Source organism: Acipenser ruthenus, chromosome 8 (genome assembly GCF_902713425.1).
Source record: "Acipenser ruthenus chromosome 8, fAciRut3.2 maternal haplotype, whole genome shotgun sequence".
In the NCBI taxonomy this organism is placed as follows: Eukaryota; Metazoa; Chordata; class Actinopteri; order Acipenseriformes; family Acipenseridae; genus Acipenser; species Acipenser ruthenus.
This window is the reverse complement of record NC_081196.1, coordinates 39749627-40000400: the sequence shown is the minus strand read 5'-3', so window position 1 is coordinate 40000400 and position 250774 is coordinate 39749627. Positions and strand designations below refer to the sequence as shown.

General features: G+C 39.3%; 4 protein-coding genes across 15 annotated transcripts in view; 3 read left to right on the top strand and 1 right to left on the bottom strand.

The window, feature by feature from the left end:
- Positions 1-24075: 24075 nt before the first annotated feature.
- On the top strand, positions 24076-172362 carry LOC117407258 (actin remodeling regulator NHS-like). Of its 8 annotated transcripts, none has more exons than XM_034012048.3 (11): positions 24076-24585; positions 152578-152730; positions 155563-155699; positions 156112-156156; positions 157629-157673; positions 158066-158110; positions 161222-161417; positions 162808-162939; positions 163410-166460; positions 166954-167077; positions 167705-172362. In XM_034012048.3, exons 1-11 carry the CDS (start codon positions 24306-24308, stop codon positions 168297-168299), a joined length of 4803 nt encoding a protein of 1600 aa, XP_033867939.2. In that variant the 5' UTR covers positions 24076-24305; the 3' UTR covers positions 168300-172362. The 8 variants fall into 8 exon arrangements, with proteins under 8 accessions (XP_033867939.2, XP_033867938.2, XP_058884934.1 ...); XM_034012047.3 differs by having other exon boundaries at positions 161222-161438; XM_059028953.1 differs by lacking the exon at positions 24076-24585 and adding an exon at positions 131023-131158 and having other exon boundaries at positions 161222-161438.
- Positions 172363-173219: 857 nt separating this feature from the next.
- Positions 173220-183364, top strand: LOC117406672 (uncharacterized). Of its 5 annotated transcripts, none has more exons than XM_059028949.1 (7): positions 173220-173900; positions 178444-178548; positions 179369-179812; positions 180663-180722; positions 181619-181687; positions 181956-182024; positions 182550-183364. In XM_059028949.1, exons 3-7 carry the CDS (start codon positions 179392-179394, stop codon positions 183056-183058), a joined length of 1128 nt encoding a protein of 375 aa, XP_058884932.1. In that variant the 5' UTR covers positions 173220-173900; positions 178444-178548; positions 179369-179391; the 3' UTR covers positions 183059-183364. The 5 variants fall into 5 exon arrangements, with proteins under 5 accessions (XP_058884932.1, XP_058884929.1, XP_058884928.1 ...); XM_059028946.1 differs by having other exon boundaries at positions 179356-179812; XM_059028945.1 differs by lacking the exons at positions 173220-173900; positions 178444-178548 and having other exon boundaries at positions 179135-179812; positions 182553-183364.
- Positions 183365-205976: 22612 nt separating this feature from the next.
- On the top strand, positions 205977-232795 carry LOC117407024 (retinoic acid-induced protein 2-like). Its single transcript, XM_034011557.3, has 2 exons — positions 205977-206248; positions 227528-232795. The coding sequence occupies exon 2, from the start codon at positions 227626-227628 to the stop codon at positions 229288-229290; it is 1665 nt and encodes a 554-aa protein (XP_033867448.3). The 5' UTR covers positions 205977-206248; positions 227528-227625; the 3' UTR covers positions 229291-232795.
- A 773-nt stretch (positions 232796-233568) lies between these two features.
- scml2 (Scm polycomb group protein like 2) overlaps positions 233569-250774 on the bottom strand; it is a 62356-nt gene continuing 45150 nt past the window's right edge. Inside the window, exons 8-15 of the mRNA XM_034010438.3 lie at positions 247611-247906; positions 247184-247319; positions 241622-241825; positions 240613-240795; positions 239715-239840; positions 238328-238615; positions 236588-236751; positions 233569-235717 (exon numbers count right to left, since the gene is read on the bottom strand). Of these exons, the coding sequence (XP_033866329.3) occupies positions 235592-235717; positions 236588-236751; positions 238328-238615; positions 239715-239840; positions 240613-240795; positions 241622-241825; positions 247184-247319; positions 247611-247906 (1523 nt within the window). The 3' untranslated portion in view covers positions 233569-235591. The remainder of the gene's footprint in view (positions 235718-236587; positions 236752-238327; positions 238616-239714; positions 239841-240612; positions 240796-241621; positions 241826-247183; positions 247320-247610; positions 247907-250774) is intronic.

The following is a 250774-nucleotide window of genomic DNA, read 5'->3' as shown; positions in this document are numbered from 1 at the left end:
TGAAGGCCTGGGAAGAAGTTTAAATTGCAGCTTGTGTCTTCTGAAATATTTGTATGTGTGTGACTTTGAACAGGGATGACATCACACGTTATTAAGTTACTTGAAAGCAACATCCTAATGATGCAAAAAAAGTACATGACCTTTCAGATCAAGAAAACACGCAAACTGAACATCAGCAACTATCACATAAAACACTAATTTCTTTAATACAGTGGGCCAGGCTGAATGCATCTCTGCCATCTGAGGTAAATTTAAGCAAAGTTAAAACCTTACTATGATACCATCCTTTCAACCTCTCCTTTGTGCTGGCCTAGGTCTTTAGAATAGGATTATTGTATTTGGGGCTTGGTGGTGGTGGTACAATTCAAGATCTGGAGCTAACCAGTTGGCTTTGTCAATTTCAGATTCTGGCTTTAATTTAGGCTAGGTGGCTTCTTTTTTTTTCATTAGAAATAATAAGACAAAAAAAGGGACCAAGGTGGCATCTTCTCCATTAGCACTGTGCCCACAATCACACTGCTGGTCTCCCAACTAAGTAATCCCAGTCTGAAAGCTGCACTGAAACTGTTGCGAGCCTATTTCTTAGTGACACATTAGCATGCAAATAGATCAGCCCAGAATTTCAAATTGAATGTAGGCAACCCAGTCATTCTTGCTTGGCATCATCAACCAGACAGCTTTGCTAGAATGCAGAGATAGTGACAGTTAACGCTAATGGCCCTATCTTCCAATGCATGAAGATATTTTTAGCACCCCAGCACCAAATTTGCAACCCTGGGTGTTTGCTTGCCTGCAAGCCTGTCACCAATTTGTGAAGAATCCAAAGTACAGCCACGTGCTGTGTGGCACTTGTTTGACATTTAACTTGCAGTATGTGAATGAAACAGCTGGCACATTAACAAGCAAAATAGGATGCTGAGCTGGACTGAGCTTTTTAAAATGCATGTCGCACCTTGTATATACAGTAAGAAAAGGAAAGCTCACAACTTAAAGAAAAATATACTGTGCAAGTTAGCTCAATGCTTACTGACATCCTTTAGTGGGACTAGTCATTTATTCAAGATCATACTTCAAGCATGTAGAGACACTGACACACAACTGTGAACTTCAAACGTATTCAGTATTAAACAGCAGATTTCAGAATTTACAGCTGAGCACAAATCGGTGGGTATCCAGATAACAACATATACGTAGACCATGTAACCAGCAGCACAGGTACCAGGATGCAGCAGGGTTATTTTGTGTTACTGTATAGTACATTAGTTTACTACATATGAATTTTAAATATGATGATGATTTCAATATAATGATCTGAACAATTACAGTGTCAAATTATCTGTCTATCTTGCTAATTAATCAGTGAAGGGTGGAGTGAAAAATTGTTACCTAATTTGTGTCTGAAAATATATTTTGAAGTTCAGAAATGTATTTGTATTTATTCAAACATTAAAATCTGTATACTGACATCCATAAATCATCCAAGCAACAATTCCATATCAACCAGTACCTCACCTGTGCCACATTTCAGATAACTAATCCTTGAGGAAGTGTGTGGTCAGTGTGTGGTCAGTGCTGATGACTCAAAGGAAAAGGGGGGCTTCAGCACAAAAAGTTTTAAAACCGCTAGATTAAGTAGTTGTGTCACGTGCAGCTATTCAAAAACACAAAACGAACAACCTCACACTATCAGCAGTAGCCTGGCCCTAGAAGATTAAAAAAAACATGCTTACTGTTACAAAAGGGTTTATATACAATAACACTGACAGAAAGGGATTGCAGTGTTCTCCACTATTATGGGGAGACAATTCAGATAGCGATATTGGAAATATTTATATTACCTTCTAAGCAGGGTTGTGTTTTATTTATTTATTTATTCCGGAACATCGCTTCAGTCCAATTTAAAATCCATTAAAACTGGGAAATGTGTTTGTCCCCCGGTAGAATGATTTTCTTAAAAAAAATTCCATCTGAATTTGGCTTTGCACATTGTGCCTGTCCCACTCTGATGTGTTTCCATGGACATGTCTATCCGATGCAGGGATACTATCTTATTCAGAGTAATGCTTAGTGTCATTAGCTGGCCTTGTTATGGTTTAGTTTCAAGTTAAACAATGTAAAAAATATATTCTGTTTCTAGGCAGATTAGTTCCCTAAGGGGCTGATTAGAAAAGGTTTACTGTAAATATAGTACACTTAAAAAAATAATAAAAATGCAGTTTAAATAAAAGTCTGAAGTAAAATGAACTGTGTGTTTGTCTGTATCCACGCTTCTGTTGCTGATATCTTTCGAGTCTGTACATCAAGATAAGTGTCTGTATCTACACTGTAACTAATGCATACCCTCATTAACATATACATACATTCATGAAATACATGGCTTGGAAATTAGTAACACCTTACATAACACATTCAAAGGTATTGCATTATTCATTTCAGTGTCATTCCACTGAGAAACAAACAATACATCTTAAATGTTTTAACAAAGGGGTGGAAACATCAAGGTTCTTCCAGAGCCCAGCCTATCTGCAATTCTAAATCTGAATAAAATTGAAGAGGGTGTAATTGTAAAAACAATGGGATGCCATTGAAAGTCATAAAAAGAGAAAGGAGCTTCAACTGTCATTTTTATATATTCTTATATTTGTATCACTTTTTATGATGAAGGCAATCATTCAAGTGTTTATCAGATGTGTTGCGCCAATACAGATTTCCACCTGACTGCAAGCTTTCATCTCTACCAGCCCCTCTACCAGCCCCTCTATACTATGTAAGTATAGGCACATTGCAAATAATTGCAGATGCAAAACTCAAATTGCATTGTGGCCAGGCAATTATTTTGCACTGCGTCCTATGTAAGCTTAAGAGCAATACTAATTACTCAGCATGCAATTATGATAATGAGGGTCTCAATGAGTGCATCAGTCTATTTAGCGGCCACACTTGCAGCCCAGAGGGGACAGAGTTAGGAATACAGAGAGCAGTAGGTGCTGTATGACATGAGCACAAAAATACAAACCAAAAAAAATATGTCAGAGGAAGGGCAGCAAAATCCTCTTGGCGCACGGAAAAGAAAAGAAAAGTTTTCTGGAAGGAGCTGAGAATCCTTACAGATGAGATCACTCAGCATGAAACAGTGTTGTTTGGAAAAGCCTCAGCCAGCGTCATTTATGCTAGTATCCTTAGGAAATTATATGTATTGGCCTGCCCTTTTCAGCATGACATCCACAATTTTGCCTAGCACTCTGGAAAAGGTGGATTGGGCTATCCCTCCAGACATTCCAACTGTGGTCTGAAAGAAACCAGAGGCTAAGTAGTGCAGAGAACACAGCACTTTCACATGTGCAGGGATACCCTTGATTGACGTTGGGGTCTAGCTCATTCCTCAGTTCAGCTATTAGGTCTAGGATGATCTGCGGAGTGAGATGCTTTAGCACCCTCCGGTATCCCAAACAAAGTGATCCTGGGATTGAATATGAGAGGTCTTCTTCGTCTTGCCCTTCTCCTCCGAATGTGTTCCTGTCTCTTTTCAACAAGAGTCAAGTGTCGCCATATCAGGAAGTGTACCACAGCAGCCATCCTGAAGCCAATGACAGGTCTCTGCAAGTGTGTGATTTTATACAGCTCTTAGTTACTCGCTTCTACAATGGTTTGCACCTTGTAAGAAGAGGTGTAAAGTTTTTGAAGAGTCAACAATTGCCTAAGTACAAGACAAAATCCTTACATCACATTATAATGTTTGCGCCTGCTTAGTATCCAGATCCAGCCCAATTTCATGCTCTTTTCTTCATCCATTTTAATGGATTAATAATGGCAAAGTGTAAATCTGATAACGGGTGCAGAATGCCTGGTGAACACTATTCTTTACATACGCCTCATTTTTAGCGGCCACTAAAATCAGACTTCATGGCTGCTAAACACGTATTATGGGAGTTTTGCACCCGCAAATCACTTTGCGCGTATCCTTACATCTACCCCAAAATGTCCCATTGTCAAGTGACTTGAATTGAATTGAAGTCTGTTCAATGGCAGGCAGTTTGCATTGTCCAGGTAAGCTCAAAGCGAGTTCAGAGCCAAGTTAAGACAGATATAGAGAAAGATTATGAGAACTCAAACAGAACCCAGAACCACCCAGGAAAGCAAAGGAAGTGTAAACAATTTATAAAAATGTCATTTGAAGCTACAGTACTCTTTACACATTTATTTAACAGGTACAGTGGCTCTCAAAAGTATTCACTCCCCCTTGGACTTTTCCACATTTTATTGTGTTACAACATGGAATCAAAATGGATTTAATTAGGTGTTTTTGCCACTGATCAACACAAAAAAGCCCATAATGTCAAAGTGAAAAATAAAATCTACAAATTGTTCTAAATTAATTAAAAATATAAAACAGAAGATAATTGATTACATAAGTATTCACCCACTTTGCTATGACACACCTAAATAAGCTCTGGTGCAACCAATTGTCTTTAGAAGTCACATAATTAGTTGAATGGAGTCCAACTGTGTGCAATTAAGGTGTTTCACATGATTTCAGGTTAAGTATAGCTGTCTCTGGGAGGTCCAACAGTTGGTTAGTACATTTCCTAACAAAAACTACATCATGAAGACAAAGGAACATTCAAAGCAAATCGGGAATAAGGTTCTTCAAAAGCACCAATCAGGGGTAGGATATAAGAACATTTCCAAGGCATTGAATATCCCCCGGAGCACAGTAAAGTCCATTATTAAGAAATGGAGAGGAAATGGCACAACTGTGAATCTGTCTAGAACCTGTCTGTCTGTCTCCTCAAAAACTGAGTATCTGGGCGAGAAGGGCACTAGTCAGGGAGGCCACCAAGAGGCCTGTGGCAACTCTAAAGGAGTTACAGTCTTCCATGGCTGAGCTGGGAGACACTGTGCATACGGCAACAATAGCCCGGGTGCTTCACAAAAATGGCCTTTATGGGAGAGTGGCAAAAAGAAAGCCGTTGTTGAAAAAAACACACATCAAATCTTGGCTAGAGTTTGCCAGAAGGCATGTAGGAGACTCTGAGACCAAGTGGAAGAAGATTCTATGGTCTGATGAGACCATAATAGAGTTTTTTGGCCTCAATGCTAAGCTCTATGTTTGGCGCAAGACTAACACCGCACATCATCCTGAGAACACCATCCCTACCGTGAAGCATGGTGGTGGCAGCATCATGCTATGGGGATGTTTCTCTGCATCAGGGCCTGGAAAGCTCATGAAGATAGAGGGCAAAATGGATGCAGCAAAGTACAGAGAAATCCTGGAGGAAAACCTGCTGAAGTCTGCAAGAGACCTGGGACTTGGGAGAAGATTCATCTTCCAGCAGGACAATGACCCCAAACATACAGCCAAAGACACACTGGAGTGGCTTAAAAACAAAAAGGTCAATGTCCTAGAGTGGCCCAGTCAAAGCCCGGACATCAATCCAATTGAGAATATGTGGAAAGAGTTGAAAATTGCTGTTCACCAAAGGTCCCCATCCAACTTGACGGAGCTTGAACAATTTTGCAAAAATTGCAGTGTCCAGATGTGCAAAGCTGGGAGAGATTCTTATCCAAATAGACTCATGGATGTAATTGCTGCCAAAGGTGCCTCTACCAAATATTGCCTCAAGGGGGTGAATACTTATGCAATCAATTATTTTCTGTTTTGTATTTGTAATTAATTTAGAACAATTTGTAGATTTTATTTTTCACTTTGACATTATGGACTTTTTTGTGTTGATCAGTGGCAAAAACTCCTAATTAAATCCATTTTGATTCCATGTTGTAACACAATAAAATGTGGAAAAGTCCAAGGGGGAGTGAATACTTTTGAGAGCCACTGTACCTGTTAAATAAATGTGTAAAGAGTACTGTAGCTTCAAATGACATTTTTATAAATTGTTTACACTTCCTTTGCTTTCCTGGGTGGTTCTGGGTTCTGTTTGAGTTCTCATAATCTTTCTCTATATCTGTCTTAACTTGGCTCTGAACTCGCTTTGAGCTTACCTGGACAATGCAAACTGCCTGCCATTGAACAGACTTCAATTCAATTCAAGTCACTTGACAATGGGACATTTTGGGGTAGATGTAAGGATACGCGCAAAGTGATTTGCGGGTGCAAAACTCCCATAATACGTGTTTAGCAGCCATGAAGTCTGATTTTAGTGGCCGCTAAAAATGAGGCGTATGTAAAGAATAGTGTTCACCAGGCATTCTGCACCCGTTATCAGATTTACACTTTGCCATTATTAATCCATTAAAAGGGGAGGTGAATACTTTTGAGAGCCACTATAATATACAGATCGTAGCACATTCAGACAGCTAGGGTGAATGACTGATTGTCAGTAGTGTATATAGTGCAGGTACAGTAGATAATGTAGGTTAGATCATCCAAAGTGTCTTTTATTAGGAAGGGCCAGCACCATCTTGTGTACATTTGTGTATTGCCAGAAAAACAAACTTGGACCAATGTGGCAGACCACTAGATGGCGATAGCTCTTACTTTTAGAAACACACTTTATTATTATTATTATTATTATTATTTATTTAAGGGCAGCAGTGTGGAGTAGTGGTTAGGGCTCTGGACTCTTGACCAGAGGGTCGTAGGTTCAATCCCTGGTGGGGACACTGCTGCTGTACCCTTGAGCAAGGTACTTTACCTAGATTGCTCCAATAAAAACCCAGCTGTATAAATGGGTAATTGTATGTAAAAATAATGTGATATTGTAAGTCGCCCTGGATAAGGGCGTCTGCTAAGAAATAAATAATAATATTTCTTAGCAGACGCCCTTATCCAGGGCGACTTACAATTGTTACAAGATATCACATTATTTTTTGCATACAATTACCCATTTATACAGTTGGGTTTTTACTGGAGCAATCTAGGTAAAGTACCTTGCTCAAGGGTACAGCATCAGTTTCCCCCAACTGGGATTGAACCCACAACCCTCTGGTCAAGAGTCTAGAACCCTAACCTCTACTCCACACTACTCCACACTGCTGCACACTGCTGCCCAGTGCCCACTTTAGCTGATCTAGCCTACATTACAAATATCTATGACACGGAACTGGTACTGAAAAGTAGCTCCTGAATTCAGGTGAAAGCAGCTTCTACATTGACTTATAAAAAAAAGGTAAACAAACACAGTATTTTAGTAACTGCAGTAAGAAGCACACCAAATGATTGCAAAAAATCATAAAATGGTCAGAGGGCATTTAAAAAAAGAACCAAAACGAAGTAAATACCATTTGAAGCTAATTACTTAAGTTGATGAACATGATTCGGAAGCTTTAACTAAATATTTCAAGGATGAATGCTTCAAACCCCCTTTAGCAAGGCCAAAATCAAGTCTTTCTTTTCTGACTGGATACAAATCATCCCAGGCTCTGCAGTGCTGGGAAATATACGTTAATCTGTTGTGCCATCAAGTCTCACAGGCAGCTGTCCTAAGCATGTGCAAAGTTTAAATACAAGAGAAGAGTGGGGTCTGTGAGGGCGCCACTGCAAGGAAGAGAATTTCTCTGTACAATACATTGGCACTGGTTCAGGAACAGCAAAATATATAAGTACTTGTATAAGTAAAAGTATCTGGTATACCTGAAGGCCATTAGGAAAAAATAAAATCGCTAACATAATGTCAAAATTAAGTGGCTTATGTGGAAGTAAAAACAAAATAAATACAGTTAAAATAAATAAAAATAATAAATAACTGTGCTGTAACATTGAAGTATAAAAACAAGAAGACCCTCCAAAAGTATAAAACCAATAAGACCAGGCATTATGGACCACTTGGTTGTAATAGCGCCCTCAACTTCATTACCATGATGACAGCCATCGATGAGAGGGGGAGGGCAGTCATGGCTCTGATTATGAGATGAAAATGTGCCATTGTCACAAAGACGGCCAGAGTGGGTGGCGTCAGACCAGAAACAGGAACACAAACGACAGAGAGATGGGGTTTTGGTGAGGCTGAACGCGTGATCGCGTTCAGCATTTAATAAACAGAACAGAAAATAAAAGGTTGGAACAGACAAAACCACGGGACACGGCACTACACGCCAAAATAAAAAGACAAACAAAACGTACTAAACACTAAACAGACGGTGCAGGACAGACGAACACAACACGGTGAGCAGATTACTACTACGACTACTTCTTCTTCTTATTATTCTTTTTAACATTTACCTCCGCTCCAATCCCGTTCTCCACTCACCGAACACCTAAGCCTGAGTGCAAGAAATGTGCGTCTATATATACTATTGTGCTGGGATTCAATTACTAATTAATTACTCACTTGAATCCCAGCACGTGAATTCATTACGTGAAACCCCGTGTTCACATATTATATTTTAAATGCACGTGCGTGATGTGCAATCCCGTGCCTAAATACAAATATACAATTTAAACACACGTGAAACACAGACCCGTTTATATCCCGTGTACCAATCTATACACCAACATTAACATACGCACGCATATATACATACACAGAACACACAAATGCACACAGGGACGGGGCACATTGCCACATATACCCCCCCTTGTGCGCAGCACACATGGCCTCAACGGCCACCTCCCCCCTTAAAAACCCAGCAGTCCAGGACAAAGTCTCGGGCTGGGAAGGGAGGCTTCAGTGGGCCCATGTCTGGCCATGCTGTCAGCACCCCTGCCGGTAGTGGCACGGCTGACAGCCTGTTGGTCCCGTCCTGCAGCGAAAAAGCTGCGGGGGCAGGTGGTCCCCCGACCTCCCCCTTCTTCGTAGCCGGCAGCTCCCTCCTGTGGGGCTCCGGCCACAAGAACTCCTGCAGCGAAACTGCTGCTGGGGAAAGTGGTCTCCAGACCTCGTCCCCCTTCTTTGTAGCCGGTAGCTCCCTTTGGTGGGGCTCCGACCACAGTACTGCCGGCAGCGAAGAAGCTGCAGTGGGAGCAGGTCTCCGGACCTCCCCCACGATCTCCAGCAGCGAAACTGCTGCAGTGGGAGCAGGTCTCCAGACCTCCCCCACGATCTCCGGCAGCGAAACTGCTGCAGTGGGAGCAGGTCTCCAGCCCTCCCCCACGATCTCCGGCAGCGAAACTGCTGCTGGGGTTGGTGGTCTCCAGACCTCCTCCCCCTTCTTCGTGGCCGACAGCTCCCCTTTCTGGGGCTCCGGCCACCGTACTCCCCGTGGTGGAAGTACGGGAAGCAGAGACAGCTCCTGCTGTTCTGCTTCTGGCGGTGGTGGAGGCAGAGGCAGCTCCTGCTCCTCTGCTCCTGGAAGTGGCAGAGGCAGCTCCTGCTCCTCTGCTCCTTCCGGTGGTGGTGGCGGAGGCAGAGGCAGCTCCTGCTCCTCTGCTCCTTGCGGTGGTGGTGGCGGAGGCAGAGGCAGCTCCTGCTCCTCTGCTCCTGGAGGTGGTGGAGGCAGAGGCAGCTCCTGCTCCTCTGCTCCTGGAGGTGGTGGAGGCAGAGGCAGCTCCTGCTCCTCTGCTCCTGGAGGTGGTGGAGGCAGAGGCAGCTCCAGCTCCTCTGCTCCTGGCGGTGGTGGAGGCAGAGGCAGCTCCTGCTCCTCTGCTCCTGGCGGTGGTGGAGGCAGAGGCAGCTCCAGCTCCTCTGCTCCGGGCGGTGCTGGCTCCCTCTGCTGTGGCGGCTGGGCATGTGCGCGCCGTGCTGCCTTCAGCAGCATAGCGAGAGGCTGCTGGGGGACACCAGCATCCTGCCCTTCTCCCCCCCAAAAATTTTCAGGGGGTTGAGCCTGTAACCCCTCCCCTTCCGGCTCTTGGGGCTGAACCAGCAGGCATTTTCCCTCTGCTGGTGGCTTGGGTCCCAGGGCTGTGGAAGCCCCGACTTGCCTCCCTTTGGGCTGTGGACGCACCGACTCCTCCCTTTTGGGCTGTGGACGCACCGACTCCTCCCTTTTGGGCTGTGGACGCACCGACTCCCCCCTCTTGGGCTGTGGACGCACCGACTCCCCCCTCTTGGGCTGTGGACGTTCGGGCTCCTCCCACTCAGGCGTAGGACGTTCGGGCTCCTCCCACTCAGGCGTAGGACATTCGGGCTCCTCCCACTCAGGCGTAGGACATTCGGGCTCCTTCCGCTTGGGCTCCTCCCATTTGGGCTGTGGATGCTCAGGCTCCTCCCATTTGGGCTGTGGAGGCAAAACCAGCAGGCATTCACCCTCTGCTGGTGGAGATGGGGACAGCAGGTACTCACCCTCTGCTGGTGGAGATGGGGACAGCAGGTACTCACCCTCTGCTGGTGGAGATGGGGACAGCAGGTACTCCTCTGCTGGTGGTCCTGCTACCTGGGCTGCTGTTCCATTTATGGTTGCCTCCAGGTAGTTGAGGACAAACTCCACACCCTCCTCCAAGGTGTTTGGGGTGTGTTCCTGCTGATATGCCTCCCATCTCTCACTGTCCATCATCCACAGGACCCGGACGACTATGGGCAGAGACTGGGCCTCCAGCCCAGCATTCTCCAGGAACCAGCCCCGCAGTTTGATGGCGTCTTCTGCCATTGATTTTTTTTTTTTTTTTTTTTTTTTCCCCCAAAACAATATTTGTAATCTTTTTTTTTTTTTTTTTTTTTTTTTTAATCCAGACCCCTCCTGGTCTGACGCTTGGAGGTGCGGCTATCCCACTTCTGACACCACGTGTCACAAAGACGGCCAGAGTGGGTGGCGTCAGACCAGAAACAGGAACACAAACGACAGAGAGATGGGGTTTTGGTGAGGCTGAACGCGTGATCGCGTTCAGCATTTAATAAACAGAACAGAAAATAAAAGGTTGGAACAGACAAAACCACGGGACACGGCACTACACGCCAAAATAAAAAGACAAACAAAACGTACTAAACACTAAACAGACGGTGCAGGACAGACGAACACAACACGGTGAGCAGATTACTACTACGACTACTTCTTCTTCTTATTATTCTTTTTAACATTTACCTCCGCTCCAATCCCGTTCTCCACTCACCGAACACCTAAGCCTGAGTGCAAGAAATGTGCGTCTATATATACTATTGTGCTGGGATTCAATTACTAATTAATTACTCACTTGAATCCCAGCACGTGAATTCATTACGTGAAACCCCGTGTTCACATATTATATTTTAAATGCACGTGCGTGATGTGCAATCCCGTGCCTAAATACAAATATACAATTTAAACACACGTGAAACACAGACCCGTTTATATCCCGTGTACCAATCTATACACCAACATTAACATACGCACGCATATATACATACACAGAACACACAAATGCACACAGGGACGGGGCACATTGCCACATATACCCCCCCTTGTGCGCAGCACACATGGCCTCAACGGCCACCTCCCCCCTTAAAAACCCAGCAGTCCAGGACAAAGTCTCGGGCTGGGAAGGGAGGCTTCAGTGGGCCCATGTCTGGCCATGCTGTCAGCACCCCTGCCGGTAGTGGCACGGCTGACAGCCTGTTGGTCCCGTCCTGCAGCGAAAAAGCTGCGGGGGCAGGTGGTCCCCCGACCTCCCCCTTCTTCGTAGCCGGCAGCTCCCTCCTGTGGGGCTCCGGCCACAAGAACTCCTGCAGCGAAACTGCTGCTGGGGAAAGTGGTCTCCAGACCTCGTCCCCCTTCTTTGTAGCCGGTAGCTCCCTTTGGTGGGGCTCCGACCACAGTACTGCCGGCAGCGAAGAAGCTGCAGTGGGAGCAGGTCTCCGGACCTCCCCCACGATCTCCGGCAGCGAAACTGCTGCAGTGGGAGCAGGTCTCCAGACCTCCCCCACGATCTCCGGCAGCGAAACTGCTGCAGTGGGAGCAGGTCTCCAGCCCTCCCCCACGATCTCCGGCAGCGAAACTGCTGCTGGGGTTGGTGGTCTCCAGACCTCCTCCCCCTTCTTCGTGGCCGACAGCTCCCCTTTCTGGGGCTCCGGCCACCGTACTCCCCGTGGTGGAAGTACGGGAAGCAGAGACAGCTCCTGCTGTTCTGCTTCTGGCGGTGGTGGAGGCAGAGGCAGCTCCTGCTCCTCTGCTCCTGGAAGTGGCAGAGGCAGCTCCTGCTCCTCTGCTCCTTCCGGTGGTGGTGGCGGAGGCAGAGGCAGCTCCTGCTCCTCTGCTCCTTGCGGTGGTGGTGGCGGAGGCAGAGGCAGCTCCTGCTCCTCTGCTCCTGGAGGTGGTGGAGGCAGAGGCAGCTCCTGCTCCTCTGCTCCTGGAGGTGGTGGAGGCAGAGGCAGCTCCTGCTCCTCTGCTCCTGGAGGTGGTGGAGGCAGAGGCAGCTCCAGCTCCTCTGCTCCTGGCGGTGGTGGAGGCAGAGGCAGCTCCTGCTCCTCTGCTCCTGGCGGTGGTGGAGGCAGAGGCAGCTCCAGCTCCTCTGCTCCGGGCGGTGCTGGCTCCCTCTGCTGTGGCGGCTGGGCATGTGCGCGCCGTGCTGCCTTCAGCAGCATAGCGAGAGGCTGCTGGGGGACACCAGCATCCTGCCCTTCTCCCCCCCAAAAATTTTCAGGGGGTTGAGCCTGTAACCCCTCCCCTTCCGGCTCTTGGGGCTGAACCAGCAGGCATTTTCCCTCTGCTGGTGGCTTGGGTCCCAGGGCTGTGGAAGCCCCGACTTGCCTCCCTTTGGGCTGTGGACGCACCGACTCCTCCCTTTTGGGCTGTGGACGCACCGACTCCTCCCTTTTGGGCTGTGGACGCACCGACTCCCCCCTCTTGGGCTGTGGACGCACCGACTCCCCCCTCTTGGGCTGTGGACGTTCGGGCTCCTCCCACTCAGGCGTAGGACGTTCGGGCTCCTCCCACTCAGGCGTAGGACATTCGGGCTCCTCCCACTCAGGCGTAGGACATTCGGGCTCCTTCCGCTTGGGCTCCTCCCATTTGGGCTGTGGATGCTCAGGCTCCTCCCATTTGGGCTGTGGAGGCAAAACCAGCAGGCATTCACCCTCTGCTGGTGGAGATGGGGACAGCAGGTACTCACCCTCTGCTGGTGGAGATGGGGACAGCAGGTACTCACCCTCTGCTGGTGGAGATGGGGACAGCAGGTACTCCTCTGCTGGTGGTCCTGCTACCTGGGCTGCTGTTCCATTTATGGTTGCCTCCAGGTAGTTGAGGACAAACTCCACACCCTCCTCCAAGGTGTTTGGGGTGTGTTCCTGCTGATATGCCTCCCATCTCTCACTGTCCATCATCCACAGGACCCGGACGACTATGGGCAGAGACTGGGCCTCCAGCCCAGCATTCTCCAGGAACCAGCCCCGCAGTTTGATGGCGTCTTCTGCCATTGATTTTTTTTTTTTTTTTTTTTTTTTCCCCCAAAACAATATTTGTAATCTTTTTTTTTTTTTTTTTTTTTTTTTTAATCCAGACCCCTCCTGGTCTGACGCTTGGAGGTGCGGCTATCCCACTTCTGACACCACGTGTCACAAAGACGGCCAGAGTGGGTGGCGTCAGACCAGAAACAGGAACACAAACGACAGAGAGATGGGGTTTTGGTGAGGCTGAACGCGTGATCGCGTTCAGCATTTAATAAACAGAACAGAAAATAAAAGGTTGGAACAGACAAAACCACGGGACACGGCACTACACGCCAAAATAAAAAGACAAACAAAACGTACTAAACACTAAACAGACGGTGCAGGACAGACGAACACAACACGGTGAGCAGATTACTACTACGACTACTTCTTCTTCTTATTATTCTTTTTAACATTTACCTCCGCTCCAATCCCGTTCTCCACTCACCGAACACCTAACCCTGAGTGCAAGAAATGTGCGTCTATATATACTATTGTGCTGGGATTCAATTACTAATTAATTACTCACTTGAATCCCAGCACGTGAATTCATTACGTGAAACCCCGTGTTCACATATTATATTTTAAATGCACGTGCGTGATGTGCAATCCCGTGCCTAAATACAAATATACAATTTAAACACACGTGAAACACAGACCCGTTTATATCCCGTGTACCAATCTATACACCAACATTAACATACGCACGCATATATACATACACAGAACACACAAATGCACACAGGGACGGGGCACATTGCCACAGCCATCCATCACAAATTAAGGATTAAAATAAAAGTGAACCATTTACTTTCCTGCAAATATGACCTAAGGACAGAGTAAATGAAAATTATAATCCTTAATGTAATCCAAACATACTTTTTTATGTTCTACTTAAATGCTTCTTCCTAATGCTGATGGATAATTATCCAAAATCCTGCACGTGTGAAATTATTATTTATTTATTTCTTAGCAGACGCCCTTATCCAGGAAATGGGAGGTTGTGTAAAGCAAATAGAAGGCCAGACCAAAAAATTGTATAAATAAACACAGAAAACAAATGATAATGCAATTAAACATGCAACAGGTTGTTTTTTGGCTATCTTAACAAAATGGCAATAGGAATACTACAGAGGATGTGACAATATGTTTTAATTATTTTATTTATTAATTTAATTTAATTCAGTTATTGGAGATGTGTTTATTATTAAATACAGTACTAAAATTCTGTATCTGTTGATTGCAATATAACCTATTGAACACCAGAGCTACAGAGATCACTGCAGGCCCATTGTCCCCATCTGACCTTTAATTTCCCAGCAGAGTTGTTACTGCAAGATGGTTTTCTATAGTAACAAAACATTAATTAATCTAAATATGCCCAGCACCATCTAATTTAAAATGTAAAAAATGACATCACCCTCTTATTAATTTAACAGTTTTTTGCATTAGGTGTCGCTCAGCTACACTATGCTAACATTGTAATTAGATTGTGTAGATACAATTATCTTCACTAAAATATTCTTGTTGTTTCTGGTTCAGTCATCACATTGTGGAGACTGTTTAAAACTCAATGTGCCTTTAGTAGAGCTCTCAAAAACATGTCTAATTACAGTCTGGTACACCAGAGTGTAACCAATAACCTGTCCTCCTGCAACACTCTCCCTAGTAAAAAAATACCTTTTCAGTTCTTTAACTATATTTCTTTCACCCACAAGCGGCAGTGTGTTGCAGGGGGACTGGTTAAATTTTGGTGTTCCCGATGTACTTCAGACTGATTTTTAAGGGCTTTATTGAGACACATGGGTGCTTTCAACTTCTTTAAGGCCAGGATATACAACGCAAACCTAAACAACAAGAAGAACACATTAGGTACGATGTATCACTCGCCTGCATCATGTTATGACAGGCGCTTCACTTTTGTTACCAGTAGAGGGAGTTCAACTCAGTTTCAGCTGCATACAGTATAAATAAATTAAACAAAGTGATCGATTCTTCTAATGAACACTCTACCGGAGCAAAGCGAAAGAGTTCTTTCTTTGATCATTGTTCTGAAGAGTGAAGTACAGCTCAGGCAGTCCTGGTGGATCCCCCCCTTGACTGGAGAATGGCAGGAGACTGCAATGTTGCACAGGAAGGAAGGAAGGAAGGAAGGAAGGAAGATTTACTTGTGACAGAAAGTATATTTAGTTTATATTTGAAGTAGTGTTCCTGGTGCAGGACCTCCGTTTTTATGAGGAGCAGTGAAGATGGGAGAATCTATTCAATTGGCTACTGGAACTGAGTAACGGCATCCTGGAAGTGTAGAAGAGGGCAGGGCATGGACAAGGCTCAGTTGAATCCTGACCTTAGCAAAATGGTGTAACTCCAGCTTTGAGTCATCATCCAACCTTTTAAACACGTTACAAGTACTAGACTCCATTTCCTTTTTTTATATCATATAAAGGAAATAAACCCTGATGTCAGCTTTGACTCAATTCAATAAAATTATATGCCTAAGTAAAAATGTTTGTATTTTTTTTTTTGTATCCAAGTTCATGGATTTATTTATTTATTTATTTATTTATTATTTTTTAAAAATGAATGCCCCCTCAAAATAACTTGTTACATTGTTACATTAAATATTACTTCATATGTCCTAGTTATGTCACTCATAGATATAAAATGGATTATAAGGTGTTGTTTTTTTTTTCCCAACCATGACCCTAAGTTTCGAAACCTTCAAACCATCTTGTTACAATGTAATGTGTCCGATGCACGCAAGGCGAGCATAATTGCCCCTTTTTTTTGTAATTGATTTGCCCATCACTAGGGAACGGCACACAGCCAAACTAGGCCACATTGTATTTTAGAGCTGTGTCTTGATCAGTGTTAAATAAAACCTGGACACCTCTGTCTGTCTCTCTCACATGCTATCAGTGGACTTCCACACCATTGTACACAGTTGTATGTTTGTTTGGCCTGATGTTTCAATACACTAGCTATAAACAACTGAGAATGTTCACATAAAGATCTCATAGCTGAATGAATAAATCCAAAAATGTTTTACCTGACGTGCCCCTTCATTCACTATGTGTGTCTTGCATAGTAGTTTTGAAAGACACACATGCTATAGCTAAGATTTGATTTCCATTACACGAGAGTAGATGTTAAAACTTCATGCTGATTTGAACTCGGCTCTCGCCAAGATAAGCACCAACTAAGACGTAGCTTTACAGTAAACTAATGTGATCCATATGTGTCTCCCTCCATTTACGTTTCCTTCCATATGATGATGTAGATATCCTTCTGTCTGGTGTTAATGGCTGAAGTGTAATGCTGGCTCCAGGGATCAGCTTATTTTGCCTCCCTGGCGCATCAGCACACACAACGGCTGCGATGCTGGCTCCGGGGATCAACCAAAGTGCGGCCTCCCCAGCGCATCAGCATGACAACCGTCTGGATTGAGCTAAGTAGGGTACATCTCTGGGGTTTTCAAGTGGGCACCTTCCATCCTCAGTGTTTCGTCGACTAGCCCACGACACCTCAAGAGGGCTCGACGGTGATTCTGGCGTCCCAGCATCACCCCCCTCCGTCCCCCACTCAACTCAGCCCAGCTTACTTACCTGTCCCCAGCCAGAATCTTTCCGTCTCAACCACAGCCAGTTGCTGCTCCTCTCTGCTGCTTCAGATAAGTTCTTCACTGTGCGACGCAACTCTTGGCCACTGAATCCGACGTCTCTGAGAAACCGGGTTGTAGAGTGTGCCACAAATCCTCGACAACCCACTTCCACTGGGTAAACCCGAACTCTCCATCCTCGCTGTTCCGCTTCAGTGGCTAGTTGAGCATACCGCAGTTTCTTCCTCTCATACGCCTCATCTACAGCATCCTCCCATGGCACTGTTAACTCTACCAGGTGAACAAGGCGTGCTGATCCAGACCACAAGACAATATCTGGTCGAAGGTTAGTGGTGGCAATCTCAGGTGGAAAAATAAGCCGTTGACCAACATCTGCCAGCATATTCCAGTCTCTAGCAGCTTCCAGTTGTCCTGGGCGAGGATTGGTTTTAACACCTTTTCTTGGTGGTTGCTCTCCTGGGCGGAGGAATGTTGTCTTTTGTGTGTAATGTTTTGATGGAACAGGTGGCAACTTATTGGTCATGTTACGCTTGTCTTCCAATGCTAAGGCCAAACATCGCAGCACCTGGTCATGGCGCCAAGTAAACCGTCCTTGGCTAAGAGCCACCTTACATCCTGTCAAAATGTGCCTTAATGTTGCAGGTGATGAACACAAAGGACATGAGGGATCCTCTCCTACCCAGAGGTTTAGGTTCTGTGGTGATGGGAGAACATCATATGTTGACCTGATGAGGAAACTGATCCTGCTCTGTTCCATTGACCATAGGTCTTGCCAGCCAATCTTGCGTTGTTCCACACTCTCCCATCTCATCCATTCTCCCTGTTTGGCCTGGGAAATGGCCTTTATACACCTCATCCTCTCCTCCTGCTTTTGCACCTCGTTGACTACCATCTTCCTCCTTTGAGCTGGGGCCGCCTTGTGCCATGTAGGAGGAGTTGAACTGAAACCAAGACCCCCTCTTCCATGCTGAACTTGCCCCATGATATCACCAATTCGAAGGGCAGCCTTTGCATCTTCCACAGCTTTCTTTGCCGCCCACTTTCTTCCAGTTTTCAACACAGGTGCTGCCTCCCTTACGCATTTATCGCGTGACTCTACTAATGTCATTTCCAGTCTGACCTTGGCGCACTTAAACTCCTCGGTTAGAGCAGAGACTGGTAGCTGCAGTATTCCTTTACCATAAAGTCCCACTCTGCTGAGGCAGCGTGGAACTCCCAACCATTTCCTGATGTATGAACTGATTAAAGCTTCCAGCTTCTCTACTGTTGTCAAAGAAACCTCGTACACAGTCAGTGGCCACAGCAACCTCGGCAGTAGACCAAACTGAAAGCACCAGAGTTTTAGTTTACCTGGTAGAGCGCAGCTGTCTATGCTCTTCAACCCTTCCACTGCTTGTTGTCTAACTTCTCCCACACGAACTGTGTCCTTTAGATCCCCGTCGTACCATCTCCCAAGACTCTTCACTGGCTTCTCAGACACTGTTGGTATTGCCTCACCATTAATGAAGAATGTTTTATCTACTACTTTGCCTTTAATTATAGAGATGCTCCTTGATTTAGTGGGCTTGAATTGCATTCGTGCCCATTCAATGTTATTGGTTAATTTGCCCAATAATCGATTAGTGCAGGCTACTGTTGTAGTCATGGTTGTCATGTCATCCATGTATGCTCGAATTGGTGGTAGTCGCATTCCAGAAGCCAAGCGCTCTCCTCCTACTACCCATTTTGATGCCCTAATGATTACTTCCATTGCCATGGTAAAAGCCAGTGGAGAAATGGTGCATCCTGCCATTATTCCAACCTCTAGGCATTGCCATGTAGTGCTGAATTCTGAAGTTGAAAAACTGAATTGCAAATCTCCAAAATAGGCTTTCACTAAATTTGTTATTGTCATCGGTACACTGAAAAAATCAAATGCTGCCCAAAGTAGTTCATGTGGCACTGAACCATTTCATTTAAATAATGATAGCTGGTACCTAATTAGGATAAAATAAATCTCTGTTTGCATGCTTTACTTTCAGCTAATTTTACATTTCCCATTTCATTTCCCCTAGCTAGTGAAGTTGTCCCTGCTGTTGCAATGCCCTTTTCTACTATTAACCTGCTGCTCCAAGTGACTGGCATGCTTTGCAGCCAGTGATATGTTCTGACTCCGGAAACACTGATGAGTCTTATTGAAAGCAAGACAGTCAAACTCAGAGCCAGATTATATATATATATATATATATATATATATATATATATATATATATATATATATATATAATGATAATAAATGTTTGCTAGAACATGTGCGTCTTTCAATATATATGAGACATACATAGCAAATGGAATTGGTCAGCTGCTATTTCATTAGCTAAAACCCCTTTAAGATGGTAGACTGACTCTTGGCATCCTTCAACAAATACAAGTATCCCAATACTTGCTGGAAGGCAGTGTATTATTCATTGGTGTCTTAGTTACTACATTTTTCAACAGTTTAGCCGATGCTTTATACTTCATCAGAAAAAAAAATGCCTCATGCCAAACTAAGACTTTAACTGTAATGTCTTTTTGTCTTAGCTTGGATGTGTAGGCAGTCTCCTGATATAACCAGTTTCAGTCAGATGAGGTCATTCATTCCAGCTTTACTATTAACATTGTATTGCATTAGACCTTGTCTTCTTTCAAAGTGAGAATTCCGTTTGCTGATATCAAAGATAATTAGACATGCATTAAGGTTTAGTTTTTTTTTTAAAAAGTCACGTAAGCTCCTGTACTTGGAGATATTTTAACACAAAGAATGTCAGTATACAAACTTTTTTTTTTTTTTTTTAATTATAATGATTAGGCCTATTATTACAGTGTTTTTAATATGAATTGATTTCACTGTTGACCATGGTATAACAATGACTGATTGTCATGTACAGATTCCGAAGCTCTAAACATGGTTTGGCTGCAGTCCATACAACCTGCATGATCTGGCAATGATTAAAGCTTCAGATGCTGTTTCAATTGTTTTATAATTTTCATATGATGTTGGCAATCAGTCTGAGCAATTCTAGGTCCTGCTCTAGTGAGTTATTATAATTTTTCATGGTATCTGCCTTTTCCTGGCTTTGAGCTTGCCCTGATTGGCTGAATCGTGTTCTGCTCTGTTCACCCAGTCCATTTTGTAATTGAGCAATAAGACCAGGTCATCCATGTTTTTATTTTTACTGCCCCCTAGCCTATGATGTCTGCATCATGTTCAATTCTGATTGCATTTACTCAAAGTCTGCGCTGTTTAGCATGAGTTCAGAAATGCTCTTCAGCTTTAGTTGCCTTCCATAGACCAGGTAGGATAGATCAGTCAAAAAAGTATCATCATAGAAGTAAGAGCCAGTGCCATCTAGTGATCTGCCATTTCGGATTAAGTTTCCTTTCGTTTTGCTGGCAATTTGCTGCTGTGGACTTATGCTACTGGTCTTTACTAATATAAAGAAACTTTGAATGATGTAGCCTGCATTGCATATGTCTATGGCAGGAAACTACAACTGGAGAGCAGCTCCTGAACTCATAGTCAAAGCACCGCAACGCACATTTGTCAAACACTTTCACTATATTTGAGTAAGAGAATAACTAAATCAAAACGCTATTGACTAATAACCATAACCCAAATGAGATGTACTTAAAAAGGCTAATAATAGAATGTTTTGATGCTTGCCATGTAGCCTGCAGAGATTTCAGTTTTAATTGAATACTGGGCTGAACCTGAGTGAGAACAACAGTCTCAATGATACCGCGACCACAGAATGCCCTATCAGCCACTCACTCAGCGGTGTATTACACCAGCCAACAATCTTATCGAGAACATGCTCCAGCCTGCTCACTCACTACATCGCCACCACTTACAAACCATAATTACATACTTCAGTGGGGGTTCTGCTGTCTGCCGCAGAGTTAATTATCATTCATAAAAGCTCAGGTAGTAATTTTAAGGGTCTACATTATGAATTATAAACAAGATAAGAGGTCTACAGGTAAGAGCCCCAATTAAACTATGAACACCAGTAAACTCTACACAGGCAATTTGCTCGTTTTTGATCCTGTGAAGTCAAACAAAATCTAGTAGCATTTAAATGAAGAGGTAGTGTATGTTAGAACAGCTCTCATTTATAAATGTATTAGCACTGCATTGTTGCATTGCTCACTGTATTTATTCTATAACATTGCTTTCTATTTCAGGCTTTCTTAATTATGTATATTAAGTGTCTCATTCTGAAACTTTAAACGGTGTTGTTGTTTAAGTGTCTAATATGTTTCAGGTTACTGTAGTCAATCTTTTTACACCTTGCTTTGTTTTGGAAAAACATGAACTAAATTACATTTTACAAGAAAAACACACATGGAAATGCCAACAGTTACACCACATCTGGGAAACAGTGTGTTGCCAGTTCCCATCAGAGCTCCTAACTCTACCATATGATGTTGAATTTCCTTAATTTAGGCTTATTTTGATTAATATTAAGAAAAAAAAACCAACAAAACATTACAGATTTGAAATATTTGTCCTGTTATACAAAACTGTACTTGTTCATTAAAATGTTGCTTTTTTATTTCCCTGAGTTTATCCCCAGTTCAATCTTTTGAAAAATAAAAATAAATAAAAATAAATAAGAATTTAAGTGTATTATAAAAAATAAAAGACGGGCTTCTCTTGTGGTTTAAGATGTCACAGAACTCCTCAATTAAATTATTTTCTTGCAGTTTTAGTATTTTATATATACTACCAGGCCTGACATGCTGTAACTGGATAAAGGTTTTTTTACTTCTATTGATTTATTTTTTTTAGCTGCTCTTTGCAACTGTTACAGTTCTTGTACAGACGTTAGCACAGGGCGGACTTATGCTGCATCTCTGTGGATTCACAGGCGCATCACTCCGGATTTGCAGAAATACTCAGTCAGTGGATGTAAATGCACTTGCATCCCACTGACATGCATTCTATGGATAACAGGGAGTCAGGGAGAACATCATTCCATTTTATTGAACCTGATCATCATTTTTTTTTTGTTTTTGAAAAAAATGCAGCTACTGTTATGTTATCATGCATGAATACATTTGAGACAGTAACATAAAATATTACATACTGTAGCATATTGGTCGTAGCAGGTTGTCGTACAATATGAAACCTCTCTGGCCACCTTGAAGCTAAGCAGGGTTGTACATCGCCCAGATATGGATGGGTGAAAAACCAGGCACAGCAGAAAGTGGCACTGGTGGCTCAGTAGGGCACTCTTCCCTCACAGCTCAACCAATGCCCTAGCATATGGACAGAGTGCACTGTGTTGTAGGAGGCACTGCCTATTGGCCTCAATGGCTCATATAATAAAAGTTGTTCATATCCTGTTTGTGCCAAGTTGCTGATGTTGACTGGGGACCCACAGATGAGACCAAGCATAGGCTTCCCGGGCTTGCCTCCAGGTTTGTGTAGCTTCATAACCTGGGGGATGGGGAGGGTGAGGGGGAGGGGGAGGGAGGGGGGGAATTGGTTCTTTCATGTGCTAGGCAGGTATAATAGTGTATTGGTTTTATGGACTATTACCCACAAGGCAAAATAGCTAAATGTCATATGCTTGTATAAATAGACCAGAGATGCAAACATGATATTTTATATATTTTGATGGGCATGAATTCATAGACTTTCACATTTTCATACTTTGCCTGGCAATCGCTAAAACTGTTCTATTACACTGCTGCATATATATATATATATATATATATATATATATATATATATATATATATATATATATATATATATATATTAAAATAATGATAAAATAAAAATTCCTCTCCGGCAGCTTTGACAACATTTTATGACACACCCTAAATGCAACAATCTTCCCTTCAGCTGCAGCAGGCCATGATTTAGTGCAAAGTTTCAAAATGTTTATGAAATACTTAAATCTGACCTCTTCTCGTGTAAAATGATACTGGTATTACCAGTGTGAATATACCAGAAATACACACAGGTCCACTCACTCACAATAGCATTTATTCAAGGATGTGCTGTGTCCATTTATAGGGGCCGGGGAATGTCCATAAGGTAGCCAGGACCTGAAGTTACTGGGGTCTGTTTCAATGATCTAGAAAGTGATACGGACACTTCTTAACTCCCACCAGTCATGATTTATTGACCCCTTGATTTACATCCCCAGAATGCAAGGAGGTTTCTAAATTTGAGGGTGGAGGGATTAAGGGATCCGCCACTGTTTATATCATTAAAATCGGCACCATTGTCTCGTTAGCAAGGCTGGAGTTTGATCTGGGATTAGGGCACTCCAATGCTGCTAACACCTTTGAGCACCTTCAAAAGAGGAGTATGTCTAGTAAAAGCACTACAGGGTGGGGGGCTGATGGAGTCGTGTACGGGAGTTTGCTGGTTGGAATCCTGTTCAGGTCAAATTTTCAGTCTTGACTGGGAGGACGACAGGGAGCACTGCATTGGCACTGCAGTGCATAGGGGATGGTTCATCTGATGGAGTCCTCTCTTCAGTAGCTTGGTTGTTCAGGTTTGGTGCTTGAAAAAAGGTGCTTGACCTGACAGTGAGAACAAAGGAACAAGGGATGTGATTACTGTATCAATGTATTTCTCTTACAGTATATATACTGCAATATGTATGGGTTGTTCACACATGCACACCAATATATATATTTGAAACAATGTATATTAAAAAAAATGTATGACTTCAAATGAAACTAAGTTCAAGGGTATCACTTTACAAACCTTTACACACCTGCAGAAGATCCTCCTCAAAATAAAAAAAAATCACACAGGTCTCATATGTCATGAGTATCTATTATCTACATGACAAAACATCATACCAAAAATAATATAATAATGGCAACAGTTCCTGCAGAACCGGTTTCAATTATTTAGCAAAAAGGATTGAAACTGATTGAAAAGAAAAAAAAGCAGAGTGCAAACTTCAAATAACACAATTGCTGGCAAACACACCTTGCCTTGTGCAGGAATAATCCAGTGTTTTTGTGCCAGATTCTTAAATCATCTCTTCAACTTGTTGACACTTTTTGGAATCTGTTCATTCCCATATTAATTGTTGGCGTTTTAGTGACTCCCTGCGGTATGGAGCAGAATCATTCTCGATCCAGATCCAGAGCTTGTACCCTGTCTCCGTGTTTTGGCGAAATCCTTTAAAATCCACCTCTACTTTAGAGCACTGAAAAAAAAAAAAAGCTACGAAAGGCAACTGATGACCAGAGTAGCAGCGAGTCGGAAGGCAGGCAGGCAGCCAGGCAGCGTTACTTTCAAACTGAGTGATCATTACAGTACATTTGGGAAATGATGGGTGTTAACACACAACATTCGGGAATCTCGGATTGAGGAAAAAGCTGAACATTTTTTTATCTATTGGATCTGATTTTTTGTCTTCTTTTTTTTGAGGGGGATTAATTTTTACTTCAAAATGCCATTTGCCAAGAGGAACGTGGAACCCCAGTTACTGTGTAGGCATGCTATTCCCAATGACGAGGGTTTGCTTTTTGAAGATCTTTGCACGATCAATAATGTGTCGCTATCCCGGACCCTGAGACAGCTCTCAGACCTGGCCAAACACGCCTGCTCCTTATTTCAGGAGCTGGAAAATGAGATAATCTTCACGAACAAGCGGGTCTGGGTACTGCAAAGCAAAATCGGCAGAATCCAGCAATCTGCCGGCAGCCTGGATCCCAAACAGGAGGCAGTGCGTGAGTATCTGATTGTGACATTTCTATATTACCCCTTCCTCTGAACTTTGTAAAATTGATGATGGCATTCTTTATTAATTGCATTCTATATCTGCGTTATTTAATGAAAGTCCTTCAACCTAGGAGGTAACTGAGGTTAAGGTAGTGATCCCTGGAAAAATGAGGAGGAGCACTGGTTGTGGAAAAATAAGGGGAGTCGTTCTTTAATCCCTTGCCTATATTCATATTATTACAATTCTAATCGCAGTGCCCCGGTGGACCTATTATATAACATGTTATTTGTTCTAAATGCATAATAATAACAATCAAATGCTTATTATAGGGGATCATGAAGCTATTAATAAAACATTTGTGTGCGCGGGATAAGGGGGGCGTGTATAGCTTACAGCGCTGATGGCAGTGGCACCGGTATTTAGCATTTAGCATTTATGCTAGTACCATGCCAACAACCCTCTTATTCCTGCAGGTAGCTAGTCTGAAATAATAATAATAATAATAATAATAATAATAATAATAATAATAATAATAATAATAATAATAATAATAATAATAATAATAATAATGATGATTTTGACCTTCGAATCATGACACACATTTTAAGCAAGTTGGCGTACGAGGTGTTGGTTCCATTCATAAACATATGCAATGCAGAGGGCGGGCGCGTGCATATATTCAGTCTCCAGATAAGAATTGATATTCCATATATTTACCCTTTTCATGGAAAGACTCTTAATTAATAAACGAAACAGTACATATATACGAGGCAGCAGCACAGTAAATAAATATTACCTTCATTTTTAAGACCAACTCGAGATTTGGAAAAACGCGACTCCGGTGGACAGGTGGACTCGGGTTATTTTTAGCTGTACAATATTGAAGCCCAAATGCGAGGCACAGTAAAAATAAAAAAAAATTTAAAAAAAAATAACACCCTAGTTTATAACAGGTGGTCAATATTGATAGTCGGCCACAGAAGATGAGGTTAACGTTATTTAATACTTAGCTGTATTTAAGATTGCCTTAGACATACCCCACCTACTGCAATGCCTTCCGGTGAGAACTCAAATTATTCCATTTCAGAACTATTTAAATAATTATGTATACAGCATACAGTACATGTTCCAGGCGACAGTGACACGAATAGCCAATTACATCTCGAATGAAAATGGGATCATTCAGCGTACATTGCACTTGATAACCCCCCCCCCTCAGTAAACAAATACATTACAGGTATTACGATGTGAGCCTTAACACAATTAGACGTGCAGTTGTCCTGTAAGCAATGGCTTGGTTACATTACAATGTGTCAAGTTCTGCTCCAGGGTCCAGATGCAAATTAAGCCTCCACAGTGATCTGATACACAGTGACACACAGTACTGCAGCTGAGGCAGAAATGTGCATAAGATAGATACAGCATTTAATAGGGATACTAAATGGATACTTTCTATACAGAGATGAGGTCTGTAACCCATTGTTGGCTATCACCTATTATCACCTGCAGGCTTTCCAAACAGATTGTGGGAAGATGGGGAATTAGACCCTTGGAGGGGGTCTAAGAAGCTGAATAAGGGAGCCGTCTCATCCTTCTACTATTTAAGATCCAGTACAAATGAAGACTAATCTCCATATGGTATTATATACTGTACATTGCATATTACAGTCTGTCAGTGGGGCCTGCTATTTTATTGTTATTGTAATGTCGCAATTAGTGTGCACCAATTATTATTTATTTCTTAGCAGACGCCCTTATCCAGGGCGACTTACAATGATTACAAGATATCACATTATTTTTACATACAATTACCCACTTATACAGGTTTTTACTGGAGCAATCTAGGTAAAATACCTTGCTCAAAGGTACAGCAGTAGTGTCCCCCACCTGGGATTGAACCCACAACCCTCAGGTCAAGAGCCCAGAGCCCTAACCACTACTCCACACTGCTGCAATGTGACACATTGCATTTAAATGTATGTTATGTAAGATCTCGCGCTGCATACTGCACTGTATGTATACTTACAAATATGCTGTAACAAACCTTAAGGGTTTGTTAGGCTTCAGTTTGATTAAAACTTGATGATTTGAAGATTATTTGACTTCTCAACCTCTTTAGGGAAGGTCTTTATATAAATAAAACCCCCAATCTCTCTGTTAGGAAGGTATTTCCACTAGGTGGCAATACTCAGGTGGGATGGCTTGTTAAACTAGTCATATGTGTGCTACGCTGTATTGTAAAATTAATCTGGGGGGCAAAAAAACACGTGTCATTGTACAAACAATCAAACCTGGAGTCAAAGCCGTCAGACGGAGACTTCTTTTCTATTGGCTGTGCAGCATGCAGCCCTACTTGATCATGTAATAAACACGCTGGGAGCTCTTTCACTTCCAGAGGACTGTGTGCAAACCTGGCTTGGGTCACAAGTGAAATGTGTTGTGTAGTATTCAATTCAGTGGACAGTTAACTACAGCACCACACAATTGACCCTGTATTAAAAGGGGAGGTGGACATGGAGACTAAACTGCCCCCTCAGGGCAGGCACTGCGCCATGTATGTGCAGCAATATGCTCTTAATAAGAAATAACACCAATACAAATTATTTATAATAATCTTTAAGTTTTACTATAGCATAGTGCAGGCACTGCAACAACTCAAAGGGCTTTATATAGCAAGTGCATGACAGAGAAAGATGCAATGGTTACACTATGCAAACAAAATGCAGCCCTGAATTTCTTAATTTTTTTTTTTGACTATTGTTCCCTCAGAAACAGACTGAGAACATCAAAATGTATTAAAAAATACTGTATATTGCCCAATGCAATAAATCAACATAATATGCCATAATATTAATATTATAATATGCCATAATATGTGCTGGAGACTTGAATCTTTACACATATTTATGTATATGTCTCCCCCCCCCCCCCCCCCCCCCGAAAAAAAATGAGGTTATGCCTGACCATGCATTACTACTGCAATGTACCGCACAACAAAATACTGTGTCCAAAAAAGGCTTTAAACTGCAGTACAGTGCAGTAAGACTAGAAGTATTTTTTTGGGGGAAACTCCCTGTGTACTCAGCAGGTGGGGCTAGTGAAAGGACAAGAAAGATTTTGCTTTAGAAGGCTGTGCTTTAGAAGCAAACCACAGTCAGCTGTTCTTATGCTGTTGTAAAAGATCATTTAGAGTTTTCTATAGATATTAAGGTCCCAGGCTGTTAATAGTTAAAATTAAAATTAAACTGCAGTAATCTACTTCATAGCAATACTGTCTGCAAAATAATTTACTGAACTAAAACTGCGGCATATTATTGAAAGAGTTTTTCATTTTTTCTCACTGTGAGTAGGGCTGAGGGGTGGGCTTCTGTGGCCTGGCTATGAAAATGCATTTCAAGGCGGGTTCTGCCCGTTGGGTGTTTGGATATATAAACCCAAGGTTCTGCTGTGTGAATTGTAAAACGAGGGTGGGTGTTGTGGGTGTTGTTGAGATCTCAGTGGTTGGAGCGCTCAGCACATGGCCTGGTCACATGTTTGAACTGGCCCTGAGGGGGGAGCCTAGGATACGCTGGTCTCAGAACTCTAGCCTGGTGATGTGTAGACGGTGCTGTGAAGATGATGTTACCTCATGAGTTAACAAGACTGTTGTGAGGATTGCTTCTCATTAAGACTGTTGCAGACTATTGTTTATTTCTGGTTTATTTTTATTTTTTGAAAAAAAATGAGCTGTTGTCAGTCAATTCAAAGTAAAGAGCTTCAAGAATATTGCCTAATGTTATTAAATCCATCAAAGCAGACTTTAAAAAAAAAAACTTGTCTTTAAATAACTCACACCTTAAAGCTTTGGGAATAGGACTCAGTCCTTAGCTATAGGAGTCACTCCAGAAACCTTCAGAAACGTCTTCCCCCTTATCTGGCTAAATAATTGAACGGCCTTGTTATTGTTAAATCATTACAAAAGCAAAGCGCTGTACCTTACCGTCTTCAAACAAATTAGTACTTTTTTAAGATTTAAACATATTTATTGCAGTTCAGCTGCTTCACAGCAGTTTTCATAAGCATAAAGTTAGGTAAACAAATGTGTGTGGTAACTGGTAACAACTGATAAACCATGAAAGAGCCTTTTGTAATTGTTATTATTATGACTGTAATGTTAAATAGGGTTTGGGTTGACAATTTGGATTAAACAGCATCATATAAAAAGTTATTTCTGAAACACAGTGGATAGGAGTGATGGTGTGACTGTGCTTGTCTTTTGTTTTCATTGGTCTCTTCCATGCTAGTGGCACTGCAGATTCTTTCCTCAGGGTTTTTATAGCATTGCTTTGATGCGAAAGCTGCACAACATGCCCCTGCAGAATATGCAAATCTGGGATTGCATACTTCCTGGAACAACTCATGCTGTTGCTTTCTGCTATGTTGGAATTAAATGTTTATTTTGATGTACACTGTGCAATACAATGTGTTTGGGATTTCTTAAATAAAGAGGTTGTTTAGAAAGCATAACCAGTGATTTGATCTCCACGCAGACTTGTTGACCCGTAAACCCTGTATTATTTAGAATCTGGTAATTATGATGTCTAGTTGTACTGTACCACACATGAATCTGTTTTTTTTTTTTGTTTTTTTTTTGCTCGCTGTGTCTCGTTTGATAGCCAAAACAAACATGAGCTTTTCTTGAGAGATCGTTTTGGGGAATGCGTAAGTAAATGCCCTTTCTGTCTGATTATCTGCTTTGTTTCACAGTCCAACCTTGTCCTCTGTTTCCTTTACAAACAAACGTTGCCTGAATGGTAAACTTAAAAGGAAAACTTCAAAAAAGAAACTCTTCCAGAATACCCCTACTGCTTGTAACTTCAGAAAAATCTCAATGACAGAAAACAAACAAACATTTAAGGTTGCACACAACTAACATTGATTTTTATTTCTGTTGAAATGTATTTTCCTAGTGTTGTATGATAGACAAATAATTGTTCTCTCATATTTACCCTTGTATTCATATTTTTTTGGTTTGTTTTATAAAAAAAAAACATCACAACCACCCGATTATTAAGGCTTGTGCATTAACCAATGAGAATGCTCTATTATAGTAGATTGTTTAACCAATCAGTAAGAGTAAGGGGGCATATTTTGCCAGTGAGGAAATATCTGTAATTTTAAATAAGCCTTCCCCATTACATAAACCAGTAACGAAGAGCAGAACACATTTACAAGAAACCAACAAACATTTTCTGAAGATTGTACTTTGTGAAGCAAAAGGGAAGAAAATAAAAAGTAAACTCCTACCGTAACTACCCAACTTTGGAGTCCATAGTCGGGTAACAGCAAACGGTAATTGTTCGGCAGTAAATGTAAAGATGGTGAGTGGAGGCATGTTTTAAAAGGGATGTTCACTGAAGGATAAATGCAAGCTGAATGCTCTATTGTAGCCAATGCATGCAGTTAGCAATACAAAATGTTAATACAATAAAACAATTCACATAATGGCAGTGCTTTCCTTGTAAGTACAGGGGTTTCTATACTAGCCCTATGTCTCTAGGGCATTAAAAGGAGGTCTTGCAAGTAAGCAATTTATATTTAGGCTAAATGCTTATAAGGGGAGACTGTAGCTTAGTTGTGGCTGTATTGTAGCTTGAGAAACCACATTTGTCACTAAAAAGTATTGACCTCTCTAGTCTTCCAGTTGAGCTTTATTGCCCAGCTCCCCATGGAGAGGGGACCTAGTTGAGTGGGGTTCCCTTGATTCATATCTTTAGATATTAATTAACAGAGGGTGACATAGAACTGGGGGCCTGACTTCTGTGATGTCATATTGGGGATAATTGGACTCCACAAGATTCTTAATGATGCTGGCACTGCAGCACTGTTGTTTCATGGTGCTGAGGAACAATCTTTTCCTTATTTGATTCAAGGCGTTAGGCACTGTCTTTTCTGGAATTGGAAGGCATCTGTCAGCTAATGACCGGAGTGTAGACAGGCCTTTGAGCCGTAGATTATCCACATTTAGGATTATGCACTGAGAGCTTTTCAAGGCTTTTAACCATTGTACAAGTGTATACACTTTTGTGGTGTCTCGTTGAATTCAGGTCAGAAGTGTCAGGTCAAAGTGAGTTAAATAATGTTTGAAAAACTACTCCTAAATTAAATTATAATAGGATTGTGCAGGGTAAGCGCGACTGAAACAAATGCCTCAGAAAAACAGTTACTCTAGCTCACTTTGTGCTGCTACTAATGTTGAAAACCAAAAAACAGTTTAAGACTGCCGTCATAGGCTATAGGGATGTTGCAGTGTAGTAGTACCTCCTTTGAATATACTATAGGTGTTATTGCATTAACTTCTCAATATTGCTCAAAATCACCTGACATGGCATCATGTATGAAGAGACGAAGTTGCTTTACAGCCACCCTATCTGTTTTGTTTACGTTTTATCATGTCGTAATAGCTGTAATTCTCAATATTATTGAGTTTCTTAGCCTACAGTTAGTGGTAACCCAAACCCCCTCTACATCCCATTGATTAGTTCTGAGAGAATGCAGATGGTTTTCTCGCTGTGTTGTAGTCACTGGTGTTATTATTATTATTATTAGTTTATTTAGCAGACGCCTTTATCCAAGGCGACTTACAGAGACTAGGGTGTGTGAACTATGCATCAGCTGCAGAGTCACTTACAATTACGTCTCACCCGAAAGACGGAGCACAAGGAGGTTAAGTGACTTGCTCAGGGTCACACAATGAGTCAGTGGCCGAGGTGGGATTTGAATCGGGGATCTCCTGGTTACAAGCCCTTTTCTTTAACCACTGGACCACACAGCCTCCTATACCCTTCAAAGCACATCGAGATCTGCAGCATATTCCTGCTCTTTCTTTGATTATGACCAGTCCTTGACAAAAAAAAGACTACCTTCTCTTCCATGCTTAGCAGAGGACCGCCTGAGTTTCTACAGACACACATTGAGGCTGGTTGTTTTGGGCCTGGTAATTTTCCAAGAGCATTTTTCAAGTTTTTTTTTTTTTTTTCTAACATCATTTATTTGCAACAGAAAGACTTTTTTGACATCAGACATGTAGCAGCTAATACAACCAACTTCTCAAACCAGATCGCTCTTCCTTGTTTTTTTATTAATATATATATATATATATATATATATATATATATATATATATATATATATATATATATATATATATATGTGTGTGTGTGTGTGTGTATGTTCTCATTACCCGTCTCTTTAAGCACTTATTAAATTAAAAGCTGCAAATGTGGCCCTGCAGGCTCATAACAGTTTGGAGGGAACTAAGATTCAGCTGTGTGGTTTAATCCCAGTCTGCAAGGAGTTAACCTCAGAATGTCTACCCATTTTTTTTTTTATCCCGCAGTTAAATGGTATTTGCAGTTTGAAAGGAGAGTGAAATATTGCCATAACTCCTTTTCAGTGGCGGAGATGCGCTTCCTTTGCGTTGTTTGCTGTCTTCTGCGGGTCACTTCCAGGACATGCTTATTTTTAAGATCCGTGCCAGAGATTGACATGGAGCTAAACTGCTGGGAAAATAATACAAAACAAATGGAGATATTTAAAAAAGCATAGCTGGCAGGGCATCAGGGGTCAGTGGCAGAGTCAGTGAGCTGCCTGTACTGTACGAAATAAGAAAGCTTTGGAAAAGGACTAAGATGATGTATGGAAGTTTTAGCTAGCCTGGGCACAATTTGTATTTAAATTACTGCAGAAGAATATTTGCAAGCAATGTTTCAGCAGAGCGCTGATTGCCTGTGGCACACTTTAAAATACATGTAAGAAACAGAAACATACTTGCATACAGTATGGACTAAAATATTCCCAGCCCTTATTCATGTCAACTGTTACCTACTTTAGGGTGTAAGCCTACCTATTGGTTGATTTTTCTGGTTCAATGATCAGCATAACTCCATATGCACAATTTTAAAAAGAGCCTGTCGCCAGGCTGGTTTGAAAACAAAAGTTGTCACGTTCATGGTACACTTATGGTAACTTCATGGTAATTTTCATCCAAACTGTTATCATAGACTCCTGATTGGCAAACTGGCTTTCCCTGTGAACTGTATAGATTAATGTAGTGTGAGATTAAGAGGACCATCCATATGTGTGCACAGTTCCTGTACATGAGGACACTTGGATTGGCTCTCAGCTGAAGGTTTATAAGCTAAGCACCACAGTGTTTCTCCACACAGTGTGCTGGGATATAGCTCTAAGAAAGGTTAAGGGAAGTTTAATGCTGAGCCAACTCTCTCTTAAGCCACAATCAATCTTTTCACATAGCCACTGCATCGTGGATGCACATTCTGTACAAGCTCTTCATGTTCTTTGTTTAAATACACACAATCATTCATGTCTGCAGAAGATAGACGCTGTGGGTGTAGCTGTTTTGCTCTACTCTAAAGCCTTGTTTAGACACTTTTCTTGAATGGCAAATACATTTTTGGAACAGACACATTCTTGGTGATTTACTTTTTCGTGATTTAATATTTACAGGATATAAGTTACTGACATATTTGTTTACTACTGTATAACCATGAAAAAAATCTCCAAATGAATAGTCTACATTTAAAACACTTTTCACACACTCAACACTATCTGCACTACACATAACACATAATCTTATCAAGGTAGCTTTGTGACTCCCAACGACATTCTAGTGGCTATGTATATATCCACCTATTCAGAAGACTATGGAATATTGCTCATGCTGCTAAAATGTAACCGCAAGCTACCGTTTGTAATTGCCAAAAAGAAAATCCCCCATAAACACAGAGGTGGTCCTCATCTTGAAAAAGGGTTTTCCAAAAGAATACCATAGAATTCTATTCTATAGCCTTTTGTGAGTTATACGATTACAGTTTGCTTGTAAGTACATTTTAGCTGTTAGGGAACTACACTATCCTTGAAGAGTTTTGTGATGTTTGGTTGATGGGACAAAATGGTCACTGAAAGGATATGATTATGCGATCATTAAGACATTCCAATATCTCACAGTGGTGGTCTAGTGTGTGTGTGTGTCTGTGTATCTGTCTGTGTGTCTGCGTGTGTGTGTGTGTGTGTGAGGATAGGAGGTTGATTTCTGCATGAGAACCTTCACAGCTTCCAGTGGGGTTCAGAGCGACACGCCACTTACGAGAGACCCGCCTCCCTCAGATCCTGCACAATCTCCATGTAATCAGCATTAGACACACTGAGCTGACAGGGGCGCTATCTGCTTCTGACATTAGTCTGGGTGATGAGAGATGGCTTCAAAGCCAAGAGCCTGTTGGCTGTCCACTCTGGAGATACTATCTTGTGAGGTATACGGGTGGGAGAGTCCTGGGTTTTTCAGAACAACCCCGGAAGATGTCTGAGTTGTTACTCTGATTGAAAAGTACAATTGGCATTTATGAGTAAGTCATAATAAGCAGAATGGAGTTTGGGTTGGGTACGTTTTATTGTACAGTAAGTTTAGGGGATTTGGGCATTTCAAATTTTTTTTTTTTTTTTACAGTAGGCAGTATAAGGTGTTGTTACACTCATTTGCACTAATGCTTAGTAAATTTAGATTGGTGTTAGGGACAACAGCCTGAAAATGTGTGCTTTTCCTCATTTTTAAGTTAAGATTGTAGCTGAAGCCCATGTTTTAGCAGAACAAGTCACAGTTGGATCTTATTCAGTTACCTACCAGTAGCTTTCCTAACTTGACTTCAATGGTGACTCTACCAACACCTTCCCTATCCATCAAACTCCCCCACCCCCTCAGAGCCACTGCTCACAGTATCCTGTGTTTAGACAGGTCTCGTTCTTGACATTGCGCTAACCGCAAACACTGCCAGATTGACCCTGAGGTATTTGTTTCAGTTTATTTTGGTAAGACTTGTAACTTGATTTTTGCTAATGAATCCAAACCTTGTCAGTAGGGGTAGGGTTACTTGGTTGATTGCATAAGAAAAACCTCAACATTCAGTGGAGAGTAACCTCTTTGCACTTCCGCATGATAGTACGGATAGCTGGAAATGTGCCAAATTCTAGTTCCTCACAAACTAGAGCCACTAGAGACAAAGCAGGTTCTGAATCTAAAAACAACACGCAACCCGCCCCCTCCACCTTCTCCCACCTGAATAACAGTGCTTTGTAGGCCTTTAAATAAGCATGCTAACAATTGCTTTGTGGAAGCACTGCCTAAACAAACCTGTTGCTAACTCCCCCTATTGTCATTCCTTTAGTAGTTTAGTGGTTAGTATTGGAAGCTAGGAGTTCCTGGATGCTAATCCCTTCTGGATTTACTGTTTGACCCTGGGGACAAAGTTCAATCTATTGAGCTGTCATTGAATTGTAAACCTGGTCTCCATTTTCCAGACAGTATTTGTGTCTCATTTGAGTGCATAAACTAAGTAAAAGGAATTTAACCTATGAACTGGAGGTTTTAAACAACAGTGGTTGCCTCAAGAAGCCAAACGTTAAGTAACCTGTTAGGTCTGTGGTCATCTGAAACCTCCCACACCCCTCCTCCAGTTGCAAGAAAAGATGTCAATATAAGAGAAGCTCATTCGGTTTTCAGCCAGTGAGAATTTGTACTTTTAAATTAGGTTGCTGGTGACGCATTTGACAGTATTATATGGTTATTATCTCTGCTATTGTACCACTGAGATGTATAAATCCAAGACGTTTAGGTTTGGCGTGGGAATAGTGTTTGAATTAAGTTTTTGGGGGTGTGGTGGATATGTGCTTGGCCCAGTTCCTTCTTTTTGGCAGTCTGAGGCTGCGTGTGAGTATCAAGCCAAAAGAATTTCAAATATCTGTGCAAAGTGCTGCTTTTCCAATCACAGCAGAACCAATCCCTCTCACAGCAGCTGGGGTATGAGATGGCATGCATAATTGGATAAAGGATATAGGTACATATTTCAGCTTATCTGTTTGAGCTGTGTGACTTTTTGCTTGCTTTTTATTTGTTTATCTGTTTTTGTTTGCCCTCTTACAGTCCCATGCACTCCCGAATCCTGTTAACCTTAATACTGAGCAACACCCCCCCAGTGGAGTAGCACATTAATATCATACTATGTATCATACTGTCATAGTGCACCCCATAGTGCAGGGATTCCTAGAGAATTCAATGTCGAGCTGTGGGTCCCTGTGAAAATGTTGCTTTCTGCTGTTATTTTGTATGTTGTTTCTACAATGGGATCCTTCCTTGAGACAAATGGTGACCATATAATGGGACCTTGTTGCCCATCATTTGGTATCTTCACCTTCCAAGTTTAATACTTGGTGAATGTTTCTTTCTACAGCAGCATTGCAAATTTGCCAAAATCGTTTTTTCTGGGATTGCCATATTATTTATTGTGGTGTTGGTTCTTTATGTGCTCTAGTAGTTGTTGTGTTTTATGACTGTGTTTTATGACAATGAGTATGTTTCCGTGTTACAACACGCTGTCACTGGGCAGAGTTGGCTGTTAAAGTCATCAGCCAGAAAATCTACTCTGACCCCTCCCCATCCCTTCATTTTGCAGTTTACTTTGTTACTGTATTCACACTTGTTATTTTGCTCTTGTATATAAAAAAGCATGAAATACTAAGGTGAATTGGTGATGGGTAGTGTGTATAGAGTACATGGTCTAACCATGAATTAACTAAATTATTCAATTATTGAATCACGAAATAATAAGGGACCAAATGTATAATTATGAACCATTTTTCCCCATCCTTTACCCCACTTATTGAACTTATTTGCCTGTTCTTTATATACCTTTACCTTCCTCTTCCATACTTTGCTATGCTTTTACCATTCAATACTGTACCACTGCAGACTTTCAAAGGACATGACTCTCCCCAACAACAGAGTATAAAACCAAAAATTCTATATAAAAAAAAGCATACATAGAATTCACATTCCATATTGCTAATTGTAACATATAAACAAAACACCAGCCATGTTAGTAATTGACATAATTACAAACAATTTCTGTGTGTCGCTGGCTACCATTTCTAATTTGTAACAGCATGAACATGAAGCTGATAGGAATTGGAATTAGCACCCATTTACACAGACAAACCGATCCATACTGTGAGATATAAAATGGAGTTAATATAATATATTAACTCCTGTAGTTTTCTTCTGTAGTTGCACAGGAATGCAATAGTTACCAGCACGCTAACTCTTTTTAAATAACTTAAAGGTACCAGCCCTTAGACATTCTGATATAATCAGATGTTGCATCTTGATTTTGACCCTATTCCAGCTGCAATGGATCAAACCCTTAAATCATCTGGAATTGAATTCCATGTTGTTTTGGAGCTACCTATTGAGAACTATAGTCCAGTCTGGCTTAAGAGTGCACTGTTATCTCTTTCTGTTTCCTGGAATGACTTTTCTGAAATGAAACGGCTGATAACAAGTTTGAATGCAACAATAACAAGCATTCTATACAATTTATCAGCATTCCCAGTCAGCCAAAAGCAGGGAAAAGGTACAAAGATGGGTATCACAGCTGGAACAGTTTATAGTGGGGCTGATGAAAGCCATTGAACAAAACTGTAACCTCTGTATATGATGGAAGCCATGCATTCAGTTGCTATTAATGTTAAACATGTTAATAAAATGAAGCAGCAACAGCACCTGTTTATCTATTTAATTAAAAAAGTTGTTACCACTGTCCTTACTGCAATGTTTACAGCATGCTTACCATAAAACATTTAGAGCAAACCAAGTGAAAAGTAGCGTATGCTATAATCCACTTGAGTACAGTACAACGTCGCATATCCGACCCCCTGTGGACTGGGGTGTAGGCGGATATGTGAAAAAGTTGGATTTGCGAACATCTATAGAAAAAGCATTTACACATCCATAAACAGGTTAGTGAACAAAAACAACACGCAAACTGCTTTAAACATGGGGACATTTTTTGCTTTAAAAGTAAGCAAACATAAACAAGATTAATTAGGCTACAAATACAGTGTTGCTATGCGGTTTGCTATAAGCCATCTCCAAGCAAAGCTTTTAATAAAAAATAATAATAATACAAAACAAATGGTAAATGTACAGTAACCTGTAACTGATGGCTTCTTTCTTAACTCTAGTAGTCCCTGCCTCCCTGGTTCTGTTTTCTTAATATCTCTGTCACGGCTCTGTCACGGTACTTTCTTGATATTGCCAACGGCAACAGCCGATAAGCAGCTCGGTTTGAATATTGCTTCGGCTATTTTAAACAAACAGCCAGTAAGCATTGCGTTTATGAAACTTGCTTTGTTGAATTCAAATGCATTTAAAAGCTACAGCAACACACTGCCAATATCTGCAAATGTGCGCTCCATCATATAAACACATTGCACACAAAAAAAAAACTTTCTCGACTGGTGTATTGAAACGTCACTGCTACACGCAGCTGACTGACACACGCACACAGCCCGCCTCTCTTAAAGGGGAACGCACCAAAAGGCTGATTGCTATAACACTTTCTTTCTGTTTCCATCACGGAAACTGCATTTGCTGCCAATGCCATTACTCTCGTAGCCTACTTTTAATATTTGTTTATTTATTTAGCAAGGTGGTTAATTGATCAGGGCGGTTATGTGACGTTCCACTGTACTGCAATTTAGACATGTTTACTTGTAAAAACAGATTGAACAGTTGTATTTTATTTACAGTAGTTGTTGACAAGGACAGTCAGAAGGCTCCAAAAGGTTGACTTGCTCTCTGGTGTCTGGTTAATTTGTTCACAAGGGGATGGGCACTTAGCTCATTCAGAATGTCATGTGTACGTGTGTTTTTAGTATTGCTCCACAAAGCAGCACCCCAGTTAACGGCATTTGGATGAGCTGATTTTATCACGTTGTGCCGCTGAAGAATTGAAAAAAAAACATTATTTTTTTAGGGACTTTTTCAATAACTGTTCTGCTGTATACAGTACAAGCTTCTAATGTGTTCCAGCTACTACGCGACTCTCGTGAGATTGCAACTGTGCGATGTATAAAATATCCCGCCGTCTTTTATCGTTTGTGTTCAAAAGCCATGTAAAAAGACACATGCAGCTCATAAGACTCACCAAACTAGCAGGATTTATCATTGTCCTTCATGCCAGGGGGTTCTGCCGTTCCCCAGCACCTCTCGTTCCCGCACCCCTCATCATGCCACGTAATGAGAAGTAGCAGTGCCTGACTGTTTTGGAGAGAAAATGTTTCCATCAGCTTGGGACTGTGGAGTGGCCAGCCACAGGGCAAAGGTTAATCTGAACTGTTGTAAGAAAAAACGTTTAATGGATGAGTGACTGGCAAATGAAAAATACATTTATTGACGGAGTCAGGAGCTTAGAACAAACTATTGGCTTATTCACAGAAGCTGTAAACTGTTCACAATATGATTTTCAGCAAGCTGATGGATCAAGAAGACAAACTTGTAAGATGTGGAAAAGAGCAAATGCTATCATTGTAAGAGTTCAGTTCAGTTCATGCAATTAAAGAATATCTGATTGTACAGACTTAGTAGTAGTATAATTTTTCACAAGTTTGGAAAATAAATTACTCACTGAGGCAGTCACTTGTTTAAAGTGAGTTACACTTATGCAATCCACTGTTGGGAATGGAGTGTTTGTTATATAAATAACATCAAGCCCTGAGAATGACCTTGGTTTTAAGCAGCCACAGTTTAATAAGATCTGCATGGTACCACCAAGAAGAAAAGGCAGAATGTAACTTAGTCTCTTGTGGTTCCACATTGCTGAATTCCCAGCATTTATTTGAAACGGTCAGCTGAATAGAATAGAATTCTGAATGGTTACTGGCACACTAGGATGTTTTGTAAAAAAAACTAAAATCATTAGCTTTACAGTTTTAAAGATCATCCGGTTATATAAGAAATGTGGAGAGATTTCTTTCAATTCCCTTTTGCCTGGTAATGAGTGATAGCAGACGACCCTAGCAGCTCTTTGCAGATGTCAGTCGGGAACTGTGGCCAGCTTAGAAGAGGCAGGTCCATGTGCATTCAACAAGAGGCAAGAGGCAGCAAAAACTCAATATTGGATGTGTGCAGTAGAATCTTTTTAAGAAGAGGTGCTCCCTTAAGATCCCTTTCTCTTGTAATGAATGGTGGTGTAGATCGGCTCACTTGAGGTTCGTCTTTTTACTCTCCCAGATGTTTGAAGTTTATTTTATTTAAGGGTTTTACTGTAGTCATACATGCCAACAGTCCCTATATGGTCGGGACAGTCCCAATTTCCTAGCAAATATCCCGTGTCTTGATGCATAGGAAGAAAGTCCCAATATTTATCCTTGGAAATTAACAGCTCTAAGGCATTCGCTCTCGCACCCGGTAACTGGGTTCTGTTACATACATGGGTCGTCACTGAGTAATACTGAACCAGATACATAGCAGTGGGTGTTGACACACCGCACAGTCACGCAGATTTAATAACAACACAGGCCTCCACGCTAAGGTACCAACAATGGTAATCCTAGTGCCGGATTTAATAAAGAAAACAAAGCCAAAAATAAAAGTTTACCACACAAGGTGTGCGCTAACCTCACTAAAAGAGACATCCCGCTCCAGGAACCTACTACAAAACGAAACCTCTCTATACTTAGTCTGGGATCAAATCCCCTAAACTGACCTAGTGAAGTCCTGGCTTCCTCCTAGCGACTCTGGCCTCATCCTGATGGCCTCGGCTGGGCAATACCTTCAAGAGTACCGTCTTGGAGTGGAAGGGTATCGTGTAGTTGTTCTCTACGCTCTCCTCCTCGATGTAAACACAGCAATCTTTCACTCAGAGCTCGTCTGTATGGCTATGGCCATGCAGTAGCCTGGAACATGGGCGCTGCTGCCATCTTAAACAGGCGTAAGCTCCCTGGGCACCCCCCCCGCCCCCAGCCAATCAGGACCTCCCAATCAGCTCAGCTCTGGGCAAGCCTTCCTGTTTTAAGAACCAGTCATACCCGAGAAGCGTATTGTTTCCTGACGGCTGCTGCAATATGATTTGATGTGTATAATTTTGAGTATAATGTGGGAGCCAATGGAACGTGAAGGACTGGAGTTAGCCACACCCTTCATTTTCATACAGGATTCGTTGATCACGGTTCTGAGATTAAAACGAAAAAGGCCAAAAGCGGAAAAAGACAAATTCCTTTTGAAATAGTAATAGAAACTGGAAAATGTATAAATACTAGAACGAAACTGAAACGAAAAAATAAACATGAAAAACGAATATTCTGAGTTGTATTAATATGGTTTCAAGAAAATCAGTCAGTCCCCACTACTGTCCCAGATAAAGGGAGAGTTTAGGAGAGTTTTGCGCCTCTAACTTCAAAGTAAGCTTAGTTTGTCATCACAATGCAGGTTTAAGTTATTTTTTAACACCCTTCTCTTGATGCATGTCACCTCCCCATTAGAATAGTAGCAACTACGCAGAAGTGTTGACTCCTGCACAGACACATGCATCACATTTCTTATTGTTTTCTAGTCTCACAATTACCTCATGAACCATAAACTGAGTTAAAAATGTAGTTAATTATATTGATACTTCCAGCAACTCCAGTCAAGAGCAGCTAGTCTAACTGAAATAGGTGAATTTGAAAGGCAAGTCATATTTCTTCCACAGTTACTGTAACAAATCAACGATCAACTTGTTTTTATTGGTTTTTGAAACAGCTTTCTTTTATGTTTATATTGCTGTTGCAAGGCTATCTCTTATCAATTTCAGATTGATGTCGTTTTGGGACTTTAATACACAGAACACATGAAGCAGCACCCTTAAACCAATAATAAGTAGCCATGCAACACAAATAAGATATTCAATATGCAGAGCATTCAAAGCCCCACCCCCTCCCCCCTCCAGTGTTAGGACCTATGTACATTGCCAACTCCAAAGGGGTTGGTGTAGTTAGGGTTAATGGGTTTAAGAACAGGCCATGTTACTTTTAAATCAAATGGATTTTTTTAATGAAAAACAAACTGGATTGGCATAGCTTCACCACAGATTTACAGCAATATGGTATTAGTGTGTTGGATTGAAGAATCACACATGAACAAACCTTTGTACAGTAATGCTAGGAAATTGGGCTCTAGGGCTTGTCTTGCATTTGCTTGGAAATCGGAATAAAGAGGCGCCTATTAAGACCAAACAAGCAATACAAAAATAGTAGATTGGCTGAACACTTTGCATTAACTTCTTGTTGTTCATGATTGTTTGCTGAATCTGCACGTTAAATGGAAGCATATTTTGTTACACAACTATTGTCATGGCCAAACCTAATTTGACATGCATCGTTTAGCATGGTTTACCACTGCCAGATTGCACTTGATAAATGTCTTCAACTGCTAGAAATGTTCATTGTCAGACCATGGAATTTAAAAACCGAACAATTGTAATGTTAGCTAATTTACAGGACCTAAAATTATAACACATTCCTAAAAAAATAGATCACAGTTTTCAAGGTGTTATAAATACTGTTTAGTACTAGCCACAAAGTTTACCTCAGAATTTTTCATACAGGTCTGATCTTCAAAGCTAGCTTTTTAACAGAAGTTGTGTAAATCAATATTAAAGCAAATCACATTTTAACATATTTACGCAAACAATGCAACTCCACTAAGCAAAGCAGAAAGTGGAGTTGCAAAAGAATGCAAAAGAAAAGCAGCTTTATAGTTTTCAAGTTGATAAATGTGGTAGAATTTCTGAATTTTACCTCGCCTGACCTTGTTGGTTTACAGAACAGAAGGCAGGATCCACCCTGCCAGTGTCCTTTGTCTTGCCAGATGGAGGCTTGTAAAATCAAATCCATGGAAAAATTATTTTCTCGCTGGAAGCGCAGATTATAAATCCATTTAAATGGTTCGCTAGAAGATCATGCACAGTAAAAAAAAAAAAAAAAAACACACTCAGGACTCAAAATGTGGATGCTGCTTCCACTTTTACAGTTTCTATTTACTTGCCTGTAATGCTGAAAAATATTTCTTTTTTTTTTTACTGTTAAAAAAAGGTACATTTATAATGTTAAAAAAATTGGTTTTAATAAATGTTTACAAAAAGCATGCAGCTCATAGGTTAAATATCTGATTTTATAACAGCGATACAACAAATATCAGATTTTATAACAGTGCTACAACAATAATGAATTACTCTGTCAGGTTAATACCTACTACAGTACATTCTTTTAAACTATTTGCTGGTGAATTCAGGCTTTAAATTTATCTGGTCTATCTATCACTGAAATCAGACACGTTATTAGCCTCTGTTTCTGATACTTATATGTTTTGTTTTGATTTTGCCTCCAGTTTCTAAGTGGTCGCCAGGATTATGTATTGTGTGTCCAACCCTGAGAAGGCCTAAATATTTAGTAAGACCCTGCTGTAGTAAGCTAGGCAATCGGGAGAACTGGATGGTGGAACATGCTTTGCAAAGGGAAGATTCCCCAAACCACAAATAAAGTAGGCCTTTCTCTTAAATGACTGTGGCAACCTAGTAAAATGCTATACAACTAAAACTGTTCTAGTTTGGGACTCCTTACGGCAAATCTCTGGCGCAGGTCATTTGTAAAGAATCTTTCAGGTAAGAATTTAGTAATATTTGAACTTTGCTGGCCCATGGTCGCAGAACATTGATACTAGTCGCTTGTACTGGGTCTAGTTTTGTGAGCATACTGCAGTCATTTTTACAAAATTTTGGTACGGAATGTTGCAGAAGGACAGCATTGCTTTCACTTTTAAAATCTTAATAAAATAAATGTGTTTATCATATATTGCTGTATTATAAATATTTTCCTTAGAACCTCTCAGTAGCAAAACATTTCAACATATATTTTTCAACATACTGGTAACATAAATGCCAACAGGAAAAATGGAAACCATAAACACTGGGTTAAAAGCGACAACAGCTATAATAGACTATCTGAAATAGATGAAAGCAAGGCAAGCCATAGATCTTTCAGTGTTACTATATATGTGCTACCTGAAGAGCGACATGGTATGGGTGTGGAATAGCCAAGCTAACCCATTCTTCTTCTTGTTATTTAGATTCACGTTGTATCACTTTCTGTTTCAGTCATCACATCCTGGTGACTTTTTAAAGTTTAAAGTATCCCTGTGACCTCAACAGAGCTCTCAGAATCATGTCTGATCACCAAATACATCGGGTTTCCAAAGGATATATCAATAGAATAGCCCCTTTAAGTAATAAACAGGGTGTTCCTGTAATACTCCATTTATTCACTAATTTCCCTCTTGTTTTTTTTTCCCCTTATCCTCTCCATTGTTATTGTTAAACACTACTTTACACCTGTTTACAGAATTATCTGCAGGCCATAAGCTTTGTTACTCAACACCTGCACCTTACTCAACACCTGAGGAAAAGGGGAATGGCTGAAGGAAAATAGCTAAATGGAAATAGGAATGTATTTCTTCATAGTTTAACAAACTGAATTAGTATAGCCTCTAGGCTTGTAATTCACATGTCATGCTGTGTAATTTCAATCAAGTCCCATCACATAATTATCCTTAAAAATAAGATAAGCCTTAACCTTAATATCCAAAAATGGCAGTGTGACAGAAATATGAGTTCTGGTTGTAAATATCCCTCACGACCTGTGAGGGCGCTAAGCAGCGAAGACAGACGGGCTGGACTGAAAGTTCTTTCCCGGGTCGAGGAATTGGCCAGTCTGGAAGAAGGCGAGTCTCTGTTGCAAGAACATATTGACCCGGAAGGTAAACAATGTAGCAGCCGCTGATTGTAAGGCAGCTGCATTAGTTTACCAAAGGGTCATGCATGACAGCATAAAAGGGGACAGAGACTTGTATTATTATTATTTGTTTATTTAGCAGACGCCTTTATCCAAGGCGACTTACAGAGACTAGGGTGTGTGAACTATGCATCAGCTGCAGAGTCACTTACAATTACGTCTCACCCGAAAGACGGAGCACAAGGAGGTTAAGTGACTTGCTCAGGGTCACACAGTGAGTCAGTGGCTGAGGTGGGATTTGAACGGGGGACCTCCTGGTTACAAGCCCTTTTCTTTAACCACTGGACCACACAGCCTCGGTTCTTTCACTTGGGTTCAGAGACACACGGAACTGGAAGAACCGGGAGAGTTCCCAAAAAATAAAAAAGTATTTGTGAGTGTTTTGTTTGTTTGTAGCACTGTTAGTAATTGTCTTCTGTTTGTAAATTCACTAGACGGCTAACACGTCTCCGGAGCTGTCGCCTTGGGCCAGCACTACCCAGAACAACAACACCACAGTCACTGTTATTTGTTATCACCCACCTTGAGCACTACTGCACGCACCCGGACTGGTGATTTGTGTTAGTAGTATTGTGGGAGCGGATAACGTGTTATTATTTGTTTTATTTACAAATCGTTATTATTTTCCTGCCGAGCTTTACATCAGGGGTGTATTGCCGGAGGATTATTGTTTGGTCGCCAGACCAGGATTTGTGTAATAATAAAAATAACATTTCCAAATTGGATTACAGTTTTCACTTGTGATTATTTCTGCACCGCATCACCTCTGCATCCGGTCTTAATCAGCAGCCACTTTGCCACAGGCAGACATACTGATATTGACAGACATAATGCACTTTGACTTTGACGAACTTTACCTTTCTATCAAAAAAATGTACCCCCCTCAAAAAAAAAAGACAAAAAAGAAAAACTACCCCCAGCTCAGAAGCTTTGAGGGCCTCAAAGTATTCTTAATGAATGGTGAGTTTAACATTTGACCTTGCGTAATAACTAAGTGCTGTGTGACTTCTGGGGGCCAACACTGTAACGTGTGCAAAGTGCTGTTCACTCAGAAAACAATATGAACTAAGTAAGTGATAAACCAAGTGTGGTCAACTGAGACAGTTGAGCCACATGAAGTCTTTTTGACAGGCCTTTTTGTCTGGTGTCTGCAGGTTACTTATATAAACAAATACTTTCAAGAACACCACTACCTAAAGCAAAGACACACAGCAACTTGCCTCCTCCCCCCTCATTGGTTAGAATTGCTTAACTTGCAACTATCCGTTTGGAATTCTGTAGGAAAGATCTGTGTTTTAGGTTGATTTTAATAAAGGGGGTAAAACCAAGATACAGTATGGAACTTTGGACATTAATGCAATTTTTTTTGTAAAAGGCCTCCTTTTATTTTTTAAATGATTACCTTGCTGTATCAAAGATGCTTCTTGAATTAGGTGCCAGAAGTCAGCAAAATATTAGGATTTAGCAAACTAGTTGTTTAAATGATAATATGTCAAAAAGGTACTACACTGATTTAGTTATGTCTCTTGTTTTGAGTTTCTTAAAATGAGACGAAATAATTCAAATTCACATAGGAATTTCTTAAGATTTCTATTGATTGTCAGAATGCTCTGCAAATTGATCTTGTACTGCACAGTGCTTTTTATTTTGATAACAAATCATCAATGATGAACAAATACAAATGTATAAACATGTGCTCTGTTTAATTCATGTGTTTTGTATTTTCCTGAAATGCTTTTCCCTAGCTAAAAGCCCCCCCCCCCCCCCCCCCCTTGAGTTCTACATCTGCAGCTCACCTGGGCACTCGACTCTTCCAATAGTTTCACTTGCCGTATGCAGTTCTTACACAATAGAGTTGTCTGTCTTTTAAAAAGATTAGTAATCCAATCAGTAGTGTTTGGATGCAGGGCCACCTTTCAACATAACCCCCCTTGCCAGCACAGGCTATTTCATTTAGTGGAGCGGGGAAATCAACCTCTACTGTGGTGCTGTTGGATATTCATTTTGCGATAGCCCTGTTTTGTATTACGGGCTAGTGGGGATTCATTCATTATTGACACACCATAGAATTGTGCTTTAGGACTCGATTCACACATGGTGCAGGTGGGAAAAAATTATGAAAACATCTCCAAATAGAATGACTGAAGAGGACTTTGAAGGCCCGATATTATTTTCATATTCTTTAGTACCTAAAAATGGAATATCTTCTGAGCCTGTAGTGAATATTAGATTTGTAGTTATTTCCTGTAAAACATCATGTGGAATAAAAAGTGATGACGTTCATATTCTCCTGGTACCAAGTAGCAACATTCCTGCTTGGAGTGCTGGAGTGGCGTTGTGTGCTTGCAGCTGGAACTACCTTTAGGAAAACTCACAAGATCTGGTTTCTACACAAGAAAGTAAACTATGGGAGAATATTGAAAACTAAACATGTTTTCGGACACTAGCTTTAAGTAGACATAAGAGATTATGAATATTGTAGATATGTTTTTAATACAGTAATTTATATTCAATATATTCTAGCCAAGAGACAGATGCAGGCCATGATGGTATGTCTGCACATCCATCTGGGGGTAGGTTGGTCGTGTCATCTCACTGTGTTTGGATTTGAACTCCGTGGCAACTGTCTGCTTTCTCTCTTGTGAGCGGATGCAGGTAAAAGCAGATAGAATTGACAGCAGAGAGATCAAATTCTCATTCTGTGAATGTCTGCAGAGGTTCATACTGAAACTGAAATCCTTAAAGAAATCCCAACAAACCCACCCGTCTGACAAGTTGAATTAACTACTGTAACCAACAGAGCATTATGCTGTGATATTTGAATAGACTGGCACACATTCGCTGTATATGGTGAGATAGAAATTGCTTGACAGACCTACATTTTGTTGTTTGAAACTTGCCAATGCCCGTCTCCTTTAAAAAAAGCTCCAAAAGGGACTTCCTCTAAACCTAGTGATTTGGCTACATGGTAAACACACTAAACCACCCTGTTTTGACTGCCTGGTTGACCTGTCAAAAGCTCCTTGTTGCTACAATATAGGTTGCTACCCATGAAGGTATATATATATGTGTAGCTAGACATGATGGGTTCGTCTCCATATTTTTTGGCAGTAACACTTATAAAAGTTTACTGTGATACATTTGCATTGTACCAAGCATAGTCTATTCACCACGTTTTTTTTAACCATATCCCTCTGTGATTTTCCATGTTGGCTATGCTTTACTGCATTTTGCAATGCTTTTACCATAGTTTACCACAGTAAACTTTTTATACTGTAAAGTCACAATAATCCAGCTTCACAAGAGTGAGTAATTCTGAAACCCCACTGGAACTTGAGTCAAAGTAAAACTTTTTACAGGGTATCTGTAGTTCTGAAATAAGAAATACTTTAAACATAATTTGACTATCCCTGACAATTTGACAGCTTGCTGCTTCTAAGTATTAAAGTCTTTCTGCCCTATTTTTTTCCCTGCAGATGATCTAGTTCTGGGTTTTGACAGGACTTTTAATGTTTAATTCACTTTGATATCGACTGCAGACACATCTAAGGGTCTCTGTAAGGCAAGTCTATGTAATGTGCAGTGTGATATAATATAACTGGAAACTGCAGCCTCCCAGCTACTGGCTGAGAAAAAAAATTACCATGCAGTAAAGTAGCTTGTGGACAGGGTAAGCTATCACCCACAATGGGCAGAAATACCAGTCAATTCCTATGGACCCACTCCCAGAACCCCTATTGTAAATGAATAATAGAACTACAGTATCAAAAAATGCATTAGCTACGACAATAACTAGGCTACAGTATATACTGAAGCTCATGCCTTCTTGTTTGTTTTGGGCATGGCTGACTCTCGCGGTGGTACTGTTGTTTTTGGCCTTCTAGTTTTGTTTGCTTTTCAATTTAATTTAATAGGAATACCCTCACAATGGCTTATCAATTGTTAGAAAAGAATAATACTCATACAGAAAACAATGGCAGATTCCGAAATGAATAACTAGATCTAATACATGCACTGGCTGCCACGACCAGGATATAACATGTTTATTTGGTTACAATATTTCCTCTCAGTCACTGTTGAATATAATCTTGTTTCCAGCAGTTCATAAACTGAGCAAACGAGAGAAGAGGGAGCAGAGCGGTCCCGTTCGTAGTACTATAGAGTCCTCTGAATCCACTGAGTTTGTGTTCGTTGTTATAATGCCATGGTGCTCGGATTGCGACCTAAACATCTTGGTTCTCTAAACCCCTGAAATTTTTACAATGTCTCATTTGCGGCCTAACATGTGAGGCACTTTAACTTTTGATGCCACTGGATAGATCCTGTCGTTGTATTTTTAGTTGTCGTAAGCTTAGAGAAATGGCAGTCACGAAACATCAGTAGTCATCAAAATCAAACCACATTCCAGAAGCACCCAACAAGAGATAGAAAGAAAGTGGGTTATGTGTGTAGATACAACAAATGAGGGATAATGATGGCATCTTTAATGATGGCACACACTTCCATGAGTATGCAATTCAACTGAAATATTACTGAGCAGGATCTCGATTGGCATTTTATCTCATAAAGATTTTTTTTTATCTATTTGCCGTTGATTTATATCCCTTGCTTTAGCTGTTTAGTGCATGTTATTGCAGCCAGTTTTGAGGCTTACAGAATGGATTTATTTTTCTCTTCTTCTATTTGATTGATGCGCATGCAGAGAAAAGCCACATCATTAATGATCAGGGTTGCAATACTGTAATGCAGGATTGGAGCTAAAGTCATACTTTTTGAAAGGCTGTTATTCTAAGAAGAGTTCATAGTTTCACTTGTACCTTTCAGATGTAATTATGCATTAATTTCACACAGGCATGCTGTTTCTCCTACAGCACATAATTGTAAAAGTAAAAGTGCCCTTGCACTTAATAGAAGAACAGCTTTCAGGTCCGGAAACATTATGAAAATTATGCCATTTTCTACTCTTAATGCCCACTGGCAACCAAAATGACAGTTTCTGTGACAGCTGTCTTCACACAACTAGCAATTATAACAGCTGACAGTTTTCCAAAACAGGCCTAAAATGGGACTGTTTTCGACTTGAACAGCAGTGTGGAACTAAAGATATTCCAAACAAAGGCTGAGAAGGACGACTCAGCACGCCTGTGTGTGACACAGAAACACATCAGCTGTTGGAGAAAGTAGAAAGTTCTCATGGGATGTAAAAAGCTCTCTATCCCCCCCCCCCCCCCCCCAGACAAACTGATAAAAGTTATTATTCATCCATATAAGTTGTAATAATAAACATAAATTTAGCTACAGTACTGCGAACCGAGACAGGAAGTATTGAGAGCTAGCAATGGGTCTGTAATCTTCTTAATTGTGCAACTCAATTTTTCCTGGCAATGGAATGAAAGGCTTCAAAATCATTCCTAAATCTTCCCAAGAAGCTCTTGTGTTTCAGAAGAAAAAGCAAAGCTCTTATTCTGTCTTGCTATCCACTCCATCTTCTTACTTTCTATCTCACACATTATGTCAGTCTCTTGGGGGCGGATTTCTCAAAGGGGTATTATTGTATAATACTTCCAGAGTGCTAGCAGAAAATAGGCTGTTTCTTCATTGATATTATTATGACTTGAGCACACTGTAATGGCCTCTGCATCACATAAATTCCTGTTCAGCTTTTCCATGTTTACCAGTGCTTTACTACACTTTGCTTTGCTGTTATACCTTTTATAAAAGCTGTGGTGCTCCATTTGCTCCACGTCACAGACTGAAATAGATATGTTGCTCTCTTTCTGCAATCATCTTTGGGGATAGAGATGCTTAAAATTGTAATACATGTCAGCTTATACATGTTTTATAAGAGCTAACTAACTAATAGCTAACCGGTCCAGTTTAATACACCTGTCCTTGCATAACATTATCTGCTGGCTGTGTTTCTATTCGTTCCTAATAAAGTGGTCATGCATCAAGTATATTTGGGTGTGTAGGAGAGACTGAGAGGGCTGCAAATAGAGCACTGCTCTTTAATAGTATTACAAGCCACAGTTATTCAGGGATTGAAGAGGGTGTTCCTCAGATCTGCCTTAAATTCTCATGCTCCGTCTTTCCCTCTCCTTCCCTCTGCCTGTTGACAGTGAACTGACAAATTCAAGGCTTTTGTGATTGTGTGGTAATCTCTCTGAGGGAGCCTTTAGAAAAAACAAATCCCTTAAACTGCTGGTGGTCTCTGTTGCTCTCCATATTTCATCACAATAGGACGCAGACCAGCTGTTTTCAGACCAGGACCGCTTGAGATATGCAGCTGACATTTTCATTCCCTGACCATTTCCAGTTTCTCTTAAGTACAGCCCTTCATGGTGTGTGAGTCAGGCCATGAAGGCTGCTGTAATGACAGATGACAGACCACAGGTAGTACTTTCTTTAGTGCTACACACATTATAAACGTAGAGCCTGTGTAGTAAGTGAATTGGTATACATGAATCGGTGACTACTACCCACTTACATGCAAATTCAGCAAACTCTAATAAACATGAAATCGCTGAAAAGTATGTGTTTAATGTTTTATTAATGTTTATTCATATCAGAAGAATGTTTCTGGAATTTCTCTACTCCCTGTCTTTTAGTTAAGATACGGTTCTACAAAGCTGCAGATACAATAGGGTTTATTAAAAGTTCTCTTTCTGCCTTTCTAAAATGACATGAACTGCAGTGTAAATCTCATGTTTCTAAGGATGGAACTAGTTTTCGACCTTCATTTGTTGTACAATTGATTTTCTTCTCTGGGTCTTTAATCAACTGGTAAATGAATCGCCGTTTATTTTAACAAAGAGCCATTTATTTTAACAAAGATGGATCTTGGTGTTAACTGTTTTCTCGTCATTGGATGAAAGGGAAATCTACACATTATAGGCCTCTGCTTCAAAAAAGTCAAAAAGAGAAACCAGGCTTTGCCTGAAGCAAAGTTGCAACAAGTCACATGCAGTTCATTGGCATTTGCTTAGTACTGTAGAACAGCACCTTAAACAGCAGATACTGCAGTTCCAGTTCTGGGACCGTGTACACCACCGCAGGATATACCAATGGGGCCCTGTGTGAATGATCGAAACTGCACCTGAATTAAATCAGGGCACAATTAAGAAAAAAGACAGGAAAGAAACTCACAATCACTGTGAAAGATTTTGGTTGAAATAACCATAAACACAAAGGGCCCTTTTAAATTATGTAAACAACAGCTATATTTAGGTCCACCGCTAACCACTACTAAGCTGTTTTGTGCCACTTACACAGACAAGTATTTAAACTTTTTTAAAGATATATTATATTTGTTGTCTATTTTTCTGATACATTAAACAACCATTCCAGTAAAGTAGACTAGAAGAGTTCACCAGAGTTGAACAGTGGTGGAAAACCTTCAGGTCAGAGAGTTGTACTATTGTTTGAGGCATTGGTTAAAAAGCAGGAAATGTTTTTGAATGCCAAAGGATATTGAAAAGAGAGTCCAAGCTGTATTATCACCAATCAGGGTTTATGTGGACATCAGCAGTTTTAATTAACACTGTGAAAGGAGCAGCTCAGAGGCAGCAATTTTCTCAACATTAAAATTCTGTAGGCTAACTCTGTGTCCTAGAAAAATAAGTGTGATTACTGCTGAATTGGCAGAATCTGATTGATTGGCAAGCTTTGATTTTGCCCATTTAAAAAAAAAAAAAAAAAACACTTTACTCTTAAGATAGGATCCAGATCAAGAAAGAAGAAAGATAATGACTTTTATTCTGGCTAAAAGCCTAAAGGCAATATGCATATGTTATGCAAATCAGAACCCTTGTCGTATAAAACGTGCGTGCATTGAAATCCGGGGTGATATTCCAGTTGTGTGCATGGAAGGGCTTTATTATTGCCTCCAATGACATTTTAATGCTCCAAATGGCATCAGACACTTCCACAAACTGGATGACCTCAGGCTTTCATGGCCAAAGAAATCAAGGTCAGAACGCAGGCAGGAATGAGCCTGCAGTAGATTGGGATGGATTGCTTACACTCTCTTCTATTAAATCTCACAGGGTTGTGGTTTTGTGGTACAGTGGTGTTGTAAATCTAAAGTCCTGTGGTCTAATGGAGATCTAGTGCTGGCATCACCAAGACAAGCTCTACGTCTAACAGATGGCATACAACCGATGAAGACGAAATATTTAACTACTGCTTGACTTAGAATGTTAAAGTTCCTTATAATTTTGATTTTTTTTAATTAATAGGCGATAAGACTTAAAGTCTTGACAAATATTACCTCATCCATAACTTAATAACGTTAAGAATTGTAAGGTAACATTTAAAAGAATCTCAGCCAAGTAGACAAATCAGTACACTGACAAATGCACTAGCCGAAACATACGTCTGCTTGACTGAGTTTCTTTTAAGTTTTCACTCTTTCATCTATGGAACCGACCCATTTTCCTTCCAGTAATTTCCCCAGGTTGATGAGTTGCCTGTGATACTTTTCTGCCATCAGAGGTCCTAGCATAGAGTCCACATGTACAAGAGGTGGTTACGTTGCAGATTGATGACTTCTTAATGCTGTTGCTGGATACTGGGCAGACAGCTACAGACGTGCTCAGATTTGTTGGTACCCCTCCACAAAAAACGAAGAATGCACAATTTTCTCTGAAATAACTTGAAACTGACAAAAGTAATTGGCATCCACCATGGTTTATTCCATATTTAATAGAAATCAGACTTTGCTTTTGATTTTTTATTCAACATAATATTGTAAATAATAAAACAAATGAAAATGGCATGGATAAAAATGATGGGACCGCTAACCTAATATTTTGTTGCACAACCTTTAGAGGCAATCACTGCAATCAAACGTTTCCTGTAGCTCTCAATGAGACTTCTGCACCTGTTAACAGGTAGTTTGGCCCACTCTTCCTGAGCAAACTGCTCCAGCTGTCTCAGGTTTGATGGGTGCCTTCTCCAGACTGCAAGTTTCAGCTCTTTCCATAGATGTTCGATAGGATTCAGATCAGGACTCATAGAAGGCCACTTCAGAATAGTCCAATGTTTTGTTCTTATCTATTCTTGGGTGCTTTTAGCTGTGTGTTTTGGATCATTATCCTGTTGGAGGACCCATGACCTGCGACTGAGACAGAGCTTTCTGACCCTGGGCAGTACGTTTCGCTCCAGAATGCCTTGATAGTCTTGAGATTTCATTGTGCCCTGCACAGATTCAAGGCACCCTGTGCCAGGCGCAGCAAAGCAGCCCCAAAACATAACCGAGCCTCCTCCATGTTTCACTGTAGGTATGGTGTTCTTTTCTTTGAAAGCTTCATTTTTTCGTCTGTGAACATAGAGCTGATGTGACTTGCCAAAAAGCTCCAGTTTTGACTCATCTGTCCAAAGGACATTCTCCCAGAAGGATTGTGGCTTGTCAATATGCATTTTAGCAAATTCCAGTCTGGCTTTTTTATGTTTTTCTTTCAAAAGTGGAGTCCTCCTGGGTCTTCTTCCATGGAGCCCACTTTCGCTCAAAAAGCGACGGATGGTGCGATCACAAACTGACGTACCTTCACCTTGGAGTTCAACTTGTATCTCTTTGGCAGTTATCCTTGGTTCTTTTTCTACCATTCGCACTATCCTTCTGTTCAATCTGGGGTCGATTTTCCTCTTGCGGCCGCGCCCAGGGAGGTTGGCTACAGTTCCATGGACCTTAAACTTCTTAATAATATTTGCAACTGTTGTCACAGGAACATCAAGCTGCTTGGAGATGGTCTTGTAGCCTTTACCTTTACCATTCTTGTCTATTATTTTCTTTCTGATCTCCTCAGACAACTCTCTCCTTTGCTTTCTCTGGTCCATGTTCAGTGTGGTGCACACAATGATACCAAACAGCACAGTGACTACTTTTCTCCATTTAAATAGGCTGAATGACTGATTACAAGATTGGAGACATGTGTGATACTAATTAAAGAAACTAATTAGTTTGAAATATCACTATAATCCAATGATTTATTATCTTTTCTAAGGGGTACCAACAAATGTGTCCAGGCCATTTTAGAATATCTTTGTAGAATAAGCAATAATTCATCTCTTTTCACAGCTTCTTTGCTTTATTCTATGACATACCAAAGGCATGCAAGTATACATGATAAAATAGCTTTTAATTTCATCACTTTTCAGGAGGAATGAAGCATTATTTCAATGAGCTGTAAGGGTACCAACAAATTTGAGCACGTCTGTATGTCAAAGGAATAAAAGACAGTTAACAAAGTGGGATTTGGTGATGTTGAAATAATTTTTGTCACTACCAGTGCCACTAACTTGAAGCTATCAGAAAACTCACTTAATGGTGTAGCTCAAGGGCCTGAGCTTCAAATGACAGAGAGAAAAAAAGCAAAAATCCCATTCAGTCAGATTGTGTCAGCTTATTTTACTTTATGACCTGTCCCTTAACTTAACATCAGAGATTGAGTGGATGCAACTGTGACACAGGTGATATGTCTGCATGACTCAAATGCAGCACCAGGACACTACAGCTGGCCAGCCTTTAATTTGTCCAGTTAAGTCTCTTAGATTGACAACATGGACCCTTATTGAGGGAAGCAGTTGCACAGGCTGGGTCCCCAGGATGTTGCTGCCATTATAAAAGAAGGATTTGCGAATCTTCTGTAAGCGAAGGAGAGAGGCTTATTATCCCTCTGTACCCGCATTGCAGGTAACAAGGCCTGTGTGGATGGTTGAAATAGAAGGTGCCTTGTAGACAGATATGCTGAATTACACATTTCTGTACCTGGTCACAGTAGGGGGAGATCATAGTGGTATGTAAGCAGAGTTACAAAAGCTGCAAATGAGGACAGTTTGGATATTTAATGGCTGCTTTCATCAGTCTGCAGAACTGTAAATATATTTTTTGTAAAAGTAAACAGTCAAAATGTATTGAGGTTGCCTAAATAAGCTTTGGAGTTAGTCCTTTTATTGCTTGAGTCTCGAGTCGTTGCCCTGTTATGCAGTGTGCCATATATGTCACTCCCAATCTCATTCTCATTTATCATAAGAGAACAGTAAAAAAGGAGATGTCTTTCTAAAAAATGTGACACATGGTGCATATTAGTGTATAATGGGAGGTAATTTTGTCGTACATTACAGTGCAATCAGGTTTCAGTCATTAAATTATGTTTTTCTTCCTTCGTACCCTCTTTTCGGGCAGAGCGGCTTGTACTTCAAGTTCAAAATCTTCCAGTTGTTGTAGCTTATCATTTGCCCACTCGATAAAATGATCTGTAGCCTTCTTAACAACGTCAAAATCTCTGTCCAACTTTTTTAGCTCCCCCTGTGTTCCAGCGACCATTCAATAAGCTTGTAAGATATATATTCTGCTAGTTTGGAGGTATTTTTACAATGTTAAGATTGGCGATCTAAATAATCTGGAGTGATCGGGAGGCACAAGATCAAGTTCTTACGCGGGAGTCGAGACGAGAGACTGCAGGAATGCAGAGAGAACGATCATTTCACCTCAGCAGTGAAGCCTTTTGTTCTTTGTAAATCTCCAGTGGTTGGAAACTCGTGAAGATATACCAATGGCCCAGGTGTGTTGGAGCAGCCGTACACTGCACATTTATTTACCATGGTGTCTCCCTTGGGTGTTAATGTGTGTGACTGTCAAGGGTTTTGGTGAGCAGTAATGCAGGAAAGCAGCTGACAGGTCTGCGAGTTTGTCCTGGTGTGACGTCACGCATAAATTAGCCGCAGCTTCGAGTGAGCTGGACTTTTCATAGAGGTGTCAACTTCAGAGTTGTTTTTTTATACACTTAGCGTTAAAACCTACACATAAACTACTCGGATACTTTTATTGACCTACAAATAGTACTATACAAGTGAATTCAGAAAAAAAACCTATAAAATCATGACACCCGAGCTTTAACATTATCATTATCAAACACACCAACTTTTGAAAATGGAAAAACTACACCACATTTTTTTTTTGTTTTTTCATCACAGGATGTTAGATGAATGTATTAGTAGGAAAACTGTATTAGAAGCTGCCAGACATTAAGGCTACAGTATGTGTATAACAGCTCCAGTGTGGCAACAATAATTCCTGTACTTCCTCAGACAATGATAGCCAATGTTGCAGTAAAAGATCAAAGTTATATTTGACTGAGAGGAAAAAATAAGTCCTCTTCGACTGGCAACTCCTTTTTTTTTTCACATCGTTAAGACAAGAGGGAAGTAATCAAATCCTGTTGTAAATATGCAGGGGAGGCTTTCCAAATTGGAACCTTTGATTGCAGTGCACTTGTGACAAAACGAGAGAGGGCATATTCTTCATGGAACTAGCTTGTGATTGCAAATGCAGTTCTGTCTTTTGGCACTCGGCGATATTTAAGTTGTGGCAGCAAGCATGGGATTGAAATACTGATTAATACCACAATACTTGTTGAAAATGCAAACACATTTTTATTTGTCACAGTATTGTAAGATCCATGTACTATTGTATGTACTGGATATGCGTTTGCAGGCTTTTGTACATCATCCTGTTGAAATTCTTCTTTTGAAATGTGCATAAACTGTCGCTGCAGTCAGGTTAACTGAGGAAAAAAATATCTACAATATCAAATTGTAAGTAACCATTCTACATTTCAATCCAATATATCCCAAAAACCATTTGAGAAACATACTTTCTTTAACAGAGTTATGGTGTGACCTAGGCCTTGGCTCAACATGACAGCCATATTATGGTTGTGACTTTGAGTTACTGGATGACAGATCAAATGCTGAGTTATTGGCTTGAAATGTGGTACATGTCTGGGTTCTATTATTCCCTCAGTTTGTGGCCATGGGCATCATCCGATAATAATAAACCCTTTAGTGCTAGTCTTGTTCTCTGCAATAGTGCAACACATTGCTCTGTTATGGGTGGGATCACTAGTTGCTCTGTTATGGGAGTCTAGTTGTAGGATTTGAGCAGCTAAGAGTTCATTGGCAGTCTCTACCTTGCTGCTGCTGCTTCTGATCCAAGGTCAGCAATATTCTGCAGCCTGTCTGATTGTTTGGCGCTGTGGGATCTTGAGATCTGGTCTTTTTCCTCTACAGGGGGCAACAGCTTTCTTCCTGCAGTCCTAAAGTGACCTCTTTGAGCTCTTAGCCAGAGAATTGGAAATGTAGCTTCAAATCTATATATATACCGACTTCTAAAACTCATAAACATGCTCTGCTCCAGACATCCTTCTACTGTATTATTGTATTGATAGTGATTTTAACAAGGGGTTCAGTACATCCTCAACCCAGGGACACCGGCAGGGTAATTATAGGGGTAATAGGAGGCAGTGTTTAGATCTGCAGCTTAAATTAGAGCCCTGTGTCTCATTAGACTAAACTTTCCATAAGTTATTTATTAAAGACAAGCCCTGATGATAAATAAATACATCGATAAAAAAGTAATGCACAAGTTTCTGCTTTCAAATCATCAGGCTGGCAATTTCATTAAGTAGTGAAGCCAGGGTTGGGTTCCAGGAATGTGTGTCAGGAAAAACAAGAAAGACCTTTTGCCAAAGCCACTTCAAACTTTTGGCGTTGAGTTACTGAGTATGTTTTTATCCATGTCAAATCTGGACCATTTTAAGAGGAACAACAAAAACGGTTTTTTTTAATGAACTAGGCTTGGATGTACTTTTGTGAACTAGGCATTGGGTTGTGAGATAAAAAGAAAAAAATAAATGCTTTTTTGTGTCGTAATTATCGTGATACCAATTCTGTGAAAATGGGTAGGTGTGTGAGGAACAACAGGAAAAGGAGCTAAAAACAGTATTTAGTGCTGTCCAGCACTAGCTACTTATTTTGTTTGACTCTGCAGTCAGGGGATCAGTATACCATTTCCTGTCTGATTTATTATTGGACAAACCCATTTTCAAACTCCCATGTCTGCCCAGCCCTTGATTAACAACTCTGTGGTCAGGGAACGTTTTTTAAAATAAAATAGTAAAAGCACATAATGAATACATTATCATTTTAAAGATTACATTTTTGGTTTTGTTATCTGTCCATAAAAAGTCTGCTAAGAAATAAATAATAATAATAATAATAAAATGCTAATCAGTCTTTAAAATGTAATGATAAAAACATTATATAATTAGTGGTCCAATGGTTTAAGTCAAATGTAATATGTATGATGAACATCTTCTGTGGTCAACTCACATTTGTTTAATAATGCAAAGCTGAATTTTTTTTAATAAAATAATTACTAATTCTTATATCACTGTCCAATGTGTGACTTGACTGGTGAACTTGGGAAAATAATTCAATTGAAACAGCTGTGCTTGCATAGTATAGTACTGTAAGCAATACACTGTATGTCATTTGGATACTTAATGTATCATCCGAGAAATACAATATACAAATGTCAAGGCCATTAAGGTAAGGCAGTTTTTGATTTGAAAGATTTGACAAAAAAATCGGTAAAATATGAAAACTGTTAAAATTATACAAATCTTTTACAAATGTATCACAGATATAGATTCAGTACATGCTACTGAACCATTATGTCAAAATCTAGCTTTAAAAAAAAAAATTAACTCAAAAAATTGGACTTTCTAATCTATAATGTTTTTCCCATAAAAATATAAAAAATTTGCAGTAGCTCTATTTAGAGAAATCAATTGTGACAACCAATACAGCTGCTGTATAAATGAATACATTATCATTTTAAAGATTACATTTTTGCTTTCGTTATCTGTCCATGAATCTGTCCACGATGTCTGAACTCCTTCTACATTCATTTTTTTAATTTCCGTGTTCTACTAAAGCTTTCCTGACAATCCATTTGCAAGAGTTTCTACAGCTTCAACAGTAGTTCTATTCATTTTCAGTACTACAGTAAGTAGTTGTTGAGTTGACATCGAAATGAAAAATTAAACAATAGCGAAGGTCATTGCCTGTACTGTCTCCACCTGCTAATCTCAAATCAGACAAGGGCTTCTTGTCTTCACATGGCTTTCATCTCATCCGTCTAAATGTTTTATTACCTGCTGATTTAATACGCCGAAACAAGAGTGAAAACGATATCTTCAACTAACGGATTATCAATGGTTTCTATAGGTTTTTGATCATTGATATGGGACATTTTATCTTAAGTTTTACTGATGCAAGCTGTACCTTCAGATGTTTGTTCTCCTTTCTGGAGAATACAGGGAGATTAAAAGAAATTTTAAGTTTCGGCATGGCTGAGATGGACCTGTTGCTGTACCGCACTGTCGCTAACCTACAACAAAGACATTTCCAAGTCCAGCGAAGCTGCAAATCATGGCATTGTAGACTAAAGCAATACAACAGAAGCATATTTCAATATTTCGAGTATATATTCACTAAACAGGTTGATGTAAAATCTAGGATTAGGGTGGCCCCTTAATGAACATCCTTCTAAATGTATCTGAACTACAGCATGCCAGCTTTACAGTGATTCTATCCACTAAATTTATTAATAGTGAGTAGAGTGTCTGCCCAAGCCACAAGTTGCCCGTTTGCAACTGAGTCACAGCCCCTAATAAACTGGCTGTAAAATACCATGATGGTTACCATGGAAAATATTATGGACCCATTTCTGTTGGCAATTTAAATTCATGGTACTTTCCATACAGAACTTACAAATGCAGTAACTGGGCTGTTCTTAAGAATCAAGTGCCACACCATCCCCTACAGTACATGAGACAGGAATAGCGTTCCATGTAACCACAGCCCACATCCACTTTGCATCCTCCTTCCAAGTCCCTTGTGTAATGGTGCATTCAAAAGCAGCTGGACAGCAGGTCTTTGGAAATGTTAAAAGTTATTTTTCATGTAGGCGCTGTATGTCTGTTTGTTTGTGTGTTTGGGAAGCAGGAAATTGTTATTGGAAGTCTCCTCATAGCCTCTCATTTAATAATTTACAGGAAAACAGAAAGTTCCCTGCTTTAGTTCAAGGGCTAATAATACAAGGACACGTTTGTACTTGTACTATCAGAAAACCCTGCCCTTGGGGATAATCAGAGGGGGTGACACATTTTAAAAGATTCGAAAAGTATCAGCATTGCTACTTTCTGTGGTTTGTATCATTAAGGTATGATATGCATCCCATTATGGTTTAGCTAAATGCCCTCAACCCCCAGCACCAACCTTTCTAAGTTTGTTTGACCACTTTTTCAGCCCTACAAGCATTCAGTTTATTCAACTCATGCAGAAAACCACCACCAAGACTGAAAAACAGCTCTTTGGGCTGGGACCTGGGCTGGAAGATGTGTGCAAATGATTATTATTATTGGAAAATGGCATCCACACTGCTGTGAACTTTTTACTCTTTCCAAGCTCCTAATAACATTGGCTTGGCCAGACCTCCCAAATTGAGTCTTATAATTGAAACTAAAGCTGCAGAGCCAGCTTTTTATGTGCAGAAAACTGTTCAATATTGCGCTACTTTGGGGGGGGGGGGGGGCTTGAACTTTTTAAGCAGTAACAGCTGGTGAACTAAAAGAACTGAAACCTTTTTTTTTTAAAGTTTGCGAGCTGTCCTATGCAAAGTTTATATCTGGGAAAAGTACTGTGGGTGGCAAATCTGATGTAGGTCCCCCATATTTGGGGAAAACTAATAAAAGATTGTACCATCCAACAAGTACTGGTTTTCTCAATACTTGTTGGAGTGTAATGAATATACGTTCAATAATGTTACTCCCAAAAGATAAGCTGGGAGTCACACTTGTCTGACCGTACACTATTCCAAGACTTTGTAGCCACAATCAGTGACTCTATAATAACCTATTATGTCTCCTCTCTTAAAATATAATTAATTAAAACTTTAGGTAGCAACTGCAATGAACAGCGATATCTTTCTAACCAGACCCTGGTTCCCCACTGGTCTGGAAAGGCTCCATTCCTGATGCATCAACAGACGGATCACTGTTCATTTTTGGCTGCAAAAGTTATTACATATAAGTGGCAGAAAAACCTTGGCTGCTTTAGAGCGAGACAACACTCTCGTTCTGGAGTCTCAGGCCTGTGTCTCTCTATTGTGCCGAGGAGGGGCCCACCAGTGGCTGGCTGCTAATAAGTTAAATTAGAGTCATTGCTCTCCAATAGAAAACAAGAAGGCTGCATGTACTTGGTTGGATATGGTCTTTCTTCCATTGACAAGACCAGGACAGAGGCCATACCTTCTGATGAATGGGACTACTTGTTGTTTTGTTGTTAAAGGCTGTGCTTAAAAGGCTGCAATAGTAAATTATTTTGCCAATAGGAAGTCCCCACCCTGTTTATGCTTTTCTAGTTACCATGGTAACCAAGAAAGAGCAACAAAAAAATGGCCCTACTATGGAAACTTGTAGTTCACAGTCAGTCGCGCAAACATTTTCAAAGACCTCCCACAATGTATATATATGTTATTCTGTCTATCTAAGATATATACAGTCCCGTAAAAAAGTATTTGCCCCCTGTCTGATTTTCTGCATTTTTGCACATTTTTCACATTGTATTTGGTCAGATTTTTTTGTGGGTTGTAGTAGTATATAGAGGGAGTCTGAGAGAAAAAAATGACACCAAAGTTTGGTGCTTCTTTCATTTGTTTAGTGTGCAAGGTAGTCAAACATGCAATACTCAGGTGTGAAAAAGTTATTGCCCCCCCCACCCCCCCCCCGTTAACTCAACCCAATTAAAGGGATAATTACGGTCAGCTGTTTGAGTACTTTGGTTAACAACTAGGCCTGATTTGGGCCTGCCCTGCCCAATATAAATCTGACTAACTTTGGCCCTTACCATCAGAGTGAAGTTGGAAAGTCAGAAAGACACTGGGCAAAAATGGGATTCATGGCAGAGTAGCAAGGCGGAAACCATTGCTCACTAAGAAGAACATGAGTGCTTGTCTCAAGTTTGCCAAAAAGCACCTGGATGATCCTCAAGAGTTCTGGAACAATCTGTTTTATGGACAGATGAGTCAAAAGTGGAACTTTTTGGCCGACATGGGCCCAGTTATGTCTAGCGAAAACCAAACACTGCATTCCACAGTAAGAACCTCATACCAACGGTCAAGCATGGTGGTGGTAGTGTCATGGTTTGGGGATGCTTTGCTGCATCAGGACCTGGACGCCTTGCCGTCATTGAAGGAACCATGAATTCTGCTCTGTATCAGAGAATTCTACAGGAGAATGTCAGGCCATCCGTCTGTGAGCTAAAGCTGAAGTGCAGCTGGGTCATGCAGCAAGACAATGATCCGAAGCACACAAGCAAGTCTACATCAGAATGGTTGAAGAACAAGAAATTTAAAGTTTTGGAATGGCCTAGTCAAAGTCCAGACCTAAACCCCATTGAGATGTTGTGGCAGGACCTGAAAGTAGTTCATGCTCGAAAACCCACAAATGTCACTGAGTTGAAGCAGTTCTGCACAGAGGAGTGGGCCAAAATTCATCCACGGCGCTGTGAGAGACTAATCAATAACTTCAGGAAGCATTTGGTTGCAGTTATTGCTGCTAAAGGTGGCGTAACCAGTTATTGAGTCTAAGGGGGCGATTACTTTTCCACACTGGGGCATTGGGTGTTGCCTAACTTTCTTTAATAAATAAATGAAATATGTATCAAATTTTTTGTGTTATTTGTTTACTCAGGGTCCCTTTTATCTAATATTAGGTTTTGGTTGAAGATCTGATAACATTCAGTGTCAAAAATATGCAAAAATTCAAAAAATCAGACAGGGCAAATACTTTTTCACGGCACTGTATATATATATACTACTTCTACTACTACTACTACTGTAGTATATGGATATTTTAAGTGAAAGCCGGATTATAGAGTATTACCATCTGTGGACTCTGTGGAAGGTTGGAGCCCAAGCCATAGATGAAGGAGGCTACAAACAAGCTCTGATCAGAAGATTTAAGGAATTATTTTGTCAGCTTCAATTACTTGAACTGTAATCCTCAAGAGCTCTAGTTAATAAATGCCCCAGCTGCACATTAGTACCCCCCCCCCCCCACCCTCGCTTACCAATGTTGTATGAAACTGAAACATGAATGCAGAAGGAGGAGCAACAGTAATGAGAGGTAGAATCAAGTTTAAGAAGTCCCTTGTCCAGTTAAGACACAACCCTAATTTAAAGAAAAATATAGGCGCCGTATAATAGGAGTGTATAGTGCATTGAAGAATATGATAAACCCAACACGGCTTTAAACTCATGCACTGGGATCTTATTCATGGTGTTCAATTTACAGTTATCTGGTTCTATCTAGAGCAGGGGTGGGCAATTCCGGTCCTGGGGGGCCGGTGCCCCTCCTGGTTTTTGTTCAAACTGTGCCCTAAATTACTTCATTGCACCAGTTAAGTGCTTATTAGAAGCTTAATTGGTCAGTTGGAACGAACACCAGGAGGGACACCGGCCCCCCAGGACCGGAATTGCCCGCCCCTGATCTAGAGTCTCCTCTACCAGGGCCCTTGAACTCTGTGCTGTGAGACCTTCTCTCATTTTACTATGTTTAGAGTTACAGTTTGCCATAGAGAAGACTCCATCATTACTAATCACACATTGGACCCTGAAAAAATAACTAATCTTAAAAAATAATAAATATTGAGGATAGTGAATTAAGGGCCCTTTTACTGTACATTAGAAGGAAGCTGGTGTAATTTACAGTCAAATTGGTGAATTACGAAATTATTTTGATCAGAATATATTATTTGCTTCTAGCTCATTTCTTTATAGGTGATGTTAGTTGTAATGTACATCCTAAAGGAAGTGCCAACTAATATATTAAATGTATTAAAAAAGGGAAGAAAACAGATGGGACCGTCTGGAAAAACCCATTGTGTGTCAGCCGTTTTTAAGGATTGCAAATGCTTAAGGAACTACCATCTCTAGACAGATTACTTTAATCAGTACCTTACAATGAAGCAAAGAAGGTTCACAAGCAGATAAGAAGGCTAGTTCACTGTGAGTAATTGGACTAACAATCCTCATAGAGACTGACCCACTTAACATATGAAGTATGAATGGGGCTTGCACTCTGGCAGTTTGTGAAGCGTGTCGCTTTTGAAACTGCAATAAAACCACTGGAAAATTGGTCAAGAAAAGGAGGTTGAAAGACTCAGTCTCTCTCTCTCTCTCTCTCTCTCTCTCTCTCTCTATCTCTCTCTCTCTCTCTCTCTCTATCTCTCTCTCTCTGTCTCTCTCTGTCTCTCGTAAGATCAATTTGACCTTGAACTAAACCTCTTTAGTTGAAATCTCAATGGACTGCTTGAAATATGTTTAATTGTAGATTCACACACATACAGTGTACAGTATGACTCTTATAAAGCATTCACATTCAAAGTGCTGCCCATATTGTTCATTGTGGTCTTTGTGGGTGGCTGATATTGTGTTTATTTACTCTAGAGCCAAAGTGACATGTACAGTTCTAGTGGGCAGTTGCTTGCATGCATGACTGATAATTGCAGAGCACACAGCTATTAATGACGCATGTGCGGCTGGCTACGGTTTTGTGTAAGGTTTATATACCAAATGACTGCTAAAGTATACAATACAATATACAATACAATAACATTTAAAACAACTGGAATAAAGCATCCAAATTAAGTGGTTGACATATTATGTATCCATCCTTATGTACCTAGCACTTGGAATTGATTCTCAGATAATGCTACCTCCAGGGTCAAAACCATCTAACCAGCTGCACAACTGCAGCTTTATCTGAAAGCCATCCAATTGGACTTCCCTAAGCCCCTCCCAAAATGTAAAACAAAAAAATCTCCAACATCACAGAAAATCTGTGTTTTTCCATGTTATCATAGAAAATAAAATTGGTAATGTGATACAAAAAGGCGACCCTCAGTCTGCTTTGCGTTCATTTATATGTGAAGGCCGGCCCTGGTCCACATTGAAACGGTGGCCTAAATCTAGGTTGGCCCTGGAATGCCTTTTCTTTTTTGGAGCGTTCACATATGAGAAAAGGCAGCCCTGAGGCGGCCCTGGTTCGCCTTAAATCACAAGTGTGAGTGGGGTCTTAGACATCAGTTATCACATAGCCATGAAGCCACAGCTCAGATCTCTTGGAATCTCTAGTTGCAGGTTGACAAAAGTTATCATTATGCTTTGTTTCATGCTGTTTTTAAAGGTTACAAGGGTGCTGTCCTTATTTCCTCTTCACATCACATACTCCACTGTGAAGTAAACCATTTTGCCTGAATTCGTTCTGATGCAAAACATTCACTGAAACAACATTATGAAGACAGAACAAGAAACAGAGTGAGGGAAGCTTAAAGCTGTTCTCAGTAAAACAGTAAGACCAAAAAAAAAGAAAGTATAGAGATAAAGCTTCTCTGAAATGCTGTTGAGAAAACTGTGTATTCTCTCTCAATCTATCTCTTTATTTATTTATTTAATTTTGAAAATGTAAATGTTATACAAATTAGAACAATTTCATGTTGGATCTCTGAGAGCCAAGGCAGGCTCACTGATGTTATAATAACCTAATCTGTCACTCTTGCTCCTTTTTTTTTCTTCTCCTTCTTGGGATGTACAATGAGGAAAGAATGATCTTGGCAAGGTTAGGATAAGCGGATAAGCCCTTGTTGTCTGTTTTCCTCCGGTTGATGCGTAAAGTGACATGCTCTGAACTGACAGCTCTCGGACGTGCTTGCGGGCTCCATTAGAGTGCAGCTGCTCCATTGGACATTGCTGAGGTGAAAGTGAAATGTGCTGTGACTGCACCAGGCCCATGCGATGCAGCTACAAGAAGTTAGCATCAGACAATCATGTCGTGAACGGGGGTGGGGGGTATGGGGGGGTCTTCGTGAGGCGCAAGATCCTGCCAAGGATGATGGCTCGAGTCTTACCAGCAGAGTATGCTTTTATACCAGAGTCATTTTTACTCTGGGTATTTGTAGTCCATGTTATCTCCCGTGTATATACAGCTATGGCCAAAAGTTTTGCATCATCTAGAATTTTAGGATTAAGACATGAATTAAAAAAACAAACAAAAAAAAAAACTATATGAACATAATTTAGATATTTTTATTTAACACCATGTAGTCAAAGAAACTACAAAATGATACCGTGAAAGTCTACTGGAAGCCATAATAGTAGTACAGTATTTATATTTTGAAATGCCACATTTTTGTCAGTTTTTTGTTAAGTATAAGGAAAGTTACAAAGCGATATGTAATTCAATATGTTAACGTAACATTATTCAGCAGGCTTCATTTGACTGATTAATTCTATATGGTGATGCAAAACTTTTGGCCATAGCTGTATATCTTGGACTGTTAGAATGGTATAGCGAAAATATTTTCCTCTTTTAATGTGTTCTTTTTTGGCTGTAATGGGATTATTATAATAATCTATCAGAAAAATCTTATTTCATTCAGCATTTGAAGAGGCTGTAGTTAATTTCCCAATTATCTGCCTTATAAATCGTTTTTTTTAAAAGAGCTTAACATTTCATTTTCTTAGTTTTTATTTCCGGTCCCTATATCTTTTCATGTTTATAATGAGTCTGATTGATTCCAATTTCAATTACTCAACTACTTTGTATCAAGTTTACTTTTGCTTAGCTGACAATACACTGATGTACACTAGATGATGCTGGTGCTTTCTAATATAAAGGCACTTTTGATGGATCTAACCTACATTTCGCGTCTACGGCAGGCAAGTAGAACTCCTGGTCAAAGCACTTTAATATGAATTAACACAGGATTGTCTGTAATTAATCATATGGTACAACACGGTTCATCACAAGTTCCTACAGATAGAAATCCAAGTTTTAGTATGTTACTGTTAAAAATCATTGCGTTTTTGTTCAGATCACAGTCCACTTCAGTGACTTGGGGACGCTACGTGTGACCTCTGATTAACCTAGTGTTTGAGTGGCCTGCCCACTGTGCCATGCCACTGCAGTCCTCTTCAGTCACAGCAAGCTGAGGATGAAAGGGGATGAGTGAGAGAGGGCTGCAGAGTATGAAAACTGACTGATGGAGAAAAAAAGGCTCATGTTTTTTTCACAACCTGTCTCACTGGATTTAATTATCTCAAACTACTGAGGGATCAATGAAGATAATAAAATAACTAAAGCAAGACTAAAAAAACAGCCTTGGATATAACTGTAGCTCATCTGGCCTTCCTTGTGTGTGTGTGTGTGTGTGTGTGTGTGTGTGTGTGTGTGTGTGTGTGTGTGTGTGTGTGTGTCTTCCTTGACTACACAGAGAGAAATTATTTTCTGTAATGAGACGTGCCCATCAGTTGCAAGTCCCAGTGAAACAAGTCTATATTTTTTAACTGCAGATTGTTTTTTATATAATTACCACTGACTGTGCTTAACACCAGCTACATATATCCGTAAAGGAATATTTAGCTGTGTGCCAACCCCAAGGTCCTTACAGTGCCATCTAGTGCACAGCAGTGAATTGCTAGCAAAACAAAAGGCAAGTCGATCCAGTGTGGAAGATCCCTATGTGGCACTGGTTCTTAAAAAATACTCTTTTCAAGAGCTAACCTATGTTACATATATCTATAGCAACTGCCGAAGGGCAGTTTCTGAACTCAGGAAAAAGCACCTTTACACAGACTTAGAAAACAATAAGAAAACACTGTATTTGACTAATTGCAGTAAGACGCACTCATAATGATTGCAAACACCCTAAAAAAGAGAAAATAACTTCCTCTTGGCATAACTTGAATGTGGCAGAAACATTTACTTGGCATTCTGTCTTGTGTGTTTCCTATGACTGTGCATACATCAAATGAACAGACTCTGTTTAGTTAGTTGAACCAGATGATTAATGGACTTTGAGTAGCTGGGAAATCTGTTCGTCTGAAAATTAGCCAACAGATTATAATCTTGCTTCAGTTGGTTGCTATCGTATGGAATAAAAATCACAAAACAAATGACAGGTGTTGTACGATTTTTTTTTTGTGGGGGCTTAACCTTTTAGCTTTAGAAGGCACACTGAAAATGTTCTGCTAAGGGTGAGGAACAGCTCATGAGTGTAGAGACATGTTTCTTCTCTGAAAATGTTCTGCTAAGGGTGAGGAACAGCTCATGAGTGTGAGACATGTTTCTTCTCTGAAAATGTTCTGCTAAGGGTGAGGAACAGCTCATGAGTGTAGAGACATGTTTCTTCTCTGAAAGAAAGCTTATGTTCATGAGAACAAGAAATACACACTGCAGCTACAGTGATGGCTAATTCTTACAATCATAATCATAATCATATTTTGATTGGCAATAACATTGTTATGGCCTTTGACAGAGATTTGATTTCAAGTTGAGGGACCCAGTTTGACCCATACATTTAGATTTTGCTTCCTCACACGATAGGAAAGATCAACGGTAGACTGGGGACTGTAGCTGTCTAAACTTTTCAGTATTTGGAAGTTGATAGTTGTTTTTTACATAGTTTGTCATAATCGTGGATGTAACTTTTTGCTGGTGCTCCTTTGTAAACTTTGTATATGAGCGTTTTCATTTCAATGGGGTTTCCTATGAATTAATATACAGTAGTAGATCCTGATATTGATGTGATACAACCACCTGAAATTTCTTTGTATGTGGGATTTTGTCAGATGACAATGACATCATCCTAGGATTATCTGTACAGTTTTGTATTACTCAACTGTATATTATGAACATAGTGTATAGTGCGGTAAAGTACAAGGTGATTTTCACTCCATTTAAGGAGATACCATGAGGTGCCTCGTGTGCTTGAAATTGACATACATCAAGCAGCACCCATACAATATTGTCTATATAACATTTTTACATATAACCATCATATATTCGTTTTCGACATAGGACATTCTAAAACAAACAAGGCAGATCCCGAAAGAACGGATGTCAGATTGCAAGCACTCCCATCAATTGCCTTGGAGATGTTACAAGTTAACCTTCTGTTCTGCGCGCTTTTCTTTCTGCTGCACATTTCCTTTATGGCAGCTTGCTGCAGGCTTTAAATAAGTTGCATGACCCATTTAGCAACACTGCAGATTCCTATCTTCAGATGAATTTTGTTGAGTCTGGCGGGAAATACAACAGTACTTGGAACCCACTAACCAAATCCTCCCCTGTTGATTTCATGGCTTAAACCTGGCCTGTTGATTCATTTGTTGTCTTGCCATTATTAAGAGCATTGTGCCTAACCATGCATCGCTATAAATATGTGAGATATTATTTAAAGGGGAAACGGGTCAGGCAGTATAGCTGAAGCCTGCAGCAAAGCAGGCAAGTCTGCTATCTTTCCTATCTCCAAAACAAGGAAAAGCACACTTAAGATATTTGCTATAACTGACGTTTATCAGCACTGTACATGTATCTGTCCAACTCTGGACCTCTTCTAGAACTTGAGGCAAAACATGTTTTGTTTTATTCAGGAGGCATCAAAAATCATTGAACCCTTTTTTTGACATTAGATCCAAGCACCCGCAAAACATGTTTGTCGATCTGCAACGCCACTTGTATCTAGCACACTAAGCTCTGTGCCATTTAATGATTGTATGCTTTTTAAAGGGAGTATTGGAAACATGCTATTTCGGACGCAGGAATGGATTACTTACCTTATTTCAATTGGTTTTACAACAGAAAGATTCAGGCAGCAGAGAGCTCTTTGAAAAATCTGATGTTTCTTAGAGTTGTCAGAGGCAATTACTGAGGGTTGCTTTGTAACATGTTGAAAGGTCTTGAGGGTCACTACCTTACTGTGGCAAAAAAAAGTTATGTGACAACACTAATTATTCCCTGAGAGATGAATATCCCCTCGACAGGGATATACAGTTGCCGTACATAGTTAACAATCTTAGTTAAATGCTACTTACTTCATGCCGAGTTAATACTTGATTTAGTTTTACTTTAAAACAAAAACTAAATTAGTGCACCCTTGCCACAAAAATGTGCTTCACCCTTTTTTTCTGTAAAAACAGTATTAAAGCTAGTGCCCCACAATCCACACCGTTTAAATTATTTCATAATTCAGCCTTCTTTGTGCTTGACTTGATCTCAAACTTGCCTTTTTGACAGTCCTGTTTGTTTACAATACCCAAAGGTAGTTTTTGCTACATCACCCCAAGGTCAACAAAGGTTGCGTTTCTCATTTCAAGTAGCAACGAATAAACACAGACTCTGTTGTAACACTTTTCTTTGAAGGCGGATTGTTAATAAGTAATCATGCATTCATTGCTAAGTGGTTAACACATTGTTCATAGTCAGACATGTAATTAGCTGAGATACACACATAACTACTTTGTTGAAGATTCATTATACTTCCAGTTTGCCATTGTTCATGCGTTCAGAGCAAGCCTCACACAGAGTTGCTGTTTTTAGTTTGGAGCACAGTGAATTCACTACCCATGAAAGGAGAGGGTAAAGTGAGACTCAGTGCCCGGATTGAGAGCTGTGCCATTCAGACCTGGGTCCCTCTCAAGCACAGACTGCAAACTGTGATGACTTTTATGGTAGCTCTGTGACTTAGCATAATGTGGGGTACTTTAAGTGGAGACCACCAAACAGGAAGTAATGCCCTTCGTTTTGCTTTTAGCGTAGTAGACCTTCTAACATGAGGCACACTGTGGACCCATTTATTAGGCCCTCCATGTAAAGTTTATAATAAAAATATGAAAGACGATAAGTGTGCCGCAGGATTTCAACTGTGGCGGTTTTTCAGCATTGCTGTTAAAACAGTCGGGTCGCGGCTAAGAAGACGGTGTTGCAGCGGGTTGCGGTTTCGGGTCGGGTCCTGTAGGACTCTATACTGCCTGAACCGACTGACTCTCTCACGCTCTCATTCACACACAGCTATCTCTACCATTCTCCACGGATTGGGTTTATACAATAGGCTGTACAGCGTGGTAGCTTTTTCTAGTGGTCTGAATATATTTTAACATTGTAACATTAACATTAACTTACTTTAGTATAAAATACCTGTCTATTCCTTTCGTGCCACCAGCTGAAAGGGAGCTACACCTGTGCTTTCGCAGAGAGTTGTGTGTCTGTCGTTCACAAAAACATAATGACAGGTTTTACAAGCAACGAATCCAGTCACGTGTTTATTTTCATTCGCTATGATTCCAAACAAATTCCACAGTTGTGATTTACCTCTCAAACTATTACCCCTGCGCTATCTTTTGTTTCACCGCGTTCACAAACATTTTAATATCACCAAGCAGAGGTCATAAAAAGATCGACGTATCAAACAAGCGAGAACAACACTGCTTAGTCAGCTGACTCCTCTCTAATCGCCTTGTGCTTTATTGCTGGAAATACTGGTACATTTACCTTCTAATACGTTATTTGGGAAAGGGTTACAGACGAGTACGCTGAAAGGACAGAAAACGTTTTAGATGATTCAAATTTAGACCCGAAAATTATTTTTTTTGACCCGCACCGGAACAGTAAACTGCGAAAAAGTTCACATTCCGACCCAAAGCCGACCCACTTTTGCCGGTCACCAGCAGGCCCTGCGAGTACCAGACCCGATGCAGGACTCCAGCAGGTGGGACAGCGCTGCATAATAATAAATATGTTCTGTTATTTCCCTGAAGCAAACAAGTTCCCGTTTCCAGCCCACAGATCTCAATACATCCTGTACTTGATAATATATGATTATGTTAAGCCTGTTAAATACCTGTGCTGGCTGGGTTGGATGCCTGTGCTACCGCAGTAAATCACGGGATGCCAGGGACTTAATGGAGTGTCATAATCTGTTAATGTCTCTGTTACAATATGAATAAGCAGCGCACACCATTAGATGATTAACTTCAACAACTGGACATTCTTTCTGAATTCCCATTGGTAACCTCTGCTGTCGTTTTACGTCTTAATTTAACTGAGCTGTTGAAGGAAAATCACTGTAACAAACAATAAAACATTTATTGTTTGTTACTGTACTTTGTATTTAGTTCGTGGAAAAGCAGAAGCATGTTAAACTATACAATATAAAAACACACCAAACATGTTTTAAATACCATACATACATTTTTTGCATTTGCAGGGTCACATTTGAATTCATACATATTTTGTTATTATCTAGGTCAAATTAATTCCTGTGGGGCACTGAAGATTACAATATATCTGTTGTACTTTTTATATACAACAACATTTCTTGACATTGTTTTTCGGCTGTTGATGTTGTCATTATTATGATTACCAAGCTTTGACATTGGTATGTCAGTTGCAAGCAGACATCCATGCCAGTGGGTATCCAAAGCCTATAGGGATGTGATTGTCTTAGCCTAAGGAACGTCTCAGTGTATGTTTCTGGGAAACCCAGAAGAGAGGCCTCCTGCAGCTCTGCAGAAAAGGGTTGCTCCCCGGGATGATCCTGCGCGTGCTCTGGGAAGTGTTTATGAACTGTGCCAGAGGCTCCCAATAGCAGCCAGGCAGTAGTTATCCCTGCTGGGATGAGCAGAAGTACATCAGCAACAGAACTTCCTTCCTCTTTTAAAACAGGAGATGCTTTTGCTTACATAACAGCAAAGATACACTATCATGTGCCTATGGGGATGCTGTGTAAAGTGCCTGTATTATTTGGAATTGTTTTTAGAAAAAATACACAATCTTTCTAAAATATAAGCCATGAGTGAGGAAAGACATAAACACAGAGGGACAAAGTCAATTTACTTTTGATGATAGATTTACTGAAGTCATTTTTTTTGTGGGGAATTCAAAGCTATTGGCAAACCTATTATTGTGACGTTACTGCTACAAGCATCCCATTGAAATATGAAAAATATATATGCTTTGGAACACCCACAAGCATAGTATAAAACTACGTATCATGCGTGATTAAGAGGTTGGTAAACCTGTAGCTTTTTTGGTGTATGAGGTGCAGTATCCAATGGTAAAACACATGCAAGCATGGTCCGGATAAGTGCAGAACATTTTAAACACCAAAGTTAACCATGGTAAATAATAGTAAATACATGTGTAAATGCAAATGTACTTACCATGGTAACTTATACCTCAGGTTGGGCCTTAAAATTATTCAGTAGTAAAAGACTGACAGTGTTGATAATGCCTGCACTGGTTTATACTGTATGACACATCTTTATTTTAACAGTGCCAACGGACTTGGAGTCTTCCCAGCTTTCCCCCTGGTGGGTTTTCTTCAATTCAGATGTAAGAATTCTGAAATGATGCTATCCTTTTGGACTCTGTTGATTTAAAAAAAAACAAAAAAACATTTATCTTACAGATTGAGGCCATTTTTTTTTCTGTTGTTGGCTATGAAACAGATTCTCCTGATATTGCAGGCCTGCATAGGGTTAAAGTTTCAGACTTCAGGCAGCATCAGAATAAAGAGGTGACAGGGCAGGCGCCTTGGTTCTCACGGCGGCCTGCAGTCCTGTTCCTATGACATGCCTGTGTCCAAGATGCCTTCCCCAGGCCCTCAGGGGAGTCACAGCCCTGGCACTCTCTCTTTGGTTGGTATAATGTTACAGGACTCAAGGGGAACCAGATTACCGAGTGTAATTTTAGTGGCTGTTGAAAGATGCTGAGAAATAATGAAAAAGATTAGGGAGTTAACAGTTCTGAGATTGCACCCATAATCCCTCATTTAAATGGATCACCAGATCCAAATGGATACTAATTTTAAAGGCCTCCACTGTCACAGGTGTTTTGACAGCTATACTTTCAAATATATTTTAATTTTATTTTATTTATGTATTCATTTTAGTCTAGATATGTACCATTCATTTAAACTTCTCATTTAAGCACTATCTTTCTTGAAAAGATCCCCAGGCCTTTTTATTTTCCTCAGATATTGTTGACTTTTTTTATTATTATTTGTTTTATTTATCAGACACCTTTATCGAAGGTGACTTACAGAGACAGTTAAAATAATAGCCACAAACTCGACTTCATATACCAAGTTGCACTGGAGTGCTTTCAATTTGATGATGAATTCTAATACCCTCATGGAAATAACCTCTGTTCCATTGGAATTACAATAGATATGCAGCCATTTCAGTTATTTCAGTTGTTTCAGACCCCATTAGTTTTAAGTCCCCACAAAGGAATTTGGTCTCTTGTGTATTCTGAAAAGGAATATGTTCCTGCAGATGTTGTTTTACAGAATAAAAGTTATATTTCCTGTAAGTTTTTTTTTTGTTTGTTTTTTTGTTTTTTTTTATTTAAATTACTACATATACTAAAACATACTCAAGGATAGGCCCTAACTAATGTAGAAAGCTTAATATTGAGTGTGTGTAATAACATACAGATATTGTAGCTGGCTGTGATTGATGGAGAAGTTTGTATCCCCATCTACAAATTCTTCTTTTTGTTTTGGGTGTAACTAAGAAGCCAAAACATGTCATAGTGAGTTTTGCAGCCTTGAGCCGTAGAACTGTCAATTTTCTGTGCGAAGAAGGAGAAGTCATTTTAAAGTCTAATAGGCAAATGCAGTAGTTAAAAGAATGTGTTTGTGATTTTCCATACCATTAGTCAGGTTTGTGGTAAATGGCCCTAGCGCATTCCGTCTTAAGGACAAAGATTGACTTCTGTTAAAAGATATGTCTTGTTTTGTAGAACATGCCTGAAGACAGCTTTTTGGTGAGCACACTTTTTGCTCCCAACTTCTGTCAGCTGCTGGGACTGTGGTAAAGTTATCTTTTATCACATCGACTCAGTTTTGCTCTAACATCACAGCTCCCTTCCACTGGCAGACTCCTACTTAGCCATCAATCTTGATTTGGTTACAAAATGAAGATGCTCTGTGTGAGATGCTGAAGTTATTCTTATTCTGAGCACTGTTCACAAGTAACGCATTAACCAGCAACCAGTTTGACGTAATAATACCTGTATAGAGACAGATCACACAACAATGTCATACATCTACGAAGCCTCCTGAATACTGATGTTAGTTACGGATTACGTAGCTGTTAGTTATGGTAAGGACAGGCCAATGCAAATGATTCCCGATGCAAGGGCATGCACAGGGTCTGGAGGTATATTGGTAATCGATTGTCCTCAGTGCTAAGCGGATAACCGTCCTGCAAAAGGGTGAACCTTGTGCTTTGAATGCAGACACACTTTAGGTTTTGATATTTAAAGCAGCTGCAATGAGGGCATGTAGAACAGTGATAAGTAGTAGTGCTGCCCTCTTGTTGATAACATTTTAGTGTATTATTATGCAGAATTGTATCTGTGATTTGTTAATGGTCCACTGAAGGCTTCCCAAGGGAAGTGTCAGCAATTGTATGGGCCTCCCCTGTTTCCCCAAACGCTATTAGCAGATTTGTGCTGATAGCAAATACAGTACTGTGTTGCATTGGAATGTCAAATAGCTGGCAATTACCCTGTCCTTTAGAGTTTGCGATTCATAAACTTTCAGTCCATTAGAACAGACACAGCCGTCCAGGTGCTGGATTCAACACCTCTCTGGAACTCGCTAAGTGGTCTGGCAGCAGTCTCCCCTGGCTTTAAATAGTTCTGTCAAACAAAAGGCCAATTAGCTACCAGGAATTAATTCTCCATGCTAATTACTTGTTTTTTCAAGCAGCAGAAAAAAGTACTTTATACAAAACAATATGTACAGTATACATATATTTCACTTGACAGATCTCGAAAGATTGAGAGAGGTCTGGTGGCTCCTCTGGATTAATAGTTTTAAAACAATAGTTTTGAAATATTGGTATACTTTCTATACAGTTTTACAATACTCTAGTGAGTGAATTAGTGGCGTGGAATAAAAAGAAAATGGATCAACGATGTTCTGAATTCCAGTGGCATGCATAATAAATACATCTGAAATTAATTTGGATGAAAATGTGTTATGGTTGCAAAAAAAACATCACATTATGAACAAAACCCAAACTATATCAAAGTTATTCTTCTATTAATTTGTTTACTCCCTCAATGAAAAAAGTGGTTTCTAACCCGGCTGTGTTGTTATAAGCAGATTGGCAGGATATACAGTGGTGTGGTATATCATGTTAAAAAAACAACAACAATTTAACTGAAAATGATGAAAATAACACGCAATTTCACTCCAGTTTCTTGCTTTTACATCCCTTGGGTTACAGTTAGATATTGGCAAATAATTTCCCGTACGAGCAAATCACAAGACAATTACCCCCTGCATAGTAAATGTATTACATGGGCAATTTGCCCCCAGCGGAAAATCGGGTCCAGTGTTTTGCTATTTTCTTGTTGTTGGTAATCTGTATGAAAACATTCCGAAGTTTGTTTTGCCCAGCTTTCCCTCTGCAGCCTGACACATAGCTTGTGTATGTCTTGGGAGTTAGTAACGGCTAAAACTGAGTGGGAGTGATGCTGTTTGCTGAGTGACAGATGAGGGGTTGGGTGGGTGTGTGAGGGGCAGGCTGTGGGCTCCCCTGAGAAATCTCAGAGCCGTTGAACTGTTTCTGTGAGCTGGCTTTGGTGGGGGGTTACGACAACAACGCCTAGCCTGTCGAATTATTGTAGGAAGTTTCTGGAGTTGGTACAAAATGCTGTCTCTCAGGAGCCTAAGCTTGCTACAGAACATTTAGTAATTATTAATATAACATAATGGCCAAGCAGATATTTTTCTGGCTAATATTTTCGTGCTATCGGTATAACATTTAAAGTGATCATTAGTTTCATGTTGTCAGTAAACAAACGCACATCACAATGTGTTCAGATATCGAGGTGGTATTTTTTTGTGGCTACTCAAATGCATGTTATGCAATGGAAATGTTGAAATGACCTTGGATGACTGTTAACTCTATACAAACTTTTATGTACAGTGCTCCATTGTTACATCAGGATTCAAGAATTCACAAATCTGGTTAATTCAAGGTCAGCCGTGTGGATGTTAAATTGCACAAGTGTAGTACATTCTGTATACAGGCCCTTTAATTCACGGCCCTCTGATTAAACTGTTGGACTATACCTTTCTTTCTAACATTTGAACAGCATGTCACTTCCATTTAAAAAAAAAATAAGCAATGTTAGTTTTTTAAAACAGCCCTTTTTCAAATAGAATTATAACAGATGACCCCCTGAGTAAAATCAATTCATAAACATAAAACCACAACCAAAAGCTGTGAGTTCCTGAAACGATTAAACTAACCACAACCACATTTTAAAATCAAAGGTTTCTTCTGTGTTGGACAGTCTTATGCAAAGCAGGTTTATGTCGTGCATATCTTTTTGTGGCATTGAAGACCCTAGTGTTGGCTGAGGTAATTCAGTTAATTATGTTTGAAGTTAGAGTAATTATATGGTGGTCTCGTTGTTAGAATGTTTGTTCCAGTTCTGAATTAACCGCTGGCTGACTGTGTGAGTGTCACAGAGTAAACACGCAGGACCAACATACAATTTAGACACTCATTGTTCACTTGGTTGTTGATTTTTATCCTAACATCCCCAGGTTTATAAACATCTGAAACAAAAACACATTGGAAATGTGAAAAAATGCCAAGTTATCAAAAGTGCCCAGCCATTTAAAGTGGAGATATCAAAAACAAAAGCCAATTTAGTAGAAACAATTGGGGCAACCTTGACCCCCACTGTTTTTACAGTTGTGCCTAATTGCTTGGTGCTGGCCAAGTTTGCCCCAATTGTTTCTTATAACTTAGCTTGTGTTTTTGATACAAGTTAGAAGAAACAATTGGGGCAACGTTGGCCCCCATCGGTTTTACAGTTCTGCCTATTTGCTCTGAGCTGGGCAAGGCTGCCTCAGTGGTTTTTTGAAACTTGGCTTGTGTTTTTGATATCTCCACTTTAAATGGCTTGTCCCTTTTTATAACTTGGGGTTTTTTCACATTTCCAATGTGTTTTTGTTTCAGATTATATAACAACATATAATGTTAACAACGTAATAAATGCCTTACCTAAATTAAAGTTTTTATGTTGGACCTTGAGAGCAGTCTTGGAATCCGTATTTGAACACAGAATGTTAAACACTAATCTGACCAGTCACCTGTAACACTAATTGTGAACATGCCTCCTTTCAGTTCAAACTACTGTATGTCAGCTGTTGTTCCTCATCACTTGCAGACTGTGTACAACACTTCTGTTTATAGTAGCAAATTAAGATTTCTTGGTCTTTTTTGTAGGTTACCAGTTCCCAGAAAGGGTTTGTTACCTTGGGGCAATACCATGCCGTACGTGATTATAATTGCAGGGGGATAGGTATAAATACACCACCAACAACAACCTTTTTGATGTTTCTGGCCTGGAACATAACTGCATGTTTCTTTTCAGTGCTGTGGAAACTGAAACTGAAAGGGGCGGAAAGGCTCTCCAGGTAGGCTCCATTGGAGATTTCAGGTTTCTCTTTTCAGTCTCCAAGGGAACGAGAGAGCTCTGTCCCCTCGCTCTAGGGCTCCAGACAGAAGAGCAGTGTTTTCCTGTGAGGACGCTCCCTCGATGACCTTCTGCTACCCTCCTCCCCTAATCTCCATGTCTGCAGAAACTTTGCTCTCTGTTACCCCACGCTCAGACTCACAGCACAACCACTTGACAAACCCAGTGCCATTCTTTGCATTAGTAGGTCAGTATAATAACCTCATGCACCCAAACAAAGCAGTTGCTCCAGCCTGTTTTATTGAGGGCCCCAGTTCAGTTTGTATAGGAAGGACGTTGTAAAAAAAAAAAAAAAAAACCTAGTAGAGGGATCCAACAGATAAAGCCATTTCTGATACTCTCAATGCTTTGTTTTATTGCGTCCTGCACTACGGGGTGTTTGAATCAGGAGGTCCAGGGTGTTGAATGTGTATCTGTATTTTGATTTGAAATGGAAATGAAATGTTGAATATAGGTTTAGCTTTTGTCTTTTTGTTTATTTTTTTATGAATAATATTTGTTCATGAGATTCACATTGAGTTGAACCACCTTGATGTTAACAGGGCTGGACCTGTGGGAAAGACGTATTGGGTTACATTGTGATGAATTTACAATCGGGCAGCACAAATTGTAAAGAACCTGAGGCCAATAGTTTAAGGTAACAGTTGATTGACTACATTGTGAAGTATTAGCTGGGCCTTTTATAGCTTGTGACAGGTGTCTCGAAATGTATGGACAAATTATAGTAAGCTTAGAGCATGACTAGGCTTTGTAGAGCTCAGTGTTAAGCAATATACGCGCCACAAAAGACTTCAAGTTATCCAAACGGTCAGGTCTTGAAGAAACATGTTTCTGTTTCTGCATGTATATAATTTTATTGGACCATTACGAGTCCTCGGAGTCCAGGGCTTTGTTATATAGATGCTGACAACAAGTTATTAGTTAGTACATGGGTCTTTGTATGTCCCAAAATATACAAAATGCACGCGCATGCTATTATGTTATTTTTGCACAAGCTACCTTTTATATATTATATTATATTATATTATATTATATTATATTATATTATATCATATTAAACACTAATGATATTGTTTTAGCCAATTGGATTGACTTTTCTGTAGGAAAAGAAGTCTGCCAGCGAGCTGTTTATCCCTCTGTAAATTCATTTCCATGTAGCAAGCTGATTAGACCTTGTCAATGTACAGGGAACATACGAGGAGCAATGACTTCATCTCTCTTTTCTGGTCTGCCAGGTATAGGCTAGGACAGGCTTCTCTGAGGTAACACACACGGCAGCCTAACAAACTGTGCTTCTTTGCCAACCCTGCTGTTCATGAAGCATGATGTTGTGTTTTGGTTTGTGGGCATCAGAGAAACAATAAGCAGTGAAAACACATACAGACAAGCAAGCATAAGCACAAAACAAAAACCAGGACCAAGCTGGAGAGCATGGGAGTGGTTTTGTTTGGTTATTTAATTGGCTGCTCTGTTCGTGTTCTCTTGTTTGGCTATATTCAAACGACTGTTTGTACAGCAGGGCTATTGGAATCATAGCATTCTGTTCCCTTCAGTGGCTCCCTAATGGTGGTGCTGCCTGAGGCTGAGTGCAGACAGCTCTGAATTAAACAGGGACATATTGCATACAGGTCCAGGGTTCTACTGCTTCAGGTGGCTAGATGTTAGCTCTGCTGCTGTTTTTTGTGTAATTCAGGTGAGTAACCCACATTACATGAACCAAGCAAGCACTCCCAACTTTTGCAATTTATAATTCAAATCCGTATCAGATTGGCTTTTGCTTTATAGACCATACATCACTTTTAAAAATCTGTTTTCCTGCTCTGATTTGGCCTTTGTATTCTTAGCTGCCTTTTTTAATACTTTCAAGAGGAGATTTAAATGACTTTGTTCTTTGTTGTATATTTGAAATAATAGAAGCCACATTGTCTGGCAGTACTAAAAAGTATTAAAAAAGGAAACTTTGTTATAAAACTAGATTAAAATGTGTTGTAATACACAAGACATGTGTTTTAACACAAATAATGTGTTTAATTAAAGTTATGGAGGCAGAACTACAATGTTTTTTAAAGTAACCCATTTGAAATAGTAATAATGCTACTTTATTTAAAGTAATTCCCATAAGAAACCTTTGCAGTCCATGGAATCTAAATGGGCATATAGTGTGGTCACTTTAAAAAAAAAAAAAAAAAAAGAGGGGGGGGGGGGGGGGGGTATTTAAAGTAGTGATTGTGTTGAAACATATTACTGTAAATCAAACCTATTTCAAATTAAAAGAAAAAAATAAATTAGATTTGTATTGCGTCAAGATTTCTTCTCCACTTCTAGGCAACCTGCTAAAAGACAGTTTCTGTTACTTCCCAGACAAGTTGCTGGACTTGCGGTGATGTGACAGGTGGAAAACATGAACATGGATTTTATTGACTAGCCGGACCGGACTGCTGTATTGCACTCCTGTCGAGTGGCCCAGTAACAACTGTAAAAATGTACTGCAATAGGTTAGAATTTCACTTCATGATAAATTAAGGCAGATTAATGGTTTAATTGAATAAGTGTGAAAAGTCACTTCAGGAATAAATATTTACTTTATGAAGTAAAAAACAAAAAATATTTTTCCTTCAAAAACATTTGAATAATTGACAAAGTGAAAGGATAATGTTTTAGCGTGAGACAATCCTCTTGGAAATAGCCTTTGTCTTTCTTGAATCTTCCCTGCTAGTCAAAAAGGGTCTGTTTAAATTGTTCGTGGGAATGAGGGGGTGAGAGGATATAACAATGGATTATTAAAAATAGGGCAGTAGAACACAGACAAGCTTCAACAGTGTGTTCTTATTGGGTGCCAGGGAGGCTGTTATTAATGTTTAAGGGGGGTCCATTGTCTTATACTCTACAGTTTATTTTTTTAGAGTATTAAAAAGGAAAAAATAACATAATATAAGCATGCAGGCTTCAGAAACAGGACAATAACATTATTTTGCCTCACTTAGCAGTGATATTTGCTTGAATGCCTCAACTACCTTTTTTTCATGCTTCCCAGCGTGCTTAAAAACTAAAAGCTGAGTGACCAAACAGAGAGATGCTGGCTATCCCAGGCCCAGGGCGTTGTGTGTGTTCATGGACACTAAGAAAAGAAACACAGACACAAAAAAGTAGGGTCAAACTGTCTTAATTGTGAGACAGTTTCTCACAATGAAGTATTCACAGATAGAAGCAGCTGAAATTTGAATTCAAGTTGTTGTGTTGTGAGCTGCTCTCAAGCATGCCCTTCCTGGCTCTTGAAGCTGCTGTATGTGCTACTGCTAATACAGGACAATTGTAGTGCCAGCGAGTCCCCCTACATTGGGAATCAGATTCAAGTAACCCTGTCAGCCAACTGAGTTTCAGAAATGGTTGTTGGTTAGTCAAGAGCTGAACCCTATGGTTCAGGTCATTTTAATTTATCAAGCCTACTGGACAAAAGCATGCATTAATGCAAGAGAAATGTACAATATGATGATGGAAATCAAAATAATTGTAATTAGACATATTACATATATTATAAACACTGTATCTTATTATTATTATTTATTTTCTTAGCAGACGCCCTTATCCAGGGCAACTTACAATTGTTACAAGATATCACATTATTTTGTACATATAATTACCCATTTATACAGTTGTGTTTTTACTGGAGCAATCTAGGTAAAGTACCTTGCTCAAGGGTACAGCAGCGGTGTCCACCCCCCGGGGATTAAACCCATGACTCTCCGGTCAAGAGTCCAGAGCCCTAAACACTACTCCACACTGCTGCCCTATTAAAAAAAAACTAATACATTGTCCAGTATACTGGACTCAATGTCAGCTTGGGTACATTATGCTCTGCACTGTAATGTGTACCACCAAAGTGTAGGGAAACATCCCTCGTACACATCCTGTAGGCCGAGCCAATGCAGAGAAGCTGTGCACCAGACACACGCCCAGCCATTCACAAAGATTAGGCTTCACAGAGACAGGGAGAGACAATAGCAGAACAGCTGTGGCATCAGTGAAAAGGAGAACTCTGGCTGGAGTTGTTCCTGAATAAACTAGAGGAGACAAGCTGCCATGCTGACACAAAAGGAGGCCTGTGGGGAAGCGAGCCCAGCTCGGAGCGGTTGTGTGTGGGAAACTGCAGAGGGAAGGTCCTAGTGACAGCGAGGGAGCGGCGCACTGACAGCCTGCTATCTGCTGTCTGATTGCCCTGACTTATGTGGGACAAAACCCCTGGGAGCTGTGTGTGTGTTTGGGGGGTGGGTTGCCTATTACAGACAGTACAGGATTGATATTGCTTATTAAATGTGTAATTTGATCTGTTCTCCAGATTTAGCCCTTGAAACATGAGACGACTTGGATATGTATCCATCAATCAAGCCACTACTATCCACCCCCATTCAAAGTCTGTCAGATCTGCAGTTGACCAGCAACAGAAAGATGCAGCCTTTATATTTTACATAATACATGTCAGAGATTTGCATAACCTAATTGTGACAAGCCAGGGTTCGTTTGCCACATGCAGGATGTTTACTTGTCTTTTTGTGTAAAAAGGAACAGCACTCCAAAGGCATGGGTAGGTTTTTTTAAACAGGGAAGGCCTGTATGTTTATTTTAAACACAAAACTAAATAAACAACACCAAAACCTAACTCCTTCCAGGAGTGCTAACTTAAACTTTTCCAGTTTTAAACTAATAAACTGGACAGCTAAGCCATTTACCAGTATCAAACATATATACATACATACATATATATATATATATATATATATATATAGGGCAGCTGGCTCTTTGAGCTAAATATATATATATATAATTTTTATTTCTTGACATATACACACAGGACCTTTTTTTTGTTCCAGCTTCTGGTTCTCTTTTTATAGTATGTGGCTGTTCCCAATTAGCACCAATTATTCCATTTGGGAACAGCCACATTCTTGCATGTTTTTGGCATGGTCAGGAATTAACCCCATCCCTGCCAACCACCTCCAAAACACATACAAACACCAACACTATTTACAAGCAGGGCTCTTTCTCTGCCACACTAATAATTCATTAATCAGTCATATTTTCATTCCAAACATATGCATCTCCCTATAGTGCAAACCCAAGTCTTTAAGGAAAGCTTCACGAATACCTACCTAACTTTTTAACCAAAATGTAACTTTGTTTAAAGTGTTAGGAAATGTTTATGTCTAGGCCCACTCTCCCTGAAAACAAATGAACAAAAACTTTTCCGTATTGTAAAGTGCATCCTCTTTAAATAGGATTCAAAATAGCCAGGAGTCTAGGTAAAGTATCATTTGTTTCAAAAGGGTGTCAGGAAGGACAGCCTTGTAATGAGGGTGGAGTGCACTTTACTTGCACTGATTGCTATTACAAAGTGCCATGACTGAACCCCCCTCGCGGTGCAGTGACCTGCTTGACTCCCACAGACTGTGCTTGAATACAGACGAGTGTACTGACAAAACTGCCTCATTGTAATAGTGCTTTATTTTAGTCTTATAAAGAGCTAGGTTGCGTATACAGGTGGGTTGCTTGTCTTGTACAGTAGTCAAGTTAAGTATACAGTCAAGGAAGAAGTAAACATGCAAAATACAGGCAGCACTTTCCTTTATTCGATGCAGGAACATGTAACAATTCCCCCAAACTCATAATATTACTTGTCCCTGCTCCCACTGTTTCTTTACATTGAGACTGGACAAACTGTGTGGCATAGGCCACTAGCTAGAAGGGTTCTAAACAGATGAGCGCTGTCACATGGAAGAACTTAAGAACATGAGAAAGTTTACAAACGAGAGGAGACCATTCGGCCCATCTTGCTCGTTTGGTTGTTAGTAGCTTAGTGATCCCAAAATCTCATCAAGCAGCTTCTTGAAGGATCCCAGGGTGTAAGCTTCAACAACATTACTGGGGAGACTCCCACAATTCTCTGTGTAAAAAAGTGCCTCCTATTTTCTGTTCTGAATGCCCCTTTATCTAATCTCCATTTGTGACCCCTGGTCCTTGTTTCTTTTTTCAGGTCGAAAAATACCCTCTTTGGGTCGACATTGTCAATACCTTTTAGAATTTTGAATGCTGGAATCGGATCGCTGCATAGTCTTCTTTGTTCAAGACTGAACAGATTCAATTCTTTTAGCCTGTCTGCATACAACATGCCTTTTAAAGCCGGGATAATTCTGGCCGCTCTTCTTTGCACACTTTCTAGAGCAGCAATATCATTTTTGTAGCGAGGTGACCAGAACTGAACACAATATTCTAGATGAGGTCTTACTTATGCATTGTACAGTTTTAACATTACTTCCCTTGATTTAAATTCAACACTTTTCACTACATATCCGAGCATTTTGTTGGCCTTTTTTATAGCTTCCCCACATTGTCTAGATCAGTGGTCCTCAAAGTAATTTGGGCACTGGCATAAATTGATCTTTCTTGGCTGTTTGCGGGCACGCTGACTTAAACACTGCCTTCCCGTGACATATACAGTATATAATGTATATATACAGTGGTTTGCATAAGTATTCACCCCCTACCAATAATGTCACATTTTGTCAAATTACAAATAATGTATGCACAGTTTTTCAAACAAACTTTTTTTATTCAAAGCTGTTGTGGTTAAACTGAACACCGTTATATGAGGAGGAGGTTAAATGTCAACAAAACTTGCAAAGAAAATGTACAAAATTAAATTGACTGGTTGCATAAGTATTCAGCCCCTTAAGTCAGTACTTGGTAGAAGCACCTTTTGCAGCAATTACTGCTATGAGTCTTTTTGGATAGGTTTCTACTAGCTTTGCACAGTCGGATGGTAAAATTTTTGCCCATTCTTCATGGGAAAATTGCTCCAGTTTTGATAAGTTTTGCCATAAATTTTCGATTGGATTCAAGTCAGGACTTTGAATGGGCCACTCCAGTGTGGCTTTGGCTTTGTGCTTCTGGTCATTGTCCTGCTGAAATGTGAATTTCCTCCCCAGTTTCAGAGTCTTGGCTGACTCAAACAGGTTTTCCTCAAGGATTTGCCTGTACTTTGCACCATCCATTCCCCCCTCTATCCTGACAAGCTTCCCAGTCCCTGCTGAAGAGAAGCATCCCCATAACATGATGCTGCCACCACCATGCTTGACAGTTGGGATGGTGTTGACTAGGTGATGTGCTGTGTTGGGCTTGCGCCAGACGTAACGCTTGGAATTTAGACCGAAAACTTCCATTTTTGTCTCGTCTGACCACAAAACCTTTTTCCACATGTCTGCAGTATCATCATGTGCTTTAAGATGAGGCTTTTTGAGTAATGGCTTCTTTTTTGCCACCCGTCCATACAAGCCAGCTTTGTGTAGGGACCGGCTTATTGCTGATGTGTGAACACTGAATTTAGGAACAACTTAGGTTGTAAAGGCAAGAATGTATGTGATTATAGTTTGAGATGAACAAATTACCAGGGTTTAGGCCCAATTTTGGTTCTGTTTTCACTAGTATTTTGGTCTGCATTTATACGTACGAACCAAAAGTTTGATTCTTAAGTTTGCTTTAAATTTGCTGAAACAATGTTACTGTTGTAAAACTAGGTCGCTCATTTTGTACCATAGTATTTAAAAATAAACTTTGTGAGTTGGTTTGGATGAGGGGGGCAAGGCTGAACTGGTTAAAGAACATAGAATCACCTGTCTGTCTGTTTGCTTCTGACATGGATGTCAAGTCTCAAGGTTTACCCATGAAACCCATGTTTTTCACAATTTTGAGAGTCTCACGGCCGTGCAATGGATTCTCACGTTTTTTCATAAGTTTGTTATTGTTTGCGATGCTGCGAAACCCTTTACACATGATCCAGCAATAAATCCAATACAACTGTCAAATACATTTTTGGGGGTGGTCACCATGAAGAGGTGTACATTACCATTCTATATTCCTGTAGCTGCTACGCAAACTCCCCCCTTACTCCAAAGATAGAATTGCCTTGTCTCAAACAACAAGTCATTACTCGGACAGAGTTGAAGGAGATGCTGTCAGACTGTCACTGTCTCGTTCATGCAGAAATGACCACAGAAATAAAAGAGAAATGGACATCCATGAGAATTTAATTATTAAAGTCGAAAGATATAATGTTCTTTATGATACCAATGTCAGTGGTTATAAAGACAATAAAAAGAAAGAAGCCATAAGGTGAGAAATAACAGAACAATTGGAAATTGGTGGTATGTCTATCACTCTTTATTTCACCTTAATTTTAGTCAAAGTGACGGGGAGCGCCACACACTGGTTTCGTATTTCTCTAAATTGACGCTTATTTTTTTTAATAAGGTTGACCAATAATAATAATCACATTCACACACTAACTGAATATTTTATTAAAACTGAAAATCAATAAAAAAGTATATTAAACTAATTCTCAGTATTTACAAAGAAATATGTGTAGATGTATTCTTTTTGAATAATTTACATGTTAAACCAGATCACATATAAACATTCTCTGTTAAATGTCATTCTTTTAGTATGTGGTGTACCCAGACTATTTCTTTGTCTTATTTATTTTATTTCATCTCCTCAAAAGCAAAAGCAAACAGTATTTTCTTTTCATGACTCGCTAAAGTTGTGGGGTTTTTTTTGTATGTACTCATGCTGTATTCGTGCCGTTTGCTTCGCTCCCGGTGTGCATAGCCCTTAAGTCTAGGTCAGTGGCGTAGCTCTCAGCCATGTGCAAAAATCTTTATACGTCACTAGCCCCACCCCCCCAATACATAACCTAGTGGTAGGTTAAGTTTCTTTTTTTTTTTTTATCAATCCCAAGGTTTTTCAGCAGGGGTCTCACTAGTATGAACACTTAGGGGTTGACATGTCTGTTCTGATGTGCCTCTGTGACAAGGAGACCCTGTCGCTGGTTCTGAAGTGCATGTGTACCTTTATGGAAGCAGCTGGGACGCGCAACAGGAGACACATTGCTGAGGATCTAATTGAGCAGGTAGGCTCGCCCGATGCTTAGTTGATCGGGAGGTCTTGATTGGCTGGGGGGCATGCCTGGGGAGGCTGTGGAGCTCAAAAAGTGGCTGCGCTACAGCTCAAGGCTACTACACGACCATAGCCATACAGACTGGCGCTGAGCGAAAGCTAGTGTTTGTTTACATTGAGGAGGAGAGTGTCCGCTCTGCAGGAACTACTACACGAAACCCTTCCACTCCAAGACATTGCTCCTGAAGGCATTGCCCAGCCAAGACTGTGTGAAAAGGCTATTTGAAGAGGCAGAAGTCGCCGCGAGGATGCTGGGGTCCAGGAGCCCAGAAGTAGGTCAGTTTAGGGTATGTTGATCCCAGACAGTGTATAGAGAGGGTTTGGGTCGAGTAGTAGGTTCCTGGAGTGGGACGTTCGTTTTGTTGGGACTAGCACTTGTCATTTGTGTGGAACTTTTTTTTGTTTTAGCTTTGTTTTGTTTTGTTTTCTTTGCTGGTACCCTAGTGGCGGCACTTGTGTTGTATTAAATCTGCGCACCTGTACGACGTGTCAACACTGTGCCTGCCTCAGTATTGCTCAGGGATGACCAACACATGTAACAAACCCCACTGTTACAGTCTCTCAATAACATATATCACACAGTCTTAGATTCACTGTTTAATCTTCGCCAAAAGAAAAAGGGACTGTAATTTTATGGCTTGGCTTAAAGTGAGGAGAAGATAAGAACAGCAAGAGCTTTTATACTGAAGAAGTCATTTTTTGCTGCATGACTACTTTCCAGGTTTGTAAATGTTGTAATTTGTTGTTTAAGAGTATACAGTTCCCAGAACTGCCTTAACCTGTGCCAAGGAGTTCAAATAAATAATGACATAATATAGCAGTGGCTCATTCTTCTCTACTTATTGATGTTAACTAAAGCCAAAAGGTTGATAAAGAATAAAACTGAGGGGCTATGCATACAAAAAATCCAGCCTCTGTGTTAATTCACTGTGCTACGGCTGCATTCAGTTCAACTTTCTTGCGGCACAGTATATATGTGTATAAAATTAAGGGCTTGTAGAATTTTTGACACACATTTTGGACCCTTTTGTGAAGGCAGTTCAGGGGGTGTCCTATATTTTATGACTTCTATTGAATAGGGTTGTAAAACAGGAATGAAACCAGGGTCATAAACCGATGTGCTATCTGTGCTCTACGAGACAAAGGTTTAACTTCAATGTACAAAAGACTCAGGAACAGACATACAGAAAGTTGGTCACAAAAGTAGAAACACAGTCAATAAGAAGCCCCCACCAAGACAGCACTTATTTGATCAGACATATGATCATCCCTCAGCTGTTGGTCCATCTTTAAATTCCCTAATATTATCTACACTAGTCCATATGTACTGGTGAAGTCACCAAAAAATCTAATGTAATGCACCACTCTCTTGTTACCCTGAATGGGGCTTGTTTATGATGTGTTGTGGCCTACAGCCTGAAATGTCAGGGATTCCATGTGCATTGTAATTAGTTATATGAGGGCTAGCCTGTTCACACAAAACTGCTGTGCTACAGAGTGCAGATATTCTGCAAAGGGTTCCTATCCAGCAATTGGAATTTCTGAGAAACCAGCAATCACTGTGTCTCCTACAATTCATGTGACTGTAATACTCCCATGAGTCTAGCAACTAGGAAATAAAAGTAAAAATAAAAATAAAAACATTGAATGTTTACTTTTTTATTTGCTGATACTGTAAAATCACGCATGAACAGCACTTAGCAAGGGCAATTTTACTAAATGAAGTTATAGTGTAAGTTTTTAGTAATTGTACTTAGAAAGACTGCAAGATCTGCCTCTTGTTAAGGCAGGCCTGTTTTCCCAGGTGATCTATGGTAATCCCTCTGGATTTCAAAGTAACATAAAAAATGCTGATGTTAAACTAATTGTTAGAAGAAAAAGAATTAGTGGAGGTAAGACATTGCCATGGCTAAATCAACACTTCTAAAGATGTGCATTTGAGTTAATTTAAACATGAACTACAGTGTGTTTGTATGTTATTTCAAAATGTGGTTCTCAGATGGATAGGAAATTATGAAAAAGATACCCTCATGGTATTTATGTACATTTCCCCCAGAATGTATTTCAATATTTATGGTGATAAGTAGGGAAAAGCAATTATGTACAGTAGCAGGTTTTGTCTAATAGCCTGCCTTTTATGGTTTCCTTTCTTTGTAGATTTAATACAGTATGCTCTGCCTTTCAAAAGGGATTGGGACACCCTATGTTTCAATACTGTCCCAATACTATGCTTAAAGAGAAGGGTACCCATTTTAAAAGTTTACCCTAGTAAAAGCATAGCAAAGTGTAAGCAAGCATAGTGAAAGCATGGTAAGCCAGTTAAGCATTATATAGCCCAGAGAAGTATGGTAAATAATATTAAAAAACAGAGCAAAGCATAGTAAACATAAGTATATACAGAGTATAACCATGGGGAAGGCATTGGAAAAATACAAAAGTACTGTGCACATTTACCACGGTAAACTTTTATAATGGATGGTCCCCATATGTACTGTAATCCATTCCAAACCATTGAACGATATTTTTAACCAAAATCAAATTAGTTATAGCTGTGCCTATTCAAAGGTTATGGAAGGAAGAGGATTTTATGACCGGCTGAATATATTACTGTCATATAAAAAACAAAAGAGAACAATGAAACGTAACAAACAATCAAATGTCACACACAATTGATACTCATAATAATATAATGTTCTAATATACAAGCGTATTAATGCACCTGTTGTAGTTAACCATGACCTAAATGGACTCATATCTTTGTAAATCAGCATCTGTTTTTCCTCCAAGCCACATACATCACATTCCATGTCAGAACCAGATGGGCAGGGGTGAACATCAAAGACACAGCCCTAATAGGCACTGGTGAGGCATGTTGTAAATTTTGAAAAAGCCCAATTATTTTTCTAAAGTTTTACAGGCTGTCTCTGGCTCCCGGCCAGCGAGCTACACTAACAGCCTGCTGATGTCAGACAAGATTACCTGTCTTTAGGGCTTTTGTTTGCCATGGATAGGATGGTTTATTAGAAACAATGATTGGATCGGTAGCTGTGGCAATTGTAATTATAAAGAGAGGGTGGCAGAGGCTATGGGGGGGGGAGGGGGGGGGTCTGATTGCTGAGTCGGTGTAGTCAACAGACAGATGGAGGGATCAGCCTGTGAAACAAAAGAAAAGCTGCAGCCAGCACATTGATATAAAAGGAATGAAATGATGACCAAGCTCTGATGATGAGGTGCCTGCAGGAGAATTTCCTGAGTGTGCCCCCATGAACTCATAATCCCTGTCACAGCCATCAGACAACAGCCTCGGCAGACGCTAGTGTTTTTTTTGTTTTTTTTTTTAGCTTTGGAAAAAGTGAGTGTGTGTGTGTGTGTGTGTAGGGGGGCGTTTATAAAATAAACAAGTCGTCCTTATTCTTTGGCCACATAGAAATTGTCTTTCAGAAAATGAAAAGGGTGTATTGAAACAAATGTGACAAATGCAAAGCAAACATATTGCACATATTGCTGCAACACTTTAAATATACAGTATAGTACTGCAAGACCCCACCTGATCACACATACAGGACGCTTTGATTCCATGGAAAACCAAACAGATCCACTTTTTAAAACCTGTACAATTTCAAAGAGATCTGTCTTGGATCTAGGATCTAGTTCACCATTTATAAGTGTGTAGGTTTTGGTGTATTACTCCTATGCGATTCAAATCGCATTAAAACACCATTCCAATAAAGTTTGCAGGATGCTAACAGACAACAGGTAATTATATTTTAATGTACAATAATTGTGAAACACTGCTGCTATAAAAATACCAGACAAATTGTAGAGGCAAAATGTGACTATGAAAGTATTCCAAACATTGGGGGTAGGACGTTTAGTTTACAAACTGTAAAAAGCACGTCTAGCAGTGTTTACTGCCAGAACTGGCAGGTCTATTACATTTGAACTTTAACTGATATTCTATGGTTTGCTTTAAAGTGCTTTGAGGCAAGCTTTACTGCAAAACTGCCCTCAATAAATGTGTTTTTTATTCATGTTTTATTAGTTTTTTTTAAAAGCCACACAGCCTGTGATATCCTTAGAAGCTTGTTTTTAATCAAATAAAGCACCAAGAAAGAGAACATCTAGGTGACGGGGGAGCTAAATGTGTGTATGTATGTGCAGCATTGTACTGGCCGTGTAGATGGAGATCAGTACTGTGCATTTGACTCTTGCAGTATATTAAGTGGAAAAACACCAGAAAAATATTAGCATAACCTACACTATTAGGACGTCTGCTGATGTAGTGTACATGAGCCTTCCAATGAAAATAGACAAATTGTAGAGGAAAAAAAACCCTGCAACACTTTCTTTTATGTGTATGACGTACGATGTAAACCATTTTCAAAAGAGTGGCTTGCCAGAAATATCAACATTGAAATACCTCTCGTTTTCTATAACCTACTCTATTCACCGGCTCAGTCCAGCTATCGGTTTGAAATCTTTACATTATCCTGCCTTGCCTCCCCGTGCCTTTATTTATTTTTCAGTCAGGAACTTGGCAGGAAGACAGCAGCTAGGTTCTGAGTGCCATTTGTTTGATAAAATGCAGGTAGCCAGAACATAAAATGCATCAAGGAGAAATGCAGCTGGTTTTGCTCAGTATCTGCTGTGTTTGTTTAAGTCTGGAGGAGCCTCACTGCTTTCCCGTATTGTATTACTGTACCAAGGTTTTAAAAAAACTAAGCCCTGAAAAATCTTGTTTTTTACATGTGTTGGACACAATGACATTTTATAAACCTATTTTTTTTTTTACCATATTTTGTTGGTAAAAGGGGGAGGAACAACCCCTCGACCAATCTACAAAGGCAGAGCAGTGGTACTACAATAACAACACTATGGATCTTTACTAAGGGGCAATAATAATGAAAAGTTAGTGGTATAAGCTGATGGTACCATAGTGCTAACATTTTAATATTTTGACACACCATTAGTATGGCAATGGTTATGATCCATTATTACACACTGGATATGCATATATTAAGACCAATATGTTAAGAGTGCGAGAATATTCTTTACTTCAGAGGAGGGTATCAGACAGTTGGTTTATTATGGACCAGGTTAGGAAATTAGGAATCCGTTTCCAAGTTTCCAATGAGATGAAAAACAAGTCAGAGTGCTGCAGGAGTTTATCTATATAAGGTAAAACGCTTCAAACAAACCCAGGCTCAAGCTCTTGCCTTTTTTTTTTTTTTTTTACTAGTGTTCTGTTTTTTATTGTTAGTTGTTATTGAATTTTCTTGGTGGTCCACTTCTTGGCTAGCACAGTCTTGGGTATTATAAGGAGTTGAGTCCATAGTTATGGTAGCCAACTCACAAGACCAGCTGAATTCCTTGTTGTTTTTTTTTTTTTTTTTTGCCCTTGTGATAGGGGAGACCTGTGCTGACTATCAGACGCATGCATGATCCTGCAGGGGGTGGTCGAGAGCCCCGTGGGATCCGCCTCCCAATCATGGCAATGACACAGAGAGGTTGGGTGAGGGTGTGTTGTGTCTCCTTTCTCTGAGTGGTCGAGAAGCAGGTCTTGGGGAGTGGGGGGTCGATCGACCAATAAAAATGACTCTTTGCTGTTCCTTTGCTCTTGCCCTTCTAGGGGAAATGACAGCGGGAGCTGGGTTTGTAACCCTGGAATAAACAGAACAGGAACACCAGTGTCTGGAACGAGAAAAGGGCCAAGCAAGCCCGGTGGAGGAAGGCAGCCGCCATAAAAAATTATTTATGTACCCGAGTGGAACATTGGCAGTTTAGTTGGGAAGTCTGGGCAACCCTGTGAGTGATAAGTGAGGGAACAGCAAAACATAACTAAAACCCGAGCCGCCCCGGATAGCGGAGGCTGCAGGACGCTGCAAGAAGCAGCACCTTTTGTTTGTAGTTTTGTTATTGTGTTTTATTTCCCTTTTTGCTTTCGCCTTCTGTTGTGAATATTCTTTTCAGCACCTGCGTGTGCACGATAAACTGCCGGACACAAGAAACTTACCATTGTTGGTATTTTTCAGCAAGCTGCAGTGGACAGAACCTTACCATTGTTGGTATTGTTCGTCCGCGGTACAATGGTGCCCCTTTGTGTATTAAATAAAAATTGGATGTCGGTGAGGTGCTCAAAGAAACTTTCTGTCTCCTGTGTGTTCAGTGAAAACCCTGCACCCTCCCACATGTGATTTTAGAGGTGAGATTCACTGGTCCTGCTAGCATACAGCATCGCAATACGCTGGGAGCAGAATGGATCCCCAACAGTTCGCCACAATGATGGACCTCCTGCACTAAACTTTGATGCCGGCGGTGCAGGGAGGTGCAGCGGTTGTGGTACCAGACCCGAGGCTACAGCGGCCAACCAAGATGACGGCAGAGGATCATCCAGAAGCCTATCTGGACATGTTCAAGGCTATGGCTATCTCTGCCTGGGGAGGCACAGACGGCAGTGAGAACACTGTCCCCAGCTGAGATGATGGACTACCCCACTCTGAAGGCGGTTATCCTCAATCGAGTGGGGGCTACTCCAGAGGGTTTCTGGAGGAAATTTCGGGAGGAAATCTTTTCGGCGGTGGAACACCCCCGGACCATCGTCTTAAGGATTACGCCATCGGATGGCTGAAGCCGGATGTGACCACCAAAGCCAGGCTGGTGGAGGTGATCGTGGTCAAGTGATTCCTGGAATGCTTGGTTCTGGGGGCGAGCCTGTGGGTGCAACTACAGGCACCAGCCACGTTGGATCAGGCGGTACAGCTGGTGGAATGGTACCAGGCAGCGGAACCAACGCCTGTTAAGCCACCTGGGAAAGCAGGTTTACCAGCATCACCCCCACGACTGGCCCAAGGGAGGGCGAAGGGACTGGGGGGGAGGGGTAGCCAGGTATTTGAATGACGTGTCGCGGCAGGAACTCCTGGCCCAAGAACTGAGGCAGGGTGGGGTCACCCACGGGCTGCTGCGGTGTCGGACCGGCGTCTCGCGCAGCCACCCTACCGTCGAGCCCCTTTGATGGCTCCTGTTTTCCAACCTTCTGGTGAAGATTCATAGTGAGAAACCAGTCCACCGAGGTGTTGGACATGCCGGGAGGTGGGCCACATCGCTCGTAATTGCCCCGCTATGGAATGTGACCTCATCCGGCCAGGTAAGAATGTTCAATTACCTCAGTCACTCCAGCCGACAGGTTTGTCATTCCTATGACAAGTGGATGGTACACAAACCCAAACTCTCTTGGATTCAGGGTGTGGTCAGTCCCTAATAAAAGAAGGGTTAATCTCACTGGGGCATAAACAAATAATAGGACAGGTTCATATTAAATGCATTCACAGGGATATGCACACTTATCCAAAGATTGCTGTAAATTAAAAAATTGGCCAGCAGGTGACGCGAGTACAAGTGGGTTTGTGTCCTCGCTTGCCAATGCATGTCATTCTGGGGCGGGACTGTGAGCAGTTCATAAAATGGTTGGCTGCTGTGAAGGCCCCGTCCTTCCTATTGGCTAAGAAAGAGGAAGTAATTGGAGAGATCGCCGGGCCGCTAAGAATGAGGGCTAGCAATGGAGGGAGTCTGAGAAGTCTCAGGTGGGGGCGACTGGTGAAGGTTCTGTGGGGAGGCCGCGGTGCCAGCACAGGGTTCCGGCGCGGCTGCCTCTGCTCAGGACCGACCTGATCCCGAGCTGGAAGCCATGGGCGCTGATTTTTGTAGCTCACTCCCATGACTTCCGACTTGAGCAAGGGTGTGATGACGTGCTGGGCAGGCTCTTTGACGGAGGATTTATTGCAGTTGGCTCACGCTATTCCCCTGCCTGGTCATTTGGGAAGGGACAAAACTACACAGTCTCTTCGGGTTGAATGGAGCACCAGCCACTTTCCAGAGGATGATGGATCGCATTTTGTGACCCCATCAGCAGTATGCCGCTGCTTACATTGATGACATGGTTATCCACAGTGAGGATTGGGCTAGTCATCTGTGTAAAGTAGCGGTAGTACTGCAGTCCTTGCGGGAGGCTGGGCTCACTGCTAACCCAAAGAAGTGTGCAATTGGGAAGAGTATTTGGGGTATCGAGTAGAGAGCAGCCAGATCAGAGCACTGATTGCAAAGATGAAAGCCTTGGCTGACTGGTCGATTCCTACGACTAAAACCCAGGTGCGCTCCTTCTTGGGGTTAGCGGGCTACTATAGGAAGTTCATTCCGAACTTCTCCACGCTCGCTGCTCCCTTGACGGACCTCACCCGGAAGGCTGCCCAAAATACAGTCCTGTGGACGGAGCCGTGTCAGAGGGCTTTTCTCGAATTGAAGAGGAAACTGTGCTGTCCGGATTTCAGTAGGAGGTTCAACCTGCAGACGGATGCGTCAGAGACAGGTCTCGGGGCAGCGTTTTCTCAGGAGGTGCGGGGAAGCGAGCACCCAGTCCTGTATATCAGCAGGAAGCTCCTTCCCCACGAGAAAAACCATAGTACCATCAAGAAGGAGTGCCTGGCAGTAAAGTGGGCAGTCAAGTCACTCCGGTACTACCTCCTGGGACGACACTTCACCCTAATCACAGATCATGCCCCCTTGGCATGGCTTCATCGCATGAAAGACAACAACGCCAGGATCATGAAGTCTATGCTTTATTATATTTTATTTACATATTTCAGTAGGGTGTTAACTTTTAAACCTATGTTGAAACTATCAGCTCTGGTCTTTCCTGAGAAATGTAAACAAAAAAAATCATTTTTTCAGTACTGTTTTGTTTGCTGAGCTGGATCAGAGTTTGTAAAAATGTCATTTAAAACCTCTTTTGATCAAGCAGGAGCATAACTACGGTCAATCTGCTTAAAATGATCACTGGTTAATGAAATCAACCTTGTATTGCAATCAACTATTGAATTCCCTTTGCTTTTCTCTCAATACACAACCTGCTGCTGTCATGAGAGTAAAGTTGCAGCAGTCAGGTTCCAATTGTGAAGGAAGCTCCTGTCCATACAATACTTACTTAATTCAGCTTAATACTTATCTAGAATACCTGTAATGAAATGTACATTTACATTTCTTCTGGCGATTTACCAATGTTCACTACAAAATAATGTTTGCCTGGCAGACCTAGGTTGTGGTGCTAAGTTACCAGTGATTACGTTACAAGCTGATGTGTCTGCAGTATATTCTGTTCAGTGGGGAAGTGAGTGAACGCACTACAGTGTGATGCAGGGAATGCTTTGTTTCTGTTCCCAGAAAAAACATTTCAGTTCGGTGTAAAACTGATTTCCGCCCACTGGAACTGGAATCGTGAGGGCTTTGGTGGTTAGAACTTGGTCCTGCAGTGTGAATGCAAGTAGATTCAAGTCCAGAATGGCTGTCAACCTGGCTCTAAAAACAAACAAGTTTGACACTGGCTACAGCATCCGACCATGTACCTTGACGTTTGCAAACAAGGATGTCTTAATCATTGCTTGTGTGGTCAGGACTTTAGACTTTGGACCTACCCTCTGGAAGTCCCCCGTCTCCATCCCAGTCCTCCTTCCCCTGTGACTGTTCAAGGAGAGGGTGCATCCCTACCAATCACAGCACTACTTTGAGTTTTACTCATTTATTACTTGTTCTATTTTCAATATTGACGCAGGCAGTCCCTTCAAGGGGGAGTGTAACAGGATCAGTATTGAGGTGACAGCATTCAGGCTCAGCAATTAATATAAATCTGAGGCACAAACACAATGCTATTTAAAACTGTGATGTTAATGTTGCCCGATGTGTTACACACCATCACTACACTGTCTAAAACATACACCTGAAAAGTTTATTTTTTATTTTTTATTACCCTTCTGTTTTATGAAGTTTATGCTCATTCTTTGAGATTCTGTGTTAAAACATAGTTGGTAGTCTCTAACTGATTTTGAACTTTGAGCTGGCCATGGTTTTTGACCTTGGCTGTCCTTCCTGATAAACCAGGGTACACAGTGACCTTCTCTTCTATACCTCACAGAGGCATTTTGTCATGGCCATAGACAAAAACTTATTCCACTCAATATTGAAAGAACTGGAATTGTTAGCGACATACCCATGAATTTGTGTATAATAAAACATCACAAGTAGGATAGATGTACTGGAATTTAGACAACGCCTTTTGTTGGGTCTTTGGAAATAAAAAAAAAAAACATGACAAAAGTAAGAAAAACACTAAAACCTCCAAATTAATAAGGACAGTAAAAAAAAACTATATTACCAGACTCCTTTGCCTTGTAAACCTACTCTAAACCTAATCTTCAGGCTTGCTCATTTTGGAAACATGTACAGTACTCAACCAGTAGTGGTACTGGACATGGTAGTGAGCCATGTCCCCTAGAGCCTACAGGACTGTACTGCACATCCACGTACGTATGTGTGTTTGAGTGCTCTGACCTCCCCAATTAACACCACCACTGGGTGGAGGAGCTGTACAGATTTCAACACCACATGTGTGCTCTGCCCTTTGGGACACACCCAGTCCATTACAGTTTTAACATAAGCTATGAATTGTAGTGTTTGTTCAGGTGTAGCTAGATACCATTTCTGTGACCATTTCCATGGCAGCCAGGAGGGAATGAAATTCCAATAACTGGTGATGACCCTGGACTGATTATTTCCTAAACCCCACCCTGGAGCGTATCGTGTCAAGCCCAGCGTTAATAGCATTTAAACCTCAATATAGTGTTTTTTATTTCTGTTCTGTATTAAAGGTGCCAAGCACAACAGAAACAATCTGCAGATGTATACATTTTATTGTTTTCATGACTTCATCTTCACTCCCATCGGGGATTATGGACCCAGGGATCCTGCTGCCTGCTATGATATTTTTGTTAAGCTTCCTGACAATGAATTGTTTTATTTTCAAGAGGCCAAAACCTGTGTGAAATCGCAGGAATGCGCTGGGCTTTATTTTTGGACTTCCTGGTTTGAAAATATTTTATTTTATATTGCTTTCCTGTCACTGGGTCTCTTGAAAAGCCTTTTCATTAAAGAAAAATGACAGCAGCAAAATACAAAAATGTTTTTTTTCAGCGCTATATTTCTGTGCTGTTTATCTAATCAAGATAATTAGGCGTTGGTTTATAGGTTCCCCATTCGTTGACCCGAAGATCTTGTGGTTGACTCAGCTGCTTTTTTGGGGGCACGGGGACAGGGCTATGGGTTTGGACCCTGGTTGCTTGACATAAGTTTTGGCCCTCTGTCCAGTCTTCCCACAGCTGCCACTATTCAGAGTGGAGACAGGTGAAATGAAAGACAAAATATTACCTTAGAAAAAAAGGAAATGACTATGTTGCCACCTTTTGGCATATTTGTACATATAATAAATTAACTGATTAATTAATTCAATGAAAGGCTTTTCTTTGCAGAGGTATGTTCTGTGGCGCATGTTCTTGTATTCCAGGAGGCTTGATTGACAATGCAATAGAATAGGGAACCCCAGGTCCCAGTATTTTTTTGATTGGAGCCACCTCCTAATCCCTGACCGTGAAATGGCTTTTATTTTTGTAACCCAAGACTGTAAAGAATCTCCAGGCCAGTGATTTGAACCCTCCATACTGGGATTGTATTTTCATTATTTTTACTATTAATGAAGGTTCTAGGCTTTTTTGCTTAGGGCACTTTGATTGGGGGTGGGATGAACCGTCTGGTAGGCATTAAATAACATGTTTCAATGTGAAAGATAACTTTTTTGCCTGAAACTCCCCAATTTTTATCCACAGGGCAGGCACCGGTACAGTATGGGTTGCCGCTGTATGACACTATAAAAAAAATATTTATAAAAGGAAAACCAAAGAAATTGGAGAGAGGGAGGACTTCACATCATAAGCATGATCACATTTAAACCACATCAAAAAAAAATTGTATTAGACAAGTACAGCTATACTTCAGAGCAACCGGGAACCTTTGTCAACCCTTTTGTGTTTTCTGCTCAGGTTTCTAATAATAAGTGTTTTTTTGAAAAACAGTATGATGACACAAGATAAAAAAACAAATATAATGAAATAGCCACTCACTTTTAGACTGCTGGGAGGCCCAGGCACATATCGTGATATATTAAAATGTTGTGTTTCTCCGTAGATAATCACTATCCTTGTCTGTGCCTACTGTACTTATAGAAGGTGAGTGCCAGTCCTGTATGTGTCCAGTAAAGCAGAGTACACATTTAAATGTCCAGGAGTGCACCACTGTTATTGATGCTTAAATACAAACATCAGGAGAAACTACATGAGACAAGTAACCAAAGTACTGCTCCACATTATACAAGGGGGGTTGAGTCCAGCCCTTTACAGGCAAAACTGAATCCTCTGAATGTATCAGCTTCAAATTAAAGGCTACAGTAATATGCAATGCATTTCATTTTGTTTACCTTCCCTAGAATACTGTGCTGGTTTTCTGTTGGAATAATTGCTTTTTAAAAAAGAATGTTTCCAAATGTAAAAGGGTAAGGACAGTGGTCGTCTTTCTCTGTCTCTGACCCCTGATTTTAGTCCATTAGATATGAGATGAATGACCTACATTCGTGTATGTGTGTGCACTGTATTGAATGCTGTACATCTCACTGCAGCAGATATGCTAAGGTACTGTACAGCAAAGGTCTGCTGCTCCAGTGAATCTGTAGTGTTTGGTATAGTAGTACAGAAATAAAATTATACACCATACACCATAGATTCCTATAGATTTGGTGTTGAGGGTATTCTGGGTCACTCAGTGAAAGCTGAGGGTATTTGTAGCCCAGAAATATTGTTTCCTTTACCCAAATTAGATAAATTTCTGGTTAAAGATGTTTTGAGCAATCAGTTTGGATGTTCTAGTCCATCTGGCAGTATAAGGAAAAGAGGATTTAAATAACTGTGCAAATAAACAGCCGTACCTCAAAAAAAAGAGAAAAAGGAAGTTAAACCGCTCTGCGTAAGTCATTCTGAATAATGACATTACTGTTTTGATGCTTTAATCTTTAAGTCGTTTCCATAGAAACGCCTGACAGTGCAAGCAAGTCACAGCCATTTCGATTTGACATCCTTTTTAAAACTTACAGCATTGTGAATTTTTTTGTTGTAAAACAAGCAATTAATTTGTGTTTGTGGAAACCTCACTCACTACACAGCCTTCCTCCCTCTGTGAGCAAGCCTTCAAATCCAATCTATTATTTATGTACAGTTGTATAAAGCAAGTAGTGTACAAAATGCCTTGATTTACCCCTCCCATAGGCTAATGCTCCACAAAAACCAATACTGAGTACAAACAACACTGCTGAGAGATGTGGAACCTGCGCAGCTGCAGTGTCCCTCACATCACCTGGTTGGATGTTCTCCAGGTATAACGCTAGGGCCTACAGTGCTGGGGCCTTCTGAGGTTTTCTGGGCTGGTGTTTAGGTGGAGGAACTTTCCAGAAACATTTTCATCCTGTTAACACGGTGCCTCAAAATGGGTACTGTATTCTGTCCCAATTACAATAATGCACCCATACAGTTGTGCGCTACAGTTTATTGGAGATATTGCTTTCAGAGTGTATAATGACTAGAGGCAAATTAACTCGGTGACCCTCAAGGAGATTAAAAAAAAAATGGTATTAGCGAGAAGCTTTCAGAAGAATGTGCATAAAGAAACTCCAAATACAAAACTACTGCATTATTTAACAGGACATTGTGCCCACTGTTTTACCTTGACATTTGCTTAAACCTTTAGAATTAGTAAATGTATACTGTATATTTTAAGTTTGACACTGTCTAAGCTAATTGCTCTCTCTCTCTCTCTCTCTCTCTCTCTCTCTCTCTCTCTCTCTCTCTCTCTCTTTCTCTCTCTCTGTCCCTTTCCCTCCCTTCATCTCCATCTGTCATAAGCAGCTGGAAAAGAGCACTGTAGCCCTTGGGTCCAATCACTGCAGCAAACCTTATGTATTTGTTTAGGGGTATTTTTATAGGACGGCTTGTTGCTCTCCCTGCAAGAAAGAAGTGGCTTGTATATAAGGGACTTTTGTATGGCAGCAATCCTGCAGACAGGTAGGATATTTGATGTGTGTTTGCATAGAAGTGATACAGTGCTAAAGCTGAGCAGCAGCAGCCAGTGAATATGCAGATTATAGGTGGAACAGTGGATTTCACATGACCTGTAAGTAACTGAACTCCCTATCGAATCATTTCATAGCAGACTTCAGGCGCAATAATGCTTGAATAGCTCGACCTGTCATTTGCGATTTGGTTCAGCTCAGCATCCCCAGTGAACGTACGTATGCAGTTTGGAAGTGTTCTCCAGCCTTGTTTTAAAAGCATTTTTGCCTAAGAGGGATAAGAGCCATGAGGAATCAGAATTGTGTTCCCCAGGAGATGTGGAATTTGGTGATGAGTGTTGCTTTTCATAATATTTGAGCTTACATCAAATAAAAACACTATATATTATTGTGATAGTAGAAATAGTAGTAGTGATAAACGGTATAATATAATTTGTTCATGTGCCCCGCCCCGTGTGCATTTGTGTTTTATGTTGTATGTTGCGTATGTTAATGTTGGTGTATTGTAGTTGGTACACGGGATATAAATGGGTGTGTGCAGCACGCGTTATTTAAAATGTATAATTGTATTTAGGCACGGGGATTGCACTTCACTTCACGTGCATTTAAAGTATTTAATATGTGAGCACGGAGTTGCACATAATTAGTTCACGTGCTGGGATTCAAGTGAATAATTAATTAGTAATTGAATCCCGGCACAACAGTATATATAGATGCACGTTTTACTCACTCAGGGTTGTGTGTTTGGTGAGTGGAGAACGGGTGTGGAGAGGAGAAATTAAAATAAAGTAAATAATAAGTGTTTAGACTCACCGTGTTTGTTTGTCTGTTCGTCCAGTTTGTTTAGTGATAATCCGTTTTGTTTGTCTATTTATTTTGGCCTCAAGTGCAGTGTCCTGTTTTCTGTTTAAAACCTTTTGTTTGTTTATTAAAACACTGAGCGCTGCCGCGTCTCAGATTCACTCATCACTACTGCCTCTGTGTATGATTCTTTCTGGTCTGACGTCATCACTGCAGCTAGCCTGCCACAGTTCCCCTTCAAGTACATGTTGATTAATAATTATTAAGGATACTTGATTATCCTTCCAATCACAAAACTTCATGCTACGTGCATGTAGTAAATGTTAGCAAATGGTAACTACAGTGTTACTATAGGGTAATGAATTCACCTACATTTTGGACTAATAATAATAATAATAATAATAATAATAATAATAATAATGTACACCCAACTGTCCATAATAACACTATAATTCCACCAAGAGGTTCAGGAAAAACATAAACCACAAGATCAAAACTTGCATGGTTTATCAATGAGGCTGATCCTTAAACACTGTTTCATTCATGCTGAAACATTTTTGACTGAATTTTTCAAGTTACTTATTACCTTTCTATAATTCTCCAAGAAGTGTGCCCCCTGATCGGAAATGCATTTTGCCTTGACATTTTTAGATTTACTGCTCAGGAAATTAGTGAGAAGCAATCAAGATTTCAGTCGAAATGCCTTCTTTGATGTCTGCCCTGTGGCATGGCTTTTCATCCGTAACTATTAGCTCAGCCATGGATGATGTATTTCATTTTTCCTTCTTTCAACATTCACTTCCTCAGGTTCAAACACTTGCTTTCCCATAGAGCTCCTGTATTTTCACATTGTCTTAACAAGCTTGCAGATTTGTGGGATCTACAGATGGGGTGGGGCTGACTGATGCATGAGCGTACATTCACCAAAGACACTCAGCCATGCAGAATAACATGCATGCTCATTCGTTTATGCAACCATACACGCATATTAATCTTTCAGGGCCAGACTCACACAGTTAAGAAGATCTCTATGTCCGGACACACATATGGTACACATCCTCATTCCCTTAGAACAGTTTACCACAGTAAATTGGCATGGCATTTTGCAATTTTCCCATAGTTATACTATGCGTTACCAATCGTCTGTGGGGTTTATAATGCTTACCTATGCTTTACCATGTTTTTACTATGCTTTATTACACTTTGCTATGCTTTAACAATGTGAAACTTTTATAAGGGTATACATACCTGCACACATACCTCTTCCTTTACATGTTTACATATTCATGCACACATACCCCAAAATATTTATTGATGTTGTACAGTAATGTCTATTACAATAAGTACACTCATCCCAATAGAAATGTGGCCTGATTCAATCATACATTACTCTCTAAACTACTCTTCATATCTTAAACTGAATGACTGATCGTCAATAACAGTATTTAATCAATCCAAATAAACATTTCTCCACAGCTGCTATTTATTTTTTTATCAACACATAAAAATATTTCCGAGCTAAAAATGAGAATGGGCTTGTTTTCAGCAAACCCTGACATACAGCATTATCACAAAGGGAATTCCAGTCTCCAGGTTCATGGAGAATGGGATTTACAGGGATGTCTTGAGGAACAGCACAGCTGCCTGAGCAGCTAAATCTCAGTCATGCAAAAGGGGCTAAAAGGTATGGTGTTTTTTAACAGGAAGGAATCAGTGGTTGCATCCTTATCCCATACATGCCAACAGTCTTGATATGGTCGTGACAGTCCTGATTTCCAATGTCCCGGTTGGCTGGTTAGTTGAAACGTGTACTGTAAATACTGTACAAAAGGAAGAGCACTAAACATGCATGCTGGTTTCCATGGAGATGCTGAGTTAAAAATAACAAGAATTGACTTTCTTGCACTGCTGACATGAAATGTCAAGACATGTTTTGTTTACGTTACCATGATACCAATTTAATGTCCCATGAGATAATGAGGAGGCTTTTGCTAGGGAGCCCATTGTAAACAATTAAGACAAGTAATGTGATTCCAAACTAAGGCTATAATTCATATAGTATTGGGGTCAGGTCATTTTTTCCGGATGTTAATCCTATGAAGCAGAATCCTGTGTATTCATATGATCAAGATAGCCTGCAGAGGATAGTTTCTCCTTTTTTAATGGGAGAACTGAAAAAAAAACATTACATTGTGACAGACAGCTTGTGCCTTCATAGCAACCACTGTAGTTTGAGCAGAAAGGCTGTTTTAACAGGAATCAATTTTGCAATAAGAGAAGCTGTAAACCCTTTACATGGGTAATGCAAAAAATATGCCGGTGCGTATACATGTGTTTTGGAATATCTTTTGGCTTCTTTCAAAATCAACAACAGAATGACTAGGCAAATTGCATTGTTCCAGATTGCACTGCATTGCTAAGCAGGTGTAGAGCTTCATATAAGGAAACTTGAATTATACTGTTTAATTTAGGTTTAAACTTTATTTTTCATACATTGTACTTGTTCTATAAACAGAATTCTCCATCAATGTTCATGGAGTGCTGTGGTTATTTCATTCATGAGGATGGCACCCTTCAGGGGCTGATTGCTTATTCAGACCTCCTCATTCGTAGAATAACTACAGCATTCCATTAGTTTTGTCCCCTCTTTAGGTATGTCATTCTTCTGTATTTTTGTGTTACCCACTCAGAACCAGCATGTATCCTCTATGAGTTCACTCTCATACGTAGGCTTGTTGGGTACTGCCACAAATCTTTTCCTCATGGGTGTGTTTCCTCGTAGTCACTTCAGGAAATGGTGTTCTCACAGAATTATCTGAAACGAGTGACTGTGGGGAAACGGGGGAGCTAAACCAGTAGGTCAGGCTTGGATCATGTAACTCTCCCTGGTCAGGTCTTTTGGGTATAAGCTGAGAAAAGCTGTGGCTCTCGTTCCCACAATTCCCATTGTCGCCCTGATGGACACACCACTTCCTTCAGGGAGAGCGGGAGGTGTAAATTGAATATCTACATTTGCACGGTTGGTTTTAAATACAGAGTCTCTTTAAAAACCCTTTTTGAAAACTTGTTGAGCTGGACTGTATGTTTGAAAAAATTATTCTGATTCAACAAGCAGGGGAGAAATGTCAGTCATCTGCAGAGGTTAGGCCAGTTGTGGTGCCAGACAGCGTCCACCACCTTTATTAAAAGGGGTGACAAGCATAAAATGCCAGCTTTGGCAATCTATGATTTAAAAAAAATAGAAAAGAAAACAGCTGACATCATACAAGAGGAATTCAGACAGAGAGGACAAAGGAGAGAGAAAGACAGTGAGAGATTCCATCTGACCAGGGGCTTGTGGTGAAAAAATGCTCAGTAGATAATGTTGCTGATTCTTGTGACATCAAAAACTCAGGAAGGGGTGTCTTTTCAGGTGTCCTCCTGTATTAAAACTTTCTTCAGATGTTTTTGGTCCGTTTGTACTGTTGCCAAACATTATCCATTAGGTTGTGATAATTTTCAGTAGCATTTTCTTGTAGTACTTTTATTATTTGTTTTACAACTAAATTAATGTATACTGTATATACAGGGATGGGTCAAAACAAATGATCATAACTACCCTCTGTACGCACATCCCTTATTCTGTAATATATAAAAGCTGTATTTCCCTGTTGAAAGTCTGTTTCAGTTATGATGGACAAGACAGCAGATCGGATAGACTTAGATGATAGTATCCAAGTCTGTGCATCTTAATGTCCCTAACCAGGCCTTGTACACTCACTGCCATGTCAATCCAACATCGTCCAGGCTGCCCATGTTAATGGAAAGCGTTCTATTTTTTGGTCCTCCACCTTATATGTGATGTTTTTCAGTGTGGTTTAATATGCCTCATGATATCAGTTGGTACAGCAACTACTTCAGCTATGACCAGATATCAATTTTGACAGATCTTTTTAAATCAAATGAAACTGACAATTAAGAACAACTATTCCCATTTTAATCTGTCAAGACATGATCTTAGTAACAAACGGGCCAACATCTCATCAATCCTGCCTTCATCCAGTTTGGCTGAATGAACCAAATCGCGGCAGTACTGAGAGTAGCAGACTTGTAAAATAAAGAGGAGGCTTGGTAAAATAAACACTTGTAATGACAGCCATTCAAAGAAATGTACTGCGGTGAAAAAGCCTTGAAGCCAGAAATAATACATCTGTATTTGTTACTTTTTGTATCCACAACTTAAACACTCATTCATAAAGCTATTAAAAAAACAAAAGAAATTGGTCGTTTGCAATGTGACAACCAGCTAATTTGTTAAATTGATGTATTATTGTTTTAAAAAAGTTTACTTTAAAAAAATTCTAAGTATGCTGTATTCTGTCATTGTAACTCTAGGAAAAACGTAAACTATTGGTTCTAACATTTGTAATACAAGGATTTTGTTGTTAGTCCAAAAAGCAGTTTTGTTCCCCTTAAAATCGAAGTGGTTACGGTTATTTTAGTGATCAATTAAAAGAGATGGACATCACTGTGCCTAGAAGTGCAAAACAGCATGGTGGTTTTGTGATATAGACTATTGGTACTGTAGTACTGTAACAGCATGGTGGTTTTGTGATATAGACTATTGGTACTGTAGTACCGTAGCTGGCATTAAAGACCTGCTGAACTACATAGACCCCTTAGAAATGTATTATTATTATTATTATTATTATTATTATTATTATTATTATTATTATTATTAGTACTACTACGACTACTACTACTACAGTCGCCACCACTTACACCGTACAGAGTTATTTCAGGCAGCCGTTTATATCGGACAAATAGCGTTTGCCGTTTGCCATTCCCATTGATTTAAATAACAATGCACACTTTATATTTCGGACAAACCCAGCTGTTTGCACATCGTTACTGAGCGATTACTCCTGTACTGTACCTTGGCTATTTAATCCCTGTACGCAGTGTCAGGTTTATTTACAGTTTGAAAAAACAGCACTGACTGCAACAGCAAGCAAACATGGCTGCAAAGAGAAAAGCGATGAGCATCAGCACGAAAATTCAGCGTAAATAAGTCACTGTTAGATGTGCGTTTGCTAAAGCATGCGTGGAACTCTGTCAGTCAGCAAACAATGCAACGTTGCTTCAAAAAGCTGGGGACAATGTGGGAATGGACCAGATTATGGACTGGGGAAGGGGGTGGGAGTACTCTGTAAATAATGTGTGTTTGTAAATTGTGTTCGCCTCAACCTTTTGCTAATGAGGCGAACACTGAAGTGGTAGTTTGCGTAAAACAATAATGGCAAAAGGCTGGGAGAACATTTCTTTGACTCTGGGGGATGGACACGTTTAGTCAATTTATAAGACCAAAAAAGAATCAGAAAGAGTTACTTCAGGTATGTTTAATATTATAATGTACTTATAAAATATTGATATTTTTCGATAAAATTGATAAAATATGTATGCATTTATTATGATGATGATGATGATGATGATGATGATGATGATGATGATGAGGGTCTGTTTACTTAAAAAGAAAAAAGAAAAAAAAATATGAATTCCAGTTTGAAAATAGCTAATCTGTCCGTTTTGCTTTTAGATTTTAGGATGTATTGCGTATTTGAAATGTTCGTGGAATGTTCGGTAAACCGTTCAACTAGCCTCGTGCATAGTTAACAGTTTGTTTGCGAAAGTTCGCCTAGTTGAACGCACCTCAGGTCTGACACCAGCAGTCAGAGATAGGGAGTGTTGGACCAATGAGTTAGGAAGGAGGAGGGACTTGGAGGAGATGAGTTTGAAAGAGAGAAGCAGGATCTGGCGGCGGGAGAATTGTCAGGCAACTCCGTTGTAAAATAAAGGTTGGACTTGTAAAATCTATAGATCAGAGTTATTGAACAACACTATATGTCCTACAGTTTTATTGTTATCACTATTATTAGTAGTAATTGTACAGTTGTAATATTTTTTGTGGTACTAGCAGTAGTCTTGTAGACATTCAGACATTCCATCAGTTTACCTAAAAGCCCGAAGTGTTGTGTTCTGCATGTACGGTCAGGTTTATTTTTGCGTATTAATAAACCTATTTTTATGCAACTTGCATAATCGGAAAGAAAAGGTCTCGGTGCTGCTAAATGCACCACCTGCAAGCCGCGACTACTGGGACTACATCAAAATCACTGTACCCTACTCACCAGAGACACCAACAACCGCTGCGATGTTCACGCAGGCATTATCTTTCTTCTGGATGTCTTTGTAGTCGTTCAATTTGCAGTCATATAATAATGGGTACTGCTGCATAAATTAACTTTTCGTCGTTCATGATTAACTTGTTTTGAGGCGTGTGTTTGACGTGTGTCAAGGGTGTTAACCTTGCTTCTGACTGGTCAGTTTCATTCCAGATTCATTAAAGATTTTTAACCGCATACACGCTTGATTGTTTTGTTAAATGTGCTGGCGATTGGGGACATTTTGAATGTCAGGTTATTGTGTGGGAGTTTATACCGTCCATCGCTTACTGCGGGTGAATCACGTTAACACAAACGCGCCCGAAGAGGTGGCGACTATTACTATTATGATTTAAACCAATACAACCTACAAAATGATACACCGATATATTAGCACATTGTAAAGGATAACAAGGTTATAGTACAGTGTGTCCTGTCGTGCAGTTCAAAAAGATTATCATATTAATCCCAGTTATAAGAAAGCTTGTTGTAGCACAGTCGTTCCTGCAGCTCCTGCAAGTTCTGGGTTTTGCTGTGGTGTAGGACAGATATACTGTATTATACTGTACCCCGCAGTTAGATGCTTACTCCTCATAACTAAAGGTTGGGCATTACCCTTCAAGTGCTCTACCATCTAATCATTGGAAATGAATGCGTTGGACTGAGGCATTGTTTATTTTGATTGGCTAGAGACATAAGTCCAGTATTTATCCACAAAGTAGGGATATCACATGCATATCAGCTATATGAAATATATATGTTATTGTAAATTAGTCTTTATCCTGAGCAAGTCAATTAAACTTGACTAAAATTAGCTAGCCTCAAGCCTGCCCTGGAAGGACCACCCTCTTAATGGGATGAAGGAGCAGTTCAGTCTCTATGACTATCAAATCCATCCTTGTTTTTGACCTGCAAAATGTTGAATTGTGTGGTATTCTTTGAGGCGGTTAGAGGTGAAAGGCTTTGCATTAAGCCACTGTCCCAACTAAACCTCCCTTTTGTCACAAACAAGAACAGCAATGCTGATGAAGATAACTAATGGAGCTGCTTTTCATTTACAAACCAGATCAATTATCAAAGAAGGAGGAACCTTAATTGTTTACCGGTTGGGGTTTATTTTGCCAGGAAGATATGACAGTGAGACTCAACTTCATTGTGGACTGGAACAGGTTGCCTGCCAAGAATCTCCTTAAAAACTGCCTCCATAACAACCTACTGTCTTCACATTACAGGGGGAATTGAAATTCTCTTACTACTATACCTAGCTTGTGGTCCCCAAGTTAGGTACAGTCGCAGATAACAGTAGCATATAGTTGTGGGTAGCATCTCTAACATTAATATGCCATGAACAGCAAAGTTAGCTTGCCAAAATGTGCAGGCCACCACAGTACTGCAATGTGTAGCTTGTGTATACAAACTGGGCCAAAAGAAATACAGTTTCCCAGTTGGGCTATATCCTGTGCGTGTTTAGTATATCTGAATTACATTTAATATGGAATCGTCTCAGACCGCAAGACATGTTCCAGTCACTCGATCTGCATGCTATTATTCCCTTTGTTTTATTTTTTTGCTGAAGCCCGGATTTATTCAGATGCATCGTGAACCTTGTGCTATTTCTAACATGATGCAAGCTGCACGATGGCTCCTGTAAGATTGATCCCTCCATTGTGTTTGCTGAATAGATTGCGTGATGCCTTCCTGACTGCTCTTCCTGCCAATGCCAATTTGTAACGAGCCAGCTGGATGACAGACACAGAGTTTTGTATTTTCTATTCCTACTTTGAATTACCTATAGCCCTTATAAAATATACACTGGTAATGGTCTTGTGCATTCTGGAATCTGTCCACAGCAAGCCTACCATGCTACAGCATAATATCCTACAATATACCATAGCTTTGCAAAATGAATTCAGGGATCTTCCTAAAGTCAACTAAATTAACATGTAAAACAGGGGTTAAACTGTTTGCAATCAAAGAACAAGGCCCTCAAATGTTTGCTTGGTTAGAAGTTATGTAATTCTGTAATATGTTTAAAAAATAGCCTCTTTCCATTGTAGCGTTTCAAGTCGAGATGTATATCAAGTCCAGGATTAGCTTTGAGGCCCTGGCAAATGAGAAGCTATTGTCCTGTTCCTGCACTCTCTTAAAAAAAACAAAACAAAAACAAAAACAGGAAACTCTTAGGAAACCTTCACTTAATTTCTTACCCAAGAAGGCTGTATTACATAACATTCAGCTTGTTATTAGTTTTTTAGATTTAGTTCTTAATTTCCAGAGTTAGACTGGATTTTTTTTGTTGTTGTTGTTGTTGTTGTTGTTGTTGTTGTTGTTGTTGTTGTTTTTTTAAGTGCTCTGCCCAGCCCTGAACATTGTGCATGGAAGCCTGGGAGTCTGAGAATGATAGTTAACGGGTTCAAAGGTTATAAGTATCTTTAAAGAAGTGTAACCAAACAATGGCACGGATGGACAGGGAAATTCCAATAAATTCAGATTTTTATTACACTTCTGGTGAAAAGGGCTGTTGTAAAAGTACAGTAATTTAGAATTTATGGACAGGTTTTACCATTTTTTGTATCCCCCCTTTCTTTAACCTTTTCAAACAAGCCTACCATGTAGTGACCCCTGCTGGAAACGGCAACTATAGAGCATTTGTTTAACCAAGTCCAACCTTGTCAAACTGGGAGATCTTTTAAGTACAGGTTGATGACGGTATGCATTTGTTACAGTGGTTTTTAAAGTGATCAGTCTGCATACGTAATAGATAATTCCAGAGCTAACAGGGTTAAATTGGAACCGTGATTACTGTAAAAGGATATTAAACTTGAGCTTTGTTTTTACTGGAAGAGCCTTTACTGACAGCCAATTCAGGGCATTGTTTAATGGGAAATCTCAATAACCATAGAAACAAAAAGGTAATTTCCAGAAAGGTAACACAAGAGAACTGTCAAAACAACCAGAACTTACCTGATACAGACACTCATTTCTAACGCATGCTGAGACCTGTCCTCTAGTAACAATTTAGATACTACACTTACCTATGCAGCAAAAAGCAGCACTCAGTTTCCACCTTTCATATCTGTAACCTGGCACTAATTTATAGTTAGCTTTAATAGTGCAGGTCAAGCTAAAGCAGTATCATGTTTATTTTTAACATCACTTCTCAACTGCTGAGGGATAGCCCCCTGCTGGTCAGATTATTACATAACCATTTATGCTGATGCCTACGGTAACCATGGACGGTACTTTAGAACAGTTGTGCGCGTCAGCTAAATGTTCACTCGCTAAGTGTAAAAATAAAAAATAAAAAAAAGATTTATTAACAAAAAAAAGACTTAAAAAAAGATTTTAAATGTTGATTTTGTGCTGCGCTTATGTATTTAGTTAAATCTGGACTTTTTGCCGTTAAATCTAGGGAAAAATGCACGATTTACAAAGAGGTCAACTGTATGCTAAAAAAGGGAGCGGCATATAAAAAGTTTGCGCACACTGCCTTAGAACACTGTCATACCTAAAATACGTTATTGAATCGTATTTTGTCATACTTGTAGTTGCTAGAACCAAAGTCATTGTATTTTGCTCTTAATTGTATTATTACTTGTACTGTGATTCTTGAAATGTATTTTTGTTTACGACTGTAAGACGCCCTGGATAGGGGTGTCTGCTAAGAAATATATAATAATAATAATAATAATAATAATAATAATAATAATAATAATACCAGATGGTCAAATGTTTTGCAGTGGAATTGCAGGTAGACAGCAAAACCTTCAAGGGTCTCCAGCCCCTGCTTGTTAAACAGAGCAGACAATGTCATTGGAAAATATAGGCAAGGCTACCTCTATTTTTTGCAGACATTTTGAATCGGTTGTTGTGTTTTTTTGTGCAGGCTGTCTGCTAGCATGTGGTAGCATCGGGAGCCAGTTCATTAGCTGGCTGCCCTTTGTATCTGCAGTTCAGATTCTTTTAGTATCGTTCACTGTCAGCTCCTGCATGAAAAATGTTACAGAGAAACCTTCTAGAAGTGTGAACTAGAAACAGAGATGGACAGAGGAAGTGACGCTGGAATGATGAATTTTGTCCTAGGCATATAGGTGTTCCAAAGATAATTTATTTAAATAAGTTGATAGGCAGAAGCTCATAAGAAAAATAAAAAAAACAGAATCGCCAACATCTTGTCATCTGTGTGAAGTATCACCTGTGGGCAAATCGAATAAAAACATTGCATATCACTTGTTTGCGCCTTTGGCATAACTGTATTTTAAGCAAATCATGAACAAAAAATTCATGGCTTCATTTTGAATCCATTGAAGTAAACTTGTGTACACAACACATTTTCATTTTAAACACCACCACTAGCATGGGTTTAGCATGAACAGGCTTGGACTGCACAGTGAATCCAAGTATAAAACTACTCGGGTTTCACACACAGGGTTGACACCATCACCATCATGTAACACACAGTACAGCTACGGCCATACGTTTTGCATCACCCTACGTAATTACAAAATGTTGCTTCATAAAGTCAAATGAAACCTACTGAATAATGTTACATTAACATAGTGAAGTTTTACAAAAACGTAGGCCTAAATCTAACATAAAATACTGTACTACTATTATGGCTTCTGGTAGACTTTTGCTATATTATTTTGCAGTTTTGTTGATTACATGATGTTAAATAAAATATCTAAATTATATTCATCTGTTGTTTTTTTTTGATTATTATTATTATGTCTCAATCCTAAAATTTTAGGTGATGCAAAACGTTTGGCCATAGCTGTATATGTAGCTCCTTCCTAACTAGACATAGGCATATTTTCTGTTTATCTGTAACACACATGTTCTGTATAAACCTAAGTAATTACAGTAGTCTCTATTTACCCTTTTCCCACATCCTTACCAGGGAGTAGTATCACAGAGGATGTTAATCCCAGCTGTCATTCACTCCATATGAGCTGAACAGAACCAGCCACTCACCAAAGAGCAGAGCTTACGAAGCGACATTTATTAAAGGTGCACTGGAGAGTTCTTAAAGGGATCATACAGAACAAACACGGTGACATTAATTCTTCCTATACATTTTTGTCTTTCTCTCTGCTATGGGATGATGCATACTTAAAATAGATACATGAAAACAACATTTAAGGTAATCCTTTAAAGAGACAGAATTCCTTTTGTGAGTTTTCAAACAATGTTTTTAATGCCAGCCACAAACAGAATATATTCATTACTATGTTCGTGTCTCTGACAGGTATTTAGGAACTTTCAACAGGGATAAAGGGATAAGGACTTTGTGGATGTTCTCATTGCCTTCAAGACCTCAGAAAACAGAGAAGTTGTTTACAGAAATTCTTGAGTAGCAGTCTGGCATCGAAAAGAGATTTGGCAAATTATTGTTTAAACACATTTTTTGCCATCTGTATTCAAATACACATTTTTTTTACATTTTTATGTATTTATTTATTTTAAAGATATTTTTAAAATAAATCTTAAATGTCCAATTATTTCCAAAGTGTTGTCCAGATCTGGTTGATCATAAAGCACTGACTGGCTTCTGTTGTAATTTATATTTATTTATTTATTTTCAATGAAAGTCCTATTATTGAATTTCTATCCATTCTAGGTTTACATCCAGGGAATACGATTAAAACTGTTTCTTGTGGGTCTGTGATATTTTCAAAGAAAAAACAAAAAAATCTCTAGTCTCTTTTGAAAGTGAATATCTTGTTATGAAATGATGTGCTCACCAGTCCTGATAGTAAAAACACCCCATATATTCTGATTGGCTAATGGTGGCTACATGTTTTTCAGCAGATGTTGGGATTGGTGAAACTCTTTCCGAGGCCCTGACAAAGGCGCATTAAGTGATGCTTATTTGTTGTTGCAGAAGTCTGATTTAATGGAGATCACAGCTACAGAGTGAGGGCAGAACATTAATTAAATGTTAACATTTCTTACACTTGGCCAGTAACATGTTATGAAAAGGGAAAGAGCAACTTAACATTTGTCAGCACACTCCCCAGTTATTTTTTTAATAGCATCTTGCACATCTAAAAGTACTGTATCTTGCTCTGTCACAGCTACCAAGTCAATTTGCCTTGTCTGAGGTATGTAACTAATGGAAGCTGATGGTTTCCAGCTCATGAAAATGCCTCCACTTCCCCCTCCACCGCACATAGAAATGTAATCATATGACTAGCAAAAGCACACGGTGTACGTTCGATTTTGGGATTTCTGTTGTGTGTGTTTCAGTATTTACGGGTACATAAGATGTCCTCACAAGGAAAGCAGCAGCCTAAGGTGTAAAAGGTGTCTCAGTGGAAACTGGGACTAAACAGCATACAACTTTGGGGAATGGCAATATATAAGTTTTCTGTATATTGCCCTGTGGTATCCCTTATAAAAGTTTACCACAGTACTTTTGCACTGTATTATTCATATCCCTTACTATACCTCACTACTCTTTACAACACTTACCTATGCTCTACCATGCTTTATTACACTTTGCTATGGTCCACTCTTATAAGGGATACCACAACCTGGCACAAAAGAATAAACTGCTACCAAAATAAATGAAAAAAAAACAGGCTGGCTTTTAATCAAATATCTATTTCTTTTACCTTCTTCAAAGACTAAAATAGCAAAGTAACCCATTTAAGAAACGCAAATCTTTCTTACTTTTTTTGCGGAGGGAACATAGTAAAGGATTCTGGTTTGTAAGGGGAAGTTTCAAGCTTAAATTCCTCCCTTGAGGTCTTTGTTGTATTGCCCCAGGCGTGGTAGGAGGCATGTAATTAACTTACTTGAGAAACTGCAGCAGCAGATGATGAAGGAACAAAGAGGACTGGTCAAAGGCCGTACGGTCTTGTTTGTGGAACTAATAATCCAGGTGTGCTGGACAGCATTATATCACTTGGTGGCTGCTGTTCCTATAAAACAGTTGAAGCTTAACACTCCCCACTTGCTCCCCTGTGTGGCTGGGATCAAATACCCTTTAAAGTCTTTCAGCTTTGATATGTCTCAGATTTAAGAAGTGCTTCATTTATTTCTACTTCCCCCTGTAAAATGACAGCTTTTTTGATTGCTTATGGTATTTTTTTGTTATTGTGATCACAGCATTCAAACAACAATGGCAACAGGTTGACTAGCCAGAAATAGCCAAACAATTAACGTCCATTTTCTGGCAAGTCATTTAATTTTCTTATGCCTCAATCATACTCTTATTAAACTTGTTTAAGCAGGAAAGTACAACATAATTCCTTCATGTATTGTAAACTCTCTGACCTTTTCACGACAATTAAAGAATACACATGAGGCACAAGGCTAATTTTGAGACAGAAGTAATGTAATTTTAAGGCATACAACTAGCCAGAAACCACTCAAAACAATCAATTGACTGCTCCTCCTGCCACAGAGTTGTTTCTGGCAAGTATTATACCATTACAATTATTTTAGTCGTCTCCAGAAAATGTGTCGTTCTAGTAGCTTTAAAGCAGGACCCATGGAATGAATTCTGAAGTTCATCAGCAGATGCTATCAGCCATCGCTGCAACACATGGCAAAACAATGGGTGTCACATTTCCCATGCTTCTCTTAAAAGGTCCTGGCAACATCAATCCCCATTGGAGCCAAACATAATCAAAGTGTGATTGAGGTAATGGACCGTGTACAGAGGGCATGTGTGGAGCAATGGTATGTCAGCGGTGATTTGAATACAAGATGTGGCCACATTATTTGGAACTTTTAGGAACAAAAGTTGAACCATGTGACGACTGCAATGTTTAAGGCTGCAATAGATGAGCCAATGAAAGAGGAGTGCATGATAATAGGCGTTTGGTATAGAAGGCACAACTGCATCAAGGAGGCTGGTTAAAATCCACTCAGTATAGATCTCCAGTATGGCCTTTTGGTGAGGTGGATATTGGCTTTAAAAAATATTATAATATGTCTGTTGACCAGTGCATTCCGAGAACCGAGTCAAACTGTTGGGGGAGATGCACCCTACTGTCTGCCCTTTTAAATGTGAAGAATTCCTATGTATGTATTTAGCAGTTCATAATAAATGGAAATATATGCTTATTTTAATATATATATTAAAATATATATATATGATTGTAAACACAATGGGGTCTACTTTAATGATCCATGGAGAGAGGATCAAGCAGGTTTAGGGGTTTTAGGGTGGCAGAATTTAGATTGTTAGGATGTTTAAAAATGCTGATTCATGGACTATCTATGGGTGGTGGTAGTAGACCACCATAAAAATAAAACTGTTCAGACTTGTTCAGTAGAGAACTGACAAAATGTCATTTCAAACATCAGTAGTATCCAGGTTTGTGTCTTAAAGATGTCTCCTTCTTCTAATTATAGCCTGAACAGGAGTCATTACAGACTAGGGAAAAGAGCAGCATGGAAAATGGCCTTTCCCATGAGTGCAGAAACCACAATAGCTTCCTACGAGATGTAATAATGATTGTGCCAGGGTTCCCATAAGAAAAGGACACGGACACGGTTTGCCCTCCTGTTTGTGCCACACAATAAAAACACATGCTTGTTAGGACCTGGTATGGTAACCCCAAAACTGCTCAAATGATTTCCTTGTTGAACCATTTTTTTTAGGAATTTTTTTATTTTTTATTGCATATTAGACTACAGCTGTAATCATTTACCTGTTGAGAAACAGATATGCGTAGGTCAAAAGGGGGGCCATTATAACATTCTCTTATTGCACCTGGAGCATCTTCACTAGCTTGCTATTAATGACCTGGGGGTGATGATTGCTTCCTCCACATTCTACGTATGCTTGAAAGGATTTAGGCCCGGCTGTATTGTTCACCCTCTTCCGTGACTGGGTGTTTGTGCATATCTTGAGGCGTTGTAAACAGTTCAACTCAGAGATAGGGGCATTATCACTCACTGAAAAGGTTTTTTTCTGGAAACAAAAGTATTTCAGTATAGGTAAACAAACAGATTGCTCATCTTTTTATCTCTCAGTTTTGTAACTTGACAGAGAAACAGTAAACAGCCCTCCCTAAGCTAGTATTGCAATATGACTTTGGAACTTTCAATATTGTGTTTACCTGGAAAGGAGACCCCACATGAAGCCTCTGTCGTCTTAGCAACCACAACCACATTAAATGCTGGAGGAAAAAAAAGTGTAAACGCAGCTACTTCAGTACTCATCTGACAGCTACGTGAAGTAGAGCATACAAATCCGTCCTGGGATGTACTGAACTAAACTGTACATGTTTGAATCCCCAAGTAATGACACTCCATGTATCTGACACCCCAAGTAATGCTTCTATAATTATATAAATGACTTCCAATTCATAGATACGGACAAGGATTTGAAATTCGCTCTTCCACACTGACTATATAGGAAAAAGCCCACAGGTTTCGATTTTCTGCAGATAACCTTCAAAGCAGAGTAGATCTTCAAGGCTGGATCTGAGGTTGCAATACAGTCATGCATAGCTTTATTTAATCAGCGAGATCAATGACAGGCTCTTTTCCAAGGCAGCCCTGGCCAAGATGAACCGCAATGCACAAATTGGTGTGTGTTCACACCCCATACATTCCTCCTCTCCACTTGCATGCTGCTTAAGAAACTGATAAGAAACAGAAGGCTCCCCAGAGTTTGTTATTGCCCCTCTGTCTTAATTACCGTATTCCTTCGAATTTAAGATTTAAGACATAGCCCAAATTTCCCCCCCTAAATTTGAGGAAAAAACAAAACATTAAATAATTATGCATTTACAAAGATACAACCTGAATTACGCATGTGGAGGCAGTTTGCGGCCGTCTGCTATCACACAGAGCATTGCAGTTATGTGCTTCTCATTTCCAGTCGTGATTACTCACACCTGTTTTTCTCCTAATCTGTGAACTGTGGTATTGCTTGGCATGTTGAAAAATACGGGGATCAGCATTTCTGATCTGTCCAAGCTGGAACGTTTGTTAGAAATGCTGAAATTGTAAAAGTGCTCTATGTATTCCTCAGGAAACTAATGAGACTTAGCTAGAAAATGGCTGCCTGTATGTCATGGCTGATTCAAGATCTGGCAGTAACATTTTGCTGCTTGTGTATTTGTGCAGTGACGGTATTGTCTGTCTTTTCTCGGAAGTCCGTCACATTGCTGTTTGTGTACTCAGGTAGCCATGTCTTTTGTTGGCGATTTTGATACACGCATCACTACTGTACTCAAATTTAAGACTTAGGCTATTTTTGAGAAGCAAAAAATGGTTAAAAAAGCGCATCTTAAATTTGAAGAAATACAGTATATATTAATTCACTTCACACATTAATAGCACCCTGTTTCTCTGGATTCAGTTATAAGTTGTATGTTGACAAAAGCATCATAAATATACTTGTTACAAGCATATTCCTGTTTGATATGTCTGCCTGCACAATTACGTCACCTGGCTGTGTACTAGTGTCAAATGCTCAGCAATGTTGTGAGTGGCTGTGCCAAGGGGACATTTTCTTTAGATGACCTCTGAAGTGAAGTTGTTGTGTGATGCATACAATATATCCACTTCTATTCTAGTTTTGAAATAACCCTTTTTAGGGTGGGTGCAGAAACACAGAATAATATAGGGAGTCAATGTATCTAACACTGGATCTAAGTAGCACTGCCTTTTAACTATTAAACTATTCAACAAAAGAAAACTACTCCTAATGCAGGTTTTGAAACCGTGATACATCAGGTGCCTGATTTAATGATTTATAGGATGGCATTATTAAGATCAGTCATTGTTGAGAAATTGAATAGACCCCCCCATAGAGTTTGTCAACCCTGGTTTTAAATGAAGTGCTTTTAATTATATTGCGGTTTAGTCATTTTAGAATTTATTTTCTTCATATCAATACTAACTGACCTAGTTTTGCTCCTACACTTATGTCTCAATCCTTAAATTCTCGGGGACGCTAAACTTTTGGCCATAGCTGTACAAAATATTAAAAGAAAAAAAGTGGGCGTCAGACTTACATGGAAACCCTGCCTGAGTTCTGATTCTACAAACACTAGGCCCTCATCACCTGGGGAGTCTTGTGATTCTTCATTCGCTACTGCACAATATTATGCTAAGCAGTTGAAAATGACCGTCACTTGTGTTTTTCTGAGGTCTGTGAAGCGAACAAATAAATAAAAATATATTTTTGTGTATCAGCAGCCCATTACTACCTGAGGGTGAACTGAAAGACGGTGTTTAACCACATTTCCTCCAACAATAACACGACCTAACAATTAACCAAGAATGCAGTTCCTGTAATCCTGCTTCATAAAATCCAAAGAGTTCCTGTGTCATTTGCCATTTCAAACAAGACTGTGTGGAGCTTGTACTCCTAACTGTGACAATACCTGGAAGCGAGTCAAGGTTAGAGATGTGTGGAGGGATACATTAAACACCTGCTATTTAGCTATAGGATCTCGCTATTAGAAACCATTTGTGTAAGAGGATAATTAAAAAGATTTCTTTGGGCACATGAAGCTTGATGGTGATTAATTGTCATGATGTTATCCTTGATAAAGAGAAATATCTCTGAAATGACATTTCAGAGGGCTTGCTGGATGTAACTGGTTGGTAATTCAGTCTTTGTATACACTCTACCCGGCCAAAAGTTGCTAACACTGTTGTCTGAACACAACCAAGAAACATCACTATCTGCAAGAATCGTTCAATTTGTGGTTGCTATGAAAGTCCATATTTATTCCTAACGATATCAGAAAAAGTTTTGAGGGTTCACACTTTTTCTGATTTAAACTTTTCAGTTTGTACTTTTATATTTTTGCAAAAAGGAGTTTTATGCACAACACATGATAACACGAATATGTACTGTAGTTATATTCACTTCAGCATTATCTTTTTTTAGATTTTTGGCATTTGGCTGTATTCATAAATTAACGTGCCAGTAAATGCAATGAAATCCTATGCACTGGATTAATGGTACACTAGGCTTTATTACAACATTACCGGCTGAAATTAGAACTAGATTTTGGTAAATTACTGGTGTGATCTGTATTGAACTGCTTTTCAGAACTGAGACTTGTTTCTTCATAATGTATTATTTTGAATGTTGTTTGTTGAGGCAGGGTGAATTAAGCCAGCAGAGGGCGCATTTTAAGGTTGCTCCACACACCCCACACACACCAAAGAAAGCTGCTCTAATTTGAGTATTACAATATTCACAAATTGATATAGTGTGTGAGTTATATAGGATCTTACTGGGACTGCATGTAAAATTTCCTTTCATATGAAGTTTCTTGTGTAATATAAATTGGCTCAAATTTGATAAACTGTAAGACAAAAGTATTGTAAGGAAGCTTTCTGCTCTCTTTGTAAATGGCCAGTATGTGACAATAGTGAAGCTAGTAATTTTTGTGTGCAGCTTTCACATTGTAAAAAAAATACGCAAATAGACAGACCTTTTAATTTAAGACATGAACTATTTGTGTCTCAGATTGCAATAAGTATTTGCAATAATGTTTTTTTTATTGTATTTAGTGTAATAAACATTCTACTACACCAACAGATTTGGCATGATTTGTGGAATGAAATAAGTGAAAGCTATAGTACCAATGTAAAGGAAGCAGTCCAGGCAGTGTTACATTGAAACTAGGTAGACTACCAGTCTTTGCACCCCACACAGAGTAAATGTTTAACAAATGCACATGAATGGTAGGTAGGCATATGCAGAAGGGTCGCTTTGAATTAAGCTTCTCCTTTTTGTTTTTAATGCAACAGTTGACATTGTAGCTTAGATATTCCGGGCTCAGCTTTTTCTGTTTTCTAAATCGTCCTGAAGTATTTTTTATTTTTCTCGCAGGGCTAATTCAGTGACAGGGTTGCTGTGCTCTGAGTTGCTCGAAGTGTTTTTAACCCTCAAGCTGTCAGTCCACATTACCGTGATGCGGAGGTACTCTTCCGGCTGGCTGCCCCTGCGTGTTAGTGTTAGCGCATGGCTACACTACATCGGCTTGTGTGTGTATGTGTTTGTTGGGGGGGTGGGGGGGGGAGGTGGTGAATAGAGAATGAGAAAGGGCTTCTGTTAACATTTTATTTACCTCACCATCGCCCCCCCCTTCCAGCTTCATGAGGAGTTACTGCTCCCATCTGCTCCTTAACATCCTTGATTTGAACAATATGTTGCGGCCTGAGCCTGCCCTGCACGGTTTCCTGCTGCGCTCAGACGGACGGTGTGGAGGTCCAGGCTCACTTCCAGGATTTGATGGGAGGCAATCAATGTGTCAGTGGGTAATTATTTTATTTAGCTACACCAACAAGCAGTTCTTGGGTGGGCTAACTAGTCATTGCAGTAGAAGTGGCGTACCTGTACTGGGGTGTTGTGTCTCAACCTCCTGGCCAGACAGACCTCTCCTGTCATGGACTGTTAAATAAAATGGATAGTTAAATATCACCACAATGTGATGGGTGAGGGGCAGCTCTGGCTGTTGGCTACGATTTTTTTTTATCTCATTTTTTGAGATCCTATAATGAATAAAGGTTTGGTCCATTATCTGAGTTACCTAGTAGTTACTTATTTTAATGTAGCCCAGTTTTTCAAGGTCCTGTGTAGATTTATTTAACTAGGTATAATGAACAATTAACAGTTTCACCAGGTAAGACAATATAATAAAAGGGTGAAATCAGCCGGAAAACACCCATTTCCTCATTGAACAGGTTAAATAATAGCTAACTGGAGCAAAACCAGACTTAGCAGTAGCGATTTATTTGTGTTTGACTTCAACAGCAGGTCCACTGTCCAGATTTAAGTACACTTTGAGAATCAGTTTTCTCCATTCTACAATTGTTTAACTAGGTCAAGTTGGGCTGAAGTTACAATGTGATATTGGAACAAAGCAAAATTCCTTCTCAAAAACAGAACCACGCTCTATGTCATAAAACATCTTTTAAGCCACCAGCATCTGTATTATTTATTCTCTGAAAACTGAATACCCAACCATGGTTTGCAAAGTGACTTAGCCTAAATACGTCTTAGGTTGCGATCTTGTTTTTCTTATTTTTCAATGCTTCTCAGTTGTTCAAGTGCTTGTTTGTACTTTACACGCACAAGCACTGGGCCTACACAATACAGCAGTTGGGAGATACTAAGCCAGAGGGGGAATTCTCAACAAAAAAGTGCAGGTACTCATATAAACATTTTTAAAAAAATTAAAACAATGAAATGACTCAGTGACAATGAATAAATACTTGAAAAATGTATACATATTGGTACACAGTACATCTATGAATACAAAATAAGCCTTTAAAATAGCTGATTAAATATAACCAATTCACCGTAAATAAAGTAGCTGGAATACCTCACTCATGTACTTTTATATAACACTTAAGTTAAACCTTAAATAATAAGAATTAAGAAATATTACACTATGCGGTAACTGCTGTAGGGAAGGAGTATTGTTTCAAGACATCCTATAAAAGGGATGATGTTATACAAAAAGGTCTAATTAAAACAATGCACAATAGGTGCTAAAATACCCTTCTATTTTTTAATGTAACAGGCACTACCCTCAAAAAAATGATGTACTTGACTTGGCCATTTTAATCTCCATAGTATTCTCTGAAATCAACCCCATACTTTCCAGACCCTGGGTATGCACCTACAACAGGCCAGTTATTTCCTTTTTTTTTTTTTACTTATTACTTATCCTACAAATACAGTAATATACTATATGCGCTTCTCTGTTGTGTTTCTGTGTAGATTAATTACCGTGATCTATTCCAGAACAAGATGAGAGTGTATAACAGAGTAACCTGCTTCTGAAAATATCGAAGTTGCCTGCATTCTAAAAATAAAAAAGCCTAATGACAGCACCTTTTGGTTCCATAAATAAATGGGTTTGTAGATTTCCACAAATTTCAATGACTGTTAGTGGCCACTCTGTGTGCTGTTTTCGTTCCCTTTTCGAGTAAAATGATGAACTGTAAATGGAACTGTAGCCCCTCTAGACGTGATGTAAGTGTTTTCAGATTAAATATATAGTGGGATGCTGTTTTCTGCTTTTATTCAAGTTTTGCTTCAAGCCTTTCCTGGATTAAGACAGGGTGGGGGTTTACAAATAATGTTGAAAAAACCCACACTATCTAAGGATTTGAAAGTGCCTGTCTGAGAGACTGTTCCTGGTTTTACCTGGGAGATGTAGCTTAGCACTGAGACCTCTGCTTAAAAGCGCTATTGCTTTTTATTTATTCTTTGTTTTTAATTTATGATTGTGTGCTCTGGAAATATGTTCGCCCTATTGGGACTATGTAACATTAACAGTAACAAAAATATTTTATTGAGTCAAGATGAGTGAAATGTAAGGTAAATGTGCAATTTTAAGTCATGCTGAGCCAAGGCGTAAAAATGCTATTTTTTAAGAAATTGCAAATTTGTGCTTTCAAATGCTGGTAATTATTAATGTTAATTTGAAAATGACATCTTCACATTTTTGTATTTTAGAACTCTATGTAAACAATTTTATGACATGTTCCTCTTTTGACTGAACAGTGAATGCTCATTTGCAAGTATATGTGTCACATGTTCCTGTACGGGTTATACAGTTTTTATATACCCTAATTCTCAGAAAACTACAATATACAACAACTCTAGTAAGAAAATTGATATTTTAATAGCAGGGTACAAATGAAATGAGTTTGTTGGTCTCCACTTTAGTCACCATACCTTCACACAGCAGTCTCTAAATGTCAGGGGGTGTTCAGTTAGTAGTCCTGTGTGTGAGGGGAAGCTCTCAAGACGCCTGTCTTGAACCAGGGTCATGGTCCTTCACCTTTCATGAGCACTAAATTCACGAGCACCAAATAAAAAAAATAAATAAATAAATTGATAGCAAGTTAATTGAGATGATTAGAGAAATGCTGTTCATTCGATTAACTTTTCTACCATCTCCAGGAAATGGAAGATAGTGCTTGGACAGGGGGTAACTAATCCAGATAAAATCACTAATGTTATAACCTTGAAGTGATAAGAAAGAAATAAGCCATTCAAGGCAAGAGAAGAGAACCCTGAAGGTTTAATTACGCTATATTGCATCTGCTTTTCTGTTTTTTCTGGGCACTTGAAAAGCAATACTAGTAACAGCGGTTCATTTACCAGGTAGGCAACTCCCACAGATGCATTCCACACAAAGTACTGGAGCTGCTGTTTCCCAGATTAAAGGGTTTCCCTAAACGATCACAAGTGCTTTAATAAATGCTAGGAAGGTATGCCCTCCAGATAAGACGAGAATACAGGGCCCCTTATTTCATTAACTCCAGGAAGCGCTACATTATCAAGCAGGTGGGTTACGCAGAGAGAACGGCTATTTGTTCTTGTGAGACGGAGCCTGTAAACCTTTGTGTGGAAGGCGAAGCTTAAACAAGGCTTCTTTATACGAGTGACACCTGTACAGTGAAAGGCTATAGTAAGCATGGGATACAGCTGATGTGGACGCTGATTATACAGAATGTGAAGTTGAGAAAAGCTTTGATAAGGCTTATCTTCTAATACAAGATCGGACACACATTGTACGGTGGAATCCGTTCAAACTGAACAAGACGAGGTCATCCTGCTTGTCAGAATATTTCTCCTCAAACCAGGTGTTCCCTGAGGATGGTTTGGTTTTACCAGTGCTTGTCTTGTCTTGAATGATCCCTTCATAGAGATTGAAAGGGGAAATAATATTTTAGGTTCTTCTGTCACATGGTACATTTATGGTACATATGGTAGCCTGTTATAAGTTGTTCCTCACACTCCCGAACTGTATATCGCAATCAGGCTCTCAGATATGAATCTAAATATCTTCCATACCTAAAAACCTTATCTATCACACACACCCAACCTTTTACAGAGATGCAACATTCTTTCTTCACATATCTTGTTGGCTTTAATCTATGTGTATCTTGATTAGGTGGCACAAAAAGTATTTTCAAAAAACGAAGACAGTACTGAAACTGCACTGCTGGAAGTTACTAACCATCTTTTGTTGCAGGCGGACTCTGGTAAATTGTCTCTGCTGGTTTTGCTTGATCTCACTGCTGCCTTCGATACCGTTCACCATGAGAGATTGATCGACTGCCTCGAATCTGACGTTGGTTCTCCGGCTCAGCGTTTGACTGGTTTAAATCTTACCTTTCCTCTAGGTGTCTGTTTGATTCAGTTGGAGGCTATTCCTCAGGTTCTCTGTCAGTGACTTCTGGGGTCCTCCAGGGTTCGGTCCTGGGCAGGTTATCCAGAAACATAACGTGGGCTTTCATTTCTATGCCGATGACACTCAGATTTATTTATCTTTTAATTCTTCTGATAAACATGCTTATTCTGCTCTTTCCTGCAAGTCACAGATGAGTAGCAACTTTCTCCACCTAATTCAGGTAAAACTGAAGATGCTGATTGGTTCCAGGCATCAGTTGAAAAAATCCTTCTTACTCGCTGTTCTTTGATGACAATCAACTTGAACTGAAATCTGCAGCAAGGAATCTTGGAGTTATCTTTGACCCTGAGCTCTCTTTTAATTCTCACATCTGTGCGATTACAAAAATGTCCTTCTTTCATCTTAGGAATATTTCTAGAATCCCACCCATGCTGTCTCAAAAGTATGCAGAGATCCTGAGACACGCTTGTATCTCTTCCAGGATTGATTATTGTGATTCTCTCTTTATAGGACTTCCCGACTCTACCGTCTCACGACTTCACCTCCTAACGCGTACTAAACTAAGACAGCACATTAGCCCTGTCTTGGCTTCCTTACATTGGCTGCCTGTAAAGCAGATAATTGGTTTTAAGGTCCTACTTCTGACATATAAGGCTTGTAGGGAACTTGGTCCAGATTACATTGGTGAGCTGGTGACACTGTACACTCCAGGCTGCACGCTATAAGGACTGTTTGGGTCTGTTTGTTTGTAGCTGGATTATATATTAGAGACAGGATTTGTTATATTTCTTTTATAAAGCGCCCTGCAATGCTTGCATGAAGAGCGCTATATAAGTGAAATTATTATACATGACTATATTATTTATTTTGGCGACACAGTATTTGTCATGTTGAGGTAGTTTTAGTGGCAGGCACACAGTATTGCTAACTATCCAGTTAATTCAATGTAATTTCACTGCTATTCATGCGCTTTATAGTGCTACGATTTTTTTTAAACATGACACCCACAATCTGAGGTTCTGCCCTAAATGCCACAGATTTGATGAAACGTTTTCACTCAACATGAAGGTGCATATGGTACTCTACACTGTACCCTTTGTTTGCAGATATATCTTTTTTCTCCCGCTGTTTTTGGCTATCGCTAGCAGGTTGTTAAAGTATGGCCAGCTAAGCTGCAGGGAAATAACATTTTGCAGCACATGTGCCTGAACATGCATAGCAAATTGTTGCCAGATGCTCTACAGTACAGCTTATAACCTGAAAGACCACAGTAACCTTTTGGCAGTGGTGCATGACTTTTTCATGAGGGCTGATGAGATGGGATCGGACACCCATGCCCGTCTAATACTTGGCATCTACACAAAACTGCCAGCGAAGGTGCCAATGAGTCTTAATTGTGATGACAGGTTTTGCATTAAGCTGAGAGAAACTGAAATCATTTCCTAGGAGAGGCTAGGTGGCGCATCAAGCAAAGCACTAAAGAATATCGTCCTTGTTCTGTAGTGTAATCCTAACTGGATTTCACTGAAACGCCTTCAAAAAGCTCAGTAACATGCTGATGGAACACAAAAACCGCAGCAGTAGCTGGGAATAAATCATTTATGCATGCTCTGCAGAGTGTGCTGCAGAGGACAACATTACTGGTGGCACACTTTCTAACAAACATAGAAAAAGGGAGAGAGACGTGGCGGGGGGGGTGGCCCTGATCCAACCAGATCTGGCCTAGTTAAACTTCAAGAATACAGGTGTTCTCAGACTGCTTTGGTGTGAGGGAAATGAAAAAGTGCATGATCTAAGACAGTAGTCGTCCTTGTGTCATCCTAATTTTTTTAGACTTGCTTGCAGTGGCATTTCTTTTATGCATCAGGGTTGCTAGGGCGATGTCAGCCTGGGGAACACGTGTTTGGAAGGGCTGGCAGACTGTGTTAAACACACACACACACACACACACACACACACACACACACACACACATTGTGCTTTCTAGACTCGTTTGTTTACATTTTTACATGATTTGTTGTGTGCATTTTGGGAGGGGGCGGCGTACAGTAACTTTATGTGCTTTTTGTGTGACTGTTTGTATTCATTCAAAATACAAAATTCAGAAATTATTTTATCAATGTTATCATCCAGTGGAAACCAATGAATCAATTATCAGTAAGCTGGGCTGAGTTGAGTGGGAGACGGAGGGGGGTGATGCTGGGACGCCAGAATCACCGTCGAGCCCTCTTGAGGTGTCGTGGGCTAGTCGACGAAACACTGAGGATGGAAGGTGCCCACTTGAAAACCCCAGAGATGTACCCTACTTAGCTCAGTCCAGACGGTTGTCATGCTGATGCGCTGGGGAGGCCGCACTGTGGTTGATCCCCGGAGCCAGCATCGCAGCCGTTGTGTGTGCTGATGCGCCAGGGAGGCAAAATAAGCTGATCCCTGGAGCCAGCATTACACTTCAGCCATTAACATCAGACAGAAGGATATCTACATCATCATATGGAAGGAAACGTAAATGGATGGAGACACATATGGATCACATTAGTTTACTGTAAAGCTACGTCTTAGTTGGTGCTTATCTTGGCGAGAGCCGAGTTCAAATCAGCATGAAGTTTTAACATCTACTCTCGTGTAATGGAAATCATTTCTTAGCTGACGCACTTATCCAGGGCAACTTACAATTGTTACAAGATATCACATTATTTTTACATACAATTACCCATTTATACAGTTGTGTTTTTACTGGAGCAATCTAGGTAAAGTACCTTGCTCAAGGGTACAGCAGCAGTGTTCCCACCAAGGATTGAACCCACGACCCTCCGGTCAATAGTCCAGAGCCCTAACCACTACTCCACACTGCTGCCACATTCTGCTGTACAGGAGAGTGCTCCTCCCCTTTCTTTAAAAAAATGTAATACGATAGGAAAGCATTTTATTTTACTATTGAGAGAGATTATTTACTGTATTTTACATTTTTTAAAGAATATTCGAATATGAAAACCCCATGTTCATCCCAGTACCAATAATTTCACAGCTGCATATAAATGATAAATATTTCCACGTCCACAGGAATGCGGGTGAACTGGAGATGAATGTGGTTGAATATCGAATTTAAGGCATATTTCACTTTGTTTTGCTTGGTCTGCCAGGAGCCATCATCACATTGATATCCAGACGCTCTTTAAAAACCCAACACTCCATCTGTGAGCGAGTATCCATCTTTATTAAATCGGACACAGGCAGGCTAACCCGTACCGCTGTTTCAAAACACATTTCAGCAGGGCTTGTTAGACATAACTAATAGCTTACCTACTGTACAGCAGCGTGGGGCCAAGGTCAGAGCAAGAGAAGGAGAGAGATTACAGAGGATTATGTGTAAGCGCCAGTATTATTCCATAGACCATTGCATTATGGTTTTATTGTACTGTACTAAACAGACATGACAAAATAGCCCCTTTACTGTTTAGTGTATGTGAAGATACAGTATTTGCAGGTAACAGTAGCTTGCAGGTACTTTGGGTGCAATGATAAACAGATCCTGTCAACTTTGAGATCCTAAGCATCTTTTTTACCGGCCAAACCTAAATTGCTGAACCCTGGATGCACAGCTTTTTCAAGTTTAACCCTAAAGTGAGATATGTACCAGTATTAGATTAAAATAGTTTTTTTTCCAGTTATCTGTATTCATGAGAGTTTTTCTTTTAACTATCACAATGCAATGGTTGAGTGCCTCCTATTAAATCTTCATTACTGCCCTTACAGAAGTGTCCCATAACATAGCAAATCGTAATAAAGCACAGTGAAAGCAAGGCAAAACCATAGATAAGCTGTGTAAAGTATGGTAAAGCATATTAAAAAAACATGGCAAATTGTAAATGCGTAGTATAACTGTGCAAGAAGCATGGGAAACCTGCAAAATGGCCATGCAAATTGACAGTGCTAAACTTTTATGATATCTATGGCACCTCTATTTTCTAATTGAGCAGGCTCAAGCTCTTCGGCTAATCTGTATGATAAAGATGTATTAGCATGTCCACACCTTTCCGAGATCCACAAACACACCATGTGAAGGAATATGACAGGGTGAGCTTGCAGCCAGGAATATGACCTGTGACCTAATGACCTGGAGGTGAGTGTGATGGCTGCAGAGTCACTGACACGGCTTTGTTTGTGTTGTAAGAATAAAAAAGGTGAGGGGTGTGAACATGTGAAGATTCCAGTTAGCATAAAAGCCATGCAGTGCTGCACAGTTAAACAGCTCTATTTTATTGAAATGTTACCTCTAACGTCTGTGTTAGTTTTAAAAAAAAGGATGTTTTTATTGAGTTTTATGACATTTTTGAAGACTTGTCCCAAAGTGAAACTATTTGTTATTTTTTGTGTGGGTTCTCTTGGGATTGATTTCAATATGACAGATACCATAGGGATGTGCAGATTTTTACTGTTGTTTCAGGGTGCATTTATAAATTAAGTGACAGTGCCTTAAAATTGCCTAATATATATATATATATATATATATATATATATATATATATATATATATATATATATATATATATATATATATATATACTGTATATATAAAGAGGCCACTTCTGAAGAAAAAGTAAACGAAAAAATATATTTTTGTATGGTTTTGAACTGATAACTTTGTCAGGATGAAAACAATCAAAAGTACTTTTATCACATTGATAACATTTTGGTAAATCAACCAAGGGAAGTTCTTTAGGCAACTCAAAACTCAAAAGTTTCATGTCAGTAAACAGATTTGTCGTATCACATTCCAATTTGACACAACAAAGCACCTGAATATAATGGAACAAAGCAGCTGAATCTAATGGAGACAATGCAGCAAGTTTCCAGATCTTTTCAGCACTTTTTCATTTTTTTAGTTGTATACCCTAGTTGTAAAACCTCCCCCAATACTAGCAGCTTCTTTTGACACTGAAATGATAAAAACAGAGGTTGACACAGCAATTGACAAAGAAAGATATCTTGTAATTGGTCCTTGCCATCTATGAGATCTCAAGTTTATGGCCTGTTTTTCATAGGATGAAATAAAAAATCAAGCCTGCACATTGAACGGTCCTAAGCGGTTAAATGCTCAGTGCTTTTTAGTAGCCGTGGGATTAGTGTTTCTAACTTGCTCCGCTGCTGGACCATAAAGAGATTAGTGAAGGACCAAGTAGGAGCAGGACTGAACCATCTGTATATTCCAAAGGGGGTGGGGCAGGTCAGTGGAGGCCTGCAGATGTTCCTGGCTGGTTCAGTCGGCAGTGCTCCCAGAAAGTGGTGGTGGTGGCTCAGTCCCAGTGCAGGTCTTGTCTTCAGATGCAGATCACCAGAGCTGCAGGAAGAGGGGGACCTGTGTGAGACATTTTCTTCCTTGGCTACCCCTGGTCACTTCAGGCAGGAATATCCGCAGCCATGGCTTTGGGATGTTGCGTCCCATTAAGGAGCACAGGTACCGTACCCTAATAATCAGCTCTGGGGTGGCAAAAAGCAAACTAAAGGGAATTACAAGGAAGCTGTATATTGATTGTTGTGGCCACTTTTATCAGAGCTTGAGTGTTGAAGTAAATTCTGTCTCCTGTGTCGCAAAGCTAGATGGCACATACTGTACTGTGGGAAACAAAACATTAAGAGCTGAAATTTCTAGTTTTGGAACATTAAGGATTTTTTTTGATGTCCTTTTAGATTATGTGGTGCAAATATAAAGGCATAGTAAACCTGGTGTGTTTGTGTGTGTGTGTGTGTGTGTGTGTGTGTGTGTGCTTTTTTTTTCCTTTGTGTTTGTGGATGTTTGCCTATTTTTTATGTGGGTATGTAGTTTATGTTTATTTCATGTTAAAAGATCTTGGTCTAAAAATGTTATTATAAGCCCTGTGATTTTCAATTACCCTGAGGTTGTGAAAAAGGGAATCGTTCATATTTAAATGCAGAGACTTTGCTCTGTAGGGGGCCTGTTATGTTTTCTTTGGCCTGCCACCTTATTTTTGAAGACCTGGCAAGTGCTTGAGGGCTGGTAAACAACTCCAAAGACAGAAGGGGAGGACACGCTCATACAAGACCTGTGAACACTGCTAGAAAAGTCAAGTTATGTAAAAAGGCATGGGTATTTTGCCTGAAGGTGCCTTTAAAGCAGACTGTAGCCTAAGGATATAGAGATAGTACTATAACGGAAAACCACAGATCTCAAATTATTATACAGTGAGCATAAACTGTGTATACCTGAGACATTTGTTCTAGGGGTACTGGAATGTAGTATATATTGTTTTTACTCTTCTGTTCAGCCTTTGTTTATCTTTATCAAACAAAATCATGACTATTTTTTATGAACAGTCCCTGGTGACATGTCATGCTATGTGTAATTCTCTTCTGTTGTCGTGTGCTACCCAAATTTAAGTTATTCCCTCCAGGCTGTGGAAAGCGTGGCTGTGTAATGCGTGTCTGAAGTGTGTAGTGCTCCCCTTATCAGTCACCTGTCTGTGTCTTGATATCTCTGGATAATAAGCAGGCCTGCAGTCAGAGAAATGTAGGGCCCCGTCTGCTCATGCATTCAAATGATCCAAAACATTCAATCAGGTTTTGTGTAGCATTACTACTAACCAAAAGCAAGGAGATATGTGTATATATAATGCATGGTTTCACTTGAAAGATGAAATTATAAATTATTATGTATTTCAATGGGATGGTACTCACAAAATTAGCAGCATGATTATCATGTTGTTTGTGGTATTACCCTAACAACCCCTTGACCTCTTGTGCCCCCCCCCAGCATTGCAAATCATCTGTCTCCACAAGTTCTCACAAGTCCCCTTAAAATCCCAGTAGGTGATGCATAGCTGTACAAAGCAGGAGCTTTGCTCTTCAATGACCTTTGACTGCTGTTTCTTGGTCAATAGCAAAAAGGTTGGAGGTTAATGGGTTAAACATGGCTGTGTCTCATTGGAGCTTAAAAATGTAATCCAAATGGGTCTGAGCCCCTTTATTAAAGTATTGTTTGTGGCATTTACTAAAGGGGTTAAAACTCTGCAGTACAGTTGCAGCATGTTATGAGTAGTATTAAAGCCAGTGAAAACTTAAGGCCCTGTGCAGCAGTTTGTTTGGTCTGGTGGCTGCTGAACAGCCCCTTGATTGGCAGTTGATCACGAGGCATCCCTGATTCAGAACTAATTGTAGCGGGACGAGTCAGTCAGATTCAAAACCGTCTGATTGGAACATTCTTTAAGGGCCTGTCCTCGAAAGCACATTCAGTTTACCGAATTAGGAGTACGGTACACTTTGTTTAGCTGGCACAGTCAGCAGTCGTCTTGACTGGAGACAATGCAGTGAGTTTCCAGATTCTGAACTCTTTTTTTTTCTTGTATTAGCATGTATTATGCATTTCTCTGTATTTAATGTATTATGCATTGTTCCTCACTATCTTTTTACTTTGTGATGGTGGTCCACTATGAAAGGCGCTATATAAAATAAAGATTGATTGATTGATTGGACTATTACACTTACAGCACTTGATGCTTTTACTTTGGGGAAACTTTTATAAGGGACACACCACACATCTCTGAGGGAATGGTTGTGTAGAAGCTTGAAACTGCATTAGTAGAGGAAAAGTAGACTAAAAGATAAGAGTCATGAATATGAATTCCTCATGAACATGGCAAGCACGGTTGAGAGAAATGACCTTCTCCAAGTGAAAAACAATTTGCCAGTCAATAAACTTACCAATGAGATAAATCCAAACATAATTAAACAAGCCACTCACTGTGTTTTGTGACAGAAGCGGGGCCCTTTCAGAAAAGACTTTATTGTCTAATTGTTCATGCAACCCTTTCTTTTTTTCATTTTATTGTATCCTGCAGATCTGAGAAAGCGTTATGATTACCTAAAGCATTATATAAAGAAATGTGAATAGGACCAATGGTAATCAGCAGACAGTAAAACAAAAAAAAATACTAGATATAAGTTTATTTTTTACTACTTCTGTATATGAGTTTTTAAAGTTATGGCTTTTTGCAATCAAAGTGTGTATTTTAAATCTGTTTTTTTTCATCATGTTAATTTCTTTATTCATTTCTGAAGGGACCACTTTCTTATAGATGAAGGTTGATTGACTGCAGGAATTCAACAGGGCCTGTCCTCCATAAGATGCCTAATTCGTTGTGCAGACAGCCTTTATTTCCTTGCTTCAGTTTTCTGTCTGCATTAACTGGAGCTGATATGGGTCCAAACTGACCTTTGTCTTCTACAATTGTGCATCAGTGCAGTCTCTCTGTTGTGTGGAAGCAGATGGAGTTAGAACACTTAGAACACATGTTTGAGGAGTCTGACCTACAACAGTCCTACAAACCATCCCTCGTGTGAAGGAAACTGCGAAAGTGTATTTATGTATTTGTCAGAAATTCAGGAAAGCTATCCATCTATCTAACTGACATAGGCGACCTTTCCCTTACCACAAACCAACTTTAAATACATTCATCAATAAAACATGTTTACATAAACTAAACATTGTGGCACTTCATTATGTCCAGAAATAAGCAAAGTGCTGATCCTTTCTGTAGAAACAATTCCCAAATAAAAACTATTCCACTTTTTTATACCAAAAACCAACAACATTTGCTAGTTGGCAGTGCTTGGCTAAATCATTTCTGTTTAAAAAAAAAAAAAAAAAAAAGGCTTTGTCTGAATTGTCGTCAGTGAAACTTCCAGGTAACCAGTGAATTAAAACCTTAGAAATTTACATTTCAGGTACTGTATGGTAACATGCTAAAACTGTTTCATCTCTCAGTGCCCTTCACCAATGGTTAGTTTCAATAAATTACTACAGAATAGAACAATAAGCTGTTTGACTTTGCTTTCAAACAGGGTAAGGAAGGGCCCAAGCTGATCATTTACGAATGAAAAATGATGTTAGATTAAATGTCAAACCTCCACATTTCACATTTTATAGGTTCAGGGATTTGTCAAACATGAAACTGCCCTTTGTGCTTGGTTGTATTTTAAGTCTTTTTATGATGTATTTACAGAGTGCCACCTGTGGCACAAACTGTACTGTATCATAATCGATTCAAAGCTGGGCAGCAAGAAGATTGCGCCACTTTAAATCCCCATGTTCATTTTTACACAAACATATAATTTCACTACAATAGCCTATGCCACTCAGTCCAAGACTTTATGACAACAAAACTGAGGTGTATTAGGATCAATCCATCACCACCTTTTAATTTGATAACAAAGTACTGTTTTCATAAAATAGCCCAAACCTTGCTGACTTGTTTACTTTCTCTTAATTGTAGTTTGTGTGAAACAAGCTTCCTCCCCCATTTAAACTGTCATGTGTGAATGAAATAGGCCCTCTTCAGTGGCTGTTTTCTGTGGCAGGAGGTTTTATGAAGCATCCAAACCCTGCTATCACTCAGAAAAAAGAAGGCATATAAGGTAGCTGTTTTTTTTATATTTAATCGGGCACGATACCTTTAAATTCATAGCTTGGTTTGTTAAATGTGCAAAATGCATTCACTGTTAATCTGACAAAAGCCATTTATTTTTTTCAGTGCCTAGTGTGCCGCAGCATTTCAGTTGTCTGAAGGTAGTCCAATATATATTTTTTTCATTACAGCTTGCTGTTTATAGGTCAGAATCAGATTAAAAGGGATTACAGCTAGATTGAAATTTACTTTTCCTGATTCGGATTGTTCACAAACTCCCTGTTTGCGTTTGCTTTGGTTGAAACAAAGCACATTGATAAACCAGAAACCACCTGATTTTCATAGGCATGTGGCATTGGCAGTTCGTGCTTCATCTTTTGAAAGAGCCGTCGAGCGGACAGGAGGTAGTAGATGGAGTATGACGGGAGGTTAACCCCTCAAGTGGTCTGCCTGGAATCTAAGCAACAACATTAAAAATGTAATCAGGCTGTACAGGATTTTGCAGAGGTTAATATCTTTTTGTGTTGTATAATATCTTTTATGTAACACATTAACAAATAAGTCATGTTGAGATGTTTGTCTGGTTTTATTACTAAAGCCATGCTTCCATTTGCCACTGAGTTGAAAGCGATTTTAAACTGAGCCAGTAGTGGTTTGAAATATGGACTGAGAGAATTGGCTCCAGCCCAGTCGTTCTGATGGCTGTAGTTAACTAAATAGTGTCTAGTGTGAAAAGATGCTAGAGGTGTGTTTTAAAACAAAGATTACAGTAAAATAAAAAAAAATAATACAAAAAAAACATTAGGGCTGTTCTATGAAACGTAATGCTTATTAGTAATCTTTCTGCGTAAAGTCTGGTTACAGATCGCACTGCTGCAGATGGAACTGGCGGCATCACCGATGTGATATTGGACTGATACAGACTGGTTCTTAATGCAGATTACACATGGCAAAAGTCTTTTTCTATTACTTCAGTACTGTATATTTAGCAATTTCAGTGTTTTCATACAGATTAATGGTTGTATTTCTATCCACTAGTTCTAAAGGAAAACAGATGGTTCCTCAAGACTGGAGTTACAGGAAATAGTAATTAAAGAAATAAAGAAATTTAAGTGATCACTGGCAGAAATTGCTGTCTGTTATCAAGAAGAAGAAAATAACACTGGCACATAACTATCCCTGGTAATCAACTAGTTCCTCAGTATCTGTTTCCTATGATTTGCAGTTGCAGTGGAACACATTGGACGAGCCAAGAAGAAACCTTCCCATTGTTAAAGCAAATATTTATCTGCGTAGTCTGCCTAATGATGAAACAAGTACTATTTAATCAAGCTGGGAAATGCAATGCGTTGATAAGATAAGGTTGACAGAACTGTCAAAATATAAAAAGGAATGTCATTTACATTTCTAAGGAGTGAAGTGGATATTGTTTCTTTTTTTATGCACATATAGATCTCTTGATTGTGGTTGTCGTTGTTCATTTCCAACAGAACACCCCCACCGCGTAACAACTTTAACCCCTTGGTTTACCATCATTTAATTTGCATGATAATTCAGCAGACGTTTCTTCTGCTATACGTTTATCAAGTCTTTACCATGCATGTCTGTTCTTTACCATGCATGTCTGTTCTTTACCATGCTTTTTTAGAACCATGATTGCAGCAGTTCTTCAAAAACTAATATAATTACAAATGACTCAGGATACTGAATTAAATGAAAGCTTATTTCTGCACATGCACCAGTACCACAGTTATTCCATACTAGTTTTGTAACATTTAATAAAAAAATTAAAATAAAACATCAAACTGTGCACTATACAAGAACATTAGTAAATCAATCACTTTCTCATTATGCAACTTTTTACAGTTTGTTTTTTTTGTTATTTAGAAGACAAATGACCCAAACTAATCGCGGTCAGTGAATGCAAGATTGGAATCTGTCATTTTGTTCAGGCTCAGGCCTCCCAGCACTAGTCACTAGTCCCCAAGGCCTCCCTCCATGGTATTGCGGTCAGAACAGAACTTCCACAAGGCTACACCATGTCCAGTTTTTTATCAGGGAAGGGTCCCTATGGACTATGTGTCAACGACAGGCCGCTATGATTACTCGACTTTCTTTCACACTATCTTATCTCTGATCTTTGTCTAATAGTTTCTAAGGCCTGTGTTTACAGCTGCTGTGGTCTGACAGGCCTCTCAGTTAGCCACACAGCCCAGCAGCCTCATTAGTTAGCTACGTATTCTGATCTGCGTTTGGTAATTCCATCAGGCTTCACTGTGGATACAAGGGAATAAAATGCCTCAATCCGTGAATTGTTTTAAATTGATTCCCGATTTTTTAATTCATGAATCAGGCACAGTAGAGGTTTTGGTGTGGGTATGCGCAATGCCTCCACTAGAAAAAAAGTATTCATCCCACTACCACAAGACATACTGTTTATGTCATAATAAACATCTCAATATCCATTTAGACATGTTCAGGGACTGAGGGAGATATAGTCCAGGTGGGTGGAAGTGAGATTGAGAAAAGGCATTTGTTGTTTTAGTTGTCATTTCTCAGTGACAGCTGTAATAGGCTCAGTCAATTAAAGTCAAGATAGCAATGGGTTAAAGGGTTACTGCAATCAGTGGTTGTGTGCTTCAACTTAATTACAACCAGGGCTGCCAGGAGTTGCAATTAATGCTTTGAGATCAACGAGAAGAAGTTATTGCAAAATCAATAGCCCACACGTCCGAAATAGCTAGCAAATAACACAACAAGAACAAGGCAACCGTTGTTATATGTGTAGTTGTCTTTGGGGTCAGCACAGCATGATAAGGACCAGGTGAAAGTTACAAATTGCTTGCTTCCTTTAAAAGGAAACCAGATTGATGAAGCTTATTATAACTAAACATACTTATAACAGTGTGATTTTTGATTGGCATTGGATCATTCTCAATACTGGGGTATTTTTATATTGCTTGACACTAGATTTGCTGAATTTGAAAACTAAATCATAGGAACTACTTGCCACTATTTTGCTGAATATATGTGCATGCTGTGCATTTGTTATGAGGTGTTACCTGCTGTGGATAATGGTGAGAACCTACTGACATCCGTATACATTTAATATCCTTATATGTATGTTCCATGTTTATTAGTTTTAACAGACAGAGGGACTTATTTTTGTAGTGTAAAGACAAAGGCAGAGGAATAACATGAACTAGGGACAAGAAAGGAAGATTTGTTAATGCTTTAAAGCTCTTGGAAATTCTAGTTTGATTATAAATTAAAGTAAACACAGGTACAGCTTTTTTCATATTTCTCAATAAATCAATTCTTGAGCTGTTTGCTTTTGGAAAACAGAGTTGTCTGCGCCTCAAAGTTCACCTTTCTGTTCGCAGGGGCCTGGAGGTGGGCACAGGAATGCTTTTGATCGAGAGCAGGGCTGAATGCAATTGTTTTTCATAAACGTTAGGCTGTGGCAAGCGGCTTCTCCAGCTTTGGCAGGAGATGGAAGTGAATCGGTCTTTTGCAAATCGGCCCTGGATGTTGAACAAAGGAAACCTGGAGCAAAGGAGGGAGCCAAGGGGGCTGGTAGTAGTTACTGAATCAGAGGTTCAGACAAGCCCTCCACTCTTGCTCTAGAAAGTCTGCAGTAACATGATGTTGTGGTTTTTGGGCTGCAACGCAAAGGAAATGGGTTGCAGATGAACTGGGGCAGCTTTTCTATAGAACATCAGGTTGAGAAGCTGTCTGGAGACAATAAATCCTGCTGGAATATACTGTGGCGACAGAATTCTGTGGTTTACTAGTGGAATTGTGGAAAGGTATTAGAAATAACTCCAGTTGTAATGACTGAAGAATGTGCTACAGTGTAGCCTATGTCATAGTGGGCTGGGTACAGCAGAGGATTTTTATGTATAGAATTGTATGTATGAATGACGGGAGTCTGTATTTTCTTTTGTTTTTCTTTTGAGTTAAATTATTTCTTAAGATATGCCAAAAAAGATGATTGATAGTGTACGTACTGATAACATTTTTTGTAATTGTAAAACTTTTTTTTTTGAGAAGAGGTTATTTAAGCAGTTATCTGTTTTTATGTGTAGTGTACAAGGTGATTCTAATCAACTCTTGCTGACTCATTTATGTTTGAATTTGGACTGTTTTCTACACATAAAAACGAATCAATGTTATTATACGCCATTACTTTTATAGAAAATTGACTAAAAAACTACGACCTAATACAAATTTCTGTTCATGCTATGTAAGTTCAGAAACAAGAAAAGGCTATTCACTTAAACAAGCCTGGCTATTTCTGATACATGAAAAAACAAATAAATGGATTTAACTTCTGTATATCAATGTTTATCGGCTGATAAATATTCTTTCATCTCACTCAAGCTTGGTCTCAGACATAGGCTGAGTAAACTAAACATGTGCCTCAGTGAAGAACAGAACTTTCAATGATTGCTCCTCAATGTTTAGTCATTTTAATCACAGTTCAAACCCCCCTTTCCTAGCAATCCTGCCATTATACAGGGTCAAAGGGTAAGCAGGGATAAAAAGATTCACCCCTCACAAGTGAAAAAAACACACACAGGTGAATTTGGATGAACTTTGGGTGAGAGGTCACAAGTTCAGTGCACACAATCTGTCCAACTTCAAGACTAAAGATAACCCAAGTGCTACAGCTGATTGTGTGCAGGCTGTGTTTACATCAAACAAAGTGCAGTGATTCCTAAAACATACTAACTATCATTTAGCATTTGATCTATTGTGGAAATGAATATTACATTCGTGTCATTCTTCAGGTTTTTTTTTTTTTTTAATAATTTCTTGCCTGTTGCCTTTTAAATAACATGAATTAGCTGTTGTAAAGTATTTTCAGTTATTAGGTCTGATGTTAAGTGTTAGCTGCATTGCATAAAACCTTGTTTGTGTTGCCCATCTGAGGGCCTGTATTTAAATGGAAATTAAATTACTGCTAGTCTCAGTTACTCTTCAGCTTGACAAGGCTAGGCTCAAGATTGAGCAGCCTGAGTCACTCTCCAGCAAAACTTCCTGTATTTAGTTTACCATGGCAAATGTCACCATAATGTTGCAGTTTATCATATGTTTCCTCTACTACACTTTCAAATTTAAATGTTTAGATCCTGAGCTAAATTTATTGTGCTCTGGAAATTTAAAAAAATAACGTAAAACAAACAAAAGAAAATCTAAGGATGGAACGGGCTTTAATTAAACAGGCTTTAATTAAAAAAAACAAAAAACAAAAAAAACAGGCCTAAACAACATAATTAATTATTTCAGCTGCCAAACAGCAACTGTGAAGTCAAAGCTTTTTTTTTTTTTTTTTTTTTTAATTCGCTAATTATTTTTTATTATTTTCTCTCAATTTAGAGTATCCAATTATTATTTAGGCTCAGCTCACTGCTACCACCCCTGTGCTGTCAACCGACCGCTTCTTTTCACTCTGCAGGCCTGCCATGCAGCCAACTCAGAGGTGCAGTGTTGGAGGACAACGCAGCTCTGGGCAGCTTACAGGCAAGCCCGCAGGCGTCCAGCCAGACTACAGGGGTTGCTGGTGCGCAGTGAGCCGAGGACACCCTGGCCAACCTAAGCCCCCCCCCCTGGGCGGCACTGAGGCAATTGTGTGCCACCCCAAGGGAACTCCCGTCCACGGTTGGCAATGGAATAGCCTGGACTTGAACCGGCGATGTCCAGGCTATAGGATGCATCATGCTCTCCACATGGAGTATCTTTACCAGATGTGCCACTCGGGAGCCCCCGATGTTAGACCTTTTTTCGTATGACAAAGGATAAATCCTCATTGGCGCTTCACCTTGAAATGCTTAAAAAAAAACATGATTGCGTGTTTTACTGCAGTAGACAAAAATATGACAAAAGGTATGTTGAGATCCATGGACTGTAAAATAAATCCAAATGAAGGTTGAGAAAGATCTGTACTGTAAGATGGTCTTTATCTATCACGCAACAAGTGCTGCATGAACAGATCTTGCCTGCAATGCTCTTTTGAAATCCTGACCTAGATTTCTTTGCCCTAACACCATGACTACTAATGACTCCTGCTCTGTAATAGAAACAGGGTAGTGGCAGGCATGTTTGCTTGCATTATCCTGACTTCAGTGCACTCCTGGTATCAGGATAATGTCGACGCAGCTGTGCAGTGCGTAGCTGAGTCAGACATCACTAGATATTACAGAAACATTTGTGCAGCCGATGTGTGTGCTGGTGCAGGTGTGTGTTTGGGGCTGATGCAGACATCACTAGATGATCGCCAGTGTTCTCATCAGCCGGTTTAAAGCCCAGCACAGTTTAGTTTGCTTGTTGTTTTAGTGCTTTGCAGGCCGTGTTGCACAATCTCTTTAGTATGCTGGAAGCTTGTCCAATTTCATGGGACAAGACTGTCATGAATAGGTCAGAGTGGATGTGCTGGTACCAGCTTGTATCACTCTAATATATACAGACGTGCTCAAATTTGTTGGTACCCTTACAGCTCATTGAAATAATGCTTCATTCCTCCTGAAAAGTGATGAAATTAAAAGCTATTTTATCATGTATACTTGCATGCCTTTGGTATGTCATAGAATAAAGCAAAGAAGCTGTGAAAAGAGATGAATTATTGCTTATTCTACAAAGATATTCTAAAATGGCCTGGACAAATTTGTTGGTACCCCTTAGAAAACATAATAAATAATTGGATTATAGTGATATTTCAAACTAATTAGTTTCTTTAATTAGTATCACACATGTCTCCAATCTTGTAATCAGTCATTCAGCCTATTTAAATGGAGAAAAGTAGTCACTGTGCTGTTTGGTATCATTGTGTGCACCACACTGAACATGGACCAGAGAAAGCAAAGGAGAGAGTTGTCTGAGGAGATCAGAAAGAAAATAATAGACAAGAATGGTAAAGGTAAAGGCTACAAGACCATCTCCAAGCAGCTTGATGTTCCTGTGACAACAGTTGCAAATATTATTAAGAAGTTTAAGGTCCATCGAACTGTAGCCAACCTCCCTGGGCGCGGCCACAAGAGGAAAATCGACCCCAGATTGAACAGAAGGATAGTGCGAATGGTTGAAAAAGAACCAAGGATAACTGCCAAAGAGATACAAGTTGAACTCCAAGGTGAAGGTACGTCAGTTTCTGATCGCACCATCCGTCGCTTTTTGAGCGAAAGTGAGCTCCATGGAAGAAGACCCAGGAGGACTCCACTTTTGACAGAAAAACATAAAAAAGCCAGACTGGAATTTGCTAAAATGCATATTGACAAGCCACAATCCTTCTGGGAGAATGTCCTTTGGACAGATGAGTCAAAACTGGAGCTTTTTGGCAAGTCACATCAGCTCTATGTTCACAGACGAAAAAATGAAGCTTTCAAAGAAAAGAACACCATACCTACAGTGAAACATGGAGGAGGCTCGGTTATGTTTTGGGGCTGCTTTGCTGCGCCTGGCACAGGGTGCCTTGAATCTGTGCAGGGCACAATGAAATCTCAAGACTATCAAGGCATTCTGGAGCGAAACGTACTGCCCAGTGTCAGAAAGCTCTGTCTCAGTCGCAGGTCATGGGTCCTCCAACAGGATAATGAGCCAAAACACACAGCTAAAAGCACCCAAGAATGGATAAGAACAAAACATTGGACTATTCTAAAGTGGCCTTCTATGAGTCCTGATCTGAATCCTATCGAACATCTATGGAAAGAGCTGAAACTTGCAGTCTGGAGAAGGCACCCATCAAACCTGAGACAGCTGGAGCAGTTTGCTCAGGAAGAGTGTGCCAAACTACCTGTTAACAGGTGCAGAAGTCTCATTGAGAGCTACAGAAAACGTTTGATTGCAGTGATTGCCTCTAAAGGTTGTGCAACAAAATATTAGGTTAGGGGTCCCATCATTTTTGTCCATGCCATTTTCATTTGTTTTATTATTTACAATATTATGTTGAATAAAAAATCAAAAGCAAAGTCTGATTTCTATTAAATATGGAATAAACAATGGTGGATGCCAATTACTTTTGTCAGTTTCAAGTTATTTCAGAGAAAATTGTGCATTCTTTGTTTTTTGTGGAGGGGTACCAACAAATTTGAGCACATCTGTAGGTAATCCTTCACTAGGGTGTCGTTGTTTTGAATGAAGAGGGTGAGATATCTTCTAAAGAGGACTACTTCCTAATGCAATTTAGCTTTTATGATAAAATATGATCTTTTTTGGTGTTACAGTATAAGGATTCTAACTTAATTTACTGTACTACTGTTCTACTATACTGTACTATTGCACTGATGTTCCTCCATCAGGTATATAGTGGAGGCGTCCATACATTCAGCATGTATTTCCAACTTTATAGATTTACATATCATTGGAGGACCACTTGTCCAACTGAGATGAAACTTGTTTAGGACATTCTTGAGGGTATCTGGGGGTACTATTTGATAAATAGAGACTGTTGTGATGTCTCGCTTCATTAAAAATCTAAACAAGAAAGAGAAGAAAATAGTTCATGGAATATTACTACAAACATGTTCATGGTGAAAAGACACCAACATGATTTCTGTGTTTGCGTCACACTGGCAAATGATAAAAAGTTTGGTGTTTGGTTTGCTGTCTACACCAGGGAAACGGCTAAAGACAACCACTTGTAAACACTTTACTCCTAAATGTAACTTTTTCTAAAGTGCTTATACCGTGTTCTCAATTAATCCTTAGCATTCTAAACTGCCTTAGTCTTCTATCTTCTGAGTTTTGCTCCTCCTTAGCCTACTCTGTGTAACTGATAATTGGTAAGTAATATGAATGCCATTATTTTGTTGAGGGGAAGCCCCTTCATTTTGTATAATTAAGTACTTCTCTGGTTTCTGGACTAGTTTTATTGCCTGAGGAACTGTAAACTAGATCTCCAATCCCTTACTATAATATAGACTGACCTAGAACTTTACAGCCTCAGTTGTTATACAGGCAGTTCAGGCCTGGGTGTACTGGTGGCTGTCCGAAGTAACTTTTTAGGTTCATTACTTTATGGGTTGCTTCCTAGTGACCTAGAGAGGCCAAGCTGGTGAGGCTCAGAGGTTGTTAAGTGTGTTTCCATGGTGACGCCTTTGGGTATAGCAGAGCTGGGTACAGTGGGACTCGAGAAAACTTACTTCTGGCAATCGTTGAATCAACAAGTCTATTCAACTAGATTTGGTTGCTTACCCTTTGATCATGGATAATTTTGATTCTAAATGTCACTGACAACCAAATTGTCAGAAAAAGTGGCTTGAAAGATGCCCCATGTTTTTTTATCTTTACACCTTAATGGTACAGATCTGTACTGGTCTGCTGTGCTATCTGCTCCTGACTGGTTTGAAAGGATATACAGTACATTAGCACGGATGTGATGGCCATGTACATAAACCTTTTTACTTTTCAAGTTTTAACAATTTCTGTCCGTTGTTAAAAAAAAATAATACTAAAGTTGTTAATTACAGCTAATATTTTAATTAACATTTATTTGGAGAGTAATTAGATATTAGTTATTTAATACTGTATGGCTGTTTAATGTCAAATCAATACAATTTAACAAATAGCTTTTTATTATTTGCAGGCAGCATTTAGTGGTTTTTATTTTTCACATAACTAACTTGGCAACCTGACAGCAGTCACTGATGATGTTAAAGCAAGACCCGTGCTTAATACTGTGGTGTAGCACTTAACTTAATAGAAGCTATTTCCAATTCGCAGATTACCTCAGCAGCCCCAGGGTGTCCTGCCAGATCTGGTTGTATAGGTATGGGTAGGGGGATGGTGACTTGTACTGTATTTAATTATACTATAGAAGTGTTCAACTGTAGTGGCCTGGACAATACACAGCAGTGGCAAATACTGCTTATTACCATACCATTTAGACCTGTGTTGATTTTAAATATTGAGCAAGCATTTACTGGAGTGCAAAGTTTGCAGCATTTGATTTACCTAACATGGAATTCAAGAAATGTGTACACAGAACCTCCATTCTTTTTTCTAAGTTTCAGAGATTTATTTTGACACAATAAAGCTGCAGCGTCCTGCTTATTTTAAATGTTACACCTTAAATTATTGCTAAATATCAGTTTATCACCCTGACAAAATTGTTAATTTTTTCTTTCCAAGATTTTCTTCCTTACACTCCGTAGCGACATACAGTATGACTGTGTCCCTTGTCCAGTTAAATTATACTCCTGTTGAGTTAAAACTTGTTAAATTCAGAAGAATATGACCTGGTCCCAATTCATTCGCCAAATGAAGGGGTGGTGGGGTGGGGGGTTTCAAAAACTCACTGAGACAGAGAACAACTGAAAACAATTAAACAGCTTATTCCATTGATTGTTGCAGCAGGAGGACTGGATGTTTTCTTGAAGCATTAGCCAGATCCCCCTTGATGATAGCTAAAGAGGTGGAAGTAGTGATGGTGTCTTTTCCGACCTACCCCTAAGAAACCTGCCCCTGGAGACAAAAGGGTATCAGGAATCCTGCAGCAAATAGTGTCCTTAATTAGCACTTTCACTCTGGACTGTGCCTCAGTTACTGCTGCTGCTGCTGCTGCTGACTCTGCAGTTGCTGTTTGTGAGAAAGTGAATTAGTGACAATGCAGTATCTGGCTTCTCCCATATAGCCAGCACAGCTCTGATACAGACACAGCCAGGATGCTTAGCTGTGCGCGTCAACCAGCAGGACAAGGGAGAGATGGGCAACTCTCAGCATAAACTGCAGCCGAACAGTGGGAGGAGAAGGAAGCACAAAGGTATGACATCTTCTTTCAGGGTTCATGCAGCAGCAGTACTGCCAGTACAGCAGCAGCAGCAAGAAAAATCCCTACAGTAGGAGCTGGAATATTGGGAAAGAAAAATGCACCAGCAGCCATGTATGTATATTATAGAGCTGTGGAATGAACTGCTAATGGGGGGGCGGGGGGGTTGTTCCCTGATGTTAGCTGTTGTCTGGTAAACTGAAAGGTATTTGTTAGGTTTGGCTTTATAAGGCAAGGTGATCGGAAGGTCCCCTCAAAACGTAGAGCTCTATTTTAATGATATAAGGTACAATGCTGTAAGCGTGACGTGTTTGTGGAAAAAGGCATTCCGTAGTAATTCTATAAATTGAATGTTCCAAGTAGTAGTATGGGAAAGTAATATATTTATATATAAACACGGTTATTTGCTGAGCAATGAAAAGTCGTGAAACACGCTGGAAAGCTGGAGGTCAAAACATACTGTTTTCATACCGTTGCTTTGTGATGTGAAACAGGACTCATTTGCAGAAAAGTTGCTGACTGCTTTATTTGATAAATCGTGCATGTTCTGAGCCTTTCATTTACACAGTCACATTTGTATTACCAGCAAGGGGTGGGGTATATTTGCATTTAGCTGGGTGACTTTTGTTTGCATGTTTATGGTGATGGTTTTTGACAGCTTATGTGTGAATTAAATTTGCAGTATTGGTTGTAAAGTTCTGGAGGGAAGGTTTACTGTGTGCTGAATCGCTGGACGTTCCAGATTCCAGTAAAAGCTAATCCTTGGCTTCTTCGTTTCGTAGGAAAAGAGTTGGCTTGTTGTTTATGCCAAAATACTGGTCCATAATGCCAGATCTCATGTTGCAAAGAAGCTGTAACTTTATCATACACATGCACACTGTGCTAGGAACTGTCTCAATGCTGAGGCAGGGGATTGAGTCTCTTGTGTGTTTAATCTTGGTGGAGGGAGCTGTGGTAAATACTTGTAAAAATAATGTGTTATCAAGGCATTGTTTTGAATTAGGGTCATTCTTCTGACCCCCACACTAACCCATGTTAAAAATATCAATGAATAGTCATGACAACAAAAACAGTATTTTGGGGGATTTTATTTTTTATTATTGAGATACATTGTTGCAGAGCTTGTTCTGTATAACGGCATACTGCTGAATTTAGTGTCAGGAGCATCTGTATCTCTTAAGGTCATACGGGTAAGCTTGTATCAAGGGGGGGTAGAGAGTGTGTCAGCTAAAATAACCTTCAGTGAAAATAAATAAACAGTGGTCAACAAAGCATGTTTTCAAAGACTATACAACAGAAGAACCAGGTAAACAAGTGGTGCAGCAAGCTGATTTACACTGAAGTACAGACTTGTATTATTACTACGTGTTTTAGTTTCTAATTTAAATCTGGTTTGGTTCATAATTTACATAAAAATGTATACAAACATTTACTTGAATTATTTTTGTTACCCCCAAACATATTCACAAAGTAATGACAAAGCTTTAAAGATAAGACACAATTCTTACTAAACTTTTAACGCCTGGCCTTTTGTGTGTGTGTCTGTTGTTTTCTGAGATATATCTGTAAAGATGCGCACTGCATTTACAGTACCTTCATACTGAAGTGCTGAGGAGTCTTTATGACTTTATCACTCCTTGTTCCTGAAAACAATAAAACATTAATCCTGTGAGCCTTTCACCTTTATGGGGAAGGTATTAGGGTTGTATTGAATGAAGGGGGCAGGGATGACTTTAGAAGTCTTCACAGCAGGAGGGACCAGGTGCTTCGAGACCAACAAATAACAATACTTACCAAACCCTCTTTTGATAGACCACTAAATATGTCACCATAGATATGCAAGTGACTTAATCATAACCTATAGTTTACTAGAAATTGCTATTATTCAAACAAATTGACCTCTTATTATCGTGCTTTAGCATCGCTGCCTGTGCTTTACCATGCTTTGATAAGGTTTTACTACACTGTGATGTGGTGTACTGCAGTAAACTTTTATAGAGGCTCTTTGAATTGCAATTTGTAAGTTACACATGCATTACGATGGCACTCTCAAGAAACACACTATAATTGCTAGCCCCTTTGTGTCTCACCTCCACCCCCCCCCCCCCGTGCCCCAGTTAATAGGTGGCTGACCTTGTACCTGAAAAACTCAGAACACTTCCCTTTCCTTCAAAGTACAATCCTGTTAAATAATTTGTTTTTATTACTTCCTATGCAGACCCAGCATAAGTAGCCCTCAAAAACGGTATCTTTCAAATTAGGTCTGTAATTATGGTTTGATAAAGATCTGGCAATTCAGAGTAAATGAAATTTGAAGGGTTGCTTGGATACAGATGACTTTGGGTTATGAGGGGAAACGGCGGCACTTTGAATGCTAATGGGTAGATGCTGGTTTAAAATTAAAAAAGAGAAGAACCTACTCATACTGCACCTTATCTAGACTTCTCCACTGATAATACAGACAATCCAGGACTCTGTTTCATTATTCCAAAGTCATGATTAAAGATGCCCACGTTCTATTAGAATTATATATAAGTGACACGTTCAAATGATCGCACAAGAATGATAGGTCACACCCTGGACACAGAGGTAGAGATTAGAAGAAGCAATGATAGCTGAATGTTAATTTTATGAGCCTGGCGGTATACTTTCACTAATAATCACTGCACAATTAATCAGCTCCTTAAAATCATTTGAATTGTAGAAAGTGCTTTGTTAGCTGCCTGTATCATCTATATTATTCCTCATTTTAAAAAGTTTATTTTGCCAGCAGAATTATTCCATCATAGTGAAGCAACACGTTCCTGCTGCAGGCTGAAGTGACCTTGAAATCTTGTTTGCTGATTCTAAGCAGATTTTTCTACGTTCTCGTTAATGTCAACTTTGTGGGCTTATCATCTCACGTTAGGTTGTTCGCTGGTCCGAACCATCAACAACGAGCTCCAAAAGGGTATAAAAATTGATGGGAGAAGACCTTCAGTCCTGTGGAGAGGTGGAACAAGGGAAAGCAAGTCATTTTATGCGCTAAACCCCCTTAAGTTCTGCTACCAAACAATAAGGGTAAAATGATTCAGACTGTATTGTTAAATTGAGATGCTTCATTACTGTACAAAATATATATTGGGCCATATTCACCAAGCACTTTATTTTTCTAAAAAGTTGATATAATAATACTGCAAATAAATGCCTATATGTGTGCACTGGTTTAAGCCTTAACCTCACTCTGGGTTCTCAGCATTCTTTGCCATGCTTAGCAAATGGTCTACCACAGCAAACTTTGATTAGGAACCGGTCAGGTGGGTGATGTTTAAAGAGTGATGTTTTAATGCAGTGATGGAGACTGAAATATATAAGACTTTTTAAAAGTGTTATCAAACCTGGTGAAAAATACCAAGCAGTCTTTTAAAAAATATACTTAAAATATGCGTAGAATCAAGTTTTTTTAATATCAATTTTGCCGGAATTATGTCCAAACATTATTTTTAAATCAAGTCACAATGAAATAACCAAAAGGGTCATTTTGCTGCAGAAAAATTAAAATTCTGCACCCGCAGATTGAGTGCCCTTTGGTAATAAGGAACTGGAAAAAGCACTTTTTTTTTGGGCTCAGTGTGGGATCAAAGGATTCAAGCTCATTACAGACCCAGGCTTACCGGTCTACAGTTAAAACTGAATTTGCCAGCTAATTTTACAAATCTGTTCGATATCATATGTGCTGAAGCTGCACAGTGCTGTAAGCCCCTTGGGAACGAGAAGGCAGCTCAAACTCTCAAACGTGGTCTTTCTTTCCTTAAGATGCCAGTGAACGCAATTACAGCATGGGGCCAAATTGCTAAGAGTCCTAGCCTTCCAATCAGCAGATCCTGGTTTCGAAGCCCAGCTCAGACACTGGAAACTATAGTGATTGCTCTGTGATGTGACTCCCCATCAACTTTATCTGAAGCTTGCCTCCTTTTTGTTCTGCTTCCTGGCACATGACCAGTCAGCATTAGGACTTCTTAGATATTTTTAGTCAGCCGAAATGCATGCCAAGTCTGGATTGCTTAGCAGCCGATAGACAGAGAGAGAATGTTTTTTTTTTTTTTTTTTGTAATTCTCTGTTTCTGATTAATTAATTGTTACTAAATCTCCTTTTTCAACAGGGTTAGTGCTGTTTCTGATAATACTCATATAAGCAACATTTCTAAAGTGAGGTGGTATTAGAAATTATACAATTTAATTACACTCCTGTCGACACAAAATCACAGTTTCAGAGGGGACAGAAAATTAAGCGGCACAGCACTAAATGGCAGGGAGCACCAGTTGTTTTAATAGAAATATGCACACATACTTGGGAGAGTTGAAACTTATTGCTCCACTATTGCTCACAATATCCTTCACAGCTGCATACAGACCCTGCAAATGCAATACCTTGGCCTAACCTTCCCGATAAAGATTACTGGGTAAATAGAGCAGAAGTCACTCCCCCCCCCCCATTGGTCCTTCGAGTGGTTGTTCACCAACATGAAAGGAATGAGTAGAGCTGCACTACAAAGCAAGCTTGGTCCAGTTTGTTAACTTCTTTCAAAAGCTGTATAGGATGTACATGCAGTATGGCTAATTGAATTCACTGCTGCCCTCAAAGACAGCTAGTATAAACATGCAAACTGATAGCATCTTCTCAACCAACATCACCATATCAAATACTGTATATAAACTGGGACAGGCACCACCAGATCTGGAAAAGCTGTGCAGGATGGCAAACTACTTTTACTGAAGGGCAAAGTTTGAATTGTTTTGTGCATATTTGTAGTTTGCGGTTTTCATTCATTTTTGAAGAGGAGTATTGCTATCCCATAAAAAAATGCTATAGCAACATGCAAAAACACTATTGTTTCCTTAATGTACTATAGTATGTACTGCAGTATACTATAGGAAACTTCAGTGTACTTGTAGATGGTACTATAGTATATTCTTGATGCCCTATAATGGATGCCTCCTATTACTATGGCATTTACCAGTATACAGTAGCACACAATACCCATTTATTAATCCAGATTCTAAACTCCTCATGTCACTACTGTATGTAACAGTAACAGGTAGAAATAATTGTAGCAGTGATTGGCGGTCCTTTTTATATTATCTATTACCCAAGCATACTTGGTTAGCCGCTGAGCTCCCCTGTTTCCTTCTTTGTGTCCGAGCTGCTGGGGTGCAGTGACTGGCTCTTTTGGAGTTTCACTATTGGCTGGCTTCCAAAAGGGGGTTGACCTTGAGGTTGAGATTGTGCCCACTTAGTTACAGAAATGACAAAGCCACTGGACCTGAACCCAATTCTCTGCACCCCTGTGAGGCAGGCATCTGCGCTTAGTGACCTATTGTCAATTCCCCAACTTGGTTCATCTTATTCAGACATAATGCCATCACCTTTCCCTGTAGTAGCGTGTGACAGTGATGTTCTACTCACTGACTTACTGATAGCTGTAATTGTGTATATACAGCTAAGTCAGGGGATATATGTATTATATAATTTTTTTTTTGTAATAAATGGTCAGGATGTGTTACACAATAGGACTTGGCAGTTCTACGTTACAGTACTTTCAAATATAATCAAAGTTTAATGCACATCATCAGATGCAGAATATTATTGCTTGATATTAAACTTCAAGTATGGGTGCTGACAAAGGAAAACAATTCCATTCCTAAAACCCCATATGCCATTTTTTTATGCTTGCAGTGCTGGCAGCATGCTTATTAAGTGTAATTACTTGTGGTTTTATCATAATTTGATCATGTATTCAGGGAGTATTATGTTCTGTTGTACCCCTACAGTACTCCGCATTAGACAATAATGTTATGAAAGGTGGATTATGACAGACAAATTTATCAACGGTGACATCTGTCCATCACATTTTTAATTATACAGACAGGGACCAATTGAGAACAGGTTTTCAATTACAATGTTGACCTGATGAAAGAGGGGGGATTAGTCTGGGGGGAATTTAGCTAGTGTTTTATATAAGCTGCGCCCCCTACAGCACTGCTCCCTCTTAACACTGTGCTGTGTCAGTTGTTGAGCTCTGGATCAGAGATAAAATACTGCCCCCTCTACTCCTGCAGTAGATTAGTTACCTTGGTCCACTGTCCAAGCACTGACTAGGCCCAAGCATGCTTAGCTACAGAGATTTGCGGTTCCAGTGTTAAGTGATTGCAAAATCATTCTCGTAAACAATTGCACTAATACTTCATTAATTAACCAATGCATGCATACTTTGCTGTCTGTTTTATAGTTACAATATAAACAGATTTTACCTGAATAATTGAATGGATACCTCAGTTGGAAATACAGCTTGCTAATAAATATTCGCATTACCTTACATAATACAGTTAAACAATTGATTCATTGAACCATCCCCTCTGGGCTTTTCATGGCAGCCTGGCATATTGTTGAAAGTCTGCTCAACCGTTTTCCCCTTCTTTCTGGAATAAAGAAGTCCAATAGCATGCTTTTTTTCTTTTTAAAATAACGCAGATCTTTTCATTTTAGATTTGGTTTACCCCCAAGGGGTGATTTATTTGACCCTTTATTAACTACAGCATATAAAAGCAGGCAGGTTAAAGGAGATCATTAAAACAGACCCCAAAGAAGTGATATAAGACGTTGGATGTTAGAAGCACTAATGGTTCCCCTTTTCCTCTCTCTCTCTGCAGCTGTGTCGAACCTGGACGTGGAGAGCAAGCTGACGGTGCACTACCAGGCCCCGTGGTACCAGCAGCGCAATGTCTTCCACCCCTCGAGCCGGCCGCCCTGCGTGGAGGAGCTGCACAGGCATGCCAAGCAGAACCTGCGAGCGCTACACCGAGGTGAGGCACCAAAATGCATTCCCTTTCTGAGTGGCTCTTATTGCTAGATCTCAGAAACGCGTTTTGCTTTATGTTTCGTTGCTAAGTGTTTTTTTTTTGGATAAGTCTTCATTAAGTTGCCAACTTTGACATAAGTAATATATTTTAGACATGACAGTGTCTTTACATTAGTAAGCGACCGCGCCATTTGGTGCACACCTCGTAGGCATGCAATAGATGGTGCTGGAGCTTACTTATAGAAAGACACTTTCTCTTAATTCTGTGGTAAGTATTTATATATATATATATATATATATATATATATATATATATATATATATATATATATATATATATATATGTTATTGAATATTTGAAACTTCTTTATTTAATTGGTTTAAACAGATGCTGCCAGTGTTTAGATTATTAATATTGGTATGTTTGTGTTCTGAGAATTTTAGATTAATTGAATAGACCCTGTTCATAACATGGTTATTCAAAGAAGGGCCCTATAGTAACTATCTGGAATAATATTTAGACATGCTAGTGTTTACATAAATTCATTTGAACCTGGACATTTCAGTGCCTAAAAGTGAAGAAGGAAATGGTACACTTTGATTATTAGTGAGTTAGCGAACATGATAATGCTGCCCCTTTGGGTGACATGAGGCAATGTGATATAAGCTCTACAATTAGCAGCAAAAAAGATAAATGTTGGATTGCTAAAGCCTTTAAAGCAATCCTATATACAAATTCTGTGATTATATATATATATATATATATATATATATATATATATATATAATCACAGTATTTGTCAGAGGATTATTTGGGTGGTTTTGCACTTGGTTAGCACTTGGTTTTAGATTACAATTACAGATTTATTCTGCACTTTCCTACACCTTAATTCTGTTTACTAGATACTTACCTGCATTAGAATGGTATAGTAAGTATATTTACTAGCAGACACTGCCACCTAGTGTATAAAGGGACTGAGTTCATATAATATCTCACTACAGGTATAGGGGAGCAACTGAAATGACCAACACGGTTTTTATCACATTTTTTATATTACATTTTTCAAATCCATTCACTATCTAATAATAAGCCTTTTATTTCCACCAGTAACTGACCAGAATTATACTAATACACTGACTTTTTTAGGGAAAAAGGAGGTCAGGAGCCAATCTAGGGTTCGAAACCCAGATCCCTAACCACTAGGCCTCACTGCTTTTTTTGTTCACTAGCTAGGCCCACTGGTTCACTGTGTCCAGGCCTAGAATTACAAATACAGTCAGAAATGCAACTACATGGTGGGGGTAGGGGTGTTCTTGTATATATCTCTGTCCATTGTACAGAATCATCTTTAAACCTGTGAAGCCTCTCGCCATTTGTCCAAGATTACTCACAGAAAAATATGGCACATGGAAACCGCTTGCTTGATTTAATCATGGAATAAAACTAGGTTCTACAGCAATACAGTTGTTTGCATACAGTACATTTTATATCTAATTGTATTCAAACATGTGGTTTGGTTTCTGTGTTCTGATTAGATTAAGGAGTTGTGCTACCCATTGATGTTGTAATTGTTAGCCTTTTATTCAGACTTGTGAAATACTTAACACACAATGATAGTGTAACAATTCGACAGAAGGTGTTAATCTGTCCACATAGTGATAATAAAGGGAATGGAAAATGCATTCCTAGTCTTTGCTAATATAATCAACCAGATATTTAAAGTCCTTTAATGTTCAGTGAACTGGTTTGTGAATATAGAGGGCAGATTCTAGTGGTTCATTCTTTCCACCAGAGATTTCGCTATGGTTCAGTTTGTGAGCTCTAAGCTTGGCAAGCACAAGCTGCATCAAGATGGCTATACAAGTACTTACCAAAAAAAAAAGTGCCTCTTTAATGGTGCCATTGCTTGGCATTCTGAGACAGGATTTCAAAACAAAGGTAAGAAAAAACTTAATTGTATGTGTTTTAAAAGTATTTGGTGAGGTTATTCTTGTGTCAAAGTTTCATTTGTTGTTTCATTTTACTATATGACATTAAGGCAAAACTACCTTATAGTAACTTATTAATCTTTGGTACTTAATTATAAATCTATTAATATTGCCATGGCAACATATTCTGTTGATATAGTCGTAATAGTTTTGAAAAGAAAGTATTTCACAAGTCTGAATAATTGTGTATTTCAATCTATTAAAAGGTATCAAATTATTCTGAATACACAAACAAAAATGTTAATATACCAGTATAAGAAAATAAAACAATATATCTGGCCTTAAGCTGTAAAGACAATTTGTGGAATTTCAGTTTAAATTCAAATGCTAAATAAAATAATTTAACAAATAAGTTTAGCAAAGAAATTCAGTTTTTATTAGCTAATAAAAATGCTTGCTGGAGCTGTTTCAGAATAAGTCTGCTATTATTGTAAATTGGACAAGATTTTAGATTTAAATGAAGATAAGAACATCCCTGTTTTACTTTTTTTTCCATTGATGGAATTAGCTTGACAGTTTTAATGGATACATCTATTGTGATTTGTGAATCTTGTGAGTGAGTGCTTGTGAATGTAGTGCTCATGAAGGATGAGGGACAATGACACCAGCTACAGCAGGCAGGTCAAAGGAGAGCTTACCCTCATAGTTCTGAGAGAGCCCCTCAGTTCTGAACTGAACACTCCCTGCCATTCAGTCCTGTTCTCTCTGAAGCAGGGAATTGAACTGAGTGGTGTTATTATGATGGATAAGTTGAGACCCTCAGACCTGTGTTGGATTAACATGAGGAGTCTGCTATGATACGCTAGTTGTTTGTTGCCTGGCCTTATTGTGTTAATTCCTTTGGCAGATCAGCAACAGAGACAGCGGGCAAACAGTCGGGAGAGGCGGGTGACAATCTCTATCTCAGTGGCACCCCCGATGCCAACCTTCCCCTCACCGCGCACGCTGAGAAGGCGTGAACACAGAAGCAGGCACATACGAACGGTAACAAGATTTTGCTCTACATGTTCTGTACCAGCCCCAGAGCTGAGGAGCTTCTTCTTATCTGAGAGACCGAAGCTTCAGCCCATTTTTCCTTCCACAACGTGCATTTTATTCACTCTGTTTCCTGTCCAAGGTCACTCCTTGTGTGTCAGGCATTAGGAACCCCCCTGACCCGCCGCATAGGACAGGTGGGGTCCTAACACATGCTGCACAGGAAGTGGACATTGCTGTGACAGGATAAATGGGCTTCATCCGAGTTAAACTGAAATCAAAAGTCTGAAAAAAGAAGAACATGGTTTTAAAGCTTTGGGTATCCATTTGATTTGCACTAATGCCTCACTAAATGTTCTGCGCCCCATGTTAATGACAGTTTACTTTTGTTTGTTTTAATTTAACACGCTGCATCTGTCAGGAGAGACCAACGAAGGATGTAGAAATTCAGCAAATGCAAAGAAAGGTAATTTTGGGAACCTGTAACTTGTGTCCCCGAATACAACAATATTGTATTATAACAGAAAATGTATAACATTTTTTTTAAATCTTTCAAAAATTTCTTCTTTAAAAATCACATCAGTAGATGGGAATTAACTTTTTTTCATTTCTTATATTGGGATGAAAGTATCTTTACAGCTACATAGCTTTCCCACCAGCTAGACAGGTCATCAATAGTGGATTGGATCAATACAAGTAATGCAAACAGTCGTATAATGACTTGTCTCTGGAACACTGACCCCCAAGTGGCTTAATGACCTTTAATTGGACACACACTCTGTCAATTGACAGACAAAGTACAGTTATGTCAGCAAACAAACAATAATGACCTTTACGGCTACTTGCACCCCAGTGTCTGAAAAATCTACCTCCAAAGTACCATTCAAACAGAAATACACCAAGATAAGCAAGAGGAGCGCATGACTGATTCTCGTTTGTTGATACACATTATCACCTGGGCTATTTCTTATTTCCCACTGTCTTACACATTAACCTCCTACCACCAAACAACATTGTATAATGTCATGTTTATGACCGGTGTGTATTACTTTCAGTTTTTAAAAAGACACGTTTCCAGCAGTAAAGTGGTTCATATTGGTCTGACTTTTCATATTTTAAAATTCTATTGGGTTAAGAGGTAGACTGCCAAATGTATATGAATGTGCAGTTTTTTATTCTGTTTATTCTATTTATCCACTTTATCTCTAGAGTTGTCAGTATACAATACCTCCTGTGCGTCTCCCATAATCAGGGAACCCGCTCCTTTTTTAAACCAATACAGTCAGTACAGTCATTAATCAAAACTCGAAGCAGAAGATAGAAGAGATTTTACACATGTTACTGTTATGGCTCTGGACAAACAACAAAGCCAAAATTAAGTGGGGGTTAATGTTTGGAAGGCTTCATGAGGTTGTCATGTTTGTAAACAGTCTATATTATGTCTTTGCAAGATGATGACCCATTGACGGTCTAAGGCAGGGTCAAGGTTGGCAACTGCTCTCGTTTTGACCCTGTCCAGCAATGTTTAAGAAATTATATAACTCTACCCTCCAAAGGGACATATCTTGCCCTGGCTGAATCAGGCAGAGGGAAGTCACCTGAAGGTCAGGGTTCAGTTTGATCTTTGATTACTTTAGTGTTCTAAAGTTGGCCTAATTGGACAACAGATTACCAGACAAAACCAGAAAACTGACCACCTCTGTTCAGGAGAGTGATTGGCCAAGCCAGGATTGGCACAACTTCCAGCACAGCTTCTGTTCTGTTCTGTGCCTGGACTGTAGACAACGCCCTGCTCCCTCCACCTCTCATGAGCACTAAATTCCTGTTTCTGTTAGTGGACACGTACCTCTTCATCATGAGAAATTCTGAACAAGAGAAATACATGATGTGAAACATGTTATTGACAGTTCTTTTATTATTTAATATGCTGCAAACCAGGACAGACCAGTAAGGGATGTAGAATTTCAACCAATTCAAAGAAAGGTAATTTTGTGATTGTTCTTACGAATGAAAATAGAAATGACACTGGGGTTTAAATTGGAAGCTAGTTGGTAATAAAGCCACTTAATAATCAAGGATAAAGTGTGGTTTCAGGTGTTTCTTATGACTTGGGAAATTATTAACAAACTGTACTTTTGATTAAGACTTTTACCCTGTTCAATTGAAATGTGTTGTCACAATCCCAGTCTTACAAAGATTACACCAACAAAATGTTTACCATTTAATGAGGGCTGCAAATATATTTTTGTTTAAGATGCATTTTTAAACCTTGTAATTGAGTCGAAAGCATGACCTTTTTCAAATACCCTGGTTAACAAATAAACGTAATGTTGTTTGTGACCCATTTTTATTTTTTAACATGCTGCATAAAAAAGGAGAGACCAGTGAGGGATATAGAATTTCAGCAGATACAAAGGAAGGTAATATTGTGAAACTGTGCATTGACCAATCCTCTCCCCATCCTCGGTGTTACAGTAATAGCAATTAAAAGCATGAACAAAATGTATTTACCTGCATTTAACCCTTTCTTTCACTCGTGCTGGTGGTTTCTAAAAGGGTCTTCAAGAGCTGCAAAATTCTGAGGGACAAGGAGTTTATCTGTAACATATTCAGGGAAACCAGGAGTTCATCTGTAACATACTCAGGTTCTCCTGAGTACTTTTTTTGCCCCAGTTTTCAACACTTACCACTAATTTACTTTGAAGAACTCTAGAACTGACAGATGCAAGAAGTGTTGAAATGGAGATATATTCAGTTCAAAGGAATAGGAGGCATGTCTGAAAAGGTGCAAATCATACACAACACCCCTACATTCATCCCCAACCCCACTCACCTTACCAGCACTCCTTCAGACGCCTCTCCTGTTTATCTGTGTTCATGTTTAAATTAATTTTATATTTGATGTTTATTTAAATTTTTTCATTTTCCATTTGTAGTTCCACAGTACCCGTTCCTCCTCCCCCACTCAATGTTGCCACTTGACCCCCTGGAGCAGAAAGGTATTTGCTTGTGTTTGCTCATTCAGCAGTAACCGTCTCCCCTCCTTTCTTTGCCTTGATCGCTCGCCTTCCAGTTCTAACCTTTTTCTTCTTCCTTTTACTTTCTTAACATTTATTCTCTTTTGAGTCTCTTTCCAATATTATGACTACCCATAATATTGGCCTCAGAAGTGACCCAGGTAAGCCTTTTGACAGGTCCACCACAAGAAGGTTTCAGGCACCTGTTAGGTGTTATGGTCATCACTGGTCTCGAAGAACAGTTCAATTGGGGAGACAGCAAGAAGGCAGTCTGGGGCTCACAGCTCCTTGTGATAGTTGGTTTCCTTCATATCGATTTATTATTGAGACTAGTACTATAATATTCAAGTAGGGAGTAAAACTGAGTGACATGGGCCCACCATGGTTGTTTTTCTTTACATCAAAATAGGTTCATTTTGATGCCTGCTCAATTTTTTTTTATACCTATCTTCTTTCAATACTTGGTATTAGAACTGCCTGTCTGAAAATGGCACTGTCCCTCTTTATCTGACCGTTTAACTGCCTGTTATCAAATTCCAGTAAAAATAATAAATAATAAATTGCTTCTCCTCAACTGACCTACTACAAAAAGACAAATCCGTATTTATATATAACCATATGTTCAGAGTATTAAATGTTGCTAATTCTGTTCTTCAGGCTGCATGGTTAACTAGTGTGTGTGTGTGTGTGTGTGTGTGTGTGTGTGTGTGTGTGTGTGTCTCACTTTCTTGAATGCAATTTATATTGGGTAACCTTGGGATTTTTTTTCTAGGTTTTATTCCCAGTTTATTTTCAAACCTTAAGGAGAATATTCTGGCTGTTTCAATGCTGTTGAAACTTCATGAATGGCATTCTTTTACTCTGTGGCCTGTGATGGCTCTCGTTTCTCTAATGAAAATTGCTTCTGGCAGAAAGCTAATGATGAAAGCCAGGCCGCTAGGCCTTTTTCAGTGCCTCTCTCTCTCTCTCTCTCTCTCTGTCTCTCTCTCTCTCTCTCTCTCTCTCTCTATCACTGTCTCTCTCTCCCCCTTTCCTACTGCGTCCAATTTGCCATTATTATTCCAAAGACGAATCAGCTAAAAATGCACTCCCTCCATTTTGTTCATCAATAAAACTTTTTTTTTCATTTAGAAAGTTTCCTAGGAAACAGGTTCGCTTTTGTCGCTAGTGTTTTGTCAGTGCTGTTTTCATCTGCTGGGTAACCGAGTACAAAAGCTAAGTGTCAGCCCTGAATCTGAGCTCAGTCTGAGCTTGAGGTGGGGTGGACAAGTTTGGTTTTGGGTTCTATTGTAGGTTTTATTTTATTTGTTGTTTTGGTTTCATTTCTGAGGTAAGTGCGATGTTTTTGCAAATAATTAAGGGTTCTAACTGCATCGTTTTGTACATATGATATGATTAATTTATTTATTTCTGTACCTCTAATTAATATGAGAAAATAGCAGTATCCCAAACTACTGTAGTTCTAAACAGATCCAACTGAATGATCCTACAACTAAAAGAAGTCTAGTGCAAAAAGAATTTAATACCGGTATGCATATCCATCTGTGTCCAACTAAAACAAGTCAAGGACAAGTACTGCTTAGCATTGAGCCTTGATTTTGGGTGTTTTTGTATTAGATTTGATCCGTGCTTGTCAAAGAATGCGTATGGGAGCCCAGGACAGTTAAAATAATGGTGTGTTGTACGAATAATAATTCAGCTTTAAAAAAAAAAAAAAAAAAACATGGCTAGATTTTGTTCTCACAAATTATCTGCATGTAAAACGTGAACGTTTTTTCATTGTTCAAATTTAGAGGCGGTCTTAGAGTGTTTTTTTTTTATTTTGATTTTGCATCACTGCTTAAAGCTTGCATTGCAGCTTATCGCAAAACTTTTTAAAATAGTTAATAGATGTTTGCTGCATTAACCTGATACTGAAAACATTTGGCTGCGCTGAATGTGCTTTTGTTGTTGTCCTAGGCAGTGCCTTATTAACATAGAAGTCACAGGTATTCCCATGGGCTCTTTTTCATTCAGACCCCTTTGAGATGTACTGTTCAGCTATTAAAGTAGACTATCAAGTAACCAGGGCTTTGGAATTTCAGTAACCAACATACATTTGTTCTGTCTTCCTTTACGACAGGATAAGTTAGAAGAAGTTATTCATTCATGGTTTATTTTGAGTTTTGACTTCCACATTTGAAGTCTAAAACTGAATATGGAGTGTTAGGGAAGTCAGTACCCAGCAGATGATTTCCAGCACAATTTGTAGGATTTTTTTCATGTCATGCCAAATCAATAAACTTCTGGTTTGGGACGGAGGGAGGTGGGCTTGTAAAATTGAGTCAAAATAAATATTTCCCCACATTTGCTTTTGTTTATTACATTTTTTTTAAATTAAAAACTAGAATCAATTCTGGGTTTTTTTCTTTTTTTTTTTTGCACAACAAGGCATCACTCTTCCCAACCACGACACATTTTGTAGAAAACAAATTACTTTGTAACACAAATAACTGTTGTTTACATTTATTTCAGGCTGTTCCACCAGCAGACCAAGACACTGATGTCATTGCATTAGGTCACAGACCAAAATGCCCAGTACCTAATATCCCCTCGACACTGGATAAGCAGACCAACTGGTCAAAAGCGCTACCTCTACCGACCCCAGATGAGAAAATGAGAATAGAGTCCCAAGTGATATCATCGTGCATTATTCCCATTAATGTCACTGGTAAATTTGCTGATTTTCTTGGTAATTATTACAAACATATACATTGTATTTAAAGTATTAAGATAAATATTACTTCTTATTTTCAGGTGGGGTTATAAATAAGAAAATTAAGAATTTAATACGTGCTATTTAAATTATGATTATGAAGAATACTTATGTAGAATGGAAAATTCATATCAACTGAATATTCTGAATATGATCAGCCATATTCAGAATAAGAGTATGGCGAATTTGCTTGGTGGTATACAGAGGATACTAAAAGTCTCTTTTGCATACTGGTGGAGCTCTCCTAGAAGACAGTGCAGAAATGCACACTGAAGAGAAATTGTTATCATGCTCAGTATTCAGCATACTATCAAAGTTATATGTAAACAGGAAATTCTACAGAAATGGCATATTCCATTTGCAAACACAGTATGCAGAATACGTAGTCCATATGCGTCCTCCTGCAGAATGCAAAATACTAAGTGCATGTAGATGTACTTACTGAAGTTTCTAGTATCAGAAACATATTTTCTACATCATTTTAAATCACGGTGAGGGAGGGATTGTGGTGCATGCACATGTGGATTTTTGCAGGTTTTCACAAGTAATGCATTGTCATTGACAAGCAGCAGTTCCATGTACATGGGGGAAAATACCTGGTGCACAGAGACAAACCTAGGCACTGGGTACTTTGCTTAAGCTTCATTTTCCATCATTGAAATATATTGAATATAAGATTGAATGTATGGCAATGGTGAGATTAGAGAGTAGAAGTAAGAAAACACTTGCTATAAACATATCCTCTAAATACATATAAAAAAAACCTGTTCTAGTGATTCAACTGAAAGAGTCTCTGTAGTTCTCATCTTTGTAAGAGCACCCTACAAAGACTGCTTTAAATTAAATAAAAGATCTATCATGTTTAAGTGCTGCTTGGCTTCATGAAGTTAACTGCCCTGATGATCAATGTTGTAAGAACAAAAACAAAAAAGCAAGTCATGGCTTGACAACTGAAAAGCAGCACTGTCCAAAATGGGTTGTGTTTGCCAGGAAACAGAAGAAAAAAACAAAACAAAATGGCAAGCGACTTTGTTGCATGAATGCAAATTAACCATGTTAGAATCTTAATAACGGTGTGAGATTTTATTTACCCTTGGCTGTGATGAATCAAGAGAAAATGTGGTTTTGTTCTATAAATGGTTGCTTAGTCAGGGTGAGTTCCAACAAAGTTGCTCATTGAAAGTGAATGTGTATTCCCGGTTGAATCTCCAAAGTGTTCAGCACAGAGTAATGAGTATGATGTAATGCAATTGGAATGAAAATTAATTTTAAGGTATCTGCAAGCATGCAAGTGATGTTGCAAGTTGTGCCCCACAGATTCATTAAGTGTGTTGTTTGATTGCAGGGGTTGGTTTTGACAGAGAAGCCAGTGTCCGTTGTTCTCTTGTTCATTCTCAATCAGTGCTACAGAGGAGACGGAAGTTAAGGAGAAGAAAAACCATCTCAGGCATTCCCAGACGAGTGCAGCAAGAAATAGGTAAGGTCTAACTGTAACTGCCCTTAGCTACATTGTCAAAATTTGGCCTGTCTAAACATTTATCCCAGTCATGTAATTTTGCCCCAGCAACGTAAGTACATAAATTAGATCTTCTTAGACTAATTGTGAAATAATTTTCCAATCTAAATGTGTATTAATGTGATTTAGTTTATGTATTCGATAACAAATTTGATTAATTCACGGTTAGGCCGTGTTAACAGTAAGGGTAATTGTTGTGTCAGACAGCAAAATACCAAGAGAGCACTGTATACATTAATCTGTACAGCAAAACCATAAATTAAGAATCAGATCTTTGTATTCCCCTGGGTTAGACAAAGCACCCCTTCAGCCACTATCTGGTCAGCTGACCCTTGGGTTCCCTATTTTATAAGATCTACTATCACACTGGTAATAAGAAAAAGAGCTGCCTCTCACAGACTTCTCTTACTTCCTGCCCTTCATTTCCCCAGATTCTGACGAATCTCCGGTGGCGAGAGACAGAAACGTTATTGTGCACACAAATCCAGACTTCTCCCTGTGCCGCGAAGAGCTGAATGGCCGTTCTTGCACAAGGGACTCAGGCTGCCAGACGGAGGATATTCTGATCTCTGCACCCTCCCGAAGACGGATCCGAGCCCAGAGAGGTCAAGTTATCCCAGCCTCCCTCTCGCACTCCACCGGCAACATTACAGCGCTGCCAGACAACTCTGATCCCATGTTTACAGCCTCAGTGGGCAGCCGTCTCCGCTCGCGCAGCCTTCCCCGTGAAGGGGGTAGAGTCGTGGATGAAGACCACGACAGCAATGAAGAGCTGTCGCCTTACGAAGCTGAGGAGTTCCTGCCAGGACCCGAAAGGGCCATGAAGGAGGAGGAAGAAAGCACAGACGACCAAACTATGCCAGAACACCAGCTGGTTGGTCTAAAGTGCAAACAACACGTCAGCAGCCCAGACCACAACTGGAATGAAAGAGGGAGGTCTAGGCTTCCCAGGAAAGCAGATATGGGAAGCTGTGAGATTTCGTCCAGCTCAGATACTTTCAGCAGCCCCATTCACTCCATTTCCACAACAGGAGTGCTGGGAAGCCAGATAGACCACAAAGAGGATCACCAGTCCTCCAGCGGCAACTGGAGTGGAAGTAGCTCCACTTGCCCTTCACAGACTTCAGAGACCATCCCCCCTGCTGCTTCCCCTCCCCTGACGGGATCTTCACACTGTGATTCGGAGTTGTCGCTGAACATAGCTGCCCACGCCAGCGATGACCCCACTGGCTTCATAATAGACCCTTACCAGACAGACAAAGTCAGAGGCCATAGGGCGAGTTCCTTTACCTCGACAGTAACGGACCTGCTGGATGACCCCATCATGAGCAATGCGAGTGACAACGAATGGAACTACCTGCACCATCAGCATGGCAAGTCCTGCCATCAGGATTTTAGCCCTCCTCGTTCCAGGGATGATGAGGGAGGCTTAGAGTGTCCGAGTTTCACAAGCATGGCCACCTACGAAAGCTTTACAGATAAGCCAGTGTCCGAGAAAGCAGACACAAGCTCCCACTACTCTGTCGACACAGAAGGCTACTATACCTCCATGCACTTTGACTGTGGTTTTAAAGCTAACAAAAGCTACATTTATAACTATGCAGCCATGGGCCCTGAATGCGGCCAGAGCATAAATGTTGCACCTGGTATGGGCGGATATTGTCAGCAAGACTACCCGGGCCACAGGTCACCAGGAAGGCAGAGTCTTTCCTTTAAAAAACCAAAGGCAAAGCCAGCCCCACCAAAACGCAGCTCGTCATTGAAGAAAACAAGCAGAGGTGCAAGCGTTCCTGACACGAAAGAACCAAAGATAAACAGCGGGCAGCACCTGCCTTTGTCTTCCAGGGAAATGAAACTTCAGCTTGACTTGGCCAGCTCCCCAGGCCACTTGGAGAACCCCACTTCAGGCGACAAACCAGTAGAGCCCTGGGAAATTGCGAATGAAGAAGAGTTGACAGATTCCACTACATTTGGCTCAATGGATAACCATTCCTTTAAAAATGAAGGTGCTGTACAGTCTGACTATGCAGATCTCTGGCTCCTGAATGACTTGAAATCCAATGACCCCTACCGATCGTTGTCCAACTCCAGCACTGCTACTGGTACAACAGTCATTGAGTGCATCAAGTCACCAGAGAGCTCAGAATCACAGACATCCCATTCGGGATCGAGGGCCACAACGCCATCTCTTCCGTCAGTAGAAAATGAGTTTAAACTCGTCTCTCCCGAAAAGCTGGCTGGCTTGGCATCGCCATCTAGTGGGTACTCTAGTCAATCTGAAACACCAACCTCTTCCTTTCCCTCAGCTTTCTTTCCAGGGCCCTTGTCTCCGACTAGCAGCAAGAGGAAGCCCAAAGTCCCAGAGAGGAAGTCTTCGCTGTCTTCCCAGCAGCAGCAGCCGCCTTCCTCCAGAGACAGAAGTGCTTCATATAGTAAAGACCTTGAGCTACCAATTATACCTCCGACCCATCTCGACCTAAGTGCTCTTCACAGTGTTAACAACAAGCCTTCAGCTCACAGAAACCAGATGCACATACTCCATCAAAACAAGCAGAAAGCTGCAGCAGCAGCAGCAGCAGCGGCAGTGGCAGCTGCAGCAGCAGCAGCGTCTTCTGAAGCATCGAGCTCCAGCCCTTCAACTCCTCTCGCCATCACCCCCACTGTGCTCCGATCAGTCCAGCTGCGGTCTGTCTACAAGCCCAATGAGGGCAACCAAGATAAGCTCAGAGCTGAGGCTAACACAAAACTGAAATGCCCTGTGACAATCGTCACCCCGCCCAGTATAATCAAGTCGCCTGAATCAAAGAAACCGCCTGGGTCCTTCCGACCCTTTGATTCCCGTTCTCAGGAGTCCTCTCTAATGCTGTTAACCCCAGGAGATGGACCCTCATGTAGGGATGTAGCATTTCAGGACAACACTAAATATAAGCAAGAGAAAGTAGTGTCTGAACCCTTAGGGGCAGCAACAAATGAACCCCTTACAGACTCGTCACGCACGGCAGACAATCTGTTACTAAAGTCGCCATTACAGACTGAGGTAGATCATCCAGGGAATGATCTTCTGAAGGGCCCAGATGACTGCACAGGGCTGTCTGGGAATGCAGCACACCCCGAAGAAGAAGAACAAGAGATGATCGCTTCAAAGAACCTGTTTCCTAGTAACAGCCAGGCAACAGTGCACAACCAGCCATCAATACATGAGCTGGCCACTGAAATGCCATTAGTGTGTCTGACGAAAACGTGTTTGCTTCCTGCTCCCAACAATATAGCGAAGAAGCTTGACTTTGATTCTTGCAACAGTTTTGACAAAGTGCCTGTAATTGTAACTTATCAATCAGAAACATCTCAAGCTTACACAATCAGTGATACAAGTAGTAGAGAACAGGAATATGAAGTGACATCAGGTGTTCCTACCAGAAGTGCCTCAGAGGACAGCAGGGAAGAGGGGACAACGCCGGACACTGATGATTCATTCAGCAAAGGTGCGTAAATCTGAAAAATTTCTCAACAAGCACCTGAACTGAGAGTAAGGTTTATTAAAAAGTAAGGTCATGCTGTCTTGTCAGAATTCAGAAACAGTACAGTAAACACCATCTACCTTGAAACATTATGCAGTTATATTAATTAAGTCAGTTAAACATTTTTAGTGTCAAATACTTTTATTAATATCTGCATTATATTTCAATATGTTTGCATAATCACATATAGTGAAACTGTCTCAAATTAGGCTACCAGGGGGATTTTGTGCATCTATTCTTTCTTTCTAGCTATTATATGACATATATGAATCTTAATTAAAATACATATATAATACATATTGATTATCAAGCCAAATTTTTCAGTTGGGTATTACCATTTTTTTTTTTGTTTTGTTTTACTAATTGAAAAAGTGTTGCTTGAAATACTCCTTTCAATGAGTATCAGGTTAATAATGCTCTTTTCAGCTGTGTCCAATAAGCCATTTCTGTTTCCTAGAATCTTCTCCGAGTGACAACTCACTTTCTCCACTGAGTGAAGATACAAAGTCTGAGGATGACAGTGTTTTTATATCTCCTAACAGACTACGAACCACAGAAGATCTTTTTGCCATGATTCACAGGTCGGTTTAAATGCAGTACAATACATTTACCAGCAGAGGGGGCATAAAGCACGTGACTTATTGGTTCTTCTGCTCTGTTAAAATACCAAATTTATTCTTAGAAATGAATGATTTAAATAAATAAATTGGTCTGTTCCGTGGCATCTGCACTCCTGGTATTGGCATGGTTAGTGTCGTAGCCAATTGTGTAAAAAAGAAAACAATTTAAGTCAGTCAACTACAAATATATACAGTTAACTAAACCCTTTATGCAATTCAAATTTGATGTCATTGTAATCATTTTAGTTATATCATTATTTTAGAAACTGTTGGATGTTTACATAAAAAAATACTATTTATAGTTACATATTTTACAGTAAAATAAAGCTCCCTGTAAAACTATAGTAAGCTTTGCATATGTGCAGTGAATTATCCAGTTGTAGTAAACATGTTAAGTATACTGTGCTTCAATTGTGTACTTGCCATATTTACTACAGCTGAATAAACCATTGGACATGTGTAAATCAATTTCATTTCAAAGCTATTCCCAACTGTTTGTCTAGCTGTAGCCATGTAGGGAACCAACTTAAAATAAGACATTTTAATATGCTAGTTATGGTGTATATATTTTATTGTTTTTCTTTATAGATCCAAAAGAAAGGTGCTTGGAAGGAAGGACTCTGGAGAGATGGGCCGAAACCGATTGAGTGCTTCATCGGCCAGTTCACCGGGAACACCGGTTACCCCGGTTACGCCGGGCACCCCCACCACCTCCCAGAGAGCACCAGGACCCATTTACAGGAGTGCCAAAAAAAGCAGCACCTCCAACGAGGAGTTCAAACTGCTGCTGCTGAAGAAGGGCAGCCGCACAGACTCCAGCTACAGGATGTCGGCCACAGAGATCCTGAAAAGCCCCATCGCATCCAAGTCCCCCGGCGACCTGAGCATGGATGTACCCAAACATCCAGAGGAGTTTTCTCATCTCCAGCAGCCCCAGCCAACAGCCGATCAGCCACCGCCCCCATCACCGAAAATGAACGCAGAAGGATTCTCCCCCAAAACCTTTCCCATGTCTGCTTCCTCCAGGCAGGGCCGTTCCCGAGTGCCCCCTGCAGCTAACAGCAGCCGCTACAGCATGCGCAGCCGGCTCTACACCACGCCGATGCAGGCCATCTCTGAGGGGGAGACAGAAAATTCAGACGGTAGTCCTCACGATGACAGGTCCTCTCAGAGTTCCTCATAGATAGACAGATAGATAGATATTACCATATCTACATTTTTTTAACTGGTTGTGAGTGAGAAAGAGGTCAGTTTCCTCAGAATTGTGACTACCTATTGTGCATATTTTAAAGACATGTAAAAAAAAAAAAAAAAAAGGAACTGTTACTAATTTGTATGATTTTTTTTTTTAATTAAGTGACTGATTGCTGACTTTTAAAAAAAAAAAGGAATACAGGGGGAAAATCGGATCTGTCTTATAATATTAGTTGTAACAACTGGCAATACTGTTTTTTTTCTGAAGAAGTTGGTCCTGTTAAAGTTAGGAAAGTAAAAAATAAGTTTCTAATGTCTAAAAGAATATCATTGCAGTCCTAATACTAAAATCAGGAGACATATGTACATTTATTTACAGGGAGCCATACTTAATCTAAAGAACAGAACCTGGTAGCCTTTGTGAAAAATCAAAAAAAATATATACCAGAATGAAAAAAAAAACAAACTGCAACTTTTTTGTACTGTAATTATGGGTCCTCAACACTGCATGCATTCACAACCCTTAATCATTTCATATTACTACACACAATTCAATATATTTGAAGATATTAGGTTTTCAAACCTATGAGTTCTTTGCACTTGATACTTATACAGTCGTTATGGGTACACCCTGTCATTATCTTATTTGAAGATAATTTCCCTTGTATATAAAAAAAGAAAGTTGAACCTGGAATCTAGATTCATTGTCATTGCCTGAGACTTACACTTACCCAATTAGGTTTTCAGGGTTAGCTGGTTCTGTTCTGTCATGAATTGTTGTACACACAACAGGAGCGGGTTATAGAACCTTCTGTAGATAATGAAAGTAGTGTTTTTCTTTTTGTGAAAAGGTTTGGTTGTCCTTTTTTTATCTTACAAATGTCAATAACAAAACAAAGTGTGCAGTGTATGTTCCTTGGTGTTTCAACAGTTAAAGGGATATTGTCAATATGTTCCTAAAAAATAATTTCTTACCTCTTTAATATTGTATTATGTGGATTATGTATAATTTTCTGTTTCCGCTTTGATTGTTATTTGACATGCTTATTAATTAAAGATTCTGAAAAGATCGCTTCCGAAAAGATTGCTCAAGGCTGATTGTCAGGAAGTGGGTTGGGGAAGGATATCAGCATTGCACAAGCTTGAGTGCACATTGCTTCTCTTAAGTACTTCATGTATGTGCTTCCCCACCTCACTTTCTCCAAACAAAACTTGCTAAAATAGTTTGTATGCATGGCAAATAATGATTTAAGTGAAAACAGCAAACGAGAGTCACTCAGAATACACATACTAGGATATTAAGACATTAAATACTAGAAAATGTACATTATATAAAGTGTCCCTTTAAGAGGTTCAAAAAGTATCTAAATATTTTCTTAACAAAATAGAATTCACCTTTTAAGCGTGAACTTTACTGCTGCCAACTGTTACTTTTACTTAATGTATCTGACAACATGTGTGTGGTTGGGAACTATTATCAAATATTAGAATGTATTCTATGAATACCTTTGCAATTGTTCACACTGTTAATTTGGGTTTGGTGTTATTTGCTTTCTGGTAAATATAATGTTAAGCTAGGAAAATTTAAAAATTTAATATATATATATATATAAGCAGTCAGAGAACTGCAGAAATAACACTGTGCAAGCTAACGGAGGAAAAAGCTGTGAAGCCAGTATATGCTACATTCATTAAAACCACGGCTCTTTAGGAGCATACTCTGACAAACAAATGTTCTGTCTGTTCATAATTTTCAAACCTGTTCATCCACAGCATGCAATAGAACCAATTGAGTTATTAAAGCAAAATTTAAATTCCATTACGTAAAGAATTCATTAAAAATTATATTTCCAGCGGTAAACTAAATAATTGTAAAAAAAAAAAAATGTTTGATAGTGTTTTTTTTTTATTGTAAACTAGAGTGGGATTATCTGTTTAGTGACTACACTGGGCAAACTTTTTTTAGGGGTGTTTTTTTAACATGAGGGCAGAGGAAAGTTGGGCGCAACATTGAGGGGAAGGATTGTGCTATGTTATGTGAGTGACAGAGTTAAGTCTATACAAAGGTGATCTAAGAAGTACTGGTGCACAAAGGCTAGTTCAAGAACTGGAGAATAAAGAGAAGGAAAGAGATATTAATGTTTAAAGGGACTTTTGTGCTTGTGTTTATTGGTGTGAGTATGAAGTATTGGAAGTGGAAAGTGAAAAATAAAAACAAAAGATAATCCCAACATGTGGATTGGTGTTAACTCCTCCCCCTCATATCAGTGACTAATAGATGCCTGTCCATTAAAGCGTCTGCTGTTCCAACCAACGGCCCCCTCTGTCTTTTGTGACTATAAAAGCTGTAATTCTGAAGGAGGGATTTTAAGACGCTCTCTGGCAGGGGAAGGGTTAATATACTTGCAGTACTAAAACATTTAGTGAAAGGGAGACAGTATAATTGAACTTTTAAAATGCATACGATCATCTGTGGTTGTTATTTTAAAAAATATATATATAAAAAATAATAATAATTTAACCCTATATTGCTAAACGTTGCTTTTAGGAAATAGTCAAGAACAGAAGTTTTTTTGCTTTTGTCAATATAGGGTTTAACAAAGGCCTCAATTTAGATTTATTTAGCTTTCTACTTACTATTAAAAATTAATTCCAGGTTTTAAGAGTTTACATACTCTCATACATCATACAAATAGGTATATCAAATCCTAATAAGAAAGGAAATATTTTTAATGACCAGATATTTTATCTAGAGACTTATTTTGTTAAGAGAGTATTTACGGAAAATAGAAAAATAAAAGCTTTATTTAAAAAACAAAACCCAGCTCCATCTTAAACAATATCAATATCTTTCAAAAATAAACTGGCTAACAAGTATTTAATCTAGTTGTTTGTAACCTAGTTATGTGCCCATTACTGGATTTATCTGAAATGTACAGGGTTGCTTTTTGTGTTAGTCAGTCATTACTGTTGATAAACTTCTGTTGCTTACAGTTTAGATTTCAATGTCCCACAGCCAATACAAAAATCAACCCATATGCAATATGTTCTAGCTTAGCACAGGGCACTGCTAGTAGTATTTTTAGGGTCAAATGTATTTGCTTTTAAATATTGTAAATTCAACAACTCACTAGTGATTTAGGAGTGGATTATATCAAAATGACAAGACTGATATAGCCATGGTATTGTCAATGTATGGCATTTGATATTTAACAGCACTATAGTGCTGACATATCCAGAGCAGAGCTATACTTTTTCAATTAATGAAAGCCTTGGATTGAGAAAATATACATTTAAATGGGGCAGAAACATCGGTCATGCTGCCTTACACATATCACATAAGTAAAAGACAGTTAAGGAAAAATTTCGATATATTTTAATTGAGAGCTATCTTAGGTCTGTTGTAACTGCCATCTTTTTAACAGGGTGCACAATGGGAAACGAGTTTGTTAACATATAAAAAAATAATAATAATTGCACTGATGTAGATGACTTTTTGAAGTTTTTTCTTGCTGTACCTTAAGTTATTTATATAGGATTTCCTTTCAGACTGATTGACTTTCCATTCAATGACATAGTTCATATTTGAGTGTGCAAGGTGGAAGGGTGCAGTATATGCTTTGCCAAAGGATGTCAGATGAGTGCAGATGTAAGAAAAATAAAGGTTTGATTACTTGTGTAAAAAATTAAATTAAATAAATAATAAAGTAAAAGAAGGTTACAGTGTAACTGTTTTGGTACTAGAACCAGTTCATTCTGGCTGAAAAGTTACTGGTTTATGGATTTGCATCTATTTTGTATTTTTGTAATATTTGTAAATATGAACTTTTTAAATTGTTGCTTCTTTTGTAAAATATTTTCAAAGTTTACATTAATTCCAAGCCTTTGTATATTTTTGAGTTGTGCATCACATTAAGTCTTGTATTTATTTTTTAGTAAACATTTGTGAAGTTCCATTTCAAATTCTTCTCTTAACCATTTGCCAGGTAACTGGCTACTTAGTAACTGTGCATAGAAAAGCCAATAAATGTGACTGCATTGAAAAATATAAACTAAGTCATGCTCTCTTCTTTTGGAGAAATGGTACTACACAGACACACATCCCCTTTTCACCAGTTTATTTTTACAACCATTTTGCTTCTCCCCAGAAATGTGTACTGATCCCTACTGGAGCACAGTTTATCAATAACTGTTTAGTTCAAAATTAACATTTTTTGTGTGTGTGTGTCTAAATGCAGGATAATCATGTGGGAATTTGATTGATTTTGACACAAAGTAAGTCAAATTAATCTCCCTTTGTGAGTAGCCGTACTGGTACAATATATTTGGGTTGTAGCTTCTGAGTCATGTACAATTCATATGTCTTTTTGCCATGATCAGTACTCAGAACACTGCTAATCACAAAAACACATACATGACCTTTCCTGAACAGTATTCTTGTTAACAAATGATAAAAACAAGCTGGGGTTAGGGTTAGGGGAAACAACTGAATGGGCATTTCAAAAGGCAATGAATTGATCAAATCAGCCTTTATATCAAGCCTTAAATACAGTATTATTATTTGTTTATTTAGCAGATGCCTTTATCCAAGGCAACTTACAGAGACTAGGGTGTGTGAACTATGCAGCAGCCGCAGAGACACTTACAAGTGCATCTCACCCGAAAGACGGAGCACAAGGAGGTTAAGTGACTTACTCAGGGTCACACAATGAGTCGGGCTGAGATGGGATTTGAACCGGGGACCTCCTGGTTACAAGCCCTTTTCTTTAACCACCTGACCACACTTTCTTAAAAAACCTTATAGGGTAGCACTACATTACATAAATATATATTAAGGAAAGGATGAGCTATACAAGCTTGCTATTGGAAGTCAGTGTAATGTATTATAAAAAAAAAATGCATGCTCACAATACAACAAAAGCTATGCCTCATGAAATCTAAACTATTTATTTAAATTAACTGAATCAGCACCACCAGCATAAAAACAAATTATCAGCTGCCCAGGGTGCTGGAGTTTTCAACGGAACGCTGGGTGGGCTGTCAAACGCCATAGGGGTAAGTAACAGCCTTATCTTCAACTGAACCCCATCTTTTCACACTGGTGGTTCCAAACAAATTCTATACGGAGTAAATGTGGAAACAAAATCTGGCAATCCCATCGCCCTCGATACAGAACAAGGGTTCACCTTTAAACACCTTTTTACAAAAAAAAATCAAAAAAGGTTAACCTGGTCTCAAGTGTTTAATATAATGTTGGTATCTTTAAATGTTTTTTTTTTTTTTTTTTTTGTAAAGCGCCTAATGGAAGAACACAAAAGAGTTTCCCACACTGTCACACTGAAGCCTTCATGCCCCCTCAAGCCCAGCCACGGCTGTGAAGAGCATTAACATACTCCTGTAGTACATGACATGTTATTTAACGCGCAGCTGCAGTGCTCTGAACGGCAGTAACCACGAAAGCAGGCGTCTTCAGTTCGCCATGTTACAACGTCTGGAACAAACGGGAGCTAAATACATGAAGGAGTCCTGCTCTGCTTTGGGGAACAAAAACATTCGAAATACATCATGTCCACAATGTCTGCTGCAGATGGTAAGACGGCTTGAGACATTTTTTACACGTGTATCTTTCTTTAAAAGAGTTGCATAAACCATTTCAGCGTATTTACGTTTGTTCTTTTGTGCACCGAAACACACGTCCAGGTGCCGGCTTTTTCAGTCGGCTCCACTTCTCTGATTGGGTGATGATGTATACGTTCACAACGTAGCCTGGAGTTGGATGCATGTGTGCACCTTGCACTAGCACTGCGTCAGCGTCAGCCATGTCTAATAATAAAGTATTATTATTTTATTGCAAACTGTAGAATTTTGTTCTCCGATAAGATGATAATGAATGCAAGACGCGCCGTCTTGAAGCTTTATGGACAGTAACAACCACGCTAATATCACTATTTTGTTAAACTTTGTTAATCTAGTTGGATGTTTGTTTGTTTGCATTTTTGTCTGTTTTTTTAACGTTTACAGCAGAGTTGAAACGAAATACCTTTTAACAATAGGAAGATGTATGGAAATGTAACTTAAAATTACTGTATGGAAAATGGCTAGCTAGACAGTACCACTGGCTGTACTAACTAGTGTAAATAAATCGACTTTTTTCCATTTAATTTTTTGTTATCACAGTATGTGTATGTGCATGTTGACATGTTGATAGTGAACTGACCAATGACCAATCAGAGGAGAGTCACCAATGACATTGTGTGTGCTTGTCGCTACTGGTGTGAAAGGTAGTTTCACAGCGAAGTATAATATTATCGCAGGACAAATCGCATTGTCTCCTGTGCGAATAGGCCTTGAAACACTAAAGTACAGTACCACTGCACTTATACAGTAGTCTACAACTAAGAGAATACCCCTCGGGAAGCTAGCGAAGTGTTCTCTAAAACAGAGTTAGCCACCAGACACAATATGAATCAATAAAGTAAATAAATACATATGTATTACTTATCATGACGCATGTGCATCGACATATGAAATGAACTGAATAAGTAAAAGCAAAACAATAGGAAATTGTATGTTAATAAACTATAATAATAAAGTAACATTTAAACTAACATTAATAAAACTAAAGCAAAACAACACGGTCAAAAAGCATAAATTGCTACGTACTATGAAATTAGCTGCCAGGTGTGTCAAGTCTAAATTAGCACAGCACCCCAACACACGTTACAAAATGCAGCAGCACTATACAAGACAGGCACATTATTTAATAGAATGGTGAAGCAACTCACCAGAATGGGAAACAACAAATTGCTTGGCGACTTGTGTCCCGATTCAGGTTTTTTTCAAGAACTCTTTCCAACATTGTGTAGCAAGAGAAACAGCCGCGTATTTTGCCGTTTGTTTACATGACATTTTGTAGCAATGAGGTGCACTCGTGGAAATCAGAATACAAAACAATTCAGTGATACGGTTCTGGAAAGATTTAATAAACCAATCGGTGTCCCTCAAGACACTCTCGCGATGACAAGTTTCTTTTTTTACAAAACAGTACTGTATCTGTAGATGAATTGCTATCAGTGCTAAGAAGGTGTTCTTTTAAGCGAAGTTCCTGTTCCTTCAGCCGGAGCATTTACAATGGGAACAATCTGTTTCACCACAAGTGTGTTCTCTTAGGCGAAGTGTTCTCTTTAGGAGGTGTTCCTGTACGAGGAGACAGCTATAAGCGCACACACAAGCACAAATTGTCTTTGGTGGTCAGCAAAAAAATCTTGTTTCACTTTTTTAACGATATAATAATATGAATGCCTTGCTTTCTTGTTTTCCTTTATTGAACATAGGGCTAGGAGTTTGTCACGGAAAATTTGGACGTAAATCACGGAGCAGTCACGGCCAATGCGTTCAAAATCACAGAGAAAATGACAGGGAGAGTAATTCACGGACAAAAAAAAAAACTGTCTTTAATAAAAGCATATTGTGGCGCCTGGTGCGCACAGGTTCAGCAAAGAAAAACGAGACAAGCAAATGGAATTTCAATGTGTTGCTTTTTTATTTGCTCTGCAACTGTGACTACTAACTAACAGTAATATTTATAAGCACTGAAATAAAGAGAGAATAAAGTCAGACGCAAACAGGAAAGGGTAAGCAGACGGGAAGGGTGACACACATTGGGGGCAAGAAATACACACACGAGGATAACACAAAGAGGGTGTGGGGCTGACAAGAGACATGTACATTCAATTAAGTGCAACCGTACAACAATTAAACAGCAAGAGGAAAAATAATTAAAATGAAAAAGAGAAAACTGTTCAATGTATGTCCCTCAGCGAATGCTGGCGGTTAGTATAGTACGCACACACATACATACACACTGAATTTATGAACTGTTAACATAACTTTCAAGAAGTATTTAATCGAAGAGCTTAGTTTGAGTAATAATTTTTTTTCTTCTCCAAAAAAAAAAAACACAGGACAGCAAAAATTCAATTATAAAAAGAAGACTTGTAATCTATCTCTCTTTGTTCTCACCGATTTCATCTGTTGTGGTACAAGTTCATTTTTTTGTATTTTTCTTTTCACATTTTAATCTGGTACAGCATGTTTTATGTTGAGAGGTTTGTTGGCTTAATGGAACGCTGGTTTTCCCTAAGAACGTTGTGATAGAGAGAAAATATCCTCATTTTTGACTGTGTCAAGGGCTGCAACGGCTCCTGAGCAAAGTACAGTGTCGGAGCTAGTTCAAAATATGTAATTTTCTGTTCAAATTAATAAACGATTTTTAAAAAATACAAAATTTAATGTCAATAAGATCAACACTTTCCAATAACATCACATACAGATGGAACACAATTTACTCCCCGCAAGTCACGCACAGTACAGTACAGTAGACCTATGCTATTGAAACTGGAATTGTCAAAATTGTGAAGGCAAGGGGGCTCCCAGTGGTGCATCTAGTAAAGGCACTCCACATGGAGTGCAAGATGCACGCTATAGCCTGGAGATCGCAGGTTTGAGTCCATTGCCGACTGTGACCAGGGGTTCCTAGGGGTCGGCACACAATTATCCGAGTGCTGCCTGGGTAGGGAGGGCTTAGGTCGGCAGGGCCACCCATGGTTCACCACGCACCAGCGACCCCTGTGGCTGATAGGGTGCCTGCGGTTCTGCAGTGGAGCCATTTAGATCTGTGTTTTCCTCCGGCACTATAGATCTAATGACTTCGCTGTGGATCCGCAGTGCGAAAAATGACGGCTTGGCATGAACACATTTCGGAGGACGTGTGTTTTAGCCTCCATTTCCCGAGTCGCCGGGGGGTTGTAGCAGTGAACCGGGATTTAATAACACAATTGGCGATTCCAAATTGGGGAGAAAACTAGGGTAAAATCATTGGCAATGACTAAATTTATTTAAAAAAAAAATGTGAAGGCTGTATTTTTGAGAAACACTTCTGTGCTAAGGAATATAACATCTCAGGGATGGAAATAAGACATATTGCATAGCAGTTTCACCCATTCCAGGTTTAAATAGGTGCTTGAGTAGCCACAGTGTGTAGGTAACAAGCTCATGTGTGTCTTATTAAACTCATAGTAAATCCATGAATGGCTCAAACTGCTATGCAATTGGAGTCTTTCTATCCCTGCATCTTATTTAGATGACTCTTTTTTTGCATGACTGGTGTCTGAAGCCCTGACTGTTTCTCCACAGAGCAGGGGTATCACATTAATGCCTCTTTTCCACTACAGTAATGACAAAAACCATTTCCCCTGCCCCTTGTCCTGCTAGGCTCGGAGCCAGATCCAAATATGTTGTGAGGCCAGAGTTTCACAGTTTGGCTCTCGCTCAGCTTGACAAATAGCCAGTGGAAAAGCACCCATACCATTAGGATGTGCCAGTGGAAAACAGATAGAAGTGTCAATGTAAGCATCCCCATACAGCCTTGTATCTGCCGAGCATGCTCAGTAGGGACCACCCTTTTAAGAGGCTGAGGGAGCAGTTCGGCATCCATGAAAGATGTGTTGTGGTAATGTGCTATGGACTATCGACCTTCAAACTCATTTCCAGATGCAAACCCTGACCACCAGGGGCAGGAGACTAATGCAGTAATTGCATTTCTCTTGACAGAAAATGGACCAGATTATCAGTGTGTTCTCTCCAGTCTTTAATTGGGCATAACTATTTTTTTCTTGAGGGAGAACATTCTTATATTCTATGTGACTGGCAGGTGCTCTCCTCATTTCTAAATAAAGGAATAAAAGGTAATTAAAGACTGAAGTGAACAATTTGAAAGTATGCTTTTTCTTTACTTTGGCTGGTAATTTTACACCATTTTCTCTGCAAAGGCGAAAGACACCCATTAAAAGTTACAGAACAACTCAGAACTGCAATTTAAGGGCTCTGGAGTATCTCAAAGTTGTTTCCCACAAATTATGGAACATTAACAGATGCCTTTCTCCTTTCAGATGAAACCGTGCAAATTACACTGGAGTAAAAAGCTTTAAAAATTGGCTCCATTAACTTGATGTTTCTCTCTGTCTCTCTCTCTCTCTCTCTCTCTCTCTCTCTCTCTCTCTCTCTCTCTCTCTCTCTCTCTCGTCTCTGTCTCTGTCTCTCTGTCCCTGTCTCTGTATGCTGTGTGCCAGCAGATCATCAGACTGAAGCTCCAGGCATACTGTTGAGCACAAAAGTACTGCAGATACAGCTTTAGCACTAGAAGAAAAAGCAACTCCTCGTCGCCAACAACTAGCATGGTATGTAAAGCGTACATCGATTTGTTTATTTACAGTTGGTTTTCTATTGTAGAACATAGATCAAGAGTGTAATTACACTTTGTTCCACAGTGTCTGGGTGAAAAACTACATTTGAAGAGGTTGGGCAATCTGCTGGCCCATGTATTCATGTCTTTAAATGTGTGGTCTTAACAAACTATTGTTGTTTTCCTTAAATCAGAAATATATAAAAAAAAAAATAAGTCTGCAACCCTCAGGAATTCCTGAGACAAGTAAACTTGTCCTGTTTCGTTTTACTCTGTGCACCTCATTTAATCTGTGAATTGTTGCTAGCTCCACTCTTTTTAATTGGACATAAATGACAACACTATACATATCTTTTAATTAAACTGGAGCAATTTCTACATTACACTATTTGAAAACAATCTCTTATGTGATCCTAAATCTTTGACACAGTACTGTATAGTTGTTCCTATATTATCAGCAACAGCATGTTTCTTGGCATGCCACTAAGATTTTAAATGTTTGAATACACTGTATATAAGGATATAAACTACTATTTTCAAACTAGTGTACATTTTCATATAATGTCGAAAGGTATGTCATTTTTGACAGTTTTATGTTGGTGTCATTTTCATGTTTACTTTTAAAATTCATTGCGAATATAAATGTCTGCTAGATTGACAAATACACTAATAAAAATAAATAAATAAATACATTTAAAAAACTTCATACCGTTAAAATTAACCAAATAATGTCACCCGGATTACGGTTACAACAATGTTCGCATGTAGCACCATAAAAGCCATTACGCTGTTGTTCAAACAGTCTTTATTTAAAGAAGATGAAAGTACTCAAAGGGAAATGAATGAAGGCACTGAGGCAACACTGACGCTGAGCAGGACCAGACTGCCCAACTTCAGCAGTGATGAAACCGAGATCCTCCTTACGGAAGTGGAGATGATGTTCCACAGGCGGACCGCAGGAAACAGGGATCCCCTTGCACTCAGGAAAAGCAAGTGGCAAGAAATTGCTGATAAAATCAGTGCCGTCTCGGGAATGGCGAGGGAGCCCAAGCACTTAAAGAAGAAGTTGAATGACCTTCGTCGCAGAGTGAGAACGAGGCTAGCGAAGATCCAGGCAGACAAGAGGACTAGAGGGGCTCCGTCGCCCTCCTCACGCCTCTCCCGACTGGACGAGAGGGTCCTCGCTATAATGCCTGATCTCGCCAGAAGTGCAGTGACGGGAGTCGATACCCTTCACACGCAGCTCCGCTCCCTTGAGGGTGAGTACAATAGTTCTGTCATTTTGTTAATGATGGTTTTTTGGGGGGGGTTCTTTAAATATGTTTATGATAACGTTAGGAACGTTTCACTTTTATTTCAATTTAAAATGCCATCGCTTTTTTTATGTATCAACTATAATATTTTTTTTATTGTTTGTATTTTTATGTACGTTCCTCCAAACAAACAAGGCAAATGCAGTTCTAGTTGGATGCTGAGGTTAATTGTTTTTTATTTGTTTAAATGACTGAAATATGTTTATACTTTTTACATTTTGCCAAACTCTGAATGTTTGGAATGAACCACAAGCCCTCCCCTTTATGTAATTTATATTTGACTGTATTTTAATTATGTAGATGACTGTGAAAAAGCCTCTAATAAACATTGAATTTGTAACAAACAGCCGTACACCACTGTATAAACACCAAGGCTCACATCTATATTCGATGGGTATATTTTAACAGTGGTTTTGCCAATGTTGGCTAACTAAGACATCTAAAATAACATTGTTTAACTAGCGAAGTACTTGTATTTATTGGACTGTATAAATTAGCCATTACATTTTCAGAAATGTATTTTGCAGAGGGCTGCTCATATTGCTTAGATGGATCTTCGTGCTGGGCACACAATGTCCTTACAGGAGGAGGTATTCATCTTTTTCTTTGTATTTAAAGCCGTACACAAAACTATCATTTCCAAGCATTCAGTATTATTTTTAATAAGTTGGTTCTTTCTAGTTTTATGTTAGTGTAGTTTTGTATTCCTCTTAGAAAATGTGTCTTTGCACTTCATAGGTAAAATAAGAGTGGCACTTGACAGTGAATACACTAACCAACCTGTTCACCTCTACAGGGAAGCAGCCTGGTTGCAGAATGAGCCCTGTGTTGTCACTGTCCTCTGATTATGAAACAGGTACATGTAAAACAGTAGTGGAGAACTTTGAAATGAACAGTAACATTTATTTCCATTCTCTGAACGCTGAATATTCTCTGCGAAGAAGATAAAGCAGAGATTCCTTTTATAGCTGTATATATGTCACTTCTGTATTTTAAGCTATATCTTTAGAACGTTCATCCAATTCTGGTATTAGCGTTCAGTGTTTTGCATTTTGTGGATATACACTGCCTGGACACTTTATGAGGACCTGTCTACTCGAATGGATTTGGCATCGCTCTGAATTAGAATTGCAAACTATGTTGATCATGTTACTTGTGATCCTTACAAGGGGCCAGGCACTTTTTTATTTTTTTAATTTAGTCGTCGCCATTTTTTTACCCCAGTTTTTTCTCTCCAATTTTGTATCCCCAATTATTATCTGTATCCTCGGCTCACCGGTCGCAACCTCGACCCCCCCCCCCCCGCCGACTCAGGAAACGCCGGCTGGAACACGCGTCCTCCGAAACGTGTTCCTGCCAATCTGTCATTTTTTGCACTGCGGATCCACAGCGAGGCCACCAGACCTATAGTGCCGGAGGACAACATAGATCTGGCGGCTCCACTGCAGAACCGCAGGTGCCCTATCGGCCTCCTTACCCAGGCGGCGCTCAGCCAATTGTGCACCGCCCCCTAGGAACCCCAGGTCACAGTCGGAGCGCTTGGAGCGCTTTTACTGGATGCGCCACTCGGGAGCCCCCCTTGACCCACTTTTTAAATAAATATTAACACCTATAATATGTCCTGTAATATCACTGTGAATAACTACATGGGGCAAGGGTCTGTAGCAATCCAGGGGTACAGGATAGGTTTTCTAAAGAAAATATTCAGCTGTATTGTTCATTTGTATCTTTTTTTTTTTCTATTTTTCCCAGACAACCAGTCTACCTCGTCACTGGACAGACCTATGGAGGAGGGACACGCTACTCCTTACCTGCTGCAAAGTAAGTTTCCTTTCACAGTTGTCTTCCACAGTGTAGCATATGCAGGGATGGGCAACTTCAGTCTCAATCTTTGTTACAACCATGTTCCTTATTGTTTAATTGGACTGAGTAAACTTCCATCCAGGTCTTAAAGCAGGTAGTTGTTTCAATATACCCGTTAAACCTGGAGTAGAATGGTCTTCCAGGACCGCAGTTGCCCATCCCTAACATGCACCATGCAAAAAAATGCAGAGTTTGCTTTTAAATGAACCCTTGCCCTCTTTTACAGGGCATGGTGTAACAGCACCAAAGGGTCAATCAGGTCCTGGTGCGAGGAATATGAGGTCCCATGATAAAGGTGACTAGAGTAAGGGTTACTCAGTACTAATTATTATTATTATTATTATTATTATTATTATTATTATTATTATTATTATTATTATTATTATTATTATTATTTATTTCTTAGCAGACACCCTTATCCAGGGCGACTTACAATTGTTACAAGATATCACATTATTCATTATTTCACATTATACAGATCACATTATTTTTTACATATAGTTGGGTTTTTACTGGCGCAATCTAGACAAAGTCCCTTGCTCAAGGGTACAGCAGCAGTGTCCCCCACCTGGCATTGAACCCAGACCCTCCTGTTAAGAGTCCAGAGCCCTAACCACTACTCCACACTGATGTGCCCTTTGCACAAATCTCAAAATTAACAGTTATTTCAATAACGGTTTGGATAAAATAAAATGTGATATTCATGAAACTCTTCTAAACTGCTATAATTTCACTGTATTGCCACAAAGGTCTTGCAATTATAAAGTAATGCCATATTTATATAAGCTTATAATAAATTATTTTTTCCTTTGTTCCAAAGCAGCCCCAAAAGTACAATCTCCCATATCTGAGAGGGGTGGAAGAGAAGCAGGCCCCTCTAGGGCCAGGCTGGGAACAGGGAGCGTCCATGCTGAGTTTCTTCCGAGCAGGGAACCCACTGAAACTCCATCTAGCCATCCTAGGCACTCCACCCAAGCCAGCCCGCAAAGGGCTCCTCTGCAGGGGCAAAAGGAGGCTGAGAGGTGCATCTCATCGCACGAATTGTTGGCTTTCCAGCAGGGACTAAAGGGAGCCATGGAGGCTGGTTTCTGCAGTATTGGCAGTCATCTCGCAGACATTCATCGGGACCTGGTCCGGCTGGACTCCACCATGTCCTGGATGTCAGACAGGTTAGATGCCAACTTTGCCACCCTTGCAGAGGCTCTACAGGAACGGAGGCCAACCTCTGCTCCCACACCTCCAGAGTCTGTATGGCTACATTCCTCTCAGTCTTCCTCTTCCCCACGGATACCAAGGGCACCTGCTGCTTCTGCTGCAGAGCCCTTCTGAACCAATGGCAGACATCTCCGGAGGACCCTGGCACAGCGCCACAACACCACTGCCACCAGGACTGGTGATCTACAGGAGAAAGCAGCTGGGTTATAGCAGGCAAAAGTATAAAAGATATCTAAAAGATTAGAATAAAAATAACCCAGATTTGTATATTTCCAAAACCTTGCGTGTGTCACCATGGATCAGGAATCTACCACACTGAGCTGATTTCTTTAAAAATACTGAAACTGAAACAAACCCTTCTTTCTGGTGTGGTAGTTGTAGTCTGATGGTATTTTACTGTCATCGCTTAGTTGGAAGATATTGCATTGCATTATTTTTTCACAATAATACTGTATTTAAAAATAAAAGTCATATCTATCAATGTGTGTGTCTCTTATGTATTTAAAAAAATGGCACATTAAAATAAGAAACTTCATACTGCTAAGATTAACCAGAATTAAACAATTTAGACTTTATAGTAGAGTGGTCATTTTGAGCTGTCTCTATCTATGGACAGATGGAAGTGCACTCCTGTCAAGGCATCAGACTGAACATACCAGTTATTCAATCCAACCGTAGAATGTCCGGCGAATTGCACTGTTCCTTTTCAACGCTGCGTTGCTAAGCAGATGCGGAGCTTGATATAAGGACAGCAATTCTCCAAATGCAGCAGTTTCATTTCAATTTCAACGTGTTTTCTGTTCTATAGTGGTTATATAAACAGAAAACGTTGATCAAATTCTGTGGTTATTTCACTCGCGAGGACAGACATAAACAACTGCAGTATTCCATGAACGCTCATGTTTTGTGCTCGTCTATATTTTTGCTGCTTTTTCGATCTGACTTGTATAATGAAATACCAATATTTAAGTAGGCTAATTAAAAAAAATAATATTGAAAAATGGCGTAAATTACACTAAAATGGCATACCTTGACAAATGTAGGTAGATCTCAAAGATGGAATCTCTCATGAAAAAATAAAAAGCAAACGTTCAGGCATTATAAACCACATAGGTTTATGAAAAGAAAAATACATACTACAGTGGCTAAACTCTGTAGAGAACATGCAACTCCTTTATAGATCTCGGATTGTATTGCTTGTTTGGTTCTAGTTTTGTCAACAGGCGTTTTTATTCTTTCAAAATAAAAATCTGAGTTAATTAAAGGCTGGAATAAACGCTTTGAAAATACAGTCCCTTCATGTTTCTCTGTGTTCCTAGCACTTAAGAATGTTACTAAACTAATGATTACACTGGCCTGAGTAGCTGGTAAGAGCAGCGGTTTTGTATTGCGCTGTGGGAGTTTACCTGGTTCCTCAGCACTTTTATAAAGCTTGTTTTAGTGGAGCTGGTTAGGGGGATGAGTCCTTATCCGTATATGTCTGAATCAAGATTGTGAGGAGGGAGGGGGTTAGGGTTAGGGTTAGGGTTAGGGTAAATGTTCCTTTCAGAGGGGTTTTACAGGAGATGAAACTTTCATATAAAAATGTAATGTTGCGTGCTGAAATTGGTTTGCTATGCCAAGTCGTAGCATAATCTAACTTTATTATAATGTAACTCAAAAAGATATCTAGTTGCTGCTCAGCCTCTTTCTGGGAAGAAATAAAACAGTACACGTTGAATTTCAATAGAGGGCGTAATCGGATGCAAACTCAGGGACAACTGACTTGCATGGTGTTGCTCAATATTAGAAGTGTGTGTATAAGAAGTTGAGTATGTTAAATGTCCTAATTACTGTGCAGTTTTCTATGTTTTCCCATGTTCCAATGTATCATGGTTTCCCATGAGAATTCATGCTTTCCTGTATTTTCACCATGTTTTACTACTGTCCTATAATTTAATAATACTACACTTTGTTGTACTGTTGGACATGCTTCTAGGTTTTTCTGTTTTTCCAACACTAACCTCTCCTTTTCCCATACTTTGCACTGGAGCCCTGGAGTCAAACCTTAATAATCCAGAGAGTGTTGTATATCCTAATGTCTCTGGGAGTGGGAAATATTTTCAAAGTGTTTGCTTTAGTCTGTAATTAAAGAGCCCTTTAATTATAATGCTTGCGTGTTTGGTTAACAGTTGTTTTTTTTCTTTCTAAAAAATTAATGACAGGAGTAAACACTTTGAAAATATGCCACTGGTTGCCTTTAGTGTTAGCAGAAAAAAGCAGTGTTGCCTTCTATTTGTGAAACAAAAAAACAAAACAAAGAAAACACACACACACACACACACACACATATATATATATATATATATATATATATATATATATATATATACAGACATGCTCAAATTTGTTGGTACCCTTACAGCTCATTGAAATAATGCTTCATTCCTCCGGAAAAGTGATGAAATTAAAAGATATTTTATCATGTATACTTGCATGCCTTTGGTATGTCATAGAATAAAACAAAGAAGCTGTGAAAAGAGATGAATTATTGCTTATTCTACAAAGATATTCTAAAATGGCCAGGACACATTTGTTGGTACCCTTTAGAAAAGATAATAAATAGGATTATTGTGATATTTCAAACTAATTAGTTTCTTTAATTAGTATCACACATGTCTCCAATCTTGTAATCAGTCATTCAGCCTATTTAAATGGAGAAAAGTAGTCACTGTGCTGTTTGGTATCATTGTGTGCACCACACTGAACATGGACCAGAGAAAGCAAAGGAGAGAGTTGTCTGAGGAGATCAGAAAGAAAATAATAGACAAGCATGGTAAAGGTAAAGGCTACAAGACCATCTCCAAGCAGCTTGATGTTCCTGTGACAACAGTTGCAAATATTATTAAGAAGTTTAAGGTCCATGGAACTGTAGCCGACCTCCCTGGGCGCGGCCGCAAGAGGAAAATCGACCACAGATTGAACAGAAGGATAGTGCGAATGGTAGAAAAAGAACCAAGGATAACTGCCAAAGAGAAAGCTGAACTCCAAGGTGAAGGTACGTCAGTTTGTGATCGCACCATCCGTTGCTTTTTGAGCGAAAGTGGGCTCCATGGAAGAAGACCCAGGAGGACTCCACTTTTGACAGAAAAACATAAAAAAGCCAGACTGGAATTTGCTAAAATGCATATTGACAAGCCACAATCCTTCTGGGAGAATGTCCTTTGGACAGATGAGTCAAAACTGGAGCTTTTTGGCAAGTCACATCAGCTTTATGTTCACAGACGAAAAAATGAAGCTTTCAAAGAAAAGAACACCATACCTACAGTGAAACATGGAGGAGGCTCAGTTATGTTTTGGGGCTGCTTTGCTGCGCCTGGCACAGGGTGCCTTGAATCTGTGCAGGGCACAATGAAATCTCAAGACTATCAAGGCATTCTGGAGCGAAACGTACTGCCCAGTGTCAGAAAGTTCTGTCTCAGTCGCAGGTCATGGGTCCTCCAACAGGATAATGATCCAAAACACACAGCTAAAAGCACCCAAGAATGGATAAGAACAAAACATTGGACTATTCTGAAGTGGCCTTCTATGAGTCCTGATCTGAATCCTATCGAACATCTATGGAAAGAGCTGAAACTTGCAGTCTGGAGAAGGCACCCATCAAACCTGAGACAGCTGGAGCAGTTTGCTCAGGAAGAGTGGGCCAAACTCCCTGTTAACAGGTGCAGAAGTCTCATTGAGAGCTACAGAAAACGTTTGATTGCAGTGATTGCCTCTGAAGGTTGTGCAACAAAATATTAGGTTAGCGGTCCCATGCCATTTTCATTTGTTTTATTATTTACAATATTATGTTGAATAAAAAATCAAAAGCAAAGTCTGATTTCTATTAAATATGGAATAAACAATGGTGGATGCCAATTACTTTTGTCAGTTTCAAGTTATTTCAGAGAAAATTGTGCATTCTTCGTTTTTTGTGGAGGGGTACCAACAAATTTGAGCACGTCTGTATATATATATATATATATATATATATATATATATATATATATATATATATATATATATATATATATGTTTGATTTGAACTGCCCGAAGAACCAGTGTGCAATCCGATTCCAGGTGTTGTTTATGAATACCAACCTAAATATGATGTGAATATATATTTACGGCTGGTAATGTTGGTGTGGTTTATTTTGTCTGGCATAAAAGTAAAAGTATTGTAATGTCTTTCAATGAACATTGTTTTTAGTGTCTGTTTAGAAATGTAATGTTTTGACACCCTACTGGAGAGTGCTAGTGTTATTAAGCTGGTAAACCACTGCTCCACGTATAAAATATAAAAATGAAAAATGGTAAACCTTTTAAGAGTTCGTAATAGCTTCCTGTAATCCATAGTGGTGTCCTAGAATCTGGATTTTCATCATTTCTCGCCTCCATTTGCCAAGTTTTTTGAAGAAAGTCCACTTGCCGATGCTATCAATGCAGTTCTGTAATCAAGACATTAATTGTTTTGCACTGGATCCCATTTGGTTGCTTAAACTCAAGGGTGAGAGGGGTTTCTAGTGGTAATAGATCAAAGCAGATGACTGCGGGTATCAGTAATCAAGGAGTGTAAAGGAAAGTATTTTTTCTTTTTATAATTGTAATCATTTTCTAATCCAACAGCAATATGGTATTTCTGGAGATTATTACAGTGTTGATCAACAGAGAACACTGGGGGAGATCCTCACCTACTGCCAGGTAGGAGTCTCTAGACAGATTGCATGTGGTTAACAAAGGATCGTTCACGGAGATAGTTTGGTATACTGAAAACTGCAATGCAGATGTTTCAGATATGAATAGGAGAGCTGATTCCAGGCTATATTTATCTGTAAGTGCCACCAGAGCAAATATACTAATCCTGTTTTGCTCCAAGCAAATGTGCAGCCTGTGCGTTTGGGTCCCTCGCTGTTAAAAAAAGTGAGTATAATATATACTCATGCTTTTTATGAAGCCCAAACTACATATGAAAGTGAAGACATTTGTGTTCCCGCCAGGTATCATTCACTAATTTGTACAGGTACAGTGTTATAAATTGCTGCAGAAGCTCCCCTTTACAGACTACGGCAACATTACAGAAATAAAACCATTGTAATGAAACAACTTTCTGTAAGGAAATTAAATTGTTCTGGGTTTACACTGATAAATGTGTTCCTCTTCTTGCGAGTGGTAGTTTTACATAGTACTTCCTACCAATCAACCCCTAGTTTCCCCATCTCTACGGTGCCTCCTTTGAAATTCCATTCTCTGTTATGTTTGGCTTTCCAGAAACCAGTGGTACAGGCGTTCATCAGGTCCACATACAGGTCTCTCCTGAGGGCAGTGCTGGGCTGACGATGCCTCAGCAGATACAGACTTGCCCCCCTTTCTGCCAGCAACAAGTGGGTGCTGAGTAGCCTGATATCGTATCTCTAGCTCCCAGCGTCCACAGCCCTTCACTGGTGTTACCTTTCCAGTCCCCAAATCAGCACAGTGTGCATCTACAATCCATTGTGTCTACCGATTTCACAGCACAGGACCCAGAGCCCTGCCACAGCATTTGTGAGCCCAGCACAGATCATCTGTTAGAGGAGGCTGATGTCAAAGCCAGACACACGACCAAACAAGTGGGCCAGCCTTCGAGACGCTCCTGTACCAGTCCAGGTATGTGTGTGAGGGTTGTGCAATAAACAATGCAATCCATACAGTCTAAAATTGATTTTCAGTACTGCAACAACATCTAGCAAGGTAACGTAAGAAAATGTGCCTGCACTTTAGAAACTAAAAGCCCTGTGAAGTGTTCTCAGTATCACATCACTACACGTATGTATGTTAAGATCTTGTCTCCCATGCAGGGTATTTATTTATAGATTGTTTCTATCTGTTTAGCGATTTAAACAGGGACCACACCAGCGTTCACAACATGGGCCTGTGGTACAAAAATGTATTTCAACACTGAATTTAAGAGCAGAGGGAGCGTGGATCTAAACATAAAAAAATAAGACAATACAGTAGAATACAGAATGGGGTTCAGAGATGCAGTACGACTGTCTCTTCTGCAGACAGACCAGGGCTGCCAGACATGGATGATGCTTCTCTTTCTCAATCCCTGCTGCTTCCATTCTGCATACAGAGCTGATTGGGGACCCCGGACGAAATGTTACGATTCCTACGAACATGCTACAGAAACTTTCCCAAAAAACGAATCCAACGAACACTGTGCGATTCCTGTTGCGTGACCCTATCTTGACTCTGCATCCTGTAGAATATTTTTATTATTAATATAAAAAATGAGCAAAATTGCACAAGTGGGTCGATACAGACAGAAAAAATAAGAATGTGCCAATAAAGTGTATTTCTGCAAGTAGACCCTATAGGTGAAGTAACTTCCATACTAAATATTTCATTTTTGGTCGTCACCTGTAAGCAAAATACTGTAACCATCTTATAGACCCTTGTTCATTCAAATCCTTTTCCGGTTTCAAAGAAGTGTGATTTATTTAGTACATGGCTTGAATGAATTCAGACTCATGGGATCAGGTGTTTTGATATGACCGCTGTAGAGGAAAGGGCTTCGCCGTGTGGATTCCTTCATCTGCCTTCATTGTTTCAATTAGAATGGCTTGTAGAAAGATTTCCGAGTTACGATCTGCGGGAAAAAGGGCGAGACTGGAGGGCCTGCATTTCAATCGTAAATTCCGCTGTGAGGCAAATGCGCTTTGAAGCAAGAAAACTCAGAGTAAGTAACAATAAAAAAGAACAGCCAAAGAACTTGCACTGTGAAAGAGTTACTGTAAGCATGTGCAGCTGAAACCCTGATACAGACATGCTAGCATGTCTTACACATGTCTATGATGATATCTGGCAACTAGAACTCAAGGGCTACTCCTGAACTCAAAGTTAAAGCACTTTAGCACAGACTAATCAAGAAAATGTGAAAAAGAAAAAAAAAGTGGGTGGGGGGTGGTCTAATATATAATTAGGACTTTTGTTTTTCAGTTTTTATTAATTGTATTTTCTGATGCTTATTTTTGGCTATTTTCGAGTTTTTTGGGGGGGCTTTCGTTTTTGATATACTGTATGAAATTAGTGTTTTCAGTTACTTTCCAAAATGCTTGAGCGTTTTTTTTTTTGTCTAAGTATGTATAGTAGTAACTCGACAGTACTTGCACACTTAAGTTGTAACTTCGTTCCTTTGCTGTCTTCCACAACAAAATCCCTATGGTCACGGGCACATTCTTCTGGGGGTTTTGTGTGTAGGCATTTTTGTACATTTCGCCACAATTCTGTTTTAAATCCTCTGTATCTTAACTGTAATACAACTTTAAATCCCGCTTACAAGCCTCCACTCCTGATTGTAATCCAATAGAAATGTAGGAATGTGCTGTCACTCAGTAGTTGGGGCGGGTTTAAAGTATTGAGAACGAATCAATGATAGATACAAGTCAGGAAGACGGGACATTGCCCAGCAGCGCTTGGAAATATATTTATTATTATTTTTTGTAGTAGGTTTTATTTTTGAATGGGAAAAGGGTAAAGTCAACGTCAATTGATTAACCATTTCCACAGTTTTTCTGGTGTTTCCCGGTGTTTATTGGCTATCCACTGATCGGGGGTGTTTTATCGGTTAAAACTGAAAATCAGAAGTCCTATATATTATTCAAAATGGGAAACATTCAGTCATTTTGTACCAACTTTAACATGCAGAGGGTAAATTAAACATAAAAACATGACTAAAATGTTTGTCCAAATATGTGCCACATAATGAAGTATTGTTTTTTTAATTTGTATTTATCACTCCACAGAGTTTCTCAAAGAGCAATTCCCTGAGTTCAAGCTGAATGAAGATGGATATGATTGGAAAGTGTGTGTGATTGCCATGAACGCCACTATCCGCAGGTTCAGATACGACCTGCAAAAGTTCAAACGAATGACCAGAGCTGACAGCTGCTAGGATGAGAACAGTCAACATCCACCTTCTTAAGATGAGCCTCAGTACAAACAATACTACCAGGCAAGACTGCAACCAATCTGAAATGGTTATAGAAAGGTTTTGTATTGTTCTTATTATATTTCTACTTACATTTTCATTGGTATTTAAAAAAAAAAAATACAGTTAAGACAATTAAGTTAAAATTGAAGACACAATGGGCAAAATGTCAATAGTGGGCACATTTCCTATATTTTATTATTTATTTATTTCTTAGCAGACGCCCTTATCCAGGGCGACTTACAATTGTTACAAGATATCACATTATACATTATTTCACATTATACAGATATCACATTATTTTACATACAATTACCCATTTATACAGGTGGGTTTTTACTGGAGCAATCTAGGTAAAGTACCTTGCTCAAGGGTACAACAGCAGTGTCCCCCACTGGGGATTGAACCCACAACCCTCCGGTCAAGAGTCCAGAGCCCTAACCACTACTCCACACTGCTGCCCTACTACTCCACACTGCATATCATACAGTTGCTACTGTTAAGGGAATTTGCCTATAGTTGAAAATATGTATGTAGTTTCATATGGAAAACGATCCTGTCCTAATCAAGTTTAACTGTCTGGTTTGATTAGCAGTAGTCTTGTTCTACTGAATGTGCTCTTTGTAAAGGTAGTCCTAGATTAGAGTTAATTGGAGTCTGGGAAACCAGCCGATGGAATTTGTTTTTCTTTAAAGACCATACGTGACACTACCACACTATTTTGTGTTTATTTGAAGAAATTAAAAAAGAGCGAATACTATGTTGGCAAGACAAAACAAATAAATATGAAATTGTTAAAATTGAAATTGAAATGTGTACTTTTTCTGGATTTTAATACGATTCTAAATTTACAGACAATCATATTTAGAGTCAATGAGTTTCCATGATAACAGAATTCAGTTGGAAGTACTTAGAATTGGAATTCTAAAATTCAGCACATTTTCTGCACTACATTTAAAAATTGCACTGTGAGATTTTAACAAACTAAACAAACTGGTCTGCTTTTTAAAAATGTGCCTTAAACCGAAGGCCAGACTGTGGAAGCTAGATTCTATTTTTGTGGGTCATGATGCTTTAATAATAAATTACAGAACAATTACAATATTTGACCACCAGATGGAACCAATGACAGTGTCAAAGCAACAGTCTTAGTCATTTTTCCTATCAGCTGTAAATCCCATCTATTGTACTGTAGTCCTGCTGGTATCTGTAGCTTCTCTCTGCCGACAGCACTGTGGGGTTGTCTGCCTTAAACACTATTTATCAGTCTTTCTCCAGGGGTTCAGTCAGAGATTAGTCTGGTTCATCTATTATAATGAGTGCCCTTCCCAATCAGAACATCTAACGTATTCCTTGTGTAATACAAGAGTTGTCTGAACCTGTCTCATAGGATGTCTTAATGATTTCTTTCATATAATCCTTTAACATATGGTTGAAAGACAGCTCTTTCACCAGGCTTGTGAAGACGGCCTTATCCAGACGCTGACCCCTGAATGTACCCTGAAGGAGGTTTCCTGAAGCGTTGCCATTTCCTAACTACCTGTTTCTGCACAAGTCACAGGGGTAGCTGTCATAGTCTGTCAATAGGTGTTCAATGCAATCTCAACAATACCTTCATTTTGTCCATGGTATGTTGTTGTTGCTTCCTACCACATTTCAGTGCTGTATGGCACCGTCCCTGGCATGTTCAATCAAACTGTCATGTTAATTTAAACTAATTAGTACTGTACACGCTGACAGAGTCGCCATAAGCAGAAGCATTTGACCTACAAAGTAGCTTCCTATCACACATCCTTTACATTGGTATGATGTTTGCAGTCATTGAGTGGTTCTTATTACAATCTCTTCAGTTCTGTGTTTTTTCATTTTTTGCAGGTACTGTTCTTCTGTTCTAGTATCCTGCCACAGACACAGGTAATACAGGCCAGCCAAAGTCTCTTTATGGTATGTTTATTGCCAGCAAAATAAAAGGAGACTTAATCACTCGATGGCTCTGGTTCTTACTTCTGTGAAGACACATTGATTGATCTAGCCTATCTAACAGGCAACTAGAACGTTAAAGCAGACTTAGCTTGAAGCTCAGCAGTGTGGAGTAGTGGTTAGGGCTCTGGACTCTTGACCAGAGGGTCGTGGGTTCAATCCCAGTTGGGGGACACTGCTACTGTACCCTTGAGCAAGGTACTTTACCTAGATTGCTCCAGTAAAAACCCAGCTGTATAAATGGGTAATTGTATGTAAAATGATATCTGTATAATGTGATATCTTGTAACACTTGTAAGTCGCCCTGGATAAGGGCGTCTGCTAAGAAATAAATAATAATAATAAACATGTCAGCCCTCTGTTTACAGCATTAGTGAACAGTAGTCCAGACGACAGTTTGCCCAGGACTGAAGGCAAGTCTCTGACTGAGGTACATTGGTGATCTTTGTGGCTTTTTGTGGTCCTCGCCTTTTAGAAAGCACAACAAAATGTATATGCAGCACTGTGTCAAATAAAATGACTGGATTGTACAGTTCTGGAGATTTGTTCTCATTTTAATTATGCAAAAATACAAAGACAATGTAACTTAACCTACCAGTCTCTAAGCCACTGGTTCTCAAAGGAAGTATCCCCAGTGTTTGAACTACTGGACTGTGGAAATAACTATATAACAAAAAGAATTAGCATGCTATAATAGTGAAATAATTTGGATGGAAATGTAACAAATTGCTCTACACTGTTCCTACCTGAAAGAAATACATCTCTGAAGTTCATCTGTTGTAACCTGCCCCTGTGGTGAACCCCTTTGTAAAGTTGTACTGCACCTTCGGGTCAGAGTAGTGGTTGAGTTGGAATAGCAAACAGAAAAAAGACAGGGAGAAGGAAGTAAGGTAAGTGTGATGTTTATATGAAGGCAACTGTATTTGGAAATCAGTAAATGAACAGGAAAGGGTTACGAGTACAGTATGTGTGCCTGAAACGAACCTGCCGGGAGCTTTGTATATAGAGATTTCACAATAAATCAGAGACGTGATGCAACCTCGGAACGTCTCTGCTTCTTGCAGACCTATACATTAATCTACAAACACAACTCTTACACTGTTCTTTTTTTAAAAGAAAAATAAGCCAACAGTTTAAACCTGTATGTAATTAAGCTTTAGGCACTTAAAATAAAAAGTTGAAATTCTATATTGGTTCCCTGTGAAAGTACAAGAAGAACACCATTTTGAAAAAATGAAATCCTCTGCTTCTCATTTGTTTTCATTTTTGTTTTGCTTTCATTAACTACAGCATGCAAATTCATCATGGCTGCGGGAAACTGTAGCTCTTACAGCGATAGGTAAATTAAGGTAACATTGTTTTAATTTACAGTAATGTCATGTCTTTGAGGGTTGGAGCCTTCAAATGAACAAAGTTCGTTGTACTTTTCAAACTGGATTTTTGTATGGTTTCATTTTTCAAAAAATGTAACTTTTTATTTGTACAAATGCTTCTTTACTAATGTAAGCCTTCACATGCTTATGCTTGCAAGCCAATAACTCTCTCTTGTGTTTAGTCTATATGGAGTCTAAAAACATTGGAGCCTGCCAAAGCAGTGTCTTCCAGGAGATGCAGTGATCAGATGTCTGACTGTGTGTATGCTAATCTTATTAAATAGAAACTAAGATACTGGGTTTGCCCCTGAGCAATAACTTTGTCAATCCAGCAAAACCCAGGCATTCCCCAATACAACTCATTGAACACGTCCTCTAGATTCTGTTGAGCAAATGCAAAGGTGTTTTGGAGGTGTGATTTCATGTGTAGTAATGGCACTTGCTAAGTTACTTTCAGCTGGTAAAGGAGGCGTAATGAAATTGTTGGAAGTAGAACTCAACTAGAAAAGAAGGGTCCTTCAAAACTGTAGAGGTCTGTCTAACATCTGCTGTGCCCAGTGCTTTTCAGTACATTTGCATGGGTGAGCAGGCCTATGCAGAACCCATTGTGTTGCATGCTGGCTGATGTTTGCTGAGCTACCCTGTGTCCACATGGCTTTGTCGTGGGTTGGAGTGGACCTGGTGAACAAGTGCTCATTGTACACGATTCACGACCGTCGATGGGCAGCCAGGCCGACGCTGTGCACCGGTCAGACATTCCTAATGATACGTCACAATAATGTGATGCACACACCCATTGGAAAGTCAAAGATCTCTATCTGCATTTCACTTTGCCCTCAGTCTAATGCCTAGTTGCGTGACCTTGTGTAAAAGGTGAAATATCACACGCACCTACTCTCTGCATGTTGTATACCCCTTCTGAGCTCCACAATGTAGACGGCTGATATTTATACCATGCGTGTGAAGGTACTGTGGGAATTTCGGATAATAGCACTCTTTTCGGGGGTGCTTATTTTAATATGGCAGGGCAGTGTACAAGAGGGAGTTTTATGTCCCTGTCTTTTCCTGAGTAAGACGGGGATTTCTTTAGGATACTGCATGATGTTCTTGTTAAAATGTTATACCTAGGCTTGCTACTATTCGATTTTGGTTTTTTTGCCAAATCGACGATTAATATCGACGTTTATTTTTAGAAAGAATTTACCGGTTTTTTTAGACTTTTATAGCAAAAATTTGCGAGTAAAAATAATATGCACAGAACAAAACATTAAATAGTTGAATAGAACTAACTTGCACTTATTCTTCAGCACAGATGGAGTCACTGGAAGGTAAGGCAGACAGGTGTTTTCCTCTTGCACCCCATTTGCAAATCAAACTAAACTGTCACCGTATACCTAGCAAAAGCCTACCTACACCTTAACCTGCTAATTTCAAAAATAGGCGCTTTGAATGACAGGCGCTTGAGCTGGCAAATGAAAGTGCACAGTTGGCAGAGGTCTTGATGATTGACAGTCATTTAACGAATTAGAGCATTCTTGCGCTGCTTCAGTCAAAGAGATCTAGATCTGTCAGAACTGGGTGAAATGACAGTGACAGTGAAACTATACTAACAGATCACTGAGGTGATTGACAGCGACCCCTAGCCATTCAGAGTGGAACAGACAGTAAGTATAAAAACTAAACAAACTAGATGATTTCTAAATTGTTATTTTTGGTACGAAAATAAAAAATAGCGAGTGGTTTTAGTGACGTTTATCCTATATAAATTTATTTCAGTCAAACTCTCATTTTGTGGGAATTTGACGTTTAGCGAGCTTTACAGAGTAATATCGAAAAGTAGTAAGCCTAGTTATAGCTGTCCCAAGGATTATGAGTGGTATGCTGTGTGCCATTTCCTTCATACTCCTAACATTTTTCATAGCTTCTCCATTACATCAGGGGTAAAATGTGTACCCCTATTCCATTGGATACTTCCTGCAACTTAGTGATTGATAGTGATTGGTAAGTTGTCTTGTTTTACCAGTATTGTTCAGTGTGTGTATACATTCCAGTGATATTGTTTTCTCCAGAGGTTTGGAGAACTATAAGCTTTTTTCTAACGTTAATTCCACACCACTATGCATCTCCTTGAGATGGTGATAGGACCACCCATCTATGTATACTCTAGGTGGCCACACATTTTTTTATAGTCTGACATGCTTCTGTGGTTTACAGAGCATCCGATAAGCATGTGGCTAATTTGCATAGAACACAATGTTAGGTGCACACCAACTACTTGGTGATCATCTGACATTCTACAAGTTTACAAGTAATTTGCTTGAGCAACTAACAAAAACATATTATAAACAGTATTATGGGGATATACAAAAAATGGGAGTCCAGTCATATGCATTGTGGAGGCCCTAGTTTATCAACTTATATGCTGATGCATGCAGGGCAAGTCTGTTTCATTCACTTCAAACTTCTCCATGTCACTAAGGGTTTTGCTTGCGTAAGCTACTCTTTTATCCCGGTCTTGAATTTGGTGTAAGGCAGCACTGGATTCTGTGTAAGCGAGACATGGGGCATTATTCAGCCTGTCTTCCAGTTCTTCTGCTGCATGTCTCTGTTCAGGATGCAATGTCAAATTGAAATAATCCTCTATGATCTGTCTGGAGTAATTTCACACTTGTGATTTCATTGCCACAACTGCGTGTACCTTCTGATTGAGGGTGGATTGTCACTTTTTTTAGAGACATCTTTACACCAGCCCCTAGTAGATGGATTTTTTCTGTTGTTGGGTATTTCTAATCTTAGCCCAAATACATTACAGTAACCTCTTTATCATTGGATTTCACTGCTCATAGAAATAGGAAATAGGGGAAGGTTTTAAAAAAAATGAATAAATGGGCAGCAGAAATAATTGATTATCTATGACTAGGATTGGCAATCCAGCTGTGGGTGACTATTGACACATTTACTGGTCTGCCTGTGGAGGTTCAAGGTTAGGGGTTAGAGCTGGTTGGGAGGTCTGTGGTTAACTGTTGGCTCTGCAGTCTTTGGGGTCTAGAGATGAACAATGAGCTATTCAGAGCACAGAAGGGGAGCTCAGCACCACATTCTCTATCCTTGTGGTCCAGTCAATGTGCGTGTCACTTGATTTCTCCCTACTCTGCTAGCAGTCTTAAGACTCTATGGATGTACCAGCTTATTGAATCCAGCAGTCTTGGGTGACGACAATAGCGACAGTACAGTATCAGTCATCTGCAATGCTAGGTCTCTGAACCTCTGTAGGCTGTTAACAGCAACTCCATAACGTCTTTGAGCAGGTCTTTGTATCTTGTCTGAATGTGTCATTTACAGTGAAGTGAGCACTAACATTATTGAATCTAGATGAGCCTACAGGTGGGTGATATCGCCCCGAATCAGACAGCTGTACGGAGTGTCAGTTTCATGTTGAATGGTTTCAGCTTTATCTGGTGGGGTGAGCCTCTGTGTTCTGAGAATGTCTGTGAGCTTTCACAGTGAATTCCTATCAGCAAAAATCCATGCAAAGCTCACATTAAAATAGGGAATTTATTTTTCCCATAATGGAACTTTGAGTAAAAAGCTTTGAGAACAGAGCCCAGATTGTAGTTCCCTGATAGATTTTGGTAAGGGTACAAGTTCTGGTGTGTGTTTTAATCCCTGATGTTATACCTTGCTGAATCCTTACCTTACAGTACATGTTGTTTTTTCTGTTCTCAGAACTTCCTGCCTTATGACATGATGAATGCTTTGTTCTTGACTTTTTAAATTGTATTACTAATATTCTTTTTTTACAGTCTGATGTAAAAACCCTGATGTATGTTTGTGTGGGGAATCTTTGTTGGTTTTTTTAGCAGCAGTGTGGAGTAGTGGTTAGGGCTCTGGACTCTTGACCGGAGGGTTGTGGGTTCAATCCCCAGTGGGGGGACACTGCTGTTGTACCCTTGAGCAAGGAACTTTACCTAGATTGCTCCAGTAAAAATCCAACTGTAAAAATGGGTAATTGTATGTAAAATAATGTGATATCTGTATAATGTGAAATAATGTATAATGTGATATCTTGTAACAATTGTAAGTCGCCCTGGATAAGGGCGTCTGCGAAGAAATAAATAATAATAATAATGAAAATGCTTTTGCTGCTACTGAAGCATAGTTAAGCCAATTTAACTCCCACATCAATTTTGCTTTTGGGGAACTGACCTAAATTTAAAACCATTCAGTCCCACAGAGCAATATTCTGAAGCGTCTGGCTCCAATAGTAATACAGATCTTTAGATCGGCCTTCTATGTGTATTGTCTGCGCCCTATAGGCAAAATGAAATGGTATTGAAAAGCTTCACCCTCTGGGATTTTAAATTAGCATCCCTGAATTAATTGGGTTTTAGCAATTTCTGTGTGTGAGAAAGAAGGAGGTGTGTCTAAGTTGTCTTAATTTAAATAATAATAAATGTGTTTATGCTTTCCCCATCTTCTACTAACAATTAGTTATTGTGCATATATATTAAGTCTGATTAAAAGCCAAGCTGTGTAAGCTGATGTACATAACGGCTCTAAGCAGCATTTTGGGTTTCTTACATGAAGAACTCTTTAAGGTCAGTCACAGACTATAGTTGCCTCCTGGGCTGGGGTGCAATGGTAACCGTTCTTTGTCTGTGGCAGAAAAGGATGTTTAACCTTCAAATAATGCTGCTTTTCACACTCTACTACAATACTTATTGCTGATTTTTTAAAAGACAGAATCCAGCTGACAGGCCAAAACAATACGCCTGGCATTTGAAAGATTAGAATCAACATGATTTTCTTATTTTGTTCCAGTATTGAGGGAGTCACCTTCTCTACATCCTCCCTGGTATCTATGGTGAAAGCATGCACTGTTATTTACTGTCTGTCAGGCTGAAATGACCAAGAGAGGAACTGGAAAAAGCCTTCCATATCGGTCAAGAAAAGTTTCCATAAACATAAAAGTGGAACTGAGTGAGACAATTTAAAGATATTCTTCATGGAACTACTGTATTTTTGTCACTTACTAATTTTTTTATTTTATTTTTTTTCAAACAGAGGGTGCTAACAAGGACAGATATTTAACACAATTTTAAACAAAAAGAAGTTTATAAAAGGACTGAAAATGAAATATTAATTTGTATAAATGAACCAAAGAGGATGGTGCAGTCAAAGCGATCCTCCCCAGCAATCTTACGCTTTCTGGTCTTGTAAATGGCCAGTTTACCAAGACCTTGTAGCAGATTCACCAGGTGGTATCTTGTCTTGCTGGAGTCATGAGTAGGGTGCCCAAAAATAAACAAGGTGAGGGTAAAAATGCAAACAGACTGCAATAGGTGGATTTTCAGGGGGAGGAAGAAGGGCCGCACAGAAAATAACTGTGAAACACAGACTCTGATTAGAAAAAGAGTGGGGCTCAGTGCAGCACACTCCATCCCAAGTCCCCAGTTCCCCTTGAGACTAGGGGGAGTATCGGGCTTCCCACTCTCGCCCTCCAGGGGTTGGAAGGCCTCCCGCCAGGCAGTGTCTTTGTATCATCACAGACTTGAATTTTGTGATCCTGCTCAGGTTGTTCTCGAGATGAGGCAGAGGGGGGTCCCACAGTAGTCCTATTTAAATGGTCGTAGGGGACTACTCCAGCCGTCTAGTCACGGCTGGAGAAAAAATACAAATTAGCATCCTCAAAAAGAGGATGCTAAAAAAGACAACCATTTAACTAATTTAAAGAAAAAAACAGAAAAAGGGTCTGTAAATTAAATTGTCAAAACAAAGGGGAGGGGGGCGGGGTGGGTACAGAGCACATCCCCTAAAGCCCACTGGTCGACAAAGGCCGTCATGTCGCCAGCAGACTCAGCATGGGTGTGCTCGAAATTAACCCGGGACCGGACAAGGGCCCTGAACATGGCCCCACAGTCAAAGAGACCCTCCCTGGTGATCTTACTCTTCCTGGTCTTGTAGATGGCCAGTCTAGCAAGAGCCAGGAGCAGATTCACCAGGTGGTCTCTCGCCTTGGTGGAGCCACGAACAGGTTGCTCAAAAATGAGGAGGTTAGGAGAAAAATGCAGCCAGAACTGCAGCAGGAGATCTTTCAACAGCAGGAAGAAAGGCTGCAGTCTGGCGCATAAAAAATAAATATGAACTACCGAATCGGACTGACCACAGAAAGGGCAATGCGGCGTCTGAGTCAGTAAAGTGACGCAGGATCTCTCCTGACGCAAGCGCTCCGTGCAGCATCCTCCATCTCAGGTCCCCAGCTCCTCTAGGGACCAGTGGGGAGTACAGAGCCTCCCACTGGGGACTTTCGCCCTCCGGGGGTCAGAGGGGCTCCCGCCAAACGGTGTCTCTGCGGGAGATGAGGGTGTGGAGCACCATTGTGTACAGGGTTCTCCTCGACGTGGATCGGAGGAGGGGGGGGCGAGGAGAACTGTGAAATCCTGCTCAGGTTAGTCTCGAGGGGAGGCAGAGGGGGTCCCACAGTAGTAGTAGTAGTCCTTTTTTTTTTTTTTTTTTATAAATTTAGTCGTAGCCTATGGTTTTTATTTGAAATTCCCAATTATTATTTTTCACCGCTGCAACCCCCCAGCGACTCAGGAAATGGAGGCTGAAACACCCGTCCTCCAAAATGTGTTCCTGCCAATCCGTCATTTTTAGCACTGCGGATCCTGTGTTCTCCAGGCTATAGGGCGCATCCTGCACTCCACGCGGAGCGCCTTTACTGGATATGCCACTCGGGAGCCCCCCGTAGTAGTCCTGTTTAAATATCTGTTTTAGGGGACTGCACCAGCTGTCAAATGACTATTGAAAAAAACTGTGAAGTAAGAAATGTATTAGTACCAGCATAGTTGTACGTAAAAAAAAAAAAAAAAAATGTTTTTGGCTGATACTGCAAAATAGAAAGGTAGCAGTTTATACAAATTTTCACCACAATTTGTCTGGAGTTTATTAGGATGAATGGGAAGTGGCTTACTCCAGTGAACAATGGGAGGTATTTGCCCTGTGGGTTGACTGCTGGCTGTCCTGGAGTGATACCAATTCCCCTGAGCCAGGATTTACTAAATATGTCTTTGTGGATGGTCCAAGCTTAACCCTAGATGATGCAGGTTGTGGCCACTTAATTAGGGACTATTGAGGAGATAATGTAAAGTACCATGAGGAAAGATCCTGTTCATCTCTCTCTCTCTCTCTCTCTCTCTCTCTCTCTCTCTCTCTCTCTCTCTCTCTCTCTCTCTCTCTCTCTCTCTCTCTCTCTCTCTCTCTCTCTCTCTCTCTCTCTCTCTCTCTCTCTCTCTCTCTCTCTCTCTCTCTCTCTCTCTCTCTCTCTCTCTCTCTCTCTCTCTCTCTCTCGCCATTTGTGTATGTGCCTGTGGCATTAGTCATTCTTTAAAATGGTACAATAATATTTGCCTTTATAAAATGTTTGCAGGCATCCTTATGCCACTTAAACCTCATGTTCCTTTATTTTTTTTATGGAGCACAAATCATTAAGCTCTGGTTATACTCATCAGAAGTCTTTGTTGGTTTGCAGATCTAGAACCACTTTTCTCAGTTTTCCCTGTTACAAATTAGTTGCTAGAAAACCTGACTGAAATTATTTGATTTGACACATGGTGTACTTTAGGCCGACAAAAACTATAACAATGATTGAATGGATAATGATTTTTCAAAAAAAGGCCAGAACTCAGGGAAACAGATACCACTTCACCCTAAACAACACTACACTAGAACACACCTCAGACTACACTTACCTGGGCCTGACTATCAGTGCGTCAGGGAGCTTTAACCTAGCAGTGAATGCACTAAAGGAGAAAGCCAGAAGAGCTTTCTATGCCATCAAAAGAAGATTCTATAAAATAAATATTCCTATCAAAATATGGCTAAAATTAATTGACAGTGTCATCCAGCCCATTGCGCTGTATGGTAGTGAGATATGGGGTCCACTCAGTCAACAGGACTACACTAAATGGGACAAACACCCAATCGAAATCCTGCATGCTGAACTCTACAAAAACATCCTACAGTTGCAAAGAAAAACACCAAATCATGCAAGCAGGGCAGAATTAGGCCATTACCCAACATAAATATAAAGAAAAGAGCACTAAAGTTTTGGATGCACCTAAAGAAAAGTGAATCAGACTCCCTCCAGTATGAGGCCATGCAAACCCAAGAGCTCAGCCCTGAAAAGAGTCCTCTAAGCCAGCTGGCCCTGAAGCTCACTGCACTGAACCCAACTAATAATACTAAAACAAACCAGCTTCAGGTCAGCATTGCTTACCAGCCCCCAATCAGAGTCAACGCTATATAAAACTAACCAAAAACTGCTATCTGAAACATTGGGACACAGAAACAAAATCTCAAAATAAAATGGATTGTTATCGGGCCCTAAAAAGAGATTACACTCTGGCAGAGTATCTCTCTACTGTCAGAGATACAAAGCAGAGACAGATCCTGACCAAGTACAGGCTCAGTGACCACAGCCTGGCCATTGAGAAAGGCCGTCACCGGCAGACCTGGCTTCCTAAAGAAGAAAGGCTCTGTGGTCACTGTGAGACAGGAGAGGTCGAGACAGAGATGCACTTCCTTCTTCAATGTAAGAAATACTCAGAAAATAGATAAACTTATTTTAAAAAATTTGCAAATTCCCTTCCAAATTTCCCAAACATGACCAACCCTGAAAAAGTCCCAATCCTCCTGGGAGAGGAGGGAAGCACAGCCCAACTAGCAGCCCAGTATGTGTCTGCATGTCACAGACTGAGGGACACACAATGAGAGCTCTGCACAGAGACACACACACTTATGGATATACGGTATGTATGTTGTTGTGTATGTAGGCATGTATGTATTATGTAAATACTTATTGTCCTGATACATGTTTATTGTTAGTAGTGATATGTTTTTTTTTTTTTTTTTATGCATTGGATATATACACGTATGTATTGTATAATTGCTTTGGCAACACCTGCTATTGTAAGTCATGCCAATAAAGCACCATTGAATTGAATTGAATTGAATTGAATTGAATTGAATTGAATGGAACTAATTGCAGCAGCACTGTTAGAGCAGCTTCTTTGATTGCTGGCCAGATAGTGTAAATGTGGTTTTTCTTTTAATGTTAAAGCCACAAATGGCTTTTTTAATATGGAAAACAAACGTTATAACCTCTATGCTGAAATAGGACTGCGTGAATTTAATTAATATTCGGTTTTGTTTGCTTTTTAATTGGTTGTCCTTGCAACTTTGCACTGTTAACATGTGCAGTATAGTGCCTCTTGTTTTGTGATTCACTGCTTATTAGATTGAGGTTTGCTCTGTCTCTGTCTTTTAAAGTGTAATATTTTAGTTATCTTATACTTTCTTGTTGTTAAGATTAATTTTGTATCACATCTAGGTGGTGACTTCTTAAAACTGAGGAGTTTAAAGCACCAATGTGGTCTGTTTATTAAATTCTAATCAGATACACCATTGTGAAACCATTACCCGTGCAAGACATACCACTCAAAGAATAAGCAAATCCACGTGAAGCATAAGGGCCAATTCTTATAACCACTAGGGCAGAGTGTTGCAGGGGGACAGATGTTGTACGTAAAAAAAAAATAAAATAAATGTTTTTGGCTGATACTGCAAAATAGAAAGGTAGCAGTTTATACAAATTTTCACCACAATTTGTCTGGAGTTTATTAGGATGAATGGGAAGTGGCTTACTCCAGTGAACAATGGGAGGTATTTGCCCTGTGGGTTGACTGCTGGCTGTCCTGGAGTGATACCAATTCCCCTGAGCCAGGATTTACTAAATATGTCTTTGTGGATGGTCCAAGCTTAACCCTAGATGATGCAGGTTGTGGTCACTTAATTAGGGACTATTGAGGAGATAATGTAAAGTACCATGAGGAAAGATCCTGTTCATCTCTCTCTCTCTCTCTCTCCCTATTGAGGAGATAATGTAAAGTACCATGAGGAAAGATCCTGTTCATCTCTCTCTCTCTCTCTCTCTCTCTGGTTACATTCAGGTGTACTTGAATTATGAAGAGTTTAGACATGATTCTGAGAGCTCTATTTAGGCCAAAAGGGGCCATTCTAAGTTGCCCTTTAAGTTATACATTTTTACCATAGTTAAAGATTAGCACTCGTTCACATGAAGACACTTCTGTCAGCTCTGCAAATATTAAACTATGCATTAGATTCTCAGTTGCTGCCTCTTATATTGAAACTCTGAAAAGACCTGAGTTCTTTGTAAATCATAATCTTGACTTTAAATACAAAACCCTGTAAGCTGTTACTTTGTGCCTGCAACAACAAATGATGTTCCTTTGGTCTTCAAGTCCAGAGGAACACCCTTCAATTTCTGATGCTTGCCAGGTCATTGTCTGCTGCAGTGGGGTTTCCTGGCATGCTGGTCTCATACATCTCCTATGGGATATGTTTCTAGGCACTGAGGACGCTAATAGAGCACTGTCTGTTGTAGGTAAATAAATAAATAAATAATACTATTTTACCGCCCTTTTCTTTTATAATACTGTGATCGTTGTTTTCTATGGTAATTGCTACAAACGGTATCTTACAGCTGTATTGAATGAATATCTCAGAGCCCCAGACAGACACATATGTGGGTCCCTCAGTGTTACACTTTTTGAATTGGTATTCACTGGGCTATTCATCACTGTTGACAGCTAATATTACCTTCCTGTTACTTGCTTCAGCACTACCACTGAATCATTTTAGGGCAGACCAGACCAGATAAAAATGTGATTCTTTTGTTGAAATAGATGAGTTTCTAATTAAGAAGCAGTTTCTAAAGCTGGATGTGTGCCTTTGGAGAAAATGAAAAAGGGATGAATGTCCTACTGAAATCTGGAAACAGGATCTAATATCCTTTACATGGCTGTCATGAAGGGACGTTTGGAAAATGTTAATAAAGAAGGCTTATCATAAGGCAATCAAAACAGCTCAAGCATGTGACTGATCACATGATCCACTGTGCAGTATCAGGGATGGAAATAAGATTCCCATTGGGATAGCTACAAGAATTGAGGGGAACCTCAGGTAGAACATTTTCAGTTACAAGCAAGTGGGGGCACTGTACTTCAATATGGATTTATTTTTGGTATATAATCATTAGTAACTAGAACCTTTTTTTTGGTGTCATTTCCAGTAACAATTCTTCAGCCAGTAAGAAACCCCCAAAACACTAATGACAGTAGTTTAATTTAACATCATGGCTGGAGAAAAATACATATTTATTTGTTTTGGCTAGTTTAGAGAAAGAGAAATTACGAATTTGTTTTCTGCAAGTTGACACCAGTGAAAGCTGTGGCCCTTAAGTCGTACTTGTATTTAAAATCTCCCCATCACAATTCATAAATCAAACAAAATAACATGTTACCGTTTTTTAAACAATGTCATTTCAAGAGAGAAAATACGGATAACGTCGTCGTGGTCTGTCTAGCTAGTCCCATTTATTCGAGGTCACGAAACCACTCTCTTTTTTATTATCAATCTGTTCCCAATGAAGAAACAACTGACAGGTGAGAGACTGACAGGCTTGACAGCTGAGTTACCTTGCCGTGCAACAGCGCGTCTGTGCTGTTGCTGCAGCCTGCCGTCGCTGTACCACAGAGAGAGCAGGGAGGAGGACCGGGTGGCTTGGGTGGTGCGTGCGCAGATCACTGGATTGCATTCCCCGTTTACTTCTAGAGCGAGCTGCAGCTGAGACCCTTGTCATGGTTTGAATAGAGGTGTGCATCCAGCGACAGCTATTATCGGACTTGTAATTATTATTTGAAAATCCAAATCACCAAGATGCAAAAATCCGCAAGCATTTGAATAAATAAGAAATTAGTGCTGGACGAACCGCTTGATCACGACAGCAGCAAAATTAAGTGATGACTAGCTAGTTTAGGTGCACCACTGGCATTCTATTTTAATATTTTCATTGTCCAGGCTTCAATAGAGAATATCGCAAAGGTAAGGAACAATATTGACTATTTTTTTTTTTACATTTTGTCTCAATTTTTATAAAATGTGGAACGTCCTGTCATTCTAATTCTAGTTAGAATTAGAACGCTTCCTAAACAAACGTGTCGGGTCATTTTAAAACCCACCGAACCATTGCGTAAAAAGAATGTCCAACCCAAAATGGACAATAACAGATTTGAATGTCAACGCCTAAAACGGGGGTAGTGGATATTTCTTTCGCAGAAACTGTTCGTTGAATGTGGTGCTTTTCCGTTCGGCGTTTATGATGATGAAACGTCGTGTATTTAAAATATAGATGGTGGCCCAGGTGCGTCGACATAACTGATGTGTTTTTTAACTAATAAAAAAAAAAACAGTAACTCTGAAAAGACCCGAGTTCTTTGTAAATCATAATCTTTATTTTAAATACAACCCCCTCTAAGCTGTTACTTTGTGCCTGCAACAACAAATGATGGCCAAAAAAGGAAATCAAATCGTCATGATGGAAGATGTGTAATCAGTGCTAAATTATAGAGAAGCACTTACTCAGACTCTACTGGTACAGACAGTGCAGGCTATTAAAAACACAATTTCTTGGTAGTACAGTATTAAAAAAACACCCGTGTTTTGGGAGAAATTAAATATCCCCACAGTTGCTGTTTAGGGTAGGAAAAATGCCAAACAGCTGCTGTATTGTGGTGTAATTAGAGGTCCCCAGAGCAGGTCTTGGCCACAATTAGATGGATGTTCCGTGAAAAGACCACGATAGTGCCACGATAGGAGCAGCAGCAACATCCGGAGCGTGCTATAGAAACTCAGCGGTCGCGTGGGTAGATAGAGTTTTTTTTTTTTTTTCTTTCTTAAGACATTTTTATAATTGATGTGTGTTTTTGGGGCTAATATCCTCTTGGTGCACGATAGGTGAGCTACATTGATACCATCTTCATACAACTCCCCTTTTATAAAGGACACTGTAGTTGGATGACTCCAAATATATACTGTATAATGAAAGAAACCAGAAATGTGCCTGATTATATTTTCAGTAAGTTATAGATACGTTAATGTCTTTTTGATTATATGAAATACAGGATACTAATCTCAGAATAGCATGGGGCTGATGAATAAATGCAAAACAGAAGTAGCAGCAGTGTTGGCACCCATTCACAAATTGCAGAATCCCGTTTTTTGGGTCGGGTATGGGATAAATTAGCGAATGAATGCCCCATTTATTGGTTTTGCATTCGTTGTAAATTGATAATGAACTTGCATCATCATTGGATCATTCATTTATTAGGGATACCAAGATATTTAGTGACAAAAGGGTCTGTGAGGAGTAAAATGGACAATACTACAATAATATATACATATTGAGCTATATTTCAGAGATATACTGGTAATTTGATATATAATTGCTATAACCTTCTACATAGTCTATATATATTTTTTTTTACATATGGGTGAAACAGCTACTGAGCCACACTACTGTATATATTCTCTACTTGGCTGCAATCAAAAAATCAGACAGTAACCAAAAATGATTTATGATTATGAGTCAATGCAAGTACTGTTACGTTTTAATTTCTGTCGTTTAAAGACAACAGTATCCAATAAGTGCACAGTTTAGATCAATACCTCTGGGGATTCTATTTTTAAAGCAAACAAGCGTCCATGGCATGTTATTTACCACATGGTCATAAATAAAACATTCGTGGCACAGAAGCAAATGTTAACAATTTATAAAACACCCAAGACTTAATTCTCTTTTTAAATGACCCCGGTAGTTAAATGGTACAGTATAAGGTATAGTCTTCAAAACATCTGCATCCACTCCTGGCTATGTCTCTGAATAGAATATTCATGTTTTTATTTGGTCATAGAAATAAATCAAACCTATTCAGCTTTTCAGGACATTACTGCACAGAAGAGAAAAACAAAGACATTTACCACAGCTAATAGGTTCTGAGCTTTTGGCAGCAGTGCTGGTTTGCAAGCAAAATGCAGCTTCAAATTACATTTTCATTTATTTCATTTACTGTCCCTTTACCACATATGATATTCACAATCAATGGTTCATATTGTAATAACTCAGTAGATTGTTGTTTTTTTCATATTTTAGTCTGTGATAAAGTGTTAAAGAGCCTCCTTCAGTGTTTACGTGAAACACATTACACTGTCTGCTGCATTTCGTGTTGTCCATATCACAGCTATTTTTTATTTACATATTCCTGATCGTTTTAATCCTGACTAAATGACTGAAGATTATTTTCAACAGGGAGATGCCGCTTTTACAGTATATAATTTACAGAAAATACATGAGAGATGCTGCTTGCCCAACAAACTGATTATGGATAATCCATTTATATAAAAGTGTGGGGTGTGTTTATAGCATACAGCACCTGAATGTAGATTAACATTATTAGGTATGCCTCATGATGGTGCAAAATTACTTTAAAGTGTTACTTGATGCTCTCCATATCGCAATTATTTTCTTAACATTGCTGATAGTTTTTATATTTTACTCCTACATCGTAGGTAAATAAACTAGGAAATTCCTTTTTTTTCAACTTTTAGTTTAGTTTAGTGTACATCTCAGTAGTGCAAGCACTAATACAAAGAGAGGTTCTCTGGTTAAAATGAGTGGCATATTATGGAAACAGAAAAACAGTATTGTGGCAGGAGGGAGCGTGATCTGGTTACACTGCGATCCTTACAAGACTTTTCTGGTGAGAAATGTATTGCCCAGTTGATTTATGATCCATGATGTGTGTTTCAAAATATCAAGTGTTGGAAATATGTTTAAAAATATAACGCTGTGATATGGGCAACACAGGACACAGCAAAGGTAATGTAGTGTGTTTCTTGTAAACGTTGCAGGGTGTTCTATAACTTGCTTTAACTGCTATATGAGTTCAGAAGCTGCTCATCAGTTCTGGTTTCCTGGCATTTTTTATATAAAAGTGTCCTTACATTAGGAAGCGCCAGCCAGCCCCATCTGGTCCATACAGTGTATTGACAGCAATATAAAAGGAAGCTTGATCCAAACTGGCAGATCACAACATAATAAAAAGGTACATGGACAGTAAAAAAAAACAGAAACAAAAGGAAATGTGCTATTTATTTCATCAATAGGATGTACTGTAGGGCCACCATGGACAGCCAGTGTAGCACTGATTTCACATGGAGGTGTGTGAGTCTGCAAAGTGTTTAAATTGTCCTGGATGGATACATGACCATTCCTGAATATTTTCCGTCTTCAGAAACCCATAGTCATGTCTCTTGGATATAGCGTCTATCAAACTAATTGTCTTCTATTAGATCTGTTTTTGCCCATTTTGCAACAGGGAGATGCAGGCTTAATATATTACAGAATACATGTCAGGGATTCCATTCCATTTGCATAGTCAATTAATTGTCTGTCATCTGAGGGAGAGCCCATTACAGGGTAAAACAATCAAGGAGAAGAATGTTTCTTCTGATGCCTTCATCAGTATAATGAGGCCATTTAGTCAAAATATTTGTCTGAGTTTCTCATAGTTTTACCGACCAGTTTATGATTGAGTCTGTGAAGTTGTGGATGACAGCCATTTACTTAAAAGTGTGAGTTACATATTGCAGGTGTTTCCTATTTCAACTAACCTCTGTGCCTGGCTGGAATATAAACCTGGACTCCTGGTGCTCCTCAAATTCAAAGCCCCAATATTCGATAGCTGTACTGGGGTCGTGCTCCTCAAATTCAGAGCCTCAATATTCAGTAGCTGTGCTGGGGTCGTGCTCCTCATATTCAGACCCCTCAATATTCAGTAGCTGTGCTCATGCTCCTCAAATTCAGACCCCTCAATATTCAGTAGCTGTGCTGGGGTCGTGCTCCTCAAATTCAGAGTCTCAATATTCAACAGCTGTGCTGGGGTCGTGCTTCTCAAATTCAGACCCCTCAAACTTCAGAAGCATCAAATCTTGCAAGATGACGACACAATTGTTTGCATAATTTCTATACATTTAAATCTATAATGTTTATCATAATGTCTATGGTAAATGCGTTATTATTACAGTGTGAAATGGATAAACAGATGTGAGTATTAATTATCATATATATCCTATATATATATATATACAGGGACGGAGCTAGGCTTGTAGCTTGACTGGTTTACTACATTCTTCGAGGTACGCCAAATCTCTGTGATCCCTTCCCACCTCAACAAACGGAAATATTTTTTTCAGTGCAGTTTGGAACACATTTGCAAGTAAATTTAAGTAACATAAGAACATAAGAATATAAGAAAGTTTACAAACGAGAGAAGGCCATTCAGCCCATCTTGCTCGTTTCGTTGTTAGTAGCTTATTAATCTCAGAATCTCATCAAGCAGCTTCTTGAATGATCCCAGGGTGTCAGCTTCAACAACATTACTGGGGAGTTGGTTCCAGACCCTCACAATTCTCTGTGTAAAAAAGTGCCTCCTATTTTCTGTTCTGAATGCCCCTTTATGTAATCTCCATTTGTGACCCCTGGTCCTTGTTTCTTTTTTCAGGTAAAAAAAGTCCCCTGGGTCAACATTGTCTATACCTTTTAGGATTTTGAATGATTGAATCAGATCACCACGTAGTCTTCTTTTTTCAAGACTGAATAGATTCAATTCTTTTAGCCTGTCTGCATACGACATGCCTTTTAAACCCAGGATAATTCTGGTTGCTCTTCTTTTCACTGTTTCTAGAGCAGCAATATCCTTTTTGTAACGAGGTGACCAGAACTGAACACAATATTCTAGGTGAGGTCTTACTAATGCATTGTAAAGTTTTAACAATACTTCCCTTGATTTAAATTCAACACTTCTCACAATATATCCGAGCATCTTATTGGCCTTTTTTTATAGCTTCCCCACATTGTCTAGATGAAGACATTTTTGAGTAAACATAAAATCCTAGGTCTTTTTCATAGATTCCTTCTTCAAGTTCAGTATCTCCCATATGATATTTATAATGCACATTTTTATTGCCTGCGTGCAATACTTTACACTTTTCTCTATTAGTAAGAGTAAAACTATAACAAGCAATACTTGGAGTTATTAAAATATGAACATGTTAAAAGCTTCTGCCTGTTTTTTTTCCACTTTTTCTCTAGTCTGAATTCAACTGCTGTTCTACAGGTGTTTTAGTTTGTTGCATCACAGATACGAAATCCTTGCCAAATATTACTGCTGCTTTGTGGAATTCTGATTTTCATTGATGTCTATTCCTGTTTTCTACCAAAAAGTACATTCTTTACCTTCAGTAGCCTTAACTGAAAATAAACAAATAAATAAACACATGTCATGAGATTTACAGCTGTGAAATATAATAACAATACAATATTGTACAGATAGCCTAATCTTATATGTAATTTAAATAAGTTTCTATCATTTAAACATATTTGCCAATCTTCACATTTTAATAGTTTCACAATCGATTGGTTGTGCATATCCAATAAATAACTAATATTTCTTCTATTCAAATCTAGTTAAAAAGCATAATCATTTTAATATATTCCAAAGTAGCATTCAAATAAAAAAAAATATTTGGAGTGGTTCTTATGCTTTTACTTGTTTTGATAAGTCTGTGTAAGATGCTTTGGCCTGAGTTTAAAATATGTTTTTTAGTTCTAGTTGCCATAGACGTAGAAGATTTAGGCTAGATCACTGTCTTTATTTAATTACACCAGCACCATGTAGTGAGCACCAACTGCAGATCAGGTTTTTGTATTGTTTTTGCATTGCTAACCCAGAAAAGGTGTTCACTAGAAGGCACTAGTGCTTACTAACATTAGGACAATTTGGTTGATCTAATCTGTGTCACAATATATCTATGGCTGGCAATAAGAATTGAAGAGCAGCTGCTGAACTACTGTCAAGTCACCTTAACCACGGACTAAACATTTAAAAACAGAGTATAGTATAGTATAGTCAGGGCTCTACACTAACTTTTTTTCCAGTTGCCCTGCAGGGCAACCAGAAACAAATCCAGGTTGCCCGGAGTGAAATTTAGGTTGCCCGAAAAAAATAAATAAACATTGCTATTTTCTTAAAATGTATTATTTATTTACCAAGAAGACACCCTTATCCAGGCCAACAAACATTGAACATTTCATTGTGATATACAGCATCACTTTCAGTCACAGATATACGTTGCATCAGTTCAGACTTTCGTATAGTCTGGCCGACGAGCCCTTTCCCCTGCTCTCCACCATCTGTTAACTGCACCTGCAGCGTCATATTTATTCTGGCTTGGTCCATTCATGAATATGAATTTTGAAAGCACGTCGACTGAAAGTGAAGACCTCCAGTCACATTTCACATGCCGCTGTGAAGGAAACTGAAGGGAAATAATATATTAATAATAGGGCAGTAGTACTTAGATACACCTCGGTTTCAATAATTAAAATAGACCTTTGACATTAAATAAAGGATGATAAAGATCTATGTGTTAACTCTGAAAACTGATGAAGATGCCACACTAAGGCCCTGTCCACACTATGCCTTTAAACCATATTAACTGCCTTTAAAAGTGCTAAATAATGTTAGTGTCTACACTACGCAGCGTTTAATACCGTACTAGAGAACGGGGCTCGGGTTAGTCTCGAGACCTGTTCTTAATGAGATCACATCAGGTAGTGCGGTTTGTCAAATGTGTGGACGCTGTAATATGTTTGGACGCTTGTAAATCCTCCAATATCTCAAAATGCTTTATGATATGTTTTTGGCGCATGGACATTACATATACACACCTCAGAACACGCATCTGAAGGAGTTGAGAACGACTATCAAAACTGCTGTACCGTATACAATTTCTGAGGCTTGTTGTAAAATGGTGGATCATGGAACGACGTGACCAGATGCCGAAATCAAGGCACATTAGTTTAAAAGATTAGCCCTATTTGCACAGGTCATGCTTTTGCAGCGAACCCATTGATTTATCCCTTTCAGAATGAGCGATAAAGTGCCATACTCTAGTTAATATGATTTCACTGATGATCTACAGTACATGATTGCAATGAAGTCCTGCTTATGCGCTGACCTTTATGTAGCTATTTTGCATGGGTATGATGTAACGATAATACTCACAGAAACTGTCCCTGCATTTCACTAAAACAGTTTTAAATAAAGATTGTAAATAGACATGCAGTGTTTATGACAGCACATCACACCTTGCGACGTATAATATTCAAACTACGTACTGCTGCTGTCTTCAGCTGTGTATTAGGTATTTGTTAAACATTGTTTTGGTATATTTATCCACATGTCTTTAATGAACTTTGGGATTGCTCCTGTAGCTCTACAGTCACATTGACCCAGGAAAAATCCCTGGCTAGCTGTCTAAACATCTTGCAGTGTGCTTAATAGCAGCCGCATACTGTGTAATGCCACACTCTACTATCATGGACCTTGTGTTTCACTCTAGTGGTGTAGCTGCAATTGTTTTAAGTGGGAGAGAGACCCAAAGATAAATATCAGAAGGATTATGTGGAAGGAGTGTCTGCACCATAGAACAGCGTAGGACTCTTACCTGCCTCGTGCACATGTAGAATTGGGCTTGTTTGCCCAATTAAACCCACTAAAGCTTTCAGAAAAAAAAGAGATAATCTGCAGGAACAGCAGCTCTCAGCATCTACAGATAAGTGGAGTGGTTATACCAGTGGGTCAGGGGGACAGGGTTATCCACCCTGTCACAGATTATTGTGTTTTATAAGGTATTTAGACCAGTTTTATCCATTAGATGCTTGTAGAATTATCCTGCTTGGGGGATTAGGGCAGCAGTGTGGAGTAGTGGTTAGGGCTCTGGACTCTTGACCGGAGGGTCATGGGTTCAATCCCCGGTCGGGGACACTGCTGTTGTACCCTTGAGCAAGGTACTTTACCTAGATTGCTCCAGTAAAAAACCCAACTGTATAAATGGGTAATTGTATGTAAAAATAATGTGTTATCTTGTAACAATTGTAAGTCGCCCTGGATAAGGGCGTCTGCTAAGAAATAAATAATAAGAATAATAATTAATACTGTATACCTCTGGCAATGGGGGTTTTAGATGTACCTTGGGAATAACTCACAGTTGTGAAGAAACTTGATATGAGCATTAGTTTTCTAGGTTATAATGAAGCACATTTGAATAAGATCTGGACTGGTTGGGCTAATAAAGCCTAACGTTTTACAACCATTTGAAATTAAATGAATCGTTGCACCACATAAAGTACATGTTGATCACAGTAACGGTACATGCAGTTATTGAAGGCTATATGATAGGGATTATGTCCAATAATGATTACACTACTGTATGCATGGGCATTTGTTTTGCTATTTTAAACTGAATTTATGTATTTTTATTTTTTATTTTTTTAAAATAAACACAGGAACAGTATAAGACATAAAAAACTGTGTATTTTATTTCTGCCTGTGGTCACTGTGCTGCAGCTACACAGTTTGCACCATGAAATAAAAGCTTCCTCCGGATTTGTTTATGTTTTCTTGGCCTCAGTCTGGCCGAGTGTACTGCAAGTCTAAATTATTTTGTAGATTAGAGTGGGAATTGGATTGTTTGATTTGGATTGGGTGTAGAAAGGAAGAATGCTGTGCATGCTTCGTACTCTTCTTTATCAGCTGCTGTGATTTACTGAAAAACAATCTTGACAGCCAATACAGTGCACCAGGCACTGAACTGACCGCTCTCCTGCGGCTGCAGGGAATCTATTTTAAAATGGGATCAGAATACACAGTACTTTCAATCGTCTGATTTAGGCAAAACCTAAAAACTGCAGAACTACAGAAATCTTTTGACCATAGGATATATATAATTTCTGTCATCAATAGATTTCTATACTCAACAGACTTCCGTACCATATGAAAAGTTCTATAGAAACATAGGCGTCTCCCTATTCTATGTTGAATACTGTCTGATTTCTATTAGTTGCTAAACAGTTCTTTAGTTTTCTATGCCATATGCCAGGGGTGCCCAATCCTGGTCCTGGAGGGCCGGTGTCCCTCCTGGTTTTTGTTCCAACTGTACACTAAATTGCTTAATTGGACCAATTAAGCTTCTAATAAGTGCTTGATTGCTCCAATTAAGTAATTTAGAGGGCAGTTGGAACAAAAGCCAGGAGAACACCGGCCCTCCAGGACCAGGATTGGGCACCCCTGCCATATGCATATACAGTACATTGCTATAGATTGCTATAACATTATAAGGGAAGGTTTAAAGGAGTACTACCTAAGGTTTTAAATGAGATTTCTTCTTATTAACACTGTTGATTTAATCTTCTGTTGCAGATCTTTTGGCTTTTTGCTTGTATTGCTTAAAGGGGCACAGAAGTGGTTGCGGAGCATTTGTGTCTCAGACGGCTACTTGTAATAGAACTCGCCTTGTATACAGAATGTAAAAAAAAGACAAGCTGAAAGCAAGGAACTAAAACAGAGCAGCGCTGACATATTGCATTGTTGAAACATTAAAATCAATTTGTTGTACAAGCTGATAATACACATCCCATGCATCCACAGGCAGTGCATTAGGTTAATGAAAACTGCACCTTTACATTAGATCTGATGACTGCAGTACATCTGTGCTGTAGTCATCTCTTTAGTAATGGACAAAAAATGGTTGAAGAAGAAGAATGTTAAAAAAAAAGTGCCTGTGATGCAAATGCAAGGCAGTTATGAACTTCCAGGCAGTCAGAGCTGGGAGGATGGTATGGAAGGTGTCTAAGGGTCAAGTAGGGTTTGTATAAGGAGCAGTGATGCAGAACACCTATTCAGCTCCCTGGCAGCGAAGCCCCAGCTTCTTGCTGTGTCAGCCTGCCACAGTATCTTATCTATCACCACCCACTGGAGGTGTATTCTTATGTGTGTCACACTGCAGAGCTGTATCCAGGGAACTGCTTCTCCACATAGAATCAAACTTGTGTGAGATTTCTGTTGTGGTCATTTTAGCATGTACAGTTTGTAGAGGCTGGTGGTAAATTTTACTACTGTAAGCGTAGCTGTTCCTTGAAGGGTTAGAAACAGATTCTTTGGTAACAGTTTCTTCATGAACGTTCCATTGGGGGCAATGGGCTAATAGAATTAGAGCAGTCACTCTCAATTGTATCTTCATTAATAGGCTTAAGTACCAATAAGGTTAGCAAGTAGTCTTTTAACGTCCTGGATTCTTGTCACTCCATGTAAATCACTATATTGAATCTGAAAATGATGTTTTAAACAGTGGCTTGGCTGACCATTACTGGAATAGCAGCCATGTTGACATGCCAACGCCGGTTCAATGAGCTAATTAGTCCTTGCTTTATTAAAGAATTGAATGTTTGGGTTCATTAGATTTAAAGAATTGAATTATGGTTTTAATGAATCTTCATAACAAGATACAGTGCTACCCCGTTATAACACGGTAAGGTCTCGTCTCCCATTTCCCCCAAAATGCAATCTGACTCGCAAACGTTGGTTTTTATTGTTGTTTTATTTAATCCCATTTAAGTTGAAACTGAGGCACATAGTACTTATAAAGCTCCCGTGCTTGTAGTGTATTTTTTTTTTCTAAAAGTAAAAACTAACAAACTGTTCGTTAATGTTACAAAACAAGTACGAAACAATACAAGTGTGTAGAAATGACCTGGGATTTATTTACACAACTGGTCTACGGACCGTGTGTGTGTGTGTGTGTGTGTGGGAGAGGGAGAGGGAGAGGGAGAGGGAGAGGGAGAGGGAGAGGGAGAGGGAGAGGGAGAGGGAGAGGGAGAGGGAGAGGGAGAGGGAGAGGGAGAGGGAGAGGGAGAGGGAGAGGGAGAGGGAGAGGGAGAGGGAGAGGGAGAGGGAGAGGGAGAGGGAGAGGGAGAGGGAGGTGGTAAGCGTGCCTCAGCCGGGATTGATTGACGTCCGGGTAGGCGGGGACATGAAAGCCCACATCAATGCTGACAGAGCTGACAGCTCAGTCAGACAAGCTGCTGTGTGAATGTGCAAGACTGTTTGTTGTTTTCGGTGTGGCGCAGGGTGACAGGCCCAGGGTAATAATCGTCCCAATAAACTGTGGATTCGAGTACCTGCAAATTGTTTGTCTCCTTCCTTCATTTTCCACGGTATTCTACAATATTAGTTTGGCCATTGTAAAGATGAAGTATTGTAAAGCAATTTACCTCTGTTGTGTTATATGTTAATGCTACTGAATGCACAGCGCCTTTGGATCATTGACAGGTGCTGTACAAAAATATTTTGTGTTATTGTACTGACAGCCTTTTTAAATATAAGAGACACCATTTTACAATATGAATCCGTTTCAATATGCAAGGCTGTGTATTGAAATAAATATTTTCCTACTTGAGATTGTCTGTTTGGTCAGTATGTATTGTTATAGTTTGTAAAGATTTTGTCTAATTTCACAGTTGCATGGCATAAGAGAAATGGGCCTGTGATTATGACATGCCATTGGTTTTTATGATGTTGGGATTAATGTAATTTCAGTCTGGAAAACTCATGCGATAGAAAGGACAATATTTATTAAAGCTTAGACAAGACAATACTACATTATACATATGTCCATTACATCTGCGACATTTGGCCTCGTCCTTCGAGGTACCCCTGCCCATAATTTTGTTTGCTGATAGTGCAGAGGCTGACTGTAGGGAAGCCATAGCAACGGGGACAGGATAGCTGCCCTCCCCTTTAGGAGGCTGGGGAGGAGGTAAGCACCTGATTCCTTCCAATGGCAGCAGCCTTGACCTGTGGTAAGATAGCCAGTTGCTTTTCCAAACAAGTTCAACCAGTAGGACATAAATGTAAGCCTCTTCCAAACACCTCTACCTACATAGACTGAATGTGTTGCAGAAATCCGTGCTGTAAGACATGATTAAACAAGGAAAGGTTGTAGCTGTGGCCATGATCCAATTAGAGTACCAGCAATAAAGTTATTGAATTAAATCAATTTGAAGTCCACCAGTGATTTCATGATCCAGAATCAAATTGATCATCTGTGACATCATCCTCATGTTCTGATGTTTTAGGTCCAACCTAGACTCCTTTTAACAGGTACAGTACACACCACACTGTTAAGAGGAATTCTGTAAGCACTGTACTGTACCGGCAGAGGCAGGGATTGAATGTAGAGGTGAGGTATGATACGAATGGCAGCTCCCTGTTGATCTGCCAACCCAAGGCTGATCTTACCGTATTACAGTTTTGTCAGCTTTTGAAAGAAAATCACTTGAGCATGAAACCGAATGCCAAGTCACAACACAGAACTAAAATGTAAACCTGTGACGATTAAGTCTGCTTAGTGGAAGGGTTGAGTTTATGCATGAATGTGAGGGCACTGAGCATGAAAAAGAGGTTGTCTTAAATTATCCTAACAGGTTTAAGTTTTTGTAAGAGGTTTTTAATTCAGCCCTTTTTGTGACTGATGGTAAAGCTGTTTAGCTTGGGCCATTAGTTGCTGTAATAAGGTATTTACAAGTGTTATAGATAACACTGTCAATAGGGTGCAGGGCTGCCGTGGAGAGCTAGGGTATAAGTGACTCAGCATGGGGAGCACGCAAGGTGTTTAAAGTAATTGTAGCTACTGTAACAAAAAGAGTTTGTTAAGATTTCTCCTGTATGCAAATCTATTCATTTTATAGTTCTCAAATGTGCAGTTGTGAAAGAAACACATGTTATGGCAAACATTTATTTTAATTTCAGAACATGATCTCTGGTAAAGAAAATTCTGTTTGGAAGCTATGTTTTTTGACTGTCTTGTACTTTATGGAGAATGAAATTGTCCCCACCCCTTCACTGGCTTCTTTTCTGTCAATAACCAATCAGCTGCTTTCCCTAATGACTGACATGCTTTCAGCCAGTGACATGCTTTTGCCTAGAAGAAACTGCTGAGGTGAAATGACCCAGGGAGTACAAGTGCAAACAGATAACCCAAGGAAAAGGCATAGAAATGGAGAGTTTGCTGTTATCTAAAGTAGCACCAGATGTCATGTTTTCAAATTAAAATACATGTGTGCTATAACAGGACTTTCTTTTAAAACAGCACATTTGACATGTATCTAGTGGAAGTGAAAAATGGCTAACATTTATTTCTTTTCTTTGCTACAATTACTTTACAATGGGAAGGAGAAAATATTTGTCTTCTAAACATTGCAGTGTGTTCAGTTCTTGCTCCCTCCTGCAACAATGCTGGTGATCAGATTGAAACGAGTAGCATATTGTGGGAACAGAAAACCAGCTTTGTAACAGGAGGGACAGTGATCTGGATGCACTGCAATCCTTAGAAGGCTTTTTTTTCTCCTGCAAAAACTCCTGAGTACCATATGTCTACAATATGATTAAAAATGTAAGTCTGTAATACAGACAACGCGGAACACAGCAAAGGTAACCTAATGCGTTTCTTATAAACTATGCAGGGTGTTCTGTAACACTTTAACATTGTTGCTATAGGAACAGGCTACATGGGAGCTGGGATTGGAAGATGGTATCAGCTGGTTACCGAGATGATATTTTGTTATTTTTGTCAAGACTCTTGATTATCAATCTGTGACAAAGAATGATAATTCAATCCAGAACATGCAATGGGCATTGACAGTATTTTTTATTTTTTTTTGTACTTTACTTTTCAGTTTTTATTAATTTCATTTTTCGGTGCTTGGCCGTTTTCTGTCACAATATGTTTAATAACTCGACAGTATATGCACACCTCAATTGTACCTTCTTTCCTTTGCTGTCTTCCACGACAAAATCCTTATGGTCATGGGCATATTCTGGGGTTTTAGTGTGTCCAGGAATTTAATTACATTTCGCCACAGTTTGCAATTCTTTTTTAAAATCTCCTTATCTAACTGTAATACAGATTTAAATCCTGTGAACAAGCCTTCTAATTGTAATCTTGTTTTAAATATCCAATAGAAATGTAGGAATGTGCTGCCACTCAGTAGTTGGGGCGGGTTTAAAGTATTCAGAACTACTCAATGATAGATACAAGTCAGGAAGGAGGGACATTGCCCAACTGCACTGGGAAAGGTAGTTTCTTTTTTTTTTTTTTTAATGGAAAGCGGTGAAGTCAACGTGAATTGAGTAACCATTTCCGGTGTTTTTTCTGTGTTTATTGAATATACACCGATTTTATTTATTTTTTTGTATTGGAGGGTTTTAATGGTTTTTATCGATTAAAACTGAAATCAGAAGCCCTAGTTATAACCTCCGTAGCCTTACTAAACTATCAGCGTGTATTGCATGATACAAATAAAAAACAAATTATGCAAATCTCAAAAAAGCTTTGAACAAAGTTTGATTCACAGTAGTTTATCACCATGTACGACAATAGGCAAATATCTGTCTCGCTATCTAGGTTAGTTGAATAACAGCAGGCACAGACAGCTAGGCCAGGATTTCCTCGAATGGTAGTCCTGTAAAAATAACTATTTTTGTAAAAAGGTTCTGCCAAATATATAGCTGTCAGTTCAGTAATGGAGTGAATTCAGTCCTCTGGAAAGATGGAAGTGTGTGTGTGGTGACATCACAGCATGCATCTGGAATCCTGATCTCATCCTGCATTAATTCCCTGCAAGCAGACACCCCCTACTAGCAGCCTCTAAAAATACAATCGGCCGAATTAATGGGATGCAGCCAGAAAAAAAAATCCAAAGTATTTGTGCTGTAAATACACCTCTTTATTGGGTTTGCCTATAATATATATCAGCTTTTGGAAGCTTTCCCATCAGTCGGGTCCAACCAGGAAAGCTTGCCATTGATCTGGAAACCAATATGAATATAATCAATTACAGCCCTGACTTACTGGCAGAAGTGTGGTAGAAGAGGCCGATACAAATGACTACCTAAAACATTAAGCAAAGAGGGTCAAAACAAAACCAGATGGATGTTATTTATTGATGTTGGCCTAGAAAAGCATGGTGTAAAATACAGATACCAAGGAGAAGGATATGAGTGCAGTGATGTTGCAGATGAGTTATTGCAATGGATTTACAACTAATACAATATTTTTAAATAATCACATTGTAATAGCAAATGTGCTGTGAGCTATTTGAAATTCTCTCCAGTCCCTAAATGCTGTAAAAAACCAACTGCTTCCCCCAATGGCTGAGATGCTTTGCAACCAACAACATGCTTAGACACTACTGAGGTGAAAAAGAGAAACATAGACACCACTTTTGTGTAAATGGGATGTCGCTCACATGGATGTTCACGACTACACAGTTATGCAGGATATGTCTATTTCTTTGTCATTTTTTAATTGTGTTTTTCAGATTGCTACTCAAAATGCACGACATGACTAGTGCTATGAGTCAATGGCCTATGTCTGTTTGGACTTTCATCCTCATAGTTATTGATGTGTTGAATTGGACAGCAAGCCTAAATGGGTCAAATGTACAAAAATACTTCATTATTATGGTGCCTGCATTACAAAAAAGTGCTAGGCCTTCACAGATCAAATAATATGCCATAGCCCAGATACATTTGGCAGTTCTGTGCTGCTACCAGTAGTCAAGATAAGCTGCATACCTGCCGTTTTTACACATTAAAAAATTCGAAATACGCATTACATGTAATGTGTAAAAATACGCATTGCAATTTTGCTGCACAGCTTGTCTGCCTCCCTTAAAACGTCTACTAACAACTACATCTCCCAGAATACAATGTCTTCAGTTACTAGGAAACTGAACACAAGAAAAACCAACCCAACAAACATTATCCAATCTCTGGCTAGCCCTGTTGTCTTTGCAGCCAATCACAGTAAGAATAAGAACAATTTGAAGCTACACAGGTTGAAGCGTAAACACCCCAGTGCAGCTACAAATCCAACTGGAACCATCGTCAAAAGCAACCGTTAAAAAAGGTGCCTATAATATTAAACAAACTGTATTATAACTTAGTAATGCATTTCATTATTTTATTATCTGTATGGCTTTGTATTGAAGTTTTAACATGTTCACTGAGTTCAAGAATTTAATGTTTAAATATAAGTTCTGTTTATGTGCTTATCTTCATATCGAAGTCATATTGGCTGTGGTCAATAAAGTGAATAAGAATAGCTGTTGTCTCTGATTTTATTTTAATACTAAGTTTTTGTACAGTAGTTCAGAGTAACATTGCAGTTAAAATGGAAGGCTCTTTTATAATGCAAGCTGACAGCAGCTCCTGGTAGCAGCGAGAGGTACAATCTCAGGTTCAAAATGGCTTCTAGCTCTGCCCTCATTCCAACTCAGGGAGAACACCATGGCACTGTGCTACCTTTACAGGTGGAAGTTTAATGTATTAAAGAACATGCATTTACCCTGTTCTCCAATCATCTTTAACATAATTGATTTTCCAGACCCATCTAACCAATCTGCCAATCTGCAAAGCCAGCTGCATCAACTGTGCCATGTTTGCTATGTTTTTACCCAGGCATTGCAGAAAAAAATACTATGCTTTTCTATTATTTGTCGAATTTTAATGTGGTTAATCAGGAACACAAAGAAAATGGATAATTCAGTATGTATTTTACTAACCGAGCACAATTATTGGGGTGAAGACTATCAGAATTTGGACATATATGGGAAAACCTGTAGTGACATTTTTATTGTGGTCTAATTTTTCATGATATTAGTTTTTTTATTTACAGTTGTGGCTCGGGTGTTTTACCTGAGAGCACGTAAACATCAACAATCCAATTTGGTCTGGTAAACTAAGCTTGAGGTGATCTAAGCATTAATAAAACTGCAATGCGTCAGGAACTTTTTTCTTGGTCACAAACACAAAAAAGAGGGACAGTCAGGTGCTTTTGCTTAGGCTTCAACTGTTGTAGGATCAAGAGCTAATTATTTTTAATACACTTTGTGAATTATGTTTCTGTGTACTTTCAGTTACAATTTTGAATTTAATTTAAATTTTCCAGACAGGCATTCAAGTAAATGGTCTGAGGTAAAAAAAATTGTGAAACGTAGACTTAATAACATAGAGTTCAAACGTGAACCACAAATTGTTGAAAAAAATAATCACAAGGCACAACAGAGAATAATATTTAAATGGGAATTTGTTCTATAAAAAATAGACCTTGCAATGCTCACAAAATATGAAGGCATGACAGCCCAGGACAATATGTTTACATTCCATGATCTCCTAGCAACCGCTGCCCAGCTCTCTCTTGTACTTGCAGAGAGTTTACAGCTAAATAAATTCACTGGTGTTATTGGTTCTACCTTTTGGCAGCACAATGTAATGCCCAATTATCTTAATTTGACCCCTGTCCATTGATTAAATGGCTGACTTGAGGTTATAATGGACCTAAAATTACTTGAGTGCAGTTGTCTTGTGAACTAGGCTGTATAATTATAGGTCCATTATCATACACAGGCTTAATGCTCTTCCTGTTCTCAGCTACCTTAGCAAGTCCTTAAAATGTTTACAGGTTCTTACTTCTTTTTTGTCTCTCTGAATTTGTATTCATGTACAGTGTAATTGGGGGAAAAAATGCCCAATCATGGCATAATGTCCTTTTGTTCTTTCTGTTATGCACACTGCAGTGTTGAGCATTGGTCTAAGTTCCTATTATGTGTAAAAGCCTGCAAAGTCCATCCTCAAAAAGAGTGAGAAATGGTCAGCCCTGTACTGCGTTAATCTAATTAGTTTATTTTTTTTCTTGGACCAAGACCCAAGGTTTCTCAATAAATAATCAGTACCCTGCCACGTCACATCTCAATGTGTGTTTGCCAATGCAAGTATTTTTGGTCTGGTCATAGAAATGGTCAGTTGTGTAGTAATCCGTTTGTATGCAATATTTTCACTGCTTGCGAGTCCCCGCTGCATTTGTTTTGTGAATGATTATTTAATTTAATGTTTATCTCCAGCTTCCTCAGACAGATTTTATAAACCATTTGTTTAGGTTAGAAGCCAGAGGTAAATAGGTCAGCCTCCAATGTTGGAGCTATTACTGTCCAACACAGCATTTTATTCTCCAATTAAACATTTAAGTGACTACATACAGGTATGGCTTATTAGCATCACTTTAACCTTCGGAATGAATGCAGGCAGAGCTGGGAAAAAAAAAAAAAAAACCCTGATGTAAATTAGAACTGAAGACTTCTAGCCCTGAATTCTAATTCCAGTAATTAAAAGAAACCAGGCCGTTGCGTCCTTTAATTTTGATACATTTTCGTCAACTCCATGGCAGCGGGGGCCTAAATATGTAAGTGTTTCCATGGGGATTGTTCACACGGCAATGGTGTTTGCTCAATGTTTTTTTTTCCATTTCCTTTTTTGTGTTCTTCAGTTCAGCCTTGGTTTTTAGTGCGCTTGGTAAGGCATATCCAAGGACTGCGATAGCGGTACACTTCTGTGCCACGACCCTGATCGGACCATAATCCATTACCCCATGTCAGTGAGGTAGTTTTTCCACACCCTGCTGCAGTGTTATCAATTCTGTATCTGCGGAGTCATTCCTAGTTAAAGGGAGCTGTGGGAGCTATGAATATTACAGTATTCTAAGGAGGCGAGTTGGCTATGATCGTTCTGGTGTTTACACAATCAAAATGACTTCTTCTCACTGATGAATACCAGGAAAGATTAGGGTGCTTGTAAATGGTGGCTCACAATAAAGTCATGCTGGCATATCTTTTTTTTTTTATAAACAATTTACATTTTCTCGTTAAAAAGCAATTACAAAACAATTACGATATACATATCAGAGCTCATACTATTATAACATAAGGAGATAAAATAGTTAACAAATAAATACATAAATATTTTCAAGTAAGCAAGTCTCAGTGTGTCAAACCCAATTTGACTCTAAAAGCTCAGCCAGCGAGACGGAGGCCTAACTCCAAGCCTCCACCCCTGCTGGTTGAGCCCCATCCATCCTTATCATAGTCGGCTCCAAATACTGCCATTTTGTGTAGCATAGAAAGAAATACCGTTGGATACTTCCAGTGCAGTTGGAAACCTACTGGAAGCATCAGAACAGCATCCTTCCACTGCAAATTAGGGTTAAAATAGCAGCTTTGGGGAAAAGAATACTACTTTAATCTCTGGCATGTAAACAGAACTGATTCATGTCAGTGAAAACCTTTTCTAGTGTGCACACCCAAAGACATCTGGCTGGCTGTCCTCAAACCTGGCTCCAGTTCTCATGCTCCTAGTTCAGATGAGGGGAAAGAAAATAAAAAACATGGCACTACATTCTACTGCTTGTCCAGTTTCCTAAAACAGTCACCATAGCAACATGCTACAGTGTATATCTCAAAGTGACAAGCTTTGTGTCTGGAATTGTCAAATATAGTGCAGTATATATCACCTAGCCCCAAGACTTGAGAGGAGCTACTGCAAGGCTGCAGACATTACTTCTTTGTACAGATGTCATCCTTCTGCATAGAAGAACACTACAGGAGAAGTTGCACACATTTTTATTTTATTTCGAATTTGTTCGATATTCACAGACTGCACCAGTTAATATTCAGCTTCACAATAAACGGCAGCATTTGTATCTATCGATACAAATGCTGCTGACTTTTAACTCTATATGAATCCCTTAATAAAATCAGTATACAGTACACAAAGCACGTTTTAGAGTTGCTGTATAAAGAATGGCTGATGCTCAGGTCGGCATAATTTCGGGGCGTGGTATTATTAACACATTCGCCGAAGCGATTCTGATGACAGCGCAATCGGGTCCCAAATAGACAACTGAGCACTGCATTAAGACCAGCTGAAACCAGGTTTATTTAGTGGCGCAATCAGAAACTTTAACAATTGAACGCACTACAAAAAGCAAAGTTGTCCTAAGTAGCAACTGTGTGCGTTTAGATTGACACAGAAAGAGGAAATCAAAGAAAGTAAAAAAAAAAAAAAAAAAAAACCCTTCTTAGACAAATACCATTTAAAAAAAAATACTCCAAAGCGGTTAACTTTCTTGTTTACTGTTCACATGACAACGATGTTTTAATCAGCCTATCAGTGCGTCTGTACTGGCTTTTCTGTGACCTGTACTGTACAGTCGGAGGTGGGACAAAGTCAGTGCTGCATTGATTTGATTTAGGTTGCTAAAATCTAGTTTTCAGCATTGGAGGTAAAATACCAAAAATGGATGACAAAACAAAAACAGCAAAGTATATTTTGGTTGAGGATCGTGTCAAGAAATTTCCCAAAGCAACTTTACATGCAGATGGAGGTGAATTGTTTTGAATGTGACTTTGGAGAAAATACGATCGATCGCTATTTAGATTGAGAATCACACATTAAACAAAAGGCTCCTACAGCTTTCAGAAAACAAACTTGCAAGTCAGCGCAGACAAAAAGTATTCCTGTTACTTGTATCCAAGTTAAATCAATACTACAGGTACGATCTAGCACAGCCACCTCGCTTCAAACAACCCGCTGCTTACTTTTTGAACGTAGTTAGAATTTTAGACCCTTTTGACTCGGCATTTATAAAATTAATTCCTAGATTGGACAAACATGAAACATGACAACGCACATGCTGTATGTATGTGTGTGTGTGTGTGTGTATATATATATATATATATATATATATATATATATATATATAGCATTTATTAAAGAATGCCAGATGCCCTTGAGTGTAACTGAGTTTTGGGACTGTTTCTAATCGATTTCCGCATCTGTATAACTTGGCAAAGCGTTATCTTACACTTACAACTAATTCAGTGGATGCAGAACGTGCAGTCTCAATGTATGGGCAAGTCTTCACAACACAGACAGAGAATGTTGGCAGCAACTGCTGGGGCATGTTGCGTGATTGCCTTTAACAAATGACAGCATTCCACTTTAGTAAGGAAGCACTATTTTTAGGCTTTTATAGTGCTCTGAAATATTATCTACTTCTGTTTATTTAATGTTTAAACAGGTTCGCGAAATCCTAATTTTATTCCATAACCTGTCCTGGAAAAATATGTAAATTCTCTGCGATTTAAGTAGACCTCTAATAATCATGGATGACATGTTTGCTGTTCCTATAATTTCATCCATTGAGAGGATGGGTATATCAGCTATGTAATATTAATATAAAAAAGCTTACATGATTGTAGGATACAACTAGGATGCATGTGTTGGGCATTTCATTATGTGTCTATTTCCCCCCCCCTCTGTCATTTGTGCAGCAACTGTCTTGCAGAACTGCACATATATTTATTGCTTATAAATTTTATGGGAGATACACAATCGCCAGAAGCCTTAACCATTTACCATCAAACATTTAATGCCACAGTAACTAGTCTTGAATGACACACTAGAGACTACAGTATATCAGAGGACAGTGGGTTAATTGCTGATGGATTCAATCTTCTCTTTTTTCCAGCCTCTAAAGCCAGACTGGAGACCATGAGAGCTAAATGATCGCAAACTGAAGCGGATTGGTGAAAGCTCAGTGTCGGAAAGGAAGGAACATCCCGTCAAATGGAGGATCTCTACAAGGATGCTCAGGCCAGCCTGCCCCTGGACATGGCCAGCTCCCCAACTGTAGTTAGCACCGCCAGCGGCAAGCTTGAAAATGGAATGACCCAGCTCATCACAGCCGAGGCCTGGAACATTAACCCCACAGGCATGATGAAGAAGCCCCTGTCCCCGCTTGTGACGGTGCCAGCTCCTCCCATGGTGACCCCTTCAGTTGAATCTCCCAGTGGGGTGGCTCTGAAAGTGGCTGCTACTGTCCTCCAACCCATCTGCCTTGGAGAAAGTCCAGTGATGCTGCCCATTCACCTGCAAGTAGCAGGAAGCGCCACTCCTCAAATGAACCCTACTGGCAACACTCCTTACGTCATGACTAGCCAAGGGCCCGTTCCACTGCCACTTGTTCTGGAGCAGCATGTGTTTCAGCACTTAAACTCTCCCATGTTGTCTCAGGGCCCTTCTTGTCCCACAATATCCTTACAAAACAATGTCTTGTGTCAGAACTCTTCCCTCTCTTTCAGCCATGCACCCCCACTAGACCAGAAATCTTCTACCCAAGCACAAGAGCCCGGGATCCTGCCTTTATTCCAGAATCCAGGCTTTGCCACCATTCTCCAGGATCTGTTCCCCTCTCAGAGCAACTTGGGTCCATCAGTTTGCCATTCAGCCAGCTCGGCTCCCACAGACAATTTCTCTTCAAACTTTTTCCCACCACCGCCTAGCCAGGTGTATAGTTCACCCCTGTCCCCGCTGGTGCCCCCTCCCACTCTCCTCGTCCCCTATCCCGTCATCGTTCCCCTTCCAGTTCCCATTCCTATTCCCATCCCCATTCCCGTCCCACAGAGCACAGAATCGAAGGGATTCACAAACTCACTTAAATCGGTCTGCACTTTGACCAAAAGCACCCAAACTCCTGCTAAAGAAGCTTTGAGCCCCCAACACCTGCAAACCAGTGTTGTTACCCACATAAGTCAGCTAGCAGTCTCTACAACGTTACCACCTAATGACGGGGAAGCACTCGATCTCTCCATCAAAGCCCTGCCTTTGCCAACAAAACAGGAAATTCCTTACCAGCAAGACAGTGTCCTGGATCTCTCGATGAGTCATGTCAGGAAACAGGGTGTACCCATGTATCATTCGGACACCAGCAAAGACCCTCTCAGATCTTTGGCAGAGCGCCCAACCCGCTCTGGGGATGAATCATCCAGTGCTGCATTAACTTTAGATGTCCCACGGCTAAACGAGGGTTTTCAGAAAGTGACTTCATTTGAGTTTAGCAAACAGCACAAGTGGCTGGTGGACCCCAACAGTAACAGACCTGGCTGCGACCCCAAGTGTGGTGGAAGCAACATAGAAATTGTCAGCACGTCCCAGACAGCCAAGGTCATTGTAGCGGTCAAAGATGCTGTTCCTGCTATATTCTGTGGGAAGATCAAGGGCCTATCTGGGGTGTCCACCAAGAACTTTTCTTTCAAACGAGACAGTGCTCAGGAGGCCATGCTGCAGCAGTGTTACGACGCCAAGACCCAAGCCGAGCAGCGAGACGGCAACGACCCTCTGAAGAAACCTCTGAAAAACAGGGGCATCAAATTAAAGAAAATAAACACACAGGAGATACATATCCTTCCTATTAAAAAGCAGCGCTTGGCTGCATTTTTCCCAAGGAAATGAGGTACCCAGTGTAGGCTTGGGTAAATTTAGTTGGTGTTGCTTTGACAACAGGTTATATCCTGTTCATGAATATTAGTAAACAAAACAATATGTAAAAAAGAAAGATCCCTGAGTCAGGACACAGTCCCGTAATTGTTATTAAGATATCCAAGGAGAAACTTGCACCTGTGGTTGCTAAGCTATTAGATTCAAAGAACAACTCATAATCAAAGATGTGTGTTCACAAACTGTGGCCTTGAGTGTACCTAAACCACTGTATCCTAAACACTAAAACTGTAGGAGCATAAATATTGATGTATCATGAATATTCTGTGTTTCACAAATACATCATGAATATGTATTGCCACGATTTAACCTATTAATATCCGCTCCACACACACATTTATTCTCTAGTTCCTAGTCTTTTAATATTCATGAAGGTGGAAGATCAGTTGTAAGAGTGACGTATCCTGTTTCTACGATAAATGACAAAAGCATTTCGAACGAGTAGGGGTGTGCCGATATTCGTATTTTCTGAGTAATTACCTTTGAGAAATTAAAGTTGTTAGGTACTGATTCAATGGAATAAAACGTGTTAATTACTCAACACAAAACAATTTTATCTCTTGGTTTCCATAATTATTGAATATCAATCAATAACAATCTGGCAGTGTTATTTAACCCTTAGCGGTCGATTTAGTCAGCGCGTATCAGGCGCGTCACGTCCAATTTATTTTCACACGTGCAGTTTATTTTAGACGCGCTGTTTAAAATTATTTTTTTTCACAGTAAAACAGGTTTAAAAGGCACTGCATATCAACAGGACACTCAGTACTGCATCTCCAGCCCCGCCCCACCCCTCGTTCGCTGTATTTTTCACATACCTCTACATAGTACTGCATACCGATAAATCATCTCCTGATCACTTGTTTTATCACCAAACTCCTCAATAATGCGATCCAAGTCATTATTTTATTACTATAACATCTAAAAAAAAGCTCCGCAAATGTCTGTGATATTCTTTGAGCGCTGGATGCAGAAGCAGCTATCTTGTTTGTTTATGTCCATGTTATCTATGTGGTGTCGGGGCTATCTGTATTCATGAGATACGCCCCTTTTTTTTCGGCTTCTCAGCTCCTATCGGTCTCACTCGGCCATTGAATGGTTTTCTCTGCTTTTTCCGGAGAAAAAACGACTAGAGACCTGTTTTTTACGTCTTTTTGATGATGTCGGACAAGGTCCGACATTGGACCAGAAAGGGAAAATTGCAATGTCGGACCAGGTCTGACATAGGACCGCAAAGGGTTAATATAGATGTTGTGATGAACCTAAACTCATTTATATTTTTAAGTGATTATTTTTCTTACCTTTCTTTTATTTATTTATTTATTTACCCCAGTTTTCTCCCCAATTTGGAATGCCCAATTAGTATTTTTATCCCGGTTCACCGCTGCAACCCCCCAGTGACTCAGGAAACGGAGTTTGAAACACGAATCCTCCGAAACGTGTTCCTGCCAATCCGTCATTTTTCGCACTGCGGATCCACAGCGAAGCCACCAGACCTATAGTGCCGGAGGACAACACAGATCTGAAAGGGCGCCTGTGGGCCTGCAGTGGAGCCAATCAGCCACAGGGCTCGCTGGTGCCCTGCCGACCTAATCCCTCTGGGCGGCGCTCGGCCAATTGTGCGCCGCCCCCTAGGAATCCCCGGTCACGGTCGGATTCGCCTGGATTCGAACCCGAGACCTCCAGGCTATAGGGCACATCCTGCATTCCACGCGGAGCGCCTTTACTGGATGCGCCACTCGGGAGCCCCTTACCTTTGTTTTATACTTTTGAATGAAATCATTTTTATTTCACTTTCCTTAGAAATGCATCATCTCTGCAGTGAATTGTGGGATTGTAGTCCTAGGCAAGATGTAATCTCTGAAATACATATCCCAGTTTCCACAGCAGTAGCTCGAGTTTGGGTTAAGAAGCGGTCACATTTATGTGACGAATCAGTTGCTTTTGCTAAATTTGCAACATATTTTCACTGTCAGTTTGCAGCCTCAGTTCAGCAGTAAAAATGTCAGCACCCAAGACGAAATTATCTTACACCCGGCTTTTAAAACACTTATGGGTAGTCTTGGACTACTTTACTTAAAATAACATTAGTTAGTGCAAGATTAGTGATCAGGGTCTGTGAAACCAGCCATCAATGTTTAAGTTAATTGCCATCGATTAATAGTAAATTGTAGAGGTGATGAAAAGTCAGCTTTTTTTGTTTTGAAATCAACACATTAATAAATGGATTTATTTAATACCTGCAGACAAATTCTTCTTAAAGGCAATTACTCAGAAAATATCCCATAAGTGGTTAAAATTAAGGACATTTTTGCTTTAGGCTTTTGATACAATTTGGGTATGTTTTTTTTTTCAGTTTATGAGATGACCCAAGTGTATTTTGTTTCACAAGCTCTATTTATAGGTTGTTATGCAAATTACATTGTCTTGTCTGTGGGAGTGTGTTAGTGTCTCTGTGTGTGTGTGTATGGATGTTACTCTGCTATTGGTTTAAGCTGGTAAAGGTTAGGTTCTCTCAATATTATTAAAGTTATTTGAATATCTATGTGATAAGGGACCTTGTCTCAACTGCTACTTGAAAAATCTTACCAGCAGGTGACTCTGTAAGGCAGTGGGCTTTTAACAAGGCATATACAAGGGTGGGTACAAATAGTATAAGAAAACATGTGCCATAAATGCTTAATGTTCATAAAATTCAAGCGCTTTTAACTGGTTAATGGCACAATGAGGTTAGCAAGCCAAATGTTTATTTTATAAAACTTTTTGGTATAAAATACATTCGATAACATTTAAAACAATGCTGAAGGATTTCACGTACAGAGCAGATGCATGATGCTTCCAATTTAATTATTTAATTGCAGTTACTTAAATAATAAATTGTCATTTACCATGGTATGGAGAGGAACTCTTGACTTCAATACCAATCAGTGTGTCTGTATTTGCCATGGGGCCTACAGTAATAAACGAGACACACCCAGGACGGATAGAATATCTAGATCTATAATATAGTTTGCCAGCTGTAATATTTATTATACTTGTGATTGAAGCACACATAGTAAAAATGGTCTCACTAAAATGGAAATCGAAGTATTACATTTAGTCGAGACATGTATTTATTTAGCAGACGTGAAGTATTGAATCTACTCTTCCTTATCTCAAAGACTGCAGTGGATATTGTCCAGAGGTTCCCCGTCCCTCTTGCTTTGCAATCCACTGAGCCCTGATCATTATTTTTCAGTGGATTATTCCTGTGAGTACCCCGTATTGTAGCCTGTGCTGTGAAAGGTAGTGCCACAACTGCAAAGACACCTATGATCCACATCTGCTTTTCTTTGCAGTTCATTTTTTGTATAAAACACCTGTGCCAATACTTTACATCAAGTGAACATTTTATGTGATAATTTAACAGCATAAAGCTAGAAAAAAAAAAAAAAATACTGCTCCTTCCTGAATCTAACCCCAGGATGATATTATATTTATGGTGTTTCTATCCATATAGCACCTGTGCAATTGTGCATAAAATGTATGATTGTTATCTGTTAGTTTTTTTAAAAGCCTCTCAAGGATAGCAGCACTATAATTAAAATTGCCTCATGGGCACGTGGTTTCGCTCAAGTTTTTCACCATTACATTGTTTTATTTTTGCACTTTCTACTTTTGATTTCAACCAAGGGTGGCACTATCTTATAATTGTGAAAATTACTTTTATGTGTAAATGACTTTAAATGTTTGCAAAACTGTGCATACATATATGTATACCTACATCTTGCTTTGTATTTAAGGACGCACACGGGATGAAGAGTACAGTACGTCAAAGAGTGATAGATTGCTATTTTTAAAAAGGTACCGTTATTGTTTAGATGACTAGGTCAACTGTTGCTGTTTTATGTACTGTCAGAAGCAAAGATTTTGTATGCAGTGATATCCGAGTAATGACATTTTATACAAGGACCGGGGATGGTTTCCTTTTCAATTCAGCGGGATGAGTTACATGATAGAAGAAAATAAAAAGTTCTGCAGTAATATGTGTGTGTTTTTATATACAGTACTGGAAAATAACATTTAATCTGTTTTTTATGGGTCACTGCAGTGGAGTGTCAAACTAATTCCTTGATCAATATTTGATTCACGACGCAACCCCTTTACTGTGGTAGGAGGTAAACATTGCCGAGGTACTTATGAAATTTAGTAAGGTGCAACAATTAAAATATTAGAAGGTACAGACCCAGGAAATATACAAGGAACAGCCACCATTTATTTTTTTTTATAAAAATACATGATGTGAACCGAGACAAAATATTTTCATTATTTTGACAAATCTTTTTAGACAAGAATGTAAGCCTGTACCAGATCTATAATACAACAGTTATTCCAGTATTTGCAGTTAATAATGATGCATATAAAACATGATACATATATATATACATATATATAAAACATATGGCACAATAAAACAGTAAAATCTTCACAATAAAGTTGACGGGTCAACAGAATGTAGTTGCATTTAGAAGATCCGATTACGTTCCAACAAAAAATCAAATACAAATTCTTCTCTACTAATCAAGATCTACTTAAACCTGAGGAATAATAAAATTAAGCAAGGCAATTTGTCATGTAGCTTTAAGTAATCGATTTTACTTTTTAAACTAAAAGCATCTCTGTGTAAAAAGGCAGTAAGAAATCTTTACCACATTTTTAAATGACTTGTTCCAATTCTCTAGAATAGCATTTTATTTTTTTCTTACAATTAAAGGGTTACTTTGAAATATTTTTTCTACAAAAAATGTACATTCTTGTCCCTGAAGTTTATGATTGAACCCATAACAAAAACAAGGCTTGGTAATAGAAACTGGAATTTCTACAGTCACAGGCTGAGACAGTAAAAGGATACTACCAAAGCTATCACAGCTTAAAGTGAGGGTGGGGGCATGAACTAAAAAATGATATAGCACAAAAGATTTAGCACCAGTACATGGACATTAAAACAAATCTGATATCCTTAAAATGTATTTCTTTAAGAACAAAATATTTTAAAAAAAACACACACACAAAAAAACCACAAGCCCTATTCATACGGCTGTTTAACACGGTCTGTTTCAATAAATAAAAAAAGTTGGAGCAAGTGTGGGGTTTATGTATTGCAAACCTTAGTTCATAATTGTTTTATTTCAATGACAGCCCTTCTGATTAGACCAGGTCAAAGAAATCTGCAGGTTGGAGAGAGATAAGGACATAAGGGGGAGGGGGGGGGGGGGGGGGTTTGACAGGATAAAGTGCATAGGGGGTTTAGTTTTTGCATAAGGAGTGTAAATCGATGGAGCATTAAGAGGCGGAAACTGTCTCAGATAACGGGGGTTTTGGCAATGCAAACAGCTTGAACCATATTATTGACACTTTTTATTATTGATACTTTTGTGAAAACAGCTGCATAAACAAGCCTTTATCTGCTTATCTTTAAATTATGTTCAGCTACGTAGAGGTTTGGTATTTACATCTGAATACAGTCAAATAAACTGACTTGTTAAAACACAACAAATTTTGTATCTAATATTTGTTTTTTTTGTGCATAGCTAACTATGCAAACTACAGGACATAGAAATATTTTTAAACAAAATGAAATAGCAGTTTTAAGGTATTATACAATATGTGACCTGTCATCTTTGTCAAATAAAACAAACACAAAAAACTCCAGTCATTTTCCAAACATTAAATTCAATAAAATGTCAATAGTCATTGTCTTGCCATGTGTGGTAGAATCACGCAAGCAATCCTGTCTGCGCAGAAAAGGATCCATCCGTGTGGGTCACACTCAATTCTCTTGTAAGAATCACATAAAATCAAACATTTATGCAATGTAAACACAAGACAGACTTATCCTTTGGGATTCAGCTGAACTGATACTAATATAACATGAAAAAGATTCATTTTTTTTCTTTTTTTGTGCAGATGAGAAACTTTTTTGTATGTTTGTTTTAAACATAGGTACTGTGGTCTCTGCAATATAAATAATGGCTCACAAAGGTTCTTCATAGTTAAACGTGAGACAGTGCCAGAGTTCAGTATCTTGCTTTGTTGTGTTTGCTTACTGTATTGACACACATCCCTTTGTGACACAGCGCTAGTGTCGTTTTGCTTTTTGTTTTTCTTGCAAGGAGGGTCAGAATGGTAAAGCTGAGTCCATCATTGATTGATTTTTATGTTGGTTTAGAAGAACTTGATAGGCAGTCATCTGTGGAAATACCTCAGCATTAAGCTGCTAGTACTTGTTTTGTTTCAGCCTTTCAATGTGGTAGCAGAGCTTGAGAGCCGGGCCCAACTTCAATCCCATGTATTTCATTATCATATCGCTCCTCAGCAACATCAAAGCCTTCCCATCGATTTCCTGTGAAGACGAGAACATGAATTCTTCACATCTGGGCATGCAGTTTCATTTTTAATACAGGTGCTGGGTACCATGAAAAACAAAGTTCATGAGGTATATCAACATTTTCACTCGTGTTTTGTTTACGTGAAAGTAAAAATACTGTTCTTCACTGACTTAGCAACGAACCTTGGATGGAAAAGTGTTGCTTTTGGTTTGTAAAAATACATACAATCCAAATTCCTACAAAAGGTTTGCCATTTAATGATGTCTCATCAATTTGTTGTCAACCTATCACAAATGAATGTAATGTACAGTAATAATTGTAATCATTGGCATGAGTTGATACAGTACCTTGTAACTCCGCCTGGTCTGTGTAAACATGCCAGACTAAAACGGAAACCATTTGACATGTAGGATCTGGAGCACTGACTGAAGCACAAAGTTTGCAGCTCCACAAAGTGCCTCAATTTCTGCATGAGCGCAGTACTCTTCCCTGTATCTGTCCCAATACTGTTTTTATACTGAATCAGTTCTATTGCACTGTACTTCATTGTTCACATTTGCAACAACACAACATGAATTTATTGATTCAAGAAAAATGATCTTGAAGTCTTCAAATTGTGAAAGCACTTCAAATATTTAAAATCGATCAAAAAATATTTGAGAGGACCTGAAAATTGCATAACTGCATAGTGACTGACTGAATTGGACAAATCACTATATTTTGTGATTGAAACTGGTTACAATGGTAATACGGTATTCACTGAGCAAAGCTCAGATTGAAGTTCCATCAATTCTGAGTTCAGAATGAATGAATTCCCAAACGGGTCTCTGAAAATAATCACCAAAGCACTGAATCAGTGTGAATGCAACGTGAAGGGGACTCACATGTTTTCTGAAGAGCTCTGCGTGTGGAGCCAGGGCCTGGGGGTCTGCGTCTCTCACAAACTGCATCACCTCGTCTATAGACCAGACCGAGGGGTTCTTGTTGGGCACTCTGGGGGTCTCTCTGTCAGTCAGCTGAAGATCAGGACCTGTCGTGGAACTAGCAGCTGCACAAAATACGCCATCGTTACACAGAACCCAACCGTCCAGCTAGTAACATGTATATAACTATTAAAAATGCCTGATTGTCTCAACTATATTGCCTAAAAAACATGTTGAAAATAGCAGTGTTTTCTGACAAATGTTAGCACTACAGCTTCATGAGATGTAGCAGAGCTACAATATAATTTATAACTTCCTACTGCTATTTGCAGGAGCAAGCTTTTTCAGGAGTGACTTATTGCCAAGACAGACAAGGAAGCCTTTGTCTCCAGAGCTAAAACTACTTTTCAGAATTGTAATCCAAATACAGAGCTTTCGGAGGATGTGGAATGCACGGTAGAGGTACAAACAATCCACAATCTTGACACTGAAAACATAAAAATTGAAATTTAGAAAAGCAGCCATCCTCAAGACACAGTGGCCATTGTTATGGGCGTGGGGGGAATGATTTTGTTGACTTTTAATTATTATATGAATCAGTCTACTTATTGTTTGCTGCAACCTTTTGGTCAAACATTGTAATTTCAGTGTTTCAAGGACAGATAGCTTCTGAATGTTGGATTTGCATTCCTTCTCTGTTCGTTTTTTAGTAGTAATGAAGCGACCACATTAACCAGATTAGATGTCTAACTGGACAGTGAACTGGAGATTAGTTGAACATTTCTACTAAACAAACCCAAGTAACAGTTGTATGAAAAAGGTATGCTTGGGATTTTCTATCAAGTTTAAACACTGGAAATTGCCCTTTGCAATTCTAAAATGGTCTGATAACCCCCCTAAACTTAGAAACAACTGCTGTTTATAGTTTCATTGCTTTGTGACTTCATGCAATACCTGATCAATTTAAAAATCCACTGATAGCAAGGTGAGGGTTATTGCATACAAACATCAAGCAATTTGTAGTTTCTAAGATACTGCACTGCTGCAGGACCTTATTTAAACAAAAGTATCTATGGAAGCAGACCTATTTGAAAAATGTCAAGGGCCTTGTGCCATCTGGAGGTGTTTAATTCCGTTCTCACTGATAGTGATTGCTCTGGGACAGCAACTCTTTTAAAGTGTATATTCAGCCATGAGAGTAGCCAATACGTTGCTATTTTTAACTTCATAGCGGTAAGAATCAATATTGGCTACACTGGAAATATTAAAAGTTAGTGCATACAACACTTAAATCTCTGTTCAGGTCTAACTGCCTACAACAAAAACATCCAGAGAATGTAAATGTTTAATTAGAAGAGTATTCAGCACTGAGAAAAGCACAAAGAAAGCAATTCTCAATACATAAATGTCATTATATGTCCAAAAGCACGCATTGCAATGGAAATAAAACAACACTGCAGCATAAAAGCAACACTAACTAGAAATATTTAAAATCTATTGTTTCCCAAGATAGAAAAGCTCCAAATACTAGTTGGAATTTAAGAATAGACCGGCACTGATCAAGTCTGGTAGTAAAGCTGGTAGTGCTGCTTTCAACTGGTCATGCTGAGTCAATATACTCTAATGCTGCTTACATCTGTTTACACTAAATATAAAGAGATACATTACTGAAGTATATTGATTGTGGAGCTCAGTCCATACCTTCCACTCTCCTCTGCATGCGGCTGATGTTGACCTCATGACAGTTGGCGCTGCCCCCCGCAGGATTCGAGATCCTGCGGAGGGGCGGGGTGGGGGCGGAGCTGGAGGCGGCGCCCACAGGCAGATGAGAGCTGCGGTAGCAGGGTGAGCTGCCCTGGGGCCGGTACTCAGCCGGGTTTCTCAGGGCCGGAGAGCGGGGGTTCATGGAGTTGGAGGCGGAATCCATGGACTCTTCAGAAAAGCGATGCTCCTTCAGCAGCCCGTTCTCATCATGCAGCAATGTCTCTGCTAAACACAGAGAGCAATAGAGTTGCAACAATCAATCGATTACAAATCGCCTGGGCCTCAATAAAACAATGATTATTCAATTAACTGCCCTGGTCCAATTTGGAGCCTCACATTTCACTTGCATGTCGGTAAACTAAATCTTTGCATTTCTTTTGTGATGAGAAAGGGTTAGAATCTACTTTAAAAATAGCATGTCTTCTTGCTTTTCAATGATAATGCATTTTTAATTCATAAGTTATATTACTATGTTTAATAATATACACAAACATGTTTTCAGTATTTTGTCAAGAGTGTACACAATTATTTAGCTTCTTGCTTTTGCATACAGTAAGTGTTCTCAATGCATTGCAGATTATTACCTGTCTGATATTTGATTAGGAAATCAGTTGCCGATTGCATCTCTACTCATTACTAATGTTGACTTCATCAACAGTTCTGAATCGACTCACCTAACATAATATAATATAATAATAACTGCACTATCTCCTGTGTGTGTGTGGCTTGATTAATGCTCTGTCCTTAATTAAATTACTGCGTAAGAGAAAGTGCTTTCAAGGATGTGCTGTGAATGGCAAGCTGAAGTAACCAAAGGTGCATAGGTATTAACACTGTATTAAATTCTAGGTATTATAGAAAAAGCTTATATCGAGTTGATCCTCCACTGTCCTTGATAGCCTGAAAACACTTGGACATCTTGGGTAATTACTGCAGATTTCCAAACATGTTCCAATGGATGGAGGCAAAGGACTTTGAAAATGCTCATTCTTTACAGCACAACTATTGGCCGCTTGGGGAAGGAACATTTTCTGTGATTAAAAACAGGCGATGCAATCTCCATCAGAGACACTCCCTTCATTCGGGTGTGCTTGCGTTTGGATGACACAACCACTATTTATGGAAGGCATTGAACAAACAATACCACACAAAGCCTTGACATGAACCCCATAATACATGTACAGAACCATCTTGAGCTGCGGAGGGTAAAACAGAAACACAATAATAATGTAATTAACGAAGCCTTTAATACATCATCTCTAAACTGACTCAATACATGGGCTCATGGGCCAGGTATTGATGCATGTCTAGCCAAGTGTATTACCTTCTGAAGGGTGAGCCTCTGTCCTTGGGAGCTTTGGCGAGAGTGCAGCAGTGTAGGGCGGCGAGTCTTTGGAGAAACGTTTGGTTCCCCTGTTTATTGTTAAGGCTTCTGACATCTCCTCTTTTACTGCGAAGTCAAGGAACAATGACAATTGCCAATCATTTAGGTGACTCTTAGTGGACAGCATAAGAACAAATGCCACTGAAACCAGCTAACTGACTCTGCTGTTAAACAGAATTATATTATTATTATTATTATTATTTATTTCTTAGCAGACGCCCTTATCCAGGGCGACTTACAATTGTTACAAGATATCACATTATACATTATTTCACATTATACAGATATCACATTATTTTTACATACAATTACCCATTTATACAGTTGGGTTTTTACTGGAGCAATCTAGGTAAAGTACCTTGCTCAAGGGTACAACAGCAGTGTCCCCCACTGGGGATTGAACCCACAACCCTCCGGTCAAGAGTCCAGAGCCCTAACCACTACTCCACACCAAATTATAAAGGGGAGTACAGGCAAACTTGCAATGCAATAACTGTGTGAAAGGCAAGTAACGGCAAAAGTAAGTTGGTAAAACTGCATACAGTTTTACTGGACAAGCTGGGAAACCTGGAATGTTCTAAAAGGCAGTTTAACAACATTAACACTATTTTTAAGCACAATCTTACTATCAGATGCCATTTGTACAGAATATAGAATCTGTGGCTGGGGTGAAATCTCATACTGTACGGCACCACCTTCCTCATGGTGACATTAAAGAAACACCAAATAACCAAAAATATAAGTACCTGTTATTTTTTCCTAACCATAGCTTTTGTTTGTTTTGGTATTTGACACATCATTACAGCTGCATTACGTATAGTTCTAATGCTGGATGTACCTGATTTGCTCCTCTCGAACTCAGCATGGCTGTGCGTGGCGCCCAGGTAGGGACTGAAGGGCTGACTACTGAAGAGGTTCTCGCACTGCATGCTGTGACACAGCATCTCCAGGAAGCGTAGTACGAATGACGCACTGTTCACAGAGGGCAGCTGGACCTGGTGCTTCCCGCCGTCAAACGAAGCTGTGTGCCCACAGGAGACAAGACAGTCCTTACACGCACCCGACACAAACACAGGAACACACTTCTTTTCTTATCTATCTTTTGTGTGTTTCTATTTACAGTGGTGGGTAGGTGAACAGGGCAAGTATGCACTTTCAGTGGATTATACATGAAGGGAGGTGTGTTAGTTTTTTTTAAATATATATATATATATATTAGTTTTTATTTCATGGATATGTTGTTGTTAATGATTCTTTTGTGCAAAGTCCAAAGACCCTTATTGTTTATGTTATATGCATGTAAAATTAATATTATTGTCAAACGTATTATTATTATTATTATTATTATTATTATTATTATTACAAGCCTGTTAAACCTGTACTTAACACTCAAACACAGGGCTTGCCATCATGAAAAAGATCCTTAACTAGTAAAGACAAACAGATCCCAGCAGCAGGGGCATGACAGATGGCAGTATGGGTCTGAGCTGGCTGGCAGCAACCCCACGTGGTTACCCCGTATGGGGATGTAAGACTTACTGATTTAAAAATAGGGTTTATGCTCAATTTGTCGCTTCCTATTACATCAAGCTTTTGTTGCTGTGCAAAAATTACACCAATTTTATTCTCAAAACAAACTGGTGGTTCATGCTTCAAACCTACACAGAAGCAACCTGGGTAAGCTTTTTTACACCTATTGTGTCAAAACAGAACTGTACACAAAGAGGTTAACAGTCACATCAGGAAAACCCATAAATATTTCATACAAGCACATAAAGGAACAGGCACAGGGATGGGATGGGAACAGCGTTTTTTTTTTTCACTGGGGTCATGACGAGCAGCAGTACCTGTTATGACCTCCCCGCCGTGCTGTCCCGTCTTGAGGAAGTTAAAGACAATTTTGGGCTGGTAGGCACAGTCCACACAGGCCTGCACGGCCTGCTGCAGCACTATGTTGACTGGACCGGGACCGAAGTGATCTGACAGTTGCTGGACCTGCTTTCTGTCCAGGTGTGGCCCGCAGTTCCCATGCTTGTTCACATAAACACACACTAAAAACACACACACACACACACAAAATGATTATTTAATCTTCTAGGTAAGTTCATAGGTCAATAGCCAGCTTGTAACAGTGATGAAACAATTATAGCTTTGCCAAGGTTTGAGTTCCCCACACAATGGCAAAAATGACCTAAATAAATACATCATCATAAGTAAATAGTTAATTATGTGCGGTACACACAGAATACACCATGGTTCTAAGTGGGTAACTTATTTTTGCGTTACCACAAACCATCTTGTATGCTCTGTGGGTACTGTGTACATTAGAAACCAGCACAGCTTTTTAGGGCACAACATTAACAGTCTCTTTGAGTACCTAGTAATTCTGTACTATTTATTACAATAAAGGAGTTAAAAAGAATAATAAAAGTAGTGACAGATTTGAAGAAGGCTGCTTTAAAAAGGTGTCATTATGTTTTTTTTCTACGTGGTAGGTATGTCCAAACAGAAATGGTTTAGTTCCCATTGTGGTATAAGCCAAATTGGTAACACATGTGTTTTAACTGCATCTGTTTTAGCTTGGGGGTGTCCTCGCCCATTTCAAGCCAAAATGGCTACTCCTGCAACGACTTCAAAAAGTCGTGTTTATATTTAGGTTACTGAACATCAGAACACAAACATACGTAATGATGCGCTGAACAACAGATTCCATGGAGTCAGGACGGTATGCTTTTGTATACAGAACTTCAGTATATGTCAAACTTTCTCAATGTTTTTTTTTTTTTTTTTTTTTTTTTTTTTTAAATACTAGCCACAGAAGTTTGAGTCCAAAAATGATGTTCAAGGGCTTCAGCTTAATGTATTCCTCCACATTATCCTAGACTCCTTTAGAAATCAAGCCAGTAACAGAAGCAAAATAGAAATGTAAAAGGTTGCTATACTGATAAAAATGTTACAGGAAATACTAACAGTAGATTTCATGGGATTAGAAATTAAACCAATTCTTACATAATCTCTCTCTCTCTCTCTCAGCTGCTCCGATTAACAGATTAATCAGACCAATTAATGAACTAAACAGTTGATCACAGATATATATATTTTTTACAATTTAAATTTCTTTTTTTACAGAAAATCAAATCAACTAATAGAAGATCCGCATTTTCTCTGCGGCTGTCCAATCATAAGGCACATACAGTTAAAGGACTTTCATAGGTTTAACCATTGGGAGAGTCAACAATCTGCCCCTTGTTATGCAGATGTCCAATCATGACTGAGCAGAGGTGGGACATAATTGGGACTTCAACCAATGGGGAAATCAAAAATCTGTCCTGGTTTTGCAGCTGTCCAATCATTAGTGAGCACAGGCTGGAAATAAATATGCTAGGGTAAGGGTACAACAATAGCTGAATTTCGTGCGATTTTTTTTATTATAGAGACCGTTTAAGAATTATATTGAGAACTTTGAAGTAATATTTAAAATTACAAATAATAATAATAAATAAATGTCATCAGATAAGAGACATTGTAATTGATTTGGTTACAAATCAATTTTCAAGAAACTGAGGTATACACCACAAATACCCAAACTGACACAGGAAGGGAAGGGATATACTCGACACTTCCAAAATTCAAATTATGAAAGATATCTGTGTCTTACCAATAGCTGTCAATTAAAAAAATATATACTGCTGGAACTGTCTCTTGTTCAGTACAGAAAAGGCGATATGGAACAGCACTGTCTACAGCAATCTAAGGATATCTAACAAAGTCAGCGCAAAAACATGAGCGTTCCCAAAGTCACTTGCAAGCCACTGTTAAACTCAAAACCTTTGGACAAACCCGGATTGATGTTCAACTGGATAAACAGAAGCATAAGGATACAATACATCCCAATGTGCAAGTAAGAAACAAATCATTGTGAGGTTCTTAAATGCTTGATTGATTCTGTTGTTTACCTAGGCAAGTAAGAACTGGCATTCAGAGGGCATGATGAAGGCACCAATTCCTCAAATAGAGGTAATTATGTGGAATTACTTTCTCTGACTTCTGACTACGACACCATGTTAAGCAATCGCTTGTCAATAGCCACAGTATTCTCAGGTACGTGTAACAAGATTCCGAATGGCTTAATCTTTTCGGTGCCTCAGGTTCTGCTAGATGCAGAAGTACAGGAAGCCAGACCAAATTCCCACTGGGCTTTTTTTTTTTTTTTTTTAAGATTCTTTTGATTTTTTTTTATTACTACTACGCAGGACAGCCGCTATAAAATCCATTACCTTTATTAAAAATGTGCATGGATTAATCATCCAGCAGCAGATTGAAAAAGGCTGAATATGATGATTATATATAAAGAATAAAAAAATAAAGAATAAGGACTGTTTTAAATACGAAGGCACAATGAATATATTAAAAATAAGAACGATCCAATTAATCTTTTATACAACAATAACCATTTCTCAGTTATTGTATTTAAAGACAATGAAACCAAAATAAAATCTGAATACTGTGGCATAATTAAGAAAGATAATCAAAATAAATCTAAAACAGTAAAAATAAACCAGGTTAAAGTAAATAATAAAATGCAAAATAGTGAATTAAACATGACTAAGACAGAGAATTCAAAACAGAAAGATAGGAGACCCAAAAATAGACATGGTACCAAATACACAAAAGAGAAGACAGAAGACATAGTATTTAATTTATCAAGTAAAACTTTAACCACATCCTAAAAAGCGGTACTGAGTGAAGGACTTAAGTTTATACCGACTAAAAGATACATCGATAAAGATAAACTGGCCACTGAATTAAAGGAGTGGGAGAGACGCATGAGATTACCAGAATATTTTTTCAATGAAAATATCTCAGATTCAGAGGGTAATTATGAGCATGGGATTAAGGTCAATAGTACAAGCACATGGACTCCTCCGGATGGAAGAGATAAATGGTTAGACATGTATATTGAAGTAGTTAAACAAGAAATAATAGAAGGACTAAAGAAAAGATGTAACCTTAATTTAACCAATATTGAAGAACAAGCTATGACTGAGTTGTTAAATGATGATGATATAATGATAAGACCAGCAGATAACGGCTCAGGAATAGTGATAATGAACACAGATGACTATATGAAATCTGTAGAATGTGAATTAAATAATACAGATACATATGTTAAAAGCAATAAGATCAATAAATCAGTAAAAGAGGTTAAGGAAATTGAGGCAAGACTATATAATAAAGGAATTATATCAAAAGAATTAAAAAAAATACATGCAGCCACATAATGCTAACTTACTCTAAACTTTTGCCCAATATTTCTAAGATAGTTTGGAAACACTTGCGGATTCTACATAATTCAGAAAAATTAAAAAAAAGTATTTCTTAAGGCCCCAGTTGTAGCATTCAAAAGAGAAGCTAATTTAGGTGATATTTTAGTTCACAGTAAACATAAAAGAATAAGTGTCAAAATAGGTTCTACGAACATGTGCACCAGTAAATGTAAAGTGTGTAAATACATAGACAAAAGTAAAAATATAATTAAACATAAGAACACCACATATCCACTAAAAACTAATACCTACTGTAAAAATAGCAATGTTGTTTATGGAATAGCCTGTGAAAAATGTGATGAAATCAAATATGTTGGAGAGACTGGAACTACTTTATATAAAAGAATTCAGAACCACCTTTCATTAATTAGAAATAAAAAAAATGAATGAACCAATAGTACAGCACTTCACCAGTCAAGGACATGACATAAATGATGTAAAGTTTGTAGTATTAGAACAGCTCAAATTAGACAATGCGACATATAGAAGAATAAAGGAAAGCAAATGGATAAATAGACTGAACACGATTATGCCAGCGGGACTCAACAGAAAAGAATGAACTAATTAACTTCAATAAATATATAACATTTAAATAAATAAACAAAATTCATTCAAAAGTTGTGCATGCTGATGCGCTGGGGAGGCCAAATCTAGACTGATCCTCAGAGCCAGCATTGCATGATATAATAAAAATATAAGTTTATATAAAGTAGTGGTAATAAGAATTAATACTGATTCAAAGATAGAAGTAAAAATGATGTCACAATATATAGAACACCATTACATCATGTAAGAATAAATCATGGATTTGAATGTAAACAATAACCAGTAGTTGTCATGCCGTCAAAAACCTATAAATACCTCCAATGTTTTGATTCAAACACAGGCTCCCTTGAGAAAGATATGTACAACATATCGAAACATTGGGCAGCTGGCTCTTTGAGGTAAATATATATATATAGTCAACCTCTGTTAACTCGACTGGTGGCTAACTCGACACCTTCACTTAATTCGACAGACAGTTTTGGTTCCAGATTTTCTCCATATAAAATATATGCATCCTGCCTCTTCATTTTTTTATTCGATACCACGCGTTACTCATAACTCAACACTTATTACCGGTACCGAAGGGATAAAAACTATTAAAAAGACTAGTGGATAACTCAACACTGTCGTTTCACGTGACTGAACTCTACTCGACAGCGTTGTTTCACGTGTCTGACCTCTGCCTGGAAACAGACTGTTCATTCATCCATTCGCAACTACCAAGTTCAGCTGGTTACAATATCAGTACACAATGACTGTGAAGAGAAAACGTAGTTCTCGTTCAATTCGCTTTAAAGCTCAGGTTATTCGGGATACAAGCTTGTCAGCAGGACTTTCTAAGTGAGTGTTTTTGTAAGCGAAACAAATCGACAATGTTTGATTTCTGTGTGAAACTGTAAGTTGTTTATTATTGTTTTTGTTCACTGAGTTAATTCTGTATAATGTACATTTGTTAACTTTTGCTATTTAAGCTGACAAATTAGACAGTACAAGCCAATAACTAAAAGTATAGTTTGTGCTTTGTGGATTGTTTTCGTAAAAATAACGTTATTTTATGAATTCTTATTTCAATCGAACTATATGAGTTGTACAGAGTTTGTACAGTACTGTATACTGTAATTGATTTATTCACTGCAGTTCTTTCAACTGTTTTCATAAGAACTAAAAAATAAACTTGTAAATACTATAATAGTGTGAGTTCTGTTACTCACATACATGATAATGCCTCATGGCTCATGTGCACCTGTGGTTAACTCGACACCTTGGATAAGTCAACACTAAATGTGTGTGTGTATATTTTTTATTTATATATATATATATATATATATATATATATATATATATATATATATATATAGGGGCAGCACACCTTTGACTGATTCATGGACAAAGACATATGAAAAACAACAACAGGCTATTTAAACAATACTCAGCTGCAATAATACGTTGACTGACAATGCTATACCTTGCTCTTACTGTATAATAATGTCATTGTGCCACTTTTTCATAATGCATGGAAACAAATTTCTACTTTACCTGTGGATACGACTGCTGGGTTTGTATTGAGGTGATTGGGCCCGTCCTTTGGTACCGCAGTGCTGTTGAATTTAGCTTCCAAAGCTGCTGCAGGAGCTGCAGTTAGGATTGAGCTCTGGACTACTCTAGGCTTCCTCTGAAAAACAAAGAACAAAACATTGTCAGATGGAAAAGTAAATAAATATACCATCTTTAAAGGTTACATATAAATTAACATACTCTTCTATTTAACACATTTTTATATGACTCTTTTCTAGTTTCTTTTATTAGAAGGTGTGTTACCAAATCCTGAAAGTAGCAAAACCAAGGCCTTTTAATTAAAAGACGTCTATATTCAAAGAATACACACTTATAGAGTAGCAAACTTGTGATCCTGGAGTGTACAAGAATTTAAGCAAGCAAACATGAAGTCAAATTGCTGATGTACCTTGCTCCCAGGCTTTGGGCCCTTCTTTTTGGGGTTTGGAGCGTCTGTGTTGGAGGTAGTTTTGGCTGCTGTGCTTTTCTGTTCCACTGCTGCAGCGGCGGCTGCTGCTGCTGCTGCTGCTGCTGCAGCGGCTGCTTTCAGTAAGGCGATGGTTTGGCTTTTGGGCCGTCGCCCCCGGACTCCCTTCCTGACTGGCAGGGGCGGCAAGGGGGCGGCTTTCTGTAGCGACTGCATGGACCGTCTGGTGGATTTGGAAGAGGTGGAAATGGGTGTCGGGACACTCTTTGGAATAGTGACTGAAATAAACATAATGGAATTAAACTCAATGAGATGCACATCTCAACATTGACCAACTTTCTATTTGAACAACTGACAAGTCAAAAGAAAAAGGCAACTGCCCAGGGTCACTAGCAGCTAAACTGGGGTATATTCTCCCAAAACCCTAAAATGTATCAGACCATGCACATAGATATAAATATGTATGGACTACTAAACAGCACCAAGACAGTCAAAATAAGGGCCTTGGCAATTCTTTGCATTCCAACATCAGCATATTTCAAACACTCTCATAACTCACTTTATGTTTAATGCTAACCACAGAACAGATTTAGAGGTTTCCTTTAAATGAAACACATCCAGAAGATTATATATATATATATATATATATATATATATATATATATATATATATATATATATATATATATATATAATGCAGACTGGGGATTTCATACCTTGTTCTTGCTTTATAATAGTGCCATTGTGCAACTGGCATATTTCAAGGATGTGAACTTTGATTACTGCATTGCATATACCACTTGTTCATCTTTTTTTTTTCTGATAATTTACTAGAACAAAAATTACCCAATTTAAATTACCCAAACGTCAAAATGATACAAAGAAAGCACTATGTAGAACAAAAGCTGCTAAAAAAATCCTCAAACATTTAAATTAACTTTTAAAAAAACTAGGTCTACCACCCCCTTCTCTAACACAAACAAAACAAAAATAAACTAATCGATGTATGGAGAATTCAATATTTAGGAATTAATTCCCCCTTCTCATCTCCATCTCAATGAAAAGGGCCCCTGGACTGCTAAGTGCACTTTATTCTTTTGTTTGTGGTCGCACCTCCCCCTGTTCATAATGCTTAGTAATGAGCTTTAAATCCCCCTCCATTGGGGATCCCCAGGCAGAACCGTCTCTGGTAGCTCTGCACTCACAGAAACCAGCCTTTATAGTCCTTCTGGTTGGGTTATTATCTGACCTTCGCATTAAACCATCACAAAGACTGCACTCCCATACATAACACACGAAAAAGAGTGCAAAGTGGCAAGTTCTACAGGCACGAAAATATGTTACCAGTGTGCTATTGCGAAACACAAACAGAAGCAGCACATGCGCATGAGCTGCACTGTTTTTTTTTCTACAAAAATGATGGAAGAAAAATAGCTTACAGGTCGGGACGTTGTTGACCAGGATTCATGGCATAATGTGACTGGTTTAGAAGTTCAACCATGTTCTGATAAGAGTTTACAATGAAAAGCTTATGAAGGGTTTGGCTGGAGTGCCAGCATGGTACGGCAAATATGAACCTTGAAAAAACTAATCAGGGTTGATCATGTTACTAGAAAAAAACATCTGCGAGAAGAAATGTCTTTGAATGTACAGCATAAGACAGATGCTGTTACATTGCCGAACATTAAATCTCTCTTTTTAGTCAATCTGATTAAATTTGCAATGGAACAGGATGCCCGTTTGTGAAAATCAAACTACCAACAGCTTCAGAAATGAACTAGTCTTTTCTAAGCAAGAGGAAAGAAGAGCGTGAGCCCAGCTCCTATATTCTATTTAAATAAACCAAAGAAACAAAAAGCTCCCCTTTTTAGCAACATTCTAGAGGACCCATAGACAGCTGTAGCTGCATCCCGATATCTTTGCTGTACGTCACATTGCATCTAGATGACTGAAGTACGTCTGAACTACAAGGAAAAAATTAGGTACCCAGGAAGTAGTTGCAACAGTTTCTCTGAAATATCTGGATATTCCAAATTGGGAGTATAAATTATAAGCAAATAACTATCAAAAAGACCTTCAGCAGGTCCGGTGACAATATTGTAAGTGTTAAAAAGAGACAAGAAAATGGATCTTCAAACCAAGGTTAGCACTTCTTTAAGCAAGACCAGTTATTCCAAATTTTGTACCAGATTTGATGTGGTCTTATGTTCAATGTGGGTTAAATGGAGGCTGTCAAACTCAAGAGGTGAAAGGCTAGTGGATTAGCCCCCAGCGCCACCTAAAACCCTCCATTTGCAAGCAATTTTAAATGAAACAGCTTAAGAGGTACTGAAGAGGCATATGGAGCTGATCAGGATGACCTCATTCCCAGCCAGACCTCTTGACCTGCATGTGGGCAAAAAAAAAGCTTTGACTCCAATCACCATCTTCCACAAACACCCTGATAGTTTTCAAAACTTGTTACATTCTCAAATATTTAAATTTCTCTGGATATTGTTGTTGTTAACTTTCATTTTACATCAGATGCTGCTAACATACTTTAACATATTGCAAATCGCATCCATATGTTTGTAGAGCGGATCGAGCTGATTTGGCTATTGTATCACACATCACTCTCATATTACCCAAAGGGAATTCAAAACATACATCACCATCTGCAGTTCTACTAAACATCAGGCATAATGTCCAATGTTCTTTATTATTCATACTTGTTGAATTAATTAATTATAATGTGTACATCACGCTCACACGTATATTAGTTAAATATTAATAAACAAAACAGACATATTAAAACATCACTTACACTTTAATTTAGAAATTCTGTTCATTTTTATATTATTGTTATTCAATGAAACGGATAACATCCAATTATCTGAAGACTTGACTAAAAATGTTTTGGTAAACAAAATGCTTAATATGTTATGGGAAACATACATGTTTAAAAGAAAGTTATGTATAATATTTTGAAAATGAAACCACATTTTATGAATGGTGAATTACATGTTTACTAAATATGCAAACAATTTAAAAAAGTTGCTTTACACTTATTTCATTCAGGCATCCACGAAATTAAAACACTGAATATTAAAACCTTAATCTAGAGTACACGTTTTGTCTATCTTTCAGAGTGCACCATTAATTAACAG

Coding starts and splice junctions, on each gene's coding strand:
- LOC117407258 (XM_034012047.3), top strand. CDS start 24,306: ATGCCATTTGCCAAGAGGAACGTGGAACCCCAGTTACTGTGTAGGCAT. Junction 162,940..163,409: donor ACGAGTGCAGCAAGAAATAG/GTAAGGTCTAAC, acceptor TCATTTCCCCAG/ATTCTGACGAATCTCCGGTG. Junction 166,461..166,953: donor TGATGATTCATTCAGCAAAG/GTGCGTAAATCT, acceptor TCTGTTTCCTAG/AATCTTCTCCGAGTGACAAC.
- LOC117406672 (XM_034010918.3), top strand. CDS start 179,308: ATGTTCGCATGTAGCACCATAAAAGCCATTACGCTGTTGTTCAAACAG. Junction 179,813..180,662: donor GCAGCTCCGCTCCCTTGAGG/GTGAGTACAATA, acceptor TCACCTCTACAG/GGAAGCAGCCTGGTTGCAGA. Junction 180,723..181,618: donor GTCCTCTGATTATGAAACAG/GTACATGTAAAA, acceptor TATTTTTCCCAG/ACAACCAGTCTACCTCGTCA.
- LOC117407024 (XM_034011557.3), top strand. CDS start 227,626: ATGGAGGATCTCTACAAGGATGCTCAGGCCAGCCTGCCCCTGGACATG.